This window comes from Lissotriton helveticus, chromosome 5_1 (assembly GCF_964261635.1).
Source record: "Lissotriton helveticus chromosome 5_1, aLisHel1.1, whole genome shotgun sequence".
NCBI lineage: Eukaryota > Metazoa > Chordata > Amphibia > Caudata > Salamandridae > Lissotriton > Lissotriton helveticus.
In genome coordinates this window covers 1,021,291,581-1,021,579,938 of record NC_136065.1, presented here as the reverse complement: position 1 = coordinate 1,021,579,938, position 288,358 = coordinate 1,021,291,581, and the positions used below count along the sequence as shown (strand labels likewise).

Here is a 288,358-nt window from a genome sequence, read left to right as displayed (position 1 = left end):
CGTCCTGAAGAATTGCCAGGTGATTTACACTCATAAGGCAAGAAACATGTTGACCATGACTACACACATATAGACACTTCCGACCATTATAATCGGCGGTATCCCTATTCTGGTTTTAATTGAGACAAGTGGGCTTGCAGACTAAAATTCATTTTGGAGCACCACCTCGCTTCATTTTATTTCTCCCCACCTCACCTCACATCTCCCCACCTCACTTCACATCTACACCACTAGGCCCCTTACACGCATCTCCGACAAAGAGCCCCTCGTAGGGTGCTGTGGTGGGGAGGATGAAAACACAGGGACTTTTGCTGGGGTTAAGGTAGGTTTTATTGGTCTTAAGGTTCTTTTCTTGCTTATTTTCGGTCTGTAGTATGGCAACGTGGTGCCGGACTCTTTCTCTGGGATAGGTGACCTCGGGGAAAGCTTCTTCCTCTTCTGGTCCACTCCAGCGTGACGTCGTCGCCAGTTGAGGAGCAGCTCAACAACAAAAACAAAATGAAGACTTGTTTCAGTCGGGTGTCAGAATTACTTAATCAGTGAGGGTAGGGAGTGAGGAATACACAGTGCAGTTTCCTGATTTCTACGTGGCGGGTGCTCAGGATAGGGTTGCGGGGATTAGACAGAGCAAGGCAATTATATTTTACCAAAGCCCTTCCTTCCCGCCCAACCAGAGATACGACTCCGTACCTGTGAGAGCCACGCTTCTCCTGAAGCGTGGCTGGGTGAGGCGCCGTGTCGTTGGCCTCCTGGCTTCTGCACGTCGCGGCGTGGGTCTCCCGTCGGGCTTCTCTCGTTGTTTCCTCGTCTCTCTCCTTTACGCTTCTCTCCTCCGTCGCTGTCACTTCTGCTCCGGTGATATAACACACCGTTCTTTCTCCGTCTCCGGGATTTGTGCTTCCTGGTTTGCCTGCGTCACCAGAGGGGGCGGGGCTAGGGGATAACTCAGCTCAGTTAAAGAAACACGGGCCCGTTTCTCTTCCTTGTAACCGAAGTGCGGGCCCGTGATCTGCCAGGCTTCCGGTTGCTGGGAAGAGAGAGGGGAGAGAGGGTTGTTCACGTGGTTCTCGGCACCAGGTATGCCTGTCTCTTCATCAGTTCAGCTCTCCTCGTCACAGGTGCCCATCATGCATTGCAGCGCCTGCCTGACAAGGAGCAAGTACTATGATGAAGCATGACCTGTCAGGGCTCCACTTCCCAAATTGGGAGACACCCACACTACACTACTGAGTAAGGGTGTTGACCAAACTAGCCCTCTTTTCTTCATTCCCCACCATAGTGGATCGCCAGCCCAGGTTTTTGCTGTTCCCCCTTCCTTCTGACCTTGGCTCTAAATGTAAGGCTATTACCAGGATGTTTTAGAAAGTGGTGTGATGAAAGACATAATATCACCAAGCAGTTCCTTAACAACTACAACCACCTTTATGCCTACACCTACTCATGCAGGAAGAGCCTATGGTAGTTTTCTGTGGAAGTGTAGATTTGGGACTTTGATCTGCTTATTTTAAATAAATACAGCCTAGAGCTGGGAACCATGCCTCGGGCCTGTGAAGTTGCACTGCTTAATTGTAGTGTTTTAAAGAGAGCAAGCCAAAACCCTGTTTATTTTTTCAAGCAAGCAACAGGAACAGTTTTCCGAGTGGTGGCCTACTAAAAGAAAAATATATCAGATGTGAAAGATATTTTGCATGCATCTATAAAGTGATCTCAATGTAAATCAATATGCCTCCTTACTTGAAGTCAAAAACTAGAAACCTAAACTTGACATTTCTCTAAACAAAGATATATCGAATAGGGAAATAGTGCAACTGAGCTACTAGGTTCAATTCAAATAAAATTCACAACTGACATATTCATTCATAGCAGTATGTATATCATTTCAGCAGTTCTTTGTATGAGTACATAGCTTAGTATTGCTATCTGTCAATTAGAACAATTCGAAAACAGTTGAAGTCACAGAATAACAAGCATTGAAAATGCAATAGGTCTCACCCTCATTTAAGTGAAAGCTAGTCTGTTTGTAATTAGGTGGCTTTTTAGCTTTGCTTTTATTAGTGTCTTTCAAACGTTCATGTACATAACATGCATATGTATGCATATATGTATGCATGCATTTATATTTGTATTTATATAGATATGCAGATTATATATATGTTTATATGTATGTCTATACATGCACATACATATATATAAATGCATACATATGCATATATATATATACGTATATATATGTGCATATGTGTGCACGTAGAGAGGTAGAGAGTAGAGAGTAGTAGAGAGAAGCAGAGAGAGAGGTAGAGCGAGAGGTAGGTAGAGAGGTAGAGAGGTAGAGAGTAGAGAGGTAGAGAGTGAGTAGTAGAGAGTAGAGAGTGAGTAGTAGAGTAGAGTGAGTAGTAGAGAGTGAGTAGTAGAGAGTGAGTAAAGAGTAGTAGAGAGTAAATAGCAGGGTGAATAGTAGAGTGAGTAGTAGAGTGAGAAGTGGCGATGCGTCCATTAGGGGCGTTGGGGCGATGCCCCACTAGCCATGGACGACCGTCACGTCACGCGTTCAATTAGGAAGAATAGGATTCAAATAAATTATTCTGAGCGCACAGTCTGCAGCAATGCTGTAGCTCAGACTGAGCTCTACTGGGACAAGCCTGACAGAATCGGACATCGCGGAAGGGTGTGGGGGCGGGGCTGCGCCAGTGAGTGACAGCGCAGCCAGCAGAAATAGCGGAGCAGGCAGCAGCAGTGTGTGCGTATGTATTTTGGACTAGTCATTTTTATGACTGGCCCCCGCATGCGCACACACAGTAGTACCTTCCCTCCTCCTCCCCCCTATAGCACTCAGACAGGCAGGGACCCGGGCCCCCCGGATCTCATTATGGGCAGTATTAACCCTGCTCTTAGCCAATCATGGTGCAGTGGCTCTGTTAATGCTGCGCCAGGATTGGCTGAGTAGACACCGCGCAGATTGCAGCAGGATGGTGCCGCGCATGGGTGGTGGCTGTGCTCAGTGCCGCACTGTCTGGCCAATCACACTGTTGCTTATGTCAAGCCATGCAGTGATGATTGGCCATTTCCCTACGATGTCGGCACGTCACCGCGCCTGGCGCGCCAGTGCCACAACAACAACGAGTCAGAGTCACAAGGAGAGTGTACAGTGTGTAGTAGACCTCGTGACTCGTGCCTGCTGCAGTCAGTGTCTTCTTGTCTACAAAGTCAGTCAGTCGAGTCGAGTGACACAATTCTCTTCCTCATAATGTAAGTTTTTTTAATATAGTCAGTGACTGATTGATGAACTGCACTTGACTTGACAGATTGTACGTGCACTGATTTGAATCCATTGGCATTGTACAGGGCAAAATGCCACCTTTTCAGTGTCTTTTAATCAGTATGAAAACATGCGCAATATATGCAAAAATCTACTTTACAGGAAATTGCTTAACAAAGTTCATAATATTAGCATATCATTGTGAAAATATGTGTTAGTGTCTGCAGCCCACTATGCAGTGTGAAGTCCTGTTCCATTATACACCTCTTCTGATAGCGCGTGTAGCCACCCTCCATGAATTATGCACCTCTGTCAGTGCCTCTAGCGCAGTGCATTATGCACTCCTGCTTTCAGAAGTTGCAGCTCACTGTGCAGTGTGCACTGCTGTTGCCAGTACCTGTATCATCACTATCTAGATTCAGGGGCGTAACACAGGCCCCCGCAGCCCACGTAGTGCGGGGAGCCCCTAGCTCCAAGGGGCCCCCTCGGCACTAAACTCTGGCTGGGAGAGCTCCTGATTGAGCCCGGAGGGGGTCCCCCTAAGTACCGTGCAGGGAGGCCCCCTCACTTTTCGTTTCGCTTGTGTCCAGATTATACATTCACTGCTGACAGTGAGCCTAGCAGCTGTAACCTTATGCATTCCTGTTGCCAGTGACAGTATCTACCATGTGGAGGGACATAGCTCCTCCCATTAACTGCGTCACTTCCGGGGGCACTGGGATTAAAGGTAGATGGGTTGCCGGTCACGCTGAGACAGCAAACGCGCACTGGAAGGGCAGACCTGCCTGTCTTTTAAAAATAGCTGCTAATTGAGGACATTTTAAACTTTGTTTTTTACCTTGCACTTGCACCTCAGGGCTTAGTTTGGTCCCCGATCCACCACGGTCTTCGCGGACCGATTGAGTGGAGGGACATAGCTCATCCCATTGACTGCGTCACTTCCGGGGGCACTGGGATTAAAAGGTAGATGGGTTGCCGGCCGCGCGAAGCGGCCGCGCGCAGCAGGCGCGCCAAAGGCAAGCCCGTCTGCGCCCGTCCTCGCTTGGACCGGGCTCATGGCCAGTCCCCCTGGCTCTCTTGCTCCAGGGAGGATATGCTATTCCAGAGATTTTCTCCTGAACCATAACCCTCTGAGGGAAGAGGCGAATTGCCTTAGGCTGTCACCTGACAATTACCGAGAAGGTCTAGTAGCTTTTTGTACTAACTGCTTGTCGCATTCCCCACAGAGCATGGCTCTTAGATTGTCGCCCACTCGGATTACAAATAATTACAACCATAACGATGATGGACTAAGTAAGCGGGCGCTAGACAATGTGGTAGGGATGGTGTCTGGCCCACTGGGACTTGGTGCTCTAAACTGTGGTCTGCTCAATGTAAGATCTCTCCCCAAGCACTCCACAGAAATACAATTGATAGTAGAGACACATAGCCTAGACATTCTGTTTATGACGGAGACCTGGTCCATGGAAGGGCTGGAGATGGAGCTAGATCTGGCATGCCCAGTGGGCTACAGGGCCTTTCATAAACCTAGATCTAGGGGTCGGGGAGGTGGGACTGAAATTATCTTCAAAGAAACCCTGAATATCCCCCCATTAGACATTGATGTAATCTCCGGCGCGGAGCTCCCAGGATTTTCCGTTAAGGAGCAGACAGGACAGTCCCTTACGGGTATGGTCTGTTATAGACCAACGGGGGTAATGAACGCGCAACAACAGCATGAGCTGATTAATGTAATTAATAATATGGCCCTCACCCATACTAGGTTTATGGTTTTGGGAGATTTCAACTAGTGGGCCAGTGGAAGGCTGGATACAGCATTTAACAATCTCACTCAGTCCTGTGAAAACCTGAACCTGAGACAATGGGTGACTGAACCGACGCACATGGAAGGGCATATTTTAGACATGATATTTGCTGAGGATGGCCTTATTACCATGGGGACAACCCTGTTAGTGGGATGGATGGACCACCATCTGGTTAATTTTAGTTTACAAACCTTAAATCAGACGAGGCCCGTTAAGGGGCATGAAAGGACTTTCCGTGGTAGAGACTGTAAAGGAATACTGAGAAAGGCAAAAACTGGCCCTCTGTTCGATCTAGGATCCCTGGTTAACCCTGAGAAACAAGTCACAGAAAACTACACAGCTCTCTGTGAGCAGCTTACCAGAAAGATTGACCAACTTGCTCCGTTAAAAGACATTAGAGAAAGAGGGAGTCCCTCAGCCCCCTGGTATACAGAAAATCTTAGGAATCTGAAACTGACCTGCAAAATGGCTGAAAGACAGTGGAGGAAGAACTTTGGTGAAAGAGATAAAGCCAGCTGGAGGCTCACTCTAATAAAATATAAAAGTGAAATAGCCACTGCAAAAACAGAATATTTCGCTTCTACCATCCTCAGAAGTGCCAATAAATCTAGGGATATCTTTAGGATTGTGAGAGATTTGAACCACCCTGACTCTATTAACAGTAAAATCAAACCTACGCAGGAGCTGTGCGATGGTTTAAATCTCTTCTTCCAAGAGAAAATCAACACAATAATGGAAGGTCTGAAAGGTGTGACCCCACCTAGGCTGCCAGACCAGATAAAGGGTGACACCTGTGATAACTGGGACAAGGACACCTGCTCGGTTGTCCCTAAGGTCATCATGGATATCTTCCCGATACCCTCAAAAGAGGAGTTCAGCTGAACGGCCCTAAGAATGTCTTCAGGGTCGCCCTTGGACCCCATACCCCACAAGATAATGAAAGAACTTGGGTCAGAGCTGTTTCCCATTCTGCATCAACTGTGCTGCCAATCGCTCAACAATGGAATGGTACCGTCCAGTTGGAAGCAGGCCATTATCACTCCACTTCTGAAAAAACCCACACTAGATCCTGGATGCTATAAGAACTACAGGCCCATCTCCCTCTTACCCTATCTGACTAAGATCGTGGAATGTCTGGTCAGTAGGGCACTGTCTCTTTTTCTGAAGACAAATAATAAACTGGCTGAGGAGCAATTTGGGTTTAGACCGGGTTACGGAACGGAGACAGCCTTGGTGACCATCTTGGACAATCTGCGAATACGGGCGGACAGGGGTCAATCGGCAACTCTAGTATTGCTAGACCTGTCCCCCGCATTCAACACGGTCAGCCATGACATTCTTTTGGCAAGGCTGGAATCCCTAGGAGTGACAGGTGTGGAACTGAGTTGGATGCGCCAATCACAATTTGTAAAAAATGAATTTGGAGTTCCACAGGGTCTTCTATCAGCCCGATTTTGTTCAATGTGTACTTGCGACCATTGCTGGGGATTATTAAAACGCACAACATCAGCGTAATCAACTACGCTGATGACACCCAGCTCATGGTGTCCCTGGATGGTGACCAAGCAGATTCATTGGAAAACTTTCATGCCAAAGCCAATCCAAGCCAGATTTCAATGGTACGTACCCACTCGTAACCTTCGCCCTGCATCTGCCTACTCTGTTAGGATACCAAGGATTAAGAGAACAACCATGGGGGGAAGAGCCTTTAGTGTGGCGGCTGCCCGCCTTTGGAACAGCCTCCCCTTGGAAATCAGGAGCACTCAGAACCTAATGCCGTTCCGTAAGAAAGTAAAGACCTGGCTCTTTCCCAAAGTCTGATCCCTGATTCTAACTCTATATCAGCCGCTTCCATTTAGCTCAGCAGTCTAGTACTCCGGTCCTATTGCTGTCTCAGCGCCAGGATGCCCGCAGGGTTACAGTGCGCTCTATAAATGACAATAAATAAATAAATAAATGTACACATTATGCACTGATGTCAGTGCCTTCTGCAGCTGTACATTATGCACTCCAGCTGTCAGCGCCTCTAGCAGTTGTGCATTATGCACTTCTTCTGTCAGTGCGTGTTGCAGCTGTGCGTTATACACCAATGCTGTCAGTGCCCCTTGCAGCTACACATTATGCACTCCTGCTGTCAGTGCCTGTTGCAGCTGTGCATTATGCACCCCTGCTGTCAGCGCCTCTGGCAGCTGCACATAGCACCCCTGTTGGCACAACCTGCAGCCCTCTGTGCACTTCCTGTGCAGGACGTGCATTCCCGCTGCAGGAGGACACTGCTTATGTTAACTCGTGTGGTCTGTGGAGTGTGGACCGTTTCAATTTATTGTTCTGCAGCTCTCGTGTACCCTTAAAAAAACAAAGTCAGTGAAACCTGTAACAGGCGTTAAGGATAAGGAGGCAAACTTAATCACATTAAATGTGGTCCGAAGGGGAAAAGGGGGTGGGGGGGGGGGGGGGAGGGAGGGAGAGAGAGAAAAAGAATGCATGGATGGGTGAAAGTATGAGTGTGGAAAGGTGAATGATGACTAACGATGAAGTGGTGGATAGATAGAATAGTAAAGGAAGGATGGATGAATAGAAGTATGAAAAATGGGTGGATGGGTGAAAGTTTTGAAGCCTCGTGGGATAGATTGATGGAGGAGGGATGAATGGACCTCTTGTAGGGTGTGTAGAGTGTATTCACTTAGCTAACACAATGACATTCTCGAGGTATGGATTAAAGTGGGTGTATTTTAATTTTCTGGCTAATCCCTTGATCAGCACAGTATGAATAATGACATTAAATCAAATTGAAATAAAATGAGATAACGCGATTTTTGTCCTTCCACATGGCACTTTATTTATTTCTTAAGAATAGACGAGCAGTATCATACGAGATGTTTCCAAAGTGACTTTCCTACGACCATGTCACGCCGATAAAACAATGTCACTAGTGGTCTTTTCTTGCTCTAGCGAACTATAACCCACGACAAAGCTCGTTTTTTTTGTTTCAAACCTCATTGATATGAACACTTAGGACCGAACAGGCAGATCAGCTGAATTATGTGTCTCTCAAGCAGGGCTATGACCGCAGTCCAGGACATGTTAGCATTGCAGCTGCTGGTATATTATAGCGCGCCTCATTGATGAACAGGCGAATTCAACATCCCATTGTTCTCGGCCTATGAACTGCTTGATTATCAAGCCCCTATCAGTCTAATTTCCCGTGTATCACATGTGTCATTGATTACAGTACTTTTCATGAGTACTTCAAAAAATCTGTCATCACGTTGCTTTTTTCCCCTTAGAAATTATGTTTTTTTAAGCCTGTCACATTTCTGCTTTTCCGTGTGACAAATTGTGCTGTGACTTATCACTTTACTTTCCACTTACTGCTGTTAAGAGAAGTAACTCGTTTTGCATAGAAATGGTTGGCTACATTCATTTTTGCCGCGTGAGCTGCAGGGCTCCGGGCATGGCCCGCAGAGGCCAGCCTGACGAGGGATTGCTTCTTGCAGATTGAGCAGCTCGTAGACGGCTCGCCAAGTCTGCTCTTTTTAACGGATGATTGTTTGAGTGAAAAACAAGTGCACATTTTTTAACCCCTGTAGACTCTCCAGGGTGCTGCTGAGTACCGTATCTACCTAGTGCCAGTGGCCGAGTTACTGAAGGCTTCAGTCTGGGTCCATCAGATGCCTTTTTCTGGGCCAGCACGAGCACTTTTAGGACCCTCAAGCTGAAAACGTTCCGAGCCTGAATTTGGCATCTGCCTGGCGAGGAGAGGAAGTGGGGCCTCGCCGCCTCAGATAGCCTTTAGTGGTATGTAGGTGTCGAGTGGTCCACTATAAGACATGCCTTTTCATACCCAGGAGTGCACTGTTTTCCAGTTTGAAGCTTGCTGTCATGCTCCCTCTGTACCAATTACGGATTGCAGTTTTGCCAGTTTAAGGCCCAATCCCTCAACTACGAGACTTATTTAAACACATATTCTCCCTCAGCCCAGGCTGTGCCTTTTCCTTGCCTCAGGCATATCAGTTTCGGTGTGCCGCGTTTCGTGCTAATTTTTCTGTTCTTAAAATATGTTTGTTACCCGAATAATACACTTGTATGTGTTTCCTTCCATGTTTAAGAAATGAGCAGAACGTAGGCCAAGATGCTGCATGCTTTTGAAACATCTGAAAAAAAAAGATTATAATTTATTATTATTTTGCACATGGAATGGATAATCACATTGCAATGCCAGCTTGCTCAGCCATTCAGAGGGATATCTGGTGTTGCTCACAGTGACATTTCGTGGAATGAATGCTACAGGTACACATACACGGCTCACACAGAAGTACACACACACTCATACAACACTCACACAAACACCGAAAAAAAAACACACACAGGCAGACACAGTGGGACCCTAGTGGGACGCTCACAGCCCCATTAAAGAAATGGCAGGCCGCCATTAAAAATTATCCAGCGTTAATGCCTTAATCCTGGCGTTGTAAGATTGAGAACAGATTACAATAGGAATAAGTCCCAATGTCGTGAGTCTTCCTTTTGCACGGGAATGCCACTGTAAACAGAACAAGCATTGGCATAGCCATTAGGTCTCGCCTTTGGGACCTTATAAATGTTTAGCCATGCAACACTTGATGTTGTTGCACCAATGATATTGTTAATGTTTTTCCTAGAGAGAGATCAGAGTTTTGTCTAATGGAAGTTTTGACTCATGTAAAGGTAGCACAGAAGGTTAATGTGCCTGCTGCAAAGAACATGTACCTGATGCTGATCACAAAATGCACATGATGTGAATAGGTCAGTGAGTCACTGCATTTGTCAGAGAGATCATTTTGTTACTTGCAGTTTGTAAGTAAAAATCCTAACATACAACAGTGAGCTATTAACTGTTATCTAAGAGCTGCATGCAAACTGCAAGGTAAAAATGGTACCGTTATGTCCCCCCCCCCCCCAGTCTTTGTTTGATTACCCTAATGTCTCAAAAATAAATTGTTATCTTTTCATTTTCAGCACCTGGTAAAGCCTGACAACCTGAACCGTTACCTAACTTTTGGGCAATTGTTAGAGAAAGAACAAGAGGCCCCAACCTCCTTTGCTGCTCTTTCATCCCGGCTAAGGACCCAGCAAACAACTGTGTTCAAGGTAAGGAAACTGATGATATTTTTTTTTAAATTGGAGTTAGGGCTATGTTTGTGGTCAGTCTACATGGTGGTTGGGGTGGGTGCACATTCTGAACATTGTACCCTCAGTGGATGGAATTTACTAATACTGAGCGTTAGCCCTGTGCTTTGTGCAATAACGGTTGTTAAAGGCACTATCTATTCCTTGCCTTGTTCAAGGCCCTCAAACAGTGTCTGTTTCAGTGCCTTCAGCAACCACTATGGCCCACAGAGGAAGCAGGCAGTAAGGCTGTATTTTTAGCAGTCCTGTTGTCCAAAGGGGAGCTGTTGGAGATATATTGCAGTAATGCACAAGATATATGTATTTGTACTGAAATTTGATATTATTGCACCAAATCTTATACGTTGTACTTTGACTATTGACAGGCTACTTTCATATTGGTAAGGACAGCATGGGCATGATGAATACGGTACAACAATTAATTACACGGTCATTCCATGCACTGCCACTAAAAGATAAACTACAGATAAAGAGATTAGGACCTGATCGGCCAGACCTACAACTACAACAAGTTACCCAGGACAGAGGAAAATCCTACAATCGTACATTCTCAAACACCTGGTACACAAAAGCTGATTGGCTTACAGGGTGCCCTTCAAAAAACAGACTGTTCTGCTTCCCCTGCTTGCTGTTCAATGGTGACTTTCCTTGGACATGAGAAGGAGTAAAAGACTTGAAGCAGCTGTCTGAAAAAATAAAGAAGCATGCACACACAAGAAAACATATGGAAAACGTGACGAGACTGGGAATGTTGGGAGACGCACCGATTGAGCAGCACATAAACTATGCATATCGCCAAACAATACAGAAACACAATGAAACAGTTGATAGGAATAGACACATACTATCAAAAATAATAGATTGCATTCGTTTCTGTGGTGCTTTCGAACTGGCATTGCGAGGCCATGATGAATCAGAAGGTTCCACAAATCCTGGAATATTCTTAGGCCTTGTGGATTTAGTAGCAAGCATAGACAAGGAAATGGAAGCACATTTAGCAAGTGCTACAGTCTTTAAGGGCATCTCTAAAAATATACAAAATGAACTCCTTTAGTGTATGCCAGAACTTATGAGAAGCCATATTGTCCAAGAGTTGCAAAACACAGACTTTGTGGCTATTCAGGCTGATGACACCACTGATGTGGCCACACAAACACAGTCTGTATTAGTCTTTCGGTACCTGGACAATGGCTATAATGTTGTGGAGAGGTTCTGTGGTTTCACTCATTTAAGAGACTCTACTGCAGAAACCATTACTGCAGCTATACTGCATCAACTGAACTTAATTTTTCCTGAGGTGCATACAAAAAAAACATATTGCACAAAGCTATGATACTGCGTCCGTAATGAATGGAAACCATGGTGGAGTACAGAAAAGAATTAGAGATGTGTACCCGTATGCTCATTATGTGCACTGTTACGCCCACCAACTTAATCTTATTATATAACAGGCAGTATGAAAGATCTCCGAGACACAAATTTTCTTTCAGGATGTAGGAGGCATGGCGGCATTCTTCTCAAGTTCCCCAAAAAGAACGGAAGCACTTCAGGAGATTGTGGACAAAAGGGTTCTAAGGGGAGCCTCAACTCGTTGGAACTATAACATACGTACAGTCCAACTAATATTTCAATATAGGGAGGACCTTGTGAAATGTTTTGAAGCCATAGAAGCCAATGAAACCATTGATTTCAAAACTCACAGTGAAGCCCGTGGCTTTGCTAGAACACTAAAAGATAAGAGAGTTTCAGTTCTTTCTGTTTTTATTTCAAAAGATAATGTCAGCTGTCGAGATTTTATACAATCAGTTACAAGGACGAGACATAGATACTGGCTCTGTGAAAAGAAATACCGCTGAGTTTGTCGGAAGCATAAACAAAATGAGAGATGAGGTTGACCATTTAGACAGCCAACTGCCAGCGGCTTCAACTTTTTCAAACCACAGGAAAAAACATCACCACTCTGGTCCGAAATGCAAAAGAGATATGTGACATTGCAATTGTGCATCCACAAGAGCGTTTTGCTTGCACAAAACATTTGGAGAGTGCCGCATTATTGGAAAGTAAATACTTTGCAAAATATGATGAATCCTTCCCTGAGCATGCTCTGCATGAGGCTGTGGAAGCTCAGCCGATGCTCAACCAAGAGGACCTGAAAACTGAGTTGACTGTACTGTACTCAATGCCTGTGTACCGGAAGGCCAAAAATGCCAGGTCTTTGCTGTCTTTAATTCATTAACTTAATATGGAAAAGACATTTACAGAGACAGTGGCTTTACTAAAAATTGTCATTACCACTCCTATGACAACATCAGAGGCAGAACGATCTTTTTCCGCCTTAAAGAGGATTAAGACATTCCTGAGGAACACCATGCCTCAGGAAAGACTCAATGCTTTGGCAATGCTCTCTATAGAGAGCAAGCTAGTTCAAAATATCGCTGACTTTAACATTCAAGTAATTGAAAAATTTGCTGCGCTTAAAGACAGACGTGCTGAATTTAGATACAAAAAGTAAACACGTTGAATGGTGTTAGTTTGCGACATGTTTAGTTCTTTGTTGAATAAAAAACATCTGTGAGGTACTCAGAAACGCATTATATCCCAAATCCTGTTATGAAGCTCTGTGGTTATACTGAATAAGCAGCTACCTATGTTATATGACATCTCTTTAATAATGTATTTTTTTTTTAAACATATTTTATTGGTTTTCATTTGTATCACATATTCATACAATGTTCCTTACACAAGTTGTTTCGGTCACATCCTATTGTATTTTACAATAACTACTAATCATTCTATATGTTCATACCTACAACAATATATCCAAGGATCTGCGCCAGCGTCAGCGTTATACATGAACATATAACATTCTCAACCGTTGAGCGAAACATGGAATATGTACTCTTCTTGATAACCAACAACCCTCGTAATTCCCCAAACATTTCCTGGTCACAGTTCCGTTCTTACAGTATTTCCGAACCATGTATACCATACCAAAGTCTCAGTTTGCATGCGATGAAACATACAGTGGCTCTGTATTACACGATGGGTCGAGGCATGGGCGTTACATGTTCCAATTGGCATACATCACAGTTAATCGTCTAAATCTATATCAGTTGACTTCAGCTCTTCTAACATAGTCTCCCATTCTAGTGCTATTGGTGTTTTGCGCAGTCCTCTTATTTCTTCCCTACACAACGCTGCACCCTCTGCACAGCTCCAGCGTATCATTTCCACGTGCCAGCTCGACACTTCTGGGGGTTTACTCGACTTCCAGCGCATGGTAATGGTTCTAATAGCCAATATTAGTGCAAGATCTATGAATCGATATTGTGTCTTGTGTTTAGATAAGTGTTTGTGCAAACCCAACAGACATTCTTCCACTGTGTCTCGGATCCTGTGATGCGCTGCCTCCCCAGTTATCTTCCTAATCTTGTTCCAGTATCCCCTTATCGTCGGGCACGCCCATAGCATGTGTATTAGATCCGCCCTTTCTGTCTTACACCTGGGACATGAATTTTGTGTTTGTGGGAACATTTTATCCAATCTACACGGTGTCAAATAAGCACAATGTAGCACCATAGTTGGTATAAATTAGAATTTTGAATTCCTTGATACTTTTCGGGGATGCTCGATTACAGCCGTCCATTCCTTGTCTGTCAGGTCTCTACCTATCTACCCTACCCATGTGATCTTCAGCGTATCCAGAGAGACAAGTGTATGTGCGCTAATACCAGTGTATATCCAACGGATCAAGTGTCTCCCTCTTCCCATATAATGCACCATCTTGACCAACTCATTGCTGGTAGGTTCCCTTCTCTGCGGTGTCCAATACTTCTTTACGTATTGAATCAGCGCCGCATGCGTTAAATACAGGTGTGCTGGGGCTCCCGTCTCATTAACAAAAGTGTTGTGATCGAGCAATGTCTCATTCCCAAATAAGTCTGCTATCGTGCTAATACCTGCTTCAGTCCAGGGCGCTAACTTGCGACTGGTGAGTTTGCCGCTTGCTAGTGGGATACCTAACAGTGGAATATGGCCAGCGTATGCAGAGGGCGCTTTCGCATACTGCAATGCCGCTTTCCAACATTTGATCGCAGTGTCTAACAGGGGGGCAAGTCCCTCAGGGGTCTGTGCCCTGGCAATAACAGACCGTGTAATGTACCATTATCTATGTCCGTGTCAGTGTATCCTATTTCCTGTAGGTTGCGACCCGCGGTCCAGTATGATAACCATTGTAACTGGCAGGCGTAGTAATAACCACGGAAGTCTGGAACTCCCAGTCCCCCCCCATACGAGTACTCAATTGCAGCTTCTTCAAACTTATACGCCTTCTACCCGTACCCCAGATAAGATTTATTAGCAGAGTGTTCAGTGTTTTGAAGGTGGACTGTGGTACTATTAACGGCAAATTCGTAAAATAATACAGCACGCGCGGTAGAACAACCATTTTTGCTATTGAAGCTCTTCCCATAACGGACAATGGCAGTGCAGTCCAAAAGGTAACACTGGATCGTATAGCTCTAATTGCCCTATTAAGGTTACCTTCTAGCATATCTGCCTGAGCCCTATATATTTGGATGCCCAGATATTTAAACGTGGTCGGTGCTATCTGAAGTTTGGTATCTCCGAATTCTATGTCCACAACTTCCGCATGTTCCATAAAGAAAAAAGCATGTGACTTTACATTATTTAAAGCGAGTCCTGACAGTCCTTCGATTTGTTTGTACAAGTCAAATATTGGGGCTAAGGGCAGGTGGAGGTCTCGTATGTACACAATAATATCGTCGACATAGGCCGGGAAGAGGTGTGTTGTGTTCCCTATCGGTATTCCCCAGCCCAGGAAGTTCTGTCTCAGCATCATTGCCAAGGGTTCCAGCGCCAGAATGAATATGAGAGGCGACAGCGGACAACCTTGTCTTGTCCCTTTATGTATCGTATAAGCTCCCGATATATGCCCGCCCGTTCTTGCTCGCGCTGTGGGGGACTTGTACAATAGACGCAGCCATGCTATGTACCCTTCCGGTATCCCGAATTTCAGTAACACTTTAAACATATATTACCATTGTATCAAATCGAACGCTTGCCTGAGATCTAAAGAGATGCAGCCCCTGTGGGGGAACTGTTTTGGTGCTTCAGTCATTAAATAATGTAATTTCCTAATATTCAGCGGTGTGCTCCGCGCAGGCAAAAACCCGGTCTGGTCTGTGTGGACCAATTGTGACAGATATGGCAATAACCTATTGGCCAGCACTTTACTCAGTATTTTGTATTCAGTGGGCAATAACGATAGCGGGCGATAGTTAGCCATATCCATTTGGGCTCTCCCAGGCTTTGGTAGCGAAATTATTAGCGCCTGTGCAGTGGTGAGAGGTAAAGCGCCTTCCTCCTAGACCGCATTATATAGGTCCGTCAGTTGGGGTACTAGTGTCTCTGCATACGTAGCGTAAAATTCGATGGGAAGCCCATCCATACCAGGAGTCTTATTACGTGGGAGTCCCTTCATAGCGCTTTTGATTTTGTGTGGTGTGATAGGTCCTGCCAAACCTTTTTGTGCTGAAATCGGGAGCACTGGGAATGGTAGAGGATAGAAAAGCCTCCATTTGTTCGCTGGTAGCCGTTGCTGTCATACCATATAATGTGGCGTAATACTGCCTGAAGGCCTCATTGATCTCCCCCTGACTGGAAACCCTTGTTCCATCCATAGCCCTAATTTCATGCATCACTACTGTGGGAGGGGTATCCCGGATCAATCTAGCCAACAAAGTTCCTGCTCTATCTGCTTCCGCATGTGCACGTCGGGTGTATGCCTGGTAGTCTATAACTCTAGGTGATTCCAAGAGTTCGGCGTGTTTAATTTGCGCCTCTTGGAGTGGGCCCTTTTGTTCACCGTAAGTCGCTGCCTCTTGTTGTAGTCTGCCCATTCTTTCTTCTACTTCCACCAGAGATCTATGGAGTTCTTGTCTCGCTCTTACCGCCACACTAATTGCCTTACCCCGTATGACTGCCTTAAACGCATCCCACTCCACCAGCCTACTTGTTGCCGTTTTAATGTTTTCTGCAAAATAACAATCTATAGTGTGTGAGAGATCACTACTGTGATGTATTCCTATAGGTTCTGTATCGATCCCCCTATTCCTGACCCTATTCTGGTTAACAAGTTAACTAGCAGCCATCCCGTGATGCAGAAAGCCCCCATGATGCAGGAACCGTTATCTGATTAAGCCACACTACGGCACAGGAACGTGTTATCTGATTAGGTCATAACGCTTGCCATCTAATTAGACAAGCGATATTCCTCCAGCCCCTGATAAGGCATACGGAGTTCTCAAAACAAATCAAACCTATGACAGACCTGGGAAAAACCCTGCGGCCATTGTTTTGATTTCACCGAGAACTTCAGCAAAAGAATGTGCTAACGACCAGGTCGTATGACATCCTTATTGACGTATCTATGTCCATCCTTACGTCAATCTCGGCACCTTAAAGGTATAAATATTACCGATATTGCCCTATGCAAACACACGCGGTGGTGACGAGATCGGAGCAGCCAGACTTGCCGAAGCCCAGAGCAGAGCAGACCCCGCTGGCGCAGCCCCGCCTTCCTGACGCGCTGAGAACGAGACGCTGCTTTCTCCTGCCGAGAAATCCAGCTCCGACGCTTCCGGGTAGCCCTCGCAGGCAGCCTGGAATATCGAGACCAGAGACGAGAGATACCATCCCTCATTCATCCTAGACTCCAGGTACAGAACTGAATAACCCTTCACAGAGAATTCTTGAGTCAGTCACTTGGAAAAACAAACTTAACTTAAACTGCTACTTTCTACTCCCGCCCACGTATTAGGCTTAGGTCAGGTACATCTGGGGTAGGCGTAGTTAGAAACACCAGTTGAGTACGATTAGTCAAATGTATATGTGTATGTATCTATTTTATCCATTTTAAACCATCATATGGCTTAGAAACCATATCAATGTTTTTACAGTATTATTTTATACTTCTGCTTTTAATGTATGCACTTTACTTAACCATAAGTATTGCAATAATATCGATCCATTTCTCTTGTATGAGAAAAGAGACTGATCAATAAATAACATCTTTTATTGAACACGCCCGTCTCTTCCTTTTCTCTACAATCTGGTGAGACTAAGAATGCACGTACTGACTGAGTAAAATAAGTCGTCTTTTGTTTTCACACGACTCCTGAGATACACTCTTGATTAGGGGAGAGCAAAGTTGTCATGTTCTATGGTTGTCAGAAACTAAATCCCTTCTTGTCTATCCAGGGAGGTTCAACTCCTCCTTGCCTATTCGAGAAAGTTTCTAGTGAACTCTGAGCTAGCTGGCAAACCCAAAACTTTAAGTCTAATATCGACAGTAGTAGACCTAGTTAACGTCTGGTCTAGGCCTATACTATTGAAGGTATTATTCCAATGCGCAGAGCCTATTGGGATAATAGGAACTACACTACATGGCGCCCAACGCGTTTGGATGGGCGATAAAACTAACGTAAGACATTTAGAGTAACTCAGTCGTGCTTTTTCACTCAGACCCCTTTTTCCCATAATACTCCAAAGACGTCTGGAGTGGGTGAAAGGTAATATCCGCCAAACCTCGCAGGAGGAAACTCCTATGTATGGTCCTTGGTTTAGTCAACGTTGAAGGATACACTGTTCCAAAATATTGTGCATCTAATCTTTGTTTCCATAAGAACCTGATCTGCAAACAAACAAAATAACCTTCTGGATAGTACAATGTCAGACAATGAACGAGAAAGAGAGGCAGTTAGAATAGCAACTGAACTCGCAGCAGCTGATAATGCACTGCAAGATGCTGACCCGGAGATAATACTCATCGCGGTCAACACAAGAAAATCTATAACTTTAAAACTTATAGAAAATGGACTGACACCTAGAGGTGGCACGGTCATATTCGTAATTGAGGCACACGAATATCGGCAGACAGAGGTATTCTATTCATGGATACATTTTCCAGCAGCAAATGCTGTAACAAAGGTCTTCCACTATTACAAAACAGAGGAACCTCCTAATGAGTACACTCCTTTCGAGGAGGTGGAAGTACCACTTAAATTTCAAGAGCATCTGCTCTTATTTAATGGCGCCCTAAAACATAATAATCACATCACCAGGCTCGGTCCATTAGGTAGACCAGGAGCAACGTGGCCGGTTCTAGCCGGATACACACCACATCCAGACATCGATGGGATGTCTGCAGCAAACCTTTTAATACAACTAAAACAATTAATAAAAATACATAGACAATTAGTCCAATATGTAATGCGGACTTCAACAATCCAACCAGCAATTAAAATTCCACAGCTGACCCCTCATCAGGGGAACATAAATAAAATCACACCACAGAACATACAGTCCTGCCTAGGTAAAGTACCAGCTAAACGGGAACAAATACCATTCTGGTTAGCACAAAAAATCACCCAAATAGAGGCGGTGTTTCCAGACACCACCCCGTTAGAAAAACACAGGATTCTGACTATCTGTCTTCCAATGGGAATCGCACCACACGTGGAGGACTGTGACACTTGGGGTACAGTCTTTGCTTCCATCTACACAAAAACGCACGGTGTTCCATCCATTTCGGTAATACCAGATGTGCTAAAACAAATTCAAGACGAATACGGTCCAGAACCCGCTTTACCTCTTGGTATGAAATTACTGAAAGACTTCAAGCAGGTCTCGGCTATATTATTAGCCAACATAAAGGGAGAAGCAGCAAACGTGGCGATCCGCCAGAGGTTAAAGGAGACAGATATAGCAGACCAACCAGCTGAAATTGCCAGAATTATAGAAAAATCCTATGAGGAACTAGGTAGAGATAGTTTAGGTGGAATACCAGTAAAACCACAACTGATTGAAAGTCCTGAAAAAATATTTTTTAATAATAATTCAACATCACAAAAAAAGAGCTGGGATGGAAACAAACGATCCAATCCTAAAGAAAAGAAATTCCAGTCCAGAGGAAGGTCTCCTCGGCGGAGAGAAAAATCTCCGAACCAGAGACACAGGTCACCCCAAAGTGACCCCTCTGGGAAAAGATATAACCTTAGGAATAGGGATAATATAAAGAAGCCTGATAGATATCAAGACATTGATACACGTCCCTCTCAATCTTTTCAGACTTCCTCGCAGAAATCGGAAAGAAGAGGACGATCAGAACAAAGAGAAGAGCACGCCAAGTCCAAAGACAAGGAATCCGCTCATCTAAAAAAGAAACTACAATTTCCAAAAAAGAAGGTAGCCAGTATCAAGGTAGTAAACAATGCCGAGAATACTGAGGACACAACTGAAAAACGGAGAATGGGCTCAGACAATGCTAGACAGCGCAGCAGAAGTGAGCATAGCTCGCAAAGTCCTTATGAATCTTCTGGAGACAGTGGACACGAATGAATATCTTCAAGTGGAAACTGCAGACACCAGAGTTAGCAAACCTCACAAAATATATGAAATAACTTTACGTATAGAAGGGGATAAGACTAGAAAAATAAGGGGACTATTTTGGGATAATCTCTCCAAGGGCTATGACATCCTTCTAGCTGAAAAAGACTGGCCACCAGAGTTTGTCAGGGAGTGCCCTCATGGCGAAGAAATAATTATGCCTGCCTTCTCAAATCATATCCCAATTCATAAAAAATACACACTTGCCAGAAAGTGGGCAGTAGCTCAAGCTCCTGCTTTATATAAAAATCATGTAGGATGGGATGAGGACTCTCCTCCTCACAAAATCCAGTTAAAATCACAACCTACTGCACAAAGACAGTACCCAATTAAGCAAGAAGCTAAAAAACAGGTAAAAGAAATCCTAGATCAATTAGAATACCAGGGGGTGATTGAAACTTGCACCTCACAAATGAACAACCCTTTGTTTCCGGTCTCCAAACCAGACAATTCATATCGTCTAGTTTTGGATTACCGACACCTTAACTCATGTTGCAAAACTTTTGCAGTGCAAAACTCGCATAGTGCTGCACTAATGAATAACATAGTGCGCAAAAAATACAAAACAACATTAGACATCTCTAATGGATTCTTTTGTCAAAACATAGCACCAGAGAGCAGATATTTGTCTGCGTTCTCAATAAATGGCACTCAAAAACAATTCTGTCGGTTAGCCCAGGGGTACAAGAATAGCCCAGGGGTATTCTCAGCGAGAGTAACAGAATTACTACAAACATATGATGACGAAGCATTATCTTATGTCGATGACATATACTTAACAGATGATGACTTGGATACTCACTTGAAGAGAGTGAACACCATAATACTTGGGTTCGCAGCAGAGGGTTACAAATTCAACTTTAAAAAATCTAGAATTGCCCATCTAACAGTCCTGTTCTTAGGATACGAATTATCAAGTGAAGGCAAAAGCCTGGCTGACAATTTCCTAGAGAAATGTGCCGTACTCCAAGCACCTAGAACACTAAAAAACCTACAGTCAATTCTAGGCTTCCTAAATTTCGGAAGAACATACATTGCAAATTACGCAGAAAGGGTCAAACCCCTTTATGATCTAATAAAACCAGATTTTAAAAGAACCAATTGGACTCAAATACACACAGAAATTTTGAGATCCTTACAAACAGACATGTTAATTAAAACAAAATTAGAAACACGTGATAACACACGCAATCTTGTGATTCGAGTCATCCCAGGAAGATGCGGATTCACATACCTGACCTCTAATGAGGGAGAAAAGGTACCAATTGCATTCAAATCACACTTGTACACAGAAGCTGAAAAGAAATTCAGCATTAAAGAAAACATTGTTCATGCAGTTCAAACCGTAATAGCTAGAGAAAAAGATCAAGCGGACGGTAGACACATCACAGTCAGAACAGCGGAATCAGCCTTTGAGGCATTAACAACACCGTGTAATTTACCAACAACAACATTGAATCCGGAATGGATACAATGGGTGAATTCAATTACAACGGACAAAGTATACTACTACTTTGATCCAGAACTAAAGGAATTGAAAAATCTAGAATATGAAAGAACATTCCCTCTGCCTATCGACATTCTGCCCTTACGACAATACGCTTGTGTAATCTATACAGACGGACATGCTCAACCCTCCGTTTGGGGAGAACAAGCATACAACCCAACATGTGAGATTACAAAAGAAGTGTGGCGCGGAGGTAAACTAAGACCTCTATTAACAAAAACACACTCAGTAGAAACTAATTCAGAACAACAGACTGAAATAATGGCATTGAAAATGGCGCTAGATAATGCGGATCGCGAATTCCCGACACTTATAGTGTCCGATTCATATTACTGCGTCAAATCATATAACAACGATTTGCAGACATGGATTCAAAACGGTTACAAAGATGACACAGATGCAACAATAAAGCAGAAACTGCTTTGGGAACAAATAGCTCTTTTACAAAAAGAACTACCAAAGACTCACATGACACACTCACTGAGTCATCAGCGTGATGGCGTTCACGTTGCAGGGAATTCATTGGCTGAGACAGCCACAGCGGTAGCAACTAAATCGGCTTCCGTAGCTCGAAAAAAGCGTACAGTGAAGTATATTGACGGTGAAACAGTGCTGGCGGTGAAAACGTCATCAAAAGGCGACTGCTCAGTGGCCAAACGGGAGATTACCAGAAACTGGAAGGCGCGAGTTGGTCCAACGGGCACTAAATGGCGCAATGAACTTCTCAAGTGGGCGGGAAGCGAAAGCACATTGAGATTCCAGCAGGCGGGACGGCGGCGAGATGAGCGGGCCTTAGAGGTGGCACAGGCTTGGGAAACAATAGTGCAGGCCCTGCGCGACAATGACACACTTACCGATTCAGACAGCACTGATGGAGACCAGCCTGACTCCCAACGAGATGCTATTGCTGGAGTGCCTCCGACATAGAAAATCACAGCTTACAGCACACGACATGCAACCTCGAGATAGACTACCGATGGCGAGGGGGGAGGAGGGTGGGGGATAGGGGGGAGGAGCGACAATCGCCTCCGTCAAATGTTAGAATCCTGTACCATGTTGAAAGACGCTCTTCTTCCTCTGGGGGGCAAGACGATAGGAGGGAGGGGGGGTTTGTTGGGTTAGGGTGTTTGAAAAAGCAGAAGTGATTTATTCTATCACCTATGAAAACCGTTGAGAACAGAGACAAATGAAGGACAGAAGAATGGCACACGCCGCCCGACCCCCGGGTTGTGGGCTGAATGGCTGTGTATAGACACAATGTTACTGTAACCAACACGAATCCGGATCGCATTTCAGGTGCCAATGTTGTACTCATACGTGTTCCCTGCAATAAAAATACATTTAAAAAAAAAAAAAAAAAAAAAGGCGACTGCTCAGCGCTACCGATCAACTATCCACTCAATTATACATACATAATCGATGCAAACTCCGTCCCTTTTGCTCGAATCCCTGGAGTGGGGGATAAAGTGATTCCAAACATGGACAGGAGAACCTTGTTAATAGCAGACGCACATATGGGCGAGGGTCTCAGACACCTCAAACTAAAAGATTCTCTGGAAGAATTACAATCAAGGTACTGGTGGCCAGGCATGAGCCTGCATCATACCATGTTTGTAAAGAACTGCCCAAACTGTAACAGAAATCGCAGTGGTGAGAGAAACGGTGTAATACCGTGTCGTTTCACTCCAGAAAAAATCAACAGTAAAAAGCAAAGCGTCCGATTAACATATACAGGCTAGTTTCCACTTATAATGTAGATCACCAGCACTCGGCTGACGTCTGGACTGTTATACAAAGATTTGCGAGTCTAAATGGCATATACGCTAGAAGCATGCTACGTTTGACCATTGTTTTCACTCTAGCCCTCCAGCCTGAGGGGAAACATGGCCAAATGAGCATAGCACAGCGGGACTCTTCTCACTTCCTTCCTGAGGGATACGGGATGGTGTAAAGAAAAAACCAAGGCATAAAGCTATCTATAACAGAAAGGATATTAGGTTCGGAGGCTGGGTGGGTCAAACATCTAATAAGTGTCCAACGTAGTCTAAATAACCTGCCAAGAAATTCTCTGAAGGGATTCAGTCCGTACGAATTATTATTTGGAACTAGGATGTTAGTCTTAGACCTCGACAGTCAGACTTCAGTGGTGAAGGAAAAATGCTTTGATATCAAAGATCGTTTGGCTATTTTGCAGGACTTAAACGAAACAAGAAAAGACCTGAGCAACATAAAGTTGAAACAGCAGCCAACAACCACTGAAGAACCACCACCTGTCCCAACAAGACCTGTCTGGATTCCAAAAGTCGGGGATCTAGTCAGAGAAAAGATCGCGGTAAAGAAGGAATTTGGGCCTTCTTACAGAAAAGCAGTTCCTGTCTTGTCTATCAACGGGACAAGATCAGTTGTACTACCGCCGCTTGCTGGTAAAAAGGAGAACCGAGTTGTATCCATCGACCTGGTAAAACCACAATCATGTGGCCGATAACAAATAGTAGGCCAAGTGGACTCCCGAAAAGTAGTAGAACACCAAGATTTGCTACAAACACAGAGGTTCAATCTAAGAGGCTAATCACATTCGAAACGCCTACAGAACTACAACAAGGACTATGCAACAATGCAATGGAACTTAGACCTCTGAAAACCCAAATAAAAACATTTAGCAGAGACACACCAATCTATAATGAAGTAACAAACGACTATGCAAGAAACAGTAATCCTGAAGCAATTGGAACAATTGACAGAACTGCATCCGGCTACTTCATAAACTTCGATGATTCCTCTGAAGGCTTCACTGAATCAAAAACACAGCCATCAACAAAAACCTTTAAAGATAAAGTTAAAGTACTTTTGAAACAACTGAAAGAAACATATCTGATTTCTCCATGGATTGAATTTTGGGTGGGTTTTGGTGCATTTATCCTCATACTTTGGCTCATCATGGTACTAACTTTGGGACGCTTCATTGAGGGAAAATATGCTAAAATGGACACAGCAAGTCAGAAAATCAACTTGATCCTCAAACCACACACATCTTCACACGTCGAGAAAAGAGAACTTTCTTCAGTCAACTTCACAGCCAATCCTATACCGGGTGGGGTAGCATGGGACAACACTGACTACGAAATTTATGGTCCGGTTGAAATCCTGAAATATCCACACCAAATTAAGATCTCGTTGAGTGACTTTGTAAAACCAAGCTCATTTGCTGATGATTGGGACTTTGAAAGTATAAATAATATGATGTCTGACTTAGTGATGTCTGCTAAATTTACCAAACATGATTATTTGCAGGGTTCGACAAATTATGATAGTATGTACTGTTATAACCACTATGGTAACCATTTTCTACATAGATCTGCACAACCTAGAAATGTTTTAAATTATAATCAATGGGAACATTGTGCAACCCCTCCAAAAGGAAGCTCAAGAACCGTTTATGACAAATATTCATACTTTTCAGGTTTTAACACAAGTAATGCTGAAACATTTTATTTCAAATTGTCAAATAAGACAGGGACAAAGACCATGATAACAAACACAAAATTGATATATTCAGACTCATTCTTTGAACAAATGAATACTTTTGGTTTTGATTATTGGGACAAAAACGTTGAAGTAAAGAGTGTTTGGGGTACAAAAGAATGGCAAGTACAGGGTATAGAATCTTTGTTTAGAGCCTGCATGATCCCAGAACAAATTATATTTTTAAATGACACTGTTCAACAAACTACCTGTCTTGGCCTAGCCAAAATCAAAGACTTAAATAAACCGTCTATTCCAAAACCAACAATGAACAGCAATAGCTCTACAGATGAAGAGATAGACGTAAATTATGTATTAAACCAAAACAGAACACATCCTGATTGGAAAAAGTGGTTGATCTGGCCCACAGATACTAATAACTGTCAAGACAGATTCCTGAACAAAACACAGGGGTTCAAAATGACCAGGCCAGACCCTAGATATTCCCAAAGACAACACCCAGGAATAATAACCACCTACAGTGTGGGCAAATTATGCCTTCAATGGCTACAAACTTCCACACTGGCAGAAATTAAGCAACACCTAACTTTACTTACTGATGGTGCTGACTTGCGTGATTTCATTATGGGACCGCGCAAACAGCGTCAGAAACGTTTCATAGCAGCCTCTGTATATGCAGCATACAACGAGGCCTGGAAGGTGACTCAAATTGAGACAGCAGAAAGAATACGGGAAATTGACCGTATTAATTTGGAAAAATCACTTTCTGTAGTGGACAATGGGTTAATGACTCTGTCCTCCAGAATTTTTTCTCTGGACAGCATTGTGTCTTCAGCAATCGACATAATATCGCAAGACTTACTGTTGTTACAACACGGTCAGTCTCAATTGCGTTCTATTGTACAGCTAGGCTGGACGTTACAAAATCTTCGTTCAGGCTATGTGCCTTGGCGTTTAATCAACACAACGTCACTATTCAATATCTTTAACCTTACTGATAAACAAATCAGTATGGCACAAAAGGGTGCTGATTATACAATCCTGAGCATTGAGAAACTCGAGAGATTACCAGTGACAATGTCAGAACGACCTGTCAGTGAATGGATAATACATGGGATAATTAATATTCCAATATCAACCTTCAGGTTTCAATACTGCCAAAAATATATACAGGCTGGCATGTACGAAAAATTGGGAAAAGGGTACATTAAAACAACATGGAACTTGCCCTATTCACATGCATGTGTCAGTAATAAAGGACAGAAAGTGTTTCTTAGTGGCAATAATTGTGCGATGTCACTGAGCGGTACACTTCTGTGTGATGGAATTAGTTTGCATGGAGCCTGTGAAGGGAACTCAAATAACCTTTCATGTCACCAGCTAGGCGCACCTGCAACAGAGATAGAACCATTCTTTCAAAGACTCTATAATGGGAGTTACGTTCTAATTGTGGACCGCAGATGCTGTAGTCTTATGCCCGGGACTCCTTATCTCGTAACTACGACTGCGAAGGTCAAGTGCTGTGGACGCTTATTGTTCCCCAGCTCCCTTCCAGACAGGGAGGCAAGGGCATGGCCCAACTTGAAAATTACTTCTATTCGAATAGATACTTTAAGCAGAATGAAAACAGTGCTTCTTCAGACGCCGACCAGGCTCACGTCATCAAAAGAAACGTATGATCTCCTAGTCGCAAGGACGACTGCAGAGATTCACTCATTGTTATCAACTAATTCCCCCATACATTTCGCAGAAATCCTGAATGAAATCTTAAATATTTCTGATACCAGTGGAGTCTCAAAAGTATTTAAGACAGTATTTTCGATGGCATTAACACCATTCAAAGCCATACTGGGTATTTTTCCAGATTTCGTCCATTCGATTTTTGGCGGACTTCCCCTCATTTTGGGACTATTTGCAGGAATCCTATTCCTAGTCCTCATATTTCGTTATGGCAAACCATGTCACAGACAAAACACCTGCGACAAGGGAAGAAACAATCCTAGCCATTGGATACCGGGACCGGATATCAAAAATCCTGGGACTATCCCGGCTTAGAGACCTGAACATGACTTGGTTTCTTTCATTTCGACCAATGTGGCAACGATGTGTTTTACCTGTATTAAGGTGCTTGCTATGCGGAGAAGAATGCGTGTTAGACACCTGTCTGACGCTACAATCAGATGCGCCAATGGATGCAGAAACATTGTTGAGTCCAATAAAGGCTCATGCTTTGTGCTGCCCTCAACGGCTACCAATCCTGATGACGGCATTCGTGGAAGCTTCACCACTACGATTAAGGGGTAGTGAAGTTCAAGATGAAAGCAGCATTGATCAGGTACGACCTTCTGTCAGCAATTCTAATCAAAACGTCAATGGAGAAAATCATGCGCACGAATGCATGGTTACATCCTTTTCCGAGTTAGTGGAACTCTCCCAGGAAGCTGTTGACAGCTTTTTCGACACTCTAAATGATATGATGTTCTCACCAGAGCAGAAATAGAGGCTTTTGAGCAAGCTCGCACACGGCGTTCCCTGAATTTGGCCTTCAACTAGAATAGCAAAATACCATGAACAATTTTCCCTCCAGTTCACGGACAGCAATTTTTTTCAGCAGCCCCAAAATATTTTTATGAATTTTTCGGGACACTTATTTTCTGCTTAAAGTAAGAACTATTCTTAGAGAACTAAAATTTCTATTTTTAGATACTTTATAGACATTAGCTGCCCGCTGGTATGTTCATAATTATTTTATTCTGTGATGGAATGGTCTCGAACCTTTTTTCTGTATTAAGAGCCATTTCATGTGTAGATTCTCATATACAAATTAGTGATAATGTATAGATATGAGTGATTACTTTAGCATTATTCTACGGCTTGAGTGCATATATTACATGTGACTGTTATTTCCGTATATTTGATAATTTCAAAATGCATTTTATGTATTTTGGGGTGGTAAGGTATACACGATACTCTACAGTATGTTTTACTAGGCATAGATTCGTAAATATGTCCATAGTTAGCGTGGAGTGGGTGTGATGTATTCCTATAGGTTCTGTATCGATCCCCCTATTCCTGACCCTATTCTGGTTAACAAGTTAACTAGCAGCCATCCCGTGATGCAGAAAGCCCCCATGATGCAGGAACCGTTATCTGATTAAGCCACACTACGGCACAGGAACGTGTTATCTGATTAGGTCATAACGCTTGCCATCTAATTAGACAAGCGATATTCCTCCAGCCCCTGATAAGGCATACGGAGTTCTCAAAACAAATCAAACCTATGACAGACCTGGGAAAAACCCTGCGGCCATTGTTTTGATTTCACCGAGAACTTCAGCAAAAGAATGTGCTAACGACCAGGTCGTATGACATCCTTATTGACGTATCTATGTCCATCCTTACGTCAATCTCGGCACCTTAAAGGTATAAATATTACCGATATTGCCCTATGCAAACACACGCGGTGGTGACGAGATCGGAGCAGCCAGACTTGCCGAAGCCCAGAGCAGAGCAGACCCCGCTGGCGCAGCCCCGCCTTCCTGACGCGCTGAGAACGAGACGCTGCTTTCTCCTGCCGAGAAATCCAGCTCCGGCGCTTCCGGGTAGCCCTCGCAGGCAGCCTGGAATATCGAGACCAGAGACGAGAGATACCATCCCTCATTCATGCTAGACTCCAGGTACAGAACTGAATAACCCCTCACAGAGAATTCTTGAGTCAGTCACTTGGCAAAACAAACTTAACTTAAACTGCTACTTTCTACTCCCGCCCACGTATTAGGCTTAGGTCAGGTACATCTGGGGTAGGCGTAGTTAGAAACACCAGTTGAGTACGATTAGTCAAATGTATATGTGTATGTATCTATTTTATCCATTTTAAACCATCATATGGCTTAGAAACCATATCAATGTTTTTACAGTATTATTTTATACTTCTGCTTTTAATGTATGCACTTTACTTAACCATAAGTATTGCAATAATATCGATCCATTTCTCTTGTATGAGAAAAGCGACTGATCAATAAATAACATCTTTTATTGAACACGCCCGTCTCTTCCTTTTCTCTACAATCTGGTGAGACTAAGAATGCACGTACTGACTGAGTAAAATAAGTCGTCTTTTGTTTTCACACGACTCTAGAGATACACTCTTGATTAGGGGAGAGCAAAGTTGTCATGTTCTATGGTTGTCAGAAACTAAATCCCTTCTTGTCTATCCAGGGAGGTACAACTCCTCCTTGCCTATTCGAGAAAGTTTCTAGTGAACTCTGAGCTAGCTGGCAAACCCAAAACTTTAAGTCTAATATCGACAGTAGTAGACCTAGTTAACGTCTGGTCTAGGCCTATACTATTGAAGGTATTATTCCAATGCGCAGAGCCTATTGGGATAATAGGAACTACACTACACTACGGAACACTGGGTTTTCCAACATCTTTGGCCACAACCGCCATGTAGGGACCGGAGTGGGCATTTTGCCCCATGTAATAACTATCTCCTGTGGGTTGTGATCCGAGAAAGTCTTTGCCAAGTATGTGGAGTGAAGCACTTGCATGGCTATGCTGTTAGAGCAAAAGATTCTGTCAATCCTAGTGTGTAGGTCATGTACCACTGAATAGAAGGAATATTCCCGTTGCCCAGGATGACGCATTCTCCACACATCACATAATTCCCATCCTTCAGCCCATCTAACCAACGCTTCAGTCTGTTTAACAACCCCCGCACCGCGTAATGGCGGGTGCGACCTATCCAAGGACACGTTCATGACTGTGTTACAGTCCCCTCCTAATATCCATGGGCATGTGTCCCAGCCCGCCAACGCCCCGCTCACTGTGTCCCAGTACTTATCTTGCTCAAGGATAGGGGTGTTAACTGTTCCCAGCACCACCAATTGTCCGTCTAGGGCACCCCTCACAAACACATATCTACCCTCTCTGTCAATCCTCTGTTCATGCGCCACAAACGGTACACCATGTCGCACCCAGATCGTAGCCCCCGTGCGTAATTAGAGTAAGAGGTTGAGAACATTTGACCTTGCCATTTCTTTCTAAGTTTCACCATATGTGACTCTTGTAAGTACACTATCTGTGCTTTACGGCGCTGGAGGTGCGCATGGATCCTATGTCTTTTGTGTATCGTGCCCATACCTCATATGTTCCATGTTGCGATGGTATATTTACCCAACGTATGCATTGTTCCAGGTGTTGTATGCACATGGGTGCTATCATGGTTCGCAATGGTGCTAATGTATCTACATATACATGAACAACGTGACCATCCCACCCCCCAACAATCCCAATACTCGGTCTGGTCACCGAACTATACCAGACCATAAACCCAGACTGAACTAAGAAAAACATAACAGACATATAGAGAGCCTTCGCCATATGGGGGCTGCGCCTGTGCTCTGCATGCGGTGTTATGCAACTTTGGTCTACTATTCTAAACTACTACGGTACCGGGACCCTATTAATGACTTGCCTTTCGCTATAAATCTGTTAAGAATATAAAATAGGGGGCAAACATAGTTACAACTTGCAGTTATGCCAAAGAAATCAGTACTTGCACAGAGTTTTCATCCAAACAGGTCCGTGATCAGCTGTGGGGTGGCTGAAGGGAACAGGGCCACACTGCCCTCGGAGTCCGACCCCTGTGTTGCCTCATCTTTTTAGTGTCTGGTCGTGGGGCGTTCGTGAAGGTAGCCGTAGCGATGATCGCTTGCGTCTTGTTCTGTCGTATCTGTTGTGAGGTGACACGTACACCTGCAGCGGACCTTCTTGATCTACCGCCTCTACGAACCGTTGTGGCGTCTGCAAGGGATTGTTGCCTGTCCTCAAGTTGCTTGGTAATCTCCTCAGCATTGGTTAGTTCCATGACTTTGAGCCAGTCCTCAACATCCCCAGGACTTTCAAAAAACTAAGCTTTCTGTTCGTGCAGTATTTTTAATCGTGCCGGAAATAGCAGTGCATACTGTAAGTACAGGTCCCTGAGCCGTCGTTTCACCGGCATGAAGGAGGACCGCTGTCTCTGAACCAACATCGTGTAATCCGGGTATAAGGAGATTCTTGCATTTTCAAAGTTGATCGGCGCTGCTTTCCTGGCCTTTCGCAATAGGGTGTCCCGGTCTCGGTAGTTCAGTAGTTTTAATATGAGGGGCCGCGGTGGGGCACCCGGTTTCGGCCTCCCGGTGGGTATTCTGTGTGCCCGCTCTATGCAATATTGCGTGGAGAGTCCCTCCGTCGTGACATGATCTCTGAACCACTGTTCCATATATCAAGAGGCGTCAGCTCCCTCACTTTTCTCCGGCAGTCCAATCACTTGAATGTTGTTCCGTCTTGCTCTCCCTTCCGCATCCTCTACCCGGTCAACTAAGGCGGCCACCTGTGTCTGCAGCTACTTCACGTCAGTTGCAGTCTGTTTAACACTTCTGCTAGCGTCGCCGCATGGTCTTTCACTTTCTCCGCCGTCTTCGCATGGTCCGCCCTAATTAAGTTCAAGCCCGAGGTCACAGTCCCTATTCGAAGCTCGATTGCTTTCCTGGAGTCTCGCACTTCCTTTAGTGTAAGGTCCAACTTGTCCTCAGGAGCAGGCACCATAGTAGGAGGGATGTAACCAGACGCTGGCGTGCTATCCACACTGTTTATTACCTCTTGGTCAGGGTCCTTGTCGCTGCGGTCCTGTTGCTTCGCCTTGTTTCGCCCCATATTGCCAAGTTAGTATGGTGCACGGCAATAGTGGCCGTATCCTTCAAGGCAGAAGATCCACACTGTACTCTGCTGTCATGCTGCAGTTACTCCAGCCTCTCCCTCAGATAATTTTTCCACATGCGCCACTCAGAGCACCTTAGTACAACCCCGCTCCGGGAGAGTGGACCACATTCCAGCAGTCCGGGGTACGCACCTGGAGAAGCTCATTAGTCACTCCTCCATGGCCCCCCTGCACAAAGACCCACATCCCCCCTGCCGTAGTGTCCTTCAATAATCGATGTGTCAATCCCAATTCTGGGCGTGGGACGTAGCCTCATACAGTGGGTTCACAGATCGTCTGTCCACAGGCCATATCCAGTGTTTTACATACCATTGCAGGCCATTCTCCGTTCCGCGCCACCTGCACTCCGCCTCACCTCCTGTCACCGTGCAGCGGGGTGTTCCATTAGCAATGATAGGGGGGGCCCTGGGAAGGGGCGCACAGGTCGTTTATCCCAGCAACCCCACAACACCAGTCCCGACAGTGTTGGGCACGCAGATATGTTGCAGCCTCCCACCATATACACCGCTAGTTCATAGCATCATGCTGCACAAGACAGCTGAAAGGCAGTACTCCGGTTTACTCCTAATGGACCGTTGTGAGCTCTCCTCTGCGCTCTGTGTGTCAGATTCTCCTTACCGGGCAGTTCCCATGTGGGTTCCTCAGCCGTCCCCACTCTCGGTCCCCAGTCATAGCCAGGACGCACCAACAATGCCTGCTCAATTTGCCTTTCAGTAATCCTCGAACGGGGCCAGGGGCAGGTCTCTTTGAAGGCGAGCTGGATATAATCAATAATGCTGGCAGAGGTTATGCACTGCCGCCCTCACCGAGGCAGGCCAGCAACAAGCAGCGCAAACTCAGATGGCCGCCACAACAGGAAATGCGCTCACCATGCCTTCATTCCTAGTCCTGCCGTCTGATCCAATCTTGGCACAGCATGTGTCCGAGAGATTGTACAGACTGCCCCCTCTTTCTCACTTTGGCGCACAGCGGAATGGGGTGCAGCCGGCCCTGGTCAGCCCCCTCCAGTCTCTACCTGCCGCCAGGGAAAGTAGGCCGCCGCAATGCCGTTGACTCGCGTGACAGCGCTCCCGGGTCCGCGATCCCTCCTCCGTCCCCAGTGCGCCGCCCGTCACAGCGGGCGCCTCCTCCTCGCAGCCCTGGCTCAGGATCACAAGTTCCCTGCCCCGGCGTGTGCCTGCACCAGTTCTGGTTCCAACACCGTAGGGCACCTTGTTAGTGGACTCTAGGCCTGGAACGGCTTTCCACCTCCGTCCACGCAGCAAGCCCTCCGAAGCGATGTCGCCACATTCCACTCATAACAGCCCCCACCTGAGTGGCACCGCGTGTCCGTGCCTACTCAAACTTCAGGCTCCCGCAGTCGCAGCTATCCGCCTGCAGTGTATGGCTCATTATTTTCAGGATTTCGCGGCCCGGTACCGGAGCTCTTCTAACAACCGCCCGCCATGGTTGGCTGCTGGCCACGCCCCCATCTCTTTAATAATGTAATAACTGCACTTTCACGATTGCTTTATTAACCTTCCTGCTTTCTCAAATTTGCTCTAAAATGCACCAGTTTTCCACTCTTTTTTTAAAAAAAATTCAGGGGGAGAACCCCCCCGAACTCCCCTTAGGTTGTTCGGGCACGCTCGCTACGCTCGCTCACTACGGTGAACTATGACAATCATTTTACGCCCACCACTTTCAAATGCCACCGTCCGCCACTGAGAGTGAGTAGAGAGTGAGTGGTAGAGAGTAGTAGAGAGTGAGTAGTAGAGAGTGAGTAGTAGAGAGTGAGTAGAGAGTAGAGTAGTAGAGAGTAGTAGGTAGGGAGTAGTCGAGAGTAGTAGGTAGAGAGTAGTACAGAGTAGTAGAGTGAGTAGTACAGAGTGTGTAGTAGAGTGATAGAGAGTGTGTAGTAGAGAGTGAGTAGTAAAGAGTGAGTAGTAGAGAGTAGTAGAGAGTGAGTAGTAGAGAATGTGTTGTAGAGAGTGAGCAGTAGAGAGTAGTAGAGAGTGTGTAGTAGAGAGTGAAGTAGAGTGTGTAGTAGAGAGTAGTAGAGTGAGTAGTGGAGAGTGTGTAGTAGAGTAGTAGAGAGTGTGTAATAGAGAGTGAGTAGTAGAGAGTGAGTAGTAGAGAGTAGTAGAGAGTGAGTTATAGAGAGTAGTGTGTGTGTAGTAGAGTGTGTAGTAGAGAGTAGTGAGTGTATAGTAGAGAGTAGTGAGTGTGTAGTAGAGAGTAGTGAGTGTGTAGTAGAGAGTGTAGCAGAGTGAGTAGTAGAGAGTGTGTAGTAGTGAGTGTAGTATAGAGTGAATATTAGAGAGTAGGAGAGTAGTAGAAAGTGTGTAGTACAGTATGTAGGAGAGAGTAGAGAGTGTGTAGTAGAGAGTGTGTAGTAGAGAGTAGTGGGTGTGTAATAGAGTGTGTAATAGAGAGAAGAGAGTGTGTAGTAGAGAGTGTGTAGTAGAGAGTAGTGAGTGTGTAGTATGGTGTGTAGTAGAGAGTAGTGAGTGTGCAGTGGAGAGTGTAGTAGAGTGAGTAGTAGAGAATGTGTAGTAGTGTGTGTAGTATAGAGTGAATAGTAGAGAATAGTAGAGAGTAGTGAGTGTGTAGTCGTTAGTGTGTACTAGAGTGAGTAGGAGAGTAGTAGAAACTGTGTAGTAGAGTGTGTAGGAGAGAGTAGTGAGTGTGTTGTAGAGAGTGTATAGTAGAGAGTGTGTAGTAGACAGTAGTGAGTGTGTAGTAGAGTGTGTAGTAGAGAGTAGTGAGTGTGTAGTACAGAGTGTGTAGTAGAGAGTAGTGAGTGTGTAGTAGGGTGTGTAGTAGAGAGTAGTGTGTGTATGTAGTAATGAGTGTGTAGTAGAGAGTGTAGTAGAGTGAGTAGTAGAGAGTGAGTAGTAGAGTAGTAGAGAGTGTGTAGTATAGAGTGTAGTAGAGCGTGTGTAGTAGATAGTGTGTAGTAGAGAGTAGTAGAGTGTGTAGTAGAGAGTAGTAGAGTGAGTAGTAGAGAGTGAGTAGTAGAGTATTAGAGTGAGTAGTAGAGAGTGTGTAGTAGAGAGTGTGTAGTAGAGAGTGGAGAGTGTGTAGTAGAGAGTAGTGAGTGTGTAGTAGAGAGTGAGCGGTAGAGTGTGAGTAGTAGAGTAGTAGAGAGTGTGTAGTATAGAGTGTGTAGTATAGAGGGTAGGAGAGCGTGTGTAGTAGATAGTGTGTAGTAGAGAGTGCGTAGTAGAGAGTGTGTAGTAGAGAGTAGTGAGTGTGTAGTAGAGTGTGTAGAAGAGAGTAGTGACTGTGTAGTAGAGAGTGTATAGTAGAGAGTGTGTAGTAGAGAGTGTGCAGTGATTCGAGGTTTGATTTGAGTTTTATATCAAATTAAAAACGGGAACGGAACAAACTCATCCTATACATTATTGTGGTAGGTGCCCACGGATATAGGTTTAAATTACGCATTAGACGCCACAGACACCACAAACACGCTTCCTTTATGATAGGAGAATGCCCAACATCGCGGAGATTTGCTCTCTGCTCCTCCCAGATATTTGTATTTTGGTACTAATGTGACCAAATATATAGTATTATCCTGCTAAACGACAGACGATGCCCAAAGTATAAAAGAAGAGGGTTTCACAGATATGTTAGTCCTTCTGGGCCGACAAAATGACCAAAATAAAGATCAAGTCACAGTTTAGAGCTCAAAGTGAGTCTTATAAAATCAGTGTCTGGAACGCATAGCATCAAAGACAAGCGGGCATCAAACTGCAGTGTCATTCAATCAAAGCTTCAAGGCTTCTGAGCGCCAGTCGAGAATTTTTTTTTATGAAGCACTAGTCACTGTGGAAGGTGCCCCTGCTATCCCAGATGTGAGCAGTCAGTCTGATATGAAAATAAACAGTATTTGGAATTAATGTATTTGGCAGGGGGAAGGTGGGGCGGTGCAAGACCGTACTTGCGAGTGAACAGGAGCCATTTTGTACCGAGTGATTCTGCCTGTGTGCATTAGTGTGCATGTAGAGAAAACAGACAGCAGCATGAGCATGTGATTCAGTAAAAACAAGCATTTACAATGCAATGGTTTCGCCTTTGGAAAAGTTAGAGCTATTGGCATTGTAAATGACAAAATGTGTATTGATGTGTTGGTTTTGAAAACAGATAAATAAATGGCATTGTAATTTTCATTGCCATTAGCTTAATCTCTCGCAAATGTGAGACCTATTGTACCCTACGGACGAGCTCAGCAGACAGCAATCACTACCACATACACACACCCAGAGCCACACACACACACACAGACTCAGAGCCACACACACACACACAGACTCAGAGCCACACCCACACCCACACCCACACTCACAGCCACACACACACACACACACACACCCGGAGCCACACACACACACACACAGAGCCACACACACACATACATACCCAGAGACATACACACACACACACACACCCAGAGCCACACACACACCCAGAGCCACACACACCCACCCAGAGCCACACACACCCACCCAGAGCCACACACACCCCCCCAGAGCCACACACACCCACCCAGAGCCACACACACACTCAGGAGAGCAAGCACAGCGAGGGGGCAGGGAAGCAAGCACAGCGAGGGGGCAGGGAAGCAGGCACAGCAAGGGGGCAGGGAAGCAAGGACAGCGAGGGGCCAGGGAAGCAAGCACAGCTAGGGGGCAGGGAAGCAAGCACAGCGAGGGGGCAGGGAAGCAAGCACAGCTAGGGGGCAGGGAAGGAAGCACAGAGAGGGGGCAGGGAAGCAAGCACAGCCAGGTGGCAGGGAAGCAAGCACAGCCAGGTTGCAGGGGAGCAAGCACAGCCAGGGGAAGGGGAACCAGGGGGCGGGGGAGCAAGCACAGCCAGGGGGCGGGGAAGCAAGCACAGCCAGGGGGCAGGGAAGCAAGCACGGGCAGGGAAGCAAGCACAGCCAGGGGGCAGGGAAGCAAGCACAGCCAGGGGGCAGGTAAGCAAGCACAGCCAGGGGGCAGGGAAGCAAGCACAGCCATGTTTCCAGTGCTTGGCTATTCTGAACAAACCATTGGTATCCGGCCTGCCACTAAAACGAAAACAACTCCCAGAATACCTTAAATAGCTAAATGAAACCTCAGAAGTAGAAACATTATGTCCTGACTACACGAAAGAGGCTGCAATTGTAACTGCCAGGGACAAATACCACTGAACTGGGAAGAAGACGGCGTACAGCTATAGTGGAGGAATAACAACCTCGTACACTACTGTATACCACTGTGCTTTGGATCCAGGAACACCAAAGGCCCAGGTTTGGACGCTACTTCAGAAATGCCACAGCACAGAAAGAATAACATTACCTAATGTACTTGTGTAATGTAGTTGGTGCTCATGTAAAGCACTCCAATACCTACTTTCGCGTTATTTAAAACTGCCCAAAAATAGAAGCGGGGTTGAAGTCCTGGCAACGTGTTACAAATGAAGTTCATTAAAAAACGTTTTTTCTTGTTATTGAGGCCGCAGAAACAGCCAGCCTCGAGGAGCAGCTTCAAGCATTGGGAGTACCTGTGACGGTGAGTAAGCTGTTTTCTGGGCTAGTTCTGTAGATGCTTACCATGCCGCGAGAGCGGGGATGGGGCTTCGTGATAGGAGAATAAAGACTCTGCAATGGACAGAGGCTGGTAATATATAAGAGCGGCATACGTGGCATTGTGTGAGCCTCGGCCATGCTGAATCACGGTAAAATATCTAATCCACGTCTCTGTACAGGGACAATCAAATAATGTAATGTGTTTCAATTCCATCGCTTTCAGGGACTTATATCAACAAACCGCTAAACCATGTCATTTTCAACAACTCTATACGACAATGCTTAATCTTATACATTGTAGCACTGCCAAAGCTGTTTCTACCAAAGTTATTATAAAGCATCTGAAAAATGGCCTGGCATGCATGGCCGTGGGGCCAGGGAATATAACTCGCTGGGTAATTTACTCAAAACGAGGCAGAGTAGTTGGGCCGTCAGTATGGACTAAATGAATGTTTAGAAGTTTGCGGTGAATAATCCTCGGCAAACGGTCTGCAAAGAAAGACGCCCGCATAAATATCTCATTAAAAGACGGAGATTCGGTCTAAAGTATCGGATACGCACTTTCTACGTGCATCAGGGCTTACCTCTAAATCGGCTTAATACTGCGCTGAAACGCTATCACTGTGAGTTCAGAACGCCGTGCCAATACTTCCGGGCATCGCTACGTATGAAGCTTCCTCCCATGGTGGACGCTGAGAACAGACTATGGCGACGTTCTCTGTAGTTCCCATTACGCCTCATCTATCGGTATTTACGAGTGACTCAGGGTAACGAAATGAGTATTTAATAAATAAAATCATACTGTCGCGACAAACGTTTACTCTAAATACCGGCGCAAAACCCAAGCGACCTCAGCCCAGCATGCATGGCTCCAACAAGAAAACTGCCTTCACCGGGAAAAGATGCCCGCAGCTCCACCGCAGCCCCTGCTCGGTCACCGCTTGGAGCTCCCTGCAACCTCTGATCACTTGTAAACAGAGACACGGACAGCGCGGGGGTGACGGAACATAGACACAGACAGCGGGAGGGGGGACGTACAGCGGGATACAACCATGCGGGACCAGGACGATCTTAGCAATGAGGAAAAACATCCATGTTAAAAAAAAAAAAAAGTACACGCCAACAGTGGCCCACGTCTTCATGACGTTCTAAAAGGGGCGGAGGGAGAAATAATCACCAGAACGCCTACAAATCTGCTCCCAGAAAGAGTGACGCATCTCTCTTCCAATGGCTAGCCTCCAATTATGGAGCTAGCCAATGGAAGAGAGAGGCGGGACAAAGCCCCGTACTGCTAAACAAAAGATTTTGCCTGCGCGAACACTGCAGCGCAGTGGACGCCAGGCGAAACCTAAAAAACGGTGCTTGATGCTCAGAGGGGATAGCTGGAGGCTGCAGGTCCCCGGCACAGAAGGAGGAAGGGTAGTTGCATCCCCTGTGTGACAACAGGAGCCAGGCAATACCGGGGGTTCAGGATAAAAAAAATTGAAGAACCACACCTCTTAGTCCAGAAGTTGTGTGATACCACTTCATGTGATTTCATTGGTGCAGTGGGCGCCTTACATCATATCTGCCACGCCAATCATTTTCTTAAAATTATACCACATGTAACAGACTCCAAAAATCGGCCCTGATCACGAAAGTATTATTTCACCTGTGTCAATATTAGTCTCTGAAATTCTGGCCAGTGGTAAGACACACAACTAATAGAAAATTGTTGTTCCAAAGAGCATTAAATGGAAATAAAAAAATGAATATGCGGGAGATCACGAGCTTGGCTTGTGTTGTGAAAAAGTTGTAACCTGTTTCTGTAATACCCAGATGGCTAGCAACATTAAACTTAATTACAAAGTCCGGACCATGCATGCTGTTCGGCAGCAGTGCAAAGTTCCCGTGCTCTAAGAAAATGCCTTACAGACTGTGGGACTCAGCTTTTCTGCTCGCCAGGTGGAATAGGCGGTGGTGTGGCCACATCTTGAAAGCTTTTTCGAGACAGGTTAATCATGCTGTGCCACTGTCGAGTTACTCCACCGCATTTCTATGTCATGCCGTGCAGTGGCAATTTAAAAGTGTACTAAAAGATTTGAGAAGCATGGACCCCGACCCGCTTGCCCCTAAACGGCAGCTACTTCGGAGCTGCATGTTGACAAAAAGGGCTGCCGTGCTCAGTGGCGTAATGTTAGGTAAAATGGGGTGCCCCCCTCAGATTGTGAAGTCTCCCACATTTCACAGACCCCGTGCCCTGCCCCAGAGGCCTGTGGGAAAATGAAGTGCGTTTCCCACACTGGGCATCGTTCTAGGGTGACGAGGCATCCCGGATCTGTCGGGCCAGTCCCTGGTTTTCACCAGCTGGCCCAGTAGTTTATGGCAATTTTTGGCTCATGCCCCGATTTTTAGAGGGGGTCAGCTGAAAGCAGTGAGAGGTACCTTTTAGGATTTCGAAAGCCAAATCTCTACAAATGAATTTTATTTGCAAAATTGGGGTGCACATATAAATAACGCCTTAATATAGAACAATTACAAACGCTTGAATTATACTTACCCATTAAGCTAAATCTCAATCTCCCCCCCACACCCCTCCACGCCGCCTCCCATATACACATAGGGTTTTGTTTGATTGAAATTAAATAAATAAATAAAAACACTACCTCCTGTTAACTACGAACATATTTGCAGCTGCTTTCAGCGGTGGCCATATTGGTCATCAAACAGTTCCCAAACTGCATGATGTTTTTTCAGCCAGCTTCGGTCTCTTGCACAAGTAATCTTGGGTACAATGTATCAGAGATGGACTGTGCTACACCTCCTCGTGTGCATTTGGGAGGAGAAATCAGGGCTGAGAAGCACAGGGGCTTCAGGTGCGTCGGAAATATGTCATCAACCAAGGGCACAGAAATAAAGCAACAGCAACCAACCAATGGCCCAAAATAATACGAGAACGAGAAAAGAGCGTCGGGATGTACAGTAAGATGGCGGATCAAGGAGTGCTGAACCGAAACTAAACATCCGCTGGATCGGCAAGGAAGTTGGGCTGCTCGCTTGCAATTGTTGCGAGAGCGCCTGCAGTGGATAACCAAACAAGTAAGCTACATCAGCAGACGAGTCAGTGAACGCACCCCGGTGTAATAAGCGACTTGCATGAGGTGGAGAAAAGCTGCAGGGGTGTATAAGAGTCAGCACCCCTGTGTAAAAGCCCCGAACGGGTGCCCAAGCAAACGGGGCTGTGGCCAGAGACCCCGTGCAAATAGCCAACGAGCACAGTGTCCATCCACCATTGCATTAATAAGGGGCTAATTCAAAGGGGGAGAGCGTGAAAGCGAAACCACGCAGGCACAAGATGGCGCGGAGCCCAGCGACCTGCAATTTCTAAGACAAAGGGAGCGAAAGTGAAAGGGAGAACTGCGAGCTACGAAGTCACTGGCACAGAAGTGGCGACTGAGCACAGCGAAAACCGCCTCAGATCGTACCCACTGGTGCCTACAATCGCACCTGGAGCAGCAGGAAGTACGGCGCATGGGGGGGTGCAGTAGCGGGAGGCAGTGAGAACTGTGAGCTACGAAAGATGGTGAGTCACTGGCACAGTAGCGGCGACGGAGCACAGCGGAAACCGACAGACTCTGTCCCCTCCCCTGGTAGCCAACCATACCCCCCTCCAGTGCCTGCAATCACACCCGGAGCGGCAGGAGGTACGGCGTGTGGGAGGGAGCAGTAGCGGGAGATAGCAAGTAGCAGAAGGCGGTAGCAGAAGGCGGCAACGCTGGAGCAGGCTCCCCCACCAGTGCTGGAGACCAAGTGGGGCCAAAAACGGGGCTGAGACATGGGGATACCAAGCCAAAGCCAGAATCATCAAAGGAAGGTCGGGGGGGGGAAATCTTTTCCACCGGTAAAAAAATGGCAAAGAAAAAAAACAAGCGGACGCCATTACGTAGACTTTTCTCTGTTTGACCCGTCCCACTTGGACGGCCTGGCCAGATTTGTTATCTTTATGGGACCATGTGTTTGCCCCCATAAAGATAACAAACCTTTTACGCCAGCAGATAAGTCAGGGCAGCCAGCCCAAGTGGGACGGCTCTAAAAGAGAAAAGAGTACGTCACTGTAAGCTCTTTTCCAATGGCTGGCCACCGTTTAGCATGAACGATGACGTCAGCCAATGGAAAAGGGGGGCGGGGTTTAAACCCCGCTAGTGAAAGCTACCCTCAAACATATAATCTCACCAGTGAGACTGCGCATGTGCGCAGCCTATGCTAGCCGAGACCTAAAAAGGTAATATCAATAATTATTTCAAGAAATTAACAAATTAAAACACCCTTAAGGTCCAAGCCTGAATAAGCTAAATGTCCATAACTGCCATTTTCTACACTTGAAAACCCAGGGAATCCTTATTGCCATAAGTAACTTGACAACGCAAGCAAATAGTAATCCGATACAAGTGAAATAATCAGGGCGACGTCCTCCAGCAACACATTATCATTGGCAGATACCCTTAGAGTGCATTTAAAGGCCACACCTTCCTAACTTCCGGTGTGTCTCGATTGCTTCTCTCGCATTCAGTTGAACATTGTAGTAGAATGAACTGCTCACATGCCTACTTGAATTCTGATCACGTTTATTAAGAAAAAATAAGCAAAGTGTGATGTTGCAAAAACAGTGACCAATGTCTACCCTTTGAGGTGCTCTGAACTACTAGTAACTCACCTTCATGGGTTAGGCTCCTCATCCGTTGCCTTGTACAGACAAATTGGTACTTCAATTACAATACAACAAAATTACTACAAAGTAATGTCAAGGCATGGGCAATCCTACGAGTTGTCCTTTGGAAAAGACAGCACAAGAGAAGATGGGAGTATTCAATATAGATATAAAATTCTGCTTTTCACAGACAATGCCCAAAGCTGTCGCACTGGATGAACTGGCAAATATGCTTCGACCCCAAGTCGCCAGCAAGAAGCTTGCCACATTCCTAAAGGTGAATCAGGAAAATTAGCCTTTCTAAAATATCCACTCTGACCATAAGCCGCTAATTCCTCTTTTCAGGGGTCTGTATCTAAATCCCCACAGCGCATTGAGAAGTGGATCCTACAGTTACTAGAATATAATTCAACATTGAATACGGGGCGGGTGCACACAACCCGGCAGACTTCCTGTTGACACATGCCAGACCCGCCACCCTGTGTAGGAGGAAGCTGCACAGGAGATGGGGGCATATGTGAGGCTGATACTGGAGAGAGTCAAACCTCTCTCAGTGTCTGTACAGGAAGTAACTGATGCCACCACTCAAGACGGCTGCCTCCAGATTGACATCACAACGATACAGACATCTGACTGCAAGCCACTCCTGGCCAATTTGTCTCACTCGACAGAAGAAGCGTAGCAGGTTCTGAGGTCTCTCTACAATGTGCTGCAGTAACTGTTGATCACTCCAGAAGGCTGTCTATTACGGGGTACATGGTTAGTGTTACCTTCGAGCCTCCACCTACGAGCTATCTATCTCACCACCGATCTCACCAATGAGTGGATAAAATAAAGAAGCACCTTAGGGTCAAGGTCTGGTTCACACAATTTGACCATCTAGAAGAGATGAAGGTAGGAAAGTGCACTGCATGCCAAGCATCCAGCCTCCACAAACCAACCTACTGCAGTGCTCGCTGAGAAAGACCAATGTGCCCCACGGCAAAGGGTCAGTGCTGATTTCAGCTGCCTCCCTAATGGAGCCTACATGCTCTTTGTTAAAGATGACTTCTGGAAATATCCCGAAGTCAAGCTGGTACCCTCCACTTCTGCGGCGGTGGTCATCCAAAAGATGAAGAAGATTATGGCAGAGCACAATGACTGGTCAGAGTACCTTTTATACCCACAACATGTGCCACCAATGCATCACGCCAAGGTGGCCCCAAGCCTATGGTGAAGCCGAACGTTTTGTGAGGCCCATGAAGAAAGTGATCCAAATAGCTGAGGCCAGACAGAGGAATATAGGAAACACCATATACACATTTCTACGGGAATACCGAACTACACTGCACTCCACCACTGGGGTCTACCTCAGTTGACTCTGTTTGGGGTAGGCAATTGCGGACACAGTTCCTCACCACTGTCATGTCGTTCCGCCTGACCCTGCTTCAGGACAGGGCAGGCGACCAGGAAACAGGAACAGGAAGAAGCGAACCGGAAAAGGTATAGTCTGTAAGCCAGTGCGAGGCTGGCAGGGAATAAAGTAAGACACGAATAGAATTGCTCCCGACTCAGTGTGTTTATTATCAGGGAGATCGCGACAATGGCGACGAGGATGGGATAGTCCTACACCCCACTGACAACGCTATCGCCCAGCCAACTACTGTGGCCGACCACTGAGTCCTGCAGCCCAAACAGCATCAGCGCGAAAGGCGCGAAAGTCAAGACTGGCTCCGGAGCCGCCCTGAAGCTCACCGAGCCACGGAACAGGGAGTGGAGAGCAGGAGAGCGCATACCTGAGCGCCACCCCCGCCCGCTTCCAGACGCGAGCAGCCGGGCCGCCGAGAGCAGGAGAGCGCATGCCAGAGCGCCACCCCGCCCGCTTCCAGACGCGAGCAGCCGGGCCGAGCGCGCGAACTCCGCGAGGTGTGGGAAAAGAGAAGCGCACGCACCCAGAGACGGACATACTGTGAGGAGTAAGGGTGAGTCGCAAACCCGGCAGCCTCTCCCCGCAAGACCTGACCAAAGGCAGCAGCAAAGCGCCAGCAGCATTGGGAAGGGGACACGACGTCCCGGGCGGCGGCCATCTTTGAGTCAGGCGCCAGCCCACAGCTAACCCACGGTCCCGATCGAAGCCATTCAGGAGGCGTCTGCGCTTGACCCACTTGTGCAGGCTGTAATGACTCGCATCCGCACTAATTCTTGGAGAAATGTGAAACAGTCACCCCCTGACTCTGATCAACTTCGTCAAGACCTCGCCAGTTTTCAATGCGTGCGTGAAGAACTCTCCATCAGTGACAATGGCCTCCTCTTAAGGGGGGGGAGGATCGTGATTCCTCACAAACTGCGTCAAGGAGTCATCAATTTGGCACACGAAGGCCACAGAGGCATCAACGCAACCAAGAAAGCCCTGAGAGAACGTGTTTGGTTCCCCACACTTGACCACATGGTGGAAACAACTCTGGAAGATTGCATGACATGCCAAGTAGTCGGTCGGAAGGAATCACTGGCACCACTACAGATGTCTGAATTACCGGAAGGAGTATGGCAACAAATTGCAGTTGATTTCTTTGGGCCGCTGCAGTCCGGACAATACATCATCGTTGCCATGGACGAGTACTCCCGGTTCCCGTTTGCACACCTAATAACATCCACCAGAGCAACAGCAGTAATACCAGTGCTCGATGAAATCTTTGCAGCATGGGGCATTCCCCTACGAGTAAAGACAGACAATGGGCCCCCATTCAATGGCCAGGAATTCACAAACTTCGCGACCCACCTCAACTTCAAACATCAAAAAATCACTCCGCTGTGGCCACAGGCGAACGGCATGGTGGAACGATTCATGGGAACGCTCAAGAAGGCAATTCAGCAGGCCGAGTTAACTCACTGGGATGTCCAACAGACACTGAAGGAAGTGTTAAGAGCATACCGAAACACGCCGCACAACACCATCAACCAGTGCCCAGCCACTGTGATGCTAGGAAGGACACCTCGAACCAGACTACCCATGGTGAACACTACTCCTCAACGACGGAACATCACTGTTGATCACAATACTCTAGTTGAGATTGATCAGGAAAACAAGCACAAGATGAAGACATACACTGATCGGCGTAGACATGCCAAAGAATCTAATATTCAAGAAGGGGACTGGGTAATAGTCCGGGGTGACCGGAGAGCTAAGGCAGACAGTCGATATCTCAACACTCCCCTACAAGTCATCAAGAGGAAAGGAACCATGGTCACGGCCAAGGCTGACCACAAGCAGATAACGAGAAACATATCACATTTCAAAAGGTGTTCTCAGCGAACCCGGCATGAGACTTCATCGAGTCAGCTCTCAAGTGACTCCCCCAACCAGAGTGACAGCAACGACCAGAATCACCGCAGTCCCATACGAGTGGTGGATACCACAGTTCACCACAGTTCAGCACCGGGGCGAGAGAAACGTCCCCAACGCCTGATAAGGAAACCTCGACGCCTTGTCGAAGAAATATAGCGGAAACGAGACTTTGTAAAAAAGGGGGAGATGTCATGTCGTTCCGCCTGACCCTGCTTCAGGACAGGGCAGGCGACCAGGAAACAGGAACAGGAAGAAGCGAACCGGAAATGGTATAGTCTGTAAGCCAGTGCGAGGCTGGCAGGGAATAAAGTAAGACACGAATAGAATTGCTCCCGACTCAGTGTGTTTATTATCAGGGAGATCGCGACAACCACCATCTCTGGATTGAGAGTTGTGAGCCACAACAACTGTTGTACAGCCAGAGGCAAAGCCATAATGAGTATGCCGGCAAGAAACGGCCGGCCTGAAACAGAGTAGTTCAGCCAGGTTACAAGGTCATTGTTAAAGACCGGCACGTTGGGACAAAATTCCAGCTGCTCTTTGACGATAGACAGTGATGGAAATGAAAGAAACTAAGTTGATGGTCCAACGAGGCAGTGAAAGTGTGTCAAGAACATCTCACACTTTCAGTGTTTTCTAACAAATTACCATCCTGAAGAAGGAGGCGGCACCAGCTGGAATGAAGGGTGCGAAGAAGTAGACTAGTAAAGAGAATACAACAATAGTGTTTTGGCAAGCCCTCCATTTCAAGAGGACACTAGCCAGCAATGATGTGTTGGAGGGAGAAACAGAGACTATCACACCTCCAGTGACAAGAGAGGGAGCCCATAGGTACCATTCGTGAACGGACCCCACACCATCGCAAAATTACAAGGACTATGTATTGGAATGAAGAAGCACCCGCACACCTGAAGCACCACATGATAAGTGAAGCACAAGCTGGTGTGCTATTCTCTCTCTCTCTCTCTCTCTCTCTCTCTCCCTCTCTCTCTCATTCCCTCTCTCTATTTCTTTGCTATCCCTCAGGAGAGGGGGTCTGTTTGGTTCATAGCTGTAAATCTTTTTCTTTTTAGGTCAAAGCCTATCAGACAGCACAGCTGTCTCGTTTGCTAACAACATCTTGGGGACTTTCTGAAAGTTGACCTAGGATGCCTTCCAGCCGTTGACTACCATTGGCTTTGTTGTTTGTAACTCATATTTTCTGACTTTCTATTTGCTAGCTTTATTTGATTTAGGCTCTCCAGGTTCAGCTTGGTCCTCCTATTCCCTACATTGTGTTTACTGTATTCTTCCACGAACTGGCTTTCTGTAAATAGGCCTGTAAATCTTGTCCTTACCTTGTCACTTTTGCTGTGCATTCCAAGACTGAGGTCAAATGTCAGGTGCTTGTTTACTTTTCTTTCTCTGACTTTAAAGTGAGACATTTTATGTAACAATCTTGCTGGACACTGGTGGTAGGAAAGAGTGGTTTTCTAGCACACAACAACATATAAATGAACTGTACAAGTATTTCAAAATGTCAGAATTAGGAACACAAACTAAGCAAATGTTTTGTTATTTCTGAAGTGTGTTGGAAACAAATACTTTTTTTTACATTTAATAGCTCTTTTATAATCTTAACCACGAATAGTAATTTTTGTGAAAAAATACATGGTATTAAAGCAAAAAGAGATATTGAAAAAACATTTTTTTTAATTGAAATCTGTTTTATTTTTCGAAAAAAACAGAAAACAAAAAGGAACAATACAACTCAGGTCTCTGCATACACAGCGATAAGCCTACAACCCATTTAGGGCCGGCCGCGTCAATTGCAAATGTTTTTCATTGTAGACTCAGGCAACAGGGAACTAATGATGACACATCATGTCTCCTACAACCCGTAGTGAGCCGGCCGCGTGTGCTAGCATATATGTCAATAATTACAGGTTGTGTAACATTTCAGGACCCATTAAGAAAAAGGGACAGTAACGTTATTAACCTGAGCGAGAAGCCCCTATAAAGTGGATAGTGATAGACGGACAGAAGCAAAGCAGGGAGAAATGAGGAAAGGAGAGAAGTGAGACAGAAACAGCTACCTGGGTAGGCGAGTGAGCAGACCAGATGTAAGGCTCAGCAATGGCTAGCCTGAGGAACAGTGGGGGCGGTAGTGGGTGTCGGGAGGGGTGGTTGACTATATTCGATCTGGGCATGTAATAAGCTTATCAGGATTTGGCAGGAGCAGGGCATCCTCAAAGAGTCGCAGCGCTCTAAGGTTGACCGGTAAATATCGCGCCTGTTCTATTTTACAGAGGTATTGGACCAGGGGACGCCACACAGTGTTAAAACAAGTTCCTCGCAATTGCAGTCACGCAGTGAAAAGCTCCATAGTTATAACGTGCCACAGTCGTACAAACCAGGCAGCAATCGGAGGCGCCTCTGGTTTTTTCCAATAGAGCGCTATGAGTTGCTTAGCCGCCCCAAGCGTGTATAGAGCTATAGTCCAATCGCTGCTAGTGAGTGCTTTCAAAGTATCAGGTTTGATGCCCAGGAGAATCGTGGCTGTGGATTCAGGCAGGGGGTACCACAACACCTTCTTAATGTGACTAAAGACTTCCTTCCAAAGCAGGGTCAGGAGCGGGCAGGCCCACCAGATGTGAATGAAGTCGCCAGATGCATTCGAATATCTTCAACACAAGGGGGACGCGGCAGGGAACATTTGGAGTAGCTGGACGGGCGTAAAGTACCATTGTGTCATCATTTTATATGCATTTTCCCTCTGCAGGATCCTGCGATAGACCCTAGGAATGTCTCGCCATAAACGGTTCCACTGTCCAGGTGTGATTTCCGTTCCCGACGTTAGGTGCCATTGACGTTGATACGGATGTACAGTCAGTGTAGGTGGATGTTGAAGGATCTGGTATGTCCGGGATACGAGTCCCTTCGAATCATCAAAGGAGTGGACCAGCCGCTCAAAGGGGGTGTGTGGCCGGGTAGCCGCCTGCAACATGGCGGGTGACGATACCCAGTGCCGCAACTGGGGATATTGTAGACTTGATGTGATGTGGCCTCGGATCATCGCCTTAACCCCTTGGGCACGGCCGCGATTCTGCGCCTGTGCGGCAGTTTTATTGAGTGGGCGGGTTCATGACGGCCCCCAGCCGTCATCAGCACACTCCCACCGTGATGCATGACGGCCGGGGGCCGTCATCAGCATGGAAGGGGTTAAAGGCTTCTGGCAGGAGACGAAATTCTTCCCAGCACTGGGCGAACATCTTCAAGAGTCCCCCCTCAAACATGTCTCCAATCACTCTGCACCCTCCCTGTAACCATTTGGCAAATGCTTGTGTGTGGCAGGCCGGGGGGAGGAGCTATTTGTCCACTATGGGAGTATGAGGTGAAGGGAAAGTCGTCAGCCCCTTACGTACAGACTCAGGAAAGTCGTCAGCCCCTTATGTACAGCTATTTTGTCCCAGATATCAAGGACCGTTTTGGTAGGCACTGCCATGTAAGCACCTGCGGGAGCGTGCTTTCGGTGGAGCCATGTAAGATCCCAGATAGTACGTCCCGTTACTATCCGATCCATATGGAACCATACCTTTTCGCTTTCAGTGGTTGTCCATTCCGAGACAATACGAAGGTGCGAGGCCCAGTAATAGTTCAAGAGATTAGGGCATGCCAAATCCCCCTCTATCTCTGGACAACATGAGGATCTTGTGGGAGAACCGCGGTCGACGAGCCCCCCAGATAAACTTGGTGATCTCTTTTTGGAGGTCCAGTATATGTTGTTGTGGTATGGGGGTGGGGAGACATTGAAACAAGTACAACATTTTTGGGAGTATAGACATTTTGAGAGCGTTAAGCCTGCCAAGCCAGGAGATAGTCAGTGGCATCCACCTCCTCAGGTCCTCTTGGATAGCTTTCTTGCATTCACGCCAATTTACCTGAGAACATGTGTCCAGGGAAGGGATCTGTCAGGGTGAACTTCAATCCCCATGATTCATAGGGTCCGAACTACAAGTCCCATGATCCTTAGCGGTACCGCAGGATATTGCAGGGCGGAACCGGGTGATCGGGGCTCGTGATTCTACGGTGGTTGCGGGAGCGTCTGGTTCCCGAGGTTCCTGGATCTTGTTAGAACTGTGGGAGTTGAACTCGGACTCCGTTCCTCCCATGGAAGAAAGCATCTGGTATTGTGATCACGCGCTGGCTAGCGCGTTCGTTTATATAACTGCATTTGGCTCGGAGCAAGTCAGCACGAGCTCAACAGTGCCTCGCGGCTGTGAGGACTGGTGAGGAGTTTGGTTAGCACGCTCGGTAAGAGTGACTCCGAGGTGTGCACATTTTGGGGTGTTTGTTTTCACGTTCCAGTGGCGGAATGCAGGGGGTAGAGGTTCTCCGCATTACCGTCATGAAGACATGACGTTGCATGTACATTACCTGGTGGAATATAAATGCCAAAGCGGATGGGAGTAGTGAAGGAACTACGCCATGCCGTGTTTGGTTTAACATTGTTACCTCTGATACGGTGTTGTGCTTATTAGTACGCTTCATAGCAGAGGAGGATTCTGCTGGCATTGACTAAAGATTTTCTTCCTTTCTAAAGTACAGTGCTTGTTGCACTTCATGGGACTTTCCGTTCTTGGATGAAGGCACTTTGTTTATGTTACGTTTTGGACTAATTCTTCAGAGCTCTCTGCTTTCAGGCTACGGGGTAGGTTTTTAGTGAGAACCTGTGTTTTAGGCAGATAGAGTGTATCACATATGTTAATAAGGTTTCTTGTGTTGTGCAGGACAGGAGAGAGTCAGAAGAAAACAGCTGTATGAAGGTTAAGGCACAAGACTTCCTACAGGTGATTCATAGTGCCCTTTATCTAGTGAGAATGTAATGAGAGCAGGGTTACTAATTATATTAACCATTGTGTGTTTTTTCTTGCAGCTTCTTTTCCCCTGCTGTCCCTTCCCTCTTCCCTTTTCTTTTGGGTTTTTTCCCCTTTTGGGGTTTTTCCCTCACCGTATCGTCTGAACACCCTGTGAGATACATTCAGGGTGTTCGGAAGGTTCGGAGGTGGAGCATTGTTGCTGCATGCGGATCCTGCGGAGTGCAATCCTGGCAGAATCACGAGCCCAAGAATTCCACTCTGCCCGGTCCGTGTGTAGGAATAATGGCGTCCATGGAGGATGTGTTGCATGCTTTGGTACTGGTACAGCAGGAGTTGGCCTCCTCTAAGGCTGAGATCGCTGCTTTGTGGGAAAAGGTGGACCGTTTGAGTGGTAATCCTTTTACCGCTTCCGCCCCATCCTCTACTGTACAGGTTACTGTGCCTCCACCCATTCCTATGGCTACTCCAGAAAGGTTCTCAGGTGATCCCCGCAAGGTGCATGTGTTTCTGACTCAAGTTCTCATGCATTTTTCCTGTAAGCCATCGTCATTCCCTACTAATCATTCAAGGGTGGCTTTTGCTATCTCATATTTAGTTGGGGATGCGGCTGATTGGGCGGTGCCTTTAGTGAAACGCGATGATGCTATCTTGTCGGATTGGGCCGCGTTTAAAGCAGAATTCGAGAGGGTTTTCGACCGAATGGCTACGTCATTTAGTGCTGACCGAGAGCTCTTGGAATTAAGGCAGGGTAAGAGAGGGGGATGAGTGGAAAACGGCGTTCAAGACACGATATGGTCTTTACGAATATCTGGTTATGCCCTTTGGGCTTTGTAATGCTCCTGCAGCGTTTCAATTTTTCATAAACGACGTTTTGAAAGAGTATGTGGATCGTTTTGTGGTGATGTACATAGATGACATTTTGATTTATTCTCAGGATGTCTCATGTCATACGGCTCAGGTGTGTAAGGTTCTGGATAAACTAAGAGAGCATTGCCTATATGTGAAACTGAGCAAAATGTGAGTTTGGTGTACAGGAGGTGGAGTTTTTGCGTGTGAATCTCAGCCCACGCGGATTGCAGATGTCTGAGAGGAAGGTACAGGCGGTCCAGGATTGGCCAGCCCCTAAGAACATGAGGGAGGTGCAGAGTTTTTTGGGGTTCGCCAATTACTATCGTCGGTTCATTCTACACTTCTCTCAGACAGCTGTCCCCATTACCAGGTTGTTAAGAAAGGGAACGCCTTTTGTATGGACAAGGGAGGCCGAGGAGGCTTTCCAGACTCTGAAAAGAGCTTTCATTACAGCACCGGTGTTGGCACACCCTGTTTTAGAACATCCCTTCATAGTCGAGGCAGATGCTTCGGATGAAGCCATAGGGGCAATCCTTTCCCAGAGAGATCCACACAATGGTCAGCTCCATCCTGTTGCTTACCTGTCTAAGAAGTTGAGCTCGGCTGAGGTCAATTATACTATAGCAGAGAAAGAACTTTTGGCTATAAAGAGGGCCTTTCAGGAATGGAGGCCTTATCTCTGGGTGGCTTGTCAGGCGGTGACGGTGTATACCGATCACCGGAATCTCCAATATATGACCTCAGCGAGACATCTGACGCAAAGGCAAATGCGTTGGATGCTTTTCTTTTCCGAATACAACTTTGTGGTGACCTTTAGACCCGGCGTAGAGAACAGGAAGGCAGATGCATTGTCCAGGCAAGAGATACCTGTAGAACAGCATAAGGAAGAACAGCTATCCATTATCCCGTCTGCTAAGGTGGTATGTGTGATTAGAGTGGAGAGATTTTTGGACGAAATCAAGGGCTCTAGGTCTTCGGGTGTTGGCTCCGTTGGGCTGCTACCAAACCGGGCAGGAAGGTGAGACAGGGTTTGCCGTTTCAGGGGGAGTGCTTGTTTTTACCTACCGATGAGATACGAAAGAAAGCCTTTTGTTGGTGTCATGACGCTCCGTCGGCAGGACACCCAGGGGTTACCAAGACTGTGAGCCTGCTTAGAAGACATTTTTGGTGGGAGTCCTTGGTCAGGGACGCTACCCGATGGGTAGGGAGGTGTGAGATTTGTGCCAGAGCAAAAGGGGAATCTACCAAAAGGAAAGGTCTGTTGATGCCTATGCCCACACCTGATCGCCCATGGCAGAACATAAGTCTAGATTTTATCACAGGCTTACCTTTGGATCAGGGAAAAACCGCTGTTTTGGTGGTGGTGGACAACTTAACGAAAATGGGACATTTTATACCTTGCATAAATCTCCCCACGGGTGGTCAAACCGCTCAGTTGCTGGCCTCTCAGGTCATCAGATTACATGGCATCCCTAGAGTAATTGTGTCCGATAGGGGACCTCAGTTCATCGCTCGTTTTTGGAGAATGTGGTGCAAGGCGTTGGGTATTGAGTCAGCGCTCTGTACCAGCTTCCATCCCCAAACAGATGGACAGACTGAACGTCTAAACCAGACTCTAAAGAAGTATTTGCGCTGCTACTCCAAGGAGGCACATGAATCTTGGGTGGAATTGTTATGGATGGCTGAATTGGCGTACAACAATTCATGGCACAGTTCAACAGGCATGTCGCCTTTCAAGGCTAATTTTGGCTATGATGCTAACACTTTGCCAATCAATATCCCCGCTGATTTGAATAATCAGCCCTCTGTGAGGGAACGTGTTCAGACCTTAAGGAAGGTGCATAAAGGGGTACAAAAACATCTGCTAAAGGCAAAAGAGGTGTACAAACGATGGGAGGATAAACACTGTGAACTGGGTCCTCAGTTCAAGGTAGGGGACAAGGTGTGGCTCTCAACGAGGTACATTCGTTTCAAGCTGAGGAGTGTTTTCCATCCACGTTTCATTGGACCCTATCCCATCGTGAGACGAATAAACCCTGTAGCGTACAAATTGAAGTTGCCCAACACGTTGAGAAGTCATCCGGTGTTTCACGTGCACTTGTTGAAGAGAGCCCTCACATCTCGCCGAAAGGCGCCTCCCCCTGTTGATTGCGATGGGAATCTGGAGTACGAGGTGAGAACTATTCGTGACTCCAAACTACGCAGGGGGGTGCTTTGGTATCTGGTCTCGTGGAAGGGATATGGGACCGAGGATGACTCTTGGGAGCCGTGGCATAACGTTCATGCTCCTAGGGCGGTCAGTTCCTTCCACTCGAGGTTTCCTGCCAAGCCCGGTCCAAGGAGGCGCTTGGGAGGAGGGCGTACTGTCAGGGTGTAGAGCAGTGTGCGCCTACCTGAACTTCAATCCCCATGATTCATAGGGTCTGAACTACAAGTCCCATGATCCTTAGCGGTACCGCAGGATATTGCAGGGCGGAACAGGGTGATCGGGGCTCGTGATTCTACTGTGGTTGCGGGAGCGTCTGGTTCCCGAGGTTCCTGGATCTTGTTAGAACTGTGGGAGTTGAACTCGGACTCCGTTCCTCCCATGGAAGAAAGCATCTGGTATTGTGATCACGCGCTGGCTAGCGCGTTCGTTTATATAACTACATTTGGCTCGGAGCAAGTCTGCACGAGCTCAACAGTGCCTCGTGGCTGTGAAGACTGGTGAGGAGTTTGGTTAGCACGCTCGGTAAGAGTGACTCCGAGGTGTGCACATTTTGGGGGGTTTGTTTTCACGTTCCAGTGGCGGAATGCAGGGGGTAGAGGTTCTCCGCATTACCGTCATGAAGACATGACGTTGCATGTACATTACCTGGTGGAATATAAATGCCAAAGCGGATGGCAGTAGTGAAGGAACTACGCCATGCCGTGTTTGGTTTAACATTGTTACCTCTGATACGGTGTTGTGCTCATTAGTACGCTTCATAGCAGAGGAGGATTCTGCTGGCATTGACTAAAGATTTTCTTCCTTTCTAAAGTACAGTGCTTGTTGCACTTCATGTGACTTTCCGTTCTTGGATGAAGGCACTTTGTTTATGTTACGTTTTGGACTAATTCTTCAGAGCTCTCTGCTTTCAGGCTACGGGGTAGGTTTTTAGTGAGAACCTGTGTTTTAGGCAGATAGAGTGTATCACATATGTTAATAAGGTTTCTTGTGTTGTGCAGGACAGGAGAGAGTCAGAAGAAAACAGCTGTATGAAGGTTAATGCACAAGACTTCCTACAGGTGATTCATAGTGCCCTTTATCTAGTGAGAATGTAATGAGAGCAGGGTTACTAATTATATTAACCATTGTGTGTTTTTTCTTGCAGCTTCTATTCCCCTGCTGTCCCTTCCCTCTTCCCTTTTCTTTTGGGGTTTTTCCCCTTTTGGGGTTTTTCCCTCACCGTATCGTCTGAACACCCTGTGAGATACATTCAGGGTGTTCGGAAGGTCCGGAGGTGGAGCATTGTTGCTGCATGCGGATCCTGCGGAGTGCAATCCTGACAGGATCAGCTGAAGGCCTAAATAACTAATATGGTCCGCAGTCCACCGATATGGAGCCAGTGCTTTCAAGGCTGGAAGCTCCTCTTTCGGGATCGTGAGGTTTAAAGCCCAAGATTTGACATCATTAATTTTAAGGCCGGACGCCCTTTCAAAGGTCTGCAGGAGAGCGTGGAGCGCCGGAAGAGAGGTACGTGGGCGCGACAAAGTGGAATAAGATCATCCGCAAATAACGCTACTTTATTCTGTCGACCTCCTAGATTGAGGCTGTGGATGTCCTTACTTTGCCTAATCATCTCTGCCAGGGGCTCCACTACCAGAGCAAATAGCAGGAGTGACAGGGGGCAACCCTGCCGAATGCCACTGTGCATGTAGAAGGGATCTGTGAGCTGCCCGTTAACACGGACCCGCGCTTGAGGGGAGAGATAAGGTGCCTTAATCCTAGAAATCATGTTGTGCCCCAGACTGAACTTGTGCAATACTACGCGGAGAAACCCCAGTCCACCCGGTAAAAGGCCTTCTCTACATCAAGCGATAGAAGGCAAGCCAGTATATTCCAGTGGTGCGCTTTCCCTACTAGATGTGCAATTCTTCGCACGTATCCGCCCCCTGTCTGTTGCGGATGAAGCCGACCTGATCTGGTTCCACAAGGCCAGGCATGTGGGGATCCAGGCGTTTGGCTAACATTTTGGTGTACAGTTTGAGATCTGTGTTTAGTAATGCCATGGGACGTAAGAGGCACATATCGTGGGGTCCTTTCCCGGTTTGGGGATAAGAGCTATTTCTGCCATACCCATGGAAGGCGACGGCCCCTACGTGTCCGAGAAGGAATTATATAGTCGCAGCAAGTAGGGCTGGAGCTGTGATACAAACATACGATAAAAAGCCACCGGCAGGCCATCCGGGCCTGGCGTCTTTCCAAGGGGTAGGTCTTTCAGTGCCGCGGTCAGTTCCTCCGCCAAAAGAGGACCCTCCAGTTGTTTAGCATAATGTGGATGCTTTGGGGTCCGAGGGCATTGGTTCAATACCTCATCAATATGGGCTTGAGAGGGTGTGTCTGCCTCATAAAGGGCGGTGTAGTAAGCCCTAAAGTCCTGGCATTTCGCTCGCTCAGCAGTCTTCCATCGGATAACTGAATGTTCGCGATGTGGGCTTTCGCTGCCCGGACCCGCAGGCGCCTTGCTAACAACCGGCCCACTCCCCCCCCCCCCTCCAAATACCATTGTTTCAAGGCAAGCAGGGAACGTTCAGCTTTGTTGGTTCGCAGACATCGGAGCTGACCCCTAAGGTTTGCAAGTTTCTGCGGGATTGCGAGGGAAGGGCGCTCCCGATCCTGCATCTCTAACTTCTTGATATCCGAGGAGAAGCTATCTTCTAGTTTGCGGGCTTCCCGGGAATGAGCAATCGCCATAGATGTGATGTGGCCTCGTATCGTCGCCTTAAAGGCATCCCACACCACAGGGAATGGGGTCTCGGGGAGGTAATTGCTCGCAAAATAATAGTCAATGGCGGTCCGTATAGACTCCACATTGGCCGAATCCCGCAGAATATGCGGCGGTAAGTGCCACCGTGGCTGGCAAGCAGGGCAAGCGGCTGGGTGCTGGAGGAGAAGCTCAACGTGAGCATGGTCAGAGATCGAGATGTCAGACAGAGCTGCTGCTAACATATCCCCTATGAGGGCGTGCAATATAAATAAATAGTCGATATGCGAGTACGAGCGGTGGACATGCAAGTAGTACGAATAAGTCACGCACCTCGGGGGAATGATGACGCCAAGAATCTATAAGGCCAAGTTCCATTCTCTGTTTCCACAGTGCAGAGGACATGGCACCTGATCTGTTCGAGGAGGCTTTACTACGGTCCAACGCAGGGTCCCACATCAAGTTAAAATCCCCTCCTACAATCAAAGAGGAGTCACCCTGTGGCACCTGTTGGCGAAATAGCGTCCGGAGATAGGAGTCCTGTATCTGATTTGGCGCATAAACATTACACAGTGTGAGCAGGCGTTTGCCAACTACCACCCCCGCCCTGACGAAACGCCCATCTGTGCTACGCAAGGTCTTTGGGGTCCCCTGCCTGATGTCCTTTCTGCATAGGATAGCCACTCCTGCCGTTTTGGTGTCCGCAGCGGCCCAGAATTGGAGGGGGTATTTAGGATGTGTCATGCTCGGGGTATCTTCCTTAAGCAGGGGAGTTTCCTGAAGGAAAATGATGTTGGGGCTGTGCAGTAGTATGTAGCGCCACACTTACCGTCTTTTATTGGGGGAGTTAAGTCCCTTAATGTTAAGGGAAAGGATCTTTAAAGGGTCAGGAAGAGCCAATAATACCGTAGGTCACTGATTAGATCGCCGTACCTCCCAAATAGACATATCCAAGCACAGAAAGAGGGTAGCAGAGTGGGACCCCCGTATGCATCTGCACCCACTGTAGCTTCACAAGCATCCACCCATCACACCCCAGAAGCAGTTAAAGTGAAAGGTAGAAGATCAGAAAAAAGTAGGAAATAAGAAAAATGGAAGAACAATCAACAATCAAGAACAATCAACATCGGCCAACCGGGCCACATCGGTCTGTTCCAATCTTGGGTCATCCTGCACCCTAGGGTTTGGAGGAACCCAGAGACGTCACTCTCCCAGGAACAGTAGGGGGTAGGTCGTTTGCTGCTCTCAAGTCCACTCAGGTATCGAGCTCCAGCACCAGCTACACTGCCAATCACAGGAGTTCGGGCAGTGACCAGAACTCAGCAGCATGCAGTAAGAGCAACACGAGAAGAAGTGTCAGAGAGCATTATGGGGACATAGGCTGTTCAGCTAGGGACTGGGGAATCCGGGCCACCATCAGATCTGTCCCTCTCCAAGGACCTGATATGCTCAATGATGTTATTTTTGGCCTGCGAAGATGCATGTTCGTCCAAGGGCGGTGAGCATCTGCGCTGGCGCACAGTGGACCAAGAGTGTTTAGCCGGCACCCGCGCAGTAGGCGGGGGATGAGTGGGGCTGGCAGGTCGAGAGGCAGGCAGTCGTAATAGTTGAGCCGCTTCCTGATAGGACCGTATCAATCTGCGTTTTGATTTCCATTGGAAGATAATAGCGAGCAGTTGACCCCACTGATAGGAGATGTTAAGGCTTCGCAGTGTGTCCGTTACGGGCTGAAAATCACGGCGGCGGCGTAGGGTGTTAGGCGCCAAATCTTGAAATTTTTTTATTTTATGTCCATCATACTTTTTGGTCCGGCTTGGCTCTCACCACCCGAAGAATGATTTCCTTCTCTGTGAAGAAGTGGACCCTGGTTAATATGTCTGGGAGGAGACCCGACCTACCCTCGGGCCCGGCGACACGATGTGCCCGGTCCAAAGCCGGTGGGAAGGCGTTCTCATCCCCCCAAACCTCATGGAGAAGCTGCGCCACATAGGTCATTATGTCCTTCCCCATTGCCCCAAGAGGAACGCCCCGGATACGGAAGTTGTTGCGGCGAATTCGATTTTCAAGGTCCTCCTGCTTCAGTTGTAAATCTATGTGTTGAACTTCTAGGGCAGCCAGGCGCTGCCAGAGTTGTTCTTGATCTTCCGTGCGGGCATCAACTGTCCTCTCCAGTCCGTCTACATGCTCGCCCAGATCCGCATTGTTCTTCCGGAGCTCCCGGACACAGGAGTGGACCTCTGTGCATAAGGAGCCAATTTCAGACTTCAGCTCTGTCATGAAGGAGGCCATGAATGCTTCTGTCACTGGCTACGATGCTTGTGTCACTGGCTGTGAGGCCCCCCCAGCATGCGAGGCCATCTCATCCGGGGCAGGCGCGCCCGCCTTACCCCACAGTGTTGCAACCAAGGTATCATTAGAAGGTAGCGCAGGGGCGTCCTTGCCACGGTTGGTGCGTGTCATCGTGCTTGGGTGGGTGTTACCTCCTTAATTAGATCATTATTTATTTTTATAAGGAAACACAGGGCACTTTGAAAAACTGATATAATCATTATTTACAAACTTCTTTTTTTGATAAACGTGATTTAGAATTATTATTTTTATAATAGTTGACAGACCTATCTGCATAGAACTCATTGGAAGCCTGATGGTGGAAAACTGACAGTCATTTAAATTATTTTTTTAGAGTTTTATATAGCGCGGACTAGACTCGAGACATCGGGTATCAGAGCGCTTTACATGAGCACCAGTTTTGTTACAGATGAACACATTAATTTTTGTCACCGGGAAAAGTGATTTGCCCAGAATCACATGATGTTGAGCGTCTTTGCCGAGACTCAAACCTGGTTCCCCAGGTCCGAGATTGTCGACTCTAGCCATAAGGCTACATTCTCTCCTCTCCCCTAGTTCTTGTTCACAAATGCTTCAGCTTGCCCCTACATCTTGGTGAGGACCATGGAGGACATTTCTTAGGAAGATTTAGTGTTTCCTCAGAAGTCCCATGAACGGTCAAGCTTTACTGATCACTTAAAGCGGTAAAAGGCAAGAGCTTCATGTCAGCCTAACAAGACTGTCTTTCAATCTGCGAGCTGTCAATCACCGTTAAAAAAACAAAAAACCTCTAGGATTCATTGCTACTTGTTTTTTCACCAGCCTTATAGAGTCATTTCTATGTATCTGTATGTGAAGGTGCTATAGCTTGTGCTGGTTCCATTTCCCTAGTCGTAGACTGTGATTTCAACTTTGCTGTACTCATGAGTTGGCCTCAGTAACAGTAAAGGCAAAAGATTTCATTAATTTGAAGAGAAATCACAGTATAATCAATAGTAACAGTAGTGTTTGTAATTATTGTTGTACAGATTTCAATTAATAGTTAGGAGAAAATACTATAGTTGTAGTGTTGTTAGCATTAGTAGTACTAGTTGTTGTTGCAGCAATTGTTATCACATTCATACTAGTGTCTGTCGCAAGAGTATTACCATGGTCTCCATTATGTTCGCCTTTCTGTGAGTTAAACGAGAAGTCATGGGATGTCACTCCTGTATTTATCTATTGTATTTGCTCCCCTTGCCATTATGTTTTCAATGCCTATATTGGTCATTTCCTGTGCACAATGTTTGCATTTTCTATGTATATTCCCTTTTTGACTCTCGTAGTGATGTTACCTCATTCCCTCAATTTGTGAAGCGCTCTGATATCCTTCGGGATCAAGTTTGCGCTATATAAAACTTTATAAATAAATAAATAAAATCGTGTAGGTGCTGTTAACCGGCTGGGTGCTAGTCCCGAAGGTCCAATGTGGGTGGGTTCTTGAGTGAATTCACAGAGGCTCCCGGCAACCCCAGATAGGGCCTGCTCCTGTGGGGCTCATGCTTATCACCCCTCATCTTTCCGCCAGGGCAGACAGAAGGATGCAGCCTAGAGCAGTAGCCACAGCCGCTCGTCCCTCCGGGGTCAGCATCAGATATAGACCGTGCGTGCCAGTGTGCCTGTTTGTCCGCAAGGCGTCAAATAGGCCCCCATTCGTTAGGGTGGGCGCAGAGACATAGCTCCGCAAGGTGTACGGCCACAGCAGGGATCAGCTCAGTGGGGTAGTATTTTGGTGTCCTGTATCGAGGATAAAGGCTCCCATCTTCCAAAGTCATCCGGGCGCCCTGGGCCTGAGGCGCCAGAAACTCCTGTGCACCCAGAACAACTGTAGGTGGGCACCTGGGGGCCGCTCAACGCAATACGTGCGCACCCCAAAGGCGAACGCACAGAAACCACAGCATGTCCATCCGCGTGGGGGAGCGCAGTTCCTGCGTCGTCTCAGGGACAGCACAAAGACGCCAGCAAGATCCGCACCATCCGCATAAGGCCCTCTCCCCCGTAGCTACCAGGCAGCAGTATGTGGAGTCCACTGAGTTGGAACAGTATGATGACCTCGTGGGGGGGGCGAGGGCGTCCCAGGACAAGGGGTCCAGTAGAGTCTTCAACGAGGCCCCCCGCAACGTGATCCCCCGGGGGCCCAAAAGAGGCAGACAAGCATAGGAGCAAGGCCCAACGGCTGTATCGCAGGTCACCCTACCAGAGTCACAGTCCGTCTCTCCCCCCCCTCCCCCTCCCCCCGCCGGCATGCACAAGACCCAAGTACACTCGTGGGAAACAGGGTCAGGCCCACCGCAGAATGAGTGCTCGTTGTTGCAGGCCACATAGGTGTCCACTGGAGGGTCGTCGTCGGTGATCTTCAAGGGGGCCCCTTCACGCAGGCAGCAAGACGGACGTCAGCAGGGGCTGGGGCCGGGCGGGCTGACCAGGCGACGGCTTCTCACCCCTGAATGATGTCGCCTCTGGTGGTCTTTCAGGGGGCCACCTCGCGCAGGGAGCAAGATGGAGGCCAGCGGGCGCAGGGGCTGGGGCAGGGCGGGCTAAGCAGGCGGCGGCTTCTCACCCCCTTATGGCGTCACTGCTGGCGGACTTCCAGGGGACCCCCTCGCGCAGGCAGTCAGATGAAGGACGGCGGGTGCAGGGGCTGGGGCAGGGTGGGCTGATCAGGCTTCCGCCTCTTACTCCCGCGCAGCGGCCCCGGGGTCACTCACCTCCCCGCACTAGGGCGTCTACAGAGCAAAGGCACAGCACACAGGGGGGGGAAGACCAGTGCCCGGTCCCACCGCCGATGCAAACTGCCGCCAGCAAGCCCCAGCCCCCGTCCGCGCCACTCACTGCCTCTCCGCCACTCTCAATCGCTCGTCGCCATCACCTAGCCTGCTCCTCCACCGCAAGATGGCGGCCAGCCGAAATCTTGGAGGGTCCACCAGACAGCTTTCTGTGCCACCAACCCGCTCAGCGTCGTAAGGGCACTCTGGAGCCCCTGCCAGGGCACTGACATGCCTGGGAGGTCTTGGGGCAACCAGGACAGCACTCAACAGGCCCCATCACCGGAGTTCACAAAATGGCCGCAGTCACTAGGGAGAGGCCAGGACAGCTCAGCCACCACACCCCAATCCACTCAATTTCTGCACCACCAGCACTTCTTGGGATCGCTCTGCCTTCGTCTCCACCGTATCACCCCAAAGGTGAGCGCACTCGGGCCCCAGCTCCGCTAAAAATTGCTAATAAAGGCAGCGGCTGGCCGGAGCTTCTGAAGCGTGCGTCTCACCTCATCAGCAGCGAGACCACGCCCCCAAAAATATATTTTTAACATTCCTTGCAAACCAATGCAAACTATTCGTAGATGGTTCTTGCTTGAGGACAGAGAAAGGAGGACTCAGTGCAGCTTATGCTATTTGTCAAATTTAACAAAGGCATGCAAAATTGGGAAAAATTGGAGGATAACCATATTCACGGACAGTCAATATGGTTTCGGGGTTGTGCATGACTTTGGCCAGCTCTGGATGCAGAGGGGATTGCTGACTTTTTCAGGATCTCCTATACGTAATGGCAAAAATGTAAAAGAATTGTTAGGAGCAATACAATTGCCAAAGGAAATAGCAGTGGGCAAGTGTGCTGCTCACCAGTCAGGAAATGACTATGTGGCGGCAGGTAACAGATATGCTGACCAAATTGCCCAATATTGTGCAAAAAAACAACATGGCACTTAACCGAAAGGTTGAAACAAGTGAAATCAGCTGACAACATAGGTTTTTCTCAGCTTTAGAAACATGGGATGAGGTGACAGTTTCAGGATGAAGTTGAGAGAAGTGAAAAGGAAATCTGGATAAAAACAGGTTGTGAAAGTAGGACAGATGATGATGCATGAGTATACACCGATGGTAGACCAGTCATGCCAGACTGTTTACTTTCTCAAATGGCAAGAATGTATCATGGAGACACACATGTAGGAAGGGACGTCATGATTAGACTATTCAGACAGAATTGGTACAATCCGATGTTCACGGTAGTCTCAGAGGGCCTTTGCCAAAGATGCTTCATCTGTCAACAGTTAAATCCAGGCAGGAAGACAGTGGTCAGTTGGGGAAAAACTGAAGGGCCATTCACAAGCCTGCAGCTTGACTTCATAGAGTTGCCTCCAAGCAACGGAATTAAGTATGTCCTTGTTATAGTGTGTTTGTTTGTTTTCATGATGGGTGGAGGCATATCCCACTAGGAGAAATGACAGCCGCACAATTGCTAAATTACTGTTGAGGGAATTGATCCCTCACTTCGATTTCCCAAGCACTTTGAAATCAGATAGAGGACCTCATTTTAATAATGAAATAATTTCATTAATCTGTGAAGCATTCAAAATTGAACAGAAACTGCACTGTGCTTATCGTCAAGAGGCTTCTGGAATAGTTGAGCAATTAAATGGCACAATCAAGTCAAGGTTAGGGAAGGTGTGTGTATCCACATCACTGAAATGGCCAGATGCATTGCCTCTTGTGTTGACGGGACTCCAAAGTATTCCTGACAGAAAAACAGGATTGAGTCCCCATGACATACTCATGGGAAGGGCAATGAGACAAGCATTCATTCCTGGACATAAATTAATTCATATAACTGATGGTTTGGTCTTGGACTATTGCAAAGGATTGGCTGACCTAGTGCGTTCTGTCTCTCCCCAGGTTAGAGAAGACGCAGTTGCCAGGCAGCCAACACAGGCGCATGATTTGAATCCTGGAGACTGGGTGGTAGTTAAGAAACACGCCAGAAAGTTGTGCCTAGCACCCAGGTGAGATAAACCACGTCAAGTCATACTGGTTGCTACCACAGCAGTGAAGTATGCAGGTTTACCCAATTGGATACATGCTAGTCATACCAAACGAGTTCCAGGCCCTACTGAAGAACTACAACTGAGTGAACCAGTTGAAGCAGCTGAAGGTTGTGAAGTCGAAAAATCTAGAGTGATAGATGGGGAACAACCGAGCACAAGTCAGGAGGGTTGGATACCAGTGGTTGACATACCTGAAGTTGTTATACAGACCAAAGAAGAACCAGATTAGAGAGACAGGAAAGTAGTAAGGCTCAGATAGGTGTAGAAGAACACGTTCAGGAAGAAGTGAACAAAGCTACTGGAGACCCTGAGCAGGATCAGACAGGGAAAGAAGAAGATACTCAGGCAAAGCAAGGACCTGAGCAGGGACAGACAGGAAAAGAAGAACACGTTCAGGCAGCAGAAGAACAAATTGTAGTAAGACCTGAACAGGACCAGTTAGGAAAAGAAGAACAAGTTTGGGAAGAAGAAGATCAACTTGAAATAAAACCTGGACAGGACCAGATAGAGGAAGAAGAAAGAGTTCAGGCAGATGAAGTGACAATAATAAGACCTGAACAGGAACTGGTAGAGAGAGGTTCAGAACAAGAACAGATTGTGCCTAGACATACCAAAAATAAAAGAACTCTAGAAAGACACGAAGAAGGTGAAAGTGTAGTTCAAGTCAAAAGGGTCAGAAAAGGTGATAACTGGCCAGGTGGAGTGAAAAGACTACGATACTATCTAAGAAAAACAAACGAAAGACCAGAGCAAGTGAATGAGATTACTAGTCAAACTCAGTCTAAACAGTCAAATGTGAGAGATCCATGAAGAAGCCCACGACTGAGAATTCTGAATAATAAATACTAGGCCCCTGAGTGGACCTATGTAATTCTAGAAGAATTTGAGAATTTAGATTTGATGAGAAATCAGAAGAAGTAGATGCTACACAGATTAATGAAAAAGAATTGAGACCACCTTAAAGCAAGGGTCTGAATTTCCAAGTGTAGAGAGAAAGGGGAGAAATTATCTTCTCAGATTAAGTTGGCGAAAAATAGTCTCTGAGCGAGTGAAACGAAGTTGCACCCACAGATGTTGTAGAGCTAGCATATGTAGCATTTTGTTAGTGATTACAGTATGGATATTTCTGATGGTGGCGGTGCCTTATTTGATGATGACAAATAGAAAGAATGATACAGTTACTAATGGAAAGATAGCTTTAATAAAAGTAGATAGAGTAGAATTAGAAGCAGTAGATGAGATAGATTTTTCATCACACAGTATCAGATAATGACACGTCTTTAAATGTCTTCCCCAAGTTGTTATTTCAATATGTAGATACAATGGAGATTAGTGATTGGTATGTTTGTATGAAATTACCAGCTTCAGTATCAGAATGAGTTACATATCACCACTTACCTTTAACATATGTTATATCATGTAGTGTTTTAGCAAGTTTGCTCTACGCAACAGGAAAACTTCAGTATTATTATTCAAACTTAGAGGTAGTATTTTCAGAACTTCCTATTAGAAGGAATATGAATCCAGTAGTTAGTAGTAAAGATGCACAGTTTATGGGTGAATTTTTCTTAACAATGAAATCAATAGATTTAATCAAGGCACACAAGAATAATCTAACATCTATATTACGTGAAGAAGAGAAAGTGTTTTTGAATTTATTTGCGAAAAGGAGACAGGATTTCCAAAAGAAGGCTACTGAACAGAAAACCCATGTACCTCCATGGGCTGGGAAAGAGGGAATTTATGCTACTGGCAAGGCTCATGCTGCAATGTCCCTGGCAAGGCTCATGCTGCAATGTCCCTGGACAACCTGCCTCCTTAGGTTAAAGACAGATTATAATAACATATTTATTGGTTCCAGTGAATGTGAACAAAACTTCTTTGGGTTGGGGTCTAAAAGGGGGGAACTGATCCAGTAATTCCTGGGGTTTACTACGTGTGTTGGTATAATGCTTATTATAAATTGCCGGTACAAAAGGGGGTGGTGATGGACGGAGCATCTGAACCAATCAAACACTCACACCCAGTCAATAGATCTGGGTTTGATCCATGACAGTTCTTTAGCCCACTCTGCCACCCCAGTTCAGACATGGCTATATGCAAATCAGTCTGACCCTGTGCCTCATGGGAACAGTCCAGCCCGAACTGCCAAGCCATGCCTTCCCTGGACCAGAAACAAGCTTCCGAGGACCGGTTTCTGGCATTCCAGCCGTCTTCAGCCCGGCTTGCTTTAATCCAGTGGCAAAGTGAGCAAGGGACTCACGTCTGAGCATACCATGCCACACTTATGGCGGCCAAAGCGGTACAAAAGGGGTGGTCATGGACGGAGCATATGAACCAATCAAACACTCACACCCAGTCAATAGATCTGGGTTTGATCCATCACCGTTCTTGAGCCCACTCTGCCACCACTAGTTCAGACATGGCTATATGATCCAGTAATTCCTGGGGTTTACTACGTGTGTTGGTATAATGCTTATTATAAATTGCCTGCACGATGGTATAGAAGCTGCTATTTTGGGATAGTATTTCCGAAGCTCTATCATGTAAAAAGATTCACTGGAAGCAATGAAAACACTAATGAACTAACACGAAGAAAGAGTAGTTTTTCAGAAAAAGTAGTATTTGGTGCATTGATACCTTAAGTGGGAGTAATTTTGAATTTGCATAGAATTTGTAAATTGTCAACAGTAGTTGATTGTCTCTCGACTGATACTGCTGGGGGTTTCTTGATGATAAAAACAGAAATGGTTGCAATTAGGCCTATGGTTTTACAAAACTGACTTGCTCTTGATATTTTATTGGCAAAAGAGGACGGAGTCTGTAGAATGTTGAAAGTTCAACATTGTGGCACATACATTCCTGACAAAAGTAAGGAAATTAGGGTATATAAAGAATATTACAAAACTTCAAGAAGACTTGAAACCACTGGAGGTTGACAGTGTACGGGAAAGACTAACAAAAAGTATATCTTCAATAGGGACTTGGTTTTCTAATATAGGGAACAGTATTTTAGGCCAAATAGTTCTTCCATTAGTTGGTATAACAATAATAGTTGTAACAATAATGATATGGTGCAAATGTTGCGGAAACAAAGGAAAGGGAAGATATGAAGTTAATGGAAAAGGATAGAAAAAGAAGTATGAGGAGAGTCAACAAGAGGAAATGAAAGGAAAATATATAAAAAGATGAAAGATTTAGAAAACAAAGATGGGATTAAGAACGAAAAGGTAGAAAAAGAAACTGAGATGTGCTAAAGTTGGCATCTGATTGGGATGAGTAATTTTGTGATGGCTCAAAATGCCATCAGAGAGGGGATTGATGGAGCAGGGACTCATAGAAAAGAGACTTGCTCGAAAGCAATCCGCTCCTTTAACTCACTAACAAGTATTAAAAACTGATTTGTGTAAAACTAATGTGCACCACACCAACACGCTGGTTAGTAAAGCTTGCTTATGTGTTTACTAATGGTAATAGTATGAACCAAGGACTAAAACTGCTTTAAACGGGGAAATCTTTATTGAGTATGCGTCAACTGCATCTACGTAGTATGACGAGCTGTCGCTTGAAGGGAAATTCTTGCGCAAGACCAGTGTGTTTTGCATCACCTTGCTTGAAACTAAATCAAGTGATTTTACTAATGCTAATGTGGGGAAAGAATTAATAAATAAAGGGGAATAGAGTAGAGATGGGTGGTATACGGTGAAACCATTTATTTTTTAAAGTAACATCTGTCTTTCTGACTTTATCACTAGTGCGCATTTGGGCCTCTCGTGCATAAATGAAGCAGGCTGAGCCATATGACTGTATTGTACAACTGCGCATGTCTACTGAAAGTGAGCCCGGGATGATGACACTGATCTGAACTGAAGCCAAGGTCGCAAGATGACTTTGCCTGAGAACAAGCGGTGAAAAGTTCAAGCTGAATGGATCGACATGTTGGATTATTACAAATGTTACTGATGAAACATGAATCCGGGTGGGAAATAAAGATCATGAATAAAAACTTAAGGGAAGGGTTTGTGAACAATGGTCTAACAGAATAAAGTGACGTATAAGCATGGTGTGATGATCTTTCCCTCTTGCCTGACCAATCAGATTCAGTATTTTTACGATATTGAAACATTAATGGGGGGTACATGAAGAACGAAAGGTATAATTGAGATAGGTTTAGTTAGTAAGTTAGCACAATTCAGGATGCTGTTGCTGCGGGAGGTGCTGTTGCTGGGAGAGATGCTGTGAGATGCTGATGAAGAATCGAATGCAGAGCCTAATATCCTAAATTAACTAAGATTAGAAAGAAGGTCACGGAAGAATCTTGAGGAGGAAGAGAGTGTCAGAGAGGGGTGCGATGCAGTCGTCGATATTCTAGAGAGGTCATCTATCCTGTCCTAGAGTCTTTGTCGCCTGATCTATCCCGGGGGACCCTTACCAGCCCTTTGGCCAGGGGGTTGGTCTTCACACCAGTCTTGGTAAATATAACTTCATGCATTTGCAGATGTTCTTTTCTTTCTGTCCTCTCCTTGCTGAGCATTGATCATTGTGTGAATCCAAAGTTTGTGTCTAATTGAATTTTCTCTCCTAAGATTGATGGTGACTGCACTGTGTATTTGAGATGGTTCACATATGTTTTGAAATTTAGATAAAGATTTAAAACTTTCCAGAGTCTGTGGTCATTTACCTTAAACAAAGAATAAGTTAGATTATGTCATTTCACCAGCAACTAGTTCAACTAATGGTCCTTCGACCAGAGGAAAGAACTTTTTGATCAGTGAAAGATTAGTCAGGAGTAATGTTTTCCACCAATGACATGATGAGGGTAATCAATGTGTGTGCACAATGAGCAATTGCAAAAAGTCTCAAACAGTACGTAACTACAAACATGTTTAAGGCGCTCAAACTTCCTGTGGCCCACCATCAAAGCCACTGAAAAACAAAATGTAAACACCAATGGAAGGAGCGTCAAAATATATAGTATTATCAAGCATCATAAAGTCATGCAATTTCTACAGATTCAAGAAAAGTCCATGCAGCCTTCCTTCGAATTTTTGGTCAGCTCTTTTATTGAGGTATTTCATTCCATGTAATGAAGACATCACCTTGAGCAAGTTCATAGAATTTAACAAACATGTATCATACAGCCTATGCATTTTGTCTCCTCCGGGACATCATCAGGGCTCTATTAATAATCCTACTCAATGGAATGCTGGCCGTTTTTCACCCTCTCTTCATTAGGCGTGATTCCAATAATCAAAAGTTGGTATCTATTTAAAAAATATATAAGTGAAGTGTGTCCCATCAGCCCATAAAAGAAAAGAAACAATTTCTCCAGGTCCTTGAAGTTTTTAATGGAATTAACCAATAATCTAATTCCTAACTAGCACTCCTCCTTACAGAGCCCAGCTGTCATGGAGTAAGGACGGACAGCACGGACGGGGTGTGCATAACAAGGCGACCACTGCTGGCATTTATAAGATTAGGTGACAGAGGAATGGAATTATACGGCGACTGTTCAATACATAGAGATTTTCCTTAGAAGACATCAGTAGAATAAGTGTCCAGGTGAATGCCCAGCCACTTGTGGATAGTAGTGAGCAAAAATTTGGACGTAAGGAGGAAGGCTGCATGGACTTTTCTTGAATCTGTAGAAATTGCATGACTTTATGATGCTTGATATTACTATGTACTTTGACACTCCTTCCATTGGTGTTTAGATTAGTCAGGAATATTGAATAACTAATCTTGAAAACTGGAAGGAAAAATTATAAACTTTGACTCCAGCAGTTTTGCCCAACTATTGTGCGTGTGTTTATGGGCCCAGGTGAGTATACAGTAGTGGAGTATCTTTTGTTGGTACGCCGCTGGATCACTACCATCCAGCTGGAACCCAGCAATGGAGGGAGAGAAATTCAATTAAAAATATCAAATGTTATACTATTCTGTGTTCTGAGACATTTTAAGGCATGGGCAAAGTGGGCTCTTGCCCAGGGCCCCAGCCTTTCAGGGGTCCCCCTGAGAGAGCCAGCTCTGTTCTGTAGCCAGTCTTGCCCTGATGATTCTTAAACAGATTATTTTAAATACCGTTTTCCTATAATTTTTGTTTAATGTGGGTGATGTGTGACAGTCATAACATTTAGTATAACACCGGCAAGTGAACTATGATGTTAATTGATTTTGTAGTGTTTTTCTCTGTTTCCCTTTGACCTCTGCCCCAGTTTGTGTACCTGTTGGGTTGAACAGTTGGCTGGTGTCATCCAAAATGAAGTTGTCTTGTGTCCCAATTTCTTTGCAGCAGTTTATACTAACCCATGATTGATGCTCTAGAATTGATTGTATTGGTTGCTGGTACTGGTGACATTATGTTACGGGGAAAATGTTAACCTAAATACAACAGTAATGCTTTCTGTTACTATTATTACCCCTGATCTGCATGACCACTAGAAGTTGGCGGCTACTTCTAAATAAGTGCCACAACCCCAAATTACCTACTTAGGGATTATGGCACAATAACTGTCCTGTTTTGGGATGAATCTGTCTGATTGTGGTCTGATGAGAGTGCAGTAAAAGCAACACGAGAAGAAGTGTCAGAGAGCATTATGGGGACATAGGCTGTTCAGCTAGGGACTGGGGAATCCGGGCCACCATCAGATCTGTCCCTCTCCAAGGACCTGATATGCTCAATGATGTTATTTTTGGCCTGCGAAGATGCATGTTCGTCCAAGGGCGGTGAGCATCTGCGCTGGCGCACAGTGGACCAAGAGTGTTTAGCCGGCACCCGCGCAGTAGGCGGGGGATGAGTGGGGCTGGCAGGTCGAGAGGCAGGCAGTCGTAATAGTTGAGCCGCTTCCTGATAGGACCGTATCAATCTGCGTTTTGATTTCCATTGGAAGATAATAGCGAGCAGTTGACCCCACTGATAGGAGATGTTAAGGCTTCGCAGTGTGTCCGTTACGGGCTGAAAATCACGGCGGCGGCGTAGGGTGTTAGGCGCCAAATCTTGAAATTTTTTTATTTTATGTCCATCATACTTTTTGGTCCGGCTTGGCTCTCACCACCCGAAGAATGATTTCCTTCTCTGTGAAGAAGTGGACCCTGGTTAATATGTCTGGGAGGAGACCCGACCTACCCTCGGGCCCGGCGACACGATGTGCCCGGTCCAAAGCCGGTGGGAAGGCGTTCTCATCCCCCCAAACCTCATGGAGAAGCTGCGCCACATAGGTCATTATGTCCTTCCCCATTGCCCCAAGAGGAACGCCCCGGATACGGAAGTTGTTGCGGCGAATTCGATTTTCAAGGTCCTCCTGCTTCAGTTGTAAATCTATGTGTTGAACTTCTAGGGCAGCCAGGCGCTGCCAGAGTTGTTCTTGATCTTCCGTGCGGGCATCAACTGTCCTCTCCAGTCCGTCTACATGCTCGCCCAGATCCGCATTGTTCTTCCGGAGCTCCCGGACACAGGAGTGGACCTCTGTGCATAAGGAGCCAATTTCAGACTTCAGCTCTGTCATGAAGGAGGCCATGAATGCTTCTGTCACTGGCTACGATGCTTGTGTCACTGGCTGTGAGGCCCCCCCAGCATGCGAGGCCATCTCATCCGGGGCAGGCGCGCCCGCCTTACCCCACAGTGTTGCAACCAAGGTATCATTAGAAGGTAGCGCAGGGGCGTCCTTGCCACGGTTGGTGCGTGTCATCGTGCTTGGGTGGGTGTTACCTCCTTAATTAGATCATTATTTATTTTTATAAGGAAACACAGGGCACTTTGAAAAACTGATATAATCATTATTTACAAACTTCTTTTTTTGATAAACGTGATTTAGAATTATTATTTTTATAATAGTTGACAGACCTATCTGCATAGAACTCATTGGAAGCCTGATGGTGGAAAACTGACAGTCATTTAAATTATTTTTTTAGAGTTTTATATAGCGCGGACTAGACTCGAGACATCGGGTATCAGAGCGCTTTACATGAGCACCAGTTTTGTTACAGATGAACACATTAATTTTTGTCACCGGGAAAAGTGATTTGCCCAGAATCACATGATGTTGAGCGTCTTTGCCGAGACTCAAACCTGGTTCCCCAGGTCCGAGATTGTCGACTCTAGCCATAAGGCTACATTCTCTCCTCTCCCCTAGTTCTTGTTCACAAATGCTTCAGCTTGCCCCTACATCTTGGTGAGGACCATGGAGGACATTTCTTAGGAAGATTTAGTGTTTCCTCAGAAGTCCCATGAACGGTCAAGCTTTACTGATCACTTAAAGCGGTAAAAGGCAAGAGCTTCATGTCAGCCTAACAAGACTGTCTTTCAATCTGCGAGCTGTCAATCACCGTTAAAAAAACAAAAAACCTCTAGGATTCATTGCTACTTGTTTTTTCACCAGCCTTATAGAGTCATTTCTATGTATCTGTATGTGAAGGTGCTATAGCTTGTGCTGGTTCCATTTCCCTAGTCGTAGACTGTGATTTCAACTTTGCTGTACTCATGAGTTGGCCTCAGTAACAGTAAAGGCAAAAGATTTCATTAATTTGAAGAGAAATCACAGTATAATCAATAGTAACAGTAGTGTTTGTAATTATTGTTGTACAGATTTCAATTAATAGTTAGGAGAAAATACTATAGTTGTAGTGTTGTTAGCATTAGTAGTACTAGTTGTTGTTGCAGCAATTGTTATCACATTCATACTAGTGTCTGTCGCAAGAGTATTACCATGGTCTCCATTATGTTCGCCTTTCTGTGAGTTAAACGAGAAGTCATGGGATGTCACTCCTGTATTTATCTATTGTATTTGCTCCCCTTGCCATTATGTTTTCAATGCCTATATTGGTCATTTCCTGTGCACAATGTTTGCATTTTCTATGTATATTCCCTTTTTGACTCTCGTAGTGATGTTACCTCATTCCCTCAATTTGTGAAGCGCTCTGATATCCTTCGGGATCAAGTTTGCGCTATATAAAACTTTATAAATAAATAAATAAAATCGTGTAGGTGCTGTTAACCGGCTGGGTGCTAGTCCCGAAGGTCCAATGTGGGTGGGTTCTTGAGTGAATTCACAGAGGCTCCCGGCAACCCCAGATAGGGCCTGCTCCTGTGGGGCTCATGCTTATCACCCCTCATCTTTCCGCCAGGGCAGACAGAAGGATGCAGCCTAGAGCAGTAGCCACAGCCGCTCGTCCCTCCGGGGTCAGCATCAGATATAGACCGTGCGTGCCAGTGTGCCTGTTTGTCCGCAAGGCGTCAAATAGGCCCCCATTCGTTAGGGTGGGCGCAGAGACATAGCTCCGCAAGGTGTACGGCCACAGCAGGGATCAGCTCAGTGGGGTAGTATTTTGGTGTCCTGTATCGAGGATAAAGGCTCCCATCTTCCAAAGTCATCCGGGCGCCCTGGGCCTGAGGCGCCAGAAACTCCTGTGCACCCAGAACAACTGTAGGTGGGCACCTGGGGGCCGCTCAACGCAATACGTGCGCACCCCAAAGGCGAACGCACAGAAACCACAGCATGTCCATCCGCGTGGGGGAGCGCAGTTCCTGCGTCGTCTCAGGGACAGCACAAAGACGCCAGCAAGATCCGCACCATCCGCATAAGGCCCTCTCCCCCGTAGCTACCAGGCAGCAGTATGTGGAGTCCACTGAGTTGGAACAGTATGATGACCTCGTGGGGGGGGCGAGGGCGTCCCAGGACAAGGGGTCCAGTAGAGTCTTCAACGAGGCCCCCCGCAACGTGATCCCCCGGGGGCCCAAAAGAGGCAGACAAGCATAGGAGCAAGGCCCAACGGCTGTATCGCAGGTCACCCTACCAGAGTCACAGTCCGTCTCTCCCCCCCCTCCCCCTCCCCCCGCCGGCATGCACAAGACCCAAGTACACTCGTGGGAAACAGGGTCAGGCCCACCGCAGAATGAGTGCTCGTTGTTGCAGGCCACATAGGTGTCCACTGGAGGGTCGTCGTCGGTGATCTTCAAGGGGGCCCCTTCACGCAGGCAGCAAGACGGACGTCAGCAGGGGCTGGGGCCGGGCGGGCTGACCAGGCGACGGCTTCTCACCCCTGAATGATGTCGCCTCTGGTGGTCTTTCAGGGGGCCACCTCGCGCAGGGAGCAAGATGGAGGCCAGCGGGCGCAGGGGCTGGGGCAGGGCGGGCTAAGCAGGCGGCGGCTTCTCACCCCCTTATGGCGTCACTGCTGGCGGACTTCCAGGGGACCCCCTCGCGCAGGCAGTCAGATGAAGGACGGCGGGTGCAGGGGCTGGGGCAGGGTGGGCTGATCAGGCTTCCGCCTCTTACTCCCGCGCAGCGGCCCCGGGGTCACTCACCTCCCCGCACTAGGGCGTCTACAGAGCAAAGGCACAGCACACAGGGGGGGGAAGACCAGTGCCCGGTCCCACCGCCGATGCAAACTGCCGCCAGCAAGCCCCAGCCCCCGTCCGCGCCACTCACTGCCTCTCCGCCACTCTCAATCGCTCGTCGCCATCACCTAGCCTGCTCCTCCACCGCAAGATGGCGGCCAGCCGAAATCTTGGAGGGTCCACCAGACAGCTTTATGTGCCACCAACCCGCTCAGCGTCGTAAGGGCACTCTGGAGCCCCTGCCAGGGCACTGACATGCCTGGGAGGTCTTGGGGCAACCAGGACAGCACTCAACAGGCCCCATCACCGGAGTTCACAAAATGGCCGCAGTCACTAGGGAGAGGCCAGGACAGCTCAGCCACCACACCCCAATCCACTCAATTTCTGCACCACCAGCACTTCTTGGGATCGCTCTGCCTTCGTCTCCACCGTATCACCCCAAAGGTGAGCGCACTCGGGCCCCAGCTCCGCTAAAAATTGCTAATAAAGGCAGCGGCTGGCCGGAGCTTCTGAAGCGTGCGTCTCACCTCATCAGCAGCGAGACCACGCCCCCAAAAATATATTTTTAACATTCCTTGCAAACCAATGCAAACTATTCGTAGATGGTTCTTGCTTGAGGACAGAGAAAGGAGGACTCAGTGCAGCTTATGCTATTTGTCAAATTTAACAAAGGCATGCAAAATTGGGAAAAATTGGAGGATAACCATATTCACGGACAGTCAATATGGTTTCGGGGTTGTGCATGACTTTGGCCAGCTCTGGATGCAGAGGGGATTGCTGACTTTTTCAGGATCTCCTATACGTAATGGCAAAAATGTAAAAGAATTGTTAGGAGCAATACAATTGCCAAAGGAAATAGCAGTGGGCAAGTGTGCTGCTCACCAGTCAGGAAATGACTATGTGGCGGCAGGTAACAGATATGCTGACCAAATTGCCCAATATTGTGCAAAAAAACAACATGGCACTTAACCGAAAGGTTGAAACAAGTGAAATCAGCTGACAACATAGGTTTTTCTCAGCTTTAGAAACATGGGATGAGGTGACAGTTTCAGGATGAAGTTGAGAGAAGTGAAAAGGAAATCTGGATAAAAACAGGTTGTGAAAGTAGGACAGATGATGATGCATGAGTATACACCGATGGTAGACCAGTCATGCCAGACTGTTTACTTTCTCAAATGGCAAGAATGTATCATGGAGACACACATGTAGGAAGGGACGTCATGATTAGACTATTCAGACAGAATTGGTACAATCCGATGTTCACGGTAGTCTCAGAGGGCCTTTGCCAAAGATGCTTCATCTGTCAACAGTTAAATCCAGGCAGGAAGACAGTGGTCAGTTGGGGAAAAACTGAAGGGCCATTCACAAGCCTGCAGCTTGACTTCATAGAGTTGCCTCCAAGCAACGGAATTAAGTATGTCCTTGTTATAGTGTGTTTGTTTGTTTTCATGATGGGTGGAGGCATATCCCACTAGGAGAAATGACAGCCGCACAATTGCTAAATTACTGTTGAGGGAATTGATCCCTCACTTCGATTTCCCAAGCACTTTGAAATCAGATAGAGGACCTCATTTTAATAATGAAATAATTTCATTAATCTGTGAAGCATTCAAAATTGAACAGAAACTGCACTGTGCTTATCGTCAAGAGGCTTCTGGAATAGTTGAGCAATTAAATGGCACAATCAAGTCAAGGTTAGGGAAGGTGTGTGTATCCACATCACTGAAATGGCCAGATGCATTGCCTCTTGTGTTGACGGGACTCCAAAGTATTCCTGACAGAAAAACAGGATTGAGTCCCCATGACATACTCATGGGAAGGGCAATGAGACAAGCATTCATTCCTGGACATAAATTAATTCATATAACTGATGGTTTGGTCTTGGACTATTGCAAAGGATTGGCTGACCTAGTGCGTTCTGTCTCTCCCCAGGTTAGAGAAGACGCAGTTGCCAGGCAGCCAACACAGGCGCATGATTTGAATCCTGGAGACTGGGTGGTAGTTAAGAAACACGCCAGAAAGTTGTGCCTAGCACCCAGGTGAGATAAACCACGTCAAGTCATACTGGTTGCTACCACAGCAGTGAAGTATGCAGGTTTACCCAATTGGATACATGCTAGTCATACCAAACGAGTTCCAGGCCCTACTGAAGAACTACAACTGAGTGAACCAGTTGAAGCAGCTGAAGGTTGTGAAGTCGAAAAATCTAGAGTGATAGATGGGGAACAACCGAGCACAAGTCAGGAGGGTTGGATACCAGTGGTTGACATACCTGAAGTTGTTATACAGACCAAAGAAGAACCAGATTAGAGAGACAGGAAAGTAGTAAGGCTCAGATAGGTGTAGAAGAACACGTTCAGGAAGAAGTGAACAAAGCTACTGGAGACCCTGAGCAGGATCAGACAGGGAAAGAAGAAGATACTCAGGCAAAGCAAGGACCTGAGCAGGGACAGACAGGAAAAGAAGAACACGTTCAGGCAGCAGAAGAACAAATTGTAGTAAGACCTGAACAGGACCAGTTAGGAAAAGAAGAACAAGTTTGGGAAGAAGAAGATCAACTTGAAATAAAACCTGGACAGGACCAGATAGAGGAAGAAGAAAGAGTTCAGGCAGATGAAGTGACAATAATAAGACCTGAACAGGAACTGGTAGAGAGAGGTTCAGAACAAGAACAGATTGTGCCTAGACATACCAAAAATAAAAGAACTCTAGAAAGACACGAAGAAGGTGAAAGTGTAGTTCAAGTCAAAAGGGTCAGAAAAGGTGATAACTGGCCAGGTGGAGTGAAAAGACTACGATACTATCTAAGAAAAACAAACGAAAGACCAGAGCAAGTGAATGAGATTACTAGTCAAACTCAGTCTAAACAGTCAAATGTGAGAGATCCATGAAGAAGCCCACGACTGAGAATTCTGAATAATAAATACTAGGCCCCTGAGTGGACCTATGTAATTCTAGAAGAATTTGAGAATTTAGATTTGATGAGAAATCAGAAGAAGTAGATGCTACACAGATTAATGAAAAAGAATTGAGACCACCTTAAAGCAAGGGTCTGAATTTCCAAGTGTAGAGAGAAAGGGGAGAAATTATCTTCTCAGATTAAGTTGGCGAAAAATAGTCTCTGAGCGAGTGAAACGAAGTTGCACCCACAGATGTTGTAGAGCTAGCATATGTAGCATTTTGTTAGTGATTACAGTATGGATATTTCTGATGGTGGCGGTGCCTTATTTGATGATGACAAATAGAAAGAATGATACAGTTACTAATGGAAAGATAGCTTTAATAAAAGTAGATAGAGTAGAATTAGAAGCAGTAGATGAGATAGATTTTTCATCACACAGTATCAGATAATGACACGTCTTTAAATGTCTTCCCCAAGTTGTTATTTCAATATGTAGATACAATGGAGATTAGTGATTGGTATGTTTGTATGAAATTACCAGCTTCAGTATCAGAATGAGTTACATATCACCACTTACCTTTAACATATGTTATATCATGTAGTGTTTTAGCAAGTTTGCTCTACGCAACAGGAAAACTTCAGTATTATTATTCAAACTTAGAGGTAGTATTTTCAGAACTTCCTATTAGAAGGAATATGAATCCAGTAGTTAGTAGTAAAGATGCACAGTTTATGGGTGAATTTTTCTTAACAATGAAATCAATAGATTTAATCAAGGCACACAAGAATAATCTAACATCTATATTACGTGAAGAAGAGAAAGTGTTTTTGAATTTATTTGCGAAAAGGAGACAGGATTTCCAAAAGAAGGCTACTGAACAGAAAACCCATGTACCTCCATGGGCTGGGAAAGAGGGAATTTATGCTACTGGCAAGGCTCATGCTGCAATGTCCCTGGCAAGGCTCATGCTGCAATGTCCCTGGACAACCTGCCTCCTTAGGTTAAAGACAGATTATAATAACATATTTATTGGTTCCAGTGAATGTGAACAAAACTTCTTTGGGTTGGGGTCTAAAAGGGGGGAACTGATCCAGTAATTCCTGGGGTTTACTACGTGTGTTGGTATAATGCTTATTATAAATTGCCGGTACAAAAGGGGGTGGTGATGGACGGAGCATCTGAACCAATCAAACACTCACACCCAGTCAATAGATCTGGGTTTGATCCATGACAGTTCTTTAGCCCACTCTGCCACCCCAGTTCAGACATGGCTATATGCAAATCAGTCTGACCCTGTGCCTCATGGGAACAGTCCAGCCCGAACTGCCAAGCCATGCCTTCCCTGGACCAGAAACAAGCTTCCGAGGACCGGTTTCTGGCATTCCAGCCGTCTTCAGCCCGGCTTGCTTTAATCCAGTGGCAAAGTGAGCAAGGGACTCACGTCTGAGCATACCATGCCACACTTATGGCGGCCAAAGCGGTACAAAAGGGGTGGTCATGGACGGAGCATATGAACCAATCAAACACTCACACCCAGTCAATAGATCTGGGTTTGATCCATCACCGTTCTTGAGCCCACTCTGCCACCACTAGTTCAGACATGGCTATATGATCCAGTAATTCCTGGGGTTTACTACGTGTGTTGGTATAATGCTTATTATAAATTGCCTGCACGATGGTATAGAAGCTGCTATTTTGGGATAGTATTTCCGAAGCTCTATCATGTAAAAAGATTCACTGGAAGCAATGAAAACACTAATGAACTAACACGAAGAAAGAGTAGTTTTTCAGAAAAAGTAGTATTTGGTGCATTGATACCTTAAGTGGGAGTAATTTTGAATTTGCATAGAATTTGTAAATTGTCAACAGTAGTTGATTGTCTCTCGACTGATACTGCTGGGGGTTTCTTGATGATAAAAACAGAAATGGTTGCAATTAGGCCTATGGTTTTACAAAACTGACTTGCTCTTGATATTTTATTGGCAAAAGAGGACGGAGTCTGTAGAATGTTGAAAGTTCAACATTGTGGCACATACATTCCTGACAAAAGTAAGGAAATTAGGGTATATAAAGAATATTACAAAACTTCAAGAAGACTTGAAACCACTGGAGGTTGACAGTGTACGGGAAAGACTAACAAAAAGTATATCTTCAATAGGGACTTGGTTTTCTAATATAGGGAACAGTATTTTAGGCCAAATAGTTCTTCCATTAGTTGGTATAACAATAATAGTTGTAACAATAATGATATGGTGCAAATGTTGCGGAAACAAAGGAAAGGGAAGATATGAAGTTAATGGAAAAGGATAGAAAAAGAAGTATGAGGAGAGTCAACAAGAGGAAATGAAAGGAAAATATATAAAAAGATGAAAGATTTAGAAAACAAAGATGGGATTAAGAACGAAAAGGTAGAAAAAGAAACTGAGATGTGCTAAAGTTGGCATCTGATTGGGATGAGTAATTTTGTGATGGCTCAAAATGCCATCAGAGAGGGGATTGATGGAGCAGGGACTCATAGAAAAGAGACTTGCTCGAAAGCAATCCGCTCCTTTAACTCACTAACAAGTATTAAAAACTGATTTGTGTAAAACTAATGTGCACCACACCAACACGCTGGTTAGTAAAGCTTGCTTATGTGTTTACTAATGGTAATAGTATGAACCAAGGACTAAAACTGCTTTAAACGGGGAAATCTTTATTGAGTATGCGTCAACTGCATCTACGTAGTATGACGAGCTGTCGCTTGAAGGGAAATTCTTGCGCAAGACCAGTGTGTTTTGCATCACCTTGCTTGAAACTAAATCAAGTGATTTTACTAATGCTAATGTGGGGAAAGAATTAATAAATAAAGGGGAATAGAGTAGAGATGGGTGGTATACGGTGAAACCATTTATTTTTTAAAGTAACATCTGTCTTTCTGACTTTATCACTAGTGCGCATTTGGGCCTCTCGTGCATAAATGAAGCAGGCTGAGCCATATGACTGTATTGTACAACTGCGCATGTCTACTGAAAGTGAGCCCGGGATGATGACACTGATCTGAACTGAAGCCAAGGTCGCAAGATGACTTTGCCTGAGAACAAGCGGTGAAAAGTTCAAGCTGAATGGATCGACATGTTGGATTATTACAAATGTTACTGATGAAACATGAATCCGGGTGGGAAATAAAGATCATGAATAAAAACTTAAGGGAAGGGTTTGTGAACAATGGTCTAACAGAATAAAGTGACGTATAAGCATGGTGTGATGATCTTTCCCTCTTGCCTGACCAATCAGATTCAGTATTTTTACGATATTGAAACATTAATGGGGGGTACATGAAGAACGAAAGGTATAATTGAGATAGGTTTAGTTAGTAAGTTAGCACAATTCAGGATGCTGTTGCTGCGGGAGGTGCTGTTGCTGGGAGAGATGCTGTGAGATGCTGATGAAGAATCGAATGCAGAGCCTAATATCCTAAATTAACTAAGATTAGAAAGAAGGTCACGGAAGAATCTTGAGGAGGAAGAGAGTGTCAGAGAGGGGTGCGATGCAGTCGTCGATATTCTAGAGAGGTCATCTATCCTGTCCTAGAGTCTTTGTCGCCTGATCTATCCCGGGGGACCCTTACCAGCCCTTTGGCCAGGGGGTTGGTCTTCACACCAGTCTTGGTAAATATAACTTCATGCATTTGCAGATGTTCTTTTCTTTCTGTCCTCTCCTTGCTGAGCATTGATCATTGTGTGAATCCAAAGTTTGTGTCTAATTGAATTTTCTCTCCTAAGATTGATGGTGACTGCACTGTGTATTTGAGATGGTTCACATATGTTTTGAAATTTAGATAAAGATTTAAAACTTTCCAGAGTCTGTGGTCATTTACCTTAAACAAAGAATAAGTTAGATTATGTCATTTCACCAGCAACTAGTTCAACTAATGGTCCTTCGACCAGAGGAAAGAACTTTTTGATCAGTGAAAGATTAGTCAGGAGTAATGTTTTCCACCAATGACATGATGAGGGTAATCAATGTGTGTGCACAATGAGCAATTGCAAAAAGTCTCAAACAGTACGTAACTACAAACATGTTTAAGGCGCTCAAACTTCCTGTGGCCCACCATCAAAGCCACTGAAAAACAAAATGTAAACACCAATGGAAGGAGCGTCAAAATATATAGTATTATCAAGCATCATAAAGTCATGCAATTTCTACAGATTCAAGAAAAGTCCATGCAGCCTTCCTTCGAATTTTTGGTCAGCTCTTTTATTGAGGTATTTCATTCCATGTAATGAAGACATCACCTTGAGCAAGTTCATAGAATTTAACAAACATGTATCATACAGCCTATGCATTTTGTCTCCTCCGGGACATCATCAGGGCTCTATTAATAATCCTACTCAATGGAATGCTGGCCGTTTTTCACCCTCTCTTCATTAGGCGTGATTCCAATAATCAAAAGTTGGTATCTATTTAAAAAATATATAAGTGAAGTGTGTCCCATCAGCCCATAAAAGAAAAGAAACAATTTCTCCAGGTCCTTGAAGTTTTTAATGGAATTAACCAATAATCTAATTCCTAACTAGCACTCCTCCTTACAGAGCCCAGCTGTCATGGAGTAAGGACGGACAGCACGGACGGGGTGTGTATAACAAGGCGACCACTGCTGGCATTTATAAGATTAGGTGACAGAGGAATGGAATTATACGGCGACTGTTCAATACATAGAGATTTTCCTTAGAAGACATCAGTAGAATAAGTGTCCAGGTGAATGCCCAGCCACTTGTGGATAGTAGTGAGCAAAAATTTGGACGTAAGGAGGAAGGCTGCATGGACTTTTCTTGAATCTGTAGAAATTGCATGACTTTATGATGCTTGATATTACTATGTACTTTGACACTCCTTCCATTGGTGTTTAGATTAGTCAGGAATATTGAATAACTAATCTTGAAAACTGGAAGGAAAAATTATAAACTTTGACTCCAGCAGTTTTGCCCAACTATTGTGCGTGTGTTTATGGGCCCAGGTGAGTATACAGTAGTGGAGTATCTTTTGTTGGTACGCCGCTGGATCACTACCATCCAGCTGGAACCCAGCAATGGAGGGAGAGAAATTCAATTAAAAATATCAAATGTTATACTATTCTGTGTTCTGAGACATTTTAAGGCATGGGCAAAGTGGGCTCTTGCCCAGGGCCCCAGCCTTTCAGGGGTCCCCCTGAGAGAGCCAGCTCTGTTCTGTAGCCAGTCTTGCCCTGATGATTCTTAAACAGATTATTTTAAATACCGTTTTCCTATAATTTTTGTTTAATGTGGGTGATGTGTGACAGTCATAACATTTAGTATAACACCGGCAAGTGAACTATGATGTTAATTGATTTTGTAGTGTTTTTCTCTGTTTCCCTTTGACCTCTGCCCCAGTTTGTGTACCTGTTGGGTTGAACAGTTGGCTGGTGTCATCCAAAATGAAGTTGTCTTGTGTCCCAATTTCTTTGCAGCAGTTTATACTAACCCATGATTGATGCTCTAGAATTGATTGTATTGGTTGCTGGTACTGGTGACATTATGTTACGGGGAAAATGTTAACCTAAATACAACAGTAATGCTTTCTGTTACTATTATTACCCCTGATCTGCATGACCACTAGAAGTTGGCGGCTACTTCTAAATAAGTGCCACAACCCCAAATTACCTACTTAGGGATTATGGCACAATAACTGTCCTGTTTTGGGATGAATCTGTCTGATTGTGGTCTGATGAGAGTGCAGTAAGAGCAACACGAGAAGAAGTGTCAGAGAGCATTATGGGGACATAGGCTGTTCAGCTAGGGACTGGGGAATCCGGGCCACCATCAGATCTGTCCCTCTCCAAGGACCTGATATGCTCAATGATGTTATTTTTGGCCTGCGAAGATGCATGTTCGTCCAAGGGCGGTGAGCATCTGCGCTGGCGCACAGTGGACCAAGAGTGTTTAGCCGGCACCCGCGCAGTAGGCGGGGGATGAGTGGGGCTGGCAGGTCGAGAGGCAGGCAGTCGTAATAGTTGAGCCGCTTCCTGATAGGACCGTATCAATCTGCGTTTTGATTTCCATTGGAAGATAATAGCGAGCAGTTGACCCCACTGATAGGAGATGTTAAGGCTTCGCAGTGTGTCCGTTACGGGCTGAAAATCACGGCGGCGGCGTAGGGTGTTAGGCGCCAAATCTTGAAATTTTTTTATTTTATGTCCATCATACTTTTTGGTCCGGCTTGGCTCTCACCACCCGAAGAATGATTTCCTTCTCTGTGAAGAAGTGGACCCTGGTTAATATGTCTGGGAGGAGACCCGACCTACCCTCGGGCCCGGCGACACGATGTGCCCGGTCCAAAGCCGGTGGGAAGGCGTTCTCATCCCCCCAAACCTCATGGAGAAGCTGCGCCACATAGGTCATTATGTCCTTCCCCATTGCCCCAAGAGGAACGCCCCGGATACGGAAGTTGTTGCGGCGAATTCGATTTTCAAGGTCCTCCTGCTTCAGTTGTAAATCTATGTGTTGAACTTCTAGGGCAGCCAGGCGCTGCCAGAGTTGTTCTTGATCTTCCGTGCGGGCATCAACTGTCCTCTCCAGTCCGTCTACATGCTCGCCCAGATCCGCATTGTTCTTCCGGAGCTCCCGGACACAGGAGTGGACCTCTGTGCATAAGGAGCCAATTTCAGACTTCAGCTCTGTCATGAAGGAGGCCATGAATGCTTCTGTCACTGGCTACGATGCTTGTGTCACTGGCTGTGAGGCCCCCCCAGCATGCGAGGCCATCTCATCCGGGGCAGGCGCGCCCGCCTTACCCCACAGTGTTGCAACCAAGGTATCATTAGAAGGTAGCGCAGGGGCGTCCTTGCCACGGTTGGTGCGTGTCATCGTGCTTGGGTGGGTGTTACCTCCTTAATTAGATCATTATTTATTTTTATAAGGAAACACAGGGCACTTTGAAAAACTGATATAATCATTATTTACAAACTTCTTTTTTTGATAAACGTGATTTAGAATTATTATTTTTATAATAGTTGACAGACCTATCTGCATAGAACTCATTGGAAGCCTGATGGTGGAAAACTGACAGTCATTTAAATTATTTTTTTAGAGTTTTATATAGCGCGGACTAGACTCGAGACATCGGGTATCAGAGCGCTTTACATGAGCACCAGTTTTGTTACAGATGAACACATTAATTTTTGTCACCGGGAAAAGTGATTTGCCCAGAATCACATGATGTTGAGCGTCTTTGCCGAGACTCAAACCTGGTTCCCCAGGTCCGAGATTGTCGACTCTAGCCATAAGGCTACATTCTCTCCTCTCCCCTAGTTCTTGTTCACAAATGCTTCAGCTTGCCCCTACATCTTGGTGAGGACCATGGAGGACATTTCTTAGGAAGATTTAGTGTTTCCTCAGAAGTCCCATGAACGGTCAAGCTTTACTGATCACTTAAAGCGGTAAAAGGCAAGAGCTTCATGTCAGCCTAACAAGACTGTCTTTCAATCTGCGAGCTGTCAATCACCGTTAAAAAAACAAAAAACCTCTAGGATTCATTGCTACTTGTTTTTTCACCAGCCTTATAGAGTCATTTCTATGTATCTGTATGTGAAGGTGCTATAGCTTGTGCTGGTTCCATTTCCCTAGTCGTAGACTGTGATTTCAACTTTGCTGTACTCATGAGTTGGCCTCAGTAACAGTAAAGGCAAAAGATTTCATTAATTTGAAGAGAAATCACAGTATAATCAATAGTAACAGTAGTGTTTGTAATTATTGTTGTACAGATTTCAATTAATAGTTAGGAGAAAATACTATAGTTGTAGTGTTGTTAGCATTAGTAGTACTAGTTGTTGTTGCAGCAATTGTTATCACATTCATACTAGTGTCTGTCGCAAGAGTATTACCATGGTCTCCATTATGTTCGCCTTTCTGTGAGTTAAACGAGAAGTCATGGGATGTCACTCCTGTATTTATCTATTGTATTTGCTCCCCTTGCCATTATGTTTTCAATGCCTATATTGGTCATTTCCTGTGCACAATGTTTGCATTTTCTATGTATATTCCCTTTTTGACTCTCGTAGTGATGTTACCTCATTCCCTCAATTTGTGAAGCGCTCTGATATCCTTCGGGATCAAGTTTGCGCTATATAAAACTTTATAAATAAATAAATAAAATCGTGTAGGTGCTGTTAACCGGCTGGGTGCTAGTCCCGAAGGTCCAATGTGGGTGGGTTCTTGAGTGAATTCACAGAGGCTCCCGGCAACCCCAGATAGGGCCTGCTCCTGTGGGGCTCATGCTTATCACCCCTCATCTTTCCGCCAGGGCAGACAGAAGGATGCAGCCTAGAGCAGTAGCCACAGCCGCTCGTCCCTCCGGGGTCAGCATCAGATATAGACCGTGCGTGCCAGTGTGCCTGTTTGTCCGCAAGGCGTCAAATAGGCCCCCATTCGTTAGGGTGGGCGCAGAGACATAGCTCCGCAAGGTGTAGGGCCACAGCAGGGATCAGCTCAGTGGGGTAGTATTTTGGTGTCCTGTATCGAGGATAAAGGCTCCCATCTTCCAAAGTCATCCGGGCGCCCTGGGCCTGAGGCGCCAGAAACTCCTGTGCACCCAGAACAACTGTAGGTGGGCACCTGGGGGCCGCTCAACGCAATACGTGCGCACCCCAAAGGCGAACGCACAGAAACCACAGCATGTCCATCCGCGTGGGGGAGCGCAGTTCCTGCGTCGTCTCAGGGACAGCACAAAGACGCCAGCAAGATCCGCACCATCCGCATAAGGCCCTCTCCCCCGTAGCTACCAGGCAGCAGTATGTGGAGTCCACTGAGTTGGAACAGTATGATGACCTCGTGGGGGGGGCGAGGGCGTCCCAGGACAAGGGGTCCAGTAGAGTCTTCAACGAGGCCCCCCGCAACGTGATCCCCCGGGGGCCCAAAAGAGGCAGACAAGCATAGGAGCAAGGCCCAACGGCTGTATCGCAGGTCACCCTACCAGAGTCACAGTCCGTCTCTCCCCCCCCTCCCCCTCCCCCCGCCGGCATGCACAAGACCCAAGTACACTCGTGGGAAACAGGGTCAGGCCCACCGCAGAATGAGTGCTCGTTGTTGCAGGCCACATAGGTGTCCACTGGAGGGTCGTCGTCGGTGATCTTCAAGGGGGCCCCTTCACGCAGGCAGCAAGACGGACGTCAGCAGGGGCTGGGGCCGGGCGGGCTGACCAGGCGACGGCTTCTCACCCCTGAATGATGTCGCCTCTGGTGGTCTTTCAGGGGGCCACCTCGCGCAGGGAGCAAGATGGAGGCCAGCGGGCGCAGGGGCTGGGGCAGGGCGGGCTAAGCAGGCGGCGGCTTCTCACCCCCTTATGGCGTCACTGCTGGCGGACTTCCAGGGGACCCCCTCGCGCAGGCAGTCAGATGAAGGACGGCGGGTGCAGGGGCTGGGGCAGGGTGGGCTGATCAGGCTTCCGCCTCTTACTCCCGCGCAGCGGCCCCGGGGTCACTCACCTCCCCGCACTAGGGCGTCTACAGAGCAAAGGCACAGCACACAGGGGGGGGAAGACCAGTGCCCGGTCCCACCGCCGATGCAAACTGCCGCCAGCAAGCCCCAGCCCCCGTCCGCGCCACTCACTGCCTCTCCGCCACTCTCAATCGCTCGTCGCCATCACCTAGCCTGCTCCTCCACCGCAAGATGGCGGCCAGCCGAAATCTTGGAGGGTCCACCAGACAGCTTTCTGTGCCACCAACCCGCTCAGCGTCGTAAGGGCACTCTGGAGCCCCTGCCAGGGCACTGACATGCCTGGGAGGTCTTGGGGCAACCAGGACAGCACTCAACAGGCCCCATCACCGGAGTTCACAAAATGGCCGCAGTCACTAGGGAGAGGCCAGGACAGCTCAGCCACCACACCCCAATCCACTCAATTTCTGCACCACCAGCACTTCTTGGGATCGCTCTGCCTTCGTCTCCACCGTATCACCCCAAAGGTGAGCGCACTCGGGCCCCAGCTCCGCTAAAAATTGCTAATAAAGGCAGCGGCTGGCCGGAGCTTCTGAAGCGTGCGTCTCACCTCATCAGCAGCGAGACCACGCCCCCAAAAATATATTTTTAACATTCCTTGCAAACCAATGCAAACTATTCGTAGATGGTTCTTGCTTGAGGACAGAGAAAGGAGGACTCAGTGCAGCTTATGCTATTTGTCAAATTTAACACAGGCATGCAAAATTGGGAAAAATTGGAGGATAACCATATTCACGGACAGTCAATATGGTTTCGGGGTTGTGCATGACTTTGGCCAGCTCTGGATGCAGAGGGGATTGCTGACTTTTTCAGGATCTCCTATACGTAATGGCAAAAATGTAAAAGAATTGTTAGGAGCAATACAATTGCCAAAGGAAATAGCAGTGGGCAAGTGTGCTGCTCACCAGTCAGGAAATGACTATGTGGCGGCAGGTAACAGATATGCTGACCAAATTGCCCAATATTGTGCAAAAAAACAACATGGCACTTAACCGAAAGGTTGAAACAAGTGAAATCAGCTGACAACATAGGTTTTTCTCAGCTTTAGAAACATGGGATGAGGTGACAGTTTCAGGATGAAGTTGAGAGAAGTGAAAAGGAAATCTGGATAAAAACAGGTTGTGAAAGTAGGACAGATGATGATGCATGAGTATACACCGATGGTAGACCAGTCATGCCAGACTGTTTACTTTCTCAAATGGCAAGAATGTATCATGGAGACACACATGTAGGAAGGGACGTCATGATTAGACTATTCAGACAGAATTGGTACAATCCGATGTTCACGGTAGTCTCAGAGGGCCTTTGCCAAAGATGCTTCATCTGTCAACAGTTAAATCCAGGCAGGAAGACAGTGGTCAGTTGGGGAAAAACTGAAGGGCCATTCACAAGCCTGCAGCTTGACTTCATAGAGTTGCCTCCAAGCAACGGAATTAAGTATGTCCTTGTTATAGTGTGTTTGTTTGTTTTCATGATGGGTGGAGGCATATCCCACTAGGAGAAATGACAGCCGCACAATTGCTAAATTACTGTTGAGGGAATTGATCCCTCACTTCGATTTCCCAAGCACTTTGAAATCAGATAGAGGACCTCATTTTAATAATGAAATAATTTCATTAATCTGTGAAGCATTCAAAATTGAACAGAAACTGCCCTGTGCTTATCGTCAAGAGGCTTCTGGAATAGTTGAGCAATTAAATGGCACAATCAAGTCAAGGTTAGGGAAGGTGTGTGTATCCACATCACTGAAATGGCCAGATGCATTGCCTCTTGTGTTGACGGGACTCCAAAGTATTCCTGACAGAAAAACAGGATTGAGTCCCCATGACATACTCATGGGAAGGGCAATGAGACAAGCATTCATTCCTGGACATAAATTAATTCATATAACTGATGGTTTGGTCTTGGACTATTGCAAAGGATTGGCTGACCTAGTGCGTTCTGTCTCTCCCCAGGTTAGAGAAGACGCAGTTGCCAGGCAGCCAACACAGGCGCATGATTTGAATCCTGGAGACTGGGTGGTAGTTAAGAAACACGCCAGAGGGGGGAGGAGCCTAGCTCGCGACCGAGATGGCCGCGCTTTAGCTCGGCTCCGTTCGCCCGCCTGGGTTTTCACATTTATCCTGCTGTAATCCTGCCCCGGGAAGCCCTGTTTGCTGAGTGGTGGTGCTACGACGCCTTGCAGGCACTTACCTCTTGTTCCGGTTATCCTGGCTGCTGTGGATCCGGTGCAGTGCCCCCGATTGTGTTGGGGTGTCGGAGGCGGACTGGCCTGGATCTTCTTGCCGGCTCCCGGGCCAGACGGAGCCTGCGGATCTGCCCTCCGGGGCGCGGAGGAGGTGGTCGGAGGGCCGTTGTTCGTGTGGACCGGAGGTCCTTCCTGGCCGATTCCTGTGGGGAGGAGGCCTATGGTGGAGGCGCTGCCTTCCGCGGTCGAAGCTCCTCGTGTGTCCGGCTTGCTCTCCCTTTGTTCTCCGGTCCGGCCATTTTGATTTTGCCGCCCGGACTCGGAGAACGGGACCGGCGGCGTTGGGTGGCCGGCGAATCCCTTTCTTCTGATGGCCCCCCTTCCTGCCCGGGGTGCTCTGTTGCCGGTCAGCGGGACTTTGTTTGCCTTACTGCCGCCCCGGCGGAGATTTACAGCCGCGCTGCCTTGTCGGACTCTCAAAATGGCGACCGACCCCGAGTGTCTTGACCGGGCCTGGGCGAGCGCTGGGGGCCCGCCGCATGGCCCGGGTGCCGGATACTGTGAATGTTTTCCTACACTTAAGGAGTTACTGGACACCCTGCTCTCCTGGCGGCTCTGTGTGACCGCGCCTATCCTAGCTTCGGAGATGGTTCCTCACGGCGGGCCTCCTGGGCCCCAACGGCCAGATGTGATTGTGCCGCCGCGGGGTGCGGCTGGAATTATCCTGGCGGAATTGGCCCCGGCTCCGACCGCGTCTGCTGCTGTACGGAACTTGATGGCGCCTCCTCCTCCTGCGCTACCTTCTTTTTCTCGGGCCCGGGAGCTGGATTTTACTTGGCCTGGCCTTCATGACTCTCCCGCTTCCTTTCGGTCGCTGCTGCCCGGCGATGTCTCCTGTGCTGGCCCAGATGGGTCGGTTCTCCTGGACATATCCTTGGACTTGTGCCTGCATCGGTTGCTACACTTCGTGACTTTCCTGGATCGTCCGTGTTCCACTTTACGTGCCTTCTCCGGACTGCCGTTGGATCTTCCTGCTGTCTGTCTCCTGTTCTTCGTAACCTGGTCCTCGCTGGATCGGACCGTTTCCACTTTGGACAAACAAGGACAGGGCTGATGTATATTGGCATCTGTGTGCGGTAGTCTTGCACTGGTTTGGACGGTCAACCTGTCCCGGTATGGTTCTGTGTGATTGACTGGTGCCACTGGACTTTAACCCGATGTTCTTTGGCTTCCCGGGGACCTGGCTCCTCGACTCAGGCGGGTGGCTGGGTGCGTTTACTCCTGTCTCCCGGCCCTCCCCCGTGTATGTCTGTGTGTGTTTCCCATCCCTCGTTTCCTTCTCTTCCCTTCCCATTTTTGTCTTTGTTTCCGACTTAACTTTGCTCCGCTATATTTCGGGTTCTAATTAGGGCGACAGGCACGCTGCGGGGGGGTAGGCCGTAGCCTTCTGCAGGGGTGCAGGGTGGGCTTTAGGGGTGGGTTGGGGGGGTCTGTCCGTATTGGGGGGTCTTTTTCCTCCCTTATTTCCTCTTTTTCTGTTCTATGGCTCTTGTGTGTTCACTTTTTCCGGGACTACGTCTCCTCCTGTATCCCCCTGGGGAGTTTCTGTGACTTTCGTATTCCGGTATGTATCTGATTGTAGCTCGCTGGGTAATTCGGTATCGATTTTTGCTATGTCGCTTGCCGGACTCTATTATCCTGCTTTCACTCCTGGGGGTGCGTGGTTTGGTGGGAGTCCCTTCTTTCGTTCCCTTTTTCCCTCTCCCCTTTTTCCTCCTTTATGGGGGTCCTTTTATTTTGTTGGGATGCGTATCGTATTGTCTTTTGTTATGTGGGCCTTTTTGATCATGTCTCCTCAATTTGGGTGGGGGCGGCGACGGGTAGGTGCGATTTGATTGATGCCATTGTCGTTTCTTTATATTCCGATTACGTTTATACTCTTTGATAGCTATGTTGGTATGGCCTCTTTTGTCATTCTGTGATCGTAAGATGGCGGCTTGCCGCGGCCCCTCCCTGGTTGTTTTTTGCACGGCCCATGATTCTTCTGTTTCCCCACCCCGCATTAGAAAATTAACCTTTTATTGTCCTGTTCTTGCTGATTGCTCGATGCTCTTATTGTTTCTCCTGTGCTCCTGGTGACATATCCTGTTGAAACTTTGTTTTTCATTTATTACGTTATCTACCATGTGGTGGCCAGCCCTCGTGGGTTGTAGGCCCGTATTTGTGAGCTTTCTTTGTACAATAAAGGTTTTCAAAAAAAAAAAAAAAAAAGAAACACGCCAGAAAGTTGTGCCTAGCACCCAGGTGAGATAAACCACGTCAAGTCATACTGGTTGCTACCACAGCAGTGAAGTATGCAGGTTTACCCAATTGGATACATGCTAGTCATACCAAACGAGTTCCAGGCCCTACTGAAGAACTACAACTGAGTGAACCAGTTGAAGCAGCTGAAGGTTGTGAAGTCGAAAAATCTAGAGTGATAGATGGGGAACAACCGAGCACAAGTCAGGAGGGTTGGATACCAGTGGTTGACATACCTGAAGTTGTTATACAGACCAAAGAAGAACCAGATTAGAGAGACAGGAAAGTAGTAAGGCTCAGATAGGTGTAGAAGAACACGTTCAGGAAGAAGTGAACAAAGCTACTGGAGACCCTGAGCAGGATCAGACAGGGAAAGAAGAAGATACTCAGGCAAAGCAAGGACCTGAGCAGGGACAGACAGGAAAAGAAGAACACGTTCAGGCAGCAGAAGAACAAATTGTAGTAAGACCTGAACAGGACCAGTTAGGAAAAGAAGAACAAGTTTGGGAAGAAGAAGATCAACTTGAAATAAAACCTGGACAGGACCAGATAGAGGAAGAAGAAAGAGTTCAGGCAGATGAAGTGACAATAATAAGACCTGAACAGGAACTGGTAGAGAGAGGTTCAGAACAAGAACAGATTGTGCCTAGACATACCAAAAATAAAAGAACTCTAGAAAGACACGAAGAAGGTGAAAGTGTAGTTCAAGTCAAAAGGGTCAGAAAAGGTGATAACTGGCCAGGTGGAGTGAAAAGACTACGATACTATCTAAGAAAAACAAACGAAAGACCAGAGCAAGTGAATGAGATTACTAGTCAAACTCAGTCTAAACAGTCAAATGTGAGAGATCCATGAAGAAGCCCACGACTGAGAATTCTGAATAATAAATACTAGGCCCCTGAGTGGACCTATGTAATTCTAGAAGAATTTGAGAATTTAGATTTGATGAGAAATCAGAAGAAGTAGATGCTACACAGATTAATGAAAAAGAATTGAGACCACCTTAAAGCAAGGGTCTGAATTTCCAAGTGTAGAGAGAAAGGGGAGAAATTATCTTCTCAGATTAAGTTGGCGAAAAATAGTCTCTGAGCGAGTGAAACGAAGTTGCACCCACAGATGTTGTAGAGCTAGCATATGTAGCATTTTGTTAGTGATTACAGTATGGATATTTCTGATGGTGGCGGTGCCTTATTTGATGATGACAAATAGAAAGAATGATACAGTTACTAATGGAAAGATAGCTTTAATAAAAGTAGATAGAGTAGAATTAGAAGCAGTAGATGAGATAGATTTTTCATCACACAGTATCAGATAATGACACGTCTTTAAATGTCTTCCCCAAGTTGTTATTTCAATATGTAGATACAATGGAGATTAGTGATTGGTATGTTTGTATGAAATTACCAGCTTCAGTATCAGAATGAGTTACATATCACCACTTACCTTTAACATATGTTATATCATGTAGTGTTTTAGCAAGTTTGCTCTACGCAACAGGAAAACTTCAGTATTATTATTCAAACTTAGAGGTAGTATTTTCAGAACTTCCTATTAGAAGGAATATGAATCCAGTAGTTAGTAGTAAAGATGCACAGTTTATGGGTGAATTTTTCTTAACAATGAAATCAATAGATTTAATCAAGGCACACAAGAATAATCTAACATCTATATTACGTGAAGAAGAGAAAGTGTTTTTGAATTTATTTGCGAAAAGGAGACAGGATTTCCAAAAGAAGGCTACTGAACAGAAAACCCATGTACCTCCATGGGCTGGGAAAGAGGGAATTTATGCTACTGGCAAGGCTCATGCTGCAATGTCCCTGGCAAGGCTCATGCTGCAATGTCCCTGGACAACCTGCCTCCTTAGGTTAAAGACAGATTATAATAACATATTTATTGGTTCCAGTGAATGTGAACAAAACTTCTTTGGGTTGGGGTCTAAAAGGGGGGAACTGATCCAGTAATTCCTGGGGTTTACTACGTGTGTTGGTATAATGCTTATTATAAATTGCCGGTACAAAAGGGGGTGGTGATGGACGGAGCATCTGAACCAATCAAACACTCACACCCAGTCAATAGATCTGGGTTTGATCCATGACAGTTCTTTAGCCCACTCTGCCACCCCAGTTCAGACATGGCTATATGCAAATCAGTCTGACCCTGTGCCTCATGGGAACAGTCCAGCCCGAACTGCCAAGCCATGCCTTCCCTGGACCAGAAACAAGCTTCCGAGGACCGGTTTCTGGCATTCCAGCCGTCTTCAGCCCGGCTTGCTTTAATCCAGTGGCAAAGTGAGCAAGGGACTCACGTCTGAGCATACCATGCCACACTTATGGCGGCCAAAGCGGTACAAAAGGGGTGGTCATGGACGGAGCATATGAACCAATCAAACACTCACACCCAGTCAATAGATCTGGGTTTGATCCATCACCGTTCTTGAGCCCACTCTGCCACCACTAGTTCAGACATGGCTATATGATCCAGTAATTCCTGGGGTTTACTACGTGTGTTGGTATAATGCTTATTATAAATTGCCTGCACGATGGTATAGAAGCTGCTATTTTGGGATAGTATTTCCGAAGCTCTATCATGTAAAAAGATTCACTGGAAGCAATGAAAACACTAATGAACTAACACGAAGAAAGAGTAGTTTTTCAGAAAAAGTAGTATTTGGTGCATTGATACCTTAAGTGGGAGTAATTTTGAATTTGCATAGAATTTGTAAATTGTCAACAGTAGTTGATTGTCTCTCGACTGATACTGCTGGGGGTTTCTTGATGATAAAAACAGAAATGGTTGCAATTAGGCCTATGGTTTTACAAAACTGACTTGCTCTTGATATTTTATTGGCAAAAGAGGACGGAGTCTGTAGAATGTTGAAAGTTCAACATTGTGGCACATACATTCCTGACAAAAGTAAGGAAATTAGGGTATATAAAGAATATTACAAAACTTCAAGAAGACTTGAAACCACTGGAGGTTGACAGTGTACGGGAAAGACTAACAAAAAGTATATCTTCAATAGGGACTTGGTTTTCTAATATAGGGAACAGTATTTTAGGCCAAATAGTTCTTCCATTAGTTGGTATAACAATAATAGTTGTAACAATAATGATATGGTGCAAATGTTGCGGAAACAAAGGAAAGGGAAGATATGAAGTTAATGGAAAAGGATAGAAAAAGAAGTATGAGGAGAGTCAACAAGAGGAAATGAAAGGAAAATATATAAAAAGATGAAAGATTTAGAAAACAAAGATGGGATTAAGAACGAAAAGGTAGAAAAAGAAACTGAGATGTGCTAAAGTTGGCATCTGATTGGGATGAGTAATTTTGTGATGGCTCAAAATGCCATCAGAGAGGGGATTGATGGAGCAGGGACTCATAGAAAAGAGACTTGCTCGAAAGCAATCCGCTCCTTTAACTCACTAACAAGTATTAAAAACTGATTTGTGTAAAACTAATGTGCACCACACCAACACGCTGGTTAGTAAAGCTTGCTTATGTGTTTACTAATGGTAATAGTATGAACCAAGGACTAAAACTGCTTTAAACGGGGAAATCTTTATTGAGTATGCGTCAACTGCATCTACGTAGTATGACGAGCTGTCGCTTGAAGGGAAATTCTTGCGCAAGACCAGTGTGTTTTGCATCACCTTGCTTGAAACTAAATCAAGTGATTTTACTAATGCTAATGTGGGGAAAGAATTAATAAATAAAGGGGAATAGAGTAGAGATGGGTGGTATACGGTGAAACCATTTATTTTTTAAAGTAACATCTGTCTTTCTGACTTTATCACTAGTGCGCATTTGGGCCTCTCGTGCATAAATGAAGCAGGCTGAGCCATATGACTGTATTGTACAACTGCGCATGTCTACTGAAAGTGAGCCCGGGATGATGACACTGATCTGAACTGAAGCCAAGGTCGCAAGATGACTTTGCCTGAGAACAAGCGGTGAAAAGTTCAAGCTGAATGGATCGACATGTTGGATTATTACAAATGTTACTGATGAAACATGAATCCGGGTGGGAAATAAAGATCATGAATAAAAACTTAAGGGAAGGGTTTGTGAACAATGGTCTAACAGAATAAAGTGACGTATAAGCATGGTGTGATGATCTTTCCCTCTTGCCTGACCAATCAGATTCAGTATTTTTACGATATTGAAACATTAATGGGGGGTACATGAAGAACGAAAGGTATAATTGAGATAGGTTTAGTTAGTAAGTTAGCACAATTCAGGATGCTGTTGCTGCGGGAGGTGCTGTTGCTGGGAGAGATGCTGTGAGATGCTGATGAAGAATCGAATGCAGAGCCTAATATCCTAAATTAACTAAGATTAGAAAGAAGGTCACGGAAGAATCTTGAGGAGGAAGAGAGTGTCAGAGAGGGGTGCGATGCAGTCGTCGATATTCTAGAGAGGTCATCTATCCTGTCCTAGAGTCTTTGTCGCCTGATCTATCCCGGGGGACCCTTACCAGCCCTTTGGCCAGGGGGTTGGTCTTCACACCAGTCTTGGTAAATATAACTTCATGCATTTGCAGATGTTCTTTTCTTTCTGTCCTCTCCTTGCTGAGCATTGATCATTGTGTGAATCCAAAGTTTGTGTCTAATTGAATTTTCTCTCCTAAGATTGATGGTGACTGCACTGTGTATTTGAGATGGTTCACATATGTTTTGAAATTTAGATAAAGATTTAAAACTTTCCAGAGTCTGTGGTCATTTACCTTAAACAAAGAATAAGTTAGATTATGTCATTTCACCAGCAACTAGTTCAACTAATGGTCCTTCGACCAGAGGAAAGAACTTTTTGATCAGTGAAAGATTAGTCAGGAGTAATGTTTTCCACCAATGACATGATGAGGGTAATCAATGTGTGTGCACAATGAGCAATTGCAAAAAGTCTCAAACAGTACGTAACTACAAACATGTTTAAGGCGCTCAAACTTCCTGTGGCCCACCATCAAAGCCACTGAAAAACAAAATGTAAACACCAATGGAAGGAGCGTCAAAATATATAGTATTATCAAGCATCATAAAGTCATGCAATTTCTACAGATTCAAGAAAAGTCCATGCAGCCTTCCTTCGAATTTTTGGTCAGCTCTTTTATTGAGGTATTTCATTCCATGTAATGAAGACATCACCTTGAGCAAGTTCATAGAATTTAACAAACATGTATCATACAGCCTATGCATTTTGTCTCCTCCGGGACATCATCAGGGCTCTATTAATAATCCTACTCAATGGAATGCTGGCCGTTTTTCACCCTCTCTTCATTAGGCGTGATTCCAATAATCAAAAGTTGGTATCTATTTAAAAAATATATAAGTGAAGTGTGTCCCATCAGCCCATAAAAGAAAAGAAACAATTTCTCCAGGTCCTTGAAGTTTTTAATGGAATTAACCAATAATCTAATTCCTAACTAGCACTCCTCCTTACAGAGCCCAGCTGTCATGGAGTAAGGACGGACAGCACGGACGGGGTGTGTATAACAAGGCGACCACTGCTGGCATTTATAAGATTAGGTGACAGAGGAATGGAATTATACGGCGACTGTTCAATACATAGAGATTTTCCTTAGAAGACATCAGTAGAATAAGTGTCCAGGTGAATGCCCAGCCACTTGTGGATAGTAGTGAGCAAAAATTTGGACGTAAGGAGGAAGGCTGCATGGACTTTTCTTGAATCTGTAGAAATTGCATGACTTTATGATGCTTGATATTACTATGTACTTTGACACTCCTTCCATTGGTGTTTAGATTAGTCAGGAATATTGAATAACTAATCTTGAAAACTGGAAGGAAAAATTATAAACTTTGACTCCAGCAGTTTTGCCCAACTATTGTGCGTGTGTTTATGGGCCCAGGTGAGTATACAGTAGTGGAGTATCTTTTGTTGGTACGCCGCTGGATCACTACCATCCAGCTGGAACCCAGCAATGGAGGGAGAGAAATTCAATTAAAAATATCAAATGTTATACTATTCTGTGTTCTGAGACATTTTAAGGCATGGGCAAAGTGGGCTCTTGCCCAGGGCCCCAGCCTTTCAGGGGTCCCCCTGAGAGAGCCAGCTCTGTTCTGTAGCCAGTCTTGCCCTGATGATTCTTAAACAGATTATTTTAAATACCGTTTTCCTATAATTTTTGTTTAATGTGGGTGATGTGTGACAGTCATAACATTTAGTATAACACCGGCAAGTGAACTATGATGTTAATTGATTTTGTAGTGTTTTTCTCTGTTTCCCTTTGACCTCTGCCCCAGTTTGTGTACCTGTTGGGTTGAACAGTTGGCTGGTGTCATCCAAAATGAAGTTGTCTTGTGTCCCAATTTCTTTGCAGCAGTTTATACTAACCCATGATTGATGCTCTAGAATTGATTGTATTGGTTGCTGGTACTGGTGACATTATGTTACGGGGAAAATGTTAACCTAAATACAACAGTAATGCTTTCTGTTACTATTATTACCCCTGATCTGCATGACCACTAGAAGTTGGCGGCTACTTCTAAATAAGTGCCACAACCCCAAATTACCTACTTAGGGATTATGGCACAATAACTGTCCTGTTTTGGGATGAATCTGTCTGATTGTGGTCTGATGAGAGTGCAGTAAGAGCAACACGAGAAGAAGTGTCAGAGAGCATTATGGGGACATAGGCTGTTCAGCTAGGGACTGGGGAATCCGGGCCACCATCAGATCTGTCCCTCTCCAAGGACCTGATATGCTCAATGATGTTATTTTTGGCCTGCGAAGATGCATGTTCGTCCAAGGGCGGTGAGCATCTGCGCTGGCGCACAGTGGACCAAGAGTGTTTAGCCGGCACCCGCGCAGTAGGCGGGGGATGAGTGGGGCTGGCAGGTCGAGAGGCAGGCAGTCGTAATAGTTGAGCCGCTTCCTGATAGGACCGTATCAATCTGCGTTTTGATTTCCATTGGAAGATAATAGCGAGCAGTTGACCCCACTGATAGGAGATGTTAAGGCTTCGCAGTGTGTCCGTTACGGGCTGAAAATCACGGCGGCGGCGTAGGGTGTTAGGCGCCAAATCTTGAAATTTTTTTATTTTATGTCCATCATACTTTTTGGTCCGGCTTGGCTCTCACCACCCGAAGAATGATTTCCTTCTCTGTGAAGAAGTGGACCCTGGTTAATATGTCTGGGAGGAGACCCGACCTACCCTCGGGCCCGGCGACACGATGTGCCCGGTCCAAAGCCGGTGGGAAGGCGTTCTCATCCCCCCAAACCTCATGGAGAAGCTGCGCCACATAGGTCATTATGTCCTTCCCCATTGCCCCAAGAGGAACGCCCCGGATACGGAAGTTGTTGCGGCGAATTCGATTTTCAAGGTCCTCCTGCTTCAGTTGTAAATCTATGTGTTGAACTTCTAGGGCAGCCAGGCGCTGCCAGAGTTGTTCTTGATCTTCCGTGCGGGCATCAACTGTCCTCTCCAGTCCGTCTACATGCTCGCCCAGATCCGCATTGTTCTTCCGGAGCTCCCGGACACAGGAGTGGACCTCTGTGCATAAGGAGCCAATTTCAGACTTCAGCTCTGTCATGAAGGAGGCCATGAATGCTTCTGTCACTGGCTACGATGCTTGTGTCACTGGCTGTGAGGCCCCCCCAGCATGCGAGGCCATCTCATCCGGGGCAGGCGCGCCCGCCTTACCCCACAGTGTTGCAACCAAGGTATCATTAGAAGGTAGCGCAGGGGCGTCCTTGCCACGGTTGGTGCGTGTCATCGTGCTTGGGTGGGTGTTACCTCCTTAATTAGATCATTATTTATTTTTATAAGGAAACACAGGGCACTTTGAAAAACTGATATAATCATTATTTACAAACTTCTTTTTTTGATAAACGTGATTTAGAATTATTATTTTTATAATAGTTGACAGACCTATCTGCATAGAACTCATTGGAAGCCTGATGGTGGAAAACTGACAGTCATTTAAATTATTTTTTTAGAGTTTTATATAGCGCGGACTAGACTCGAGACATCGGGTATCAGAGCGCTTTACATGAGCACCAGTTTTGTTACAGATGAACACATTAATTTTTGTCACCGGGAAAAGTGATTTGCCCAGAATCACATGATGTTGAGCGTCTTTGCCGAGACTCAAACCTGGTTCCCCAGGTCCGAGATTGTCGACTCTAGCCATAAGGCTACATTCTCTCCTCTCCCCTAGTTCTTGTTCACAAATGCTTCAGCTTGCCCCTACATCTTGGTGAGGACCATGGAGGACATTTCTTAGGAAGATTTAGTGTTTCCTCAGAAGTCCCATGAACGGTCAAGCTTTACTGATCACTTAAAGCGGTAAAAGGCAAGAGCTTCATGTCAGCCTAACAAGACTGTCTTTCAATCTGCGAGCTGTCAATCACCGTTAAAAAAACAAAAAACCTCTAGGATTCATTGCTACTTGTTTTTTCACCAGCCTTATAGAGTCATTTCTATGTATCTGTATGTGAAGGTGCTATAGCTTGTGCTGGTTCCATTTCCCTAGTCGTAGACTGTGATTTCAACTTTGCTGTACTCATGAGTTGGCCTCAGTAACAGTAAAGGCAAAAGATTTCATTAATTTGAAGAGAAATCACAGTATAATCAATAGTAACAGTAGTGTTTGTAATTATTGTTGTACAGATTTCAATTAATAGTTAGGAGAAAATACTATAGTTGTAGTGTTGTTAGCATTAGTAGTACTAGTTGTTGTTGCAGCAATTGTTATCACATTCATACTAGTGTCTGTCGCAAGAGTATTACCATGGTCTCCATTATGTTCGCCTTTCTGTGAGTTAAACGAGAAGTCATGGGATGTCACTCCTGTATTTATCTATTGTATTTGCTCCCCTTGCCATTATGTTTTCAATGCCTATATTGGTCATTTCCTGTGCACAATGTTTGCATTTTCTATGTATATTCCCTTTTTGACTCTCGTAGTGATGTTACCTCATTCCCTCAATTTGTGAAGCGCTCTGATATCCTTCGGGATCAAGTTTGCGCTATATAAAACTTTATAAATAAATAAATAAAATCGTGTAGGTGCTGTTAACCGGCTGGGTGCTAGTCCCGAAGGTCCAATGTGGGTGGGTTCTTGAGTGAATTCACAGAGGCTCCCGGCAACCCCAGATAGGGCCTGCTCCTGTGGGGCTCATGCTTATCACCCCTCATCTTTCCGCCAGGGCAGACAGAAGGATGCAGCCTAGAGCAGTAGCCACAGCCGCTCGTCCCTCCGGGGTCAGCATCAGATATAGACCGTGCGTGCCAGTGTGCCTGTTTGTCCGCAAGGCGTCAAATAGGCCCCCATTCGTTAGGGTGGGCGCAGAGACATAGCTCCGCAAGGTGTAGGGCCACAGCAGGGATCAGCTCAGTGGGGTAGTATTTTGGTGTCCTGTATCGAGGATAAAGGCTCCCATCTTCCAAAGTCATCCGGGCGCCCTGGGCCTGAGGCGCCAGAAACTCCTGTGCACCCAGAACAACTGTAGGTGGGCACCTGGGGGCCGCTCAACGCAATACGTGCGCACCCCAAAGGCGAACGCACAGAAACCACAGCATGTCCATCCGCGTGGGGGAGCGCAGTTCCTGCGTCGTCTCAGGGACAGCACAAAGACGCCAGCAAGATCCGCACCATCCGCATAAGGCCCTCTCCCCCGTAGCTACCAGGCAGCAGTATGTGGAGTCCACTGAGTTGGAACAGTATGATGACCTCGTGGGGGGGGCGAGGGCGTCCCAGGACAAGGGGTCCAGTAGAGTCTTCAACGAGGCCCCCCGCAACGTGATCCCCCGGGGGCCCAAAAGAGGCAGACAAGCATAGGAGCAAGGCCCAACGGCTGTATCGCAGGTCACCCTACCAGAGTCACAGTCCGTCTCTCCCCCCCCTCCCCCTCCCCCCGCCGGCATGCACAAGACCCAAGTACACTCGTGGGAAACAGGGTCAGGCCCACCGCAGAATGAGTGCTCGTTGTTGCAGGCCACATAGGTGTCCACTGGAGGGTCGTCGTCGGTGATCTTCAAGGGGGCCCCTTCACGCAGGCAGCAAGACGGACGTCAGCAGGGGCTGGGGCCGGGCGGGCTGACCAGGCGACGGCTTCTCACCCCTGAATGATGTCGCCTCTGGTGGTCTTTCAGGGGGCCACCTCGCGCAGGGAGCAAGATGGAGGCCAGCGGGCGCAGGGGCTGGGGCAGGGCGGGCTAAGCAGGCGGCGGCTTCTCACCCCCTTATGGCGTCACTGCTGGCGGACTTCCAGGGGACCCCCTCGCGCAGGCAGTCAGATGAAGGACGGCGGGTGCAGGGGCTGGGGCAGGGTGGGCTGATCAGGCTTCCGCCTCTTACTCCCGCGCAGCGGCCCCGGGGTCACTCACCTCCCCGCACTAGGGCGTCTACAGAGCAAAGGCACAGCACACAGGGGGGGGAAGACCAGTGCCCGGTCCCACCGCCGATGCAAACTGCCGCCAGCAAGCCCCAGCCCCCGTCCGCGCCACTCACTGCCTCTCCGCCACTCTCAATCGCTCGTCGCCATCACCTAGCCTGCTCCTCCACCGCAAGATGGCGGCCAGCCGAAATCTTGGAGGGTCCACCAGACAGCTTTCTGTGCCACCAACCCGCTCAGCGTCGTAAGGGCACTCTGGAGCCCCTGCCAGGGCACTGACATGCCTGGGAGGTCTTGGGGCAACCAGGACAGCACTCAACAGGCCCCATCACCGGAGTTCACAAAATGGCCGCAGTCACTAGGGAGAGGCCAGGACAGCTCAGCCACCACACCCCAATCCACTCAATTTCTGCACCACCAGCACTTCTTGGGATCGCTCTGCCTTCGTCTCCACCGTATCACCCCAAAGGTGAGCGCACTCGGGCCCCAGCTCCGCTAAAAATTGCTAATAAAGGCAGCGGCTGGCCGGAGCTTCTGAAGCGTGCGTCTCACCTCATCAGCAGCGAGACCACGCCCCCAAAAATATATTTTTAACATTCCTTGCAAACCAATGCAAACTATTCGTAGATGGTTCTTGCTTGAGGACAGAGAAAGGAGGACTCAGTGCAGCTTATGCTATTTGTCAAATTTAACAAAGGCATGCAAAATTGGGAAAAATTGGAGGATAACCATATTCACGGACAGTCAATATGGTTTCGGGGTTGTGCATGACTTTGGCCAGCTCTGGATGCAGAGGGGATTGCTGACTTTTTCAGGATCTCCTATACGTAATGGCAAAAATGTAAAAGAATTGTTAGGAGCAATACAATTGCCAAAGGAAATAGCAGTGGGCAAGTGTGCTGCTCACCAGTCAGGAAATGACTATGTGGCGGCAGGTAACAGATATGCTGACCAAATTGCCCAATATTGTGCAAAAAAACAACATGGCACTTAACCGAAAGGTTGAAACAAGTGAAATCAGCTGACAACATAGGTTTTTCTCAGCTTTAGAAACATGGGATGAGGTGACAGTTTCAGGATGAAGTTGAGAGAAGTGAAAAGGAAATCTGGATAAAAACAGGTTGTGAAAGTAGGACAGATGATGATGCATGAGTATACACCGATGGTAGACCAGTCATGCCAGACTGTTTACTTTCTCAAATGGCAAGAATGTATCATGGAGACACACATGTAGGAAGGGACGTCATGATTAGACTATTCAGACAGAATTGGTACAATCCGATGTTCACGGTAGTCTCAGAGGGCCTTTGCCAAAGATGCTTCATCTGTCAACAGTTAAATCCAGGCAGGAAGACAGTGGTCAGTTGGGGAAAAACTGAAGGGCCATTCACAAGCCTGCAGCTTGACTTCATAGAGTTGCCTCCAAGCAACGGAATTAAGTATGTCCTTGTTATAGTGTGTTTGTTTGTTTTCATGATGGGTGGAGGCATATCCCACTAGGAGAAATGACAGCCGCACAATTGCTAAATTACTGTTGAGGGAATTGATCCCTCACTTCGATTTCCCAAGCACTTTGAAATCAGATAGAGGACCTCATTTTAATAATGAAATAATTTCATTAATCTGTGAAGCATTCAAAATTGAACAGAAACTGCCCTGTGCTTATCGTCAAGAGGCTTCTGGAATAGTTGAGCAATTAAATGGCACAATCAAGTCAAGGTTAGGGAAGGTGTGTGTATCCACATCACTGAAATGGCCAGATGCATTGCCTCTTGTGTTGACGGGACTCCAAAGTATTCCTGACAGAAAAACAGGATTGAGTCCCCATGACATACTCATGGGAAGGGCAATGAGACAAGCATTCATTCCTGGACATAAATTAATTCATATAACTGATGGTTTGGTCTTGGACTATTGCAAAGGATTGGCTGACCTAGTGCGTTCTGTCTCTCCCCAGGTTAGAGAAGACGCAGTTGCCAGGCAGCCAACACAGGCGCATGATTTGAATCCTGGAGACTGGGTGGTAGTTAAGAAACACGCCAGAAAGTTGTGCCTAGCACCCAGGTGAGATAAACCACGTCAAGTCATACTGGTTGCTACCACAGCAGTGAAGTATGCAGGTTTACCCAATTGGATACATGCTAGTCATACCAAACGAGTTCCAGGCCCTACTGAAGAACTACAACTGAGTGAACCAGTTGAAGCAGCTGAAGGTTGTGAAGTCGAAAAATCTAGAGTGATAGATGGGGAACAACCGAGCACAAGTCAGGAGGGTTGGATACCAGTGGTTGACATACCTGAAGTTGTTATACAGACCAAAGAAGAACCAGATTAGAGAGACAGGAAAGTAGTAAGGCTCAGATAGGTGTAGAAGAACACGTTCAGGAAGAAGTGAACAAAGCTACTGGAGACCCTGAGCAGGATCAGACAGGGAAAGAAGAAGATACTCAGGCAAAGCAAGGACCTGAGCAGGGACAGACAGGAAAAGAAGAACACGTTCAGGCAGCAGAAGAACAAATTGTAGTAAGACCTGAACAGGACCAGTTAGGAAAAGAAGAACAAGTTTGGGAAGAAGAAGATCAACTTGAAATAAAACCTGGACAGGACCAGATAGAGGAAGAAGAAAGAGTTCAGGCAGATGAAGTGACAATAATAAGACCTGAACAGGAACTGGTAGAGAGAGGTTCAGAACAAGAACAGATTGTGCCTAGACATACCAAAAATAAAAGAACTCTAGAAAGACACGAAGAAGGTGAAAGTGTAGTTCAAGTCAAAAGGGTCAGAAAAGGTGATAACTGGCCAGGTGGAGTGAAAAGACTACGATACTATCTAAGAAAAACAAACGAAAGACCAGAGCAAGTGAATGAGATTACTAGTCAAACTCAGTCTAAACAGTCAAATGTGAGAGATCCATGAAGAAGCCCACGACTGAGAATTCTGAATAATAAATACTAGGCCCCTGAGTGGACCTATGTAATTCTAGAAGAATTTGAGAATTTAGATTTGATGAGAAATCAGAAGAAGTAGATGCTACACAGATTAATGAAAAAGAATTGAGACCACCTTAAAGCAAGGGTCTGAATTTCCAAGTGTAGAGAGAAAGGGGAGAAATTATCTTCTCAGATTAAGTTGGCGAAAAATAGTCTCTGAGCGAGTGAAACGAAGTTGCACCCACAGATGTTGTAGAGCTAGCATATGTAGCATTTTGTTAGTGATTACAGTATGGATATTTCTGATGGTGGCGGTGCCTTATTTGATGATGACAAATAGAAAGAATGATACAGTTACTAATGGAAAGATAGCTTTAATAAAAGTAGATAGAGTAGAATTAGAAGCAGTAGATGAGATAGATTTTTCATCACACAGTATCAGATAATGACACGTCTTTAAATGTCTTCCCCAAGTTGTTATTTCAATATGTAGATACAATGGAGATTAGTGATTGGTATGTTTGTATGAAATTACCAGCTTCAGTATCAGAATGAGTTACATATCACCACTTACCTTTAACATATGTTATATCATGTAGTGTTTTAGCAAGTTTGCTCTACGCAACAGGAAAACTTCAGTATTATTATTCAAACTTAGAGGTAGTATTTTCAGAACTTCCTATTAGAAGGAATATGAATCCAGTAGTTAGTAGTAAAGATGCACAGTTTATGGGTGAATTTTTCTTAACAATGAAATCAATAGATTTAATCAAGGCACACAAGAATAATCTAACATCTATATTACGTGAAGAAGAGAAAGTGTTTTTGAATTTATTTGCGAAAAGGAGACAGGATTTCCAAAAGAAGGCTACTGAACAGAAAACCCATGTACCTCCATGGGCTGGGAAAGAGGGAATTTATGCTACTGGCAAGGCTCATGCTGCAATGTCCCTGGCAAGGCTCATGCTGCAATGTCCCTGGACAACCTGCCTCCTTAGGTTAAAGACAGATTATAATAACATATTTATTGGTTCCAGTGAATGTGAACAAAACTTCTTTGGGTTGGGGTCTAAAAGGGGGGAACTGATCCAGTAATTCCTGGGGTTTACTACGTGTGTTGGTATAATGCTTATTATAAATTGCCGGTACAAAAGGGGGTGGTGATGGACGGAGCATCTGAACCAATCAAACACTCACACCCAGTCAATAGATCTGGGTTTGATCCATGACAGTTCTTTAGCCCACTCTGCCACCCCAGTTCAGACATGGCTATATGCAAATCAGTCTGACCCTGTGCCTCATGGGAACAGTCCAGCCCGAACTGCCAAGCCATGCCTTCCCTGGATCAGAAACAAGCTTCCGAGGACCGGTTTCTGGCATTCCAGCCGTCTTCAGCCCGGCTTGCTTTAATCCAGTGGCAAAGTGAGCAAGGGACTCACGTCTGAGCATACCATGCCACACTTATGGCGGCCAAAGCGGTACAAAAGGGGTGGTCATGGACGGAGCATATGAACCAATCAAACACTCACACCCAGTCAATAGATCTGGGTTTGATCCATCACCGTTCTTGAGCCCACTCTGCCACCACTAGTTCAGACATGGCTATATGATCCAGTAATTCCTGGGGTTTACTACGTGTGTTGGTATAATGCTTATTATAAATTGCCTGCACGATGGTATAGAAGCTGCTATTTTGGGATAGTATTTCCGAAGCTCTATCATGTAAAAAGATTCACTGGAAGCAATGAAAACACTAATGAACTAACACGAAGAAAGAGTAGTTTTTCAGAAAAAGTAGTATTTGGTGCATTGATACCTTAAGTGGGAGTAATTTTGAATTTGCATAGAATTTGTAAATTGTCAACAGTAGTTGATTGTCTCTCGACTGATACTGCTGGGGGTTTCTTGATGATAAAAACAGAAATGGTTGCAATTAGGCCTATGGTTTTACAAAACTGACTTGCTCTTGATATTTTATTGGCAAAAGAGGACGGAGTCTGTAGAATGTTGAAAGTTCAACATTGTGGCACATACATTCCTGACAAAAGTAAGGAAATTAGGGTATATAAAGAATATTACAAAACTTCAAGAAGACTTGAAACCACTGGAGGTTGACAGTGTACGGGAAAGACTAACAAAAAGTATATCTTCAATAGGGACTTGGTTTTCTAATATAGGGAACAGTATTTTAGGCCAAATAGTTCTTCCATTAGTTGGTATAACAATAATAGTTGTAACAATAATGATATGGTGCAAATGTTGCGGAAACAAAGGAAAGGGAAGATATGAAGTTAATGGAAAAGGATAGAAAAAGAAGTATGAGGAGAGTCAACAAGAGGAAATGAAAGGAAAATATATAAAAAGATGAAAGATTTAGAAAACAAAGATGGGATTAAGAACGAAAAGGTAGAAAAAGAAACTGAGATGTGCTAAAGTTGGCATCTGATTGGGATGAGTAATTTTGTGATGGCTCAAAATGCCATCAGAGAGGGGATTGATGGAGCAGGGACTCATAGAAAAGAGACTTGCTCGAAAGCAATCCGCTCCTTTAACTCACTAACAAGTATTAAAAACTGATTTGTGTAAAACTAATGTGCACCACACCAACACGCTGGTTAGTAAAGCTTGCTTATGTGTTTACTAATGGTAATAGTATGAACCAAGGACTAAAACTGCTTTAAACGGGGAAATCTTTATTGAGTATGCGTCAACTGCATCTACGTAGTATGACGAGCTGTCGCTTGAAGGGAAATTCTTGCGCAAGACCAGTGTGTTTTGCATCACCTTGCTTGAAACTAAATCAAGTGATTTTACTAATGCTAATGTGGGGAAAGAATTAATAAATAAAGGGGAATAGAGTAGAGATGGGTGGTATACGGTGAAACCATTTATTTTTTAAAGTAACATCTGTCTTTCTGACTTTATCACTAGTGCGCATTTGGGCCTCTCGTGCATAAATGAAGCAGGCTGAGCCATATGACTGTATTGTACAACTGCGCATGTCTACTGAAAGTGAGCCCGGGATGATGACACTGATCTGAACTGAAGCCAAGGTCGCAAGATGACTTTGCCTGAGAACAAGCGGTGAAAAGTTCAAGCTGAATGGATCGACATGTTGGATTATTACAAATGTTACTGATGAAACATGAATCCGGGTGGGAAATAAAGATCATGAATAAAAACTTAAGGGAAGGGTTTGTGAACAATGGTCTAACAGAATAAAGTGACGTATAAGCATGGTGTGATGATCTTTCCCTCTTGCCTGACCAATCAGATTCAGTATTTTTACGATATTGAAACATTAATGGGGGGTACATGAAGAACGAAAGGTATAATTGAGATAGGTTTAGTTAGTAAGTTAGCACAATTCAGGATGCTGTTGCTGCGGGAGGTGCTGTTGCTGGGAGAGATGCTGTGAGATGCTGATGAAGAATCGAATGCAGAGCCTAATATCCTAAATTAACTAAGATTAGAAAGAAGGTCACGGAAGAATCTTGAGGAGGAAGAGAGTGTCAGAGAGGGGTGCGATGCAGTCGTCGATATTCTAGAGAGGTCATCTATCCTGTCCTAGAGTCTTTGTCGCCTGATCTATCCCGGGGGACCCTTACCAGCCCTTTGGCCAGGGGGTTGGTCTTCACACCAGTCTTGGTAAATATAACTTCATGCATTTGCAGATGTTCTTTTCTTTCTGTCCTCTCCTTGCTGAGCATTGATCATTGTGTGAATCCAAAGTTTGTGTCTAATTGAATTTTCTCTCCTAAGATTGATGGTGACTGCACTGTGTATTTGAGATGGTTCACATATGTTTTGAAATTTAGATAAAGATTTAAAACTTTCCAGAGTCTGTGGTCATTTACCTTAAACAAAGAATAAGTTAGATTATGTCATTTCACCAGCAACTAGTTCAACTAATGGTCCTTCGACCAGAGGAAAGAACTTTTTGATCAGTGAAAGATTAGTCAGGAGTAATGTTTTCCACCAATGACATGATGAGGGTAATCAATGTGTGTGCACAATGAGCAATTGCAAAAAGTCTCAAACAGTACGTAACTACAAACATGTTTAAGGCGCTCAAACTTCCTGTGGCCCACCATCAAAGCCACTGAAAAACAAAATGTAAACACCAATGGAAGGAGCGTCAAAATATATAGTATTATCAAGCATCATAAAGTCATGCAATTTCTACAGATTCAAGAAAAGTCCATGCAGCCTTCCTTCGAATTTTTGGTCAGCTCTTTTATTGAGGTATTTCATTCCATGTAATGAAGACATCACCTTGAGCAAGTTCATAGAATTTAACAAACATGTATCATACAGCCTATGCATTTTGTCTCCTCCGGGACATCATCAGGGCTCTATTAATAATCCTACTCAATGGAATGCTGGCCGTTTTTCACCCTCTCTTCATTAGGCGTGATTCCAATAATCAAAAGTTGGTATCTATTTAAAAAATATATAAGTGAAGTGTGTCCCATCAGCCCATAAAAGAAAAGAAACAATTTCTCCAGGTCCTTGAAGTTTTTAATGGAATTAACCAATAATCTAATTCCTAACTAGCACTCCTCCTTACAGAGCCCAGCTGTCATGGAGTAAGGACGGACAGCACGGACGGGGTGTGTATAACAAGGCGACCACTGCTGGCATTTATAAGATTAGGTGACAGAGGAATGGAATTATACGGCGACTGTTCAATACATAGAGATTTTCCTTAGAAGACATCAGTAGAATAAGTGTCCAGGTGAATGCCCAGCCACTTGTGGATAGTAGTGAGCAAAAATTTGGACGTAAGGAGGAAGGCTGCATGGACTTTTCTTGAATCTGTAGAAATTGCATGACTTTATGATGCTTGATATTACTATGTACTTTGACACTCCTTCCATTGGTGTTTAGATTAGTCAGGAATATTGAATAACTAATCTTGAAAACTGGAAGGAAAAATTATAAACTTTGACTCCAGCAGTTTTGCCCAACTATTGTGCGTGTGTTTATGGGCCCAGGTGAGTATACAGTAGTGGAGTATCTTTTGTTGGTACGCCGCTGGATCACTACCATCCAGCTGGAACCCAGCAATGGAGGGAGAGAAATTCAATTAAAAATATCAAATGTTATACTATTCTGTGTTCTGAGACATTTTAAGGCATGGGCAAAGTGGGCTCTTGCCCAGGGCCCCAGCCTTTCAGGGGTCCCCCTGAGAGAGCCAGCTCTGTTCTGTAGCCAGTCTTGCCCTGATGATTCTTAAACAGATTATTTTAAATACCGTTTTCCTATAATTTTTGTTTAATGTGGGTGATGTGTGACAGTCATAACATTTAGTATAACACCGGCAAGTGAACTATGATGTTAATTGATTTTGTAGTGTTTTTCTCTGTTTCCCTTTGACCTCTGCCCCAGTTTGTGTACCTGTTGGGTTGAACAGTTGGCTGGTGTCATCCAAAATGAAGTTGTCTTGTGTCCCAATTTCTTTGCAGCAGTTTATACTAACCCATGATTGATGCTCTAGAATTGATTGTATTGGTTGCTGGTACTGGTGACATTATGTTACGGGGAAAATGTTAACCTAAATACAACAGTAATGCTTTCTGTTACTATTATTACCCCTGATCTGCATGACCACTAGAAGTTGGCGGCTACTTCTAAATAAGTGCCACAACCCCAAATTACCTACTTAGGGATTATGGCACAATAACTGTCCTGTTTTGGGATGAATCTGTCTGATTGTGGTCTGATGAGAGTGCAGTAAGAGCAACACGAGAAGAAGTGTCAGAGAGCATTATGGGGACATAGGCTGTTCAGCTAGGGACTGGGGAATCCGGGCCACCATCAGATCTGTCCCTCTCCAAGGACCTGATATGCTCAATGATGTTATTTTTGGCCTGCGAAGATGCATGTTCGTCCAAGGGCGGTGAGCATCTGCGCTGGCGCACAGTGGACCAAGAGTGTTTAGCCGGCACCCGCGCAGTAGGCGGGGGATGAGTGGGGCTGGCAGGTCGAGAGGCAGGCAGTCGTAATAGTTGAGCCGCTTCCTGATAGGACCGTATCAATCTGCGTTTTGATTTCCATTGGAAGATAATAGCGAGCAGTTGACCCCACTGATAGGAGATGTTAAGGCTTCGCAGTGTGTCCGTTACGGGCTGAAAATCACGGCGGCGGCGTAGGGTGTTAGGCGCCAAATCTTGAAATTTTTTTATTTTATGTCCATCATACTTTTTGGTCCGGCTTGGCTCTCACCACCCGAAGAATGATTTCCTTCTCTGTGAAGAAGTGGACCCTGGTTAATATGTCTGGGAGGAGACCCGACCTACCCTCGGGCCCGGCGACACGATGTGCCCGGTCCAAAGCCGGTGGGAAGGCGTTCTCATCCCCCCAAACCTCATGGAGAAGCTGCGCCACATAGGTCATTATGTCCTTCCCCATTGCCCCAAGAGGAACGCCCCGGATACGGAAGTTGTTGCGGCGAATTCGATTTTCAAGGTCCTCCTGCTTCAGTTGTAAATCTATGTGTTGAACTTCTAGGGCAGCCAGGCGCTGCCAGAGTTGTTCTTGATCTTCCGTGCGGGCATCAACTGTCCTCTCCAGTCCGTCTACATGCTCGCCCAGATCCGCATTGTTCTTCCGGAGCTCCCGGACACAGGAGTGGACCTCTGTGCATAAGGAGCCAATTTCAGACTTCAGCTCTGTCATGAAGGAGGCCATGAATGCTTCTGTCACTGGCTACGATGCTTGTGTCACTGGCTGTGAGGCCCCCCCAGCATGCGAGGCCATCTCATCCGGGGCAGGCGCGCCCGCCTTACCCCACAGTGTTGCAACCAAGGTATCATTAGAAGGTAGCGCAGGGGCGTCCTTGCCACGGTTGGTGCGTGTCATCGTGCTTGGGTGGGTGTTACCTCCTTAATTAGATCATTATTTATTTTTATAAGGAAACACAGGGCACTTTGAAAAACTGATATAATCATTATTTACAAACTTCTTTTTTTGATAAACGTGATTTAGAATTATTATTTTTATAATAGTTGACAGACCTATCTGCATAGAACTCATTGGAAGCCTGATGGTGGAAAACTGACAGTCATTTAAATTATTTTTTTAGAGTTTTATATAGCGCGGACTAGACTCGAGACATCGGGTATCAGAGCGCTTTACATGAGCACCAGTTTTGTTACAGATGAACACATTAATTTTTGTCACCGGGAAAAGTGATTTGCCCAGAATCACATGATGTTGAGCGTCTTTGCCGAGACTCAAACCTGGTTCCCCAGGTCCGAGATTGTCGACTCTAGCCATAAGGCTACATTCTCTCCTCTCCCCTAGTTCTTGTTCACAAATGCTTCAGCTTGCCCCTACATCTTGGTGAGGACCATGGAGGACATTTCTTAGGAAGATTTAGTGTTTCCTCAGAAGTCCCATGAACGGTCAAGCTTTACTGATCACTTAAAGCGGTAAAAGGCAAGAGCTTCATGTCAGCCTAACAAGACTGTCTTTCAATCTGCGAGCTGTCAATCACCGTTAAAAAAACAAAAAACCTCTAGGATTCATTGCTACTTGTTTTTTCACCAGCCTTATAGAGTCATTTCTATGTATCTGTATGTGAAGGTGCTATAGCTTGTGCTGGTTCCATTTCCCTAGTCGTAGACTGTGATTTCAACTTTGCTGTACTCATGAGTTGGCCTCAGTAACAGTAAAGGCAAAAGATTTCATTAATTTGAAGAGAAATCACAGTATAATCAATAGTAACAGTAGTGTTTGTAATTATTGTTGTACAGATTTCAATTAATAGTTAGGAGAAAATACTATAGTTGTAGTGTTGTTAGCATTAGTAGTACTAGTTGTTGTTGCAGCAATTGTTATCACATTCATACTAGTGTCTGTCGCAAGAGTATTACCATGGTCTCCATTATGTTCGCCTTTCTGTGAGTTAAACGAGAAGTCATGGGATGTCACTCCTGTATTTATCTATTGTATTTGCTCCCCTTGCCATTATGTTTTCAATGCCTATATTGGTCATTTCCTGTGCACAATGTTTGCATTTTCTATGTATATTCCCTTTTTGACTCTCGTAGTGATGTTACCTCATTCCCTCAATTTGTGAAGCGCTCTGATATCCTTCGGGATCAAGTTTGCGCTATATAAAACTTTATAAATAAATAAATAAAATCGTGTAGGTGCTGTTAACCGGCTGGGTGCTAGTCCCGAAGGTCCAATGTGGGTGGGTTCTTGAGTGAATTCACAGAGGCTCCCGGCAACCCCAGATAGGGCCTGCTCCTGTGGGGCTCATGCTTATCACCCCTCATCTTTCCGCCAGGGCAGACAGAAGGATGCAGCCTAGAGCAGTAGCCACAGCCGCTCGTCCCTCCGGGGTCAGCATCAGATATAGACCGTGCGTGCCAGTGTGCCTGTTTGTCCGCAAGGCGTCAAATAGGCCCCCATTCGTTAGGGTGGGCGCAGAGACATAGCTCCGCAAGGTGTACGGCCACAGCAGGGATCAGCTCAGTGGGGTAGTATTTTGGTGTCCTGTATCGAGGATAAAGGCTCCCATCTTCCAAAGTCATCCGGGCGCCCTGGGCCTGAGGCGCCAGAAACTCCTGTGCACCCAGAACAACTGTAGGTGGGCACCTGGGGGCCGCTCAACGCAATACGTGCGCACCCCAAAGGCGAACGCACAGAAACCACAGCATGTCCATCCGCGTGGGGGAGCGCAGTTCCTGCGTCGTCTCAGGGACAGCACAAAGACGCCAGCAAGATCCGCACCATCCGCATAAGGCCCTCTCCCCCGTAGCTACCAGGCAGCAGTATGTGGAGTCCACTGAGTTGGAACAGTATGATGACCTCGTGGGGGGGGCGAGGGCGTCCCAGGACAAGGGGTCCAGTAGAGTCTTCAACGAGGCCCCCCGCAACGTGATCCCCCGGGGGCCCAAAAGAGGCAGACAAGCATAGGAGCAAGGCCCAACGGCTGTATCGCAGGTCACCCTACCAGAGTCACAGTCCGTCTCTCCCCCCCCTCCCCCTCCCCCCGCCGGCATGCACAAGACCCAAGTACACTCGTGGGAAACAGGGTCAGGCCCACCGCAGAATGAGTGCTCGTTGTTGCAGGCCACATAGGTGTCCACTGGAGGGTCGTCGTCGGTGATCTTCAAGGGGGCCCCTTCACGCAGGCAGCAAGACGGACGTCAGCAGGGGCTGGGGCCGGGCGGGCTGACCAGGCGACGGCTTCTCACCCCTGAATGATGTCGCCTCTGGTGGTCTTTCAGGGGGCCACCTCGCGCAGGGAGCAAGATGGAGGCCAGCGGGCGCAGGGGCTGGGGCAGGGCGGGCTAAGCAGGCGGCGGCTTCTCACCCCCTTATGGCGTCACTGCTGGCGGACTTCCAGGGGACCCCCTCGCGCAGGCAGTCAGATGAAGGACGGCGGGTGCAGGGGCTGGGGCAGGGTGGGCTGATCAGGCTTCCGCCTCTTACTCCCGCGCAGCGGCCCCGGGGTCACTCACCTCCCCGCACTAGGGCGTCTACAGAGCAAAGGCACAGCACACAGGGGGGGGAAGACCAGTGCCCGGTCCCACCGCCGATGCAAACTGCCGCCAGCAAGCCCCAGCCCCCGTCCGCGCCACTCACTGCCTCTCCGCCACTCTCAATCGCTCGTCGCCATCACCTAGCCTGCTCCTCCACCGCAAGATGGCGGCCAGCCGAAATCTTGGAGGGTCCACCAGACAGCTTTCTGTGCCACCAACCCGCTCAGCGTCGTAAGGGCACTCTGGAGCCCCTGCCAGGGCACTGACATGCCTGGGAGGTCTTGGGGCAACCAGGACAGCACTCAACAGGCCCCATCACCGGAGTTCACAAAATGGCCGCAGTCACTAGGGAGAGGCCAGGACAGCTCAGCCACCACACCCCAATCCACTCAATTTCTGCACCACCAGCACTTCTTGGGATCGCTCTGCCTTCGTCTCCACCGTATCACCCCAAAGGTGAGCGCACTCGGGCCCCAGCTCCGCTAAAAATTGCTAATAAAGGCAGCGGCTGGCCGGAGCTTCTGAAGCGTGCGTCTCACCTCATCAGCAGCGAGACCACGCCCCCAAAAATATATTTTTAACATTCCTTGCAAACCAATGCAAACTATTCGTAGATGGTTCTTGCTTGAGGACAGAGAAAGGAGGACTCAGTGCAGCTTATGCTATTTGTCAAATTTAACAAAGGCATGCAAAATTGGGAAAAATTGGAGGATAACCATATTCACGGACAGTCAATATGGTTTCGGGGTTGTGCATGACTTTGGCCAGCTCTGGATGCAGAGGGGATTGCTGACTTTTTCAGGATCTCCTATACGTAATGGCAAAAATGTAAAAGAATTGTTAGGAGCAATACAATTGCCAAAGGAAATAGCAGTGGGCAAGTGTGCTGCTCACCAGTCAGGAAATGACTATGTGGCGGCAGGTAACAGATATGCTGACCAAATTGCCCAATATTGTGCAAAAAAACAACATGGCACTTAACCGAAAGGTTGAAACAAGTGAAATCAGCTGACAACATAGGTTTTTCTCAGCTTTAGAAACATGGGATGAGGTGACAGTTTCAGGATGAAGTTGAGAGAAGTGAAAAGGAAATCTGGATAAAAACAGGTTGTGAAAGTAGGACAGATGATGATGCATGAGTATACACCGATGGTAGACCAGTCATGCCAGACTGTTTACTTTCTCAAATGGCAAGAATGTATCATGGAGACACACATGTAGGAAGGGACGTCATGATTAGACTATTCAGACAGAATTGGTATAATCCGATGTTCACGGTAGTCTCAGAGGGCCTTTGCCAAAGATGCTTCATCTGTCAACAGTTAAATCCAGGCAGGAAGACAGTGGTCAGTTGGGGAAAAACTGAAGGGCCATTCACAAGCCTGCAGCTTGACTTCATAGAGTTGCCTCCAAGCAACGGAATTAAGTATGTCCTTGTTATAGTGTGTTTGTTTGTTTTCATGATGGGTGGAGGCATATCCCACTAGGAGAAATGACAGCCGCACAATTGCTAAATTACTGTTGAGGGAATTGATCCCTCACTTCGATTTCCCAAGCACTTTGAAATCAGATAGAGGACCTCATTTTAATAATGAAATAATTTCATTAATCTGTGAAGCATTCAAAATTGAACAGAAACTGCACTGTGCTTATCGTCAAGAGGCTTCTGGAATAGTTGAGCAATTAAATGGCACAATCAAGTCAAGGTTAGGGAAGGTGTGTGTATCCACATCACTGAAATGGCCAGATGCATTGCCTCTTGTGTTGACGGGACTCCAAAGTATTCCTGACAGAAAAACAGGATTGAGTCCCCATGACATACTCATGGGAAGGGCAATGAGACAAGCATTCATTCCTGGACATAAATTAATTCATATAACTGATGGTTTGGTCTTGGACTATTGCAAAGGATTGGCTGACCTAGTGCGTTCTGTCTCTCCCCAGGTTAGAGAAGACGCAGTTGCCAGGCAGCCAACACAGGCGCATGATTTGAATCCTGGAGACTGGGTGGTAGTTAAGAAACACGCCAGAAAGTTGTGCCTAGCACCCAGGTGAGATAAACCACGTCAAGTCATACTGGTTGCTACCACAGCAGTGAAGTATGCAGGTTTACCCAATTGGATACATGCTAGTCATACCAAACGAGTTCCAGGCCCTACTGAAGAACTACAACTGAGTGAACCAGTTGAAGCAGCTGAAGGTTGTGAAGTCGAAAAATCTAGAGTGATAGATGGGGAACAACCGAGCACAAGTCAGGAGGGTTGGATACCAGTGGTTGACATACCTGAAGTTGTTATACAGACCAAAGAAGAACCAGATTAGAGAGACAGGAAAGTAGTAAGGCTCAGATAGGTGTAGAAGAACACGTTCAGGAAGAAGTGAACAAAGCTACTGGAGACCCTGAGCAGGATCAGACAGGGAAAGAAGAAGATACTCAGGCAAAGCAAGGACCTGAGCAGGGACAGACAGGAAAAGAAGAACACGTTCAGGCAGCAGAAGAACAAATTGTAGTAAGACCTGAACAGGACCAGTTAGGAAAAGAAGAACAAGTTTGGGAAGAAGAAGATCAACTTGAAATAAAACCTGGACAGGACCAGATAGAGGAAGAAGAAAGAGTTCAGGCAGATGAAGTGACAATAATAAGACCTGAACAGGAACTGGTAGAGAGAGGTTCAGAACAAGAACAGATTGTGCCTAGACATACCAAAAATAAAAGAACTCTAGAAAGACACGAAGAAGGTGAAAGTGTAGTTCAAGTCAAAAGGGTCAGAAAAGGTGATAACTGGCCAGGTGGAGTGAAAAGACTACGATACTATCTAAGAAAAACAAACGAAAGACCAGAGCAAGTGAATGAGATTACTAGTCAAACTCAGTCTAAACAGTCAAATGTGAGAGATCCATGAAGAAGCCCACGACTGAGAATTCTGAATAATAAATACTAGGCCCCTGAGTGGACCTATGTAATTCTAGAAGAATTTGAGAATTTAGATTTGATGAGAAATCAGAAGAAGTAGATGCTACACAGATTAATGAAAAAGAATTGAGACCACCTTAAAGCAAGGGTCTGAATTTCCAAGTGTAGAGAGAAAGGGGAGAAATTATCTTCTCAGATTAAGTTGGCGAAAAATAGTCTCTGAGCGAGTGAAACGAAGTTGCACCCACAGATGTTGTAGAGCTAGCATATGTAGCATTTTGTTAGTGATTACAGTATGGATATTTCTGATGGTGGCGGTGCCTTATTTGATGATGACAAATAGAAAGAATGATACAGTTACTAATGGAAAGATAGCTTTAATAAAAGTAGATAGAGTAGAATTAGAAGCAGTAGATGAGATAGATTTTTCATCACACAGTATCAGATAATGACACGTCTTTAAATGTCTTCCCCTGCCTGAGAAAGTTGTCAAACCTGGAATGAAACGTTCTTCTGCTCCTTGGTTCTCATCTAAGCTTAGAGAATTACGTCAAAATTGCAAGAGAGCCGAAAGAACTTGGAGGAAAGACTATAACCCTCGTGAGAGAGAAAAATTTAAAGATCTGACCAAATCCTATCATAGGATGATCTGGAGTGAAAAAAAATCCTTTCTTGAACGGCGGATAGATGAATCGGATAATTCCTGTAAGGAAATTTTTAAAATTGTTAGAGACTTCACTTCCCCATCCTTAGCCACTTCTGTGCAGTGTCATTCAGAATCTTGGCTGAATGAACTTGCACGTTATTTTGTTGAGAAAATAACCACTATTCAAGCCGACCTTGCCACTCATTCCATTCAGCCTTGGGCTGTGGATCCTGATGCTATTTCTCTTGCTATTCCCACTCTTTGGGAATTTCCGCAGCTAAGCCTTACTGCTTCACTGGATCATTTGACAAGCTTGAAATCGGGCTCTCCCCTTGATCCTTGCCCGGTCTCGTGTCTTAACAAAATAGCCTCTGTGCTAAATAGTCCCATTAATTCCATTCTAAATTCCTCATTGTCCTCCGGCATTGTGCCACAGGCCTGGAAGAGCGCCTGTATTATTCCTTTAATAAAAAAACCAACTTTGGATCCCATCATACATGCCAACTATAGGCCTATTTCCCTACTCCCTGCTTTGGCAAAGGTGGCGGAAAGACATGTGCATCGATCCATCTCCGATTTCATCGAGATTAACAACTTATTGCACAGTACTCAATCTGGGTTTCGTGCGAATTATAGCACCGAGACCACATTACTGGAAGTCACCACTGCCATTAGGGAGGTTTTAGACTCAGGAGGAAAGGCCATGTTGGTTATGTTAGACTTGTCGGCGGCGTTCGACACCGTTCCCCATGACACTCTCCTAATTCGACTCTGGGATTGTGGTCTAAGGGGGACGGTGTGGAAATGGCTTAAATCATTTCTAGCCAACCGTCGACAAACGATCTGGGCGCCACCTCACTCCGCAGCTATGTCAGCCCTGGAAGTGGGGGTCCCTCAGGGGTCTATTCTTAGCCCCCTGCTTTTTAACATCTTTATGGCCCCCCTTGCAGAGGTTGCGGAGTTGTTTGGCGCCCAGATCGTGTCTTATGCTGATGACACCCAGCTCTTGTTCACTCAGAATAAGAACGAGGTGTTTGATGGGACCCGCATCAGAGGCTGCTTAGAGGCAGTCTTTGATTGGTTCAGGAGGCATGGCCTGAAATGCAACTCCGATAAATCGGAGCTGCTCTTTTTCGGGTGTGTCTCCGAACCAAACTGGAAGAACTGGTGGCCTCAGGATCTTTTTCCCCCTGCCAATGCCAGTACCAAGGCTAAAAACCTTGGTATTATTGTTGACAACGAGTTGACTTTTGGACCTCAAATAGCCTGTCTTGCAGGGAAGTGCTTTGGTATCCTACGGATGCTCAGGAAATTCCTCCCTTTGGTTTCTGTGAATCATCGAAGGGTTATTGTCCAGGCATTGGTAGGGTCGCGCCTGGACTATGTTAATGTCCTTTATTTAGGTCTTCCTAAGTATCTTGTAAGAAGACTTCAGGTCGTGCAAAACTCAGCTGCTCGGGCCATTTATGGTCTACCTAGACGAGCTAGTGCTTCCAATCTGCTGAAGGAATTGCATTGGCTTCCTATAGCCAAAAGGGTGCTGTTTAAAAGCCTGACGCTTACCTATAAGGCCCTCCATGATTTGGGCCCTAGGTATATTAGAAAGCGCCTTGCTTTGTACCAACCGAGCAGAGCTCTTCGCTCCGCCTCCTTGTCTACAATGCGCGTTCCATCCATCAAACGAGCCAGACAAGGGGGGCGTTCGTTTCATTACCTGGCCCCACGTGCTTGGAATGAACTTCCAATTGCTCTTAGACAGGCCCCTAGTCTGTTGTCTTTTAGAAAGGCATTAAAAACATGGCTTTTTATTTAGGAATCGTGTTGTCTTTTATTTTCAGTTATGTTTCCTTTCCATTAAAGGTCCTCTTCGCCAAAGCGCCGGGACACTCCATTGTGAGTAGCCGTTGCGCTATAGAAGAAGAAGAGCCAATTAACATAACATAACAACATAACATAACAAGTTGTTATTTCAATATGTAGATACAATGGAGATTAGTGATTGGTATGTTTGTATGAAATTACCAGCTTCAGTATCAGAATGAGTTACATATCACCACTTACCTTTAACATATGTTATATCATGTAGTGTTTTAGCAAGTTTGCTCTACGCAACAGGAAAACTTCAGTATTATTATTCAAACTTAGAGGTAGTATTTTCAGAACTTCCTATTAGAAGGAATATGAATCCAGTAGTTAGTAGTAAAGATGCACAGTTTATGGGTGAATTTTTCTTAACAATGAAATCAATAGATTTAATCAAGGCACACAAGAATAATCTAACATCTATATTACGTGAAGAAGAGAAAGTGTTTTTGAATTTATTTGCGAAAAGGAGACAGGATTTCCAAAAGAAGGCTACTGAACAGAAAACCCATGTACCTCCATGGGCTGGGAAAGAGGGAATTTATGCTACTGGCAAGGCTCATGCTGCAATGTCCCTGGCAAGGCTCATGCTGCAATGTCCCTGGACAACCTGCCTCCTTAGGTTAAAGACAGATTATAATAACATATTTATTGGTTCCAGTGAATGTGAACAAAACTTCTTTGGGTTGGGGTCTAAAAGGGGGGAACTGATCCAGTAATTCCTGGGGTTTACTACGTGTGTTGGTATAATGCTTATTATAAATTGCCGGTACAAAAGGGGGTGGTGATGGACGGAGCATCTGAACCAATCAAACACTCACACCCAGTCAATAGATCTGGGTTTGATCCATGACAGTTCTTTAGCCCACTCTGCCACCCCAGTTCAGACATGGCTATATGCAAATCAGTCTGACCCTGTGCCTCATGGGAACAGTCCAGCCCGAACTGCCAAGCCTTGCCTTCCCTGGACCAGAAACAAGCTTCCGAGGACCGGTTTCTGGCATTCCAGCCGTCTTCAGCCCGGCTTGCTTTAATCCAGTGGCAAAGTGAGCAAGGGACTCACGTCTGAGCATACCATGCCACACTTATGGCGGCCAAAGCGGTACAAAAGGGGTGGTCATGGACGGAGCATATGAACCAATCAAACACTCACACCCAGTCAATAGATCTGGGTTTGATCCATCACCGTTCTTGAGCCCACTCTGCCACCACTAGTTCAGACATGGCTATATGATCCAGTAATTCCTGGGGTTTACTACGTGTGTTGGTATAATGCTTATTATAAATTGCCTGCACGATGGTATAGAAGCTGCTATTTTGGGATAGTATTTCCGAAGCTCTATCATGTAAAAAGATTCACTGGAAGCAATGAAAACACTAATGAACTAACACGAAGAAAGAGTAGTTTTTCAGAAAAAGTAGTATTTGGTGCATTGATACCTTAAGTGGGAGTAATTTTGAATTTGCATAGAATTTGTAAATTGTCAACAGTAGTTGATTGTCTCTCGACTGATACTGCTGGGGGTTTCTTGATGATAAAAACAGAAATGGTTGCAATTAGGCCTATGGTTTTACAAAACTGACTTGCTCTTGATATTTTATTGGCAAAAGAGGACGGAGTCTGTAGAATGTTGAAAGTTCAACATTGTGGCACATACATTCCTGACAAAAGTAAGGAAATTAGGGTATATAAAGAATATTACAAAACTTCAAGAAGACTTGAAACCACTGGAGGTTGACAGTGTACGGGAAAGACTAACAAAAAGTATATCTTCAATAGGGACTTGGTTTTCTAATATAGGGAACAGTATTTTAGGCCAAATAGTTCTTCCATTAGTTGGTATAACAATAATAGTTGTAACAATAATGATATGGTGCAAATGTTGCGGAAACAAAGGAAAGGGAAGATATGAAGTTAATGGAAAAGGATAGAAAAAGAAGTATGAGGAGAGTCAACAAGAGGAAATGAAAGGAAAATATATAAAAAGATGAAAGATTTAGAAAACAAAGATGGGATTAAGAACGAAAAGGTAGAAAAAGAAACTGAGATGTGCTAAAGTTGGCATCTGATTGGGATGAGTAATTTTGTGATGGCTCAAAATGCCATCAGAGAGGGGATTGATGGAGCAGGGACTCATAGAAAAGAGACTTGCTCGAAAGCAATCCGCTCCTTTAACTCACTAACAAGTATTAAAAACTGATTTGTGTAAAACTAATGTGCACCACACCAACACGCTGGTTAGTAAAGCTTGCTTATGTGTTTACTAATGGTAATAGTATGAACCAAGGACTAAAACTGCTTTAAACGGGGAAATCTTTATTGAGTATGCGTCAACTGCATCTACGTAGTATGACGAGCTGTCGCTTGAAGGGAAATTCTTGCGCAAGACCAGTGTGTTTTGCATCACCTTGCTTGAAACTAAATCAAGTGATTTTACTAATGCTAATGTGGGGAAAGAATTAATAAATAAAGGGGAATAGAGTAGAGATGGGTGGTATACGGTGAAACCATTTATTTTTTAAAGTAACATCTGTCTTTCTGACTTTATCACTAGTGCGCATTTGGGCCTCTCGTGCATAAATGAAGCAGGCTGAGCCATATGACTGTATTGTACAACTGCGCATGTCTACTGAAAGTGAGCCCGGGATGATGACACTGATCTGAACTGAAGCCAAGGTCGCAAGATGACTTTGCCTGAGAACAAGCGGTGAAAAGTTCAAGCTGAATGGATCGACATGTTGGATTATTACAAATGTTACTGATGAAACATGAATCCGGGTGGGAAATAAAGATCATGAATAAAAACTTAAGGGAAGGGTTTGTGAACAATGGTCTAACAGAATAAAGTGACGTATAAGCATGGTGTGATGATCTTTCCCTCTTGCCTGACCAATCAGATTCAGTATTTTTACGATATTGAAACATTAATGGGGGGTACATGAAGAACGAAAGGTATAATTGAGATAGGTTTAGTTAGTAAGTTAGCACAATTCAGGATGCTGTTGCTGCGGGAGGTGCTGTTGCTGGGAGAGATGCTGTGAGATGCTGATGAAGAATCGAATGCAGAGCCTAATATCCTAAATTAACTAAGATTAGAAAGAAGGTCACGGAAGAATCTTGAGGAGGAAGAGAGTGTCAGAGAGGGGTGCGATGCAGTCGTCGATATTCTAGAGAGGTCATCTATCCTGTCCTAGAGTCTTTGTCGCCTGATCTATCCCGGGGGACCCTTACCAGCCCTTTGGCCAGGGGGTTGGTCTTCACACCAGTCTTGGTAAATATAACTTCATGCATTTGCAGATGTTCTTTTCTTTCTGTCCTCTCCTTGCTGAGCATTGATCATTGTGTGAATCCAAAGTTTGTGTCTAATTGAATTTTCTCTCCTAAGATTGATGGTGACTGCACTGTGTATTTGAGATGGTTCACATATGTTTTGAAATTTAGATAAAGATTTAAAACTTTCCAGAGTCTGTGGTCATTTACCTTAAACAAAGAATAAGTTAGATTATGTCATTTCACCAGCAACTAGTTCAACTAATGGTCCTTCGACCAGAGGAAAGAACTTTTTGATCAGTGAAAGATTAGTCAGGAGTAATGTTTTCCACCAATGACATGATGAGGGTAATCAATGTGTGTGCACAATGAGCAATTGCAAAAAGTCTCAAACAGTACGTAACTACAAACATGTTTAAGGCGCTCAAACTTCCTGTGGCCCACCATCAAAGCCACTGAAAAACAAAATGTAAACACCAATGGAAGGAGCGTCAAAATATATAGTATTATCAAGCATCATAAAGTCATGCAATTTCTACAGATTCAAGAAAAGTCCATGCAGCCTTCCTTCGAATTTTTGGTCAGCTCTTTTATTGAGGTATTTCATTCCATGTAATGAAGACATCACCTTGAGCAAGTTCATAGAATTTAACAAACATGTATCATACAGCCTATGCATTTTGTCTCCTCCGGGACATCATCAGGGCTCTATTAATAATCCTACTCAATGGAATGCTGGCCGTTTTTCACCCTCTCTTCATTAGGCGTGATTCCAATAATCAAAAGTTGGTATCTATTTAAAAAATATATAAGTGAAGTGTGTCCCATCAGCCCATAAAAGAAAAGAAACAATTTCTCCAGGTCCTTGAAGTTTTTAATGGAATTAACCAATAATCTAATTCCTAACTAGCACTCCTCCTTACAGAGCCCAGCTGTCATGGAGTAAGGACGGACAGCACGGACGGGGTGTGTATAACAAGGCGACCACTGCTGGCATTTATAAGATTAGGTGACAGAGGAATGGAATTATACGGCGACTGTTCAATACATAGAGATTTTCCTTAGAAGACATCAGTAGAATAAGTGTCCAGGTGAATGCCCAGCCACTTGTGGATAGTAGTGAGCAAAAATTTGGACGTAAGGAGGAAGGCTGCATGGACTTTTCTTGAATCTGTAGAAATTGCATGACTTTATGATGCTTGATATTACTATGTACTTTGACACTCCTTCCATTGGTGTTTAGATTAGTCAGGAATATTGAATAACTAATCTTGAAAACTGGAAGGAAAAATTATAAACTTTGACTCCAGCAGTTTTGCCCAACTATTGTGCGTGTGTTTATGGGCCCAGGTGAGTATACAGTAGTGGAGTATCTTTTGTTGGTACGCCGCTGGATCACTACCATCCAGCTGGAACCCAGCAATGGAGGGAGAGAAATTCAATTAAAAATATCAAATGTTATACTATTCTGTGTTCTGAGACATTTTAAGGCATGGGCAAAGTGGGCTCTTGCCCAGGGCCCCAGCCTTTCAGGGGTCCCCCTGAGAGAGCCAGCTCTGTTCTGTAGCCAGTCTTGCCCTGATGATTCTTAAACAGATTATTTTAAATACCGTTTTCCTATAATTTTTGTTTAATGTGGGTGATGTGTGACAGTCATAACATTTAGTATAACACCGGCAAGTGAACTATGATGTTAATTGATTTTGTAGTGTTTTTCTCTGTTTCCCTTTGACCTCTGCCCCAGTTTGTGTACCTGTTGGGTTGAACAGTTGGCTGGTGTCATCCAAAATGAAGTTGTCTTGTGTCCCAATTTCTTTGCAGCAGTTTATACTAACCCATGATTGATGCTCTAGAATTGATTGTATTGGTTGCTGGTACTGGTGACATTATGTTACGGGGAAAATGTTAACCTAAATACAACAGTAATGCTTTCTGTTACTATTATTACCCCTGATCTGCATGACCACTAGAAGTTGGCGGCTACTTCTAAATAAGTGCCACAACCCCAAATTACCTACTTAGGGATTATGGCACAATAACTGTCCTGTTTTGGGATGAATCTGTCTGATTGTGGTCTGATGAGAGTGTTATATTTTCCGTACTATATATTTTTCACAATATTTATTGTATAACACATTGATGTGACACATGTAAGATTACTTTCTATGACATCATAGGGTCAGAGATTATTTTGTGTCACTTCCAGTGATATCATCAGCAGTGCTACATAATTTTCGCTGGCCAAGGTTGGGGGCCCTGATTTCAGCTGGTAACACACCTCCATCTGAATAGAGGGTCTAATAAACTTGAGTCTGAGGCCTGCATGACCATTCACATCTTAGATGAGTTATGACAATCCACACTGGATATTTATTGCTCACTGGTGTGGACTCAACATGGTCTGTCTGACCAAGGAAAAGAAACATCACCTTGGATTCTTGAGGACACCACTTTGCTTATGGCCATCCCTACTGGGTCCGTCACAGCAAAACTATCTGACCTAAACAATCAATGACCCAATCCTATTTCCTTATCCTCACTGACATACTTTGTGCAATGGTGCAGGAACAGTTTTCAGAGTGGGGGTCCTCGGATACAAATTAGAAGTAGTCAGCCGATATAGGCTTGCCAAGATTCCTTTTGTGAATTCCCATCATATGCCCATGTAAGCATTTTCACCTGTAAGCTCACGTTTATGGCTGAAAATGCCTTTGAATCACCCCCAGTGAATTTTGTTTTTACAATGGTTTTAATTTTAAATGAAAATAACACATAGGTAAATGGAGAAACAATTAATCAGAGCAATGTTAGCCTTGTATCCATCACATAAAATAAACATAATGCCACTTGGTTTATTATTTTTTTCACAACAAATTTTATTGATTTGAGCAGAATAGGAGACGTGGCTCCCCACAATCAGGAGATCACCACCAAGTATCATGGTACAGTTTACATCGTAAGAACAATGTCCAATCAAGAATAGGAGTAAAACCAAGAAAATTAACCCCCTCCCCCACCCCTACCAACTCCCATTACCCAACTGCCCTACTACCCACCCCTTATCCCTCCCTAACCCCGTGCACGTGTGTATAGAAAACCTTCGGTGCTTGGTCGTAGTGTGATAGGCATGACACAATTCACAGGCCCGTACGGCACCCACCACCTATATATCTTCCTCTTGTTCCACAGGGGGGTCCAATATCAACTCCCTATAGTCTGCCCACCGCTTCCAGATCTTGAAGTGTTTACGGGGGCATCCTCTCGCTTCAAACACCGGTCGTTCTAGCCCCATATAGTAGTCTAGTCCGGCTTTCCATGCACACAGGGGGGGGCTCGCTCTCCCTTCCACGCTCGGGCCAGGTCTCTTTTGGCAACTACAAGCCCCAGCAACAACAAATGGCATTTATATATGTTCCCACCAACCCCCTCAAGTATGTGGAGCAACCCTAATCGATGAGTGCGTGGAAGGTCCCATCCCAGAACTTCAGACAGGCAGCTCCACACACCCCTCCAGAAACCAATCAGTCTAGGACACGACCACACCGTATGCAGCAGCGTGCCCGTTGCAGCCCCACACCGCAGACATTCCGGCGAACCAATCAGTCCCGCTTTCCACAGCCGCTCTCGGTGTAATAGGCCCTATGGAGATACTTGAATTGAATCAATCTAAGCCGCATTGCAATTGCGGTCCCCCGTGGGGATTCCAGGGCTTCCCTCCAGTCATCTTCGTCGAGGGGACCAACATCTGCCTCCCAAGCCGCCCTCAGGGGAAGCAGGGTGGAGGAGCAATGAGTGACCATCGTTTGGTAAATACGGGAGACCTTCTTATCTCCGAGGTCTCCCATGAATACTTTCGCTTCAACAGGGCTAAATTCAGGGAGCGATTCCAGGTTAGCAATACTGGGCGTAAGCGCGTGACGAAATTGTAAATAGCGAAAGAATTGGGTCTGGGGCATGTGGAACTCAGTGCTAAGTTCTTGGAACGATTTAAGAGTGACCCCGGACATTACATGTCCCAACGTCGAGATCCCAATTGCATCCCAGCTGTCGAACCCCGGCAGCGTGGACAGTTCGGGGAGTTGGCCATTGTTCCACAGCGGAGTTTCCGCTGTCAGTCTACCCCACCAGCCCATGCGACGCAACGCCTGCCGCCACACAGCAAAGACAATTTTCGTGACGCATGGCTATGTCCGCCACAGCCGGGCTGAGTAAAGAATCGTGTGTAGTGTACTGTCCCCCATCAGTGAGCGCTCCAGGGCATACGCTGGGTCCCCCCTGTCGCCATACCACCATTCATTAAGTATTAGCAGTTGGGAGGCTTGATAATAGGACAGCAGATCTGGGGTTGCCAAGCCACCACAATACGTGGATAAGAAGCATGTCCGCAGCGCCACCCTGGCCGCTTCCCCAGCCCACATGAAACGGCCTAAAGCAGAGTTGACCTGTCGAAACCACTGGGGAGTGATGGGGTGAGGATAGTTCTGCAATTGGTATAAGAGGCGCGGAAGCGCCACCATTTTGAAAATCGCAGACCTACCGAAGATAGTTAGAGGCATCCGAGACCACGTTTTAACATCTGCCTGAACCCTCTCCCACACAGGCACTATGTTGCGTTCCCAGGCAGTGTTCACTGATTCCGATAGGAACACCCCCAGATATTTCAATCCTCCGGTCGCCAACTGCAAGCCTGACGCCCAGGGATCCGTCACTGCTCCGCCACCAGGTACCCATAGGGTGGATTTGCCTAAATTTAAATAAAGGCCCGAGACCTCCCCAAAGATTCGCATAATTTCTAAGACTCGGGGCCCCGAGCGACACAAGTCAGTAAGGAAGAAGAGGACGTCGTCCGCATATAAAGCAATTCTATCTACAAGGTTCTCGGTCCACACGAAGCCCCGCATCTGTGAGTCTATGCGCACCCAAGAGGCCAGAGGCTCCATGGCCAAGGCGAATAGGTATGGGGACAATGGGCACCCCTGCCGGGTCCCCCGTCCAATGGAAAACGTTTCCGATATCGCCCCGGCGACCCGCACCGAAGCCGTGATATCCGTGTACAGCAGTTTGATATATGACAGAAACACCGGGCCCAGATTGAGACGAGGCAGGAGCGCAAAGAGGTACGTCCAGCTAACTGAATCAAAGGCTTTATTAATATCTGCTAGTAACAAAGCCGCTTGTTCCCCGGTGGCCCCCATGGCATCTACCGCCGCCTGCGCACGCCGGATGTTGTGTCGTGTTGCCCTATGAGGCATAAAGCCGGCCTGATCAGGGTGAACCAGGTCCATTACATATGGGAGTAGACGGTTCGCCAGAGCCTTTGCTAGTATTTTAGCCTCTATATTGAGCAAAGAGATGGGGCGATATGAGTCATGCCTGTCAGGGGGTCTACCCCACTTGGTTTATTTTTAACCTAATTAATTATCCTTTTCCAGTCTCATTTCTTAATTAGGACTGATATGTTTAGCATGCTTCTGGAATAATTGAAAATACCTGTAAACCTTTAGGTTTTGTAACAAATGTTTTATTTAACTCTGTGTTAAACATCTGTCACGCTGTAGCCTAATTTCACACAGGCATATATCCCCAGTGAAAGTATCACTAGGTTTAAGTACATAATTCCCTCACTTTACAGCCAGAGAAAGGAAATAAAAGATAGGAGCCTGTGTAAAATATTTAGAAGCAGTTTGTCAGAAGACTTTGCCTGGTACTTTAATATATTCTTCCTTTGTAAACACAGAAAATTTTGCTAGAAGAAATTACTCAATGGGTCTCTTTATTGTTTGTTCTCTATCTGAACTTATTAATTGTTATATGGGGTTGCTGCAGGACTTCCTGCACCTCTACTTCCATCTCCCCTGATTTTGCGAAACATTCTTAATTTTATAACTAGTTGGGGAGTTGGTGCTGTGTGTTAGGACAATGACAGAATTCCACACAGATACGAACAGTATGTGACCAAAATAGTAGTCCTTGATTCGAGGCAACATAACTTTGAGAACTAGATGGAGATACTGCTTAATGAAACATATATCTTTATGCTATGACCTAGAAGTAATTAAATGTTGTAATCATGCCAGTGAAAGTTTGAAGAACACCGTGTCTTTAACAGTTTCCGATCTTTCCCCGAGAAAATATAAATGTGTTCATGTTTTAGGAATTCTGCAAATGCCTGGACCTATTTAGGGAACTATGTACAACCGTCCATATTCATTTTCAAAATAGATTTTCTATCTTTGATTACTTTATCAGCCATGGATCATTAAAGCTTCACTATAAAACATTTTTGATCGTTTTCTTCTAATTTGTGCAGGTTTTAGTACGTTCTGATAAAAGGACAAAAATAGCAACTTTTGGTGATTTTTCTAATAGCAACTTTTGGTGATTTTCCTAATTTTTTTACCCGTTAGGACATTACAATACTGCTCATGCCAGTAAAAAACGGTCACGAATGAATCATTTTAAAACACATTAAACTGACGCGTACAGGGTTATTAAACTTTGTTTACAGACTGCAAAGCGTTTGGGGTTGATTATGGAAACAGTAAAACGTATTTTCAGATCCTTTCCTACATAACTGATAGTAGCAGGCACATGTTTTCCCCAAAAACATTAATAGATTATTGAACAGACTAAATACTGCCACGCTCTTTGGGCCTGTAGCAGAATGCCCCCTGCTGGCATATTGCTTGGGTTAGCATTCTAGTTTTGGGTAAAAAAAAATCCGTGGTTAGCCTGTCATCAAATTGTCACTCCTAAAATGGCCAACACGCGGGAGCAATGACGATTTCAACCCGGACCGGTCTAGTTTTCCTTTTGACTCCAAGAGGCGGCTACTTGGGAGGAGGCTCCTCGGGGAAGCGAGGCGGTACAACACTTCTGTCCGCCCCCTCAAATTCGCTTTTCCCTATGTTATTGGAGCAAAGGCTTGTCAATGAAAAAAAGATGGCCGATTATCAACCAATTGCAGTCTGTCTGTCGTCCGCCTCTCATAGTCTGCCTTGTTGTAAGGAAGCTGCTTCAGATCCTGGGGAGGTGGTGGGAGGGTCATGGTTTTTGGAGTTAAGTTATTCTGAGCAGGTGAGTGGTACAATGAATACGTGTTAACGATACCGTACCTTTCAGTGAATCTTTGCGCTACTCAGTTTTGCCTTGCTTGATTCTTATTCTTGGAAGACGGATGAGAATGACAGCACTCTGTCATTACTCTTATCAGCTGTGATTGGACCTAGGGGCCATCTTTACCATTCTATGGCAGGACAGGAGGCTTAGATTATGCTTTCTCTATTTCTTTACTAACAAACAGCAGCCAATAGAAATGTAGTAAAGAAAAAATAAACTACAACTCCCATGAGCCCTTAGGCAACCATAGAGTACATACTATATAAACCACCATAGAGGACAACACTTCCTCTTTCTTTGCTGCTTCGCAGCCAGTTAAGTCCATTTATCTTTATTATTGCATTTTGTATCTTTACTTGCTTGCGTTTATTGTCTTGTGACTTGTGCGCTTACATACGCGCTGTGTGCCGCTTTACTTACTGCCGCTTTACCGTATGGTGCTGGGGCTCGTTTCTCGCCGTTTGGTGCGTTTGTTTTTTCTTCACTTTGAGAGCGCGTGACGCCTCTCTTGTACTGCGGGCGCCTTGTGCCCGTGTGTCTTCTTTTGTGGAGCGGGACCGGGGCTCAAGAGCTCGCGCACTGGTGTCGCGCGTCGCTCTTCTTCTTCCGGAGTGACAGGCTCGCCTCCGCGCATGCGCGTTGGCATTGTTTATGTTCCGTGTGTCTCACGGAGCCCAGACACGCTCGGAGGCAGCGTTGCTTCTTGTGCCTCAGCCCACTGCCTGCCGGAGAGCCCCTCAGACGCCTTTTTCCCTCGAGACTGGGATTAGGGCTGTATAACTAATAGAGGCGTTGCCTAGGGTGGCTATCTTTGCAAGCCTGTCCCTCCACTTTGATTTTGGCTGTTTTGGGGCGAGTTCGTGCTCTGCCTGTGAGGCTTGCTTGGGGCTGTCACCCCCCCTGACTGGGTCGCTTGGTTACTGCCTTGGCCCTGTTTGGTGTTTGTTTTGTGGGCTTCTTGGTGTCCTTCCATATATACCTTCATATTTTTATATCTTCCTCAGTGGCTTTTTCCTTTTTCTCTCACCATGACTGAGTATGAGGACGCTGATGCATACTATTATGATGAGGAACCTGAAGAGTCCTTTGAGTACGACCTGGTCGATGCCCTTGACCAGGGGGTTCGTCACTCAGTCAATACTGCACTGGTCCACGCAATTGGGCCTTTGAAGCGCCATTTGTCAGATTACGCCCAGCAACAGGGCTGGATTCCCTCTTCTTCAACCAAGCACTCCTCTAAATCGCCTAGAAACCCCCATAAGTCCGACTTTATGAAATTAGCTAAGTCCTTGTCTGCCCCTACTGTCTCTAAAAGACCCCGTCCTCCTTCCCCAGACACGGAGGACGCTTCCTCCTCTTCCTCTTCTGGTCCTTCTGGTGTTCCCCCTGCTAAAAAGGCACGCAAAGAACATTTTGTTGACGCCTCTTCCCATCCACCGGTCCTGACTTTTGAGCCAACTGATATCATTCATCCAAATTCCAAGATTTGGTCCCCTGCTCCAGAGGTTGCGGATTACATACAGTCTCATATCCGTGACTCCTTTGATCAGGAGGTGCGCTCTCGGTTACGGTCCGAGTGCCCTCGTCCTGACTTGGAGGACAAATTGGCTGACACCCCGGAGGTAGATCCAACGATTTTGACATATCTCAAAAAGTTCACAAAGGATCCAAAGAAAGGGATTGATCGATCTTGGCGCCTGTGTCAGGATAAGCTTCTTGATCTTCTTGGCCCCCTAACGAAGATCCTGGATTTGGGTTATCAGGCACAGGGGTCGGCATCTGGCATCGACCCTGATGAACTTATTGGATGGGCCCAACGGGCTATCTGTTTCTTGGGCAACGCAAACTGTGCCCTGTCCACCGAACGTAGACGTTCCATCTTATTGAAAATGGATCCCCGGTTGTCTGAACTGGCGACGTCTGAGTCAGGCCCCTTGGCTCAGGGTCTCTTGTTTGGCCAGCCATTTTTGAAGGAGTTGACACAGTTTGTTGCAACCTTTAGTGGCCTTGACAAGGCGCAGTCTTCTTTGCGCAGGGCGTTCCGCCCGGTTTTTGCCAGGGCCGGACGTTCCGGGGGACGTTCGTTCGGCCGAGGTTCTGGTCAGCAGCGTGGCCAGCAGTCCCATCAGGGTGGAGGTGGACCGCGTCATCAGCAACAGTCTTCCTATTCCGGATCTAAGGCGACCTTCTACCCCTCCCGTAAAGGTCGTGGTCAAGGCCACAAAGGAGGTTACGGTGGCAACCATGGAGGTCGACAGGATTTCTCCTCAGCAGGTGAGCTTGATTCCTTACGACACTGTTGTTCTGGGGGGCAGGGTGCAATTTTTTCTAGAGAATTGGCGCACGATCTCAAACGATGCATGGATCTTGCAAACAGTTCAGGGGTACCACATCGAGTTTTATCACCCGCCCCTTCAGGGTCTCGTCCCTTTTCCCCTTGTTTTTTCCCAACGAGATCGGGAGGTGATTTCCGCGGAAATCGATTCTCTTCTTCTCAAAGGGGCCATTGTGCGCACGACCTTACATCCTCAAGGGTTTGTCAGCAACGTGTTTCTAGTGGAGAAGAAAGGGGGAGGATCTCGCCTTGTGCTCAATCTCAAGGAATTCAACAACGGAGTGGTCTATCGCCACTTCAAGATGGAGGGCATCCATCTTCTCCGGGATCTTCTTCGCAAAGGCGACTGGATGGTTCGCCTGGATTTGAAGGACGCTTACCTGTCCATTCCAATATTTCCGCCTCATCGCCGCTTTCTGCAGTTCCAGTGGTCGGGGGAGTGGTTCGAGTACACGGTTCTCCCGTTCGGCCTCTCGTCCGCCCCATGGTGCTTCACGAAGCTCCTCAGACCTGTCATGGAATCACTGCGGGCACGGGGGGTGCGCCTCATCGTGTATCTGGACGACATTCTTTTGATGGCTCAGTGCCCGCTGCAACTTCGTTCCCATTTATCATGGACAATCGATCTACTTCAATCTCTCGGATTTCTAGTGCATCCTCAGAAATCTCACTTGCAACCCACTCAGTCGATAGAGTTTCTGGGTTTTCTTGTGGACTCGATCTCTTGCCAACTTCTCTTGCCTACCCAGAAGGTCAGGTCTATCAAGAGGGAATTGAGGTCACTGTTGTCTGCTCCGAACGTATCATTACGGTCGATCGCTCGGATTGTCGGACTGTTGGCCTCCTCCATTCAGGCAATCTTTCCGGGTCCCTTGCATTATCGGGCCCTGCAGCGTCTCAAGATCCGTCACTTGCAGAAGGGTCTTCGTTATTCCGACCTTGTTCCTCTGTCACAGGACGCGAAGTCGGAGATGTTGTGGTGGCTCCATCACATGGAAGCCTGGAACGGGAAAGCCCTGTTCGGCTCCACTCCGGACTTAGTGCTGGAGTCGGATGCGAGTCTATGGGGCTGGGGAGCCCGTTGCGGAGACTTGGCGACGGGGGGCCGTTGGTCTCAGGACGAATTGGCCCTTCACATCAATTGCCTGGAACTTCTGGCGGGATCTTTTGCGATCCGCAGCCTTGCTCCACAGGCCACCAGCTGTTGCATTTTGCTCCGCATGGACAACATCTCAGCGGTGAAGTATGTGAACAAACTGGGGGGGACACGGTCGAGATTGTTAGCAGAGATTGCGAAGGATTTCTGGCATTTCTGCCTTCAGAGGAAGATCACTCTTATTGCAGAGTATCTCCCGGGTCGTCAGAATCAGGTGGCCGACTGGAACTCTCGCCATCTGCTGGACTTCAGCGACTGGCGCCTTCACCCACGGGTCTTTCGCCTCCTATCTCGCCTTTGGGGTCGACCTTGGATCGATCTCTTCGCTTCTCGCCTCAATGCTCAACTACCCAAGTTTTACAGCTGGCGTCCGGATCCGGAGGCTCTTGCCACGGATGCCTTTCTCCAGACTTGGCCTCCTCAGCTTTGCTATGCTTTTCCCCCGTTCGCGATGATCCCGCGAGTCTTGGCCAGGACGAAACAGTTTCTGTCGGAAATCATTCTGATCACTCCTCTTTGGAGGGCTCAAGCGTGGTTTCCGGATCTTCTGGAAATGAGTTGCTCGACTCCGTTCCTGCTTCCAACGAAGTGGAACCTACTGTTGGATCCTCTGCTCCATCCACATCCTCTAATTCTGTCGGGCCAGCTCCGTCTAGTGGCGTGGCGTCTCTCGGGGAACGTTGGAAAGTCCCTGGCTTATCTGGAGACGCTGAGAGATTTCTCAATGAAGCTTGGGCCCCCAACACGCGCAAGCGTTATGCGTCAGCTTGGCGTCGGTGGTGTGATTGGTGTTCTGAACGAGATCTGGATCCCGCTTCAGCAGATGTCTCTCTAGTTGTTAATTTTCTTGCTTCCATCGCTTCTTCTGGTTCTGCTTACAGAACTGTCAATTCTTTTCGTTCTGCTCTCTCTGCGGGCCATGATCTGGTCGACGGGAAGCCTATTGGGGAACATCGTCTCATCTCTGCATTGCTTCGTGGAGTCCGGATGGCTAAACCGCCATGTCCAAAGTATGTTGCACTTTGGGATGTCTCCATTGTGTTGCGTTTTCTGGAAGCTTGGCCTCCCAACGCTTCTCTGTCTCGTAAGCAATTGTCTGCGAAATTGGCGATGCTTTTATGCTTGGTGTCCTGTAAGCGTGTTTCGGATGTCCGCGCATTAGATCTCGCGGGTCGTTCTTTTTCCCCTGAAGGCGTTACTTTTACGGTTTCCAAACGTACAAAGGCTAATCTGTCTACTGTCACTTATCCGGCATTTCCTCGCCATCCACAGTTGTGCGTAGTCCGCTGCATAAAAGCTTATGAGGTGAGTACTGCTCCTTTTCATCAGGATTTGTCTGGACAGTTGTTGATTGCTTTGCAAAAGCCTTTTAAGCCTGTGGCGCCAGCTACTCTGGCTCGTTGGATACGCTGGCTTATGTCCGAGGCGGGAATTGATGTCTCCATTTTTGGAGCTCATTCCGCGAGAGGTGCCATGGCCTCTAAGGCTTTTCATGTTGGTGTAAGTTTGCAAGACATTGTGAAGACGGCTGATTGGTCTTCTGATACTGTGTTTAAGACGTATTATTTCAAACCTATTGTGGATATTGCCTCTGTTGTGGTGGACCAGCTTTGAACAAGCATAATCTAAGCCTCCTGTCCTGCCATAGAATTAAAAATTTGCAAACATTCGTGACAAGAATTTTCAATTCTATTAAGGACACGGAGGCGAGGATTATCCCACCCATTTGTATTCTACTGCATTGTTTATATTGCATTTTTGCTTTGCTATGATCTGCAATGTTTCTTGCATTGACTTTTTTCCCCACCCTCTGTGATGCTCCCTTTCCAGGGTTTTGGGGTTGTGTATTACGGCTTTGTTTTTCTTTCAGGCTCGGACCAGAAGTGATCCTTCGTCATGGTCTCCTGCACTGTTTCCGTTCCCTTGGATGCTGGATTTGCTGTATTTCCTGATGCGACTTCTGTGCTTTTGGATTGTTGCCTGTTTCCTGTTGGCTCCTTTGGTGGTTACCTTCGGACTTTTCCTTCTGGATGGTCAGCGGTACTTTCTTCAATGACTTTTGACTGTTTATGATTCCTGGACAAAGAAAGAGGAAGTGTTGTCCTCTATGGTGGTTTATATAGTATGTACTCTCTATGGTTGCCTAAGGGCTCATGGGAGTTGTAGTTTATTTTTTCTTTACTACATTTCTATTGGCTGCTGTTTGTTAGTAAAGAAATAGAGAAAGCATAATCCTCGCCTCCGTGTCCTTAATAGAATTGAAAATTCTTGTCACGAATGTTTGCAAATTTTTAATTCACTGCAACCTAAGTCTATCCCGCCTTGGAGAATGAGACGTATGTTCTTTCTAGTAACTGTATTTATTGGCACTGCATCTAGTTAAACCTTTTAATATGCTACCTTCAATTAAATTAAGCCGATGCCAATGGTGCTGACGTGGTTTAGAACTACTGCTGTGCCCAGTGTTTATTTTATACTTATTTGCTTAAGATCTATAGAAATCGTGGGAGTTTGTAATGTGTTTTTATTTTGAGATTTTGTTACTTCGGAAGAACAATACAGCCTGTTACAAGATGGCTCCATCCGTAACTGGCTTGTAGAGACCGTGTGCTGTTTAAGTCCTTCCTTTCTGTTTATGCTGTTCCTTTTCGTGTTGCCATTCGCCAATGTATTGAATTTTTTGGGGGGGTCACCAATATCTTGCAACAGGTGACAAGGATGTCGGATTACTTCTCTCTAGGCAGGGCTTTAAATGAAAATATGGAAGTGAAGGTACTCCTCATTTAGATAACGTGCTTGCTCCAGAAAAGTGCCAGTGCGCTCCCATTAAATGTACAGGAGGAGTGCTGAGAAGTGCAGGTACTCTCAAAATAAAGAAATGCAGCTACTCAGTACCGGACAGTACCTGCCCGTTTAAGCAGTCGTCCAGGTCATTTTTGTGATTGCGTAGTGCATTCTGGTGTTCCTTTCTTGTTTTGCTTTCATTAGCCAAACACACCTCGAAGCAGTGATTTGTAGGTGGAAAGTTCAGGACTGTAGAGCGTGTCTGTCGTGGTCCAGAGCCGGGGTCTACAACCTTTTTTGTAATAGGAGCTACTTATGTTCTATGAATTTACTCCTGAGTTGCTAATATTATTAGAGATCTACTAGTAACCACATAAATCTAGATTACGTTAGTGGCCACCATATGCAAGATTACCTGCACTGACCACCTCAGTGCATTTGGCATGGTTTCCAGCAGTAATGTAATACATGCTTTGTGTATATGGAATGCTTCTACATGGGTATGACACATAATAGTCATAGCTGCAATGCCTCAAGCACCAAGTTAATATTAGCAATAAGTCTCTCACATTGTTGTCTTTTTCTCACTCAAATATGAGCTTAGATTTGTTTTTGGAATTTCAGCAATTGTTTCCCAAACATCAACTTCTGAGTTCTGAAAATAAATTTTTCGTCTTGAATGCATGATGTTCAAATTTGATATACCTATATTAATTCAGCCAAGCAAAAGCTTCTAATTTAGTTCACTGGGTTGTACTTGGGAGCAATGTTCCCTCTAATATTTTCCCTCTGTGAGCTGCAATTAAGGCTATGTGAGCCAAGACGCTGATTATGCTTGCGAGTGCTGCGCTTACTAATATAAATCTGGCAATTACCACTCCAAACTCTTGTTTACAAGAAGCACGACAAAAGGTGTTTAATAGAGTCTTGAGATAATTTTGCAATGTAGATAAAATCCCTTGTGACTTCAATTGTTTATTCCTGTGGCACCTACACCCCAGGTTTACAAAAGGACAGGTCTCAGAAGGTTGTACTAATATAAGATTTTACTGAAGAGTAGGGTTGATGCAAGCAGTCAGAGGATTGAGGCAGCCATTATCCATGCTGGACCCAATTAAATATACTGAAAAACTTTCCACTGTAATTTGCTGACACCAAGACTCATTCAGCAGCACCCCCAGGTTGTTTGTCTGTGCGTTCCAGCAAGAGTAGGAATCTGTAGGTGGTAAAAGGGCTTTCTTATTTACAATTCCAGCCAAGCCCAAAACAAAAGCCTAATTTAAAGGGCAGTCAGCCCTCCTTTTCTTCAAGAATGATCCTGCCTGAAAGCCTCCTAGGACCTAATAGCTAGATGACAATACATAGAAGGGGAAAGAAAAACACACAGCTTATCGCTTTACAAGTCAAGTACGTAAGACAAACAATTGAGAGAGGATTTTCACTTAGCTCATCCTTTGCATATAAAATATATGCATATACTATAAGAAGTGAGGCATTCTATGTTAAGAATGCTTGGCTGGGAGAAACAAAAAGTCAGGATTTAAAATGTGTCACAGTGCTTGGGGTTGTCTGTAGTTATAAGATTTAAATACTATGCAAAGGAAACCTTTTCAGCAGCATTGTATGAAAGCAGTAAGGTTCTAAACCCATGACTTGCAGTTTGCATGTGGCTTGTTGATGCTATTTCAAAGCTCACTGTGCTGTATTAGGACTGCAATTTATGAACTGCAAGTAATAAAATGATCATTGTAAAAAGCTAAAACCCACTTACCTATCTACATAAAGTAAACATCTGTGATCTGCATGTTACAAAACATGCTTTGCAGGAGAAACACTAACCTTTATGCAACATCATGAGCCAAAACTGTAACTAGACAAAACTTAGATCTTTCCAGCAACTGCATTAACCACCAGAGTTATCTTACCATTATTATTATAATGGCCTGAGGTTTGCTGGGCACACAGAGATCTCTGCAATAGGTGCCATAACCCAATAAGATGTTTTTAAAATGCAGCTTATGTGATCAATTTAAGCTCTACAGATTGACTAACGTTTGTCCTTGTTACCAATTTCTTTTCAGCAGAGTTTTAAAAAGTAAATGTATAAGTTGACAGTCAGACTCTGATGTTCATAAATCCATTCCTGTTGACTAGACCCCTTTCTGGTGGCACGCCTTGACAACCAATTTATGTGTTCCCCAATGTTACACATCAATTAGGTTTTTGTAGTGGTTTCATGGTGAATTTTCAAAAAGTACATGATGTTCTAAGATCAGCACCTACAGGATAAAAGCCTTACGGAGTCGTTCATTACCCTTACTCCCCAAGTTCCAACAGCTCCACATGTAAACAGCATGACTTGGAAAGGGTCACGCTCTTATCTATGTTTCTACCCAGCTTTCAATTTCCATACATGTTTTTAAGAAAGCAGCTACAATCTGTGCTGCTGCTTTGGGTATTTTTTCATGCCCTAACCGAAGAATAATAGAAGGAGCCCCTGCAAAAAGAGGTGGGCAAGCCAAGAAATTAACAGGGAGAGCAGATCCAAGTGTTGGCTTTGGCTCTAAGAACACTTGCATGAGCCTTGAACATATTTGGAATGTAAATCATTCAACAAGCATCATGTTAAAATATAAGCTTGTCTTCAAAATTCAAGAAAGTTTATTTCTTAGACATGCAGAAGCATTATGCTTTAGTACATCAGATTATTTTGCAAAGTATTTATTAAAAGTGAGTGGGGAGAGGAGATGGCCTAATGACTAGGGAGGTCGACCTCGAATCTGGGGAACCGGGTTCGAGTCTCGGCAATGACGCTGAACATCCATTGATTCTGGGCAAATCAATTAATCTCCCCGTGCCTAACAAAAATGAATGTGTCCTCATGTAACACAACTGGTGCTATGTAAACCGCTCTGATACCCGATACCGGGTCAAGTTCGTGCTATATAAATCTCTAAGTGTTTTTAATCATGAACTAAAAAAAACGCAGTCCCATAATGTGAGCAGCTACCTGTACTGTAGATTAAATGCAGGCCGGTTCTGCTACAATAAATAAATGCTATACACAATACATTTCATTCATGTGTTGTGTACCCAAATGCGGCTGCTGCTAATGAATCGTTTTTTTCCTGCTGTTATATAGCACGAACTCGGTCCAAGGGCATTAGAGCGCTTTACATGAGCACCTGTTACATTGCACAAAGACTCAGCCATTGTTTATAAGTGATTTTTCCAGAGTCACAGGATATTGAAAAGCACAGATTGCAATTTTTTCTCAAACCTTTTATGGGGCTTAATACTGCCTCTAAACTCTTCCCCCTCACCCCCATCAGTCTTACTGGGAGAGAAGGGAACGTTGAACACGCACAGTGCAGTTTGGGTTAGCCATTTATAATTTGCCCCAGCCTCTGGGTTTACTATGCTGGATGCTGTCAAATTACAGAGTGATCATAACTCCTCACCCAGAGCCATCAGATTAAATACAAACTATCTTGATCTGGTATGGCAACGCAGAGGCCTGGAGTTAGGACACAGTCACAGACTACAAGTTGCTCAATTACTAACTGCACATCCGTACCTATTATGAAGTCCGTTCAGAAGCTTTAGTAGGGGCTGAACACAAAATGAGAAAATCATTGCGGACTGGGACTCTAATCCAGTTCACTTTTTCCAAAGTGGGCAGCTCTAACCATAACACCAAACTCTCTGCAAAATCTTTGCAGGCTCCTGACGCTAGCCGAGCAAGCAGCAGGTGTAGCAGCTTCAAGTTCTGTGATGTTTGGCAAATCCAATGTGCCCATGGCAGAAAAGCTGCTATTCCTCCTTGCCATGCAAAAGGGCTGTGCACTTCGCCAAGAAAGGGACAGTTTTGCTATTTGGCGCGCTCAAGTGTTATATTTAAGTATTCGGCTGATGAATGTTCTCTTGGTGACGTGCATACTTTAGGAGAAATGTTGTGTGCACGTGCATGTAAGTGCACATTTTAGAGGTAACTATACTCGGGAGAACTGCTTACAGATAGTTGAAGCTCTACCAGTAGCTCATGAGCTATAAGTTGGAGAAACCTGATCTATGGGGAGGTGATTTCCCCTGAGGGTGACTGATAGTTGTGTTTTTTTTTTTTAAAAACCCCGAGGATCCTTTCTGATTCTAAATTCAGAACCAATTACAGATTCTAGAAAGTGAATAATTAGGTCTTTTGTCTGCTAAAATTCCTATGTGATAATTGTATGTTCTGCAAAGATGATTACAATATCGTTTAATTTATAGGTCTCATGCTCCATGCACCTGTTATTTCTCTTTGCATATCCTTCTTGTCTGGTGATATGCTCCTCCATAAGCTATTTATGAACCAACAAGGGTCCTTCTACAACCAGACCAGTCACAAGCAGACTCGTTGGGGGATAATCCAAACATATTTGTAAAGAGACACTGCAGCCATCATGAGAGCTAGTTAATGTTCCCATGATGGAATAACAGGTGTCCTCCACCTATGGGAGAAAGTAAATATGCTTACTTGTATCTTACACCAGCTGCCATATGTGAGGTACAACATAAACTTTATTTTTCCACCTCCATCTTAACTGAGGCTTTTGCTCTAGCTACTGTATTCATAGGGTTTCTCTTTAACTCACTAACAAGTATTAAAAACTGATTTGTGTAAAACTAATGTGCACCACACCAACACGCTGGTTAGTAAAGCTTGCTTATGTGTTTACTAATGGTAATAGTATGAACCAAGGACTAAAACTGCTTTAAACGGGGAAATCTTTATTGAGTATGCGTCAACTGCATCTACGTAGTATGACGAGCTGTCGCTTGAAGGGAAATTCTTGCGCAAGACCAGTGTGTTTTGCATCACCTTGCTTGAAACTAAATCAAGTAATTTTACTAATGCTAATGTGGGGAAAGAATTAATAAATAAAGGGGAATAGAGTAGAGATGGGTGGTATACGGTGAAACCATTTATTTTTTAAAGTAACATCTGTCTTTCTGACTTTATCACTAGTGCGCATTTGGGCCTCTCGTGCATAAATGAAGCAGGCTGAGCCATATGACTGTATTGTACAACTGCGCATGTCTACTGAAAGTGAGCCCGGGATGATGACACTGATCTGAACTGAAGCCAAGGTCGCAAGATGACTTTGCCTGAGAACAAGCGGTGAAAAGTTCAAGCTGAATGGATCGACATGTTGGATTATTACAAATGTTACTGATGAAACATGAATCCGGGTGGGAAATAAAGATCATGAATAAAAACTTAAGGGAAGGGTTTGTGAACAATGGTCTAACAGAATAAAGTGACGTATAAGCATGGTGTGATGATCTTTCCCTCTTGCCTGACCAATCAGATTCAGTATTTTTACGATATTGAAACATTAATGGGGGGTACATGAAGAACGAAAGGTATAATTGAGATAGGTTTAGTTAGTAAGTTAGCACAATTCAGGATGCTGTTGCTGCGGGAGGTGCTGTTGCTGGGAGAGATGCTGTGAGATGCTGATGAAGAATCGAATGCAGAGCCTAATATCCTAAATTAACTAAGATTAGAAAGAAGGTCACGGAAGAATCTTGAGGAGGAAGAGAGTGTCAGAGAGGGGTGCGATGCAGTCGTCGATATTCTAGAGAGGTCATCTATCCTGTCCTAGAGTCTTTGTCGCCTGATCTATCCCGGGGGACCCTTACCAGCCCTTTGGCCAGGGGGTTGGTCTTCACACCAGTCTTGGTAAATATAACTTCATGCATTTGCAGATGTTCTTTTCTTTCTGTCCTCTCCTTGCTGAGCATTGATCATTGTGTGAATCCAAAGTTTGTGTCTAATTGAATTTTCTCTCCTAAGATTGATGGTGACTGCACTGTGTATTTGAGATGGTTCACATATGTTTTGAAATTTAGATAAAGATTTAAAACTTTCCAGAGTCTGTGGTCATTTACCTTAAACAAAGAATAAGTTAGATTATGTCATTTCACCAGCAACTAGTTCAACTAATGGTCCTTCGACCAGAGGAAAGAACTTTTTGATCAGTGAAAGATTAGTCAGGAGTAATGTTTTCCACCAATGACATGATGAGGGTAATCAATGTGTGTGCACAATGAGCAATTGCAAAAAGTCTCAAACAGTACGTAACTACAAACATGTTTAAGGCGCTCAAACTTCCTGTGGCCCACCATCAAAGCCACTGAAAAACAAAATGTAAACACCAATGGAAGGAGCGTCAAAATATATAGTATTATCAAGCATCATAAAGTCATGCAATTTCTACAGATTCAAGAAAAGTCCATGCAGCCTTCCTTCGAATTTTTGGTCAGCTCTTTTATTGAGGTATTTCATTCCATGTAATGAAGACATCACCTTGAGCAAGTTCATAGAATTTAACAAACATGTATCATACAGCCTATGCATTTTGTCTCCTCCGGGACATCATCAGGGCTCTATTAATAATCCTACTCAATGGAATGCTGGCCGTTTTTCACCCTCTCTTCATTAGGCGTGATTCCAATAATCAAAAGTTGGTATCTATTTAAAAAATATATAAGTGAAGTGTGTCCCATCAGCCCATAAAAGAAAAGAAACAATTTCTCCAGGTCCTTGAAGTTTTTAATGGAATTAACCAATAATCTAATTCCTAACTAGCACTCCTCCTTACAGAGCCCAGCTGTCATGGAGTAAGGACGGACAGCACGGACGGGGTGTGTATAACAAGGCGACCACTGCTGGCATTTATAAGATTAGGTGACAGAGGAATGGAATTATACGGCGACTGTTCAATGCATAGAGATTTTCCTTAGAAGACATCAGTAGAATAAGTGTCCAGGTGAATGCCCAGCCACTTGTGGATAGTAGTGAGCAAAAATGTGGACGTAAGGAGGAAGGCTGCATGGACTTTTCTTGAATCTGTAGAAATTGCATGACTTTATGATGCTTGATATTACTATATACTTTGACACTCCTTCCATTGGTGTTTAGATTAGTCAGGAATATTGAATAACTAATCTTGAAAACTGGAAGGAAAAATTATAAACTTTGACTCCAGCAGTTTTGCCCAACTATTGTGCGTGTGTTTATGGGCCCAGGTGAGTATACAGTAGTGGAGTGTCTTTTGTTGGTACGCCGCTGGATCACTACCATCCAGCTGGAACCCAGCAATGGAGGGAGAGAAATTCAATTAAAAATATCAAATGTTATACTATTCTGTGTTCTGAGACATTTTAAGGCATGGGCAAAGTGGGCTCTTGCCCAGGGCCCCAGCCTTTCAGGGGTCCCCCTGAGAGAGCCAGCTCTGTTCTGTAGCCAGTCTTGCCCTGATGATTCTTAAACAGATTATTTTAAATACCGTTTTCCTATAATTTTTGTTTAATGTGGGTGATGTGTGACAGTCATAACATTTAGTATAACACCGGCAAGTGAACTATGATGTTAATTGATTTTGTAGTGTTTTTCTCTGTTCCCCTTTGACCTCTGCCCCAGTTTGTGTACCTGTTGGGTTGAACAGTTGGCTGGTGTCATCCAAAATGAAGTTGTCTTGTGTCCCAATTTTTTTGCAGCAGTTTATACTAACCCATGATTGATGCTCTAGAATTGATTGTATTGGTTGCTGGTACTGGTGACATTATGTTACGGGGAAAATGTTAACCTAAATACAACAGTAATGCTTTCTGTTACTATTATTACCCCTGATCTGCATGACCACTAGAAGTTGGCGGCTACTTCTAAATAAGTGCCACAACCCCAAATTACCTACTTAGGGATTATGGCACAATAACTGTCCTGTTTTGGGATGAATCTGTCTGATTGTGGTCTGATGAGAGTGTTATATTTTCCGTACTATATATTTTTCACAATATTTATTGTATAACACATTGATGTGACACATGTAAGATTACTTTCTATGACATCATAGGGTCAGAGATTATTTTGTGTCACTTCCAGTGATATCATCAGCAGTGCTACATAATTTTCGCTGGCCAAGGTTGGGGGCCCTGATTTCAGCTGGTAACACACCTCCATCTGAATAGAGGGTCTAATAAACTTGAGTCTGAGGCCTGCATGACCATTCACATCTTAGATGAGTTATGACAATCCACACTGGATATTTATTGCTCACTGGTGTGGACTCAACATGGTCTGTCTGACCAAGGAAAAGAAACATCACCTTGGATTCTTGAGGACACCACTTTGCTTATGGCCATCCCTACTGGGTCCGTCACAGCAAAACTATCTGACCTAAACAATCAATGACCCAATCCTATTTCCTTATCCTCACTGACATACTTTGTGCAATGGTGCAGGAACAGTTTTCAGAGTGGGGGTCCTCGGATACAAATTAGAAGTAGTCAGCCGATATAGGCTTGCCAAGATTCCTTTTGTGAATTCCCATCATATGCCCATGTAAGCATTTTCACCTGTAAGCTCACGTTTATGGCTGAAAATGCCTTTGAATCACCCCCAGTGAATTTTGTTTTTACAATGGTTTTAATTTTAAATGAAAATAACACATAGGTAAATGGAGAAACAATTAATCAGAGCAATGTTAGCCTTGTATCCATCACATAAAATAAACATAATGCCACTTGGTTTATTATTTTTTTCACAACAAATTTTATTGATTTGAGCAGAATAGGAGACGTGGCTCCCCACAATCAGGAGATCACCACCAAGTATCATGGTACAGTTTACATCGTAAGAACAATGTCCAATCAAGAATAGGAGTAAAACCAAGAAAATTAACCCCCTCCCCCACCCCTACCAACTCCCATTACCCAACTGCCCTACTACCCACCCCTTATCCCTCCCTAACCCCGTGCACGTGTGTATAGAAAACCTTCGGTGCTTGGTCGTAGTGTGATAGGCATGACACAATTCACAGGCCCGTACGGCACCCACCACCTATATATCTTCCTCTTGTTCCACAGGGGGGTCCAATATCAACGCCCTATAGTCTGCCCACCGCTTCCAGATCTTGAAGTGTTTACGGGGGCATCCTCTCGCTTCAAACACCGGTCGTTCTAGCCCCATATAGTAGTCTAGTCCGGCTTTCCATGCACACAGTGGGGGCCTCGCTCTCCCTTCCACGCTCGGGCCAGGTCTCTTTTGGCAACTACAAGCCCCAGCAACAACAAATGGCATTTATATATGTTCCCACCAACCCCCTCAAGTATGTGGAGCAACCCTAATCGATGAGTGCGTGGAAGGTCCCATCCCAGAACTTCAGACAGGCAGCTCCACACACCCCTCCAGAAACCAATCAGTCTAGGACACGACCACACCGTATGCAGCAGCGTGCCCGTTGCAGCCCCACACCGCAGACATTCCGGCGAACCAATCAGTCCCGCTTTCCACAGCCGCTCTCGGGTGTAATAGGCCCTATGGAGATACTTGAATTGAATCAATCTAAGCCGCATTGCAATTGCGGTCCCCCGTGGGGATTCCAGGGCTTCCCTCCAGTCATCTTCGTCGAGGGGACCAACATCTGCCTCCCAAGCCGCCCTCAGGGGAAGCAGGGTGGAGGAGCAATGAGTGACCATCGTTTGGTAAATACGGGAGACCTTCTTATCTCCGAGGTCTCCCATGAATACTTTCGCTTCAACAGGGCTAAATTCAGGGAGCGATTCCAGGTTAGCAATACTGGGCGTAAGCGCGTGACGAAATTGTAAATAGCAAAAGAATTGGGTCTGGGGCATGTGGAACTCAGTGCTAAGTTCTTGGAACGATTTAAGAGTGACCCCGGACATTACATGTCCCAACGTCGAGATCCCAATTGCATCCCAGCTGTCGAACCCCGGCAGCGTGGACAGTTCGGGGAGTTGGCCATTGTTCCACAGCGGAGTTTCCGCTGTCAGTCTACCCCACCAGCCCATGCGACGCAACGCCTGCCGCCACACAGCAAAGACAATTTTCGTGACGCATGGCTATGTCCGCCACAGCCGGGCTGAGTAAAGAATCGTGTGTAGTGTACTGTCCCCCATCAGTGAGCGCTCCAGGGCATATGCTGGGTCCCCCCTGTCGCCATACCACCATTCATTAAGTATTAGCAGTTGGGAGGCTTGATAATAGGATAGCAGTCTGGGGTTGCCAAGCCACCACAATACGTGGATAAGAAGCATGTCCGCAGCGCCACCCTGGCCGCTTCCCCAGCCCACATGAAACGGCCTAAAGCAGAGTTGACCTGTCGAAACCACTGGGGAGTGATGGGGTGAGGATAGTTCTGCAATTGGTATAAGAGGCGCGGAAGCGCCACCATTTTGAAAATCGCAGACCTACCGAAGATAGTTAGAGGCATCCGAGACCACGTTTTAACATCTGCCTGAACCCTCTCCCACACAGGCACTATGTTGCGTTCCCAGGCAGTGTTCACTGATTCCGATAGGAACACCCCCAGATATTTCAATCCTCCGGTCGCCAACTGCAAGCCTGACGCCCAGGGATCCGTCACTGCTCCGCCACCAGGTACCCATAGGGTGGATTTGCCTAAATTTAAATAAAGGCCCGAGACCTCCCCAAAGATTCGCATAATTTCTAAGACTCGGGGCCCCGAGCGACACAAGTCAGTAAGGAAGAAGAGGACGTCGTCCGCATATAAAGCAATTCTATCTACAAGGTTCTCGGTCCACACGAAGCCCCGCATCTGTGAGTCTATGCGCACCCAAGAGGCCAGAGGATCCATGGCCAAGGCGAATAGGTATGGGGACAATGGGCACCCCTGCCGGGTCCCCCGTCCAATGGAAAACGTTTCCGATATCGCCCCGGCGACCCGCACCGAAGCCGTGATATCCGTGTACAGCAGTTTGATATATGACAGAAACACCGGGCCCAGATTGAGACGAGGCAGGAGCGCAAAGAGGTACGTCCAGCTAACTGAATCAAAGGCTTTATTAATATCTGCTAGTAACAAAGCCGCTTGTTCCCCGGTGGCCCCCATGGCATCTACCGCCGCCTGCGCACGCCGGATGTTGTGTCGTGTTGCCCTATGAGGCATAAAGCCGGCCTGATCAGGGTGAACCAGGTCCGTTACATATGGGAGTAGACGGTTCGCCAGAGCCTTTGCTAGTATTTTAGCCTCTATATTGAGCAAAGAGATGGGGCGATATGAGTCATGCCTGTCAGGGGGTCTACCCCACTTGGTTTATTTTTAACCTAATTAATTATCCTTTTCCAGTCTCATTTCTTAATTAGGACTGATATGTTTAGCATGCTTCTGGAATAATTGAAAATACCTGTAAACCTTTAGGTTTTGTAACAAATGTTTTATTTAACTCTGTGTTAAACATCTGTCACGCTGTAGCCTAATTTCACACAGGCATATATCCCCAGTGAAAGTATCACTAGGTTTAAGTACATAATTCCCTCACTTTACAGCCAGAGAAAGGAAATAAAAGATAGGAGCCTGTGTAAAATATTTAGAAGCAGTTTGTCAGAAGACTTTGCCTGGTACTTTAATATATTCTTCCTTTGTAAACACAGAAAATTTTGCTAGAAGAAATTACTCAATGGGTCTCTTTATTGTTTGTTCTCTATCTGAACTTATTAATTGTTATATGGGGTTGCTGCAGGACTTCCTGCACCTCTACTTCCATCTCCCCTGATTTTGTGAAACATTCTTAATTTTATAACTAGTTGGGGAGTTGGTGCTGTGTGTTAGGACAATGACAGAATTCCACACAGATACGAACAGTGTGTGACCAAAATAGTAGTCCTTGATTCGAGGCAACATAACTTTGAGAACTAGATGGAGATACTGCTTAATGAAACATATATCTTTATGCTATGACCTAGAAGTAATTAAATGTTGTAATCATGCCAGTGAAAGTTTGAAGAACACCGTGTCTTTAACAGTTTCCGATCTTTCCCCGAGAAAATATAAATGTGTTCATGTTTTAGGAATTCTGCAAATGCCTGGACCTATTTAGGGAACTATGTACAACCGTCCATATTCATTTTCAAAATAGATTTTCTATCTTTGATTACTTTATCAGTCATGGATCATTAAAGCTTCACTATAAAACATTTTTGATCGTTTTCTTCTAATTTGTGCAGGTTTTAGTACGTTCTGATAAAAGGACAAAAATAGCAACTTTTGGTGATTTTTCTAATAGCAACTTTTGGTGATTTTCCTAATTTTTGTACCCGTTAGGACATTACAATACTGCTCAAGCCAGTAAAAAACGGTCACGAATGAATCATTTTAAAACACATTAAACTGACGCGTACAGGGTTATTAAACTTTGTTTACAGACTGCAAAGCGTTTGGGGTTGATTATGGAAACAGTAAAACGTATTTTCAGATCCTTTCCTACATAACTGATAGTAGCAGGCACATGTTTTCCCCAAAAATATTAATAGATTATTGAACAGACTAAATACTGCCACGCTCTTTGGGCCTGTAGCAGAATGCCCCCTGCTGGCATATTGCTTGAGTTAGCATTCTAGTTTTGGGTAAAAAAAAATCCGTGGTTAGCCTGTCATCAAATTGTCACTCCTAAAATGGCCAACACGCGGGAGCAATGACGATTTCAACCCGGACCGGTCTAGTTTTCCTTTTGACTCCAAGAGGCGGCTACTTGGGAGGAGGCTCCTCGGGGAAGCGAGGCGGTACAACACTTCTGTCCGCCCCCTCAAATTCGCTTTTCCCTATGTTATTGGAGCAAAGGCTTGTCAATGAAAAAAAGATGGCCGATTATCAACCAATTGCAGTCTGTCTGTCGTCCGCCTCTCATAGTCTGCCTTGTTGTAAGGAAGCTGCTTCAGATCCTGGGGAGGTGGTGGGAGGGTCATGGTTTTTGGAGTTAAGTTATTCTGAGCAGGTGAGTGGTACAATGAATACGTGTTAACGATACCGTACCTTTCAGTGAATCTTTGCGCTACTCAGTTTTGCCTTGCTTGATTCTTATTCTTGGAAGACGGATGAGAATGACAGCACTCTGTCATTACTCTTATCAGCTGTGATTGGACCTAGGGGCCATCTTTACCATTCACTGCAACCTAAGTCTATCCCGCCTTGGAGAATGAGACTTATGTTCTTTCTAGTAACTGTATTTATTGGCACTGCATCTAGTTAAACCTTTTAATATGCTACCTTCAATTAAATTAAGCCGATGCCAATGGTGCTGACGTGGTTTAGAACTACTGCTGTGCCCAGTGTTTATTTTATACTTATTTGCTTAAAATCTATAGAAATCGTGGGAGTTTGTAATGTGTTTTTATTTTGAGATTTTGTTACTTCGGAAGAACAATACAGCCTGTTACAAGATGGCTCCATCCGTAACTGGCTTGTAGAGACCGTGTGCTGTTTAAGTCCTTCCTTTCTGTTTATGCTGTTCCTTTTCGTGTTGCCATTCGCCAATGTATTGAATTTTTTGGGGGGGTCACCAATATCTTGCAACAGGTGACAAGGATGTCGGATTACTTCTCTCTAGGCAGGGCTTTAAATGAAAATATGGAAGTGAAGGTACTCCTCATTTAGTTAACGCGCTTGCTCCAGAAAAGTGCCAGTGCGCTCCCATTAAATGTACAGGAGGAGGGCTGAGAAGTGCAGCTACTCCGTACCGGACAGTACCTGCCCGTTTAAGCAGTCGTCCAGGTCATTTTTGTGATTGCGTAGTGCATTCTGGTGTTCCTTTCTTGTTTTGCTTTCATTAGCCAAACACACCTCGAAGCAGTGATTTGTAGGTGGAAAGTTCAGGACTGTAGAGCGTGTCTGTCGTGGTCCAGAGCCGGGGTCTACAACCTTTTTTGTAATAGGAGCTACTTATGTTCTATGAATTTACTCCTGAGTTGCTAATATTATTAGAGATCTACTAGTAACCACATAAATCTAGATTACGTTAGTGGCCACCATATGCAAGATTACCTGCACTGACCACCTCAGTGCATTTGGCATGGTTTCCAGCAGTAATGTAATACATGCTTTGTGCATATGGAATGCTTCTACATGGGTATGACACATAATAGTCATAGCTGCAATGCCTCAAGCACCAAGTTAATATTAGCAATAAGTCTCTCACATTGTTGTCTTTTTCTCACTCAAATATGAGCTTAGATTTGTTTTTGGAATTTCAGCAATTGTTTCCCAAACATCAACTTCTGAGTTCTGAAAATACATTTTTCGTCTTGAATGCATGATGTTCAAATTTGATATACCTATATTAATTCAGCCAAGCAAAAGCTTCTAATTTAGTTCACTGGGTTGTACTTGGGAGCAATGTTCCCTCTAATATTTTCCCTCTGTGAGCTGCAATTAAGGCTATGTGAGCCAAGACGCTGATTTTACTGAAGAGTAGGGTTGATGCAAGCAGTCAGAGGATTGAGGCAGCCATTATCCATGCTGGACCCAATTAAATATACTGAAAAACTTTCCACTGTAATTTGCTGACACCAAGACTCATTCAGCAGCACCCCCAGGTTGTTTGTCTGTGCGTTCCAGCAAGAGTAGGAATCTGTAGGTGGTAAAAGGGCTTTCTTATTTACAATTCCAGCCAAGCCCAAAACAAAAGCCTAATTTAAAGGGCAGTCAGCCCTCCTTTTCTTCAAGAATGATCCTGCCTGAAAGCCTCCTAGGACCTAATAGCTAGATGACAATACATAGAAGGGGAAAGAAAAACACACAGCTTATCGCTTTACAAGTCAAGTACGTAAGACAAACAATTGAGAGAGGATTTTCACTTAGCTCATCCTTTGCATATAAAATATATGCATATACTATAAGAAGTGAGGCATTCTATGTTAAGAATGCTTGGCTGGGAGAAACAAAAAGTCAGGATTTAAAATGTGTCACAGTGCTTGGGGTTGTCTGTAGTTATAAGATTTAAATACTATGCAAAGGAAACCTTTTCAGCAGCATTGTATGAAAGCAGTAAGGTTCTAAACCCATGACTTGCAGTTTGCATGTGGCTTGTTGATGCTATTTCAAAGCTCACTGTGCTGTATTAGGACTGCAATTTATGAACTGCAAGTAATAAAATGATCATTGTAAAAAGCTAAAACCCACTTACCTATCTACATAAAGTAAACATCTGTGATCTGCATGTTACAAAACATGCTTTGCAGGAGAAACACTAACCTTTATGCAACATCATGAGCCAAAACTGTAACTAGACAAAACTTAGATCTTTCCAGCAACTGCATTAACCACCAGAGTTATCTTACCATTATTATTATAATGGCCTGAGGTTTGCTGGGCACACAGAGATCTCTGCAATAGGTGCCATAACCCAATAAGATGTTTTTAAAATGCAGCTTATGTGATCAATTTAAGCTCTACAGATTGACTAACGTTTGTCCTTGTTACCAATTTCTTTTCAGCAGAGTTTTAAAAAGTAAATGTATAAGTTGACAGTCAGACTCTGATGTTCATAAATCCATTCCTGTTGACTAGACCCCTTTCTGGTGGCACGCCTTGACAACCAATTTATGTGTTCCCCAATGTTACACATCAATTAGGTTTTTGTAGTGGTTTCATGGTGAATTTTCAAAAAGTACATGATGTTCTAAGATCAGCACCTACAGGATAAAAGCCTTACGGAGTCGTTCATTACCCTTACTCCCCAAGTTCCAACAGCTCCACATGTAAACAGCATGACTTGGAAAGGGTCACGCTCTTATCTATGTTTCTACCCAGCTTTCAATTTCCATACATGTTTTTAAGAAAGCAGCTACAATCTGTGCTGCTGCTTTGGGTATTTTTTCATGCCCTAACCGAAGAATAATAGAAGGAGCCCCTGCAAAAAGAGGTGGGCAAGCCAAGAAATTAACAGGGAGAGCAGATCCAAGTGTTGGCTTTGGCTCTAAGAACACTTGCATGAGCCTTGAACATATTTGGAATGTAAATCATTCAACAAGCATCATGTTAAAATATAAGCTTGTCTTCAAAATTCAAGAAAGTTTATTTCTTAGACATGCAGAAGCATTATGCTTTAGTACATCAGATTATTTTGCAAAGTATTTATTAAAAGTGAGTGGGGAGAGGAGATGGCCTAATGACTAGGGAGGTCGACCTCGAATCTGGGGAACCGGGTTCGAGTCTCGGCAATGACGCTGAACATCCATTGATTCTGGGCAAATCAATTAATCTCCCCGTGCCTAACAAAAATGAATGTGTCCTCATGTAACACAACTGGTGCTATGTAAACCGCTCTGATACCCGATACCGGGTCAAGTTCGCGCTATATAAATCTCTAAGTGTTTTTAATCATGAACTAAAAGAAACGCAGTCCCATAATGTGAGCAGCTACCTGTACTGTAGATTAAATGCAGGCCGGTTCTGCTACAATAAATAAATGCTATACACAATACATTTCATTCATGTGTTGTGTACCCAAATGCGGCTGCTGCTAATGAATCGTTTTTTTCCTGCTGTTATATAGCACGAACTCGGTCCAAGGGCATTAGAGCGCTTTACATGAGCACCTGTTACATTGCACAAAGACTCAGCCATTGTTTATAAGTGATTTTTCCAGAGTCACAGGATATTGAAAAGCACAGATTGCAATTTTTTCTCAAACCTTTTATGGGGCTTAATACTGCCTCTAAACTCTTCCCCCTCACCCCCATCAGTCTTACTGGGAGAGAAGGGAACGTTGAACACGCACAGTGCAGTTTGGGTTAGCCATTTATAATTTGCCCCAGCCTCTGGGTTTACTATGCTGGATGCTGTCAAATTACAGAGTGATCATAACTCCTCACCCAGAGCCATCAGATTAAATACAAACTATCTTGATCTGGTATGGCAACGCAGAGGCCTGGAGTTAGGACACAGTCACAGACTACAAGTTGCTCAATTACTAACTGCACATCCGTACCTATTATGAAGTCCGTTCAGAAGCTTTAGTAGGGGCTGAACACAAAATGAGAAAATCATTGCGGACTGGGACTCTAATCCAGTTCCCTTCTTCCAAAGTGGGCAGCTCTAACCATAACACCAAACTCTCTGCAAAATCTTTGCAGGCTCCTGACGCTAGCCGAGCAAGCAGCAGGTGTAGCAGCTTCAAGTTCTGTGATGTTTGGCAAATCCAATGTGCCCATGGCAGAAACGCTGCTATTCCTCCTTGCCATGCAAAAGGGCTGTGCACTTCGCCAAGAAAGGGACAGTTTTGCTATTTGGAGCGCTCAAGTGTTATATTTAAGTATTCAGCTGATGAATGTTCTCTTGGTGACGTGCATACTTTAGGAGAATGGTTGTGTGCACGTGCATGTAAGTGCACATTTTAGAGGTAACTATACTCGGGAGAGCTGCTTACAGATAGTTGAAGCTCTACCAGTAGCTCATGAGCTATAAGTTGGAGAAACCTGATCTATGGGGAGGTGATTTCCCCTGAGGGTGACTGATAGTTGTGTTTTTTTTTTTTTTTTTTAAACCCCGAGGATCCTTTCTGATTCTAAATTCAGAACCAATTACAGATTCTAGAAAGTGAATAATTAGGTCTTTTGTCTGCTAAAATTCCTATGTGATAATTGTATGTTCTGCAAAGATGATTACAATATCGTTTAATTTATAGGTCTCATGCTCCATGCACCTGTTATTTCTCTTTGCATATCCTTCTTGTCTGGTGATATGCTCCTCCATAAGCTATTTTATGAACCAACAAGGGTCCTTCTACAACCAGACCAGTCACAAGCAGACTCGTTGGGGGATAATCCAAACATATTTGTAAAGAGACACTGCAGCCATCATGAGAGCTAGTTAATGTTCCCATGATGGAATAACAGGTGTCCTCCACCTATGGGAGAAAGTAAATATGCTTACTTGTATCTTACACCAGCTGCCATATGTGAGGTACAACATAAACTTTATTTTTCCACCTCCATCTTAACTGAGGCTTTTGCTCTAGCTACTTTATTCATAGGGTTTCTCTAAGCTGGTGCAAGGGTCCTGTCGTCCAATATCTCATGTTGGTGCCTTATTTAGGCGAGCACACTGGCGCTCCCTGCTTTTGGAACTGTGACTTGGTAAGGCTGCTGTGTGCTAGATCTGAAATGTTACAGCAAACAAATGATGGAGGGAATGCTGATAATGCAAACATTCTCCCCCAGTCAACAGATCTGGGTTAAATCCATCGTTCTTTTGCCCACTACGCCACCCCAGTTTGGACCCAGCCAAATGCAAATCAGTCTTGACCCTGTGCCCCATGGGAACAGTCTAGACCGAACTGCTAGGCCAGGTCCTCCCTGGACCAAAAACAAGCATCCTGGGACCGGTTTCAGGGTATGTCACCCTTCATCAGCCAGGCTAGCTTGAATCCAGTGGCACAGTGAGCAAGGGACCCATGTCTGGGCATACCCATCCCACTTAGGGCGAAAAGTGTTACAGCAAACAAATGATGGACGGAATGCTGACCATGCAAACATTCTCCCTCAGTCAAAAGATCTAGGTTAAATCCATCGTTCTCTTGCCCACTACGCCACCCTAGTTTGGACCCAGCCATATGCAAATCAGTCTTGACCCTGTGCCCCATGGGAACAGTCCAGACAACTGCCAGGCCAGGCCCTCCCTGTACCAGAAACAAGCATCCTGGGACCGGTTTCGGTGTATGTCACCCTTCATCAGCCGGGCTAGCTTGAATCCAGTGGCACACTGAGCAAGTCCTTGGAACACGGCGACCGGGAACACACAGAGGAGGGATACCGAGTCTTAGTTCGTTAAACCTATGGAGATTCTAAACTAAAAACCAGCCCCAAACGTTAACAAGCGGATCCCCTCCCGGTACGGTTAAACACGCACACGTGTTTAGTCTCATTTTGGAACTAACGAGCGACATTGATTTTAAACGTTAACGGAGCTGTGTGATATACAGCTCTGAACCCGGAACTAGGGTTCTTTGTTTGTCAAAGATATTGATACACCCGTCGATATACCTACAGGATCCTTCTATCAACTTATATTCACTTTTCGCATCAACCCATAGATGCCTGGGTCTTTATACCAGCCCTGAAGAGTCGTGTTGACTCAACTTTAACACGACGAAACACGTGTCGGCTGATTATGGATCCAATAAACTGCCTATTGAAAAAGAATGCGAACATAGAGATCTGCTGCTTTCTGCTACGTTATTGTCATTATTGTTTTGTATTTTTCATACTGTTTTGTGGTTGCGAGAGCTTTGCTGTTTACAGTTTATGATAATCTTTCTGATTTTCCTGGAACGGTTCTAGGGTTATTCCGTTCGCCCTTTACGCACCACACTTTAGAACTCATCTCCTTACAGAGTGTAACGTATACTCTAGGTAGAGCACCATTATCTGAAACCCCTACAAACCCTATCAGCTGCTTTCTTACACTGAGCAAGGGACCCATGTCTGAGCTTAACCCATCCCACTTAGGGCGAAAAGTGTTAGAGCTGGACAGAATGCTGACAATGCAAACATTCTCCCCAGTCAAAAGATCTGGGTTAAATCCATCCTTCTTTTGCCCACTACCCACTCCAGTTTGTACCCAGCCATATGCAAATCAGTCTTGACCCTGTGCCCATTACACCACCGAAGTTTGGACCCAGCCATATGCAAATCAGTCTTGACCCTGTGTCCCATGGGAACAGTCCAGACCGAACTACCATGCCAGGTCCTTCCTGGACCGACAACAAGCATCCTGGGACCGGTTTCTGGGTAACACCCTTCATCAGCCAGGCTTTCTTGAAACCAGTGGCAAAGTGAGCAAGGGACCCATGTCTAGGCATTCCCTGCCAACTTAAAGTGAACAAAGAAAACACAAGGAGATGATGGACGGAGTGCTGAAACTTTTCAGACCCTCACCCTCACCCCCAGTCACAGATCTGGGTTGAATCCATCCTCATTCTTTAGCTCACTTTGCCACCTCAGTTCAGAACCAGCTATATGCAAATCAGTCTTGGCCCTGTGCCTCATGGGAACAGTCCAGCCCAACTGCCAAGCCAGGTACTGGGGTGAATGTATGACATTGTTCTGCATTCTGTCCATCAATTGTTCTTTTTGCACTAGATTTGAAATGTGTCCCATTGTCCACAATGCAGATGAATCTCATATATTGCTTCGTTCACTCCCACGTTATTACTCTTAGAAGGTGTGTGATGTCAGTCCGGGCCCACTTCCAATTGCGCAGATGTCTTGTGGATCCAGGATCCCAACCACTCCTCTTTGGATCCTCAACATTATGTATTCTTCAGCTCCTCGGGTTCTCATTGACCTATTCAAAAGGCTAGAACAATCTCTCAACGTTCCTTCCCAATCCAAGAATGTAAAGGAAGGGAAAGTGAGTTTGAGTAGCAGCTGTGCACAAAAAAAAGATAGGAAAGGTGTTCAGCTCATAACCCAAAAGAGGAAGAGGTAGAGTTTACAGTACCTTTTGACTGCTTCAGCTCCCAGCGATGGTATTTTGGTTTTGATCAAACTGACCATGTTTAGTTGGAACCAGGAACCAACGCTGAAATAGTGAAATACACGGGCAGGTTTGATAGTGTTAGTGGATATGCCAGATGTATGCTGAATTTCAGAAAGCTGTTAAGTGACTGTGCTGCAAGAAAGAATCATGAAAATATATAACCTGCTTAATGTCCATGAAACTCCAGGCACAATTCTTTAAAACGTTCTTCTCACTCTATTACACTCCCGATAAAATAGCTTAATGGGGGACCGGGAAAGGAGCAATCTGTCCACGATGTGCATTCCCCGCAGCAGATATAACTCATATGTTCGCCTCATGCCCTATTCTAGCTAAAGTATTATCAAAAGTTTCTGATTTCCTCTCGAGCATCGCACATTGTAGGGTCAACATCACTAATGAAGAAGTCGTGCTGGGTACATCTAGTATCCCCCGACCACACGAAATACAAGGGCTGATTTTTGTAGCTATGGCCGTCTTCAGGCTGTGCGTCGCCTCAGCATGGATAGATCCGCTACCTCCATCATTTCTAGAATGGAGAGTTCGGCTGCTTGCGACCTGCAGCCTGGAGGTTGCCATCTATAGAAACAAAGGGAGGGATAAACGGAATAGGGGTATGAAGATTTGGGCGCAACTGTTAGCTTGGATTCAGGAGGGATGATTGTGGAAATAATACACTGGGCCATCTGATGCAAATATGATATTTCTTCATTCGTATGTATGTCTTTTCTTTCTTAAAACTGACTATGCTCATTATTGCTTATGATGTAATAAAAAAAATGATGGGTACCTGTTCTCTTGGGGTGGTTGGGGGTTGTTTGTATTAAACTTAAAATTTTAAATAACAACTGTTTAATAAAATATATATATATATATATATATATATATATATATATATATATATATATATAACATATAGAAGCTGTTTAAGTTATTGCCATAGCTCGGAAAGATTCAGAGCCACTGTTAAAAGCCTTTTCGTGGTCGATTCATGGACTTGTGAGATTTGCGAGTCGACACGTGTGCAGCCTACACCTTGCAGGGGAACATGGTACTGATAAGATGCGAAGATGAGTTCAAGGTGTCCCAGCTGGTGAATGCGTGCCTGCTTGCCAAGTGAGCGTGCCAGTGTCTTTGGCTGATAACGATGCTGGTGTGTTAGCTGCCGCAGGTGCTTCCTGCGGTTTTTGATTGAGACTTGTAGGTGAAGAACAGTGGGCTTGAAACGGGCACACGAAGACTAGAGGTCGCATTTTGGAGAATCAAATTGTATATTCTGAAAATCCCAACCGCCTTGTTCTTCAGTAGTTGGTGCCTGCTAGGTGTAGACATGACAGAAGAGGGTGGTGTTTGCCGAGGTAGTTTTGAACAACGAAGGTAAACTTTGGAATTACCTGTTATCTACAGGCTGCCGGGCTCGCAGAGGGAAGAAATGCGCAGCGCTATGACGCCGCCTCATTGGGACTGGACAAGGAGATGACACGTAGCACGCTTTCGCTGAAAAGAGCAGAGGAGCAGAGGGTTTATGGCAAGGTAAGTGACATGTTTTTAAATGTGGGAAAGAAAAGTGTATGTGCTGGGGCGGACTGCCGCACGTGTTGTAAGGAAGGATGTGTACTGAGCTGCGAGGCAAGGGGGTGCATGAAGTAGTTTCAGCTGGAGGGTTATTGGGGCATAGAGATGTGATGCTAGAGTAAGGGGTTGTTTCTGTCCGTTGCCTGCTGTTAGTGTTTCACACGTTCGCCGTTCTGTAAACGTTTATTTTGTAGTGCACCTCCCTATAGTCCTGTATCACTTTGTAAACTCTGCCTCTAGAAGTAATTTTCTTCTGAGGGAACTCCCTGGTGGTTGGTCACTCTAAGGATGAGGGTGATGTTTCCACAGACAGGTTTTCCAAGCAGTCTTTAGACGTGGTGTGGGAGGACGGTGTTTTAAAGTCAATACATCTGCCCTTTTGCTTCCCACCCTCACTCTCCAAATACAAACATAATTTTAGGTTGGGAACATTCTGACACCTAATGCCGTGTCGGCAAAGGTAGATGGCCCACTTCTCGTCCAGAGCAAAATTTCAAATTTGGATTTGTGTGTGGAACAAGTTTTGAAGCTTTACTGTTGACTTTGTGGCTGGTGGACCAGAAGTTTCCCGAAGTGTACAATGTGCCTTTTAGCCAGTTCTCCACACAGGCTGCTCAGCATAGGAGGTTAAAGAAGTGCTCCCAATCATCTTTTGTGATTTATGGCAATTTTGGTAGCCCAGGACAGAGTGTTTCATTTCCTCTGTGAATCGAAACTCTTGCTCTACAGTGCATAACATAAATAAATCTGATGGACAAACTTCATTCAGTTGCGAACAGAAACAAACCAGGATGTGCCAGAAGAAATTTGAAGCCACTGAGGTATCGACTGAAAGAGGTATCCAAAGCACCAAAGCACCAAGTTTTATGTTCAGCAGCTTGAACATGGGCTTTGCTTAGTGGTTTCTCATGCACACTAGTAAGCTTTTGAGCCCTGTGCGTGCTACTTCTGTGGCGTTGACACTTGTATGACCATCCTGAGCCTATACACTCCTCACCCTGCTCTACTTGCCTACGTCTGACAAGTGAAAAAGGTTCTGTTCTTCTTCAGTTCTACCTTGAGGTAGGCTAGGAGTCCTTTCGAAAAAGGTACCACGGCATTGACCATTCCAACACGTGCCTGTGAGGGGCAGGAGGTTAGTACGCAGTTGGGGCAGTTTAAAAACTGCCGGGAAAGGATGGAAGCATGCTTTATGAGAGTGAGAACTTCTAGGAATGGAACGGACGCCTGGTAGGCTCAGGTGAGCAGGTATTGGAATGCACTATAGTTAAGAGAGGACTACTTGCAGTTTTTAAACCCAAGAAGAAGCTGAGGGGTGCAGGTGAAAACAACAATGGGAATTCTAGTGGTTTTGGATCAAATGCCAAATAGGTAGTTGCGGTTCAGTTCTGTAATTCTTGGTTTTCTATTTCTTCTAGAATTACTCTTTCTTGCTTGTTTCCTGGGTCATGGTCGTGCACCTTACCCTCAGCGAGTCTGTTTTCCCGGCAACGACTACTCACTTTGGTGCTAGCCTTGGTCGTCTTGATCCTCTTCTTTGTTGCTTTGGTTGAATGGCAACGCTGGAGCTTATCTGCCATTAAAGACCGGCAGTTTGAGAAGTAAGTAACGTTTTCCTACTAGAAGCATCTTTACCATCAGCACTGTCTTTGATCTTGTATGTTTTACTAATGAGTTTTTTTCAGGCAACATTTAACTGCAATACAAAACTTTCCAAATGTGGCTCACAAATGATGTTCGCAGTGCATCTTGATCCAGCAATGGTGTCATCTCCTGTGCATTACACATACAGGAGTCGAGCCCACATGCAAGCCTCTCACGGTTACTTATGTTTGCGTGCGTGTAACAATAGAATGAACTGCTCAACAGCTCCGTGTATTTTTCATATTTATTTATTTCGCACTTTATGGTCTGGCCGGGTTAACGGCTTGAAGCTCTGTACACAGCATTTTACATTAACGGTCATTATAGAGGCCATTCCAGATATGTTGGAGCAATGCAGATGCATTACAAGCAGTGAAAAGAAGCTGCTGCTTGCTGGAGATGGTTTCAGTATCTTCAGAGATGCGTGGGGCTGGTGCATACAGAATATGACACTTTACAACGCACGCGTTACAACGCGTGTCATGACAACACTTTTTTTACATCACAAAATCCATTACAACGCATTTCATTACAATGCAATTACTATTCTAACTCCGCTGGGGCGTTTCTTTGGGGAATGCGTTAATGGATTATGAGATGTAATGACATGCGTTGTAATCGATTTCGCGTTGTAAATATTCATTGTAATGACACGCAATGTAACCCGTGCGTTGTAAACGATGTTTCCCGTGCATACATGATGCATAGAGGTCTGTGATGTTTTAGGAGGATCTGTCTAGAAGTGATGAGTAGGATACACCATTCATTTAGCTGTTTAATTAAAAGGTGTATTTTTCCAGTTCCTTCCCGAATATTGGAAAGTGCCATAAGGCATTGCATAAGCAGGATGTGCCAGACTTGTTTTTGCCTAGCCAATAATCGATTGACTATGGATTGCCAGTATCGCTTTGCTTCCAAATTTGGCATGTCCATGCATTTTGAAATTATCCTTTCTCCAGAGGCCAGCATTTATTTTTGTAAGGTATAGTATATGGCCTAAGTGGATCACATTGTAAACCAGAAAGGTTTGGAATTGGGAATCCTGACATACTACCTAGGATCACAAATAGGTGATTTAGTACAAGTGATGGGAGCACAAGCTCCAGAGGTTTACCTTGGGTACTTTATGATGGCTAATGTGTATTTTTAGATGTACCACTCAATATTGCGACACCCTTGATATCTCCTGCGCAGCAGAGCCTTGTGCAGCCCTCCGTGAAAGCATGACCACGGATTGTTTCTTCATTTTTCCCATCAAGTGGGTAGAGCTGTTCAGGCGTAAGCCTTATGGAGGTCTACTTGTAATTGAATGGTTTTTCTTGGGTGACAAGAATGGTGATGATATTGTAGACTTGTGGCAAGCAGTAACTGGGCGCTGGCAGGAGGTTGGTGACACAATGAAGAGTTCAGGTCTCAGTGGGATTAACTTGAGGTGGCACATGAATAGCCAATCCTCTGGGCTTTAAACCTGCAGAGAACTTTATGCAGTACAAGTAGCAATACATAATGTCCTCCTCTCTTGTAAGTATGGGCCAGCACACTGTGAAAGTGCACTTTGTCAGATGGGCGCCAGGTGTATTAGTTCACACCTTTTGAGAATGAGGCAGCTGGCTCGAAGGTCAGACTTCCAGCAGAGAGACTGGGTGCATGCATACTACAGGCACACCTTTAAAGGATCGGGCTTAAAATAGCACACCTCTTTATGGCAACAAGGCCGACTGCCATATGAGATTAGTGCCAACTTTCCACAATTCATCGGAATTAGCCATTTCAGTGTTTTGTAGCACATTATTAGTAAATGCATATGTTAAGAGAAGGGAAAAATATGCGGAGGCAAAGCTAACTGGGGGCTAAAGAGGGAGGTCTAGGAATGCCTGCACTATGCGTCTTTCTAGCAGGTAGCACAACTGAGAGTTTTGACAGTGGACCAAAAGAGAGACTGATAGAGCTGGGTGTGTGTTTTGTCCTAACCTGTCCAGCAGAAGCTTATGAGAGGTGTACCGTGTTGTTGGAAAAGTGTTACGACACCCAGCTCTACACATCCAACTATTACAAAGTTAACAGTGAGAGCATGGGACCAGGCAGGGAGCAGAAGCGGCCTGAACTCTTTCCCACCTCCAATTCACTCTGATGTGGGATAATCCAGGCCACTGCAGATTGAATCACCCATCGCCTCGGTCAGCGCTGCAATCACAGTACCTACACAACTATAAATCATCACACTGTTACAAGTGTGACCGCTCGACCATGTGGCAGACTCTCATAAGTGCCAGTGTTGACAATTAAGTTCCGGTTTTGAGCACTAGAAACCACAGGCTCAAATTAAGCACTGCACTCCAGGCATGAACAGTGCGAGTTTTAGGGCCCAAATATATATATATATATATGGAGGAGTGGAGAGAGTGACTTTATCTTTAGCGCGGATTCAATGACGCGCGCCAGAGACCCTCCCGTAAAGTGGCCGTGGACAACATTGAAAAAACTGTTTTTGCCTGAAGCCGAGGAGTCGGAGAAAGTCACGGCCCGCCATCGAAACCCCCGAGGCAGAAAAATGGATCAAACAACATCAGGCATGGAAGGTACGGAGAGATGCCGATACCTGCTCTGTGCCTAAGGATGCGTTTCCTCGGAGGCTGTGGTTGAGAGATGGAGTTGTTTGGCAGCCACACGTTGTGAGGAAAAAGAATGGGTAAGCCCTACCACTGCATCAGGACTGTCAGCACGTTGCACCTTGGGACTGGTAGTCCCCAATACTAACGTACGCAGAGACAATCCGTAGCAGGTGAGCCCGCCACCACTGTGAGGAGGAGCTTAAAAGAAAGCCCTGTGTAGGAGCTTACACTGCAGACGAACTAGGCATTGAGGAAGGCACACAGCCGAAACCGGTCTGCCACAGTTCTTGTCAATAAAGTTACCTGCCTAACTTCCGCTGTGTCTCTGGATATCTTTGCTGATTGAGGGGAGAAATGCCTTCTTTGGAGTGGAGAGAGTGACTTATATATATTCACTGAAAAAAACATAGGTTTCAGGCATGATATAGTTAGGAATTAGCATTTTAAAAACCTTAGAAATTCACTGAAAAAACAGTAGATTTTAGGGGTGTTATAGTTAGCTGGACATTTCACTCGTACAAAACCATTGAAATTCCTCAGATATAGTTAGTTGTACTAACTATATCTCGCGTGCCCGCAATCCACTGCTGATGATGTTACATATTACATCATTCATGGCATGGTCAGTGACATCTCAGGGACCCCCAGTATGCAAAGGGAATTAGTACCCCTTCTGCAAACGTGCCAGAGGGCTGCGTTGCAGAGAGGTGTAAAAAGGGGCATAGCCTCATTACACCTCTCTGCAATGCAGCCCCCTGGCGCATACTGGAGGTTCCAAGTGGGCTAGTTGGCCCCCAGGGACCCCTAGTATGCAAGGGGAATTAGTTCCCCCTCTGCAAACGCGCCCGGGGGCTGCGCTGCACAGAGGTGTAAAAAAGGGTGTGGCCTCATTACATGCCCCTCTATGCAATGTTATGGTGAGTTGAACCTTAGATTAGAATTAACACAGATATTTCTAGCAAGCGCATTAACCACCAGACTTATCCTCTTTATTGCTACTTATGGTGTCCCAATCTTACTTACTTAAGAGAGGCACTGGCTTCCTGTTTCATACGATTAGTAAATGCTTAGCTGCAAAAAAGCTAACAATTAATCAGACACTCTTTTCATTCTCGGCACTAGTGGGTTGTGGCGGGATGGACGATAGCACGAGAGATTTAGGTCTGAGTAACAGTGGTTTTATTGATTTCAGCAATCGCCTTCGCGGCGTTACATTTCGATAGTATGGTAAGGGAGGCTCAGTGTCTCGACGCGCCGGGGAACTTCACTCCTTTCGTTGGTCCGCGCCGGTTCTTCCTCCCTCCTGTGGACTTCTGGGAGTTGTGGTCCCTCTCGAGTCTGTCGTGGCCGCTGTGTCTCAGGAAATAAACAAGAAAGAAGAGACCCGCTTTAGTGGAATGCTCTGGTTCTTCTAACGTGCATAGGGGAAGGGAGTGAGGACAAACACATGTGCATCCGAACCCTTCGACGTGCCGGTGGTGCGTTGTGGGGATTTGGGGAACGGTGAAGGGAGGTCGCTGTGGGGTGCTCTATGGAGGTTTAAGACCTCTTCTCCCCGCCCAGCCCACGATACGATCACGTACCTGGCTGAGCCACACTTCCCTCGAAGCGTGGCTGGGCGAAGCGCCTTGTCGTTGGCCTCCTGGCTCTCCTATCAGTGGTCTCGCCTCTGCGGTCGCTTCTCGGTCGGAGAAGTGTGGCTCAGTGGTTAGAGGCGGCAGACCCGGAAGCTGAGATCAGCCGTGGACCAGGGTTCGATTCCCCGCCTCGGCGGGTCTCGGGCTCAAAATCCCACGGACTCGACAATTCTCGCTCCGGTGCCTACTCGACTCACGGGGTCACACTCTGCGACTCTGGGCAATAGCTTGCTTAATCTCCACTACGGCCCCTCGCGGCGGGATGCCTGGCTTTCACCTTGTGAATACCCTGCCGGGGTATCTCTCACAGGGGAATACCAGGACGGGTTCCCTAAGCAAGCGCCTTGAGACCCCTGGGTGAATCGTGCGCTATATAAATCGAAATACATTTACATTTACATTCTCTACCGGTCTCCTGCTGCGCGCCTTCCGTGCCTTCACTCCTCCGTTCACCTCCGCCTCTGCTCCACGCTTCCTCTTCCTCTCCGGGTGTCGAACACCCTGGAGTCCTGGGGGAGCCGGTATTTACTTCCGCCGTACCAGCTGACCAGGGGGCGTATCCGGGCTCGAACTCAGCCCAGTTAAAGAAACAGTCCCCTTCGTTTTCTTGTGGGGCTGTCGAAGTGCATGAAGTCTCCTCCTTCCAGTCTTCAGGCCGCTGCATTGGAGAAAAAGACGGGACAAGACATCGAGGGGGTGTAGGTGAGGGAGGACCCCCCTCCGCCCCCTGGTCACATGGGTGTTTCTGTCTAAAATGGAAACCAGATTTGCTTTCCAAGGGACATGCTTTGGGTAACTTCAGTAAGCAGCATATTCTCTCTCTCGCTGCCACTGGATAAGAAATGTTGACACAGACACTGGTGAAGTTGCTGCTGGTGGCTCAACCTTTCAACATTCTATTTTATGTGATTGGAAAGGAGTGGTGGACAGAATAAACAGGTTGCAGATGTGATTTTAGATGAATAAAGGTATCTACCTGGGTTCTCTGAATACACTCTGTAATTAAAATATACACCCGTATATGTAACACAGCACACATGTTGAAAAAACGTCTCTGTTGGATAATTTGAATTGCTTTAAAATCTTTTGTTGACATTATTTTGCAGTATTTATTGCATTTCTACGTATGTTAATTTAGATAACATAATATATGCCTCATATACTTTATATAGTAAATGTCAAATGTATTCATAACACGCTACAAATGGCAAGAGTGTCTGTCTGAATAGAAATATGGCTACTGACATGTAGTCCTAGTCAGGAGATGAGACTTATTACAAATAAAATATGTCCTGTGCTTGTACTCAAATAACTTGTACCAATGACCACCTGGGGGTGCAAAATAGATGAAGCGTTTCAGTTTTGCTGCTTTTGCCGTCTGATCAGTGTGCAATAAATTGCAACCATGAGTGTGAGTTAAATGCACTTACCCAGTCATGCATTACATATATTGGCTTTTGATTAAAATACAGCCGTATACTTCCCTGTGACATGTAAGCCCAGATGGTTTAGCACTGGCTGCAAACATCTCTGTTCAAAGAGCATATCGCATTTTTCACAATGATCAGTGAGTTTGGTACCGAGATCCCATTATATTTACACATGCAAATAGGCAATTTAGTTGTGAAACGATGGTTCGAGATAGTGGAAGTAAGCGCAAACTTTTTGTTCTGTCCAGACATATGGAAAATACCCACCACAGGCAACAGTAACTGGAAAAAATGCTTGTATGTGTTTTGAAGATGAACAATATCAAGTATTTGACTTTTACATAGTACTCAACATCTTGTCTTGTGATAGATGTACTGGAGAATTTGTGTTAAAAAGTCTAATGGCAGCAGTTTACAAATAGCGATTTCTGGTACAGAAGCGTAATTACAGCACTGTGTTACCCTGAACAGTGCCTCTCACACCTTCGCCCATTAGGTTTAATAGCCACCTCCGTGCCCCCGCTGTGTAAAAACAGAGGCTAAACGAACCTCCCTGCAGCCACACCTCTGCTCTGATGGCTTCCAAGGCAGTACGTGCAGATCACTGTGTAATGGTGACGAGCAGCTGTTCTCTTGTAAGAGCCCAGCCCAGGCTTCCACTGTGATTAAGAGTGGAAGGTGCTGCCGAGGTACGAGGTGATTGATGACCGGAGCGCCACCTGCATCAAAGCCAGGCCCTCGTGAGTACCGGTACTCTCCTTATTCAAGGAAAAGTGCCAGTACTCTATGCGAGAAAATGAAAAGGTGACGGTAGTCAGTACGGGTGAGTACCGGCCCATTTAAGGCACTGGATATTTGTCTTAAAGAAACCGTCCCGAACAACAAGATCCTGTGCATTTGCTCATTGGGTATTCTATAGCACAGTGTTTCCCTGATTATTTATTTGAGAATGCATCTCCAATTTGGGAATCATCCCAACTATTTCACGGTACCCATGCCCACAGTGTGCAACCGTGGAATATGATGTGTGATATGTAAAACTGCATGTCACATATATTACACATCATACCTTTAACCCAACCATTATATTATGTTAACTAGTACTTTTCAATAAATCTGCCCTCAATATTTTTCTAGTCTTTTTTTTTAAATCAAGGGCACATTTAACTACTTGCTCAATTGCCCCCCCCGACCCTCATAAACCTGCATCTATTTTATGCACCCGTTTTTAGTGTAGCAAATGTGAAAACAGTACAGATTATACTAAGACTACACCCGCATACCTGGATCGTATGTGGATCAAAGGTAGTAGATGAAGATGCATGCAGTAGAAAGTAACAATGTAATGAATGAAACCAGAGGCGACATAGGTTATCTCATTCTAAAATTTGAAACCATTTGGAAACCTGAAATAAAGCTGTTCAGTCCTTTCTGCTTTTGTTGAAGGAGAGGGCTTGTTTATAAATCAGTCTAAGTGATCATATTGGATGTCGTCAACCAAAGATGACCGGTCACTAGCTTGGAAAGGAACTCCTAACATATAGGCCTGCATTGATACAAAAACAACCAATTTATGAAAATGGACTCCAAATTGCAAAGGATGTTTCTTTTTGGGACCCAACCCACTGGAAACTTTAGTCTGTAACCAACTACAAAGTGCATGTTTGATATCATGTTAACACATGCCAGTATGCTTCACAACCATTCCACAGTCTTGTCACAAATGATAAATAGATACGCATAGGCACCTATAACATTTCCACGCATCCAGAAAATTTCAGGAGGCAAAAGTGACTTTTTTTTATTTTTACATGGTGTGCAGCATTTTTTGTTCAGTTTTCCTACCGCACATAAGGTGTTCACTCACTCCAGAATGTGATAGTGCTACATTCTCTGGTTATATTGCCCTGTGTCTAATTTGGAGAATTTTCCCCATATCTTGTTCAGTTGCCAAAGCGTCTTTGGTACAACTGGAAATATGTTTGAAAACCTAATATGTGGAGTCCAATTCACAAAGTCATTTCTCCTCCTAGACCAAACACCAAGTGCCACATAGTCTGATTTGCCGAGGTTTCTCGACTACTTGGAAAGTCTTTTAAGGAATCGGAATGTCATGGAGCACCTCGCCCAGAAATTTGGCCAAAGTCCTGTGGATGAGGAATATAGTTCAGCAATTACCCTGGCCTTCTATTGTGTGAAGGGGGAGACAAATCAGTTTTGCCTGTCCTGTAGGTCTAGTCAGCTGGCCTCTACTAAGTGGATGTAGGGGTCAGGGAATGTAGATGGTGTAGACTAGAGAAATGGCTTACCCAAACAGGTTCATATGTGCAGAAACACAATCCTGCAACCTGAACTGATGCGCATGGTGGCACTGAGCACGTTTCTGCCTCACAGCAACAGTTGTCTCTTTGTAATCCCACAGGGGAAGCTTAGTAGCAAGTTCCCCTATACCTTTCTTCCTTGAGGATAACTGCAAAATGGCTTTGTCAGGGTTTAGCGTCTATTAGATGAAAAAAATATATTCAACAAAGGTTTAGGAATGTTTGCCACTGCAATAAGCACGTTTGAGAAATTTTGGACCATGACCTCTTTTCTATTATATTGTTGTGCCTAATTTTTGTAAATAGTGTTCGTTGTGATGAGGAAAGTAGAGTGCACCTGGTGGCAGTGACCTGAAGAGCAAAGAAGGTTAAATGGCGTTACACTGTTGGGAAAGGTCTGCTTGTCGTGAGAGATTTTGAACACTTTTTCCCTTTTCTGAACCCTCCCACCTGTTTTTTGTTTTTTTTTTGCATCCTCTCAGTAGTCTGTTAGTCTTAAGTCACTGATCTTCAAAATACCTTTTTATGATGTTCCAAAGATCTTATTTTACGCTACTGTCTTTTGTCTAGTGCACATGTTATCATGGGTGAAGTCTCCTAACATTTTCATTAAGCCTGCAGCTTTCAATTAGGTTATATTGTTCGCATTGCTGACAGGAGTGTTTATTCAGCTCTTGTGGTGGTGTCACAGCTACTATGTCCTGGTAGCCTGCTCGCTGTTTTATTAGTGAGCTGTGGATGTATAATGTCAGCATTAAGGCCATAGGGGTTGGTCAATTGCTTATACTTCTTGTAGTTATAAGGACACGTCCATTGCCAAGAACGTATTGGATTTAATATAGTGTCAGGTTTGTAGAGTGACTGGATTTGCTTATGGCTGGCAGTGTTCCAGTTACGTGGTGCAAAGTTTACTTTTGAATTATTTTTGTCTTTACTTTGGTATGTGTTTGGTTGGTCCACCTTTTTGTTGATGATTTTATTGGAACTTTTGTTTTTGTGTGGGCGCTACACAAATGCAAATGTATTCACAATACGTAAACTATTGTTTGAGAAGAGCGCATCTTTTTGCAAGTTTGCCCTCATACATTTATTTTTATATGGTGAAAAGTACATTTACTTGAAAACAGCAAGGTTGCAAGCTGCCTGCTGATATTAAGATCTATATCCCACTTAACTCCAAGGAACCAACAAATGAAATCCTAATACAATTTGTTATGTGTCTCATAGGACCATGCTTTACTAGGACAGAGGACATTTTGTCTACGCAAGAACGCGATGAAAAGCAGCTGAGCCTGAGTATTGCCTTGTACTCATTTTTCAGCACCCAGATTTGTTTTCCTGTAATGCAATTAAGTTTGGTTCCTGAGAGCTCTTGTATTGCCTTGGTCTTCAGGTCTGAGCTCTGCAGCCATCTTTTTTGCTGGCAAAACAAGTTCATGTAACATAACATCCTGTGGCCGGAGTCCTGAGGTGCTAATAAGGAAGAAGAAGAGCGGCTTGGTCTCAAGTGAATGACAGTTGTATTGGGTTTGCGCTCTTTATTATCCATAATGCGAGCTCTGGGGAGGTGTTATTGGTGCTGGTGCGAAACCTGATGCTCAAATAGCCATAATTGTGTTTTAGTTTCTAGTCCGGTGTCATAATCTATAAAGCTAGCGGTGACCTGAGAATGATTAACTTGAGTAATGTACTGTGGGCACTTTAAATGACTGCACGTGAAGCAAAATGGGAGCTGGCTTTGCAAGATCGATAAACCAAAAACCTGTCCTCGACCAATTGCAACATCAATTTCAAGAGACTTGTTATCTGTGTTTTTTATTTTTTTAGTTCAAGTATTCCGTGCAGTCATTTCGTGGCTACTAGATTTAGTGAATAATTGTCAATTAGCCTTGGGTGGCAACTATACTTTTTGATTTTTCAAAGTAATAGCTATGTCTTTTATGTGAAGTAAATGTTTTCATCAGGGTGTTATCTGATTTGAAAAACGACGCTCTCTCTTTGTGACCACTATGGTTTTGATCTATATTTTGCTGCTAGGTAGATTTCTAAAAAAATACCATGCATGAATTTGCAGAAACAGTCTAGCTGTGTGCTTTTATTGACATCTGCTCTTTCAGATTTTTAATTTTTATTTTCGGTACTGTAATTTGTGATGATAAAATGTTTTTTATAATGTAAGTACTGCGTTCTGCTTCTCTGGAAACCTCTGTCAGGTTTTTGAAGTGGTGTAGTCTCCCAAATCTCCTCTCTGCCCCATCTCCAGACTGATGTCTGCTCTGGAACCGGAAAGGAAAGTCAAATCTTTTCTACAGGCGCATCTGCAAGTTAAATTTTTTTCATATTTTAGTGTGACTGTGTAAAAAATACTCTGTCTTCATGTTTAGCACTGTGTAAAAACTTTGCAACCTATATCACCGAAATGCTTACTTATTTAGCGAATACTTATGTATATGTATATATTTATATTTAACACGATTGACTAGTAGTCGCTTCCATTCTGCGCGGTGCAGGCATTTCTCCATACCGTTTGTGAGAAAGCACTTGTGTGAAGTACCTCGGCCATGTGCTCAGCTGAATGCACTTAAACGGAATTGGGAACTGTGTTTTCTAATAAAATGGCTTTAGGACTCTCAGCAGAAATGAAGTAGCCATAATTTTTGAAGAATGATACCATTAGCTTGTCAATAATGCACAGTTGATGCAAGGGTTGTTTACAAAATCAATATATTTCCACTTTGGCTGAATAACTGTCCTCTTTAGGCCTTTCCAGAGTGATACCTTCACCTATACTTGTAGATGTGAGTGCTGCACTTCAGCAGTACAGAAAAATTGTTTCCTTGAAGTCCACTCGCGTTCATTCCTGTGATGTCCGGCACAATGTACCAGATCCGTAATGTTTACTGCATGAGGCCCGATAAAAACCTCAGTTGTCAAAAAACAAAAAAACAAAAAAAAAATTCTCAGTTGTCTCTCGGAGCTTAAAAAATAGATATTACTGTTCTCAACTGTAATTTAAGTAGTAAAGGCTGTGTAGGTCCAACAAGAAATCAGAACTATGACCTACTGGATGGGAGCTACGCCATTTGAGCTTTTTTCTAACCTAATCCTAATTTGACATTTACTTATCAGACCTCTACTCGTAGATTTCTATAATGGTTAAGGACCATGCTCTTCTAGAGCTCAGGATTTATAAATAGGAATTTCTTTTGTGTAAATGCTGTTTTTTGGAAACCTTGTATGGACTGTGTGATGCTCTGGCACCTAATTTGCATTACCCTTACCCCCATCAGGTACTTGGCGCGGGTCGGAGACCTTGAAGCTACTGATACAGAGAACCCCAGACTGAGCTATGGCATTGTTGTCGACTGCGGCAGCAGCGGCTCCAGGGTCTTTGTTTATTTCTGGCCGCAGCACAATGGCAATCCTCATGACCTCCTGGACATCAAGCAGATGAGAGACCAAAACAGCAAACCAGTTGTTAAGAAGATCAAACCAGGTACCTAAGCTTACAGCCGTCACAGGGCCATACGCAAATCACGCCCACCAACAAAGTTGGTAGGGTGCTACATGAAGCACTAGGATTGGGGTTTGTTAAATTGTTACAATGCAAGGGTCCAGTGTGAAACTTGAAAATGCTGAAAGTATGCCTTTAAAATAGAAATTGGTGGTGAATGTTGACTGCTGCAGGAGTAGATGCGCTCTGTTTATATACTCCTATTAACATGCTTTGGTAAAGCCAACATTTTTGGTTTAAATGTGCTAACATATGAAAATGCAGGCACCTACAAGTGCCCATTTGTGCATGCCTGTGTATGAATGCGTTAGTAGAGTGAAGCCAGACAAAGTGCAATGAAAGAAATTCAAGTATGACAACATTGAAGGCTCCCGTGCCTTGATTGTAGCCTTGTTCCTGTAACTACATGAAATGAAGGTGGAATGGCAAGTAAAGTCTTCCTATATAGCTTTCGTATTTTCTCTGGATGTGCCAGCTAACATGTTATGCGACCTTTAATTAGGACATTCATGACGGGTGCTTTTGGGGAGAAAAAAAGAAAAATACCCTTTTTGCCCAGCAAAAATATTATTAAATTGCAACATAATGCTTTCAAAATGAATCTTCGCTGTAAACGGAGCTGCGTTAAAGTGTGAATCGATGTTTTTATTAAAAAAATGTGCTCACCACCTTCTTTGGAAGAGCACGATTCCGTAGCTAGAGGTAGGAACTGCTATGATACTCCAAAAAACCCATGCCCGTAATTTAACAGTTGGATTAGTTATGTTTTCAATGTTCCTTTGGCTTTTGCTACTTTCAGAAGGTTCAGTATTTTTACTTTAGTTAGTGTCACCTTAGGTTGCGCAATGGACGTCATGAACAGGTGGGAAGTAAAAGGCTGTATGTCTCTATTTGGCCCTAATTTTAGCAGAGTCTTAATGATAAGTTAATCAAGACTGGGCTAAAACTCAATGCTTTGCACTCTCTTCAGCTCAGCTGATTTAACCAGGAGGGAGCCAATGAATCGCAGCCTCTCAAATAACAAAGAAAAACAAAACTGTGATGGGTGGATTGTTTGATATCCTCTCAGGAACTAGTAATTACTCGGGGATGCATTCCAGTCCATCAGCTTTTGCCCACCTCAAATGGGAACCAGCGATATGCAAGTCATTCTTGGTCCTTTTCCAATATAAACAATCAAGCCCCAACTTCCAGGCCCAGTCCCATTGGAACAGGAGCGCAAGCATCCCCCAGAGAGGTTTCGGTTGACTTGAGCCTTACCAGTGGAGTTCCAGCTTAGCTTTTACAGCACAGTGAACATGGTGCCTGTTGGAAACCGGCTATTTCGGGTAGGCTAAGGCTGACGCCAAAGCCAGGCCGAAACCACCATTCCAGTCAGGGCAAGGAAGTCACACGCCAAGATAACCCCTGCTCACCCTCTAGGTAGCATGGCGCGAGCAGTCTAGGCTAAACTCGGAGGCGATGTGTAAAGCATTTGCGTCAGCGCACAACAGCAACAACATACTAGGTACACCACAAAAGAGACTCCACACCAGGTTATATTAAAATAACTTTTGTATTGTCAAAACATATCAGATAGAAATCACACATGTACATTGTGCCAACGGGCACGGCAATATTCACAAGGGATTATTTACACAGGACAGGGCCACATGGGCCACTGTCATAATCAGCACTTTTAGAAATAGAAATAGTACTTATAGAACTTAGAATAAAAGTGTATAAAATCACTGTAACACCAAGTAACCGTTATAGATCACATCCAGTAACTACTGGGAACAGGTAAGTACCACCTACGCAACCCTAAACCCTTAGGAGACTGTCACGCAGGGGACCAGGACCTCACTAGGACCGCCTGTACTAAAAAGAACAACCACCTAAGTATCACACAGCATTTAGGGGTCTAAGAAAGAACACATTACCCATGATGTATGAAACACATTCAGAGGAGTAGTAAAGGAAAACCACCCAAGTAGCACACAGCGTTTTAGGGGTCTAAGGAAGAACACATTACCCATGATGCCTAAATGTACATTCAGAGGAGTAGTAAAGAAAAACACATAATGCATAAACCTACACATTCAGCGGTAGTAAGAATAAAGCACATGATGCAATAAAATTACATTCAGAGGTACCAGAATAATACAGTAGCGCAAAAGTCACATGATGTCTAAAAACATTCAGAGGTGCAGGAATAAGACATGATGCAAGAAATCACATTCAGAGGTGCAAGAACCATACAATTGCGCAAACCCTACATAAGCCACCACCCGTGGCAGTCCCTAGGCCAACTGGCCTTGTTGGGGCTAGAACGCCCTGAGTCTCAATGTCAGGGGCCTAAACGATGCAGGGGCCCACTACTTGCTGGGCCCCTGGGAACACTCACAAGGGCCTAAACGTTGCAGCTGGCACTAAGTGCTGCGCAGCTGGGAAGGCCTGGCACCACTATGCCCTCGCTGTCCCACACAGGGACTCTCTCCTGAAATTGCGCCTAAACGGTGCAGCTGCCCACTAATTGCTGGGCAGCTGGAGAATCATCAACACTGCGCCAGGGCCCTCACTGGCCCTCAGGCGCAAACTGCGCCACGCTGGAGCCACACAGGCTCTACACACACCTATGTCCACGTTGGAGCCACACAGGCTCTGGCATTACTCGTGCCCAACGTTGGAGCCACACAGACTCTGGGCATCACATGCCCCACATGTAGCCACACAGGCTCTGCACCCACGGTGGGGCGACCCACTGCCATTCGGGGCCGCCCTTTCTCAGTGCCTCGAAGCGGCACCAACATGCAGCAGTGCGGGCCCTCAAGAACCCCTCGCGGGCCCTGTAATCACGGTGGGGCGACCCACTGCCATTCGGGGCCGCCCTTCTCCTCAGTGCCTCGGCCGGCACCACACGGAGCTATCTCCCCCCGCAGCCCTTTACTCACCGGGGCTTCTGTGCGGCGGGGGCGGGCTTCGGCGGCATCTGCGGAGCTCCTGCGCCACGCAGACTCTCCTCGCTTTGCCCGGTCCCCCGTCTCGGGACCGGGACTCAGGGTGGAGCCAGCAAGGCTCCCGGCAGCAGTTCCTTCTCGCGGGGGTGAAGGCGGGGCTCTCCCGTCCACATGGGAGCCTCGCTACTCCCGCGCTGGACTTCTCCCTCTCTGCAGGGCTCCCTCGGCACACGGGAGCCCTGCCAACCGGCCGCCTCTTCTCCTCGGGGCTCCTTCAGCCGAGAGGAGCCCCGCGAACGGCCGCCATCTTCCGCGTCTTCTCCTTTCTTCCCCCCGCCGACTGCGGGGCGGGACTTCCGGCCGGCCGCGACAGGATTGGCCGGCCGGTCAGTCACTTCCGGGTCACCGCGGGCAGCGCGGCGGCCCGATCCTTAGGCAGGCGGGGGCTGATTCCTCCTACGGGCCAGATGCCTTAGCGCGCCCAGCGCTATAAGCGGACATTAAGCGCTAGGAAAAGTCCAGATAAAGCGCCCTCAAGCGCTTGGGGAAAATGACGCGCTCCAAAGCGCTAGACAACCGGCAAAGCGCTCCCAGGCGCTCGGGAGGAAGCTCAGCGCCTCCAGGCGCTAGAAATACAGTTCCAGCGCTATCCACAGGGCAATGCAGCTCCTCCACGCTGCCAAAGCCCCAGAGCCTCCCAGGGGGGCAAAGCCAAGTCCCCCCCCTCAGCCCAGGCAGGGCAGAGGGGTCCCCCAGGAATCCAGGCAAGTCCATCAGGAGTCCAGGGGCTGGGCAGGACTCAGGGATTCCCTGAGCCCAAGCAGCAGCACGCCCCTGGCAGATTCAAGTCAGAAAACAAGAACAAATTGGAAGGGAACACAGCCCCTTCTTATACACAGGAAAGGCTTTGAAGTCTTTTGAAGTCTTTGTGTAAGCGAGCCCTAAGCCCTGGGTGTATCTGGTTTCCCTCTCCTGTCAGCCTCATGTCAGAGGTGACAGTGGGTTATCAGGAGGGAGAGCCATCAGGGGTGGGCCGCCAGGCACAGCCTGGTTCCACCAGACGCTCTTTCCTCCCCTCCCTAACAGCAGATGGGGGCCTTTCATCTCCGGCTGACTCAGACCCCCCTCCTCCAGACAGTCCATCTACCAGCAGGCCCAGGCATCCAGGGCCAGGCCCAGGCCCATCAGCCAATCACGTGCTAGCAGACTCACTACACAATTATGCCAACTTCTAAAAGTGGCGCTTCTGGACTAGACACAGCCGTGCCGCATATACCATTATGCAGCATTCAGTCTCACGAGTTCACACATATCAAACTCGCCCCTGCACTCCCCACGCATCAGGAATCTACCATGGGCATACATATTTCCCATTCATTCCTATGGGAGGGCAGGGCGCTCACCATCCATACACAGAAAGCACACGCACTTTACACTGTACCACAGTGAAAAAGTGCACAGAGGCCTAAAATCACCAACCCAGGTTCCAAAAACAGGCTAGGAAAAAGCAAAAAGTCACGGGGTGAACCTGCCCAAAGGACCGGGTCCAACAGTGCCCATGTTTATGCATACCTGTCCATCTTAGCGTGTCTCACTGAAGAAAACATGGAAGCATTGTCACTTTCAAGAGGTCTAGCATATAAAAACAAATTGCCTTCTCACTGAGTAGTACATTTAGTCACCCAGTCCTCATATAAGCACCTAGTCATTCCTGCACTCATGCAACCATATATCCACCCACTGACTCATTGTTTCCTTCATCCAAATTCCCACTCACAATAAAACACACTGAAAATCAACAAGCATTTACAATATAAACTCAAAGAATAAATGTAGCAAAAAGAAAGCCTGCGGCTGCCTAATCATTGCATGGCATTTTGTCGCAAATAAAATATGGGAGTTGGTAGCTGTTTTGCAAAGTATTGAGTAAAGTATTGTCGTTTTAAAGTTCCAACACGGCTTTCACGTGTAGAAGCAATATATTTTTAGCCATCACAAAAACAGTTGCCTACTGAGGTAATTTATGTGATTCTATGTAATAAAATACCTGTCTAAAAGCTTTAACCATGTATAATACCTATACATTGGTTTTAGCATCTGCTTTCATTAATTAGCAACTCAGGCCTACTGTTTTTGTCTTCCTTTCTCCTACTGTTTTTGTCTTAAACCTATCAAACCAATGGCATCAAATATAGTCTTTCCCAATGAACGAATTTGGCTATAAGCCTCTAAAATGTACTTGTGACCATAAGCAATACAGAGAGACTATATTGAGCATAAGGTTTCGCACAAGACAACCATCCAATTATAAATATGTACAGAATTACAGTTGGAAAAATAATTTGCCAATCCTTTTTTGGGGGCCTAATAAGAATTTTAACATTACAAATATTACCCCTCCAGGTTTTGTCAGATTGGATAAACAACACCACAATCCTTTCCTGTTGTATCCCAGGGAATTATCAACATGTGGGTGTTGCCAAAACTCCCCTCTGCCAGACTTCTTAAAAAACCTTTTTCAGTTAATTACATGAGGTCAGATAAAGCTGCACCGTTAAGCCAGATCTAAAAAGTGATGGGTGGGTTAACTTAGTTAATTTCAACCTCTGGCAGTTACTCCTGGCCACAGTCCAGTCCATCGTTTGTTACTGCCCTTCATGCTACCCCAGGCAGGAACCATCCATGTGCAAATCAACTTCTGCAGGGATGGGATCTTCCCATGAGGAGCAGGGACAGTACTGGTTTGGATAAGGAGTACCTCTGTCTAGAGGGGCCCAGAGGGCGAATTGTTTTATATTCGAATGCTAATCAGTGGTTCCAGTCATATGGACTATTTGAAAGCATTCTTTGAATCACCTTTTGTGTAACAGTTTCTCAAATAACAGAGCCCCAGATTCTTTCACTCAACGCACAGCTGTGCCTTCTGTTTCCATTTGCTGGAATCCATGAAGATATTGCAACCTTTCCTCAACAGGACAAATATTGGTCTTCAAGAGCTGAGAGCCAAGAGATGAAATGCCTTTGAAGCGTATGCTTAAATACAAATGAATGCTTACTATGTGGTCTGAGAGGGAAGCCGTGTTCTGTGTTGCACAGGAGATGAGTAGAGTTGAGGCATAGGATGCATGGCTCTTCCCACTGGGAAGTTTCACACATACTATTCTACCACCGAGTGCCATCTGAGTTTAGCTACTGCTGCGCACCATGTGTAAACAGCCGCTAAATGTAGTTTTTAAGGAATGGATGGCTCCCCTCCCAGGCGCTCGAGCCGCATTTGATTGTTCATAACGGTATGTAAGCAGTGTGCAAAGAGGAGCACGTTGGTCTGCGCCAAGTATAGCGACTGTGAGGTCGCTGTACAGACAAATGGAGGGATAGGCAGGTGGGAGCGAAGACCGGGAAAGAAGAGGGCGTGAAATTAGGAACTAACACAAACAGGAAAGCTGGAGGGCTGTGATTGAGCCACAAGGAGTGGACAAACACCATAGTGAAAGAGGAAGGGAGTGCAAAGGAGTGAGAGGTAAACTACACCCCATGCTTGTAATGCCAAAAACGCACTGGAAGCCGAAGGATACACCCATACAGCCAATAGCATTAGGGTACAAGAGCAATAATATTCTGGGTTAAGCCCAGATGTGATCGACAAAGTCTCAAGCCAATCATGAAATAGATGGGTGAAAAAAAACAACAAACACAGTAGTTGAAAGGGGTGGACCGGAAGCCCACTCTAAGTGTATTGCGAACAGAAGGTCTGTTTGACAGGCGTACTCTCCAATCTGAAAAATTTGCCTTCCACACATCTCATACACATGCAGCTATTTACAGGGGCCTAATGTGTTTTGGGAACTTCTTTCCAGAACACTGCTAAGAAATGGGTTTTGTAGACCTTCTGGCGCTAAGGTTTTAGTCAATATGCCAACCTGAGACAGAAAACGAGATTGACTTTAACCGCCATGCAACCCACTGAGCCTTAGCGGGTAACCATCTGTTTCAGATTTCACAAAATTTATTTCCTCATAGAGGACAACGAGATGCGTTCAGTAGGCGGCAGACCCCCATAGTACAAAGAAAGAAATAAACGAGTCTAGAATGTAGTGATGGGCAGATTTTACAGAGTCATCATAAGGAGAAACTCAAAACTGAAGCGAAGTTTCGAGGCTCACTCAAGAACCGAAGATATGCACCTTCTAGGAATCTTTGGTGGGGGCGGTGGGACTGGATAGGTATGCAGCAAACTTGCAAGGAAGAAGTTCATAAGATATAGGGGGGTAATAACCGCTGATTGGGACGGGAGCAGATGGAAAGGGGGAACCTATCCCTGAACTTAGGTTTCTGTCCCATAGAGACCTACAATCTGTGCACACCACTAAGCTTTCCTGCTCTGCATTCATAAAGTACCTTATTGGAGCCTTTGAAGTGCTGCCATGGTGAAGAAGCTGTTCTGCTAAATTCATTTTTAAAGACGGGTGTTTGTCTTTCGAAATGCTAATCGAAGAAGTGTAAACACCTGTGATGCAGAACAGCCTCGAAGCAGCAGGAGAGCAGCCTCAAAGCATTCACTGCAGACCAGAGTCCAATCTGCCACATACCTCTGCGAACCCTCCGAGAACAAGAAAGGGAAATGTGGCAGTTCTGAGACATTAGTATGCTTTGGAAGTTGGGACACACATTCACCATTCTAGTGTTAGCCATCAGAGACACACCAGGGACTTAAACCTTATAACTAAATGAGAGCCATTGAGTTTGGACTGTGATGGTTCGAATTTTCAAAACCTGACCGGGCTGTGTATTTTCACTGCTGAAAAGCCTTTAGTATCTAAACTGCGACCTGGATCAAAATTGACAGCGGGCAAGGATGGAGCTGATGGACAGTCTGCACAGCGGGGCTGTTTTGAGAACCTTACGTGGTCCTCCCAGGGACACCAGAAGACCAGTTTCAGTCAAAAATGGAAAACCTGTTTCTGTCCTTAAGCAAAGGTCAAATTGAGGGAAACTCTAGTAGGAGGTTCTAAGGAGAGACAAATGACCGTTAATGCCAGGTACAGAGAGATGAGAGTTAAGGTGCCCCCACTGTATCCACGCAGGCTGGAGGGGCACAGAGCAGAGCTGTCCACATTACGCTACCAGTCTCTTTCTGGAGTGCCTTCCTCCAACCTAGTAACAAGGTGATCCAGTCCGAGCCTTGGTGATGTAACGCTAACTACTGGCTGAAGCGTGTATGGGGCATGTGCAAATACTTGTTCTTTGACTTATGAAATGATCAGTGTGTGCATTACTGGGGAGGAGGGTGTGCAGACCCTTCTGTACCCCTTTGACACCTGTAGAAATGTTTGTAGCTCCTCAGACAGAAAACGCAAGACCTGCACAAATCTCATTCTTCATGTTATTTTTACATCTTGCAAAAATTTACATTTTATCAAGTAGCTTCAGATGCAGGTATTCAGAAATCCATGACCTGTAACATTTCTTCCAAATGTTTACTAATACGCCATGGTTTACATTCAGTCTGGTCACTCATTTTGTCCCCATTTCCAAATTGCTGTTAAATATTCAGATTCCAATACAAACCTCACGACAACCATTAACTAAAGCAAAGAAAAATTCCTAAAACTTCCAACTACATAACTTAATACAATGAAAGCATATAAGATGGTGCTATAAGCAAAGATTGTTAACTCGAGTTCAGTTTCCTAGTTCAGAATATATACTTTCAAAGAGCAGATTTGATCATATTGTGAACAATGTTTAATTTGAAATTACTGCATAATTTTTTTTAATTTTCATACACCAAATATTTGTGCACGTAAATGTGGAACTACGCAAACCTCAAATGACATGGGTAGTAGCAGAACAGTAATTGCTATTTGTTTTTAATAGTTAATGTTAACAGTTTTGCCGTTTCTTAAGTCTGTAAATAACATTAAAAGCAGTTCAATGATGGTACTCCTTAATTCAGTAAAACCTTAGTTTGCCTTTATGGAATTGAGGCGAGTGACCTGTGGGGCACACATCGTGGTCCACATCCATCTCTTTACTATGCGAGACCGGTTACAAGGTGTTGTTGTTTTTGTTTTTTTATTAATTTTGAAAACCGGTACTTTAGCAAGCTCACTGAAGCTGTTTATTTAGCTTTTAAGCCGCTATAAACAGTTACAAGTCATTTTGACGATTCTTTGCTACGCCCACCATCTAATTTCTCTGACGCGCTGTGTTGATGATCACTTTGCTATTTCAGTACAACTTTCTAAACCCAGTTGTTATGTTTCTTGTGAATGGGCACAGGTATTGGTTGGAGTGGACAACCTCGCCAGACTGTTTTTAAATTGTATTTTAAAACTGGGCGAATGAAAAATCTGCATTAAAAAAGAAAAAGGTTTTATCCCTGTACCTGTTTTTTACTCCCCATTGCCATCCTCAAAGGTGACTTACCACTTTGCCTGGTTTGTTGGCACACACAGAATACTCTGTATTGTGTGGGCCTAAGTTACAATAACTGTCTGCTCTTTCTCCCAGGTATCTCCACCATGGCCTTGACACCGGAGAAAGCGAGTGATTACATGGAGCCCCTCTTGAGCTTTGCAGCAGGATATGTTCCAGCGAGTAAGCACAAGGAAACTCCGCTGTATATCCTCTGCACAGCAGGCATGCGGTTCCTCCCTGAGAGGTGAGCAACAGCCCAGAAAAACCTCTTTGAATGACTTGTGCAGAAACTTCACATGCAGTGAGTGGTAAATGTCTCCTGAAATCCAAAAGCATCAGTGCAAGCCAAGCAAAGTTGTCCATGTTGAACCGCAAGTCCATTTTATTGTTCGTCCAACATTGCGCTTCCTTGCTGTATACTTATAGCAAGGACATTTTCTTAGAGCGCTGTAATGTCTTGTGTTGTATCTATAGCTGGATCTACACGGCTGGTAAGACCCAACCTGATTCTTTTGTTTCACAGACGTTTTATGTGCAGAGGACATTGTTCTGATGGTCTATAGTTCCAATAAATAAAACTGCTTCCTCAAGTTGTAGACATTGTCAACTTGCTCGCAACTCTGGCACTTAAGGGAAATTAAACCCACCAAAGTGAGTTTATTTGCTTGAATACTAACGACATTTCTCTGCACAAGCTCCACAGATGAGCTATGAACCTTCTAAAGACTCATGTTTGATATCTGTCCATCGCCTGCTTGTCAGAGCGGTGTGCCCCTTTGTTTGGTACCAGAAACCGTCATTGCCCCAGCAGATTAAAAACCCGAGTCTTGGTACATTTTAGTACCAGTTGTTGCGACAACTATCAAGGTCACGTATATGGCTTTTAAAAAAAGTAACATGCATCTGGTCCTTTTACTTTATTCTTGGAGTTAACTCTTTAAAATCACTGGTGTTTCTTCTACTTCTAAACACGAATAACAAAAACAAGCAATATCCTCTTCTGCACACTTTAACATAAACATTTTCCATAGGGCATGTGAAGTTTGACAACATCAGTTTTGACATTCTCTCACTTATGATATAATTGTGTGCTCCTGGCTTAGGGTAAGTCCCTGACTCTGATCTTCCATTTTCAGTCATGTGCTGCTGAATGTTTAACCCTTCTCTGAGACCTGCTCCTCGATCACCATACATTTATCCCCAATGCAGATCGTTAATGATGTGGTGATGCAGATCTTACAAACTCTCGTCAAAAAGAAACTTTTCTTGATCTGTCTGCCCTTGCAACTACTCCAGATGCATATTTCTGTAGGATAAACTAGCCCTGAGAGTTTGTTTGCACGTAGCCTAGCTTTAATGTTCCCTAATACTGCTGTACTTTGTGGATCAGAAAGATGGATGCCCATAAGGCCCCTAATGGACCAGCCTATCCTATATATAAGACTTTGTTAGAACTGATAAACAATCATATTATTAAACCTGTTCAAGTACCTTTTCTCTAACAAGTCTTCGCGTTTCTTAATTTTTTTTATATCACTTTCTTGTAGAACTCACACCCACCATCCATTAAGTATGGGTTATTCTCTTCAGAAACTTTAATTTCATTCCAAGACCATTAGCAAGTAGCATGTCCTAATAATTTTATAAAACCCAAAGAATGTTTTGATGCAAATCGAAGTTCAAGCAACAAGACCTTCAAAAACTGCAGAAACGCGGAGTAAAGCTGTTGGTGCCCAGCACATTGCAAACAAGTGTACAAACTAATGCTAGAAAACCAATGTAAATTGTTCAGAGTAAACTCTTGGAAATCTTACATTACATACTTGTATTCTATGTTGAAAAGTAAATAAAATCCCCTTGTTGCCATCGTCTTGCAGCCTACCGCCAAATCCTGATGTTATGAGCTCCATCAGCGTTTTCAGTTCCACAGTGAAGATCGCTATGTTACAGCAGATCCTGATTTAAACACTTCTGCTATGAATGAGACGTTAAAGACTGGTTGTAAGAATAACCCTAGAACCTTTTATATTTTCTCTAAGGAAGTCAAACATACCTATAGTAAAAATGTAACCCACTTTTGGTCAGTCACACCCTCGCTTTGGGGATCTACGGCAGCAGGGGCTACTGGGTCACAACTGTGGTGGTTGGGGTTATTAGGCTGTTGTGTCCTGAGGCCTTTCCTACTATGCCTCTGCAAACGGTGCCAGGGACACCCTTTCCACACTTGACTTGCAGGACACCGAAGGGGAGCAGTCGAAAGCTTCTCAAGGATGTAGTAGGGGGAGGGTACTGTGCAGAGACCAAGAACTCAACAGTCCACCAGAGGCACAATAACATACAGTCCAGTCTAGGGAACACACAGTCCAGTCCAGTCCAGTGCTGGCCTTACAAAAAACATAAGTACTTTATTAGCACAGCAAAACAAAATGCTACACACTGGAAAAAATTGAAAGGTTATACAGCACTAAGGGCGAAAACGATTTTTTTCAGTTCCAAGTTACCTAACAGGGCAGGGGAAAACTTGGGACTAGAATTGGTTCAGATGAGTTTGCTGGTTGGTTTATGCAGTTAAGAGCTAAATGCGAGGACCCATAAGTCAGGTCAGTTTGTATCTTGCAATAGAGTTTGTATTGTTACTCATTACTACAGTACAGTTTGTATCCTACTCGTTACACCTCACAGTTTGCAGCTTTAGCACAAAACCAAGTATCTCAACATGGCCTCGTGTTTTACTTGCCTGTGCCAATTCAGGTCATCTCTGCGCTGCACCCTTCACACTCACAAGGGTGGCGCCTTTGTCTGAACGGTTGCAGCAGCGGTCGTGCCTCTTGGTTCTCGTGGTTTATGAAAATAATCCAGCATCCCTGGTTCGGCGATGGCCTGTCTTCAGCAGTTGATTTAGGTCCCCAGGCTGTTTGAGTCAGGAGATTATTTGCTGTGGCTGTGATGAAGTCTTTACAGCATGTCAGCAGCTGCAGCACCGGTCCTCTTGGCCATGGCTGTCATGCTGACACCAGACATGGATCACAGAACTCTTTGAGTATTCTGTGGAGCACCCGCTTCTTTGGTCAAGAAGAACGTGGGACCAGAACAAAGTGGGATGGCTGGTTTGGTTTGGAACCCACATTTATACTCTTTTTTTTTTCAGACAGGAAAGTTTGACTTACTGTCTGAAGTCCTGAAACCAGACTCTTTTGAGGTGTTTACCTTTCAAGTGTAATTTTCTGGCTACGTAGATACAGCCTTTGTGCAAGGTAATGGCTCTCACAGTTGGTAGGATTGATCCGGCTCTCAGGCAGGAGTATCCCAAAACATTAGCACAATGAAGCGTGAACTCTGAACCTGGCTGTCCTCAACCTTCTTTAACCATAAGTCTGGGAGGTTAAAAAGGGCACACCCTGCCTGGAAGCTTCAACACTTTTAACAACAGAGTCTGCTGTCTTGCCTGCCCCACTCCACTACCAACCAGCAAATGGCACTACTCCGAACTAATCCACAATCCACTGCTAAAAGGTTGTGATATAATTTCAAAGAGTAGTCTTTTCTCCATAGCTCCAGGAATGCAGGCAATTCCCTTCCACTGTCCGGGGAAGCAGGATTGTGCTAAGTCAAACCAGGGGCTATACAGAATGCTTTCCACTGGTCACAGGCATCTTGCTATCCTCCACTCCATATGTAGACATACTTGACATATGTGTCGGATGTCCGAGCGAGCGTCGATATGTTACATCTAAGTGGAACTTTTTACATGAGTGGAACCATTGGACCTCGCTTACAGGAGAAAGGTCTACTTAGCATTATCAATCCACAAAAATAAGGTATGCTCCCACATCCCCTACATGGCAACAAGCTAGGACCTGGACAGTAGTCCCATTTCAGTCAAGAAGGTCACCAGGTTCTTGTCCTTGGAATCTCAATGGATGGGGCTAGGCCTCAGCACACTCTAGATGGGGTGTCAGCTGGGCAACCGAAGACCAGGGTACTGGTTTAACATGCAGTCTGGCCATTCTGGGCAGGAGTATACTATAAAGGGGATATTTCCATCCAGTCCAGTAGATGCTCATTCTGGTTTTTAATAGCATATAGTGTCACAGCCTCTCTCTCTCTCTCTCCTGTTGCCTCTTCCCATCAATCCTACAACCTCAGAACTCTGCAAACTTCCCTCTCCATGGCCAATCAGAAAGCCTCTCATCTTACTCTACCCCTATTCTCTTGAAGAATCAAAGGAATATTACCGTATGTATCTAGGTGTACATTTAAAAACATAAATCACTTGGCGTGGGATAGTCTGCTTTGGCAACTGAAACTACACTTGTAGACATGAAAAAATGTCTTCCGTCTGCATTACTATGGCTAGTAATTAGTGTTGGTCCTTTCTGGCTGCAATTTGGCCTTTAACAACCTAAAGCATGTCATCTTTATAATCCTTCTGGTTGGCTGTAGCGAAGATGCTGAGCTCTCAGAGCAGTGACTGGAACTGCTTTCATCATTTCTTTCTAACTGTTTAGCAGCCGTGGGTGTTGAGTTAAAAAGTCAGATTGTGTTCCTTCCTGGTTGACTTAACAGTCAGTATCTTCACTATTACTTTGTGTAAGTGCATCTTCCTCCTCAATATATTTTGATTGCTTACTGTGGGATTTCATTCTTATGAAGATGATATTCTGTTATTTATTTATTTGAAAAGTTTTATAAAGCGTGAATAAGACCCAAACGGGTATCAAAGCGCTGTACAGAAATGGGAAAACGAGTTGGTTCGCCAAAGTTACTGGATTTCTGCACATAATGTATTAGTTGTCTTTCATTCACATCGAAGAAACAATTAACTGACTTCAGTTGTTGAAAAGACTGACATCCTCTTTTCATGCAATTTAAAGTCAATAACATTTACATCACTTACAAAGCAGCATTGTTTTTAGATATACAATGCTAACATTTTTGAATAAATACCTGTTCGAATTAATCATTCTAGTTGTTTTTCAAAAGAATGGGACAAGATCCGCGCTTTCTCTGCTGGCAGCATTCTGTGTGTTGCTTTCATAATCAGTAAGCTGAGCATTGTGCAGACGTTTTCAAGAATCAACACTGCCATCTACTGTTCTGTTTTGCTTTTAGGAAAGGGGAAAGTTAATATTCTATTTTTTTAGTACAGTAGATTTTTATTGTTAACCAGAAAACAGTTTATTTATTTATTTATACAATTTATAGAGCGCGCAAATACCCGTTGGTGTCTCGGCGCTATGGACAACGAGCGAGAACCAGAGACAATAGGATATTAGCTGAAGAGCCATGTTTTTGTCATTTTTCTGAAAGCCAGTAGAGTCGGGCTAGCTTTGATGTGGATTGGAAGAGAATTCCACAGCTTGGCCGTGGCGACAGTGAATCGCTTGTCACCCCACGAGGCTGTCTTTGTACGGGGGCCCCTTAGCAGGTTTGCTGTGGATGAGCGTAAGGCCCGGTTAGGGATGTAGGCACCTAGGGCCTCATTCAAGAACAATGGTCCAGAGTTGTGCGAAGCTTTATATGCAATGCAGAGGGCCTTGAACTTGATGCGTTTTTTATCGGGAGCCAATGATACTGTCGGAGTATGTGTGAAATGGATTTGTATTTGGGGGTTCCTGACAGGATTCTGGCCGCTGAATTCTGTACCAGCTGTAATTTATTGAGGACTTTACTACAATGGTCTCCTCATAAATGCACAGAGCAATCAATGGTGGACATGACTAAGGTGCTTATTAGTGTCTTTCCAGCACTGAGAGGTAGAAAAGGTAGGAGCTTTTTTTATCATTCTTAATTTATGGAATGAGAATGAGACCACGGAGTTAGCATGAGGAACGAAGGTCAGCCTGTCATCAAATATGATGCCCAAGTTTCTGACCTTGGTTACCGGAAGTGGAGGGGGACCCAATAAGGACGGCCACCTGGAGGAGGTCCAGCTTGGCAGCAGTTTGCCAAATGTCATTACCTCTGTTTTCTCAGAGTTGAGTTTTAGGTAATTGTTGGCCATCCAAGTACTGATGGCCAACATGCCTTTCTGGAAGTTGGCTGCTACTTCCCCATCATCATCATGCACCGCAAGCACCAATTGTGTGTCATCAGCGTAAGACGTGATACCCATCCCGTGTGCTTTGATAACTTTGGCCAAGTCTGACACATAGATATTAAATAGTGTCGGACTCAGTGAAGATCCTTGCGGTACGCTGCACGGGAGTGCAAAATTGTGGAGAGTTGAAAGTGCCAAGACTCACTGATTGAGTGCGATTGGTAAGTAAGGAGGTCAGAAGGGCTCTGGCTGTGTGCCTGATACCTATATTTGTGACACGGTCGATCAGGATAGCATGGCTATGGGTCTATAATTCTTAGTGTCATTAGGGTTAAGATTGTGTTTTTTAACAGAGGTTTGATGATTGTTTTTTCCAAATTCGTGGATATATGCCTGTCCTAAACATCGCGTTGCAGATGTTAGAGAGGCTTGGTGCTATGAGCTCAGCGGTAGGTCTTAGAATGGCTTGTGGGGAGGGGTCAGTGGCAGATCCTGATTTAATGATGGAGATTAGATTTGTGATCTGGTCTGGTGATGTGCTGTCAAATTCTAAGAAGGAATGAGAGGGTTCAGGGATGCCATGATTCGAGGGCTGACCAGCTATCTTAGGTTGAGAGGAAAATTTGGTATAGATGTCATTGACCTTTTTAAAGAAATAGCTGGCAAGTGAGTCACATAGAGCCTGTGAAGGGGCTGAGGTGAGATTCGATGTTTGTCCTGATAATTTAGCTACTACCTGGTATAGTTGTTTGTTCGAGTCTTGCGCAGATTCTGTTTGTCCAATATAATATTTACTTTTCTCCTGTACAATGAGCAATTCATATTTAATGAGTGCGTCTTTATAGCGGATTTTTGCATTATTATTATAGTCTTTCCGCCAATGTCTCTCAAGATTTCTACATAATTGCTTCTGTAATCTGAGGGCCTCTGAAAACCAGGGAGCAGAAGGGATGCGTCTATTTTTGGAGGCTTTTTTTAGTAGAGCCAGAGAGTTAAATGCCTTGTGCAACGATTTCGAGTAATTTGATGAGGCAAAATTAGGGTCTGGTGAAGGATCTGGTTGCATAGAGAGCAAATACGATTTAAGAAGCTGTGGATCTATGCTATTCCATGCCTTAAAGAAAGCCGGTGTGTGTGAGGTAGAATTTCCTATAACTTTGTTGTTAAGTTGGATATTAAATATGACCGCACAATGGTCTGTCCAGACCAATGGTAGGATGCTCTTCACGGAGATAGATTGGCAATTGGAGAACAGGCCATCTAGTGTGTGACCAGCGAAAGCATGGGGCTTGTTACCAATTGCGTGAGGCCTGCTGTCTCCAGTTCTGAGAGCAGCGGGCTGGTATCGTTGTCCGAACAGATTTTAAGGTGGAAATTAAAATAGCCTAAAATAGTGGAGGTAGATTCGCCTGCTAAGGGCTCCAGCATATTGCCCAAGGTGGAAAGAACTCAGCCCGAGAGCCTGGTGGGCGATAAAGCAGAATGCCCTTAAAGGGTTGAGATGGGGTAAGCATGATGGAGAAGTGAAGGGCTTCGCAGGTCAGCGAGGGGATAGTCTCCATCCTAGCTGTGAATTTACTGCAATAAATTATTGCTAATCCGCCTCCTCTTTTAATGGGTCTATCTTGTCTATAGGCTAGATAACCATCAGGGGTGGCAGAGCTACGGTCGATTCCGGACGAGGGGTCGGTCCAAGTTTCGGTGAGAGAGTATATCAAGATTATGGTCTTTTAGAAGATCTGAGATCTCATATTTATGCTTGGCTAGTGAACGTGCATTTATGAGCGCTGCGTTGATATTTTCCTGTTCGAAATGCATGGAGGGAATCTGAGATAGGCCAGAGTTTGGCTGGGTATCCAGTTTAAAAGCGCATTTGGGATAAATGGGGGAGGGACCGATCGGTAGCGAGCCTATCTCCATGCGAGGGCAGGTATGTGCTTTGGTTGCCGAGTGGTAGTCTTTCAGTTGGGTACTTGAATAATCTATTTTCTTGCTGGTCAGAGCTGGTGAAATAGGACCGGGGAGGGTCCTGGGCCCGGTCCAGGCGCGGACTGGCACAGACAGGCTTGCCTTTAGCGCGCCCGCTGCGTGCACGTTCGGGCATCCGTTTAAGTAGCAGTGAAGCGTAAAGACAAGTGCGCTAACTGCTGCCGGAAGTGTCTCGCCCTGAAAGTGACTCCTGAGAACGCCCTCCGCTCAACGGCACTTGCTGAGTCGGACTGGGACGTGGGAGCGATCAGATGTGGGTGAGTTAAACTGTGCAAAATACAATTAAAACCTGGCGTAGTCAAGTGCAAAGCAGATCAGTGCAAATTTCAATAATTGTTCAAACAAGAGCATTGTTGTTATCCATATGCTAATTAATTTGCTTCCCATCCTTTGCCCCATATCACTTCAAAAATAGTTATATAATTTGAATAAAGATTAAGAACTATTTTAAAGTTTCTTTCCACCCATTGCCCCATATTCCTTTTCCGACCCGAACCTAAAATGAACGATATTTGCTCTTTTAAAATTTAATAAATAATCTATTCTCATTAAATTACCCCCTTTGTCCCTATATCACTTTTAAAACTCTTCAATAGAATGGAATACAAATGAAGAACATTTTCAAATATAGAATCAAAATAACATCAGTAAAATTCTAATTTCCACCCATAAATAAGACGCAAATCTACAATGCTTTCTTTTTTTTTTTTGTAAGTGAATGTTTGAATTATTTATCAGAGTTGTTTTTCAAAAGAATATTATAGTATCTGCACTCTCTGCTGGCAACATTCTATGATATCATTCTGTCCTGTCACCTATAACTAGAACACAAACATGTAGCTACATAGTCTCAAATTTACAACGCATTGAAAAAAAATGTGATGTAAGTCTATGTGAATGCAATTGGATATAAAAAAATGCATTGCAGGTGTAAGTAAATGTAACTGATTCATTGTAAAGGTGTCATACCGATCCTTGCACATGCCACCCAAAAGCAAGATGATTTGGTTTGAAGTCCTTGGGCCCACATCTTCCAGTCTTTACAATGATAAGTTCCTCGGAACTTTCGCCGTATAGCATTGCAGTGCTCAGTAGGTAGATCCGTGTAGAACGTTTGTCTTTGATCTGCAATTCTCTCCCTGCAGCCGTCCGATACATATAAGATTTTTTTTTCTTTTTTTAAGACTCCGCACTTTTTCAAATTAATGTATACAGGCACACGTGTAACTCCGCGTACAGAGGCTGTATCTGCCGTCTAGCTTTGTGTGGGAAACTGCAGATGGGAGTCCGCTCTCTCATGACAATGAGTAATTGTGGCCTGGTTACTTCTACTTAACAACAAATTCAATAACGTTCAATACCTTAGGAAGCATCTGATCCTGGTATCCAGTTCTAGAAGTGCGCAAGAACTGGCACCCGCTTCCAGGACACATTTTGGTCCACAATGGTTGTAACCTGAGACTAGAGATAGACGACCATCAGACCATAATTGATGATGGCTGATTTTCATTTTTGGAACATTGGTATACTGAGTAGGCTAGTGCAGTCTGCACTACTAAATTGATATACTATACTGAGAATTGCCCATCGCACTGTGTCTGCCCATGCAGGTATTCAGTCTAAATTCTGGACAGCCGTGTCCGTATGAGTTACTTCTTGCTGGGCATAGTTTGATGTTTAAACATGTGGGGTTGGAAGGGCCAAGAAAAAGAATCTCCTGGATTTTGCTCCACACCGGCCTGGGTAGGGTAGTCCCTAGGAGTTTAATTTCAAACTCTGTTGCTTGGGAATAAGAGGGTGGGAAAGTGGAATTTCTTATCTGCCTTTCCCACTTTTCTCACCTCAAGATTGTGTCTCTTTAGGTCTGTAGTGGGCGTTTTCGCAAATGCCCTGAAACTTGGAATTGACGAAGATCTAACCATAGTTCTTTGGAGTAGCTTGCACTGGAGAGTGAGGTCATGATCTATTTGGATTGGGGTGTGTGAGGTAATGAAACCAGTGGGCAATCTGTTTGGGGTGCCGTAGAATGATTTTCGATTAGGATTACTTGTTTGGTTCTAATCTGCAATGTAGGCGCCAAAACACTACATAAAAAATTAAGTAGTGGAGCCATTCTGAGGTGTCAAAGGCAACTGATGGCTTTTTTGCAGGTGACCACCTAAAATATGGTACAAATTGGATAATTACAAAAAGATGGAAGGGAAACTATGTGGGTGTTATATCATTATTCCTTACCGACTTTGCTGCTCTTTCTATAAAAGATGCCATACTGAACCTATTCACTAGAATGCAGAGCTAAACAAGGTATATTACATGTTTGGAGGCAAATATGATGGGACTTGCGGTGAAGAAATGGTGAATGTCCCAGAAACTGAACTACACACAAACGTATTGAAGCTCAAACCAGTAGTTCTAGCATCAAGGCATTACAAACATCCTACCAGAGGAAAGTGCTGCATGTTTGATGAATGCAACCATGTACTGCATGAACAAGTAAGAAGGCACAAAGTCTAGAGTGATATCAAAGATAGCACAAGAGATGCAGAGCTGGGAAATTGCCAGAGAAATGCACATTATTACAGAACATGTCCTGGAGGCGCGCAGCAGCACGCAAATACTCTGGTATCTCGATGCCTTTCATGAATGGGACTTAGACCAGGTAATTAAGCAGACATGACTTTTTCACCATTGATGGTTTCCTCAAATAGGTCCATTATGACTATGAAATGCCGCTCTTAGGTAACCAGTCAAGGAGAAATACTCCACTGATTAAAGGGTCTTTGCAGAACCTTTACACCCTGATACAAAGGATTGCACAGGTTGTGAATATTATTTTTATGTATGGCTTGCACTGTGAGCCACTATCATAAATGACCAGATCAAAACCTCTTATTCATTGCTGTGATGTAACACCTTTGGGGGGAAAAGTTGATATCCATATTTTACATTGTGGAATACGTATGTACAGGTGTTGTTTTATCTGTCTTGATGGTAATCGGGAACCACATCCAATCCCATTGCTCCACAAATGGACTGTCTTAAAGGTTTTGAAGACACTTCTTGCCAATACTGTAATGTGGAATATTCTTTTCTTTTTGTGTTTTTGCAGCCAGCAAAGTGCCATTCTACAAGATCTGCTGAAGGACATTCCACTGGAGTTTGATTTCATCTTTTCAGAATCACATGCCGAGGTGATATCTGGGAAACAAGAAGGTATAAAATGTACTGTTGCTGCAAAACAATTGGGGATATCATATTTTTTTCTGAGAAAAGGAAATAACCAGGGATTTTCTAATGGTGCAAATAATTTCGGATTTATCAGGGACCTATTGCATGTTGTAAACGCTGTTTCCCGAATCCAGGTCACTAAATGATGGCTTTGGACCTCAGGACACCTTCTTTCATATAACCATCTTGCAGTCCTACAGATGCTACTTGCAATTCATGGTGGGCCACTAGCATTTTCAGTTTTCTGTGCTCCCCTTTGGCTTCACCAGTGTCCCTCCCTTGTTCACCAAATTGACAGTGGTGGTCCCAGCACACCTTCGGAATTTGGGGATTCCAATTTTCCCCTACGGCCAGGCTGTTGAAGGCAGGCTCACCATAGTCCGTTATAGACCATCTCTAGAAGAGAAACCTCACAACATCATTTGGATTCAGTATCAAGTTGTCAAAGTCAAACCTCCCTTTCACTGGGGCCATCCTGGAAACAATGCAGTTTTAAGCCTTTCCTCCACCATAAGTCCTGGACTCCCAGACTATGATCCAGATGTAGTAGCTCCAGTTCTGGATCTTGGTGATTGTGGCACTGAGGCTTCTATGTCTCTTGGCAACCTTCTCTTTGACTATACCATGTGGCATATGTGAGCTCTGCAGTGAAACCTGAAGTGTCAGTGGGCCCAGCACCAGGGCATCTTTCGCATTCCATCCAGGTTTTGGAGGAGACACCACAAGACCCGCAATGGTGGCTCAGCCACAATTGGACTGGCAGCTGACCTGTCTGCCTGCCCTATCCAAAGCTGGCAGTGGTGATGAACGTGTCACTGCTGGAATGGATAAGTCATCCCGGCGGATACTAGGAAAACAGTAGTTACATCTCTTATCCAATCCAAATTGGACTACTGCAATGGGCTATATTTGAATGCCCAGAAGCAGTGTCTAAAGAAGCTCCAGATGGTGCAAAACTATGCGGCACGTCTACTGCTTAATCTTCCCAGGCATAAAACTGTATCCAATGAAATCCGTAATTTGCACTGGCTTCAGGTACTTCAGCGCATTAAATTCAAGGCGCTGTGTCTTGCCTACAAGGCCTTGAATCGTACAGGTCCTGCTTTTCGTCAGAATCTTTTCGTGTGGTACCAACCAACTAGAGGTCTTTGGTCGACAGGAGCAAGACTTCTGTCAGTGCCTAGAATTCGGACTTCACATTGGGGTGGCCGTTGTTTTCATTACGGAACATCTAAACTTTGGAATTCTCTTCCACTTGAGCTTAGGAACGCCAGCTACTTAACTGGCTTTCGAAGAAACTTAAAAACCTGGCTGTTCCAGGGCTAAGCGCACAGCAGGGTTATTGTAGTCCTTAGCGCCAAGACACCATTGGGTATTTGTGCGCTTTTATAAATCTCATTAACATTAACATCTAGGGGTGGTGGTGCTCCGAGGAGTCTGGTCGTCGACGGAGACCCTTCTCCGCTTCAAGCTGTAGGAGTTGTGGGCCATTCACCTAACTCGCATGTGGTACTGCAAGATGCCAGGTGGGGTGGTGTCCTGTGATAAGAGGCACGTCATCTCGGGATGACTGAAGAGTCAGGGCATTTACCTGATCTTAAACCACCTGGTGGGATCTTTCAACGCCAGGGTGGACAAACTCAGCCAGCGACGCGTGCAATATCACGAAAAGCGGTTACACCTCGTAATGTCGTTGGACATTTTACAGCAGTGTAGAGAGCCCCCCTAGATCTTTTCGCTACAGTCAAACACATTTTCCAGGTTGCAGTAACTTTGGCTCATTACATGAGTGATCTCCAAGCGCTCTTAGTGCAACCACCTTACACCACCTTTTATAGGTCTCGCCTATTCCATTCCGCAGGAATGAATATGCGAGTCTAATGCCGCGAAACCACAGCTAAACCAAGACTTAAACCCAAGGCTCTCAAAAAGCGGATTTCCAACAGTTCACGAGAATCACGTGACCACAAGCAGGCGCATTTCACCACATCAAAGCCCCAGCCTCCCTCCCACAGGCTTCCTCAGCGCGCTTGCCATTTGCTCCCCAATCTGCCTGCCTCGCTTAATTGTATCAGACCCGACACTTATTCACGGCCGGCCATGCTTCAGCGTGGTGCCTCCTCCAGCAGCTCTTCAAAGCCATTTCTCCTCCCCTAATTATTCACGGCCGGCCGTGTCTCGCATTTATCCTCCCCCCCCCCCCCCCCCACACTAATTATTCACCCCTGCTGTTGACCCATCTCCTAGAATCTCACAATTTAGAGAAACAAGCTTGTTTTTTTTTTTTATTATTTCATTTCGCCAATGCTTGCTTTCACGAGTCACTTTTAGGGCCGACGCGACAACCCGCCCCCCCCCTCCCTCCTTCTCTCCTCTTCCTCGCACAACTCGCGTTCATTTACACTCCCTTCTCTTGCCTTCTGACTAAGCTCCCCTTAGCAATTCAGTGCAGTGGGGGATGGAGCTCTGACCGCAATCATATGCCCAGTGTGTATTAGTACATAAAGTGCTTTGATGGGCTTGTCCGAGCTACAGACACTTTAGATTGATTATCAACTGCTATGAGATGACACCAGGCTGGTCGTGCACGACAGAGTGCCGCTTCTGTGTCTCAAGCACGGACGGGGTGGGGGCGGGTGAATTTGGTTTTACTACAAAGTAAAAAAAAAAAATAGAAAACGTCTGCGCTTGTCAAACAGGAATGCCACAGGAACACAACTTTGCCTAGCTCGTAAATCATTCATTTAATGCATCCTCTTTGATAGAGTTAGCTCAAGAAACAAGTTTTATGTTTATTTTTTATGGAACATTTACCATGTGTTTTTCGGGATTGATTTTTTCACCAAGTGGCATTTAACCATCTAACCCCCTTATCCTCCTAAATGAAGGTGTAGTGACTGAGAAGAGAAGAGGGTGGCTTTACGGCTTAAAATACTCACTGCCTCTGTTTATGGTAACATGAGCTCTGCTGCTGAAAGCCTGGAAGCCCTGCCCATACACCCTCTTCTGCCCTAGGCTGGAGGTGTCACCCCCGCACCCCAAGGCCGGTGTTAAGATGTATTACTAGCCAGGCTTCCCAAAACCGAGATTAGCGCCTGGGCTGCTGAACCACTCTCTCTCCCCCCTCCCCCCCCGGATCTGGGGCACAGCACTCCCCTATCTTTAGTTTCTGAAGTATGAAGGTTGGTGTTTGTTTAGCTCTGCCCTGAGCTCAGCTTTTGTTCATTTTGAGTAGGGGGGCACATGCTGCCTGGCCCGGGGGCAGGGCCACTGTTATGGGCTGTCTAGTAGCCCACTTAGTGCCACTGGTTACAAGACTGGTCCATTAGTAGAATTGATTAATGAACAGGAGTGTTGCCACCACAGCTGGACTGGCTCATGGCCTGATTATTAACAGCTACGCCAATCACCTCACTTATAGGCGCGGGGAGTCTCATACCGCGTTGCACGATGTACACCTTGGAGTATAGCCCTCCCCTTGCTTCCCCCGCAGCCTGGGTGGCGTTATTGATAGTGTCAATATTGTATTGTACTGTAATTGCATTTATATAGCGCTTACTACCCCTGACGAGACAACAAAGCACTTTTTCGGCAAGTAGCACGCTACTCCGGAACCCATATCACACGCAGGAATCCTTTTGATGAACTGTAAAAGGCTAATTCAGCCTTCCCAAACATGGAACACGTTATTTGCAGGTGGTACCAAGATCTCACCAGGTGGTTCACCCCCACTGATATGCTCTCGACCCCCAGATAGGGAGTGAAGCTAGAGTGCTAGTTTCAAAGTCTCTGGTGTTTACATTCAGGAGAGCTTGGTTTCAAGTCCCCAGTCTGACAGTAACAATATCATGTTGGCATTTCCATGCTCCTTGCTTAAGTAGCAGTGCACTGAGATTAAGTTTCTTGTTTCAAAGTCTGCCTTCCTAGCAAAATAAATGCAGATAATACCTTCTCATGTGTCGTCAATCATGTTTAAAAAGTGCTGTGAATCACTGCAAAGCGGGGTTGTGAACACTTCACAATAACAAGAGCCACATCAGTAAACAGATGTGTCAACGGCAGGCTGGTTTGCACTGTTGCTGGACATTTTTACCCTGAAGTTGAGCAATTCTGCACCAGTTTTGAAGTTGCACCAGGTTTGCACTTTTATTCTGCTATAAAAGCACAGTTAAAAAATACAACACACCATTTTTAAAAGCTCATAAAAAGTGTACAAATATAAAATCACAAAATATCTCAGTTGAACCCACCCCAGCATGTAATGCTCATTATATGTCCATGCCTCTTCCTTATGGCAGGTGCACTTTTAATAAATAATAATCACAGCATCGAAAGTATGGGGGTATCCAACGTTTGTAATCTATTCAAGCTGTCATGTGCTGCCTACAATTGGTTGCACAAAGAACAGGAACCAAGAAACACCTTCTGTGCTAAGAATACATGCTAAAACACAACATAAAGTGCAACGCGCTTGGTTTAGGGACAGAATCACAGGGACAGTTAGGGAGGTTAACAAACCAGGTATCCTGGGAAGGATAGGCTTTAAGAAAATGAATTCAATTAAAGCGAAACCTGATGAGATAAAATCTATTCCTCTCATTTTGAAACTAGTGTGAGGTAACGCTCCAGGCCTCGTGAAGGGTTAATAGACACATTGGTTAGAGCTGTCTGGGATTGATAAAAATCCCTCTGGCGACTTTCTATTCTCCACTTATGGAACAACTCTTTAACTAAGGGTTTGCCACCCCTTGTATTAGTTTCTGGGTTTACAAAATACCCTTCAGTTCCCAAATTCAAAAAACAGATTTTACATAATTCAGCCAGGGATGGACCCGGTATTATCCAAACAGATACAGTCTTGTATAAGCTCACTCATAAGGGGAGCTTCCAGGATCGACCAAACTCTCAGCCAAAGTAGTCATTTTAATTCTGCCCCCTATATAGTTTGCTCCGAGTTCCAAATGGCAAGCATGAGTAGAGAGGGTCTGTAGAGAAGGTCTCAAGGCCAGTGCCTTTTTTTTTATTATTAAATACATATTATGTCACCTATAAATATGTTATTTACTAAGAGAATCTCTCTCATTTACCTTGTACAAAACTGTGTCTTGCTATATAAAGTATTCCTGTTGGTTCCTTCCTACCAAGTCAAAGAAACTTAATTGTTCAACACAAAATGCCAGTTCTAAATAACCCAACTGATGAACCGTCCATGCCTAAGTGAGACATTTATTTTGAAAGAACGCTTTCAGACATGAACAGTAGCAGTGTGCTAAAGGCTTTCTTCTGTGTGACTGACTCTTCCCCAGCCCGGCTGGACTCCCAGATTCCCTGGCCTGAAAGGAATTCTCCCCAACAGTCCTTTGAACGCCTGACATAACTGCATCTCTGTCACCCCATATGCCCTTCACTGATATGAGTGTTCAATAAATAAGTCCGGCAGCAAACATTCCATTCCACTCATTTGTACCTTTTTGTAACTAAGAGTGATTCATTTCGGTCACAGGCACACACACCGGTCTACTCACAAGGGTACACCCGCCAGCAATCACATTTAGGTTCTTAGCAGGCGATATCACATGTTCCATGGATTTCCAGTTGCCCGGGATTGTTCAAGATGTCAAACTCACCCTCACACCCCCTCACCCCCCTCTCACCCTCACACACCCTCGCCCACCCTCACCCTCACACACCCTCAGCCTCACACACACTCACCCTCACCAGCATAGCAAAACACAGCATAGCATAACAAAACACAACAAAACATAGCATAGCAAAATAAAATATAGCAAAAAAAATAGCATAGCATAACAAAACACACCAAAACATAGCATAGTATAACAAAACAGCATAACAAAACAAAGCATAACATAAAGTATAGCAAAACCAAACATAGCATAGTATAACAAAGCTTAGCATAGCATAACAAAACATAGCATAACAAAGCATAGCATAGCATAACAAAACATAGCATAGCATAACAAAGCACAGCATAGCAAAACACAACACAACAAAACATAGCATAGCATTACAAAACACAACAAAGCATAGCATAAAGCACAGCATAGCAAAACACAACAAAACATAGCATAACAAAACAAAGCATAGGATAGCAAAACAAAACATAGCATAACAAAACAAAGCATAGGATAGCAAAACAAAACCTAGCATAACAAAACACATAGCATAACAAAACATAGGAAAACACAACAAAACATAGCATGGCTTAACACAACAAAACATAGCATAGCATAACAAAACATAGCATAGCAAAACAAAACATAGCATAATAAAACACAACAAAACATAGCATAACAAAACATAGCATAAAAAGCATAGCATAATAAAACATAGCATAGCATAGCATAACAAATCAAAGCATAGGATAGCAAAACATAGCATAGCAAAACAAAACATAGGATAGCAAAACAAAACATAGCATAGCATACAGCATCACTCAGCACCACCATAGCATCATTTCAGGCAAATCCAACATCACTATGCGCTGCCACAGCATCACTGAACGCCACAGCATCACATGATTTCCATCACAACATCACTCAGCGCCACCACAGCATCAATCTGTGCAACCATTCAACAACAACTGGTTCAAATTTGTTCTCTCAATGTTTCAAGCTTTATTACAAATGTAACAAAAAGATGTTAATATTTCACTTCTGTTCTTGGCTTTTCGTCAAAATAAAATACACTGAACATAATCTTCACAAATGTTATTTACAAAAGTTTAAGCTATTGTCATTATAAATTACAATAACTTTTATTTAAGTATTAATTATTAAAAACCATTGTTATTTGTAATAGCAATACATGTAAGTCACGTAAATACAACACATATTGCATTACAAATGCTATAGGTGTCACCTTTGCGAAAGTTATAACCAGTGTTCCCGCTAACCTGCGCGGCTGCGCGGCCGCCCACCGTTAAGGTACAGAGCGCGCAGTGTCCCCTGTGAAACGCGCACAAGTTCTCGCCGCTGCCCGCTTTTAAAACGCGAGCGGCGAAAAACGGCAGTTTACTGGTTGCCTGAGGCCTTTGTGAAAGTATTCCTGTTAATCACAGCGCCCGTCACGCGCTGCAATTATCAGGAATACTTTCACAAATGCCCACAATCAGCCCGCAGTCTCTCGCAATTGAGAAAAGACATATAGCAAGTCCAAAAGCATGACGTGTGCTTTGTGCTTTAGACTTGCTTCAATTCTTTTCTAAATAGAGCGCAGCTGGGTGCTGATTATGGGCCATTGTGATATTCCTGTTAATTGCAGCGCATGATGGGTGCTTTGATTAACAGGAATCCTTTCACAAGGATTGCTCCCATCCGTCTGTCTTTTCATCTAATCCATCCATCCTTCCTTTACAATTCCATCCATCATTTCACCCACCTTTTATCAATCACCCAGCCTTTCACCCTTCCATCCAGGTTTCCATCCATCTATCCAAACATTCATCCTTCAATCCATTCTTACGTGCACCCACCCATGCAAAAATAACTTTACTCTTCCATCTCTCAAACCTTTCACCTTTGTATCCATTCTTTTATTGACCTCTCCTTCATGTCGCAGTTTCTTCCTTCTTTTCATATTTCATATATTTCATTCTTCCTTTCTGCCCTCCCTTTCTCTTTCCCTCTGTTTTCCTAATTCTTTCTCCATCTGTTATGGTTTCTACCCTGCATTTAAAAAAGGATTGCGGCAAGTTTTTAGATGCAAACTCAACCCAAAAGTATTGGAGCACTTTACATGATTTATTATTATTATATTTTTTAGTATGCATGGGGAGATTAATTGATTTGCCCAGAATCACAGGATGTTAGGCTGACCCGAGACTAAAAACCCATCTCCGAAATCGATAGCTCGAGCATTAGCCACAACCCCAACCGCAAGAGCGGAAGCATTTTCAATATTATATACAACTTGATGCAAAAAACAACCATGGACAAAGCCAATAGTCTTGACTTCTTGTAGGTGTAATGTTACTTGTCTTGTATATCTGGATGCAATGACAAAAGCAGCAATATATCAGTAGGGTGGCACACTATGCGATGCACATATTTTTATTGTAATTGCTTTTAAGCCACACCCTTATTTGCATTGGTTACGCCCCTTTGAAAGATCAACGAGTATTGTCATCTAACTCAAAGCCCTGGTCTACACACGCAGTCAGGTTCTTGGCGCACATAGCCTTGGCTGCAGCGCACACAGACCTTACTCTGCTGCACACAGAGGAAAATAATTAGAGGGAACATTGGTTATAACTATTGGCATTGTAAATGACAAAGATATTAATTTAGCTATTTAAAAAAACAACATAAATAAAAAATTTGTCATTTACAATACCAATAGCTCAAACTTTCCTAATGCGAGACCTATTGCATTGCAAATGCTTGTTTTAATATAAAGTGGTGTGTAGGACCAGTGGAGCCTTTTTTGGCAAGTCAATACGGCTTTTCACATGGGCAATTGATCACACTCCATGTTCTTTGTTCCACCGCACCCCTCGAAGGAGGAGGAGTGACTCTTTTGGTAGGATCCTGGAAGAGTTTTGAGTTTCTACCTCAATCACACCAAAGACCATTGGGTAGACGATCAGCTTTTTGTGGGTTTCTCTGGTGCAAAGAAAGGCAAGGTGGTGCCGAAAAGGACTCTGCCAAGGTGGATAGTCCTCTGCATTAAAATCTGCTACGCACTGCTGAAGAAGCAGCCTCTGGAAGGACTGAAGGCCTATTCCACAATCATGGACAGAGTAAAAGAAGAAACTGGCCTCGACATGCAGGGGTGTTGCTGACTAGCAGCTTCATCATCACTTCTAGGGCAGAACGAAGTCTGCGCGGATCAGAACTGTCCCACCTACTACCATCACTGAAACACGTTTGTTCAGAGGAGCGAGTTGAAATGTCTGAATCCATTTCAGTTCTGTCTTTCCAACATTCTCTGCTTCTACTTTCCCTTTTCTAGCAAGACTTATTTGGCTGCTCCATCCGCTTTCATGTGTTGTCCTAACCAACCACTAGTGGTGCGTTTTGTGAACAGTTTATTTTACTTGTTTCCTCCCACTCATTTATTCTTCAGCTAAACTTGATTTTTGTGTTAACATTCCACATGGCATCCCCACTCAAGCTGATTCACGGTTGCCTGGTTGAATATGAAAACTCTCTTCCTAGAGACAGTGGTTGTCCAATAGGTTTGGCGAAATCTAGGCCCTCTCAGTACAACCACCTTTCAAGATTTTCTACCAGTGTCTTACTACATTGACCATACGTGATCGAACAGAGTGGGTGATCAGCTCTTTGTGGGCTTCACCAGAGCCAAGAGAGACAAAGCAATGAACAAGTGCACCATTTCATAATAGGTTGTATCTTCTGATTATTTGTTTTAAGATATCCTATGCCACAGCTAACAAAAACCCTCCGGCTGGCATTTGGATCCACTACCTCAGGGCCATGGCTACTTCTACGGCTGTTACAAGAGGTGTTTACTGTTAGACATCTGCCGTGTGGCCACATGGTCATATTTGCACAATTGTTTTAAGCTTTATATCCTTGCTGCCTGACTCTCCGTGAAGGGTGTTTTGCCAGGTCTGTGTTGCTTTACACTCTTGTTTAGTTTTGCTGCCCAAAACAATTTCCAGCAGGGAGCTTTATTGTGGAGGTATGCATTCACTGAAAGGAGCTTGTGGGCCCGTTTCCAGGCAATGAGCATGGCAGTCAGCATGGGATTTGGGTTCGCAGTGGGGCCAGGGAGATAAAGGGCCAACCGCCCGGCAAGCCGTCATGGAGGCTGCGTTGTGTTGCGACCCACAACAGTGGGTTCTGGACCTGGGGGGTGCATGTACACCAGTTTTGCCAAATGTAATGCTAGATAGTAATGTTCTACTGACTGCAGGTCCAAGCCCCTGCGGACATATGGGCTATAAGCTTTCGGATCACCAGATGGAGTCTTGTCGGATCCCAAATGAAGGACCTGATGTTTTTGTCTATCAGACGAAGGGCCTCGGGGGCATCAATTGGGGGAGTATCCCTGGCATGTAAGTGAAACTGGGCAGGGTGGCCATTTTCAACGCTTGCGTCCAGCCCCAGAGAGAGAGATTCAGGTGGGACCAGTTCACAAAGTGCAATCACATTTGTTCCATAAGTGGGTTCAAGTTGTCCACCACCATGCAATTATTGAAGTTCACAGTTGTCCTTCTGTTGTTAACATAATTCCATACATTTGACACTAGTCACATGAATTTCTCAAAGAGCTCATGTTGAGTGAGCTGCAAGCCATACTGCTGAGAATGAGACCCCCACACCTCCTGTCAGTCACCATTCAGTTCTAATAGTTTAAATGGAACGGTTATGATTCGCCAAACCCTATAGGTAGCATTTGTATAGCTCCTTTTCAGCTTAAACCACAGAATTAGGGAATCCGCTGCATAGGAAGAATATACCCGGGCCACTTTTAAATCTTGCTGCCAGAGTTGCCCTCCATTTTTGAAAGGACAGTGGCTATACTGATTTAGAAGAATTTGTCCTTCATGCAATGCTGCTCTATGTAATGCCATTGCTCTTTTACATTTGGTCTAACCCTCCCCATTAGCCTTGAGATGCTTCGTACTGCTTCACACCCAATGTATCTCTCAAAGGTGACGCAAAGGTCTCTTGAGCCACTACGGAGAGACACTTCTGAGTACATGTGTGCGCTCTATAAGTGCTGCAGAGGTGTTCATTGATGCCAGGGTGCAGTTGACGCCAGTGAATAGCTTTGTGTTGATTCCCTGGTATCTTAATGTATGGCGATTCTGCATTTGCTACTTTTTGCACGATTGCCACACAATGACCTTCATGTTTCTGAACAGGAAAGCGAGGCTTTGCTAGGTCAAAATAACCAAAGTTATGTGGTAGTGAACATTGTCCTAAATAGTGGCAACATAGATATTTAAACATTTTCTCTATCTGGTGAAGAAATTGTGCCCTCCAAACCTGCTGTGATTAACAAATAGTTGTTACCCCTTCTCCTCTTACAAGCCCACCAGATATCTCTGATCAGCCTTCAAAAACCCATCCAGATGTTCTATAGAATCCCTTCACACACAAAGCACCACACTCTGGAACAGCCTCCCGTCACACCTACATAAGAAAACTGAATCTCTCAAATAAAATCTGGGACCGAAAAGAGGCTTGTCAACACCTGCATACACAATGTAATTTCCATGCTTCTGGATCTGGTTCCATTCACCACTGTGTCTTCAATTTTAACCATTTATCTTCCCTCCAACAGATGTAGTGATCCGAAACAGGCGTAAGCACTAGCCAAAATATTAATAATAATAAATAAAATGTGTAATAATGTTCCTGGAGGAGCAATGAGATGGTGACTTTCAATCATTTTCAAAATGTGCACTTTCAGGCTGTCGTGACACAGACCTTAAGGGCCGTCTAACACTTCACCAAGATTTGAGTTAATGAACCCTGACGGTTCTGGAATATGGTGTAACTGTGAGCACTGGAAAGTTGATATTTTTATGTAATTGTTTTAATCCTGGAATATCGTTCATATGACCGGCATTATTGGAGAGCTACTGACTAAGACACTTTGAATGTCACTTGAGTCTCAATTTGTGTCCTGTTATTATTTTCAGGTGTGTATGCGTGGATCAGCATCAACTTTGTCTTGGGGCGGTTTGATCACATTGAGGATGGTAAGTAACAGTGGTGGAGTTGAATATATTGCCTCTTGTGCAGCATATTCTAGATACGTTAGATGTAGTTTTTGCCAATCCATGGTTGGGGGCTCATGTGAGTGTGTCTGCTTCTTTATCTTTTTTGCATCGTAAGTTCTCTATCTTAATGCAGGCTTTTCACACTTTGGCAAAGGACATCTTCAATCCATAGACCTACCAGCCTGTATATCTTAATATAATATGATCAATCTTGCAGATGTCCGCCTTTCAGTGTAGTTTTATTAACCACTTTGACGCTGATGACGAGCTCAGCTCGTCATGAGGTACACCTCTCGTCATCAACCGCGGGATTCCGCAATCTTCAGCGCACAGCGGTAAAACGCTTAGTGCGGATGCGGTTAACATTATATTCCTTTCTTTTTGCTTTTCCTCTCAAAATTACTTTGAAACAATCTCAGAATGATTTGCTCTGCATGTAATTATTTGAACACAGAAGATTTGTGTGAATTCCTCAATAGTAGCAAACACAACTCTCCAATCAAATAAACTGTTTGTTGACCCTGCAATGTAACCTGACATAAGATAAGTTCCTCCCAGGACAAAAGATTTACATCCTCTTCTTTATCTCTGCGTCATCTTTCATTACCTGGGAACAAACCTGCCCAGTTGTTTGTTGCACATTAGATTGCTGCTTGTTTTTCACAATGTTCCGATTGCCAGATGGCACCTATACCAGAAGATCTGCGTATGCATTCAATCAATATACCTTAGGTGGGACATTCCAGAAGTATCTCCAAAGTGGGGAAGTCTTCAGAGCACCCACATAGGCTTCAACCCATTCTTTTGTAACATTATCATCTTACATCCTCAGGCGGTGCTCCCTTCCTTAATAGTCAGATTGTAATCATTCACCTGTTTTGGAGATAGTAGAGACCAGGAAAGATAAATATAAAATAGTTCAAGTATTTTGCTGGGCTCTGGTCGGATATCCACACCCACAGTGCTTACATTGATCAGCATAGGTGATTGGCTCTTCGATAAAACATCATCAGCCTCTGCCAGCGGAGGCTACACTCTGAAATGAACATGGTGTTGCTGTGTAAAGGGTTTCTAATATGATCCTCACACAAGTTTGCATTTGCAGCACTAAAAAAGGTAATCTTCCAGTGATTGGTAGCTTTTACAATGTAAAGCAACTGTACTGGCAACATTTCCATTTTAACTATCATCCTTGCGCTAACTAGTATCAGGTTCTGGGCTTTGTCAAATTGAAACTAGAAACTACAACCCTACAAGAGAAGGGAATGTGTGTCACCTGACTACAAGATAACCGGAGCGCTCGGCGTCTCTCAATAGCTACACAACATGTGACAGGCGGAGAATGCGGCCAGGGTAGGCTCAAACACCTGAATGAAACCAGAAAATGGCAAAAACCAGTGTCCCTAGTATAAAAATATATTTTCTTCAACTTCAATAGGTTAACTAGTATTTTAAAGACTCTTTAAAGTATTCAAACTAGATAATAAAGCTAGTCAAATTACATAAACCTGTGCATATTCTTTTCATATTAACACCCACAAAAACAGTGTTGTGATTCATAAGATGTCCCCAATCCAAGTGAATCACGGCAGAGAAACAACTAAAAAATCATCCTATTAATAATATGAACAACATTCTTCCATCAACTCAATCATATCGTACTAACATCCATACATCGGTCATACTCAACAAACCAACAATAACATTAGAACATAAAGTCAGGAGCCTCACATGAGATATATTGGCGATATCATGTACAGCTTGAAGTTTGGGTACAGCCTGTGGTGTTACATAAAGTTATTCAGACACAAGGTAACAAAAATACTGCAAAAGTTTAAATGTATGGGCTAGTGTCAACAGATAGCTACATATTTTGTTGAATCTGTCACATTAGTTCAATAAGCATTGCTTTTTGCGTGTCCATAGAGAGAGAGGATAATGGATCCGGCACATTAGAACCATATAATCATCTATCTTTTCTTTACATGTATCACTGCGAGGTTCCTGTCAAAGCGCAGTGCATAAGAGCGTTTCGGTGAAGGGCTAAAATGTAGCTGCCACCTTCTGCAGGGCACAAGCAAGTAGATATCCATGGGTGTACAGCATGGAGGGAATGAATGGAACAGGTAGGTGCCAGGCGAGTGACAAAATTCAGGACTTCAATAGCGACAATTAAGAAAACCTGAACATGCTGTCAATAAGCATGGAAGTGAGCGTCTGGAGTAGATTTGATCCAAAAACCAGATGATTAGAGCCGCAATACTGAAAAAGGGAAAAAAACTTAATAGAAGGGATATTGAGTCACCAGCTCCAGGCCAAAAGGATGTTGGCTCGACGGCAAAAGGTGAAGAAAAGAAATACACTGGCACCGGGTTCAGTGCTGGGTCCTCCGAAAGTGGATGGCGTTAGTGGTAGCGGGTCTGTCCAAGGGTGGGGGGACCCTTCTATAACGGTCGTGTGTGACTGATGCTGTCCAAGTGGCAGGGAGGTCAGGCCGTCGGGGAAAAGAAACTCCTCTCAGGAATCGGCATGGCTCTCCAGCTTCGGGAAGTCAGTTTCTAGATAATTGCACGCTTTGCCAAATTGAGCATGTAACAATGAAGCTTTCTCTCTTCCATGGCATACCCAATTCTCGTTCTCCATTAGCTAATTTTGGACATTTTAGCTGGACCTAAGTTTTTTTTTTGTTTTGTTAATTAAAGCAGCCATAGTGTATGATGGTATTGTGACTCAGTACATTTAATACTGAGAAGTTAAATGAGCTGCGGTTCATGTTTGCCAAAATTTGTCTTCGGTGTTGTTGAATGATAGATCCTGAGAAGCAGACATTATAAAAAGTAGTAATTTTTGCTCCTGTTGAGCTATAAGTTTTTTTTTTTTAACAGATTCTGTTAACGCATGAACACCAAGCTTTGGTTTAGGTTTTTGATCTCCCTGTCCCTCCGGATCTGTTACTCATGCTGTTCTCAAATCATGGGTCCCAGCTGCGCTTTCAAATGCGGTTTATGTACTTGCAAAGCGGCATATTACCACAGCTTTGGTGACGTCAAGCTTTGCTTCCAAGTACGCCTTTCGCTATATTGCCTGAATTTTGCTTTACAATATGCCTGCCCTATGGAATTGATCCTTGGTTCCTCGTGCTGGGTCCATAGTGCTTCATTGTTGACCTCCAGTGCTGCTGATGCATATGTTGGGAGAGTGTACTGCTGCTCATGCATGGACCCTGAAGATTGGCTCACTGTGCCATTGATTCCTCGGTTTTAAGCTTGTTTTTCAGTATCTCTGATGCATGGATGATAGATATACACCTATGAAGCTATGGGAACTATGGTAATTAAGGGCTTGTTTACAGTGTTAATGCAGGACTTTAATGGAATGATTTTTTAATCTCGATATGGTGCTAATTTGTCTGTCATTTATTGAATAACTGTAATTCAGTGTATGCGTGACGAAACCTGGATGAACAAAGGGGTAACTGTTAGCAACATTGTTTTAGATTTCAATTTAAAATAGTTAAATGCATATGAATGCAACAATCTTTGCTGAGTAAATGATCAACCATATTATTTGTTAAACTCACTGCATCCATAAACTTTTTTCTTGAGTAGCTGAGCAATTTTAACAGCCTTTCTCAGAGCACATGCCTGGTGTTTGAACATGCATCAGTTATCCTATGTCGTCACTCTCTGCACTGTGCCTTTACCTAAGGGTCTCTCCTGAGCTCCGGCATGTGGCACAGTCAGAGTAGAATCGCTAAGCCTTAAACATGAGTCCTCCTGCTTGTTCTTAGATAGTGACTAATTCCGATCTCTTTGGTTTCAGCGGGTGATGCTGTGGTTGCTGTCACAATAGGTACCGAGAAAGATGCTTTGATTCGGAGGCGGACAGTCGGAGTTCTAGATATGGGTGGAGGCTCTCTCCAGATTGCCTATGAGGTTCCAAGCTCCGTGACCTTCACATCTCCTCAACAGGTGTGTTTGTGGTAGATGTCCATGCTCTAGATGAGGTAGTGGTCCTAAAATACTCATGGTATTCACTCTCTTATATATTGTACTTTGCTTTTATATACCCCTGTAAAATTTCTCTCAATTACTAATTTTTTAGGTCGAGCCTAGCGCATCGTGCATGCGCTGCTCTAGGAGAGGGCCTCTTGGAATCACTCCAGACTTCCAAGAGACTTCTCCGTGTGGGTCGGACTCCTCCCACACATTCCATTGGCCTTTGCGTTTGGCTTTCAAAAATGAATGCACACAAATGGCCAAAGGTGGGGTTATGTCCCGCATTTTCTGAATTTTCGGGAGCGAGCGGAGCCAGCAGTGGCGCGCAGTGTGCCAGCTGCATTCCAGGATCGGGTTACTAATTAACCCAGCGCAGTCACTTTCACTTTCGTGACCGCGCTTGTTTTAATACGACAGCCTAATTTATAGGGTGCCACATACACTAGCTTTCTGATAGGGCTATTATAACTGTGAGGATTTGTTTGTTTCATGAATAGTATGGCTCTAATGCTATTGCGCAGCACAATAATAAGCAGACACTATGAAGCGGGGAGTGCCGAGGATGGAGTCAGGCTGCTCCACTCACGCCCTCCCGCTCGATTCAAACAGGGTATTTTCCTGCCGTTTTGTTAGTGCGACTGAAGGATTCTGTTACGGAGCTACGAGCCTGGTTATGGTGTCTTGAAGTGGGCAGCCAATAAGCTCCTTGCTTTATACTGCCTTCGTCCAATTGTAGTGCGCTTTGCTGAGGGTGAGCTTTACCCTCCTCGACAGTGTGAGAGCGGGCTCCATTTGTCTGGCTTAGCTGGTCGCCTGACTCCTCCGCCCACTCCACACGCTGCAGCTCTGAGCCCAGGGAACCGCGCCTAGACTAATCCGGGCCAGCCAGGCAAGAACCAGGGAGCTGGTGCATGATGCCCGAGTTCTGGGAGGACCCGTCTCTGTTGACCAAAGATAAGCTTAACAGTGAGCTGCTGGCCAACAGCGTGGCGCTGCCGGCCGGGGACCAGCGCAAGGACGTTGTATGTGCAGCTCTACCGCAAGCACCTAATGGTGCGCAACAAAGACAAGAGCCGCAACTTCTCCAGCAACCAAGAGAGGGAGGCCACGCCTGCCCGGGGCATGCCTAAAGTGAGCGCCTGATAATGGGAGTGCATATGTTGCCAGGGGGTTGATGTGGGCTCCGGGGAGTAGCACATAGTAAAGTCTTGACGATGAGGGCGAGAGGGAATTGAGTCTTTAAATAACAGATTGCACCATAGGGTGAGTGTATAGGGCCAGAATGGCTTCCTGTGTGCATATGGTTATCCTGGAATTGAAAAGGGTGATCAGCTACACAGCATTGGTCAATGCTGCTGGATTTAACAGTACTAAATAAATGCATAGTTTGTAGTGCAGCTCCGGCCATCAAAACACCCAGAGGGCGTGCTAATCAACCCAGCGCAGTTGTACTTTTTACTACACAGTGCAGAAGACCATCAGTTTTAATCCCGCCTTATGGTTTTTGGCTAGCCTAACGCTTGCCTTTACTTCAAGGCTTTTGCGTGTGTGCAGCTGCCCGCGGCTCAGCTGGTGCGCTTGTTAGTTTGCTCTGCTCTCATCCGATTCCCTCTATGCTGCACTGTGGCGGGCTTAGAAGCCTGCCCCTATCCTTCCAGGTTATTCCACGAGCTTTCATAGGCCTCTGCCCCACCTGCGCCTAGTATACACTGTATCCCCACTGGCTTCATAGGCCTTCCGCCCTGGCTAATACGACTGGCCCCATCTCTTCAGGAGCTTCTGTCTAGACCGCAAGCCATCCTAGGCCTCTGCCCTACCTGCGACCCTCAAACCCCGCAGCTTCACTGGTTCAACAGGATCTATAGCTTCCATTTTCCTTGATCCTCCCCCCTCTCATTCTCTCGCTTCTCTTGCTTTCTTCACGACCTGCACCCGCCACCCCCTCTCCACGCATGCACTCCGCCCCACACTCGTGGTTACTGTCCTGACTGTGGTTCCTCCATTTAGGCTCCACCAACGCCCCCGTCCTTCGTGTCACTGCCCTCCTTCCATTCCCAACCCTTACCCTCTCCCTTTCCTCCCTGTACAGCACCATTTTTAATGACAACCCGGTCCTGAAGATGATCCTGACCAAAGAGGATCAAAACGTTTTCGACCGTTCAGTGCAATAGATGGCACATCTCCCAGTATGGCTCTGTTAAATAATCAATAAAATCTTCCAAGATACCTGCATTACAATTCATTGTTCTGAGCCACATTGTTCACTTGATAAACTGTATATATTCAAGCACCTTCACACCATGCGCCGTTCCTGCTGATCACAGTTGTCACTTGCGTCGCCACTTCTTGTGTCACTTGCACACTTAGAGCATCAAGTCCAATTCGGTTTGTATACATCAATTCTTGTTCTTTAATTATACGATGCCATGAGCACGTTTCTAAAAACTATTAATTGAGTCTCCTTGTCTCTGTTCACGTAATGCTTGATGCATACATGTCTAATCGCCTTTCATAATAATACCAGTTGAGATATTGTTTGTTTATCCTCATTTATCCACACTGTTGCGGGCGGCGCTTTTTTGCCAAGGATTCCTTCTGACTCTCTCCTTCTCCACTGTCCTCCTCTTTTCCAACAACCCAGTTTTTTTCTTCCCTCCTCTTCCTCTCGTACGTGTCCTTCTCCTGACCCCGTCTTCTGTCCCGCTCTCCTCACCCCCTCTCTCCTCTATCACTGTCCCATGTTCTGCTCTTTTCTTCTCTTCCTCATGCCCACCCTCAACTACCCCCAAACTATACATCTCTATCATCTATCCTCCTTTCTCCTAACTCTCTGAGAATCCCCCTCTACCTATCAGCTGCTCCCCTTCTCTCTACTACCCACTCTCCTCTTTCCCTTTTCTCCTATGCGCTCACTCTTTTTCCCTACTGTCGTCATACAATGTGTAATAGCTAGGCATCTTAGAACCTAAAGCACTGATTACTGGTCAAAAATGTATGTAATATATATATAGACTATTTCAACATTTATCGAACAGGAAACAATACTTAGTGGATCCTAGGAGTTGGGAGGTCTTAATTACAGTTTGCAATTCATATTTTTGCTTGTGTGACTGAAAATGTAAACTAAATATATTTGATGGGTGTATGTTGTATGGGTGTGTGTGTGTATATGTGTGTATATGTATGTATATATATATATATATATATATATATATTACCTACTGGCCGCCAGTAGGTAGTTATAGTTAGGATTGTTTTCCATAGGGAAATGGCAACATTCTATTGGGAATAACTTTGGCGCCGGTTGAGGAATCTGCCTGAAATTTGCCTCGCGGCGCTCCGCTCCTTCCCTGAAAGTTTGGGGGGGATTCGTCAAGCGGGGGCCAAGATAAAAGGGGGGTCCCAAAACGTGTTTTTCCCATGTTAATTTCCATAGGGCGGTTGGACTCACTTTTAGCCCGAAAGGCTGAATGGTTTTCCACCAAACTTGGCAAAATTGTAGGGACTGGTAGCCCGATGTGCCTTTGCTATGTCTCAAGATATGTGCTCCAGTGGATTTTGAGTAATTTAGGTTAAAATAAATATATATCTATAGCAGCTTACCCGTGAGCTTACCTGTACGCTTACCTGTACGCTTACCGTACGCTTACCTGTACGCTTACCGTACGCTTACCGTACGCGTACCGTACGCGCACCTACGTGTACCGTACGCGTACCTCTAGTGCGCAAGCTGCATTCTGATTGGCTGCCAATGTCTGTCAACACTCCAAAACAGAAACTGTTGGCAGCCATCTTGTGCCTCGGTAGACTGAGGCACAGGAAAGCAGAAAAACAAACGTGTAGATCTCAGGGTAGAAGCATCCTGACCCCCTAGGCCTGCTGAGGGGGTCCCACAAGGACCCCCAAGGTCCAAAAAACAAAACAAAAAAATCGGAAAGTCGCGGGGTACGCACATACCTCACCCACACCCAAACACCCCACACACCAACACCCACACCTTGCACCCCCACACCCCCACCTACACCCACACACCCCACACCCCCAACCACACACACCTCACTTCCCCCCCACACAAACACACACACCTCACAGACACACCCCACACATCCCCCACACAAACCTCACCCCCCCACACACACACACACACACCTCTGACACACACCCCACACACACACCTCACACACGCACACCACACACACACCTCACCCACACACACACTCCCCACACACACCCACACACACCCACACCCCCCCCCACCCACACACACCCACACCCCCCCCACACACACCCACACACACACCCCACACACCCACCCACACATCCTACACACACACACACACACACACACACACCCACCCCCCCCCACACACACACACACACACACACACACACACACACCACACACACACTCATTATTATTTAATTTTTTTGAGGGGGTGCGCGCCCCGCTACACTTATCGGTACGCGTACCCTGGAGAAAAAAAGAAAGACCGAGGTTTTTTTTAAATGTAGCATTTTTATATAAATTGGAGGTAGTTCTGAAAAGAACAGTTTTTTTATTCTTATTGTTTTTTATTGGTTTTTTTAACTTTTTTTTACTTTTTTTGGCTTTTCTGAACAATTTTATATTTTTTTGTAGTTTTTCTGGGGTCAAACAAAACACAGGGAATTGCAAACAGCTCAACTGGAGCAAAAAAAAATAGAAAAAAATAAAAGTTGCTTGCTGCAGTGATGGTTGTCTGCAGCTCAATTGAGTAAAGTGATGCTTTGCTCACCATATGAAATTGTTTTGTGGCAATATTTGCAAACAAATTTAAAATTTGCAAACCTGGTTTGTACATTAGAGACCATCTCCCTAGCCTCTGCACCCGATAGAGTGGGTTGATTGGAGGCGCTTGAAGAAAAAGGATGGGGAGGGTTCTTGGTCAGTTCCCTGACCTCTGCTGCCGAAATAATTGTTCGGGTGCTTCCTCTGCATATGTCGAATCATAGTGTGGTTCCCAAAAGAATACTTCTTCTTTGGGTTTCCTCTTGACAGTTGTTGGCCACAGATGAGGCAAGTCACCTTAGCTGCATTCACCTTTTTTGCACCCCTTGGCATCTTGTAAAAGTTCCAAATAAAATGTTCCTTGGGTCTGTATGGGGGATTGTCCTCAGGCAGAAAGTCCCACTCCTCCTCCTCCTGTTCGTCCTCCTCTTCTTCTTGACCACCAATGTGGTCTTGTGGTGGTCCTTGTGGTGGTGGTGGAGGTGGTGGTGGTGCAGATGCACCTGCAGCTGCTACTAGTGAAGCCATTCTCACAGAATGAATGCAGGTCTTCTTCACTCAAACAACAAAGTGAAAATGAGGAAAAAAGGTGGGGTCTTTCATCATTTGGAAAACAAAACTGTTGTGAACCAATCAAAAGTGTTATTTTCAGGTCTCATGACCTGGGCTTTCTCATCATGTGGAAACCAAAAGTGTTCTGAACCAATCAAAAGTGTTATTTTCAGGTCACATGACCCGACGCGCTTACGCTACGCGCCCCGGTGCGTGCCCGGGGGCGCGCTCCGGGGCGGGCCCGTAGTCGCGCCCCGGGGCGCGTCCGGCGGCGCTTACGTTGCGCAATCGTATGCGCTCGGGTGCTTCCGGGTGCGCTTACGTTGTGCGTCATATGACGCATCACGCGGCTACGCGATACGTCACGATGTTGTTTTCGTTCGCGGGAATATCGCTAACGGGACGCTCACCGGTACGCGCCCCGGGGCGCGCCGAAGCACTGCGCTTACCGGTGAGCGCATCGATACGCGCCCCGGGAGCGCTCCGGGGCAAAAAAAAAATATTTATATATATACTATTACATAATTATACAATATAAAATTCGTTATAAAAAATATTACTTTTCATACCTATAGAGATTTGCTATTAAAAAACCATTGAAATTCACAGAAAAAACCATAGGTTTCACACCAGTTATAGTTAGCTGGAGATTTTACTCGCATAAAACCATTAAAATTCCCACGTTATAGTTAGTTGGACTCACTATAACTTGCGCGTGCAATGCACTGCTGATGACGTCACATATTACATCACTCATGACATGGTCAGTGACATCACTCATGACATCACTCATGACACCATCCTTGTGACACAGTGACAGACCTCCTTTCACTGTAATGTAACCCTTGAAACACATATTCAAAAATAGAAACTAAAATTTTCAAAAAAATTGAGATACCCATACCAGTTACAACAACCAATTCAATAATTCCACCATCTATATACACATCCACTCATTCACCAACAGTTCTATATCGTCACTCCTACATATACTCACTCATCATATGTAGTGATACACCTATACATCCTCTTACACACCGACAGTCATCCAAAAGATACTCTCACACATACTCACACATGTAAATAAACTACTGAACATCCATTTATTTGCATATACAGCTATACACACACAACCACCTTACTTCTAAGGAAACTTACACATACTTACTCTCTTAAACAATCACATATAGAAACACATACTTATTTAAACAGGAACTCTTACAATCTCATACTCTCACATATACTCACTTGCATACATCAATATTCACATACACTAGATTAAAACATATGTAGTTACTGATAAAGACACTAGTGAGACAGTCATTCACTCACTAACACACATATACACACTCATCCACCCATACAGTCCTGCACATATGCTGTCTTCAAAACACATACAGAGAGTCAGTTATTCATGCATCTATGTGCTAAGTAATACCCCCACCAAACCATACAAACACTCATACTGATACTAAAACAAACATCTAATAACCCATATACAGACACATGTAGCTACTCACCAACCCATGCAGCCACTTATACAGAAAGTGAAACACTAATCCTTATATTTAATTATTTAAACATTACTCACTAATATATGTATTGCCTAAGATACACTTAATAAGCCAGTTAACCAATCATTTTTTTTTTAAAACATTTTTTTAACATCTAAACACTTATTTAAACATTTATTCTTCCATCAACTTTTACATATACATATATATAACACATATGTATTTCTCGGAAAGACACACATTCACTGGATGGTGTCATCAGTGATGTCATGAGTGATGTCACTGACCATGTCATGAGTGATGTAATATGTGACGTCATCAGCAGTGCATTGCACGCGCAAGTTATAGTGAGTCCAACTAACTATAACGTGGGAATTTCAATGGTTTTATGCGAGTAAAATTTCCAGCTAACTAGAACTGGTGTGAAACCTATGGTTTTTTCAGTGAATATATATGTATATATATATATATATATATATATATATATATATATATATATATATATATATGGATCTGTTAGCGCTGCTGTGACCTTCACTTGAATAAAGTACCTCTTGCCAGCAATTTGGGATTAGTTGGTTTTTTCCTGGGACAGAACAACAACTGGCATTCCCAAGGTGAACCTACATCGTTTGATATATATATATATATATATATATATATATATATTTGTCCAAGTAACTCCTTAAGCCGCTCCCAATCTTCGGGGTGGCGTGAGACCGGCGGAGTGAGCCGGTAATTAATATCCCAAAGACCGCAGTAACACTCACGCTCTCGGAGGTAGACTGATGCAACAAAGACCAGGAAAGGTGCGGCAAAATGGGGGTTTATTGAGTCATAAACCCGCCGTGACGCGTCTCGCCACCGTGGTGGCTTGTTCACACAGCGTTCGAAAACACAGCTTCGTCTTTACATACAGTACTTCATGGACATAGAAACCGGACTTCATGGTTTACATTTTTTACAAAATATAAGCGCCATCTTGTAATGTGAAAAAGAGTTGCATACAACATATTACCGAATGACAATCGGATAGCTGTCCCATAAAATTCATGACGTGTATCCCTTTGTGTGCCCTGGTGTCTAATTCATGTGAAAATGTGAGAAAATCATAATTCTGTCAAGTGACAAAGAGCGTGGCTTATAGATAACAAATGTATTGCACCTTGTGGGCGTGCCCTCCCGTCATTTCTGAGAGCTTTTGGCCACTGTGTAAATACGAGTAATAAGACCCGAAGTACTCTAGTTTTAACAATAATGCCCGTATCTTAACATCAATACCATGAAAGTAAAAGAAAGATGAACATAAACATTCTGCATTTGTACCCTTGCTAGTGGGTATAGGCTCTTTAAAAAACGATTCAGGTCGACAAAGTGTCATATTATCTCACATCATAAGCCCATGAAGTAGCATTCTGATTGATGGGCTATATGCTGGCATCAATGTATCTGGGACCAAACAATGTACTGGTTCCTAGTGATTGTTCTAAACCCTGGTTAGTGGGATTTGTAATATGTAGAAAAAAAGGGATAACATAATAACAAGATGGACTAGTCAGATGAAATTTACCTTTTGCTGTGTATACCCCCTGCGTGTCATACCCACAATTATATAAATAAAGTGCAAATAAAATCTTATCTGTATCTAGGAGTGTGACAGAGGATGGTCTGAAGAAAAGGGTAGGGATTCAGCTGCCGTCAGCTTCTAACCGGTTCCCTTCCTTTCCTCCTTTAGGGAGAAGATATATATATATTAAAAGGGGTAAGACATATAGCTCAAAATTCTATACTTGATCTCAACATAATTCTCTACCCTGCTATCTTCTACTGACCGAATGCAGATAGTATATATATCTGTACAAAAGAAGATTAAAAAGGTCTTTAAGGCAGAACTACATAAAGTAACATGGTAGTTATTCATCTTGCAGGTGTATTGCCATTTCCTCATCCATGTTATGCCCATTAGGAAAACGAGTACACATACCCCTAATATGTTTAGATTCTCTTTGTTTTAGTCGGGGTATACGGTTCCCCCCTCTGCTTTTCGCTACCACTTGTTCTATGGCATAGTATAAGAGTTTGGTATAGTCAGAAAAATGATGACTATCAAAGTGACGAGCAATCTGGTATTGTTTGTCCTTGTTAGTGATTGCCCTCATATGTTCGAGAACTCGTTTTTTGCCATGTGTGTTGTGCTTCCCCCATATTTTTGTTTACATGGGCCCTCTAGGACATCGATGACAAATGTACTTGTGCAAGTCAGAAATTGTGAAATGCTGATCTTGGTATTGGTGCTTGAGTTCCAAAATTCCTTGATCATCTTACTGTTTTGACAAGCCTTACAATGGCCGCATGGAAAGAAGCCTTGTAGATCAATGCCTTTCCTGACTGGGTTGCGTGTGAGATCACTATGGACCAACATATCCCTAAGGTTGCGGCCTCTTCTGTACGTGATGCTTGGTTTTTCTGGAAGGTTCTTACCTATGATGGGATTACTTTTGAGAAACCCTCAATGTTTGTTGACCATCTTTCGTATCTGTTCTGAATTGCCATTAAAATTCATGATCATGCGTGTTTTGATTTCACTCTCAGTGGTCTCCCTCTCACTAGTGCTAAGAGTACTTGCTCTGTCAATTTCCCTTACTCTGTCAATTGCTCTCTTCAGAACCCAATTCGGATACCCTCTATCTTTGAACCTTTGGACCATGACAAGTTCTTCCTTCCTGTAGTCCAAAATATTGCTGCAGTTCCTTTTTGCCCCGATTTGAGATTGTCTGGGTGATATATATATATATATATATATATATATATATATATATATATATATTGTAGTTGTAATTCATTTTATTCATTCACAGTAGTAAGCCTACAACGTTCTCTTTACTGGGAACCAAATACCCCATTGTAGCAGAGGAGTCTAATGCCTACTTCGGGGAGGTGGTGTGAGCTGGTACCCCCAGCTTGCTGGTACGTAATAGCTACTCTCAATAAATCATTGTTCAGTGACTGCTTTTTGTTATAAAGGAAAGGTCCTTTATTAAAAGCACTACTAAATACAATGCATAAATTACAGATATATACAATCAAGGAGATGGAAATACCTTTGGTGACATCCTCCCAACAGGTCTTACCTCCAGCAAGCCCTCGACCCATAATCACAATTTCCCACCTACATAGCTGCCAAGGTTTCAGATTGCTAATGGTGATACTTTCATAATTTCTGTGTAATTATGAGTGACATTTCAACAACAATGTGTGACACTTTTCACATGAGCAAAATCATTCAGTGACGGCAGGGGAAAACATAAATGTCACAAATTACACCCATTTGAGCAATGAGGAACTTTAGGGGATCTTAAAAGTACTGCAAAGTACCAATAATGAAGGGGCACTTGCTAGTAGCCATGTAATCTGATCGTACCGTCAAACACATGTAACCATGAGGTCTGCCCAGACCTCTGAGACTGTAACTTACCCCAGCCTCCACATTATTTACACAACACCGGAGCTGAGGATTGAAGCACAGGTGCTAGTAGTGACATTTACTCTTCTTCGGTTGCTGTCTAGGTTGGGTCGACAGACTTGAGTCACATACGCACAGGCTGACTCAATGAAGATCTATCGTATAGGAACATTTAGCTGTGGTATGCCCAGTCCATGCATGAGACTAAAAGCTTATGGTTTAGCATTAGTGACGGTAGTAATATGCATGACCAAATCCGTGAGTGCAATAGTAGCAGGCACAGTTCAGATGTAACTCATAGGTACCAGTAATATGCAGGTCAACAGAAGCAGGTCATCTATGGCATGCCCGGTCTTCATATTAAAAATAGCTCCATCTTTTAAAGCTTCAGTCGCAATGATGTGTACATCATAACCGGATCAGTCCATGCATGACGGCAGCAGTTCATGTATATTAGTAAGTGTAATGTGACTGACAACAGAATCAGACCGAGTAAAACTGCAGCAATGCGATCTCACATATGACAAAAGCACATGCATAAATGACGGCAGTTATGTACGCTACATTAGAACTAGTTCTGTAACCCAATCATGATACCACCAACCTGCAGCCCTGAGGCTGTAACCTACCCCAGCCTCCATGTTGTGTGCACAACCACAGCACTAACGGCTTGAATGACAGCTAAGGTGATATGCTTATAATACGTGACCATGCATTTCAGTGCAGTGATGTGGAGCACCACACTGGAATGAGTTAGTCTAACGCCTGATGTGTGGTACTTGCCAGTACTTGTACTTGTGTGGTACTTGCCAGGACTGCACTTACACCAGATGCTATATAACGGGATGTCATTATGAGTAAGGCCTCCTGCCTTTGTCAGGGTGTCGCCCCATTAGTGACCGCAGAACTATGTTGTAATCCATCATTGCAACACCATTAAAATCAATGGGGATAGTACTGTTTGTAATATAAAACTTTGCTTGGTCAATTATCAGCATTCAAAAGGGGGGGGGTAGAAGGCGCTATGATCCATTGAGCTTCCTACTAGTCAGTCAAAATCAAAGGGGAATGGATGACTTGTACCTGCAACCAGGGTCCACTATGTTCTATCCGTCAGTACTTAAAAACCCTCATTCACGTAGGCAGGTCATGTGGCAGTATATCTTGATTACCTGCCTGTATCAGATACGTGACAGGATCATCATTGGGTCTCTTTTTGTATACTTCCTCAACCTGGAGGGAACCACTGGTTTATAAAGTAGTGATCAGTTATAGGTGGTGAGTGAAAAGTGCTCAAGTGAGGTGCGTTGTTTTAAAAAAGTGATCCTCATACTACCTAGAGATAAAAATGTATTCAGTTTGGTGTATGGGAAGACTGTATAAAAAGTGAAATTCGTGCAGGGGTGGACTGTTTGAGTCCACTGCATTTTCATGTTCCAATTCGATGGTCGACATGTTTCATCCCCTATGTGTGCCCCTTGAGGGGTCAATGGGCTTTCTTCAGGACCTACAAAAACAAATTATTGATTGGGTCTTGTTCAATTCCAGAAGGGAATAAGTCAGTGTGTTATGACTCTGAATTTAAGGCCGATAGTATCTTGCGAAGTCCTAATAGGGCTTCAACGGACGGCTGGCAGCACGGATTCCTCATCTGCAGGCTGCACAACTTGTGCTGGCAATGTTTCCAGGATCCCATATCTGATACAGGTGGATAATCAAGATATACCGCCACACAGCCTGCCTATGTGAATGAGGTTTTTTTTAAGTACTGACGGATAAAACACAGTGGACTCTGGTTGCAGGTACAAGTGATCCATTCCCCTTTGATTTTGGATTTTGACTGACTAGTAGGAAGCTCAGGCAACCGACCCCCCTCGCCCCACACAAACTCTTTAAATTGTTAGTGGTGCTCCTGCTCTTCCTGGGGAACCCCAAGAAACAATATGAAAATGAATAAGCCCTCATTTGGGCTTATGGGGCCCTCCTAGGCCCTAAAGCTTGAGTATGAATTGAGTGGTTTCCTGCCTTTTCAAAGCAGGAAGCGGCAACTCCATTTTTCTAGTGCAGCCTTACACTGCCTATTTCCTTTTGTTGTCGGTGCCTTGGTCCTTCTCGGGGCAGCCACATACCTTTTTCATTAGGGACAGAGGAGTGAGCCTGTATTCCCCTGTGGCACCATGCTCCTCTCCTGGTGCATTGTGCGGAAGCCAGCTCTGCACTTCTTTGTCTCCTATCCAAGGGTGAGATATCAGTGGTGTGCTCCATCCTCCCTTAGAACACTGACCCAGGAAGTGGGATAGGCACACCTCCTCACCACAGGAATGTGGTTGCATCCATTTTGTCCTGGGGGCGTGGGTCCCTTGGGACAATTACTGTTTGTGTTGTGTTGGCACCTGGGTGGTGGGATCCACAGGGGCAAGGTTTACTGTGAGGAAGGGGGGTCCAATGCACAACCCCTCCTGATTTAAAATTAAAAGATGAAGGTTGTGCCGACCCCAGGGAGCATGGCCTTCCCCAGGGGAACTTTTAGAAATTGTAGTGGAGCACTATTTCCTGCCCATTCCCCCTTGGGACTGAAATTTAAATCCTGGTAGCTCTGTCCCTAAAGGGGCGATTTTCACAATTTCAATGTAGTTTTCCTCCTGCTGGCCCGCTCTAGCTACTAGGAGCATTCTCATCTGGCCTTCAAGCCTCTAAACGTTACTTTTCCTTGGAAAGCTTGAACTTTCTGTTTTTCTGCCTGGGCTCCTGATGCTCTCTCCTGTTTGGGCAACTTCCACATCACCTCTACAGCCAACAAGCAAAACGCTCTCCCTGGCACACTCTCCAAGTTCCATGGCCTATGTGGAGAGCCCCTGTGTGTCTGCATAGTTGAGCGCCAGTCTGCAGAAGTCCCAGGGGAACCCTCTAGGGTCTATTCCCGCTACTGTTCTTCAGGCGGAAGAAAGGGACCTATGCCACTGGCCATAGAGAAACCCACCCAGTCCTGTGTACCAGCTGAAGCCTCAGAGTCCCAAACTTTGCGGGGGGTTCCGTGGTTGTCTTCCTTCCAGCTGGGCATTTTTCTGGCATCGCAGCCCCAAGTCCTGTGTTTGCTCAAGTGTCAACCTTGTGCAGGGGTTTTAAATGGGTGTGGTGAAAAGTTCTGGAAGTAGGCACCTCTGCTCAGTCCTGGGACATTTCAAGATGTTTACTTCAAGTGGTTTATGGAACGACCCAACCTCACAGCCTCAGCCTTGCCCCAACAGACATAGCTGTCTTTTCCCCTCTGACCAAAACTTTAGAGAAGAGTCTCTCCTATGTTTAGCTTCAGATGTCTCACCTTCCTCCTTTGTTCTCGGGAGCTTGGGCTTGCCCAAGCCAGCTGCTGTGTGAAAGGAAAAAAGACAATTTTTAAGGTGCCACAAAGAGTACAGTTATCAATAAAGTAACAGCGGATCTGCACTTAGTGTTCACATTTACCCTAAAATTGATACGTAACCTGTATCTCTAGGCCCAAGTATGGTGGAATTGTTCAGCGGCACAGCTTTTGCCCTAAAGGTGTAATGTAGTAAGCGCACAGCCTTTCAGTAAGCACTAGAAACCTACACTATGAATGCCCACTCCGATTAAATGGCCCCTCTAGGTCAGCACCAATCTCTCAAGATCCCTTTTGCGAGAGGCAATTTGTGTGCAGTTACTGGTCCGAGCGAGATGGTAGTCTCACACACTCAGCCTGGTCATGTGTTTGTGTGTAACCAGCCCAAAGACTTTTACCATAGCTGTGCAGCAATGGCCTCATCTTAATAGGCAGAAACTGGCGATTATTACTCTTTCCATTTCCACAGAACTTGGAGTGACTGGGACACAGTTGGTGAGAGTTTCTGACTGTAAAAGTCCAAAAATAGGTATTCATAACGCGAAAAATCCTGGGGTATTTAATAACTAGAAATAATTTCCTATGATATGGGTGGTTTCCAACTCCTTTTGTATCCTGATTCGCAAAGCCACTGACTTAATTGTATCTCAAGAGCTAGAGGCTAGGTTAAAAGGACATTCATTTTCATATAGTATGTAAATATAAACCATACAGCTTGCAATTAGTAGGTGACTCAAATACTTAGTTTCAAGATTCCCACTAAACCCTTCATTGTGTCTCAATATTTTTAAATGGAGCCCTGGTTGTGAAGTACACCCATTTTATAGTTGCAGCAAAAGGACATTCTTGCTCAGGGACGCAATATAGAAGTTTGAACTTCAGGGCACGGTCCAAATTTGGTGCCCAAAGAAAAGTTTACCATCAACTCCTACTCAAAGGCTACTTACTATTTAAGTAGGAGTTGGAGTGGCACCTATTCATTGGGCAAGTTGAATGGCAGCCTATGACTTTAGGGGTCTCTGACTTCTAGCAATAATTTCTTTGAAGTCTTCAAACAGAGTTTACTATGAGTTATTCAGATGGCTAACCATGTGTCAAGCAGGCAATTTATGTTTTGACCTTGATGCTTGTGCTTGCCTGATCGAATATTGAGCTGGATGTTGTCAGAATACACTTAATCCACATAGTGGCGGACATGAGAGATACCCGTGGAACCCCACATGAAATGTGCTTCACAGTAGAAGATTAAGATATTCTTGTTTTCTAACCGTGATTTGATAAGGAGTGAAACCATTGGAGACTGCCTTCTAGCCTACTTTACCAACTGCACCAGTATTATTGTATGATCTGCAGTGTCATAAGCGGTAGATATGTCATGGAAGATCACGATTTAAGGCTGCCCTAAGTCAAGAGAGGAAAGCAACTATTCTCTGTCTGTTATTGTGGTTTCTGTCGCTCTCCCCCGGTCTGAAGCCTGACTGTCTGTTATGAAGAAATCGCTATTTTGGACTTTCTCCAGCATCCCCCAGTTTCAAACCAAATCTTCTTATTTTAATTATACATTTAGCCGCTTTTGGATCACATTCTCATCTGGTTTCTTTCAATTGAAGAGAAACCACTAGGTCAAGAGATAGTAACATTTTATAATGTAGAGGTTGCTCCTTTGTCCACTGATGAGGGGAAACTTCCCAAAACATGATCAAAGAGATCTTCCTTTGAAACTAAATAAGTATGAGTGCGCAGGGAAATGTGATTCAAACTTAAGTGATTATATTTAACTTTGTGGTGAAAGAGACCAGAGAATATTTTCAGGAGTAGGATTTAACCTTTACATCTGTGACACATAAGCTGCAATTAATAACTAAATTCAGTGTATGACCAAATGAGTGTGCGGGGTCTGTGAAGAATTACAAACAAATTGGCAACCGGAGGTTATCAAGGAGTTGTACAGAATGTTTGTTACTAGTTATATCTACCCAAAGAAGGTTTCTATGTGAAAGTTCTTGTCATACAAGTTTCTTACAGGCTTAATGTGTGAATTTGCCATTAAGACATTGATTCTTTCGAGTGACTAGCCTTCCAACCATTAAAACATTCTGTTTACTAGAGACTTTAAAAATTTGAGTAAACCTTGAACCACAAGTTGATTTTCCTGTGTTGAAAATCAGGTCGGAGGTGTATTTCCTGTTACTCTTGAGGTGTAAATTATCCACTAGCAAAAATTCATAGAGGTTGCAGAAAGTGGTATTTTTAAACTACTTGTAATTCACATTTTTGCTACGCCCCTTAGGTTTTCTTAGCCTTAGCTGAATTCACTGAGTGAAGCCAACCTAAATTACCTTTTTAGCCTGGGTCGTTGACCTAGGTGTTTCCCCATTCTCCAACTTAACAATTCTAAGTGTATGTTTTGACTGTTCACTTTCTTTACTCTTTTATCATTATATATGTTTTTCTGTACATAGGGTTATGTATATGAATATATACACATATAATGATGAGGATTACATCTACATTTATTTATAATTTAGGTAAAATTCATGCATATATTTAATTTAAAATCCAATACATTAATTGCATTTATTGGAACTTATTTAATAAAGTAGTAAGTATTAAAATGGTGTTAAGTCAAAATTCTTATATTTTCTTAACAAATAATTTAGATTAGTTATGATATTACATTTTTTTTTATTTATGGCTTGGTTTCTACTGATGGCCCGGGTATTTTAGGATTCGGGGATTGGTAGTTTTTTTGGGTTGGTTTGGGTTTTTAGAGATCAGAGATGGGGGTGGAAAGTAGTTTTAAGGGTTCAGGGATCGGTAATCCTCCCCCCTTACCCTACCCCCGTGCTCCATTTATCTTGTCCACTATGCTCTCTAAATGTTCCCTTTGAGACCTAGCTATTTGACCGATGACCGGTGGAGCTACCTGATAGCTATAGAGGAGATGGGCAGTGGACTTCCCCCTCGACCATCACCTACCCAGCCGGACTCTGGGCAGACTCTCCTTCGTCTCTCCATCCTATTTTCCTCCTACCCTTTTACCCTACACCCTTTCCCTTCTAAGCTCCACTTAGCTCATCTTCTACGTTCGTCAAATGTTTTTATAGTAACTAATGTTACTTGTAACTTATGTAATTTTTTAACTTTGTGGAACCTTATGAAAAGCTCTCTGATACCTCCGGGTCTAGCCAGCGCTATATAAAACTCAAATAAATAGTCTGAAGGGGTAGTAAGGAGTTTTAAGGTTTATGGATTGGTGAATGGATAAGGGTATAAGGGGTTATTAGGGTTCAAGGATATTTAGAGAAGATGGAGTAAGGCATTTTATTATTCAGGGATGGCTGGTGTTTATTGTTACTAGGGATCTTTTCTTGTTTAGTGATGGATAGTGGATAAGAGGTAGTGAGGAGCTATTAGTGATGGTTAGTGTTTAGAGTTTTTAGGTCTTGCCTACGCAGCGCGCAAGCGCTGCTTAGGAGGGGACCTTTTGGAATCGCTCAGGACTTTTGCTTAAACCGTGCATGTTTTGCATTGGTTTGTAATGCAACTCGTGCACGTTTGGCGTTTCCCTTGTGGGAGGGAGCAGCGGCGCTATCTGTTTGCAATTATCGCGAAACAGATGGCGCCCCTGCTCGCTCCCGCAAGGGAAACGCTGTGCGTGTCTCGCCCTCGTTTGAAACCTCATCTCTGTGCCCTCTGCTCGCTCCTGCGTCGCTTTAACTTTCGTGGTTGCAGGGCCCCGGTTGTCTTACTTGCCGGGCCGTTTCTTTTACCAGCCTCTTCCCAGTGCTTGCATGCACCCTAGCTGCAGCCTGCACCTACATTCAGACTGGTAAAGCATATGCTGGCGGGGGGCTGAATGACTACCATTATCATTGCTCAGTTCGAATTTCCACCAGGGATAGCTGCATGCCAATTTTTTGTGTGTCTCACAAAATGCCATCTCTCGTTTCCATTAAAACAGGTGAGTCAAAGACTGTCGGCTGATGTAAACCTCTTTATGAGGTGAGGTCTGAGATGGGGGCGCATGTCATGAACTCCTCATGAAGACGGCAGGGTTGCCGGTAAATCTCGTAATTTATTTTTTATTTTCCTTTTGCGCTAAACAGGGAGGGGTGCAGTGTGTCCAGTATTCTATTTAAAGAGGCCAGGCCGGTATGCCGTTGATCGGTAAACACACACATCCCTCGGTGCTCCTCACACGCCCGCCCCCTCCTCAACCGCGAAAGCCCCCCCCCCCCAATATAAGAGGATATGAACCTAGATGCTCCAGAGGGGCCGTCATCGGGATGTGAGAGCCAAATTCACGCCTGTATTCGCGCATAGCTATGATGTGAAATGCTCTTCTTCTCGGCCCGCTTATTGTACAGAAAACCTCCCTGCAGATTACTCCGGAAGGCACGTCACCGTATCTTAAGTACAGATCATTATTACAATCTTGGGTGCATTCTAAATTTCATGCACTTCCCAGATATCCACTCTGCCGCTGCCGCCAGCCCCTGCATTCTGATCTGTGGACATTTTGCAACACAGGACTTTGACACAAGCTTTTCAGTGGTACACACACGTATGTATTGATAAGGAGAAGATGGCCCTCCTCAATAGCCATAATTCCCTTCTACATATGATACATAACTGGAAGGCTACACACGTTCTTGAGAGCATAAAAGAACTGGTCCTAGCCAGCAAACCTCAGAACACATCAATGATGTAAACAAAACTGTGTGAAAACACCAGAAGGAATTTGGACACCGAATGGAGACACAGTGGCTAATCATTCTCCTATCATTCTTAAGATGAATAAGTCTCTTTTAGAATATATTCATGTATTCTTTTGTTTGGCATGCACACATACAAAGCACATATAGTTAAAAATGTGTCCAGAGCAACTAGCACTATTAAACGAAATGTGATTGCTCGGTCTTCTTTCTAATGTTGATAAACACGCAGAGTGGGTAGGTATTATGGGTATTAATGGTTTTTAGGTTCATTGATGGGTAGTATAACCTATATAAAACTCAAAAATATTTAATTCAGATTTACTTTAATGAATGAAATAAATTAAGCTACATTTAATAATTAATGTTAATGTAGTTTAAGATGTAAATATATTTAAATAAAATTACTTTAAGCTTGCATTAAATTATGTCTCTAGACAAATGTGTGTGTGTGTGTGTATATATATATATATATATATATATGTATATATGTGTGTATATATATATATATATATATATATATATATATATATATATATTCACTGAAAAAACCATAGGTTATAGACCATATATAGTTAGGAATTAGCATTTAAAAAAAACTTATTTTACTCACACAAAACCATTGAAATTCCATATATAGTTAGTTGCACTAACTATATATCGCGCAGCTAACCCAAGGTTAGCGACGTTTTCAGATCTGGGAACCCAGAAGCATAAGAGGCAGCACCCCGCTCAGTGCGCTCAGGCCCTCTCCCACGAGACCGGGCTCAATGCCGCCTCCCTAGCGCACTTAACAGCTGGGGCAAAGTTAACAAATTTGTGCTGAGATACAGCCCGCAGGCGTCAGGAGCGGTAATCCGCCAATACAGACCCACACGGGGCGTCAAGAAGAAAGGGACAGTACAACCCTGACCGGGCGTCACGGTGAGGCGGTAACCGAAGGCTGCAGACGCTGTCGCTCTCCTCCGCGCGGTTCCCGTCAGAGGGAAAGCCGCGCCGGGGAGACCGAGACGCGACGGCGCCCTCTGGCGGCCACAGAAGCAGGCCGCAACTCCGGGGACAGTCGCGTCAGGGGCGAAAACGTCCCCGCGACAAAGCACAGAAACACGGGCTCTGAAAGGGAAAAAACACATACGTGTAAACCCGCCAAAGGAGCCCAACAGTCATTTAAGTAAACACCCAGTGCCAACACCCAAACCATCCCGCTACACCCATTATGCGGGAGAAAAGGGAAAAAGGCACTTAACTGGCTGCGAAGCAGCGAAGAAAGAGGGAGAGAGCCTAAGATGGACGCCCTACCTTGACGTCATGGACACTATGAAAGGACTATAGTTCTTGGGCTGATGGGAGTTGTGGTTTATCCCATGTGTTTTTTATTTTTTTCTCATGTTATATGCTTAACCCATGTTGGGTGTTTGACATATATTTTTTGCGAGAAAATAAGTTGCTTTTCTGGCTGCTGTGTGGTTTTGTAAAATAAACAGCGAAGAGAGAAAAGCATAATCTGAAGCCTCCGGTCCTGACATAGAATTAGCATTTAAAAAAAACGTATTTTACTCACACAAAACCATTGAAATTCCATATATAGTTAGTTGCACTAACTATATATCGCGCACCCGCAATCCACTGCTGATGATGTCACATATTACATCATTCATGACATGGTCAGTGACATCACTGATGACATCTCAAATGACATCACTGATGACATCACTGATGACATCATCCAGTGACTGTGTGTTTCTGTAAAGTTTAAATATGTTTGATATATTGAAGAATGAGTGCATGTATAAGTGTCTGGATGAAGGATTTAGTAAGTGCGTGACTGACTGTATGAGTGAGTGAATAAATGTGTCGTACTAAATGCATGGGTTAGTGACTAAACTGTCTGAATGTGTGCATCAGTATGTTTGTTGTGATGTAAACTGCTGCATGTGTTGATCATTAGCTATACGAGAGGCTATATGTGTTATTGATTGGTTGCCCAAGTATTTGTATGGGAGATTGAGTTTGTGTGGGGGTGGCTGGGAGGTGTGTGACTCTGTGCATAGATGTGTGAGCAGTTGATTCACTAGGTGTATGAGTTCAAGAGTGCATGTGGAAAAAGCTACATGGGCGGTTGACTGTGTGCATGAGTGTATTGATGAGTGAATGGATATCTCAATGCTACATGTCATAGTAAGTACATATGTAAAACACAGTACATGTGAGAGTTGGCATATATAAATAACTGTGCATGAGAGCCACTGAATGTGTGAGTGGCTGTATGGATCATTGTGAACTTGTATCAGGGATTGTATAAGAGAGTAAATATGTGTTAGTATATGTTTGAATAAGTAAGGTGTGTATAACTGTATAGTTGAGGAAATGGAGGTGAGATTGTTTCTTTGCATGACTGACTAGGTGTGTGAGTAACTCCATGGATGAGTGACAGTCTGTGAGTGTCTGTATACACTGAGTGTATCTAAGGTTATATTACAGTCTGAAGAGGTTTATCGTATTAGCACAAGAATGATGTCAAATGAGATGTCATCAGTGATGTCATCAGTGATGTCATTTGAGATGTCATCAGTGATGTCATCAGTGATGTCACTGACCATGTCATGAATGATGTAATATGTGACATCATCAGCAGTGGATTGCGGGTGCGCGATATATAGTTAGTGCAACTAACTATATATGGAATTTCAATGGTTTTGTGTGAGTAAAATAAGGTTTTTTAAATGCTAATTCCTAACTATATATGGTCTATAACCTATGGTTTTTTCAGTGAATTTTCAAGGTTTTTTAAATGCTAATTCCTAACTATATATGGTCTCTAACCTATGGTTTTTTCAGTGAATTTCAATGGTTTTTTAATAGCAAATATCATAAGCTGTCGAATGTCAAGTATGTGGTAAGTAAAAACATTTTCGTGTTTATGCACACTGATCTGCTTTGAATGCTGCCCCCCCTCATTTCTATTAAGAGTACTCTCTCTTTGCAGATAGTGAAGGGTAGTTAACGCAGGCCTTTGCCCCCGTTGTAATCCGTCGTGCCTGCTTCTCTCTCCATTTGATTCATTGTTATCCAAGCATTTACTGTTTTAGAATTGGTTCTCTTTGGTTCATTCTCTATTTACAAACAAGCACAGAGTCGCAATACTCTGTTTAGTCTTTGCAGATAGTGAAAAATCGTGTAAAAAAACAAAAGGAATCGAACAAAATCAGTAGGCCACTAATGGGATCTCTTTTTGACCTCGCTAAAATAGAAACATTAGGAACAACCCCTCATGATTGCTCGTGGAATGGCCACGACGGAGCTACGAGATGGTGGTGCCAGCTTCAGTCTGAAACATCCAGAAACACTGTAGACTACCAATTCGATCAGTTCCAGTAGCGCCCCAACGTGACCCGGTAGAGAAGAACTTGCCCTCCCCTCTTTGACTGATGGTTCTTGTTGCCTGTCCCTTCTGTTGTCGTTTAACAGAACTATTTAGCCTGCTGAAAGGGGTTGTGTTCCGACCGCTGGTTGGTGGAGACATTTTGACTATATTCTGGACCTGCGTTGTCGCGTAATGCGTCATATGACGCGCCGCGTTAGCGCATCCGGAAGTGCTCCGATGCGCGAAGCGCAGCTTCCCGGAAGCGATCCGGGGCGCGACGTGCAGCGCGTAACGTAAGCATAACAGGTCATGTGACTTGTTAATAAAACTTTTCATTGGTTCATTTTACTTTTCTTATTCTAATGATGAAAGGCTTGGTCATATGACCTAAAAATTACACTTTTTATTACTTTCGAACATTATTTTTTCTTAAACATATATGTTATAATGTTCCATGCTAATGTACTTTCCCGGAAAATTTATACTGTCCTGCAAGTAAAATATATTCCTTTTTCGAGAAAAAGGGCGTTTCTTCGTCCTATGACGGAGCCGTTGAGCAAAAGAGGCTCCGCCTGCTGTCTTAGTCGCCGATACGCCTGAATATCAGATTCTTATCGATCACTTTATGTTGCAGGAGTAGTAAACACAACAGCCCTTGACCATTTATCTTTACTGCTTTCCTGCGTATTATACCTTTTACCCTTCATGTAATTGGACTGCTTTATTTCACTTGCCTTTTACTGATTCGAAAACAGTGACTATTATTAAAAACTTTACCAATGTAAATACTACTACCATGTTTTCTTTTAAAAACTTTTATTGTGAAAATGTCAGTATACAAATACGGGCCTATAACCACGTGGGTCGGCCACGGAGCAAACTGTAATCGTATATGATGAGGAGACATTTACACTTTAGAGGAACGTAACGGGCGGGCCATTAGGTTGCAAGAACTAACGTGTCTAACAGTTGCGGAATCGGTGGACGTACATTTTATAATTAAAATACGACAGGGCCAGTTACAATAAAATTATCTAGATATACATTTGCGGGCAAGTACCATGGGTGACGTTAATTCGAACTTTCAATAGTACAGTAATCAATAACACATCAAAACTTAATATCAATAGGGATGTCGAAATATTCAATCAATTCTCGTCCCCGCCCGCCATGTGCTTCAAAACTGCATACATATCTCGTGATATCAAGGTTGTGCAACCAGTACACAACAAGGAGTTACGAGTCCTAATTATTCCGGCGCCATTTTGGGCGAGGACGGGCAGGTCCAGGATATAGTCAAAATGTCTCCACCAACCATCGACTATGATGATGTTCATATGCTGTATTTATTAGAGTAACACTCATCTATCCACAATAAATTAATTTGCCACAATCTAAACATGTCATTTTAATCTTTCCAAAGTTCTTCTGAATATTTGGGACCGTTTCCCTTGCCTCTGATGCTGTCAGTGTCACTTCTTTGGTGAATGTACTGGCAGGTCGGGGGTTGTCCTCCAAATCTCTCTTTTGTGCACCACTATAATTAATCGGTGTCACCTCTCCATATGACGATGCATGGTATAATTACCATAACTATATTTTTTTTCGGTTCCTCTGGAGAGTACATCGTGGCAGATGAGGCAGGTAACGTACCGGGCATTTACCTTTTTTGCATGTAGAGGAAAGGAAAAAAAATTCGAGCGTCCGAGTTCTAAGGTGTCCCAGGGCCATTTTAGTGGACCAGGCCCAAATCCAAAGAACAGGCCGCCATTTTGAGAGTCCTGTTGCAGCCGCCTGTCGCTGTAGCAGCAAGAGCGGGCGAAACTCAGCTAGACGGCGCTCCACTGCAGATGAAGTGCGTCAACCTGGAGAGGCTCGTTTGCGCGGGCACCCCACGCCGTCTTACGGCGCAGCATTGTAGGATGGCCACACCAGTGCGGCAACTTGCTAGACACCACCTCGGTGCCCCACTGCAGATGAAGTGCCTCCACATGGAGAAGCGGGAGAGGCTCGTTTGCGCCAACCGAATCTCAGCGCCTTGTGGTGTCTTCCATTCCGAAAATATTGTTGGCAGCATTTTAAAAGGAAAGATAAACAGCCGTTTGTGGCCCTCACTACACCGTTCTCCTAGTGAGTTTCACATTGTTACATTTAGGAAGAATGTTGAAGAGTAGTATGTTGAAAATCTGAAGCCATTGTTCTACAAACTCTCAACCAGCCTTGGATGGAAAAATCCTGAAGAATGTACAAACTGAAAACCAGTTTTTGTCTGTATAGCATCAGCAGCAACGCTTGAGTCAGCTTTGTGTGAAGCCGCCATTTTGATTCATTCAATAGCGTCCCCCTGCACACATTCATGGACCTGGTCGTGTCTTCAGGTCAAACGGATTGTGGGACAAGATGCACAAAGGAAAAGGAAAAAAGTTCCACCGGACCCCGGGAGGCGGCCGCCTATGTCATGGGCGATCTTAGGCCACACCAGGGCAATAGTGAAGCTGCAGCAGGTGCAAATAAGCTTCAGACAGTGTTACAAGCGCTGCTCGGAACTCTCAACTATGACACCACCTCGGTGCCATCCGGATCTTGGCGCCTTGTGCTGCCTTCGGCCTATTCGCACATCGGTCCGCTACTGACGCCACCTCACAGGTGAACGGGGCACCCCACGCCGTCTTTCGGCGTAGCATTGTAGGATGGCCACACCAGTGCGGCAACTTGCTAGACACCACCTCGGTGCCATCTGGATCTCGGCGCCCCACTGCAGATGAAGTGCCTCCACGTGGAGGGAGAGACTCGTTTGCGCCGCCTCCCCCCGCTTCTCAGAACTCTCAACTATGACACCACCTCTGTGCCATCCGGATCTTGGCGCCTTGTGCTGGTTCCGGCCTATTCACACATCGGTCCGCTACTGACGCCACCTCACAGGCCAACGGGGCGCCCCACGCCGACTTTCGGCGCAGCATTGTAGGATGGCCACACCAGTGCGGCAACTTGCTGGACACCACCTCGGTGCCATCCGGATCTTGGCGCGTTGTGCTGCCTTTGGCCCTATTCGCACATCGGTCCGCTACTGACGCCACCTCACAGGCCAACGTGGTACCCCACGCCGACTTTCGGCGCAGCATTGTAGGATGGCCACACCAGTGCGGTAACTTGCTGGACACCACCTCGGTGCCATCCGGATCTTGGCGCGTTGTGCTGCCTTTGGCCCTATTCGCACATCGGTCCGCTACTGACGCCACCTCACAGGCCAACGTGGTACCCCACGCCGACTTTCGGCGCAGCATTGTAGGATGGCCACACCAGTGCGGCAACTTGCTGGACACCACCTCGGTGCCATCCGGATCTTGGCGCGTTGTGCTGCCTTCGGCCTATTCGCACATCGGTCCGCCACTGACGCCGCCTCACGTGCCAACGGATTTTCTACGCTTTTTATAACCCTATGCCGCATAACGGGTCATGTGACTTGTTTATAAAGCTTTTCATTGGTTCATTTTACTTTTGGTTTCCTAATGAGGAAGGCTTGATCATATGACCTAAAATAACACTTTTCATTGGATTAAAACATTTTTTTTTCCCAAACGATGAAAGCCCCACCTTGTTTCTGGATGTTTCAGACTGAAGCTGGCGTCAGCATGAAAGCACCACCATCTCGTGGCTCCGTCGTGGTCATTCCGCGAGCAATCATGGCAGCCGCTCCCCACCGGAAACCTCCAGGAGTCGGGGGGGGCCCCCAAGACTTTTGTAGAATCTTCAAGGCTGAGGGGACGCTTTCGAGAATGGGGTCCAAGACCTAGCAGACAAGCGTCCGAGTTCCAAGGTGTCCCAGGGCCATTTCAGTGGACCAGGCCCAAAAAGGAAAGAGCCTGCCGCCATTTTGAGAGTCCTGTGGCAGCCGCTTATCGCTGCACCGCAAGAGTGGGCGCAACTCAGCTGAATGGCGGATTTTGGCACAGTGTACCAAAAGCGGGCGGAATGGCAACTGAAACGGTAAAGGGGCGCCCCACTACAGCAGACGAGCCTCCACCTGGGGATGCCCGTTCACGCCGCCTCACCCCCCCCCCCCCCCGGGGGCGCCCCACGCCGTTATTCGGAGCAGCATTGTAGGATACCAAAACCAGGGCGGCAACTTACTGGACATCACCTGGGTGCCATCCACATCTCAGCGCGTTCTGCTGCCTTGGGACTATTCGCACAACAGACCGCTACTGACGAGGCCTCCCCCCGCACCCCCCGGGACGCCCCACGCCGTTTTTCGGAGCTGCATTGTAGGATACCAAAAACCAGTGCGGCACCCAGGTAACATCACCCCCGCCGTCCAGAACTTAGCACGTTGTGCTGCCTTGGGACTATTCGCACAAAACACAGCTACTGACCATTGTTGCTTCTTTTTTCTAAAAAATGTTTAAATGTATTTACTGTTTTTGTTGCGTTGTGTGTGTGTGTGTATATATATATATATATATATATATATATATATATATATTTTTTTTTTTTTTTTTTTTGGTTAAAGACTTTTATTGAGCAATAAAATAAGAATTACAGAGACGGGCCCACAACCACACGGGCTGGCCGCTAATAGCAACGCACAACATAAGAAGCAAACGATCACTTCCGTAGCCAGGCACAAAGCATATACCAATTATTGCTCAAAGCATAGGACAGGACATAACAAAATTTCTGTATTAGTCATAAAAACAACAAACTCTAAACAAGGCGAATGCACATTAATCAAGTCAGCCCAGAAGGCGGAGGGGAAAGCCACTAATCAGGAAGACAAAAGCAAATCAATGGGACTCGGCAAGGCCGGGGGGGGGGGGGCCAGCGGGGAGGGCAGGAAAATCCTAAAACAACATGAAAAATTTTCGGGAACGTCAGCCTAGGGAGATAGGGTAACATCGGGAGTGTCAACCAAGGGAGGGGTACAAATATCTCCACGATACGCATTCCACTGACCCCAAATCTTCGTCCACGCCCTGGGTCTGCCCCTAGCCACATAGACGGTCTTCTCTCGGAACATGGACCAGTCCATGTTATCCTCCCACACCGAGACCTCGGGAGGTCTGGATGCGCCCCAGAGTTGCGCAATGTCCCGCTTCGCGACTATGTATCCCAAGGTCGCCCATCTGGTCTGGGCCACAGAATAGTCGGTGGGTTCCCATACGTTCAACAGGCATCGTCGGGCCTCAGGCCGCAGGGTAATACCAGTCACAACAGTCATCACCGCAAGCACATCAATCCAGTAGGCTGCTACCACCGGGCACTCCCAAAGAATATGCAGAAATGTAGCACTCATCCCACAACCACGCTTGCATAAGCCATCTGGGGAAAAACCCATCACAACCAGACGCGGACCAGTTACATACACCCGGTGGAGGATCTTAAGTTGAACCAAACGGAGACGGGCGGGGATGGCGACCTCTTTCGGAGAAGAGAGTGCCGACTGCCAACCCTCGTCATCCAAGTCCAATCCGTCACCGACCCAAACCTCCCTAAGTCGGACCAATAAGTCAGCGCGATTATTAATCAGTTTCTTGTAAATAAGGGAGATAGTGCTATCGGGCAGGTGTCCATCCAGTATACGATCCTCAAGGGGGGAGGACTCGGGCAGGGTCACATCAGGAGTCAGAACTGAGGCCAGGGCATGCCGGACCTGCAAATACCGAAAAAACTCTCTATCACTCAAGTCATATTCTGCCTTAAGGGCCTGGAAAGACTTCACTCTACCCTTCACACAGACCTCACCCACTTTACATATCCCAATCATATCCCAGCGGTCAAAGCCCTTAGTAGACCAGAGACACCCCAAACGTTCAGAAGCATAAAGCGGAGTCGCCATTGTCAGTCGATTCTCCCATCCCAAACTCACATTAGCGGCGCGCCACACATTGACTGCGATCTTGGACGGGCCCGCAAGATGGCGCCCGGCCGATCTGGAATAAAGCGCTCTATTAAAATCCCCTCCCGGCAGCTGGAGTCTATCCATCTCAAAGGCCGGATCTCGACCCGGGGAATACATTGCGTGGTTAATGGCAGACAGCTGGGCAGCCCAATAATATCTCTTGATATCGGGGAGCGCCATGCCCCCGTCATACCAAGGGATGGTAAGTTTCGCAAGGGCGATACGTGGACGCCCGTCCCAGATCAGTTGCCTTTGAAGACTCTCGATCTCCCGGAAATAGGCAGCGGGAATGTCGTCATAAGAATTTTGAAGCGCGTATAGGAATCGTGGCAAAGACATCATTTTAAAAAGGGCAGCCCTGCCCAGAGGAGACAAGGGTAGCTTACGCCAACGGGCCACATCCAGTCGCAGTCGAAGAAGCGGGGGGAGGAGGTTACGCTCGAACCGGAGTGAGGAGTCCAGCGTAATAAAGATCCCCAAATACTTGAAGCCAGATTGGACAACCTGGATAGGAAACCTGTCCGGTAATGGGGGCAAAACACCCGAGAGAACATACACACAGGACTTAGCCCAATTAATAACCAGACCCGAGTTAGCACCAAACGAAGTAAGAACGTCAAATAAGACATTTAAAGATTTACGCGGGGAAGTAAGATACAGAAGAATGTCATCCGCGTAAAGCGAGACGCGGTCTTCAAAATCCGGTGACCAACGGATCCCTTTGAGTGAAGGTTCCCATCGAAGCCACGCAGCCAACGGTTCCAGAGCAAGCGCGAAAAGCAACGGAGACAGGGGGCACCCCTGACGGGTCCCCCTACCAAGACAGAAGGGGACAGAAACCCGACCGTTTACCACTACCTGTGCCAAGGGTTCGGCGTATAACAACTTCACCCAACCAATAAACTCAGGTCCAAAACCAAATTTCTCAAGAGCTGCCCAAAGATAAGGCCACTCTACCGTGTCAAAGGCCATCGAGGCGTCTAGCGAAGCCAAAATGGCCGGCTCCGTCAGAAGCCCCGCCCTCGCAACAGCTCCGTGGAGACGACGTAGGTTAAGAGCCGTGTTGCGATGCGGGATAAATCCGGATTGATCCGGATGAACCAAGCCACTAATGACCGTCAAGAGGCGGGTAGCCAGGAGCTTAGCCAGGACCTTGGGTTCAACATTCAACAGGGAAATGGGCCTGTAAGACGAACAAAGGTCCCGAGGTTTACCTTCTTTGGGAATAACAACTATCGTAGCCAGACGCTGATCATATGGGAGAATACCCCGTTCGCGGGATTCCAAAAACATGGTACGAAGATAGGGCGCCACCCTGTCAGGACGTAGCTTGTACAATTCAATTGGCAATCCATTCGGGCCCAAAGCTTTGCCCGAACGGAGTGAGCGAATGGCCGTCGCTATCTCGTCCGTAGTAAAAGGGGACTCCAAAGAGACTCTGTCTAAATCGGAAACACTGGGCAGAGCTATATCACGCAACAAAAGGCGAGAGTCATCAACATCCCGTTCAGACACAGGGGTATAAACCACACGAAAATAATCCGCAAAACATTCAACTATTCCAACCGGGTCTGTCACTCCCACACCATTCGAAGTCTGAATCACAGGCACCACACGATTCTCCCTCTCCTTCTTATCCAACCATGCCAGTAATTTACCCGCTTTGTCCCCCACATCATACAAACGACCCTGTTGCTCCCGAAACATCAGTTTAGCCGCATCTGTGACCAAAGACTTATAAGCAAATTGTTTCAGACCCAGGGCGTGGAGTTTATCAGATGTAACATCCGATTCTAGGTCAGCCTCTATCTCAGCAATCTCCCTCTCAAGGTCTACCACCTCCCGATTCCTCGCCTTTGTGGATTCAGCAATAAGGGAAAGGGCCTGCCCGCGAATCACTGTCTTAAAGGCCTCCCACAGGGATACCGCAGAGGATACAGAACCCTCGTTGTCTAAAAAATAATTGTCCAAAGACTTAATCAAGAGATTGCGGGTCTCGGGGGAGGTGAGGTACCATGGGTTGATAGGAGCCACCCGGCCCGCCGCCTCCACCCCCACCTCAAAACAAAGCCAGAGCGGAGAATGATCAGAGATGCCCCGGGGGAGGTGTCTAATCTCACGAACCGCTAGCGACTGCGCCGCAGGCATCAGGAAATAATCCAGTCTAGACAGACTCCCATGGGCCCCAGAGTGGAAAGTGTATTGAAGCTGAGTAGGATGCATAAGTCTCCAGCAATCCACCAAGCCGAACGTATCCAGAAACCCACCCAGCCACTGTTGGGCCAAAGGGGTGTCCCTAGGGGGGTGACGATCATGTAGACCGGAGAACACAGAATTAAAGTCACCCGCTATGAAGAGAGTACTATCAGGGAGGTTCAACAACACACGGCCCAAATCGGAAAAGGTAGAGGTCTGTAGACCGGGGGGCACATAAACGGCAAACAAGGAAAGGGTCCGACCCTCATAGCGACCCACGAGGACGGCATAACGCCCCCGATCATCAAGGATCACACCATCAATAGCTAGGGGGAGGGAAGCCCGAACAAGGATACCCACCCCCCTGGAACCCGTGGTAAACCCCGAATGTGCGGCGAGGCGATAGCCCCACCTATTCATTGCACGACATGTATTGCCCACCAAATGAGTCTCCTGTAGAAAAACAATATCTGGAGACAAACGTCGTATACATCGCAACACCACACCCCGCTTAATACGATCCCCCAGACCATTAACATTCCATGAAATAAACCTCAACCCGCTACCCCCCATCCCACACAGCAACGCCGCAACCCCCCCCCCAATGAGCATGACATCAAAAACATCATTAGCAAGATAGAATCGCCTTGAGAACACAACACACAAACATCAAACTTCCCACCCACCCACCCCCCAACAATCAAGGAAACACCCCCCACCCTGCACCCCTGCAAGAAGCTAAAAAGCCACCCCAACATGCAGTGTGCCTGTCGCCCAAGAACCCCCATTCTACAAAAAGACCCCGGAGGAGGAAAGGCTCTGGCCCACCCGCCCCCCCAACAAGACAAATAACAAGGAAAACACACAGACAGTAGAGGCACTTAGGTATAGAATCCCAGAAGAAGTTACTTTACACGAGGACCCGGGCATAGACAAATAGTTCAGCTCTCTACACCACCCTCAGCACCACCCGGGTGGGCGGCGGACTCAGCCGCAGGAGGTCGGTCCGCAGAGAGTCCAGCCAGTCATTCACGGAATCAGGCCGATCAAAGAAAAAGGTTCGGTCATTGTACTCAACTCGCAGCCTGGTCGGAAAAAGCATAGCGTAGCGCAATCCCATGTCCCGGAGACGCTTCTTGACTCCACGGAAGCCCATACGCTGTTTCTGCACCTGTTGAGAAAAGTCCGGATAAAAGTTCACCGTGGCATTCTCAAAGGCCACCGGGCCCTTCACACGTGATGCCTGCAGGATAGCGTCCCGATCCCTATAGTGGAAGAGTTTCGCAACAATAGGCCTCGGCGGGGCGCCAGGCTTACCCTGGCCTCCCGGAACACGATGGGCACGCTCCACTGCGAAGAATTTACTCAGCCCAGACGGAGAGAGGTAGTTCTGGATCAGGTCCTCGACCAGGAGATCAACAGAGTGCGGTTCTGGATTCTCCGGAACGCCAACCACACGCACATTACAGCGACGCGCCCTGGTCTCAAAGTCCTCCAAGCGCCGGGTCATGAAATCGTTCACCCTACGGAGATTGCCAATCTCCGTCTGTATCTCCGAGACGTCTGCCGTGAGGCTGGATGACTTGATATCCAATGACTTCACCTTCTCATTGGTTTTAGATAGGTCGGCCCGAATCAAGTTCACATCAATGGCCACGGTGTCGATTTTGTGGGCCAAAGCTTCATATTGCTGACCTATCGTTTCCTTCATGCCAGAAATGGCGCCCATGATGTCCTGCAAGGACGGTTCCGTTGACGCGTCCACAATGTGGTCAACCGCACTTGGGCCAGGCAGGGCGGCTCCGGGGGACCCCTTCGCATGGGTGTAACGGTCCATAACGTTAGACTGGACCGGGCCCCCACGCAGGGGCGTCTTGGTCTTTCGTGTCTCTCGGTCCCCTCTGCCCGCCATGTCGGAAACCGCGTCACCAGGAGACTCACTCGACCCGATGGAAATGGCCACAGGAAAGTAGGGCGTCGGGACCAAAAGGCTGCTGCAAGGGTACCACTAGGAGAGGACCAGCCTGAAAGGAGAAGAAGCCAGCCAAAGGCCCGACAGCCGTCCCGTGCGCCGGACCCAACCCAGGCCAGACTCCCCTGCCAGATGTCTCAGTCTAAGGCAGAATCGAAACCGAAACTTAAGAGGGGGACCCACAAGTCCAATCCCCCTGCCGCTGTTGTTCAACTCCGAGACGGCCAGAGAGCCTCACCCAGTCCCGGGCGCACCTCAAGGGCGGACCCCGAAAGTTCGAATCGCCGTATCTTCGGCGCCCCAGGTCCAAATCAAATTCCAAAAATCCCAGTAAGATCAGCCCAGCGTCCTCTACATAAATCCTCGTGTTCAGGATATCATGCCGGGAGTGGCGGGTGTCCGGAGAGCGCTGTGCTCACGCGGCCATCACGGATGCCCGCCAAGCTCCTCCTCCTCGTTGTATATATTTATAAGTTATTAAAGTTTTATAATCCTACTACTTTGTTGGAGTGCTATATATTTTTAATGTGACACATAATTGTAAAAACTTTGATGTACAAAGAGGCATCCCTGGAATCTTCCGCTTCAGGCTGGGTCCCCTCCCCAATCACAATACAGGATGGTTTTCAGATAGTAGGAACGCGTGTGGTGTGACGGATCTTGTGGTGGTGTGGGGGCCTTGATCTACTGTAACTCCTTTGAAGAGGGGTGATTCTTTACAGCTGGAGCCATAAACTACATCTGCAGGGCTAGGTGATAGCCTGGGACCGGCCTGGACAATCGGACACATAGGAAGAGGAGTGTCAGAGGGTGCGGTAGTGAATAGGGCGAAAGGGAGGTGTCGGGCGGGCACAGGGTGTGATTCTCAAGGAAGAGCAGCGCAGATGGGGGGAGGTTTATTGCCCATGCATAAGACAGAGAGCGGGGGTGACCAGTGCCTGGGGGAGATGCTTGCGAGGGTGGGGAGCCATGCTAAGCATCCACAGCGTGCAGAGAGTGGGTCTGGTCAAGGCATCTAAATGGCTGCCGTGCACGACAAAAGTGTGGCATTTGAAAAAAGGCAAGATGGCGCAGACAATGTTTTTCAACACTTCCTGATTTCCTTCGAATCGAACGTTAACAGACGTTATCTCTCCCACACTACCGGTCCCCCTGGGCTTAAACGCCGAGATGGTAGGGACTGCATCCCGTGGAGATAGGCCGAGACATCACTCGGCAGAAAAAAAAAAAAATCAAAAAAAGTCTATAAACGTACAATAAGTTAAAAGTCAATCATTCTTGTTTCCTTGTAGTACGCTCCCCAGACCGCTCCCCGGTTCGCGAACCGGGCGCACCCCCCGCGGGGCCCTTTTAAAGCCTCCACATCAAACCTAGGGGGTCAGGGAGGATCTACTATGCCCCCTTATGGTCATTTGCCCCTTCGCTTTGGCCTCCTCTTGTCTCTCGATCCTACCGAGAGACAAGATGGCGGCCGCTACGGACTGTTTGGAATGTTTACAGACACCGGAGAGCCAATCAGCTTCGCTTCGCAAAGCTCCGTAACGCGAAAAAGTACGCGAAACGGAGCGCTACCCGGGACGCTGTCACAGATATATATCTTTTTTTGAACGTTAATTTCTCAAAATCCACTGGAGCACATATATTGAGACCTAGCAAAGGCACATCGGGCTACCAGTCCCTACAATTTTGCCAAGTTTCGTGCAAATCCATTCAGCCGTTCGGGCTAAAAGTGAGGCCAACCGCCCTATGGAAATTAACATGGGAAAAAAGCGTTTTGGGATCCCCCTTTTTTCTCGCCCCCCCTTGACGAACCCCCCCCAAATTTTCAGGGGCTGCTCAGAAACAAAATGTTCCATTTTCCTGAAAATTTCAGCCAATTCCGTCCACAAACGCCAAAGTTATTAGACATAGAATTTTCAAAAATCCCATAGAGAAAAAATCCTAACTATATATACCTACTGGCGACCGCCAGTAGGTAATTATATATATATATATATACATATATATATGTATGTATATATATATATATATATATATGTATATATATATATATGTATATATATATATGTATGTGTATTCTTTTTGATTTTTTTATTGATTTGCGGAGAGCTCTGTGTACCCATCGCGGATCTCACACGTGGGAAAAAAAACCCCCACCACTTTCTGATATTTTACTATCCATTGAACATGCTTTTCCTACACCTATAACACACATGTGGGGTCAGGAAAGCTCTAATCTGACCCCTTCAATATTTTATATTCTACTTTTCAGGACTGAGGACCGTTTCACGATTTATAAAATGGCTGCCGCAATTTTTCTGTCAAGTTGCAGCCAGATAATCAGGATTTTGCTTTGAGGCGTGGATCCGCACAGTCTCTACATACCTAGATATACAAATTTGTTTTTTTCTTAGCATCTCAAACTACTGAGCGTATTTCCACCAGATAGCAAAAAGCACGCTTTCTGGTCCAAAAGTTTCATTTCTGCCAAATCTGGTGTAATTCCGTTCAGTGGGTCGGTTTGTAGTCCTGTTCAAAATCACATTGGGAAATTGCATGGGGAAAATGTGTTTTGGGACACCCTCCCCTTTTTCTTGCACCCCCCCCCCTTGAAGAATCACCCCAAAACTTTCAAAACAGCAGTTGAAGTGAGTGGCGTACTCATTCTCAAAATGTTGTGATGATTCGCCAAACGCCCCCAAAGTCATTGGCAAAACAAAAAATGCTTTTCCTATGGAAACTAGGTCCTAACTAAAACTACCTACTGCCACCTGCCAGTAGTTTTTATATAACAAAAAAGATGCAAGACGTAACAGGAGGGGGTCTAAATATGGACGGTATGGAAAGAAAATGATTATAAATTAGTTATAAATGCAGCCGAGTGATACAGCTTGTTAGTCTTGTACACTCTTCAGTTACGGGGTGCCACTAGTTGTTTCTGAACTGTTATTTACAACGGAACTTGACCTCCTGAGTCAACATCTGACAGATTCAGCTTATTTCTGTGAGAAAACCAATCAAACTACGCATTGCTCTTGTTTTCCATTCAGAAGTTCCAATCTTGTAATTTCAAATATATTTGTGTTTTTCTTTTTGTTTCAGGAGGCGGCAGCAAAGGCCTTGCTGGCAGAATTTAATCTGGGCTGTGACTTGCAGCACGCAGACCATGTTTACAGAGTGTATGTCACAACGTTTTTGGGATTTGGCGGTAATTTTGCTCGACAGCGCTATGAAGATATGGTGTACAACAAAACTGTCACCAAAAATAGGTAATGTTTTTTCTAACGGCCATCAGGGTAACGTGTAGTAAGAAAAATGCCAGTGTTCCATATATCATGCATACAGATTAGAAGTATTTAAGTCGTAGGATCTCCCTGGGACTCTCTCACAGTGCAGTTTCCATTTCTCCTGCTGGGTGTTTGCACGATTAGCTGCACTCAAGGGCTCAATCAGTTTTCTGTATGTTCTAGAAATTGAAAGTGAGGTTTTCTAGACCCCATGGCAACAAGTGCTCAGTCAATGTGCCATCTCGAATCAGAAAAAAACAGTTGTACTGCAACCACCCCAAAGCCTGCTGACCAGTATTTGAGTGAGGTGTTAACTATCAGTCCTATAAGCCATTACAAGGATAGTTAGTGGGAGCTCAACCCTCTTTCATTAAGTAGTAACACTCAAGAACACTAGAACATGAGAATACATTTTAAAGATTTAGTTTAGAATCAAAACCATTGTCTAGTGCACACAATATGAATTGCAACTATTAAGACGAATAAATATGGCAGCAGTTGCGTTTACTAACCGCATGAAGAAGAGGAACTACGCCACCATGATTGCGCTTGTTCATTTATACCAATTCCGTCCCCATTCTGCTACTTCTGAGCGGTTAAGTTAAATCTAGCACAGCAGTGGTAATAGTTTCATTTATTGAATGGCTGGTTTATCGGGCTGGCCTAGCGGGATATTTTTACTGTTTAAAACACTTTGTGATGAGACCTATCAAGTATTTAACGAACTGTCCTGCGACCTTTAGTGTATAATTATATAATTTATGAAAAATCTGGTCTCTGTGAGGACAGAGTTTTGAAATTTGTTTTTCCTAACTATGGCATGCATTTTTAAGGTATAATTGCAGCAGACTCTTAATATGCAGTACAAATGCGATAGCTACTCGATCTGGATTTTGGTCTGTAATACGTGATTTGGAACAGGATGTTTTTGCAAACGATTGGTTGTTGCTAATTGGATCTGTATGAATTCTGTGGGGTTTCAGCTCGTTTGTGTTTACCCAGTTTTATTCTTCTGTAAGTTGTATGAGGTTTTGTGTTGTATTCGGTTTTTGGAGCTATGGAAGTCTTGGGTGTGCATGATAATACCCAGTACAGACATTCAGGTCAGTGATGAAAATTATAAACGATTCTGCTTTTATTCTATTCAAGCTGCCATTTTTACCTGGTTCAGATCCTTTTAAAAACTCATATTCATTTTCCTTGATTTCCAAGTTTTGTATCTAGCTTTGGTTATCACCTCCCTGTCTATGTACTTTGCCTGTGCACTTTCTGGTATGTGGTCCTTACAAGATATCGGTTTATTGGAGTCGTATCTCTATTACGATTATCTCTCATGAGGCTATCCTGAGGAAAGCAGACAATTGTGAAAGGAGCATAATTGTGCACACTATACTGAAGTAAAATGGTCATTTAAAGTTGGTGGGTCATTTGCACAATTGCTGGTATGTGGAAAGCACCACATCTGCTACCCCAGCCACAGTCTGAACACCAGTTCCAGAGTTTGCCCCTGGTGTAGCTGGCTTTTTCACCAAATTCTCTTCCTTGGAATATACACAAGGATGGCTGGCTGTTCGAGCACAGTGTGATGAGGGTATAAGAGACCTTTCCATCCATACTTTTTCATAACCTCAGAGCAGGTGTTGTTTTTGCAGATAAAACAAAAATCAATGTCCGTGACACACTTGTGTTTCCTGACCGTGCTTGAGGGACATTGCATGTTTTTTCTGCCCACGGTAAGCTTGCTTGGCATTGCAGTGCCGCTGGGAAAAACACCATTTGTAGAGGATGCATGAAGGAAATTAATTACCTTAAGATTTTCCAACCAGTGTTAGGTGGCTGGAGTTGGAGAGAAATGGTTTGTTATAGTTTCTGACGCTTTGTTTTGGCTTTGTATAATTGCACCCGATTTTCATTGTTTCCAACATTTGAATACAAAAGCGTTACTTCTGTTATGTATAATTTGAAAATTATGAAGAGACTTCTGATTTTAAATGCTTAATCATGTTTTAGGGGTTGTGTTTTATAATAAAACGTTTACAATTGATTTTGTATGTTCATTACTACAGCAATGAGGAAACTGTTATTTACATAGTGGTTATGAGAACGTAGGTTTTTTTAATGAACTTTTGTGCTTTGTGTTCCAGACTTCTAGACCAACACATTGGTGTGGCTCAGGATGCCCCATACATGGATCCCTGCCTACCGGTTGGAGCTACAACTACTGTTGAAAAAAGTAGCCAAACCCTACATTTGCGTGGAAAGGGAGACTGGGATGCATGCCGGCAACAGCTTGAACCTCTCCTACTAAAAAGCAATGACAGCTATGCCCATCTAAATGGAGTTTACCAGTCTCCAATCGACTTCACTAACAGCGAGTTCTATGGCTTCTCGGAGTTTTTCTATTGCACAGAGGATGTGTTGCGTATGGGAGGCCGCTACAACAGTTTCAAGTTTGCTAAAGCTGCCAAGGTATGTGTTCAGAGGCTTATTTCCTAGTTTGAGCCATTCTATTTACACATGTTGAATAACTGAATACTCTGCTTCTTTTTCTATCCTAGGATTACTGTAGCATGACCTGGTCAGCTTTGAGTGACCGGTTTAAGAATGGCCTGTACTCCTCCCATGCTGATGAACACCGTGTAAAGTAAGGATATGTTCTCACTTATTTTCCTACTTGCATCAAAAGTGTGCAATAATTGGTGGAGGAATAAGGGTACGGAAAGGCATTAATTTGTGGTTTTTCATGATCTGCTTGATCAGTTACCAGCTGGATATTTGAAAAATAGCATGATTTGTTTTGTAGTAACAGCGCTGTCCATTTCCGTTTCCAGATATCAGTGTTTTAAATCGGCCTGGATGTACCAAGTCCTCCATGATGGATTTCACTTCCCCTACGATTACACGAGTCTGAAAACTGCCCAGTTGGTTTATGACCGAGAAGTACAGTGGACGTTGGGAGCCATCCTTTTCAAAACTCGCTTTCTTCCTCTCAGGTACTACAAATGTAAACTTGTATTTTCAAAAAAGCATTTTCTTCTTCTAGTCAATAGAATTTGGGTTTTAATTGAAAAGGAAAAAGGTCTTGGGTTCGATGATATTTGTGATGACTTCTCTGCATTTCTTTGCAGGAACGTACATTGAAGAATAGGGATCTAGTTTAGAAATCAGGGTAAGATCCATTGAACACTAGAAAATACTTTAGAGACTCCTGCAAAACAAAGAAGAAAACTTGATTTATTTTCAATGTGGATGGCTAGTGTTACCAATAAAACACAGTAATAATATAGTACCGTTGCTCTTTACTTTGAGCGTTGATTTACTACTCGGTGCCTGACCACGTCTACTCTAAAAAGGGAGAAATATGTCAGTACTTGATATAAACTAAATAAGCATGGATTGTGTTTTTACCCATCCATTTTCAGACACATTTTGTTTTTGATATTATTCTGCCAATTCATATACCCACGTCTCACTAGGAAAATGGATATTTGAGCGGGCAGATTATTGGTGCAACATTTTGTGAACACTCCCTAGTTAATTGTTTTGCATAATTGATGTAGCACCTTCAGCTTGTAAGATATTAAGAAATGTTTTTGCATATTTTATTCAATATGGCACCGCAGGGCGCAAACAATTAAAAAAGGTTCAAATTCGACATTGGTGGCAGTGCTTTCCGTAATGCTACTTAATGGATCAGTATAAAATGTGTCAGTGCGAATAATACATATTTAGGAGCCATCTCGTTGTTTACTATTTACTTCAACATTATACTCCTATTTACTAGCATAAGCAAGGCATTCACTCCAAATGTTTTAAGAGGACTGGTATCTACATTTTAGTGATGCATCAAAGTAATATGTTCTATAAACACAAGTGGTCTAAAACTCATCCAGTTTTGAACGGGCTCTCTCTTTGCTGTAATCCAGTCATGCTGAATTCACTGCCCCCCCCCCCCACTTGGTTCGGTGTGGTGTTCCCAAGGGTTCCTCTCTCTCTCCTCTTTTATTCAATCTTTACATTTTCCCACTTATTTTTGCACTTCAGCAAATGGAGGTCACCGTGTATAATTATGCAGATGACCTCCAACTCCTCTTCCATCTGTCACACTCCCCAACCAGTATACTTAATTTCCAGTCTGTCATGCTGTTCATCAGTGATTGGATGAACGGCAACCATTTGAAATTAAACCTGGACAAGACTGAACTTGTTGTCACTGGTAGCACTCCTAGTCCCTGGTCCCCTAACTTTTGGCCTCCCTCCCTGGGCACCTCCCCCACACCTTCTCCCTCTGTAAAAACCCTAGGGATTTCACTCAATAAACACCTCACTCCCCATTCTCAGATGAGTTCTGTTGTCTCTTCGTGTTTCTTTGCTCTCCGCACTATACGGAAAATTTCCCGGTTTTTCTCTGTCCCTGCCCTTAAATTAATTTTGATGGCAATGGTCCTGTCCCGGCTGGACTACGGGAACATTGTATACAACGGCGCTCCTGCATATGCCTTTCGTCGCCTTCAGTTAGTCCAAAATCAGGCCACCCACCTGATTTACGGCCTGCCCAGATTCCATCACATCACCCCCCTACTTCAATCCTTACATTGGCTGCCTATCAAGGAACGGGCTCTCTTTAAATTGGGTTGCACTACATTTCAGGCCTTGGCGGGAACTGCCCCTGATTTCATCTCCTCCGCCATTAGCACTTACTGCCCCAACAGAGAACTTCGCTCCTCCACTCAATTTTTTCTTTCTGTACCCCGGTTCAAGAAAAAGAAATCTGGGGGCCTGAAATTCACTTTCCTTGCCCCTACTTTCTGGAACTCTCTCCCCCTTCACATTAGATCTATTTCCTCTTATCTCGAATTTCGCAGGGCACTTAAGACCTTCTTATTTTCTCACGCCTTCCCACCTCAGTAATTCCGCCTCCCTAGCCACGGGTTAAGCATCCTCCAAGCGCCAAGAAACTGCGTGGTATACGTGCGCTATGTAAATCTCTGTAAATTCCAATTCAAATATATACCCCTAATGGTTTGGGCTTGAATTTCTGAATACTGTGTAAACAAATGTACACAGTTTTATGCTATCTTACCCCATTAATTAGCTTCTTGGAGTACTGTACTCCTACTCCAGTTCCAAGACCTGCTAATCTTATGAGGAAGCCTGGGGTGCTCCATTTTTTTTTTTTTTTGGTTTGCTCCTTGTGCTGACCTAGAACCAGTTTTTTTCACAAGAGCACATTGACTTCCAGTACTTGGCATCTAAATCCTACTCTGTCTTCACCACATTACTTGCAAAACCGCTTTACCATAAATAAGCTTAACCAATTTAGTGAAGACCAAGAGAGAACTCTCCGATTATGGTAAATCTGCGATTTGAATTGAAAAACAACCACTTAGCTGCACACATGCTAATTTACTGTTTAACAATGTTGACTCTGGCATAGTTCGGAACTTTAGATTGCCCCTTGAATCTTGTACTGTTAAGGTTTCCATTTAATAAAATTGACTTGAACCTGGTCACACCTTACCCACTCTACTATAGGAAGGTTTGTTACAGATTATTGCTAGATAGTTCCATATTTCCTGTACCTGAAGCAGCCTATTTCCGAATCTGACTGTGCAGGTCATCATGCTGTTCGTATTGAGCTTCTACATGTGTCCAAGGTCCAACACTAAAGTACCTCAAGTAGCGTTAAGGGATCAACTACTCCACTATATCGTTTGTAGTTATACATCCTTTCTAAATGCAGTCCTCTAAACGGCATACTTCCTTTTAAACTGGCTTCACATTATAAGAAAATATTCGTGGTGCCTGACTTCAGCTATGGACACTGCCTTAGAACATCTTCCAGTCTCTGGTGTTTCTTTAATTAGAAGTATGTAAGATTGCCAAAGCTGATCCATAGCCATAAGGATGAATCAAAAAGTACACAGTTTTTAAAATAGGTATCAAATTGTGTATTGCATTGCCGACCTACTTCTAAATGTCTTCCAATTGTAAAGAAACCTTCTCTCTCTCAGGAGATCTTCTTTGCTAATCATAAACACATGCGGGGTCCCAGAGCAGTTCTTTCAAAATCCACATCTACTTCGCATTGCTTCGGGAATGCCAGGAAACATATGTGACAGACCTGTTCAATTTGTGTGCCTTAAAAACAGGCTAAATTGCTAATCTTTATTGAACTACTTTACAATTTTGAAGGAAAAGGGGTAATTTCTTGTAAAATCACTTAAGCAGAATGCAAAGTGACCTTTTAAAAACATCCTTCACAAAAGCTTTTTTACTTCTTTTCAAAGTAAGATACGGAGTAATACTTTGAAATGCAGCCTGTTTAGGCTGCAGCATTGAAACAATGTAAATTGGACACTGCATTATTTAACCGCTTGCGTGCGGCAGGAATTACAGCCCTGTGCTGGACATTCCAATCGCGGGCGTGGCCGTGACGGAACCATTCGGTCATCAGCACAGCCCAACCATAACTCATGACGGAATGGTTCCGTCACGAGCATGGAAGGGGCTAAGGGCCTTCTGATCTCCAGTGTTGCATTATGCCTTGTAGAAAATGGTGCTCCCCTATAACAGTTCCTTTTAGCAATCTTTGCAAAAATCTACTGATCTTCTGAACCAAAATCGATTTTTTATTTCTGCTGTTCTTAACTTTGACCCTCATAATATCTTTGAATTTTATGTGACTTTAGAAGCACTTGACAAATTTGAAAGTATTCTAAAATCTTGTTGCAAAGATCATGTTTAGCTTGAGATGCAGGAACCACATCATACCAGTTCAAGTAGCTTGCTTACATTTGTTCATTTAAAGTTACAATTGTTGCAGTTAGTATTACTCTGTATATTAATACTTAATACTAAATGTGTCAACCTCAGAATGGTGAAATTCTGTGTTGCCGTGTAGGGATTCCCCATTGTGACCTGCTGATCACACCTGATGTCTTCTTTATTTTTTCCCAGACACAGTTCTCTTGTTCCCAAAAATCAGGTGAACAAATACAGGTGCATATCCGTGTTCGATACGTTTCAGCTTACACCTTCCTCCAGACCATCTCATCAGTTCCCAAATCACATCTATTTGTTACTACAAATGTCAGTCCTTCCTCCATTTCTTTTTTGTGTGTAAAATTATCTTATTATTTTTTAACTTTAACTGTGCATCGATTACAGAGTACTTGACCTCCCTTCCAAGCCTTATCCCTCCCTCCCATATATTGTTCAGAAGTACACCTACCCACATCATAGTTTACAGAATACCACCCTACTTTTACTGCTTGTAAGGTTGCCCCTTAATTAGCCTAAAGGATCGCACACCCACCGCTGAGGCGGTCTGCTACATCTACCTACCCGCAACCACTTATAGCACATTCCACTACATGTTGGTCTCGCCCCATGTACCCTAACCTCTTTTCAAATTTCTTCATGCATCCCTTACCCATCGCTCTTGCCAGCAACCTGCACCGTTCCATACCTAATTCCCACCTGATGTCTTCTTGAATCCTAGAATTGACTTTACTAGCAGCCAGTTATTTGAGTTGTGTTTCTGAGCTTTAACAGATCACACAGCTGCACATTATTTTGTGGTTGGATATTGAGCTAAGGTCCTTCATCTCTTTATTGTACAGTGAAAACACTTAAAAGTGAAGGCAAATTTAAAGATTTAATGTTTAAGTACACTGTGCAGTTCAGGTAACTGCACAACTGACATATGTTAGAGCAGATATTCTTTTGTTGCTAGGGCAACAAACCGAACCAAGCAAGAACATTCCATGTAAAGCATGACACAACTTAGTGAAGCATGACTGAGAAATAATCTGAACGAAGAAGAAATAAATAGCAATGATACAATTAATAAATATGTACAACAACATAATAACACAAAGTTCCATAGATATCAATAAAGTTGAAGGAAGGGCTTACAACCAAAGTAAAATAGATTCAATTAAGTTACCATAGTCTTACAGACGTAGTTCTTATCCTGGCATCTCTTTGCACATGTGCAGCCAGGCTCCAGAGAATACAAAGCTCCCTCTGTCTCCGCACATCACTATTCTACAGAGCTTTATTGAAACCCCATGTTTACTTTTAGTCTAATGTATTCGCCTTAGTAATCATAAACTCTCTAAATCCTCCAGTTGTTCAATTTACTTTATAGCCACACACTTACCTGTTTCTCTTCTCACTGTAATGTCCTTCTATCCTGTTGTACCTTCCACATGTTTAACATTGCATACTTTACCATCCTATGCCACTATTCTATTGGCGTTGATCTTGACTGGGCCGGTTTCCCAAACGTAGTGTTTTCTCTACCATCTCACATTTGCAAATGCTCACCCATTCTTCAGTAGAAAACAAAGGTATTCCCATTTTACTTCTGGAACCATATCTGATTTTTTACTACTTCCTGTTTCTTGGTCACACGCTCTGCTACATTTTGTGTCAGTACCTCTTTCCTGATCTTGCATTCTCTTTGTAAACTCCCACAGACACTTCCTATTTTTTGGATCTCCCCTTCTCAGTATCCTAAATGACTGACACCCAAGGTCTCTCTCTGATATTTTGTCCAGTCCAGCCATACCTGTTTGAAATTGGGTTTCTAGTTGGCAGAGGTATGCACCCTGTCCAAGCAGGAACCACAATCCTAGTTGGGGTAAGTCAGATACACACCCTAAATAAACCTGTTTACCGCTGGTAACTTGGCACACAGCAGTCAGGCTTAACTTAGGAGGCAGTGTGTAAAGTATTGGGCAAGATACCTCACCTAGTTAAAATATAGAGCTTAATTTAATGAACAACTCAAAACCAAAATGACAAACAATCCAATAAGTATAACCAGAGTTATGAATTTTTAAAGATTAAACTGAAATGTAGTGCTTAGGAGCAAAAAAAGCAAACTAGTGCCATCTGGTCATAATAGACTGGGTCAAATCCAAAAGTTCATGCAGACCGCGATGGAGCATGGGTCAGATATAGGGACCAGCCATGTCCTGCTGAAAAGTACATTGTTGTGTCATCGAAGAAAAGACCCGATGTGTGGGGAAGAGGAGGCAATGCGCCATCACTGATCCCTTCAGATGTAGGCTATGCATTGGTTCTGAGACGCAAATGTTGGAGGTATATTGTCGTCAAGCCCCAAGCTGTAGGCGATGCGTCATTGTCGAACCACGCAAGTCAAGGATGCTTTGGTAACTGGAGGCGATGCGCCACGAAGTCGGTGATGCAATGTCTTTGGTCCTTCCAGCAGTGGTGATGCGTCTGTGTGGAGGCTGATGTGCTGGGTTCGAGGCATGTGGGCTGCTAAATTCATATCTTAGCATTAGATCGCCGCCTAGTGTTGGGCTCGGATGATCGCACATTGTTGTCCTGGAAGAGTCTTCGAAGTATCCTGAGATAGGTGGCTCCTCCCCTGGACTACAGTGCGCATGGGCATCGGCTCCATCCCCAGATTGTTTTTTTCCGCCATTGGGTTCGGATGTGGTCTCGACGTCTTACTGTCGGAACCAAGAAGAACTAACTTTTAGCGGCCAAAAGGCCTCGATTTTCTTGCGTCGGTATTGTCTGCGCACGGTCTCGAGTCTTCCGTCTCTTGGAGCCGGAATAAGCGGAGTTTTCTTCGCTCTCGGAACTTTGAGGCCTTCTCATCGCGACACGACTGCAAAACTTTTCGGACATGGAGCGGAGCCCGTTTAAGTACTGCCCGCTCTGTGGGTCCAAGTACCCACACATCGATCTACACCCCGTGTGTAACAAATGCCTTTCGCCTGACCACGACGACGGAAAGTGCAAGTTGTGTGCACAGTTCCGCTCCAAGAAGACTCTCAAGCTTCGGCGCGCGGTGCGCATGGAAGCTAAACAAGCGGCCCCGGATCCGGAGAACATCTTCGGCGACCAGGACGAAGAAGACCAGGGTCATCATCTCCAAATCTCCCCACCCGAGACGGAGGTCGAGGCGGATCCGGGAGACGACGACGGAGTCGCGGGTCAAGGCCTTGAATACGTCGACGAGGTAGGAGACGACGATGAGATTTATGGGGCCGCGGCAGACAGCTCGGGGGACGAGCTCTGCCCCGAAGGTTATGAGGATACCGACCGGGACACGGGATCGCCTGTCGGCCTTACCCAAGACCCGTTGCCGCAAGCCACAGCCCCGCCTTCGGGCCCGGCCACGGACTTACTTGCTGAGCAGACTGTTTCGAAACCGAAACCATCGGGATCAACAACACCTAAAATGGCCGACCCGAAAACGAAACCGAAACTTAAGGACTCGAGTGTCCCTAAGATGGCTGCCGTGCCGGTGAAAACGACGGTGCCCGCTACCCCATCGACTCCGTCGACCTCCGGTCCGCAGAAGTCGAAGAAGTCCGTCGATTCCGATACTGCAAAATCGAAACCGACGCCAGAGGAGGGGTCCTCCAAAAAAGATGGTCGGCACGGGTCAGCGGCTACGACGCCGTCCAAGCCCGCAAAAGTCGGCTCCAAGGAGGCTACGCAGGCACACGGAAAGAAGTCTGCGCCCCGAACACAGGAAACGGAGGCGGTAAAGACAGGATCCGCGCCAAAAGCGCACAAGGCCCACAAGGACGTCGGATCCGAGGGAAAGATCAGACCATCCTCGTCAGCGCCGAAACAAACTGTGAGTGAGGCGTCCCCCATAGCCGAATCACTGCAAAGAGTCAGGGAGAAGGCCTTTGCCCCGTCGGCTCCGATACCATCGCCGCAGCCGCAAAAGGACACTCCAGCGAAGCCTTCTGGGAAACTTCTCTTTATTTTGCCGCCGAAGGAGGCGCCGAAAGCTTTTTCAACCAAATCGGCACCGAAACAGGTGATTTCTTCACCGACTGGCCCGCTTCCACGTCGAATACTCGAATCAGAGGACGATTCAGAGCATTTCATCGACGCTGACACAGGCAAACTGACCCTCTATAAGAGGAGAATCACTTCGGAGCCAGTGGACTCCTATGTCATCCCACTAAAGAAGAAGAGTGTGCCCCTTGACGCCTCAGGCCTCACGGAACCAATCCAGCCTCCTCCGAGACGGAGCCCTACTCCCTCCCCAGATCACTCTGCGGGTGAGGGGTATGATGAGGACGAGCAGTACAATTTCCCTATCAATGAACCTGATGCACAACCGGATTCATATGATGACACTGGTGACCAGAACACCCGGGGTGTGGGGCAGGACCCGCAGCTTTTTAATGCACGTGCATCCCCGACTGAGGATTCAGCAGGTTTTCATGCACTACTCGAAAGGGCGGCAGCCAATCATGATGTGGACATGCATGCCGACCCGGTTGAGGAAGACTTCCTTTTCGACACCTTTTCAGTCTCTGAAAGGACAGTAAAGACACTGCCTATGCTTAAAGGAGTCCTCAAGCATGCTGGGGACATATTTAAGGAGCCTACAAGAGCGAGAGTGGTCAACCCTCGCATTGAAAAAAAGTACAGACCTGCTCCTGCGGACCCCGCATACATCCGGGGACAATTGCCACTGGACTCTCTCGTGGTCGCCAATGCCAGGAAACGTGCCAACTCCCAGACAACGGGTGAAGCTCCTCCCCCGGATAAGGAGTCCAAAGTGCTAGAGGCAGGGGGCAAAAGAGTAGCTGCACAGGCATCAAACTTTTGGCGCATCGCCAATACACAGGCACTCTTGGCGCGTTACGATAGGGCGCACTACGACACCCTAGAACAGATTGTACAACACCTGCCTCCACAGTTCCAAGAAGCCACCCAACTGCTCATTGAGGAAGGAAAGCTAATCTCAAACGCAGCCATCAAGTGTGCACTTGACGCTGCGGACACAGCTGCTAGAGCTATCAACACTAGCGTTATGCTGAGACGACAAGCGTGGCTCCGCATCTCAGGGTTTAAACCGGATATTCAGACAACAATCCTTAATCAGCCAGTCAATCCTGATAGTCTGTTTGGTCCAGATGTTGACACCACCCTAGAGAAAATAAAGAAGGACACAGAAACTGCTAAGTCCATGGGAGCCCTGCAGTCACAACAGTTTCGTGGCAGCAATTTTCGTCGCTCAGGTGCACGTGGAGTCACCAGAGGACAGATGGGTCAACAATCCCAGTTCTCTAAAGGTGGGGCACAATCCTCGTTCACAAAACAGAACAAGGGAGGTTACAGAAATAACAGCAACAGAGGTCGCGGCAGGGGAAACAACAGCTCCCGCTCCTCTACCCCAAGCAAACAGTGACTCTCTGTCACTGCCCCCCGACCACTTAACACCTGTCGGGGGGAGACTGCAGCAGTTCCTGCCCGTCTGGAGAAACATCACCACAGACAGGTGGGTGCGACAACTAGTCCAGTATGGTTATTGCCTAGAGTTGAAATCCACTCCACCCAACATCCCGCCAAGGCAAAGGCCTATGTCCGCAGAGCACTTGCACTTATTGCAGCAAGAAGTAGTGGTAATGCTGCAAAAAGGCGCAATCGAGCTCGTGCCGGTGGGAGAGGAAGGCACAGGGGTATATTCCCTGTACTTCCTTATTCCGAAGAAGGACGGATCTCTCAGACCCATTCTAGATCTACGTCCCCTCAACCTGTACATACTATCAGAACACTTCCATATGCTTACACTGCAACAGATTCTTCCCTTGCTAAACCAAGGAGATTTCTTAGCAACCTTAGATCTCAAGGATGCTTATTTCCACATTCCACTACACCCGTCCCACAGGAAATACCTCAGATTCACTATCCAAGGCAGGCATTATCAGTTCAAGGTCCTACCCTTCGGAGTCACCACAGCCCCGAGGGTGTTCACCAAGTGTCTGGCGACAGTAGCGGCGCACCTCAGGAGGCAGAACATCCATGTCTACCCCTACCTAGACGACTGGCTCGTGCAAGCCAAGTCAGAACGACAGTGCGCCGCAGACATGTCGACTACAATTCACCTTCTTCACGATCTGGGTTTCTCCCTGAACTACCCAAAATCGCATCTTCAGCCGGCACATGTCCGGCAGTTCCTAGGTGCGACGATCAACACCCTGACGGCCATGGCTCAGCCAAACCAAGTCAGGATAGACAGCATGCAGGCTCTGATCCAAAAGTTCAGGCCACAACACTCACTTCCAGCGAGAGTGTTCATGCAGTTGATAGGCATGATGGCCTCCTGCATCTTCATAGTCCCTCACGCACGGTTACATATGCGCCCGCTCCAGGAGTGCTTAGCGAATCAGTGGACACAGGCTCGTGGGCAATTGACAGACCTAGTGTTGGTTACCAGTCGGGCATACGACTCTCTGCATTGGTGGACTCCACACAACCTTTGCAAGGGCCGACTGTTCCAAGAGCCTGTGCCGCAGATTGTCCTGACAACGGACGCATCTCTCCAGGGATGGGGAGCTCATGTGCTCACTTACACAGTGCAGGGACTATGGACGACGCAGCAACAGAAGATGCACATCAACTATCTGGAACTGATGGCAATCTTCATGGCGCTCAAGTCCTTCATTGTACATCTGTGCAACAAAGTCGTGCTAGTCCGGACGGACAACATGACCGCGATGTACTACATTCAAAAGCAGGGAGGCACCCACTCGCCACAGCTGTCTCATCTGGCTCAGAGCATGTGGAAGTGGGCCATTCAGAGGAACATTTTCCTCATGGCAGAACACCTCCCAGGAAAGGACAATCAGATGGCGGATCTGCTCAGCAGGTACAGCCATCAAATGCACGAGTGGGAGTTACACCCATCTGTCCTCCACCCGTACTTCCAGCAGTGGGGTCATCCGGAGATAGACCTGTTTGCCACAAAAGAGAACGCAAAATGCCAACACTTTGCCGCCAGGTTCCCTCACCCACAGTCGCAGGGGAATGCGATATGGATGAACTGGTCAGGCAAATTTGCGTACGCTTTTCCGCCAGCCCCTCTAATACCGCTGGTCGCAAGAAAGCTAAGGCAGCACGAGATGACTCTCATCCTAGTTGCTCCAACGTGGGCGCGCCAGGCTTGGTACACCACGTTCCTCGAACTCTCAGTGGTGCCGCATCAAAGACTGCGCCTCACGCCCAGTCTTTTGACGCAGAACCATGGAGAAATTCAGCATCCAGATCCGCAACAGCTCAACCTGGCGATCTGGCTCCTGAAGTCCTAGAGTTTGGATACCTTAACCTACCTCCGGAATGCATGAACATCATCAAGGAGGCGAGGAAACCAACTACTAGAGCATGCTATGCTGCAAAGTGGAAGCGTTTTGTCATTTACTGTACAGCCAATGACATCAACCCGCTAGATGCATCTATCCCCAACATCATCTGCTATCTGTTGCATCTTTACAAGTGCAATCTAGCGTACACTTCCATTCGGATACATCTATCCGCCATAGCGGCTTATCTCCAGAACAGGCAGCACCTCTCTGTCTTCAGAGTGCCCGCCATTAAAGCCTTCCTTGAAGGTCTGAAACGAGTCATTCCCCCAAGAACACCGCCAGCTCCGGTGTGGAACCTCAATGTCGTTCTCACCAGACTGATGGGACCACCATTTGAGCCACTGCACTCGTGTGAACTCCAGTTCCTTACGTGGAAAGTAGCTTTCCTTGTAGCTATTACGTCTCTGAGGCTTGTCAGTGAGCTGCAGGCGCTCACAATCCAAGAGCCATTCATTCAAATTCATCCAAATAGGGTAGTGCTACGCACTAACCCCAAATTCCTTCCGAAGGTGGTGTCACAGTTTCATCTAAACCAAACTATTGACTTACCAGCATTCTTTCAAAACCCGCAAACGGTGGCGGAAAGAATGCTCCATACCTTAGATGTACGGAGGGCGTTGATGTACTACATAGACAGAACACAACCCTTTAGAAAAACAAAACAACTCTTTGTTGCCTTCGCACCACAACACAAAGGCAACCCGATTTCCAAAGCAGGGATAGCCAGATGGATTGTTAAGTGCATCCAGATATGTTATCAAAAAGCCAAGCGCACTTTAACAATACCCCCCAGAGCGCACTCCACACGCAAACTGGGGGCATCCATGGCTTTCCTAGGGAACATTCCTTTAGAGGATATTTGCAGAGCAGCCACGTGGGTTGCACCACATACCTTTACAAAACACTACTGTGTTGATGTACATTCCAAGCAGCAAGCTGCTGTAGGACAGGCTGTTCTGAAAACACTTTTTCAGGTTTCTGCAGCTGGCACTGGCAACCGCCGCTGATGGAGGGACTGCTATGTATTCTATGCTAAGATATGAATTTAGCAGCCCACATGCCTCGAACTGAATATGCTACTTACCAGTATGCATCTGTTCTTGGCATGTAGGGCTGCTAACATTCATATCGCCCGCCCTCCTCCCCGGTGCCTGTCGCAGCTGCAGATATACTATTGTATTTATTCATTAGCATGGACATCCTTTACACTTTTCACTCCATCTTCTGCCACAATGGCGAAAAACAATCTGGGGATGGAGCCGATGCCCATGCGCACTGTAGTCCAGGGGAGGAGCCACCTATCTCAGGATACTTCGAAGACTCTTCCAGGACAACAATGTGCGATCATCCGAGCCCAACACTAGGCGGCGATCTAATGCTAAGATATGAATGTTAGCAGCCCTACATGCCAAGAACAGATGCATACTGGTAAGTAGCATATTCATTTTGAGCCATGCACTGACAGCAATGCCTGGGTTGTTGGTAGTTGCAGCACTTTATACGCACTTCTGGGGACCCAGGACTGGATTGGCACCGCCTGGCAGGGCAAGACTCTCAGATGGCAGAGTCCAGGTCTTGTAGATGAGTGGATTTAAAGATGAGTGGATTTAAGTATTTGATGTCCCTTAGACTTCTAGCAGGAGGCAAGTCCTTGGAGTCACTTTGGTTCTGGGTTGTAGAGATGCAAATCCAATCCTTTCTCACTCCCAGGCAAGGTGGGCAGCAGTTCAGGAGTCCTTGTAACAGCACAGCCGTCCTTCTTCCTGGGAGAGAATCCACAGGTTCAGAAGCGTACTGAGTTGATGGTGTTGGAGGTCTAGTATTTATACTCAGATGTGCCATTGAAGTGGGGTAGACTTCAAAGAGAGGCATTTGAAGTGCCCAGAGTCCCAGCCCTGGCTCCAGACTCACTACTAGGGTTTATGCAGCCCTTTGTGTGGGGACAGGACCCATCCTATTCAGGTGTCACCTACTTCCTCCCATCCTGCCCAGGATAGCCCATGAGGATGTGCATGGCCCATCATTCACACCTAGGCTCCCTTTGTGTGTGTCTATCTGGAGGGAATGCACAAAGCCCAGCTGTCACCCATCCCAGACTTTAATTCAGAGACAGGCACCAAATGGTTAAAGAAAATGGCAACTTTCTAAAAGTGGCATTTTCGGAAGAAAATTTGTAATTCTAACTTCACCATAAAATAGGGTTTTAAATTGTGATTCCAGAGACACAAAATGTAGGGGTCCCAGCTCTTCCCAATTGGAAATACACGTATAAGATGTAATAATGTAATCCCAAAGTTAACCTATGGGAGAGATGGGCCTTGCAGTAGTGAAAAACGTATTTAAGAGTTCTTACTACTAGGACGTGTTAAACTTACAAGCACTTGTCCTACTTTTTAAGTACACTGCACCCTGCTGTTGGGCTGGCTAAGCCCTACCTTAAGGGTGACATATATATTCGAAAGGAAGGTTTGGGTCTGGCAAGAAGGTTAACTTGCCAGGTCGTCATGGCAGTTTAGAATTGCACACACAGGTTCTGCAGTGGCTGGCCTGAGATATGTTTAAAGGGCTACTAACGTGGGTGGCACACTCGGCGCTGCAAGCTCGCCAGTAGCATTTAATTAAGAGCCCATGTCACATGTGGTGCACTTTACTAGGGACATGCAAGTACATAAATATGCCAATTGTGGTTAAGCCAATGTTACCATTTTTAAAGGAGAGAGCACATGCACTTTAGCACTGGTTAGCAGTGCTAAAGTGCCCAGAGTCTTAAAGCCAGCAAAAACGATGTCCGCAAAATGGAGGTCTGAAGGCAATAGTCAGGGGAAACCACGCCAAGGATCCCAGGTCTAACAATACCATTCATAAGGGCACTCGCATTACATTCTTTAAGGATCCTATTAGACAGATTTCCTGCCCGTTAGTGTGAGGACCAGACAGGCATGCAGGTATGTGGGTAACACCAAACTCCATCATATCAGATGACAACTGGACACAGTTATCAGTACATAAACTACTAGAGATAGTGTGTCCCAAATATACTGCTTCCTTTCGGAACAGTTTGCATTTTTTTAAGTTAATCCCCATACACTTAGTCCTTGGCAAATGTCTTTAATGTACTTTTGATGATCAGTGTATGTAGAGAAAACCATAATGTTGTCTTGAAATCACCAGGCAAATTGTTCAGCATCCTTGAAAATCTTACGAATAGCTTTCTGAAAAACCACGGACACCAGACCAAACACAGTTCGCTTGAACTGATATAAGCTGTTAAGCTGGATGGCGTAAAGAATGCTGTTAAAGGCCTGGAGTCCTGCTACAATTAGGTCTGATGGTATGCCGACCTAAGATCTAGAGTTCAGAACATCGAAGCACCTTCTGATGTGGCTGAAAGTTCCTTAATGTTTGGTAGTGGGTGACTGTCCACTAAATAGGCTTGCATTTAATGCATTTAATGCTCTCCACACAGTACTTGTTACAATATTTTGGTGTAAACACCAAAATGTTTAGGTGGAAAATGAGGAGTGACCACATCAGTAGTCTTTTCATGCATAGGAAGTCATGCCTTGAAACGCGGTTACATCAGTCCTGAGCTCCACCCCAAAAGTGGGAGTTTTGTAGGTGCAGAAAGGACCTGAAGATGGCAGTGTTATGATTTGCCTTACTACCTGTGCACAGTTAGGTAAGCCCACTAGATCCTAAATCTGTCCCGAAATGGACACCAAATCACCATCCCCTCTCGCCCATTGGCCCGTCTGATGTCTTAAGACTGTGTTCTCCAGCTACCTTTTATCAGGGAAGTAATAAGAGCTTCAATTTTGCAGGCGTCAAGGCTTTTGTATTCAACCTGTTTGGCACCTTGAAAGCCTAAACATTTGTAATCCCTGTTCTGACTTTGGCACAGCCAAACTGCTAAAATGCTTCTAGATTGCCTATCTTGCTCTCTTCATGGCACATTATCGTAGCCCTCTCAGGCAGTAGAATTGTGGCAAGCAGAATGTTGTGCAACCATCAAGTAAATCATAGTTTTATATTGCAGTTTAATTGGTGTATCAGTGTATCTGAGTGGATGGAATGCTGGTCAAAGTGAATGCATCACTTTTCTTCAGTATATGTTTTGACCAATTTCTTCCACAAACACAATTTATTTTCCCATTTCGGAAATGGAAAAATGTTATGCTTCCAAATTAACACAAAGCTGTGGGTTAATGTTGAGATATATTTGTGGGGTTTTATATTGTTAGCGGATCTAAAGAAAGATCCCCTCGAGATGGAAATTGTGTAAGACATGAGCCTATTTATTTGATCCTTATAGATCTCTTACAAAAACTCGTTTTTATGTGGGATTATTTCTAGTCCACAGTACTTACTTTGATCTACTTTCCTTAATTTTCTGTCACGGTCTTGCTAGAAATGGTTCCCCTTAAAATAACGATCAATTCAATTTACTCTAAAGAGTATTTATTGAATTTGCATAGCATGCTGTTTTTGTCTTTTTTTTATTTACATTATCCTAGACCAATTGATATTCAAAACTTTGAATATCTGTCTGCACTTTGGCTTGTTCATTGTTTATTACATTTTCTGAGTTTGATGCAGCGTGTTGTGGTTGGAAAGCAAATCAGCTCGCATGCTTCTCTTCATTTAACAGTTTCATATGGCACATCTGCACCACAGGGATTTTAAAGTATTTTAGTTGCGATTACGGTTAACCTCAAACAGGAGTAGCACTGAGCAAAGTATAATCAAAACTAGATCAGAAGTGTATATGTAAGTGCACATGTTTTCAAATAAGGAATCAAGGAATTCTGACTAGTTCAGATTAAGACGGGAGAGGCGGGAGTTTAAATCTTTCCTAAATGTGCCTGGGGTGGGTGTAGTTCTAATGCCCTGCATTAGAGCCTTCCAGGCAGAGTTTGCTGTGCAAAAGAATGATTGCTACTGTGCGTGACATGTTTTTGAAGTGTGTACTTTGTAATTTTTCTAGTGAGTGGAGGAAGTAATTTGCAGACTTGGAACTTTGGTTCATGAACAGTAATGCAAGCAAAGAGGCTAAGGCAAATTCCAAATATTTTACTACTAGCAAGAGTAATTGGGACAAGGCTGCTGTTGCGTATACGCACAAGATTGTTTGGGACACTTTATAAGGATTTCCTTCCTCTTGTTGTTAGCTGGACTGGGTTTTGTTTAAAATCCCTTTGCATCCAGTAACTCCGTAATCAAAAATTCAAGAGTGTTTCAATACACGTAGACAATTTCGCCGTATGAAATCCCCTTGGCAAAGGGCCTCAACATGGCCAATTAGCAGACCACCCTACATCCCTTCTGCTCGGTAGCTCCTACATATTGCTCAGGACTGCAAAACTTTGAGGCCAAATTACAGGATAGTTAAGGCTTGTGAATTGAAGTTGGTTGTTGGGTCATGAGCCCTGATTCTAGAGAGGACTTGACTCCACTAATTGATCTATTCCGCCAAACGAATGAGAAGGTTCACCTCAGATTAAAGACAATGCTTAAATGAAAAGTCCAGCAAACGTTGAACTGATGTGTCCAAAGCTTTACCGGAACTACTGCCTGCCTCCTGGGTACCGCTTTAACCTACAGTTTTAAAACTATCTTTAGTGTAGCATTGCACTCCTTGCATAAGTCCATTCCTGGTGAGCAGTAAAGTGAATGCCTGTATACAGCAATTAATCATTAGCTGCAGTATTGCAATCCGGTGTTTCAGATGGAATCCCTTTGGCTTTGCAAATATTATTTGCCGAATCTTGGACGTTGGGCTGCAAATCCTGAGCCCAGATGAGCTGAAAATTGTTCTTGTGATTCCAAAAGTATGAGGAAGAGGATGCACGTTTATAACACGTACTGGCAAATTAAATAGGTCGCGCCTTTGCCAATGCCCTCTGAGAACCTCTTCAGAATGCACAAAATGGAACAAAAGCCCCCCCCCAAAAATGCAATGATGTTGCATCATTTTATAGACGCATGCACATACAATTAGACATTGCAGCATCATTGCGCCTTTGTTATTTATTTATTTTTGGCCCATACTGCACAGTATTTTGCAATGTGTGTTTACAAAATGATGCAGGTGCCTTTTTTAAATTGTATTTACTGCTTTGAGCTGAATGAAAATGAGGAAAGTAGTGTTGAGGGGGAGGGCCTTGCCTCCCCAAAAAAATTAATTAAAATATTTTTTTTTAAAGAAATGTGTGGTAGGGGTGCATTGGATCCTATGGGGTTTGGGAAAAGCAGCACCCAAGGGAAATCGGCATGAGAGGCGGGGAAGAATCCGGTGTTTCAGATGGAATCCCTTTGGCTTTGCAAATATTATTTGCCGAATCTTGGACGTTGGGCTGCAAATCCTGAGCCCAGATGAGCTGAAAATTGTTCTTGTGATTCCAAAAGTATGAGGAAGAGGATGCACGTTTATAACACGTACTGGCAAATTAAATAGGTCGCGCCTTTGCCAATGCCCTCTGAGAACCTCTTCAGAATGCACAAAATGGAACAAAAGCCCCCCCCAAAAAATGCAATGATGTTGCATCATTTTATAGACGCATGCACATACAATTAGACATTGCAGCATCATTGCGCCTTTGTTATTTTTTTTTTTTTTTGGCCCATACTGCACAGTATTTTGCAATGTGTGTTTACAAAATGATGCAGGTGCCTTTTTTAAATTGTATTTACTGCTTTGAGCTGAATGAAAATGAGGAAAGTAGTGTTGAGGGGGAGGGCCTTGCCTCCCCCAAAAAATAAATTAAAATATTTTTTTTAAAGAAATGTGTGGTGGGGGTGCATTGGATCCTATGGGGTTTGGGAAAAGCAGCACCCAAGGGAAATCCGCATGAGAGGCGGGGAAGAATCACGTGAACGAGAAAGTAACACCAACACAGAGTGAGGAAGGGAAGGAGTTTGGCAGGGGCGTGCTTAAATAAAAAGAAAAAAAGAGTTCTCTAAATAGGAGTAGTGAAAGGATAGAATCCAGCTAATGAGGGAGATGGTAAAGATGCTAAGCTCTAAGCTAGGGCCAAACACACGATTGATAAGCTGGGATAAGGAAAGCCACTGAATAGAAGCAAGTACATTAATGACAGTGAAGCCAACCAGTACTAAGCACTGGGCTGTAAGCCCCTTAGTTTTCAGTAAGCCCGCAATAGGTCTTTTGCAACCAAGTATTTAGGGATGACCTGAAAAAATAACTTAAGGAGTGATTTTTAGAACTAAAATCAAAAATATTAGGTCACTATAGTGTGCTTTCATGTCTCACACTTGTTAAATTCAGCCAGGGGATGTATCAAGAAATGGGAGAGAAAAAGGCAGGGTAGCGAAAGAGTAACGTTAAGGAGGTTCTGGCAAAGGGAGCGTATGAGCCGTAAAGAAATGGCAACCAACCCGAAGTTAAATGATCATTTGTTTTTAAGCTAATTTGTGTAACGTTGCACAAGGTTTTGGAATGAGGAAAGCAGAAGGGGTAGGCACAGTTGTCTGTCTCATTAGAAAGTTGATCATTGCCGCATACAGCCGACTGAGTTTAGGGTAGCAAATGTAATATAAATCAGAACTTCTGACAGCTGTGTTTCATTTAACTAGATAAGAGATGTTACCTTTTCAACTTTTCAGAAACAAAGAACATTTAAGCATCCTTAGGGCTCTTCATTTTTTTTTTTTTAAATTAAACTGGTATTGTTGTTTTCATTAAACATAAAAACTGCACACACTTGCATGGTGCTGGTGTAGTTAGCAAGCTACATTCTTCGGTGCCCCTGAGTCAGGGTAGTCCTGCAGTGTGGCCTACTTTCATGCATGGCCAGATTCGTGCCTGAGGAAGTGAGAACCTTACTAAGATAAGTTCTAGCTACACAGCGAGGGGAAGCTGGTGGAAGCTGCTGCCACGTAAGACTCGATTGCGGAATTCTGTGCACGTCTGCAGTGCTGCTGTGCGGAGTAATGTGGGACTCCAGACTCACCGTTTAGTGGAGGGGAAATGAGCGATGAGTCTATTGATTGAATCAAGGCAAATATTTATTTTGGGGGGGAGAATAGCAGTTAGATTTTTATTCATATGGCTGTTTAAGTGTGTTTTTTTTTGCTTTTTCATGACTTCTCCTCCAAAATGTAATGTTTATATATCCATGTTAGTTTGTTTCTTCAATTATTCAGCTGTAGATTTATTTGTTTTTGTTTCTTTCTCTAATCCACCACTTACCTGTTTTCTAGGGATATTCACCAAGACAGCATGCGTCCTGCCCATGTGAGCTCGCTGCGCTTTGCCTTCGTTTACAACCACTATCTCTTTTTTGCCTGCATCTTGGTGGTCCTCCTGTCCATAGTACTCTACACACTGCGACTACGCCGCATCCACCGGAGACAAGCTCGATCTGCTGCAATGGATCTGCTGTGGATGCAGGAGGCCGCGCCTCTGGACCCAGAGCAAGGGCTCTTGAAGTAAAAGTGATCCACAGATTTTCCTGACAATTTAACATTCCAGTAATGCAGGAAATTGTTCCCCGAAATGCGTCTTTTTCCCACTGACGTATTATGCTGCAGAAATTCCTGCATAGTATTTTTCAGAGGGATTGGGGTACTAGTTTTCTTTCAGCGGACCAAAAGAAAAGTGAAAGATGATGATGATCCCCAAAAAATGAAATGTACAGGTCTGTCTTTGTGTTGTTTAACACAAAATCACTAGAGCTAGTTTTAAGTAAGCATTCCGCAAACTTCCTCCACATAATATTTAGAGACTGCGGCCATCACCGCCAGTCCCATAAGTCAGGAGTCCAGCAGACTTTTGGACCCTTGACTGGAGAGATGGTGTCTGAACCCTTATGGAGGAGTCCTAATTGGAAAACTGCAAGTATGGGCTGATAAACTGTTGACTAGCTAGAAAAAAAAATGTATTTGGGTATCTGCGAAGGTAGCAGGATAAACCTTTATTTTAGGAATATAACTGTTGCTTTCATTGTCAAGGAAGGCACTGCATTGTGAAAGGTGGAAGCCAGTGTGCTTAAATTACACTTACAGTGGTCAGACGGGCATGTATGTTCTTCCTTCCGTGTATTTTTACAAATACCTTTGTAAAACTGCAGCTGACATAATTGTCTGAATTAATTGAGTTAGTACATGTCTGATCTTTTTTTTCTATTTATTCGTCACTGCACTCTTAGACATTTAAGAGTGAGTTTCTTAATGTTTTCGTTTTGCAACCAATTAAATCCACACTATAATTCCTTGGAAGAATTCTAGACTTGGAGGTGTTTGACAATGTGTCTTATGCAACATCCAATCTCGGTCATGTGCACCTATTTGGCAGCCTGAACATTTTGTTTGCGGAGCCCGAAACCTTGTTACAAATGAAATCCAGCAAGTGAGGAAACTCAACACCTGATTGCTCCAGTATGAACTGACTACATCTGTGTTCATTTGTAAGCAGAGCCTTGGTCAGCACCCGCAATGTTAATGTCGTCCTGTGGCAGAAAAGAAGCTACTGCTTAAGTCATTTCGGTTGTCTTTCCTACAAAAACTGTATTATGCTAAGAATCCCATGCTCCCTTTCCAATTTGTATGTGTGGGCAACGCCATACATCCAGGCCCACTGGTGCAGCATCTCTCTTGCCCTCTTAGTCAAGGAGTGGAAATGGAAGGGCCTCTGGTAATCACATTTGGTATATGTTTGAACCAATCTAGAGCTCCTTGCCCAGGTTCCAGTCTTCCTCGAGGGTGTAGTGGTAGTTCTGCATCTGGCCCACAGACACTGCCTCAGTTTAAGGATCATATTTGTCTTATGACCCCCAAAGTCATACATATGAACCTTAAATGGGTTCACAACTGGTGCAGGCAAACTATATCGGCTAGAATGGCAAATGTTTAATTTCTGGGATTTCGTATCCCAGTTTTTTTCAATGGTTCATTGCTCACAATATCTCTATCCATAACATCTGATTCTTCCATGGTCAATAGTGTAATTGTGGACATGGCATGAGTGTTCTTTCAGATTCCTTAGAGATTCCCTTCAAACTGCTTTCATTAGATCCAGGCAGAATGCACCAAGACTCAAAAGGCAACACGTCGACCTCTGCTGAGTACCTTAAATCCTATGTCCCCTTCATCTGCGGAGTCCTCAAAGCGTAACTCCTTTTCTCTGTATTCTACTTTAATCAGTCTTTTTAGTCCATCACTAAAACGGTTTCTCTGACCACCTGTGTCCCCAGAAGAATGGTCCATTCTCCTCTCATCCGTGCCTGTGTGCCCCCTCATTATCACACCTTATCGCTTAGTTGAGCAGTCAATGGACAATCCACAACTCCTTGAGATTGATGGAGGTAAAAATACAAAGACATCGACCTACCTCTAAACACGATCCAAACATTTCTGTCCTGACAGTACATCACAATTCCCTATAAATGTCCAAGAGACCGTGGTGCAGGGCTAGGTCAATCGATCTATCTTCATATGCTTCAGGGACTTGTGCCTTTGAGTCTGCTTTAATCCCAGGTGCAGTTACCTGATTAGTCATTGGCCGCTGGCACTGGAATCACATCTCCCCTGCTTTTTGCTAACTTAATAGGCGCCCTATCAAACGGTCAATTCAGAAGACCATAAACCAACCTCTTTCTCTGGCAAACTAACCCATTCAAACAGAATCCCCTAAAGCCCCAACCACCACAGTCACACTCGGTCTTGCCATAAGAACAGACTGATGGGTAGATTTGGTGCTTAGATATTTTAGCATTTCTGAGAACACAGGATCTTCCATCCACTTCTTTCAACTGATGAATTTGATGGGTTGGTCCCTGAAGGATTTGCACACTGCACCTGCGGCTGATGACAGCATTGCAGATGGGTAATACCCAAAGGAATTAGATTCGGTGCTATGCCTGGGTACTAATGTACAATATCGGTCATCTGAGGGACATGGAGATTAGTCTTAAAATACCAAATTGAATTTTAAAATAGAAAAACATAAAAGCTAATTGTCTTCTCTAGGGACCAACAGAAACACTCCGATTTACTTTTATTTTTATTTTCAAAAGTAATATCTGATTTCAGCAGATACCTTCATACCCATTGCACAAGACTTTAGTTGCTTGTTTCTGTTTTACAGTGACCAAACCAGCCTCCACACTGTCAGCCCACTTAAGTCAGGACGCTGCTAGTTAAGGAACTGAGGGTTAGGCCTTCCTGGGGCTAGTGCTGTGGCTGCTTGGTCATAGCATGTGTGGCTTTGTGGCATTTTCCAATGCCACGTATTTAGTGGTGCTGTTCTCCCAGATTAGGAATGAAGGTAGGGCATATAGATAAAGCTGTTACCCCACCCAAAGGGCATTTTATATGTTGTTCGATGTGAAATATAAACTATATGTCTGTGTTATCAGTTCATTTGTTTTATGTATTTATTTCACATCGGGCTTTAACCTAAGAAAGAAAATACTGGTCAGTTGTTTTCAATCTCATGTGTTCTTTTTACAATTTGCTGATTGTGCTGTGGGTTATATAGGAACTGGTAGTCGTTTAACAAAAAAAAATTTAAAAAATTATAAAAAAAAGAAAAACTGTTTAAACCAATGGAGGAGGTGCTGAAAAATGCTTTAGCGCAGGAGCTTTTTTGTTGACCAATGGTTTTGCGGACCAAGAGAACCTACGGCCAACCGCCAGGGGTCTGGAATAAACTTGGCCCTGAAGTCCAGTTTTGAGAAGTAAATTATAGTCCCTGAAGTAGCAAAACCTGGACATAGCCAGTGTTATTTTGTGGTTGCTGCGATCATGTGTACTAAGTATGTACATGTTTTCCACCAGCGACGGTTTGTCCCATGACATTATGTACATTTTATATTGTCCAGGTGACTAAGTAAGCTGCAGCACGTGACTGCAGCATCCTGCAATCCTGTATTTATTTGTATGACTTGCGGCATGCCTTGGAGGCATCAGAAGATGTTATTCAGGTGCAGTTGTGGCAGGACTGAGCACCTAAACGTGGAATCTTTTGCTGTGCGGAACTACTTTACTGACCCTTTGCGTGCAGTGAGACTCCCTGTTCAATCTAACGCAAATAATTTGTGACATTTGCTACGTAGGAGGAGCCATCACGTAGAGGGAACTGATGTAGCTTCACTAGAAATGTTAAGCAATGATACTTCATAAATTGAATTAAGAAAGCTGTTTTCTGTAACTATCGGCCATCCGGTGCACAAGCACGAACTGCAGGTAGGAAGTAAGTTTAAGATTTTAGTTTCAGAAGTTTGAACACTAGCAGTCAATAAAATTCACTTGGACACTAGTCCCTGCATTACCACACGCTACAGGACCCATTGTCACCCAGCATAATAGAGGAGGGTTTCCTCAAACCTTTCATGGTGGGCCCTATTCAGGGGTGTGGCTTCATGGGGGTGATTGGGGTATTACACCTCTCTAATATATTTCCGATAAATAGTTGGGTATAAGTGCTTTCAGACGGGCATGGTGCAGTGTCTGCCGGATTTCACCAGGATTTTTTTACAGGCAAAAAAACACACACACACCCCTCCCTCTCTGTTTTGAAAGTCCTAAAACATGTTGGTTATTTTACAGATCATTGTGTTGTGTCTCACTTAGTATTCCTACCCAACCTGATTCCTCTCCCTTTCCACTGCCCCTTAGGTCCCACTCATGCACTCTGCTTGTCGTATAATGCATTTTAACATTATGTGCCAGTGTGGTTGTTAGAAAATCTGAAGCTTCCCCACTCTTCCACTGATCATGCCCCTGGTCCTGTTTTCTATTCAGTTGCTCCAGTTGTCAGTGTATACCTTGCTGCTTCTATTTTTTAACATTCCTGAGTTGAATAAGATTCTCTGTTGACTCGTGTTCTCATCCGGTGCCGCCATCATAACCTTCCAAACACACTCCGGCTCGGCTCCGTCCCTATTTTAGAAACCATGATGTAAGGGGATCCCAGTGGAAGTGCAAGGAGCAGTTAGAAAGACTTTTCAGTATTTCTGGTAGCTCAGTAACAGGATTCTGAGATCACCTAGGACTATCTCTTCCCCCTGCCTAAAACGGTGCTAGTCGCGCTGTAAGTTATAAGAGTAAACGTAAGTGGAGATTTAATATTGGTTTGTGTTTGAAGACACCAGTAATAAGAAATTCTATTCACTGATCACCAGTGACCAAAGTACTGAATGACTTAGAATACACATTACTTGTTATGAAGGCATTGCCGGGTCTTGAAGCTGTGAACTGTTTGTTTTTAAAAACTTGAATCTAAAATCCAGTTAATTGTGATGGAATACATTATTTTCCCAGAGCGAAGGTAAAGCTATTTCTGGTGCTCTGACAGTGGCACTTTTCTATTCGCAGAGCACTGTCTTTGTCACCCAGCTGTCCCTTGAACCAGTGTTGGTGTTTTTTAAATGTAAAGAGAAAAATAAACTATTTAAAAGAAATGTCTGTGTATTATTTATACATTTGATTTTGAGTGTTAAGGATGCGCTCTCTGTAACCTGTTCAAGGTGCCTGACGAGTCCTAAGGTTTCAAATATGGGAGTGTGGTAAATAAATAAATAATACCCTATTTTTGGATGAATGAATGAATAACAGATAGCTCAATAAAATAAGAGTCAAGATTCGAGGTAGTAGGAGTTTCTGCAGGTTTATTACAGCATAAGGACAGGATCAGGACAACCTGCATAGGAACAGGATGACAGGGGAAAAGAGGCCCGGCAGCTGCCGGGGCTTGGTCTGGGATGAGCTCGCTAACATTCAATAACAAGACATTCATTTATATACATAACGCAAACACATAGCATTACATTGCAGTAGGCGTAGCAGTGGGTGGAGCAGAAGGCATGACGTGTAGCAGTCGCGAGAGATAACAGTAAAAAGAGGTGTAACTGGGAGTTTACTTAGACATGTGAAGTAAAACGTAACAGAATATGTCATGAATGGGCGGACACATAGGAGGGGGCTACCTAAGGAGCCGGGACCTCTAACCTAATGGTGCGCGAAAACTGGCAATGACGTGTTACTAGGAGAAGCTGGGGGCTACGAACTCTGTGCTAGGAGCAGAGACTAGAGTCTGGAGGGTCGGAGCGACATGTACCTAAACCCTATCTGGTATCTAATGTTTAGGGAACATGTTGATATAAACTAGAAGTCATGAGGGGAGAGGCTAACTTGATTCTAAGACTGGACCATGCATTATTCTACATGAAATGCGTGATGAAGAATACTAAATGACCATTAAATACAGTATTTCTCTAACAGGGAGACGAGAAGGCTAGACAACGACGGAAACTATTGATGCAGTTCAGTAGCTTAGGAATGCAAAGGAGGAGGACTGAACTGATAGCTGGAACTATAACATACTTTTGGCAGACTTAGAGGCAGGGCCGGGCTGCACCGGGCAGTGCGAGGCAGGAAGTAAGTGAAAGGTCGAGGATACAGGTGGGGGCTGTATCGCTCCTCAGCGAGGCTTTCAGGAGACAGGAGCTGAATCCAGGGTCCGGGCCCTTTTGAGGCCTAGAAACGGGGACTTTATAATGGAATAACGTGCACACTGAGAAACGTGGCAACATTATTTTACATAGGCCTGATATTCGTAGTATTCACGAGGACTGGAAACTAACATATTAGAGGTGGACACAACTGTAATTGCGTCATTAATCAGAAATGGGGAATAACATATGCATATTGGTCATGCATACATAACATATGATGGATGGGGCGTAGGGACACAGAACATGGCAAAATTTACTTTTCCACATTCCCTCCTTGTCACTACGTTTCCATCAGGAAACATCAATATTCATGATACCGTCTATCATTTCATACAGTACCATTTGCTCGTCTCGAATTGTCTTGGAACGGGATTTAGAACGGGGCTTGGGACTAGGAATACAAGAGGTAGCACACATGCTGCAAATCGCAGGGCCACATTGTATACAGAGGCAGCAGCTAAATATGATCGCTACTGCAATACCTAGAAAGGACAGGACTTTCCATCCCCATGCGGAAATTACATTCCAGAACCAACCGGACCATGTCCAGGTGCCTGGATCTTGATGTAACAGATGGGCAATTTTATGGAGTCTGGTTATAGCTGAATAAACAGACGGCGCGTTATTTGGAATGAAAATGCAACAACTGGATCCGAGAATTCTACAGGCCCCGCCCCTATCGGCCAGTATGACGTCAAGGACGAGACGATTCTGTAAAACGACAATTCTCATAAAGGATTGTTCTTCAGTTAAGTTACCTAGAGCAGAGGCAGTCTCATCTACTACAGCTTCAAGGGTTCTTGTTAACCTACGAATAAGCTTACTATTTACAACTGTACCTAAATAAGGGAAAACACCTTTATCTATATCAATGAATTGCTCTGCGGCGGTTTCAGTATAATCGACAATCGGGAGATTTCTCTTGTGTCTAGTGTGTACTAAGAAAGAATTCCTATGATAATCAGGTGGGGCTAGAAAAACAGGTGGCAGTAGGAAAGCAATGTAACAGGTTCCCTCCCAATCGAGGGGCAGACGGACATATGCAGTTTGACCACAAACAAAATAAGAATGACGTGAAGCTTTAAAAATAGATTTCCTACTGTCACTATACTGGATAACAGTAGTACATTCACTATGACCTATATGTACAGAACCATAACTACGGACACATAATTCGCCTTTGACTGGTAGTACTGAAATAGCGGGTGAGTCTGGAGTAGTATCAGACTGAACATTCAGAACCATGAAATTCGACGAATAATTTCCTAAATTATATACTTCATTTTCTAGATCTAAACCTGTTCTATGGGGGAAACCTTGCTTGTCTGGGAAACATGTACTGTTAAGAAAAGACATATCTGTTGAGGATGACGTTAGCGTGGACCATGCTCCACACGAACCATTGTGTGAAAATGGATAAGGAAACAGTGGCAGAACTCCCTTCGATGTCTGGAAAGGGGGGAGTCGACCACACACCCAACAATTAGTGGCATTGCTGGTCTGGTGTGAATAATGTAACATACGGATGAATGTGTTATTACGCATGGCGAGGCGGTATGAATATTCGTGAGGAGGCAGATCACTAAACGTGTGCTCTACTGTAGCATGAGCAGACATATTTACATGAGGAACTGGAAAACACAGATAGAAAGCATAACTGGTGCAGGAAATCATTATGCTGATGAATAGTATGAAACTCAGAAAAACGATGCATTTGAGTGAACCTTGACTGACTCTCTCACTATGGGGGTCTATTTTATACATGTCAGAAACAGTCTAACCGTTTCACCTAGGGGAGGACTTATACAATCAAACTGGCTGACTTATTAGACCTGAGCTTTAACTTATACTCCTGTTGCGGAGTTTTCTCTACCAAGGGAGGGGTTGTAATAAAGTCTGGTGCGGGACAGTCCTTTAAAACAATGTTCTGGCAATCCTTCGAATCCGGGGAAATGTTCTTGGCAATGTCTTTGAAGTCTGGCTTTGGTCCTTTGAAAAGTTTTACATGAGAGAGGTGGACCCACCCCTTCCTGCCTTCTAACTTGACGGCAGTTCGGGTGGTCAAGAGGACCTGACGTGGCTCCTTCCAACGTGGTTCCAGCGGACTTGATCTGTCAAAATTGCGGACCATCACCAAGGATCCTGGAACGATCTCGTGCGGTGCCACCTCTGTATTGTCTGGAAATGCGGCGGCAACCTGTGAACGACATGAGTTGAGGGCAGACATCAAGGAAGCTAGGTAATCTGTCAGCATATTACATGAAACATCGGTAATACTTCGGGGTCTAGGAGTACCCCACATGTTAGGGGGGCGGCCGAATACGACCTCATACGGGGACAGACCTGATCTGGAATGTGCGACCATACGCATGTAAAATAGAGCGACTGGCAAAGCTACTAACCAGTCCACACCCTTGTCTTTACAGACTTTTGCTATACGGATTTTCAGAGTCTGATTATGTCTCTCGACTAGTCCAGCTGCTTCTGGATGGCGTACACAATGGAACTTCCACTGGTACCCTAACAACAGGGAAACGTGTTTCATGAGTTCGGATGAGAATGGCTGACCGTTATCAGAATATACGACTCTAGGGAGTCCGTATCTAGGGAAGAATTCACGAACCAGCTGCTTGGCAGTGGTCGCGGCTGTGTAATCTGGGACTGGATATGCTTCTGTCCACCTGGACAAAGCGCATACAACTACAAGGACATACTTGAAACCTCGACATCGCTCCATCTGAATATAATCCATCTGGAGGACCTCAAAAGGGTGGTCAGGGGGCTGGAAACCACCTTGTTCCACCGGGACACTTTTACCTGGATTAAACTGGCAACATATCATACAGGTACGGACTTTCTGCTTGGCTGCAGCTCGTAAATGCTTGTTGAACCAAATGTTCTGGATACTGTCTAACATAGCTTTTTCTCCTAAATGTGCTGGACTATGTGCGGTATTGATAATAACTTGAACCATAGAATCGGGGAGAAACCATGTGGCTCTACCCTTCGTTAACCATCCTTGATCTGTCTGGACCCCTCCTTGTACAGACCATTTCTTGATTTCATCGGGAGTAGCATGTAACTGAATATCTATGACATCTTGTGTAGGGTCCTTAACTGTCATGCATGTAATCAGATCTGGAGTATGTGTCATGTTTACTGGAATGTCTGGTGTCTGTGCTGTAAGCTTGGCTGTGCGGTCTGCTAGATCATTACCTTGGGAAATAATGTCAGTAACTTTCGTATGTGCTTTGCACTTCATGATAGCAATAGATGTCGGTAAATGTATGGCATCTAACAGGGCTTGAATAAGGAGACCATGCTGAATCTTGGTTCCATGAGAAGTCATAAAACCTCTCTCCTGCCAGAGCACTCCGAAGTCGTGTACAACTCCGAATGCGTAACGTGAATCTGTGTAAACATTAACCTTCAGGTTCTTGGCGTGTATACAGGCTTGTGTCAGAGCAACTAGCTCTGCTGCTTGAGCGGACAGGGTATCAATACGGTGTGTTTCAATAACTTCAGTGTCAGTAGTCACTGCATATGCGGCGACTAGTTCTCCTGTACTAGTTCTCATACATGAACCATCCACATAAAGTGTCAGGTCAGGATCTGGTAACGGAATGTCTGTCAGGTCTTGTCTTGGCTTTGTCGTAACGTTAACTACTTCCACACAGTCATGTGTGTCTGGATTTGAATTAACTGATGGTAACAGTGTAGCAGGATTCAGGACATTGCAGCGTCTAATTTCTATGTGTGGCTGGAACAGTGTCAATTCATAACCTGTTAAACGTGCAATTGTCAAGTGCTGAGTTTGTGTTCGGTTTAAAAGAACTTCTACTGAATGTGGAACTTGTACTGTCAGGGAATGTCCTAAAACTATGGAATCACTTTGTCTGATAGCTAGTGCTGTGGCTGCAACTGACTTGAGGCACGCAGGCAACGCCTGGGCGACTGGATCTAATGTGCTTGAAAAATAAGCACAGGGCTTGTATTGACCTGCTTGATCTTGTGTGAGAACAGATAATGCTGTACCTTCGCGTTCTGTAACGAAAAGTGTAAAAGGCTTACTGTAGTTCGGTGTAGCTAGAACTGGAGCTTGGCATAGGGCTTTCTTTAACTCGTTGAAACTAAGTGTATGTTCAGATGTCCAAGGGAGGACAGTCGATACGGCTGCCTCCTGTGTCGTTAACTGTATCAGTGGCTTGGCTAGAAATGCATACTGGGGAATCCATTGTCTACAATAAGAAGTAAGGCCGATAAAAGCACGTACCTCCTTCTGGGTTCTGGGCTGGGGAAGACTCGCTATTAACTGGATACGGTCGGGTGTCAACTGCCTACCCCTCTTGGACAGCAAGTGTCCTAAGTATACCACTTGCTGGACACAGAATTGAAGCTTTGAAGGTGACACCTTGTGCCCCATCTCGGCTAGAAAATACAGAACTGTAAGTGATGCTCGCTCGCAAGCACGTTCAGAACGGGCTGTGATCAGTAGATCATCGACATACTGGAGCAGGGCAGTGTCAGTTGGCATGTGAATATTGTCTAGTTGTCTCTTGAGTGCTTGACTGTAAATACTAGGGCTTTCTGTGAAACCTTGAGGAGCGCGTGTAAACATATAGCTCCTTCCATTTAAACAAAATCCGAAAAGAAACTGGCTGTCTGGATGAATTGGAACACTAAAAAATGCATTCTTGAGGTCAATAACAGTGAAAAACATGGCTTCGGAATCAATGGCAGTTAACAGGGAAGAAATGTCTGGAACAACTGGATACTGAGGAATAATACATTTATTAAGCTCTCGTAAATCAATCACTAATCGATATACTGGGGGTGCATTTGGATCAGTACGTTTCATGACTGGAATGATCGGAGAATTGCATACATTGGAGTCAGTTTCTACAACTACTCCTTGAGCCATGAGCTCGTCAATAATTTTGGATAAGGCTGCTACAGCCTCAGGTGGCAATCTGTACTGTCTGATTCGGGGTAACACTACACCTGGTTTGAGAGTCACACGATAGGGTGTGATTTGCATGTAACCTACATCAGTTGGACCTTGCGCCCATAAATGCTGCGGAACATTAGACAATCTGGAATCAAAATCTCGTAATACATAGTGACCCTTAAAGTCACGTAGGAACAGACGTATTCCCTCTGGGGAACAGCAAATAACTGCACCTAACTCTTTCAGTGTCTTAATACCTAACAGATTTTCTGGACATGCCTTAGTAAGTAACAGATCAGTAGTACGGGACAATGGACCTACTTCTAGAGTAACTGGCTGAGATATTTCATTAACTATGGGTTTTCCTGAAAATCCAAGGGAAACATTTCTTGAGCCTGAGAGCGGAGCCCCTGGAACTTCGGCGTGACTAATTGTGGTCCTACTTGCCCCTGTATCGATCAGAAACTTTCTGTCTTTCCCTAATACTTGACTGTGTACATAGGGACCTTCTTGGTCTACAGGTATCTCGATGAGAGGCAAGCCTACCTCCCTCTCTAGGCTGTTTCATGAATATGACTGGTACTCTGGATACTCAGACTGTGCATACTGGTACATCTGCGATGTAACGTGCTGTGTTGCAGCAATAGGCTGCGGTACTGTAACTGTCTGTTGTGCATTCTGTGACTGAGGAATCTGTGAAACTTGTTCTTGTCTCGGCGGACGTGGTCTTTCTTTAGTCTTACCAGTAGCTATGTTGTGTTTCAGAACTGCACACTCGTTTATAAAATGACCTGGCTGTTTACAATAATTGCAGTTCCCTTTAACGGGAGCTGCAGGATGACTGGCTTGAATCGGACCCCTCTTCTGACTGTCTTGAGGAATAGATTGTGCAACTAGCACTTTCATTTTCGTGTCTTTCATACGTTTTCTTTCGTGTTCTTGCTCTTCTCTAATTCTATTCTGGTGATACTGGAGCATCTGGAGCATCTGGGACGGAGTATTTGCTTGCCAGGTGCTTTCGACTTTCAAAACTCGGTTTTTAATTTGTGGACTTGAATTCTCGACTAATTTGGTAACGAAAAGATGAGGGTATGACTCACTACTTGTCTTGAGACCACTATTAATACTGAAACATTTCTCAAATCTAGAATAAAAATCACTAATGTCTTCATCTTGTTTCTGTTTACAGGCTGAGATGGCATCCCAGTCTTCTTTTCTAGTTGTCAATAATCTGGGTAAAACTTGAATCAATAATTCTGGTAATTCTTTACATTTATCTCCAAGACCGGTACCTGGTACTCGTGCCTTGTCTTCAGCTTCTAGAGCTGTCCAATCGATCTTTTTCTCTCCCACCTCCCATTCTTTTTCCTTTAACTTTTCATACACCCCTGCGGGTAGCAGAACCTTTAACATTTTAATGACATCTGGGTACGTGTATTCTCCCATACGGAGCATGTCTTTTAATTCTCTATGGAACCCTGCTGGATCTTTGTCATGACAGGGAATTAGCTTTTTCATTTCGAGGAGTTCCATCTTTGAAATCGGAGTGTATACAAACACTCGTTGCATTTCGCCACCCGTCCCTTGGACTGGGTGGACTTCTCGTAACGGATTCTGTCTGTCTATGTAGAATGGTTTACTTTCTGGGGGTGAGACATGAACAAAATGCGGGTTCAAAAACGTTCTATACTTGTGGCGCTGTTCTAGAATGACACTAATTAAATCGGTACCTAGACCCCTCCATCTGTACTGGAGTAACTCATTCAGGATATCGTGTAACGGGCCTGGATCAGAGTGTTGACCCTCATACTGAGTAATGAGGTGCTGGATCATATACATACCCACCAGTCGTTGCTCGGCTGGGGGCAGTTTCAGAAACATTTGTGCCACTATTTCGTCTGGAAAAGTGGTAGAATCAGTAATCCATCGGACTGCTGATCGGGCTAATTCTTGTTCATGCATGGTGCTTAACTCGCTATAACCGACTCGTGATTTCAGAATGTGATCGGTAGCTTGAAATACTTGTTCTAGAGAACAAGGCTCTCGTTCTGGTGCTGGATGATGAAAAATAGACTTGGGTTCTAGACGTAAATGGCGATCTGGAAATCTGGATTTCCCTACATACGCTATTCTGGCGGGATTCTCGTCTTCCTCTTCAGGATCAGAGATACTTTCTTTCTCACTTACTTGTGCTGCTTTACGCTGTTCGTGTAACCTTACTATTTCTTTACGAATTTTCTTGTACATACTTTCCATGGCACTAATGGTCTTGTGCTTACCCTCGGCTATATTATCACTCCACCTTGTCAGGATTCTCATTTCGGCGGGATCTTTAGACGGGTAATCTTGTTCTCTTATTAGACAATTGATCAGGAACTTTAATATCATGAGCTGAATCTCGGCTTTCCTTTGAGACATGATCTCGCCAATACTTTCTGGATCATCCCCTGTACGGATGAAACGATATATTCTGTCTAGATCTTCTTTCATATTTGGTAAGGTGACTAGATACTCGGTCACCCTTCTTACGCGTACGGAATATAAAACCATATTATATTCGCCTGGAACTGGATCATAAACACATTCGGCAAGGGCTTGTCTGATTTCTGTAACAGACTTATTACTTTTAGGAGTACGCTGTGATGCTTGAGCATGTAATTCGAGTGCTGATAAACGTTTGTGTGGCGGCGGGGTTTGAGGAGGACCTCCTCCTGCGGCCCCTAGACTAGAATCGTCGACTGACATTCTTCGTGCTTGCAGGGTCGGTAATTGTAACGTGGGCTGAACTTGTATGGCAGGCTGACCCGGGGGTACCGTAACAGGTACTCCGGTATCTGGAGGAACGGGAAGTGCCTGATTTACAGGGACTAGCGGAGCGCGAACAGGATTTGCATATTCTGGAACTGTGTCGTCCAAATAGGACGAAATAAAAATATCAGCTGCGGTCGGTTTGTGACGTAGCTTGGTCGGAACTAATGGTGGCGGGAAATTACTGGGTGCCTCTGGGGTCGCTTTTGGCAAGCCTTCGGCAAGGAGAGGATACATACCCTTAATAAGGGCATGCCTCTGTCTGTCTGACTGTTCGGCTTTAACTTGTTCACCTATCTCGATTAATTCTCTTTCTTGGGTTCGTTCTTGGGATTCTCTACTTAACTCTGACTTTCTGACTTCCTTTTCCGTTCTTCTATGCGCTTCCTTACGCCATAACTCGATGGCATCTTTCTGTGACTGTCTGGCTTTCTTTTTCCATAATGCTTCTTCTACTCGCATGATACATTCGGCATCCCATGTACCCGATACGGGCCATCTATACTTTTCTTCTAACTGTTTGGTATACTCTACCCATAAATCTAGATACAATATGGCGCTTATGCCATGTTTCTGATACATAAAGTGACCTGGACTGTCCCTAGGCGGAACAGGAACTGCTGCTTCCAGCAGACCCTTTCTAGTTTTTAACTGACGTAACTTGGAAAAGAGCGGCATTCTAAACTTGAATCGGAACACAATACAATACACGAAAAACAATAACAATTGGGGAAACAATTCAGGCATACCACGACATTGGAAATACATTAAACAACATTATAAATAACAGTTCGAACAGAATACTACCTGAAAATACTGAAAACAGAACAGAATTCTCGAGAACGGAACAGACTAGAGTTACTGGATGCACTGCTATAACAGTACAGAACATACCGGTCCCATAAAGGAACACATCAAGACCCGTATCCACCTAGGTGAACACTTCGTTTGTGAGCTTGGGTACCACCAACCCACGGACCAGAGTCAATTTAGACTGACCCTGTCTAGACACTACCCCAGCAATGGTACTCACCGGGCAGCACGGAACGGAAGGCCTCGGACGGGACGGGACTGGACTACGACGACGAACTTCGGACTTCGGACTTCAGTTACGGGTGGACCTCCGGATACCTCGGACCTTGGACTCTCGGCTTGGGCTCTGGTCGGGACTCGCCGCGTTCCTCCACCGTCTCGTTCGGATGCTGGACCGCCTCCTCCGTCTCCTCCGTGGGCCTGAGGGATACTTGAAGCAGAAATATCTGCCAGGTGCACGGTATGGTTCCGTCACGACTGCAGAGGGTCAGGGGGTCGGCGTGGCTTCACCGACGCGTGGGGAAAGGGCAGGTCCCTGTTCGGGCGCCATTATGTGGTAAATAAATAAATAATACCCTATTTTTGGATGAATGAATGAATAACAGATAGCTCAATAAAATAAGAGTCAAGATTCGAGGTAGTAGGAGTTTCTGCAGGTTTATTACAGCATAAGGACAGGATCAGGACAACCTGCATAGGAACAGGATGACAGGGGAAAAGAGGCCCGGCAGCTGCCGGGGCTTGGTCTGGGATGAGCTCGCTAACATTCAATAACAAGACATTCATTTATATACATAACGCAAACACATAGCATTACATTGCAGTAGGCGTAGCAGTGGGTGGAGCAGAAGGCATGACGTGTAGCAGTCGCGAGAGATAACAGTAAAAAGAGGTGTAACTGGGAGTTTACTTAGACATGTGAAGTAAAACGTAACAGAATATGTCATGAATGGGCGGACACATAGGAGGGGGCTACCTAAGGAGCCGGGACCTCTAACCTAATGGTGCGCGAAAACTGGCAATGACGTGTTACTAGGAGAAGCTGGGGGCTACGAACTCTGTGCTAGGAGCAGAGACTAGAGTCTGGAGGGTCGGAGCGACATGTACCTAAACCCTATCTGGTATCTAATGTTTAGGGAACATGTTGATATAAACTAGAAGTCATGAGGGGAGAGGCTAACTTGATTCTAAGACTGGACCATGCATTATTCTACATGAAATGCGTGATGAAGAATACTAAATGACCATTAAATACAGTATTTCTCTAACAGGGAGACGAGCAGGCTAGACAACGACGGAAACTATTGATGCAGTTCAGTAGCTTAGGAATGCAAAGGAGGAGGACTGAACTGATAGCTGGAACTATAACATACTTTTGGCAGACTTAGAGGCAGGGCCGGGCTGCACCGGGCAGTGCGAGGCAGGAAGTAAGTGAAAGGTCGAGGATACAGGTGGGGGCTGTATCGCTCCTCAGCGAGGCTTTCAGGAGACAGGAGCTGAATCCAGGGTCCGGGCCCTTTTGAGGCCTAGAAACGGGGACTTTATAATGGAATAACGTGCACACTGAGAAACGTGGCAACATTATTTTACATAGGCCTGATATTCGTAGTATTCACGAGGACTGGAAACTAACATATTAGAGGTGGACACAACTGTAATTGCGTCATTAATCAGAAATGGGGAATAACATATGCATATTGGTCATGCATACATAACATATGATGGATGGGGCGTAGGGACACAGAACATGGCAAAATTTACTTTTCCACAGGAGTCCCCTTATTGATTGGTATCAGTAATACTGAATGGCATTGTCTCTTTATTTGGGTATCTTTGGAAAATAAATCTTACACTCTAGTGATTAGTTTTGAAAATAACAATATCTTCATTTACATGTTTGTCAAAGTTTGCCACAGATAAAAGATCCTGATTACAATGTGAAACCTAAGCATTTCGAACACAAGGTAACATACTTAGAACAGGGCAGGGTTTGGTTGAGACTGGATTACAGGATCCAGGTCCTGGTGGTATGTATTGGAACATGTAATTGAGACAATACTAAATAGAAGAAAGGGCATTAATAGTTTGCATTATCTAAATGTACACATTGTCACACAAAGAAAGTGATTTGCACATAAACACACAGTTGTTTTTCGTCTAGTCCTGGTGTATGAACTATACAAGAATCCACCTGAATGTATCTCATGACCGGTTCAGATCTAAAGAAAGAATATTGTCCAACAAAAATTTCTGAAAGCTAATCTCCCTTTTGAGTCTCACGGACAGATGTTAGGCACTTCCTTTTGTACTTTTGAGAAAATTGGATCAGTTCCGCATGCCCCAGGACCACAGCAGTTCATCCATTGTGGGTCAATGCAATAATGATGAACGCAGCACTTGAAGGCCTGACCATGCTTAGGTGCCATCTCCCATGTGCTGCCAATTTCTGCGCTCTGCTGTGAGATTTAACATATAGGAGTGTTTAGGTCGAGCCTGGGCAGTGCATGCGCTACTCAGCTGGGTATGCTGTATTGAGGGAGGGACTTGAAGCTCCGCCCACATTTTTCATTGGCTTGTGCCATTGTCCACTGTAAACTGTGGCTGTTCATTGCTTAAAAGGCTTAGTAGTTCCTCCTTAGTACCGGCTTGTCTCATTTTGTAACCTCCCATGGCAATATCCCCTGTTACGTGTATTGTTGCTCGGTAGGCTTTAATTACAGCCTACAAGCACTATTTTCTCAAATAGCTTAATCCTGACTACTATTGCAGGCAGGCCATGCTCTATCCTAATGCTTTTTTTCATATGTAAAGCACACATTTGCAGTAGGTCTCACATTTGCGAGTTTAAGCTGTTTGCATTGTAAATGACCATGCCTTTTATTTATCGGTTTTAAAAACAACACGCAAACCCCTTGTGTCTTGTCCGCCTTTTAATGTGGTCTGTATCCTGCGTGACAGCCCAAAATTCTCCCATTTCATTAGATGCCCTGCCCTGTAATAGACCCGGCAAGTAGGCTCCAGGTGGTTAGTTGGAATGTAGGGGTGCGCTAAATAAGATCAAACGGAGTGCGGTCCTACGACAGGCCAAGCGTGCCTCGGCCGATGTTCTCCTACTACATGAGACCCATCTTATGGGGACCAAGGCGCTGTGCCTTGCTCGCTTTGGCTATATACAAGTCTATCATGCGGGGTTCACTAGGGGCTCCAGAGGGGTGACCTTCCTCATTCACCGCCGGGTTCCCTATGTTCCATCTAAAACATGGACTGACCCCCATGGTAGATACATTTTTGAATTAGGGACATTGCAAGGGGAGGCCATTCTCCTGGGCAGCGTGTATGCACCCCCCCCCCCCCCCCCCCCCCACACTCTCAGACTTGTTTGCAGAGCAACTGACGGCATTACTGGTAGAGTTGCCTATAGGCCTCTCCATCATAGGTGGAGACTGGAACGATGTGGCAAATGTGGCGCAGGACAGGTGGTCACGCACGGCACCCAAGGTACCTAGGAATACACGTCTGCATACACTAGTGGGGGATATGTGGTGGTTGGACACTTGGAGACACCTACATCCAGGCACATATGGCTACACCTACTATTCGGCCGTCCACAACACTTTCTCCAGGATAGATTATATATTCATACCACATTCCTATAATTTCCAAATTGCTGCGACTGATATTCTGCCTAGAGGCCTATCGGAACAGTCTCAAGTGGCCTTAACACTGTGCTTAGAGGTGGCACGCCCTCCTTTTCAATGGAACCCATCTCCATGGCATCTCCAGGACTGCAATACATGTCCCACCTGCATCAGGCTCTCACAGCACATTTCACTGAAAATCCAGGCACGGTGGACTCTCCGGCTATACTCTTGGAGGCTACGAAGACCACCATCAGGAGGGTGGACATTGCATACTGTGCTGCTCAACTGAAGAAACTCAGGGAGGCCCTGCTCCAGACTGAGGCCCAGATTGTGCAATTAGATCAGGAATATAGAGGCAAGCACGGTGGATCCATCCGCCGCCAGCTGCTTCTGCTTCAACAAACCTCTGCTGACACGCTGCGCGACGAGGCGAGACAAGCTTGGCTGGCATTGCGCAGTAGAATTTATCAATGGGGGACAAATCCAGCTCTCTTCTGCACCGCTTGTGCCAGTTCGCTCTCTGCCCAGTGAGCATACCAGGGATTCTAGATGGGGATGGCCAAACATTTACAGATCCTACGCAAATCGCTGCTAGTATTGCAACATACTATACGGAGCTCTATGCGCCCAGAGATGATCTCCCAGAATCCTTGATTCTGCAATACCTCGATGACTTGCCTCCCAAGGCCATTTTAGACACTGTGAAGGGGGAATTGGATGCCCCGCTGACGGTGGACGAGCTGAGTTTGGCACTGGTCGACCTGCGATCCGGGAAGGCACCGGACCCAAACGGTTTCCCCTGTGAATTGTTTTAATAATTTCAGACTCCATTCCTACCTCACTATTTGGGAGCGATACATGCAGCCCTTGACGACGGGAAGCTTCCTCCGGATTGGCGGCATACCGAAATTTCTGTCTTCCCCAAGCCGGGCCGGCCCCCAGACCAATACTTCGCGTATCGCCCTATTTCTTTGTTAAATATTGAGGCAAAACTGTTGGCCAAAGTATTGGCCAACCTTATTCTCCCGCATATGCAGAAACTGGTTCACCCGGACCAGGCCGGCTTAATGCCCCAGCGGGCTACCCGCCACAACATCAAACGGGGCATAATGCGATTGGGGCCATTGATCATCTCAAGGGCCGGTCAGCCCCGGTCTTAGCAGATATCGACAGGGTATTGGACTTGTTGGGATGGACGTATCTGTTTTCTCTCTTGCAACGTTTAAAATGTGGCCCCCTACTTCTGTAGCATATTAAACTCCTATATACTGACCTTTCGGCCTCTGTCTGAATAGCTGGTGCAGTCTCTGCTCCGTTCCCTATAGGACGCGGTACCCGTCAGGGTTGTCCCCTCTCCCCATATTTATTTGCCTTAGCTATGGAACCGTTGGCCGCATGGGTTCATATTGATGCCCAGGTTAAGGGCTTTGAATGGCCCGAGGGGTTCTCGGATCGGATCGCTCTCTATGCTGACGACATCCTATTTTTTCTTACGCATCCGCATCGGAAGGGACCGCGTATACTCTGCATAATGCAGCTACTCAGCCAGCATACTGGCCTGTATATGAATGCTACGAAATCTATACTGTGGCCGATACGTGGGGTCCGGCTATGGACCCTACGTATGACGGAGGTGACGCTGGCTACCACTGGTTTGAAGTACCTTTGGGTATACATCTCGGACACTCAATCGATTTCATGGGAAAAGAATATTGCCCCCATTTGGACGCGAACTCCTGCAGAGAGTTGCAGTTGCATATGCCCCTCTCTATACTGGGCAGATCAGCTATTTTCAAAATGGTATCCCTTCCTCGTCTCCTTTTACCAACTACAGAATCACCCTTTTCAGATAGCGCCCTCCTGGTTTCGTCAGCGGAACTCCAGGCTCAGTTGCTTTTTGTGGCACGATCAAGCTGCTAGGGTGTCCCTTAAAGACATGTTCCCAATCGACCTATTGAAGGGGTATCGCGACCCCGATATCCAATCATACCATGCAGCCTCCAACCTTTTAGTCTTAAACGACTGGTGGTACGTTGTTAGCAATGATGCTGCATATCGGGTAGAGAAATGGTTGATGGGGGACAAGTTGCCACACTGGTTGCTCTCCACGGAGAGGGAGCAACGCGAGCTACCGCCTGCAACTCGAGTTGTCTTTGGTGTGTGGACCAACTCGCTACGTCGGTGGGGTGGCTGCGCGATTGACTGGAGAGACCCCTCTCTGGCAGAGTGGCATCATGCCACAGGTAATTGCGCAGGTAGGATTTAAGCAATGGGACGCTATAGGTATATCTACCCTGGGTGACGTTATGCATGGTAACACGATGAAATCGTTTCAAGACCTCCGACTTGAATAAGACATGCCACATGCTCAATTTTACAAATATCTGCAGCTGAGACATGCCTTATCCCCATATATTGCTCGCCTAGAATCTCTTCCCGAATTCAACCCTATTGAGGCTAAAGTGTTCATGGGGGATTTGGGGGGGATCATAAAACCGCCAAAATTTACCAAACGCTAGTGACCAATCTCTCCACGACACTAGTTCTCCTTCGTGAGAAATGGCAGACAGACTTGGGCTCCCCGGACAGTGACGATTGGAGAGAAGCCCTTGAGTCCACAAGATACGCAGCGATTACATCCCGTCGTAGGCTTATTCAATTGAAGTATTTACACCACACCTATATCACTAGATAACTGCTTTGGAGGGCGGGACTTATCGACTCTCCCAGGTGCCTATGATGTGAGGCCGAGGAGGGTACACTATTGCCTACTGTTTGGAGCTGCGATTCACTAGGTCGGTTCTAGAGGGGGGTTCTTCGGTGTCTATCTGAAGTGCTCGGCTGGGTGCTACCTCATTCGCCTAGGCTTGTTCTCCTGCATATTACGGATGAATTTGGGGACAACATCTATAAAAGGCATTTACTATTCTTGGATCTTACCTTGGCCAAGAGGGAGATTGCAAAGGCGTGGAAGGATCCGTTTTCACCCAAATTGAGTGCCTGAAGGGCAGGTCTTGACTGGTGTAGGGGCAGGAACAACCCACTTCTAAAGCTCGAGGGTGCTCTCAGAAGCACTTTAAAATATGGAAACGAAGGGCGGACTATAAGGGCCTTGTATTGGAACCACCTCCTCCACACCCTGCCGAAATCGAAAATGTATAGTGATGCAGCACAGGCGGTTTGAATGTACAGTTAGATATGATGTGGGTGGAAGGTCTGGAGGGGCATGGCCGGTATATTGTTTTACAGGATATGACAGTGTTTTGAAATGTTTAGGGCTATCGTTTTCGGGCCTGAATGGTTACATTTTAGTCACCTGCTCAATATTTAATATATGGATACTTGTATGCTATAATACTTTTGCAATGTCTGTAATTACTATATCTGTTGACTCAATAAAAAGTTATGGAAAAAAACACCCACAAATCAAATGCATTGTCATTTACAATGCCAATAGCTCAAACTCTCATAAATGCGAGACCTATTACATTGCAAATGCGTGTTGAATCAGCTAAAGGGATTTTTCCTGTTTGACAATTTAACACATCAGAATTCTTACACTTTAGGTTTCATCTTCGCTCATATTTTTTGGTTGAGTGTGCGCTGTCTCTACCTGCACCCTTTCTTCATCTGCCTTATGGTGAGCCTTACAGGCTTTACATTAGGCTCGACCAGAATGCGGCGGGGTCTTTCCCTGTGGGACCATACTCGGTTTCCTCTGCAAGGCCTCTTTTTCATCCTTGCCTCACCTCAGTTGTCTTCTGGGGCATTTTACCAGGTTACACCCAAAGTGATCGGTTTATGGCCTTATTAGAGGTGGCCTGGAGAGCATATTTGCAACCCTCGTTTATTCTACTCTTGTAGGCTTTTTACACTTATCTCTGCCTGAGTGATGTCTGGGCCTTTTTACTGAGAGCATGCCAAAGGTGACCTCTATGCACTCTCCAGAGTTGACCAAAGGTGTCCTATTCCTGTCACACCTAGGGTCTCCTTGCAGACTTTTACCAGCCTGACTACAGCTCTTTTACCCTAGCTAGCATCTGAAGTGTGCCATGAAGACCTAAAACAGTACCATATCTGAGGAAACCATTTCAGACTTTTGTTTCCACCCATGTCTGTCAGGTCCTTTTTGGGATGTATTACAAGACTATGACTACAGGATGTCCGTTTGGGTCATTTATTGTGCCAAACAACTGCCCCTTCATTTTTAAAGAACAGTGACATCACTATTTCTGCCCTCCGAGTTCATAAAACCAGGAGATATTACTGACGGATCATCAGTTCTACAGTGTGATGACCAAAAAAGTGATTCATTATTGTTCACTTTGACTTCATCATAATGTTGAAATAGAGATACGCGTAACTTGTGTTTTTTGTCCTCACCGGTCAGCATAAGTTTTACACCACTTCATCACGCTTTAAATTGTAATAATAGAAGGACAACTACCCTGCATGTCCATCAATTGTTCTCTTTTTTAAATTTGGTAAAAATACTTATTTACCTTTTAACATAACGCTGCCTTCTGGATTATGGCTGGTGTTCGTTTAGTCACCAAAAACTGTAATTGAATGAGGTGGTTATAATTCAAATCTTCATGCTTTTAACATCTTTTCCAACCAGAGAATATACGAGCAGCCAATATTTAGCTACAGGTCTGTCTCCCTTAGGCTTAATTTCTGTAATTAACTGTTTCATATGCTTGCCTTTTGTAGACTTCTTCTAACCATCAATTGAACTGAAGACTCCCTCCTTAACATCCCTCTAGTTTAAGCAGCCAAAAGCATCACATGGAATGTAATGTGTAAACCGTCACAGTCCACCCTTACATAAATTCAGTGTACCTACGAGAGTGTCGCCTGTGGACGACATTGTGACATTTCAAGATGTGTTGCTGAGGGGAGCAGCGAAGTTGGGGATCACGCTGACGGTGCCCACTCCTTCAACCTCCGTGATTTTTGAGACTGCACAAGAGGCATCTATCTCGCCCATTGCTGCCTTTGGTACCAGGACTGGAGGAACCGGCCATGGAGCTGTTTCTGACGCCGGCCTCGGTGAAGTCGGCGCCATCTCGGCTTCAGAAGAAGTATCGGCCACCGGATTCTGATCCGGCGTTCTTGCGGTCAGATCCTGACCGGTTTCTGTGATTGTGACAGCGGCCAAAAAGCAGCATTCCACTGCCCCGCCATCAACGGTCCCTCCGGACAAGGAGAGCCGTCAAATGGACTCTTCTGGACGGAAAGTCTGTGTTACAGCTGCCATAGCTATGAAGGCGGTGAGTGCTTTGGCGCTCTTGGGACGCTATGACCGCTCTTTGTGGGAGTCCCTGCAACAGTTTATTGAACTCCTCCCTAGGGATAGAACAGAGGATTTTCAGGAGATACTGAACGAGGGCATGATGGTCTCCAACCAAGTCATCAGCTCGGCTGCGACTCCTCTCTCCTGGCCGCTCACGGGTATTGCCATGGCATCAATCTGAGGCACCATTCCTGGTTGTGCCTTACCTCTCTTAAGCCGGAGGTGCAGCAGAGGGACGCGAACTTGCCATTGTCAGGGTCGACCCTCTTCGGGAAACATGTGGATGAGGAAATGGACCGCATGAGGCAGAAGTAGAGACTCTGAAGGCCGTTGGTTTGGAGAAACCAAAGGAGCAGAAGAAGTCCTTCCGGCCTTTCCAGAGGAGTTACGGTTCCCAGAGGCGAGGTCAAGGCCGTCAAGCTGGCCAGCAGCAACAACAGCAGCAGCAGCAGTACCAGCGGCAGCCCTTCCAGAAATGTCAGAGGGGCAGAGGCGGCCAGCAGTCCTCCTCGGCGAACAAGGGCCCGGCTGGGTCTAAGCCCTAAGGGGCTACTTCCCCCTCGTCCGTTACCCGCCCGGTGGGGGAAAGCATACAAAATTACCTGGCAGAGTGGAGAAAAATTACTCAGGACAAGTGGGTGCTGAATATTGTTTGCAATGGATACAGTCTTCGTTTTGTCAGCCCGCCTCCAGCTATTCCACCGGTTCTCTCGCAGTTCCAGCTGCGAGAGCTCCAAGCGGAGGCCAATACCCTGTTAAGAAAAAGG

At 45.1% G+C, this 288,358-nt stretch overlaps 1 protein-coding gene across 1 annotated transcript; it reads left to right on the top strand.

Annotated features, from left to right (window-relative positions):
* Window positions 1–147,643: 147,643 nt before the first annotated feature.
* Window positions 147,644–269,032, top strand: ENTPD7 (ectonucleoside triphosphate diphosphohydrolase 7). The gene is made up of 13 exons (XM_078643547.1): window positions 147,644–147,751; window positions 156,703–156,828; window positions 158,289–158,471; window positions 169,805–170,010; window positions 179,481–179,631; window positions 190,526–190,629; window positions 202,280–202,339; window positions 206,183–206,331; window positions 241,265–241,431; window positions 243,594–243,918; window positions 244,008–244,093; window positions 244,281–244,442; window positions 263,832–269,032. The coding sequence occupies exons 2-13, from the start codon at window positions 156,821–156,823 to the stop codon at window positions 264,061–264,063; spliced, it is 1,833 nt and encodes a 610-aa protein (XP_078499673.1). The 5' UTR covers window positions 147,644–147,751; window positions 156,703–156,820; the 3' UTR covers window positions 264,064–269,032.
* The last annotated feature ends 19,326 nt before the right edge of the window (window positions 269,033–288,358 follow it).

Excerpts from the sequence above, each read along its gene's own strand:
- ENTPD7 (XM_078643547.1), top strand. Across the intron at positions 190,630-202,279 it reads GATATCTGGGAAACAAGAAG|GTGTGTATGCGTGGATCAGC; the intron begins GTATAAAATGTA and ends TATTATTTTCAG. Across the intron at positions 243,919-244,007 it reads AGTTTGCTAAAGCTGCCAAG|GATTACTGTAGCATGACCTG; the intron begins GTATGTGTTCAG and ends TTTCTATCCTAG.